At 46.0% G+C, this 281,202-nt stretch overlaps 12 protein-coding genes across 33 annotated transcripts in view; 5 read left to right on the top strand and 7 right to left on the bottom strand.

Annotated features, from left to right (window-relative positions):
* The first annotated feature begins 6,495 nt into the window (after positions 1-6,495).
* CRAT (carnitine O-acetyltransferase) lies at positions 6,496-41,395 on the top strand. The gene is made up of 14 exons (XM_088147127.1): positions 6,496-6,683; positions 13,058-13,321; positions 14,369-14,487; positions 18,210-18,263; positions 20,279-20,444; positions 21,847-22,021; positions 23,250-23,428; positions 24,649-24,749; positions 27,204-27,323; positions 28,189-28,311; positions 29,773-29,908; positions 30,749-30,811; positions 33,993-34,130; positions 35,874-41,395. The coding sequence occupies exons 1-14, from the start codon at positions 6,657-6,659 to the stop codon at positions 36,087-36,089; spliced, it is 1,881 nt and encodes a 626-aa protein (XP_088003253.1). The 5' UTR covers positions 6,496-6,656; the 3' UTR covers positions 36,090-41,395.
* A 1,797-nt stretch (positions 41,396-43,192) lies between these two features.
* On the bottom strand, positions 43,193-58,562 carry DOLPP1 (dolichyldiphosphatase 1). The gene is made up of 8 exons (XM_088147128.1): positions 58,441-58,562; positions 51,612-51,712; positions 51,007-51,091; positions 49,673-49,772; positions 48,146-48,244; positions 47,691-47,819; positions 45,821-45,910; positions 43,193-44,072 (listed from the first exon to the last, which is right to left on the bottom strand). Exons 1-8 carry the CDS (start codon positions 58,514-58,516, stop codon positions 44,036-44,038), a joined length of 717 nt encoding a protein of 238 aa, XP_088003254.1. The 5' UTR covers positions 58,517-58,562; the 3' UTR covers positions 43,193-44,035.
* A 7,035-nt stretch (positions 58,563-65,597) lies between these two features.
* MIGA2 (mitoguardin 2) lies at positions 65,598-92,490 on the bottom strand. 5 transcript variants are annotated; one of them, XM_007442084.4, is made up of 16 exons: positions 92,349-92,490; positions 88,446-88,663; positions 87,870-88,080; positions 86,015-86,127; positions 79,972-80,089; positions 79,273-79,406; positions 78,211-78,325; positions 76,540-76,643; positions 75,604-75,719; positions 74,609-74,681; positions 73,664-73,750; positions 73,218-73,316; positions 71,768-71,902; positions 70,604-70,657; positions 69,748-69,864; positions 65,598-69,601 (listed from the first exon to the last, which is right to left on the bottom strand). In XM_007442084.4, the coding sequence occupies exons 2-16, from the start codon at positions 88,539-88,541 to the stop codon at positions 69,401-69,403; spliced, it is 1,773 nt and encodes a 590-aa protein (XP_007442146.2). In that variant the 5' UTR covers positions 88,542-88,663; positions 92,349-92,490; the 3' UTR covers positions 65,598-69,400. The 5 variants fall into 5 exon arrangements, with proteins under 5 accessions (XP_007442146.2, XP_025031355.2, XP_025031356.2 ...); XM_025175587.2 differs by having other exon boundaries at positions 92,301-92,445; XM_025175588.2 differs by lacking the exon at positions 92,349-92,490 and adding an exon at positions 92,111-92,263.
* Positions 92,491-94,231: 1,741 nt separating this feature from the next.
* On the top strand, positions 94,232-136,609 carry SH3GLB2 (SH3 domain containing GRB2 like, endophilin B2). Of its 2 annotated transcripts, XM_088147134.1 has the most exons (11): positions 94,235-94,484; positions 111,128-111,269; positions 114,686-114,814; positions 115,378-115,511; positions 117,385-117,477; positions 121,321-121,383; positions 126,857-126,880; positions 130,024-130,113; positions 131,202-131,302; positions 133,759-134,026; positions 134,598-136,609. In XM_088147134.1, the coding sequence occupies exons 1-11, from the start codon at positions 94,422-94,424 to the stop codon at positions 134,703-134,705; spliced, it is 1,215 nt and encodes a 404-aa protein (XP_088003260.1). In that variant the 5' UTR covers positions 94,235-94,421; the 3' UTR covers positions 134,706-136,609. The 2 variants fall into 2 exon arrangements, with proteins under 2 accessions (XP_088003259.1, XP_088003260.1); XM_088147133.1 differs by lacking the exons at positions 121,321-121,383; positions 126,857-126,880 and having other exon boundaries at positions 94,232-94,484.
* Positions 136,610-137,838: 1,229 nt separating this feature from the next.
* On the bottom strand, positions 137,839-176,950 carry NUP188 (nucleoporin 188). Of its 3 annotated transcripts, none has more exons than XM_088147131.1 (44): positions 176,911-176,950; positions 174,366-174,420; positions 173,879-173,952; positions 173,359-173,443; positions 173,031-173,111; positions 172,148-172,192; positions 170,548-170,640; positions 169,640-169,759; positions 168,801-169,012; positions 167,658-167,772; positions 166,411-166,608; positions 165,011-165,100; positions 164,220-164,285; positions 162,343-162,462; positions 161,708-161,834; positions 161,348-161,503; positions 160,057-160,183; positions 159,851-159,938; positions 159,686-159,762; positions 158,312-158,426; positions 158,052-158,172; positions 157,576-157,642; positions 157,189-157,314; positions 156,434-156,564; positions 156,095-156,201; positions 155,514-155,720; positions 154,728-154,897; positions 152,545-152,614; positions 151,696-151,763; positions 150,553-150,748; positions 149,092-149,166; positions 148,178-148,263; positions 147,352-147,497; positions 146,206-146,387; positions 145,347-145,547; positions 143,765-143,857; positions 143,276-143,434; positions 142,568-142,705; positions 142,268-142,342; positions 141,351-141,560; positions 140,593-140,724; positions 139,898-139,971; positions 138,536-138,665; positions 137,839-138,288 (listed from the first exon to the last, which is right to left on the bottom strand). In XM_088147131.1, the coding sequence occupies exons 1-44, from the start codon at positions 176,934-176,936 to the stop codon at positions 138,118-138,120; spliced, it is 5,205 nt and encodes a 1,734-aa protein (XP_088003257.1). In that variant the 5' UTR covers positions 176,937-176,950; the 3' UTR covers positions 137,839-138,117. The 3 variants fall into 3 exon arrangements, with proteins under 3 accessions (XP_088003257.1, XP_088003256.1, XP_088003258.1); XM_088147130.1 differs by having other exon boundaries at positions 157,189-157,317; XM_088147132.1 differs by lacking the exons at positions 170,548-170,640; positions 172,148-172,192; positions 173,031-173,111; ... (2 more) ...; positions 174,366-174,420; positions 176,911-176,950 and adding an exon at positions 170,128-170,336 and having other exon boundaries at positions 157,189-157,317.
* Positions 176,951-177,094: 144 nt separating this feature from the next.
* DOLK (dolichol kinase) lies at positions 177,095-181,759 on the top strand. Of its 2 annotated transcripts, none has more exons than XM_007433362.4 (2): positions 177,095-177,158; positions 179,914-181,759. In XM_007433362.4, exon 2 carries the CDS (start codon positions 180,032-180,034, stop codon positions 181,601-181,603), a length of 1,572 nt encoding a protein of 523 aa, XP_007433424.1. In that variant the 5' UTR covers positions 177,095-177,158; positions 179,914-180,031; the 3' UTR covers positions 181,604-181,759. The 2 variants fall into 2 exon arrangements, with proteins under 2 accessions (XP_007433424.1, XP_015744437.1); XM_015888951.3 differs by lacking the exon at positions 177,095-177,158 and adding an exon at positions 177,172-177,313.
* Positions 181,760-182,388: 629 nt separating this feature from the next.
* Positions 182,389-198,124, bottom strand: PHYHD1 (phytanoyl-CoA dioxygenase domain containing 1). 3 transcript variants are annotated; one of them, XM_007433360.3, is made up of 12 exons: positions 197,946-198,121; positions 196,028-196,157; positions 193,592-193,750; positions 192,437-192,512; positions 191,035-191,082; positions 189,704-189,759; positions 189,178-189,240; positions 188,879-188,900; positions 186,224-186,352; positions 185,065-185,181; positions 183,379-183,505; positions 182,389-183,074 (listed from the first exon to the last, which is right to left on the bottom strand). In XM_007433360.3, the coding sequence occupies exons 2-12, from the start codon at positions 196,058-196,060 to the stop codon at positions 183,023-183,025; spliced, it is 882 nt and encodes a 293-aa protein (XP_007433422.1). In that variant the 5' UTR covers positions 196,061-196,157; positions 197,946-198,121; the 3' UTR covers positions 182,389-183,022. The 3 variants fall into 3 exon arrangements, with proteins under 3 accessions (XP_007433422.1, XP_025025722.1, XP_088003262.1); XM_088147136.1 differs by having other exon boundaries at positions 183,022-183,106; positions 197,946-198,124; XM_025169954.2 differs by lacking the exon at positions 189,178-189,240 and having other exon boundaries at positions 197,946-198,120.
* A 2,541-nt stretch (positions 198,125-200,665) lies between these two features.
* LRRC8A (leucine rich repeat containing 8 VRAC subunit A) lies at positions 200,666-231,524 on the bottom strand. 4 transcript variants are annotated; one of them, XM_088147138.1, is made up of 4 exons: positions 231,392-231,524; positions 227,806-227,970; positions 210,943-213,106; positions 200,666-202,839 (listed from the first exon to the last, which is right to left on the bottom strand). In XM_088147138.1, the coding sequence occupies exons 3-4, from the start codon at positions 213,097-213,099 to the stop codon at positions 202,564-202,566; spliced, it is 2,433 nt and encodes an 810-aa protein (XP_088003264.1). In that variant the 5' UTR covers positions 213,100-213,106; positions 227,806-227,970; positions 231,392-231,524; the 3' UTR covers positions 200,666-202,563. The 4 variants fall into 4 exon arrangements, with proteins under 4 accessions (XP_088003264.1, XP_088003263.1, XP_088003265.1 ...); XM_088147137.1 differs by having other exon boundaries at positions 231,301-231,401; XM_088147139.1 differs by lacking the exon at positions 231,392-231,524 and adding an exon at positions 230,768-231,045.
* Positions 231,525-241,851: 10,327 nt separating this feature from the next.
* Positions 241,852-261,591, top strand: KYAT1 (kynurenine aminotransferase 1). 4 transcript variants are annotated; one of them, XM_088147141.1, is made up of 15 exons: positions 241,852-242,367; positions 244,602-244,707; positions 246,748-246,806; positions 247,587-247,737; positions 248,518-248,667; positions 250,105-250,191; positions 251,397-251,522; positions 253,284-253,404; positions 254,749-254,825; positions 255,820-255,909; positions 257,552-257,741; positions 258,867-258,934; positions 259,586-259,672; positions 260,944-261,038; positions 261,157-261,591. In XM_088147141.1, exons 1-14 carry the CDS (start codon positions 241,988-241,990, stop codon positions 261,010-261,012), a joined length of 1,761 nt encoding a protein of 586 aa, XP_088003267.1. In that variant the 5' UTR covers positions 241,852-241,987; the 3' UTR covers positions 261,013-261,038; positions 261,157-261,591. The 4 variants fall into 4 exon arrangements, with proteins under 4 accessions (XP_088003267.1, XP_088003269.1, XP_007433415.2 ...); XM_088147143.1 differs by having other exon boundaries at positions 241,862-242,367; positions 257,555-257,741; XM_007433353.3 differs by having other exon boundaries at positions 241,865-242,367; positions 251,394-251,522.
* Positions 261,592-262,745: 1,154 nt separating this feature from the next.
* On the top strand, positions 262,746-274,657 carry SPOUT1 (SPOUT domain containing methyltransferase 1). Of its 4 annotated transcripts, XM_088147146.1 has the most exons (13): positions 262,833-263,262; positions 263,516-263,659; positions 263,989-264,031; positions 265,475-265,591; positions 266,782-266,941; positions 267,607-267,696; positions 268,515-268,564; positions 269,961-270,091; positions 270,327-270,399; positions 271,343-271,441; positions 272,184-272,286; positions 272,378-272,525; positions 273,345-274,657. In XM_088147146.1, exons 3-13 carry the CDS (start codon positions 264,004-264,006, stop codon positions 273,420-273,422), a joined length of 1,077 nt encoding a protein of 358 aa, XP_088003272.1. In that variant the 5' UTR covers positions 262,833-263,262; positions 263,516-263,659; positions 263,989-264,003; the 3' UTR covers positions 273,423-274,657. The 4 variants fall into 4 exon arrangements, with proteins under 4 accessions (XP_088003270.1, XP_088003271.1, XP_088003272.1 ...); XM_088147144.1 differs by lacking the exons at positions 262,833-263,262; positions 263,516-263,659 and adding an exon at positions 262,746-262,819; XM_088147145.1 differs by lacking the exons at positions 262,833-263,262; positions 263,516-263,659 and adding an exon at positions 262,746-262,819 and having other exon boundaries at positions 272,199-272,286.
* A 138-nt stretch (positions 274,658-274,795) lies between these two features.
* ENDOG (endonuclease G) lies at positions 274,796-278,668 on the bottom strand. Its single transcript, XM_025169950.2, has 3 exons — positions 278,068-278,668; positions 276,470-276,579; positions 274,796-275,640 (listed from the first exon to the last, which is right to left on the bottom strand). Exons 1-3 carry the CDS (start codon positions 278,581-278,583, stop codon positions 275,355-275,357), a joined length of 912 nt encoding a protein of 303 aa, XP_025025718.2. The 5' UTR covers positions 278,584-278,668; the 3' UTR covers positions 274,796-275,354.
* Positions 278,669-279,885: 1,217 nt separating this feature from the next.
* The window catches only part of TBC1D13 (TBC1 domain family member 13), a 21,646-nt gene continuing 20,329 nt past the window's right edge, over positions 279,886-281,202 (bottom strand). For all 3 annotated transcript variants that reach the window (XR_015797303.1, XM_088147147.1, XM_088147148.1), the window contains one exon: positions 279,886-281,202. This exon is cut by the window's right edge. The gene's annotated coding sequence lies outside the window, so the exon portion shown is untranslated.

Consider the following 281,202-nt stretch of genomic DNA (forward strand, 5'->3'; position numbering starts at 1 on the left):
CATAGTCATTCCACTTCTGCTTGCAGGTTTTTGTATTCTGTGATTTCCTCCAGTTCTTTCTCTTCTCTTCTGCTGTCTCCGGGCGTTGCAGTCTCCGCTCTCCAGACGTTTTTTATCTTATCAACAAGTGTTCAGTCTGGGTGTTGCGTGGCAGGGGCTTGTCTGTTGGAATTCCAAAATCCCAGAACACTCCTTCATTTTCTGTCACTTTGTCTGTCTTGAGGTCCCGCCAGTTCTTGCTTGCAGGCAAATGGTCTTTCTCGCAGATCTTCCATGCACCACAGTTGCTACTTTGTCATGCCGTTCTTTGTAGTCAGTCTGTGCAATCTTCTTGCGGCGGCTAACTAGGTGGTCCACTGTTTCTTCAGCTTCTTTGCAGAGGCGGCATTTGCTGTCTGTTGCTGTCTTCTCAATTCTGGCTTTGTATGCATTTGTTCTTAAGGCTTGGTCTTGTGCAGCCAGAATTAGCCCCTCTCTCTCTCTCTCTTCAACTTTCCTGCTCTTGGCCATTGCCAGATCTTGTTATCTGCTTTGCCTGCTAGTTTTTTTGGGGTACTGGCCATGTAATGCTTTGCCTTGCCATGTCTCTTTTCTATTCTTCATTTGGTCTTTCTTATAGGCCAATTTGGTATCTTTGGTATTCAGTAAGCCTTCATGGTGTACTAGCTTCATCTTCAGTGCATCTTCTCCGCTGTCCTTCAGGTAGTCTTCCAATGCCCTTTTTTCTTCTTCAACTATCAGGTGTACGTGTCACATTCCACGCCCCCCTGTGCTCCTTGGTAAGTAGAGTCTGTCAACATCACTGCATGGATGAAGGGCATGATTCATTGTCATTATTTTTCTGGTCTTCCTATCCAGGGCTTTTAGTTCAGCTTGAGTCCCGTCCACTATTCCAGCTGTATATCTAATTATTGGAATTGCCCAGGTGTTAATCGCCTTGATGGTATTTCCACCACTGAGTTTGGACTTTAAGATCTTCACTCTTCTGATGTATTCACTACTACCATCACCATCATCATATTCACTACTAACCTTCTTCTTGACTTCAGTGTGCTTGGTGTCAGCCTGAAGGATGCCCAGGTATTTGTACTGATCTTCTTCATCCTGGCTCTTGATGTTATTTCCATAGGGCATCTTGATTTCTTCATTTTTCACTATTTTCCCCCTGTTAACGCTAAGGGTGGCAAATTTGTCCAGTCCAAACTCCATTGCAGCATCTTGGCTGTATATTTGGACACTGTTGAGCAGCGATTGTTTACCTTCTCTGGGTCACCCCATTCAGTTCTATATTGTGAGAGTGGCTGATTCACTCTATCTACCCTGTGCCTAAATTGATCCATCATGGTGTCCCATCCCATGTTAGCCTTTTCCGTCCCGCGCCCCCCATCTTCATCATCATCATCATCATCATCGTCATCATTTTATCTCACCTTTTTATATATAAAACTCAAGGTGGAGAACACCCAAGTGCTATGATTGATTTCTTTTTTATGGAGTTATTCCTTGGCCTTACATTTGGCTCTTCCGCCAAGAACACTTCCTTTTTTAAAAAGTATTGCCCCTATTTCTATGCTGTAGTCCCAAACTAAACAACTCTTTACCGAAATAAATGTCAAGAATAAAATTATTTTGTTCTTTGTCAGCTTTTGATTTTTGAGTTTTCCCACTCCTTTATTCTGTACCGTGCTGAGAACAGTAAGATTGGGGCAGTTAGCAAATGTAATAACAACAACCTCAGGGCTTCAATTCGAGGGTTCTGGGTTGAAGGAAGAAGCCAGCCTCTGGAGAAGCTAAAACAGTTTTTCAACCATGCTAACGGTTGTGCTAGGAAAATTAGGGTTTATAGGGATTTTTATCATATCACTTGAGTAATCTGGCAGCCCAGAAACTAAGAATTTATAAAACTGATCCTCTTTATAGATGAGGTTTATGGCAGGTTAATGAACTGTAAAGGAACGAACAGTCAAGAAATACGCCGAAGACTAGCGCTTGGGACAGTAGACATGAAGGCCTTGGAAAAGCCTGCCCGGGGTCACTTTGTATAAGATGGGCTATATAAAGATGATAAATAATAAATAAATAGTGGAGGCCTTGGGGTCCTCTGAGCTTGTTTCTTTTCTTGCAAACGTTTTGTTACCCGGCTAGGTAACATCTTCAGTGCTAGAATGGAATGGGGTTTGCTCTATGTTTATATACTGTGGCCTGCCCTGCCAGTGTTGGTGGGGGGTTTGTTTTTTCTCCTGGTAGTTCCTTGATTAGGGAATTGTTTACTGCTGATTGTATGTCTGGTGGTAATCTTGGTGGTAATCTCTGCTTATCTGGGTGAGGATTGCTGGTGAGGAGATGTTCTGGTCTTTTCTATTGTCTCATTTTGAATAGTGTTTAGATGCTGTTTATCTCTTTGTGTCTGTTGATGGCTGCCTTGTCTGAATACCAAGCTTCCAAGAGTTCCCTTGCATTTTTGGATTTAGCTGGGTCTAAACTTCACCTCCATTAATAAATAAATAATATTTATATGATAGATAGATACAGTGGGGCAAAAAAGTATTTAGTCAGCCACCAATTGTGCAAGTTCTCCCACTTAAAAAGATGAGAGAGGCCTGTAATTTTCATCATAGGTATACCTCAACTATGAGAGACAAAATGAGGAAAAAAAATCCAGAAAATCACATTGTCTGATTTTTAAAGAATTTATTTGCAAATCATGGTGGAAAATAAGTATTTGGTCACCTACAAACAAGCAAGATGTCTGGCTCTCACAGACCTGTAACTACTTCTTTAAGAGGCTCCTCTGTCCTCCACTCGTTACCTGTAGTAATGGCACCTGTTTGACCTTGTTATCAGTATAAAAGACACCTGTCCACAACCTCAAACAGTCACACTCCAAACTCCACTATGGCCAAGAGTAAAGAGCTGTTGAGGGACACCAGAAACAAAATTGTAGACCTGCACCAGGCTGGGAAGACTGAATCTGCAATAGCCCAGCAGCTTGGTGTGAAGAAATAAACTGTGGGAGCAAGAATTAGAAAATGGAAGACATACAAGACCACTGATAATCTCCCTCAATCTGGGGCTCCACGCAAGATCTCACCCCGTGGGGTCAAAATGATCACAAGAACGGTGAGCAAAAATCCCAGAACCACACGGGGGGACCTAGTGAATGACCTGCAGAGAGCTTGGACCAAAGTAACAACGGCTACCATCAGTAACACACCACGCCGCCAGGGACTCAAATCCTGCAGTGCCAGACGCGTCCCCCTGCTTAAGCCAGTACATGTCCGGGCCCGTCTGAAGTTTGCTAGAGAGCATTTGGATGATCCAGAAGAGGATTGGGAGAATGTCATATGGTCAGATGAAACCAAAGTAGAACGTTTTGGTCTAAACTCAACTCGTCGTGTTTGGAGGAGAGAGAATGCTGAGTTGCATCCAAAGAACACCATCCCTACTGTGAAGCATGGGGGTGGAAACATCATGCTTTGGGGCTGTTTTTCTGCAAAGGGACCAGGACGACTGATCCGTGTAAAGGAAAGAATGAATGGGGCCGTGTATCGTGAGATTTTGAGTGAACGCCTCCTTCCACCAGCAAGGGCATTGAAGATGAAACGTGGCTGGGTCTTTCAGCATGACAATGATCCCAAACACACCGCCCGGGCAACGAAGGAGTGGCTTCGTAAGAAGCATTTCAAGGTCCTGGAGTGGCCTAGCCAGTCTCCAGATCTCAACCCCATGGAAAACCTTTGGAGGGAGTTGAAAGTCCGTGCTGCCCAGCGACAGCCCCAAAACATCACTGCTCTAGAGGAGATCTGCGTGGAGGAATGGGCCAAAATACCAGCAACAGTGTGTGAAAACCTTGTGAAGACTTACCGAAAACGTTTGACCTCTGTCATTGCCAACAAAGGATATATAACAAAGTATTGAGATGAACTTTTGATATTGACCAAATACTTATTTTCCACCATGATTTGCAAATAAATTCTTTAAAAATCAGACAATGTGATTTTCTGGATTTTTTTCCCCATTTTGTCTCTCATAGTTGAGGTATACCTATGATAAAAATTACAGGCCTCTCTCATCTTTTTAAGTGGGAGAACTTGCACAATTGGTAACTGACTAAATACTTTTTTGCCCCACGATAGATAGATAGATAGATAGATAGATAGATAGATAGATAGATAGATAGATAGATAGATAGATAGATAGATATTCAGATGCCAGGATGTGTCTATACTTCTAAAAAAAGGATCATCGAACAAATCAACCCAGAGTTCTCACTTGAGGCAGAAATGACCAGGCTCAAATTATCCTACTTTGGACACTTTATATGAAGACCCAGGTCTCTGGAGAAGGCTCTGATGCTCGGAAAGGTGGAAGGAAAGGAAAGAAGAGGACGGCCAGCAGCCAGGGGGATGGACTGAGTTACAGTGGCAATGGGTTTACGGTTGGAAGGCTTGAAGGACCAGGTTTGGGAGAACTTCCTGGAGAAAATCTATCTATGGGGTCGCTAAGAGTTGACAGCAACTTCATGGCACACCATCCATCCATCCATCCATCCATCCATCCATCCGTCCATCCGTCCGTTTCTATCTGGGGAAGTCAAACAAGAAGAGGACAACAAGCAGCAAGGTAGATGGACTCAGTGGTGATGGGTGCACTGATGGGAGGGACCAGGTGGTGCGTGAGTTGGGGAGGAGTGCTCGGTGCGGCGTGAGCTCAGAAGAGCCAAGGAAAGAGGGCACAGGGTGTGTGCAAGCGAAGGGAGGAAGGAAGGCACGGGGCGTGCAAGCAAAGAAAGTCCAGGGGAGGGAGACCTACCCCAGCAACTTGTGATCTTCCTTGCCGGCTTCCCATTGACTTTGCTTGGGGGAAGCTGGACAGGAGGGGTGCCAGTGCGATCATGTGACTGCGGGATGTTGCAACTGGTCGCAAGTGCGAGCTGGTTGCCAGGCACCCAAATTTTGTTCACATGACCATAGAGGTGCTGCAATGGCTGGAACTTCGAGGACCGGTCGGAAGTCTCTTCCTTCAGTACCATCGTAACTTTGAACGGTCGTTGAACAAATGGTCGTAACTCGAGGACTATTTGTATTTCATTTTTAAACTTTTTATGCCACATGCTCGATTCAGCTTCAGCTGGAAAAGGCCTGGCTTTGGTTAATGAATAAGTAATATTGATTCTCCTCTTTCAACAGTGTGGACTTTTGCAATCTGCAAACCAGATTGTCCTTGAGGACAATGACTTCTCCACCTTTTATCTCTGATCCACAGAAGGAGCTTCCTTCCCTGCCAACCTCCCTCACCCAAGCTGAGTCCAGGTCCTGTTTGTTGTTTGTGCATGATAAGACACCCCGAGGGATTTTTTACCCATAATCCACATCCCTGAATGCTGATCCCTTTATGCATGCATCTATCCTTCACTTCCACCCTCCACCCTTTACCGCTGGATCAATGTTTCTCAGCCTTGGGAACTTTAAGATGGGTGGACTTCAACTCCCGGGATTCCCTAGCTAGGGTGCTGGCTGGGGAATTCTGGGAACTGAAGTCCACCCATTTCAAGTTTCCAAGACTGAAAAACACTGGTTTAGTTAACCACGACTTAGCATGTTAAGCAAACCTTTTAAGTTTTCCTAATCCTTTCCTAGACACATCCACCCAGATTCCTTGGCACTCTTAAGTACCAAGTGGTTTGCCAATTCCTGTCTTCTCTCTCTTTAAAAAATTGTTTCATTATGTTATAGTCATTAAATTATATTCATTATGTTACGTTCATTATATTATTTTGACACAGGGGTATTTGTACAGTATTGACTAGATATGATTAACAGTCTAATGTTTAGCTAACTTAGACCTTTGAAGATGAAAAAGAAAAGGTTTGTATCAGCATTAACTATGACTTGCTATGTCAGTATTGATAAGCATAAGACTGGTTTCTACATCCACTGCTAAAAATTCTGTATAGCGTCAGGGTTAACAAACAGTTGCCAATTACATCAAAATGTTCGTTGTACAATAAAGCTGAATACTTAATTAAAAGGTCTCTGCCGTATTGTTCCTTATCGTTGCTTGTGCATCTGGAGAAAAAGCGAAAATGGACAAAACACAATAGGCAAGAAAAAGAAGAAAAAAAGAGGAAAAGAAAAAAAAGGAGGAAAGGAAAACCTTCCTTCCTTCCTTCCTTCCTTCCTTCCTTCCTTCCTTCCTTCCTTCCTTCCTTCCTTCCTTCCTTCCTCTACTTTGCAGTGTTTATAAACCTTTAGAACCCAAACTGCAAACGTTTATATTTGCCAAGCTGCCTTCTCGAGGTCGCCTGGTGGTCTCCCATCCGCGCCCTAGCCCGCTCGCTTCCCAAACCAACCCTGCGCTGCAATTCCGCCCCGGCCCATTTCCCTTGCAGCGCGCGCGGGGGGGTGGGTGGGTGGGGGGGCTTGCCCATCCCAAGCATGGCGTGGCCTCCCGGCCAGGGGGGCGGGCATGCCCGGGCCAAAGATGGCGGCGCCCGGGCCCCGCCCCCAGCAGCTGCAAATTCTTGTTGCAGCAGCCGCGGGCGGGGCGGGGCCGAGCCTCCGGGGAGCACCGGAGCGCGGCTGCCCTTTCGGACTTTGCTCCGTGGGCAGGGCGTTGCGCGGGGTTTGCAAAAGCCCCGGGCGCCCACCGGCGCAATGCTCGCCTTCCTAGCCAGGAGCATGGTGAGTCCGGCGCAGCGCTGCGGCGGGCGCCCGGTTGGAGGACCGGGGAGGGGGCGGGCCGGCCCGGGGGCCGCGGTGCCGTTGCCGCCGCCGCCGCCGCCGCTGCTGCGCGGGTGGGGCGGGGATCGCGGGCAGGGGGCCCCCGCCTCTTCCTCCTTTGCAAACGAGGCGTCGCCGGACGCCCCCGCGGACTTTCGCTTTTGCGCTGTGCGTTTTCTGGCAGGAAAAGCGTTGCCATCGCCCCGGGCGGGAAAGGGGCGCCTCCCCCCCCCCCCGCTCGGCACGGCATTCTTTCTGTTCTGGTTCCTTTGAGTTGTGAGGCCAGCGATGCAGCCGGGCAATTTCGGATCCTGGCCTGCTTTTGGGGGGGAGAAGGGGGGTTCAGCCGCCCCCCGCCTGGCTGGGCCGCCTTCGGGTGGGACGAGAGACGGGCCGGGGCTGCTGCGCGGACGGGCGCGGCGGGCTTCCCCCGTTCGTTGAGGCGCAGGAGGCGGCGAGGAGGAGTTTCTTCTGCCCCAAAAGAGAGGGAAAGCGTCGCTTCGGGGGCTGTCTTCGAGCCGGGGGGGCGGGATGTGAGTTGCAGTTAGGAAGAGGAGGAGAAAGTCCCCGGAGTTGCTTTCATTCCGCGAGGAAGAGCGAAAACAGTAACAATCGAAGAACAGCAAAAAGCAGAAACAAGAACAACAGAAGAATAGCAATAAAAAGCAAAAGCAAGAACGATGAAAAACAAGAACAACTTGGGCAGGTGTTTGGGGGGAAAGTTAAGTTTACAGCTGGGCACTTCCTAGATTGTAATGTTTTCGGCTTGGAGCTGCACAGTTTATTAGGGTATGGCTAGAGTAGCGTATGTGACACTTTGGTGATAGAGACACCTTGTTAGGCTGGCATTTTATCTCACCCCTGTGGTTCTAGTTTGGTGGTGTGGGTTTTACCAATCTGGCTGGTCATTGACTGAGTAGACTTTAGGGGTTTAGGGGTTTAAGTTACAGCTAGGAATGATAGGTTGAGAAGGAGAAGGAGAAGTAATTTTGAGGAGGAGGAGAGGTTGTTTTAATGAGAAGAAAAAGAAGTAGTCGTTTTAACAAGGAAGAGAAAAAGTAGTTTTAATAAGGGGAAGAAAAAGAGGAAGTTGTTTAAATGAGAAGAAACAGTTTTAACAAGGAGGAAGAGGAAGAGAAGTAGTCGTTTTAATGAGAAGAAGAGGTCTTTTTATTGAGAAGTAGTTTTAAGAGGAGCAGAAGAAAAAGGTGATTTTAACAAGAAAAAGAAGTAGTTTAACGAGGAAAAGGAGTTTTAATGGGAAGACAAAGAAGAAGTTGTTTTAATGAGAAGAAAAACTTTAATGAGGAGGAGGAGGAGAAGTTATTTTTATTCACCAAGGAATAACATACTGCATGAAGAACAGGCAAAAAGAATCACGTCTTTGCTGATTTTTGGAAACTTGAGTTGCAGCTAGGTACCTAGGAACAAGAAGAAGAAGAAGAAGAAGAAGAAGAAGTCGTAGTAGTAGTAGTAGTAGTATTTGGGGCATGCATCCCTCCCTGGTGTTTCCATGCAGGCCTGAGATCCATCTGCCTGGCTGCCCTGAAGTCTGCAATTTTTAAGTCGTTGGGGACCTCGATTCTTTGGAGGGGGGCACCATTGCCCGTCCATGGCTGCAGGGTTCCAGCCACCCACGCCCCGCCCTCCCAGTCCAGACCTAACAGTGCCACCGTGTCAGGTCTTGTGAATATGTGCCTTGGGTAAGAGGGCGGTCACTTACAAAGCCCACGTAGTGGGACATTTTAAGTCTGGGCAGAAGTTAAGGTCCAGTACGCTCCGGAAAGGTTCGTGGGTGGTGAAACCCGTGCATTTTTGAATCCAAAGGCTTTATGTACGAAGTGTCTCTTTCCTTGGCTTGTGTAAATATGCCTTACCTAGGAATTATAGCGTGTATAAAGTTTCTCCAGTCGCCTTACAACAGCCCTGCAGGTTGGCCTGTATCTTCCATTTGCAAAACTGGATGGAATGATCGTGGATTGTTTTCAAAATAACTGGCAGAGGAAGAGAGCAAGGGTGTTGTATCACTTGCAATTTTCTAATGGGAAAATGGGTCTAAATATTTAAAAATGAATAAATACCCCCCCGCAGTTTTCTCAACCTGCCACCCACAAGTCCTAGTTCAAGGCTGCCAAAATCTCCCCGCCAACATTAGAAAAGTGGTTCTGTGCTTACAAATCTCTTAACTCAGAGCAAATTTATTGAAATTAGCACTCACTGTGTTAAAATCTGCTTTTTCTCCTCGGAGAGGAAAGATGATTTCTAAGATGAGCTGAAGATCTGTTTGGATCAAGCTGGCAATCGGGAAGGATCAACTGGGTGGGCTCCTAGCTGGCTTGGGAAAAAAGAGGTGCAGTAGTCCACACCCAGGGTTTGTTATCTGCATGCTGGCTTCTCCTAAACCAGGTTTCCTGGCTCTTAGGTAACTTTAAACCATGAATTATGGTTCTGTGGTTTCTTTAGCAGCGAGGGCCACTCCCGTGTGCTTTTCCTTCTTCCCAGGGAAGCAGCATTTGAAAGAAGAGTTGGGTTTTACCGTGAGTCCTGAGACAGCCCATCTGATTAAATGTTTTTGGAACGCGTCCCCTCGTAAGACAAATACTTCTGTGTAGTTGCGTGATAAATGTGCTTTAAGCTGCTGTCCTGTCCACCAACGGAAGTACAGTAAATGCCACTGACCTCAGCTGGATTTAGTGCTCCGTAGGTTTCCACCGAGCAGGCTTCCTTTCTTCCTTTAATAATTCGGGGTTTTATTGAATAAACAGCCAACGCGTGAAGGTGGGGTCTCCCAGGAGCACGCTAAATTAGCTTCCTCCTTGCACCGGACAGAGTCTGTTTCTGTGCGTCCCACTAATAATTATAATTATATTAGCGCCGGTGCAATTGATGCCTCGCAGAGATGAATAATGCAGAATGGGAAAGGCTGCCCGTCAAGGGGTCCCCTTGCAAACTGCAATCATTAGATGAGAAGCGAGTCTTGTTTGGGAAAATGTGCGCTTAACTAAAGAAACTGCATGAACACAACCCGCCTGGATGGGCTGGGTTCCACGGAGGCTTTTGTAACAGTAATTTCGTTAATTAATCCTTAGGGAAGCAGGAGGGATTAAGCTGCCTAGCTGGAATTCATGAGGGGTGTGCTGGAGGACGATACTGGAACTGGGGTTCCTGGTTCCTGAAAGTCCTCTTCCCCTGTTCGAATGTTGTTGTTGCAGTTTCGGGCGTGTGTATTGCAAGGCAGGGCGATTGCCATCGATTGCAACCCCGGGGAGGAGCGCTTGGACATCGAACCCGTGCGTTAGCTGTCGGTCGGAGCCAAACAGAAGCTGGTTTCGCTGGGGTGCTTAACTTGAGCAGGGGGTCAGACTAGACGGCCTCAAGGGGACCCTTGCGACTCTAGGCGCTCTCCATCGCTCGGCCTACGCTTTACCACCCTCCCAAGATGATTTCTTGCACGAGCAGGGAAGGAAGCTGCAGAGCACGTTGGTGAAAGCACCGTGGCACGAAACAAAAGATCGGCGTAGGAGCCCCCACGCCCAGAGATGGAACGTTTTCAGAACTCACCTGGAAACCGCTGGAAAAATGTGCAGGAGAGTTGTTTACCCTTCCAGGTTTGCAAACAGAAACGTGTTGCACCCTGCTTTAGAAAAGTGAACCTTGAGCCTTCGTAGACTTCTAGGAGGAAAGCTGGGTGGGTCGGTGGCGGCCAAAAAATCTGATTTTTTGCTTCCCCCGGCTAACACATTGTATTAGAAAGGGAGAGACGTTGTGAGTTGCACCCGGCTTCAGCCGCTGCATAGCGTGGCTAGATGGATCTAGGATTTAAACTGGGATGAGAGAATAAAATAAACATTGGAATAAAGTTTTGTGAATCGGAAAAGAGGCCACCAAGCAGGAATGTGTATGTGTGCGTGCGTAGTGATTAGTAAAATTACACGGTAGGGCTGCTTCGTTGTCAGTCTTATGACTAAGTTGAAAAACAGGAGCACCTGTTTTGTTAGAATATTATAGCTGTATCAATGCATTTTTCAGTGCAACTGTAAATAAATCACGGAGGACATTGTTTGCATGACTTGGGTCTAATTTCCACGGTGGTTTAATTTTATTTGTTCATTTCCATTGGGGTTAGACAGATTAGACCCCATTGGAGGGGCCGCCTTAAAAATAAAACGTTTGCACGTGCTTCTGAATGGAGGTTCTCCATACTTAGGATGACCCATACCGAAGTAGGGAATTAGCCTTCACTTAAAAAGTAGGAAAACAAATCGGGGTTACCGTTATTCCAAGAAATCCTTTAAAAGTTTGTTTTGTTAGGGGGTTGTGTACTCAGTTCTGTGGCAAGGAGAAAAGTGCTGGCTTAAGGAACAGGGAGAACTGGAGAATGATAGGGTTGGAAGAACCTCAGAGGTCTTCTAGTCCACCCCATGCCATCTCGGACCAAGGTCTGTCCCACCTTTCCTTTGAGGTTTTCAACACTTCGATGCCCCTGTGGGAAGAAACTGGTGAGTTGCAAACCAGACATTCTGGCTTGGGTTGGTGAGTCAATCCGAAGAATTGGATAAGAAATGTTTGTCGCAGTTGAAAACGACACGCGACGGAGTTCAAGCTGGGTCTTTCTCTGTGAAATCAATCTGGGTCATTCCTCTTTGGCCAGGACGCCGTTAAAGTCCATGGCCAAAGCTGCCCCCTGCTGGTGCCCCGATAGGGCCCCTTCCAATGTTGGTTGAACGTCTGCTTGTTCTGTGCTGCGGAAACCAGCTGCACGTAAGGAATGGTGGTTGGCGTAGAGATGGCGATGTTCTCCTGATGTTGTGGGTGACGTGATGACAATTTAGATCCCGTCCTCCTGTGTTTTGGGGGAAATCCGGCGTCGGCGGTGACCATGGGGTCTTTTTTCAGACAGAGGGGTGCCGAGGGTCACTTTAACGCACTGTCTCCCGGTTGGCCCATTGGAGGAAGTTTTTGGAAAGGCTGTTTTAAATCCCACAGTGATAAACGCCACTGTCTCCGATCAGAAGTTTGCAGCTTTTGTGCTCTGATGGCATTCTGTTTCAGACCTTCGGCGGTGTCAATGCAAAGGGAAAGGATGCGTTTGCTCTGAAACGAGAGCAAATAACATTTCTTCTTTCCCTGCCTTCTTTTCAAGATCCAGATTACAAGTTGGGAAACTCATCCTCCAGCCCCCATGAGGCTCAGAGCATGACGTTAAACACATCGCGCACTGCTGGAAATGTAAAATACGGGAGGAAGGATCTTAGCACCAAGACTGACCCTGTTGCTTCTGTATTCTTTGCTGCATTTCTAAAAGTGCTGACCGCCTCCAGTACTTTTACCGTGCTCACGTTACTGCTGAGCATGGATTTTGGAGCAAGTTGGCAAGCAACATTGTTATGATTTCTTTATTTTTATGATTTCATTTTATTATTTTATTTTATTTTTATTTTTTGTTATGATTTCTTTATTTTTATTTTTTATTTTTTGTTATGATTTCTTTATTTTTATTTTTTATTTTTTGCTATGATTCCTTTGTTTTTATTTTATTTATTTTTATTTTATGTTATTTATTATTTATTTTTATGTTATTGTTGGTTTGTTTATTTTATTTATTATATATTTTATTTATTATTGTTATTATTTATTAGAGCTGTTCAGTTTAATAAAAGATACAAAGCAAGCAATAACATAGATAGGAAATGAGAAATAGAAAAACGAGAAAGAAATTAGAGAAAAAGAAAGAAAAAAATGTAGAGTTTTCTCTTCCGCCCTTCTTTCTTTTGCGTAATTGTCACTTCAACTTTTCACCAACCTCTTTGTCCCCTTTTTAGTCCCCAAAACATCAATACGTTTTTCTCTTCGTTCAACAAAAACTGCATATAAGATTTCCAGTCTTTCAAAAAAAGTCTTCATCATTGGCGAGCTACTTTGAAAACTTCTCCTCCAAAGCAGGAGAAGCGAGTCCAGTGGAACTGGGCGGCTAATACATTCGAATAAATAAATAAGAAGAAAAGTTTTTTCTAATGAAATTGCCTCTCCTGCTTTGATTGCTAGGGAAAGAGGGGGAAAAATACCTGGTTTAGTTCTGCATCCGGATGACGACATTTCAGTTCTGCCGGAACTGTTTGCCCCGATGCTGTTTCCATGTAGAAATCTAGCCGATCAGGGGGGAGGCGAAGTTAGAATTCTGTTCCCTTAGATCTAGCTTTCTCCATGCAAGGAGTCTCATTTAAAAAACCCAGAAAAATAGAGTCATTCATTCACGCGCCCAACATTCGTACAACTGCCTGGTGAAGTTGGCAAAAGGGCAGAGGGCACTCACACTGATTCTGTGTGTGTTACAGGCGAAGCCATCCAGCTGGTTGAAGCCGGTGGCGTTCAGGAAACTCCGAGGCCGCTACCTGACCCATCAGGAAGGCTTGCCCCGTCTTCCCGTTCCTCCTCTGCAACAGACCTTGGATCGGTACCTCTTAGCCCTGGAGCCCATCATTAGCGACGAGGAGCTGAGCCACACCAAAGAGTTGGTGCAGGAGTTTCGGAAACCGGGCGGCGTCGGAGAGCGGTTGCAGAAGGGGCTGGAGAGGAGAGCTCGGAAGCATGAGAATTGGGTAGGGGGTAGCCCGAGGCTCGGGAGCAAGCGCGTTGGGGTTGAGAAGAGCCCTTTGCCTGGGGTCCGGTCCCGGGTTTCATCGGAAGATTCATCTGTGCTGGACACTCGGGCAAAGATGAAACCATTCCAATCCAGTTTTAAAAAAGGATTATGGCTCTGGGATCCGGCAAGTGCCATAGCCTGGCACAAGATTTGCCAATGGGGGTTTTAAGAGTCTTGTTTGGGGGAAGTGGAATTGGACAATATGCATTGGGTTTATAGCCTAGAGCAGTGTTTCTCAACCTTGGGAACTTTAAGATGGGTGGACTTCAACTCCCAGAATTCCCCAGCCAGCCATGCTGGCTGGGGAATTCTGGGAGTTGAAGTCCACCCATCTTAAAGTTCCCAAGGTTGAGACACACTGGCCTAGAGGGATCTTCAATCCCTCGTCTTAACCTCGATCCCGAAATAGTCGGGGTTAACCCTTCTGATAATTTTTAGCAAAAAGTTAAGTTGGGGTGTTGTAATCCAGCAATCTTGGTGGGCGCCAGATGGAACTGTCCGAGCCCATGGGTCTGCTTGGAAGATTTGACCCTAGTTGTGGGTGCGCTCACAAAATGGCACCGGGGTGGTTCCAGGCTGTCTCAAAACATCGGATAAGCAGAAGGCAGACGAGGCATATTTTACCTGCCCTATCCTTTTCAGAGACACTCCACCTGGCCATTTATTTTTAATTTCCGTCTTTCGTTTACTGGGAGCTTGGCGGTCTCTGGCCAGAGCTACAAACGAAAGGAATTAATTGATTGGGAATTGCTTCATCAATGACTGGAATGCCTGCTTTGGGCAGGTGACATTTCCCCCAATTTATTTTGAGCGTCGATCTTTTAATTCAGCGTGCGTTGGCCCGTCTTTGACCGTCGCTAGAAATAAGGTGAATTAATTCCGTGTAAATTGCTTTGTGGATGAATTGAATCCTTGCCTTGGGACTCTTTTTAACCGGAGTTTGACGTTTCATAAAATAGGTTGGCGCTCCAACTCACTTGCACGCTCTCTCTTCTAAACTGAGCTTTCAGATTGGTGGCTGAAAACAGCGTATCTGGACTATCGGCTGCCGGTGGTCATCCATTCCAGTCCTGGTGTGGTGCTACCCAAACAAGATTTCCTGGACCGGCAGGGACAGCTAAGGTAACTCGCCTCGGGTTGGGGATCAGACCCCAGTGTGGCAGAAGTTCATTTGCCAAGGCGAAACCTGCAGCTTTCAAGCATCGAGGGCTGCTGGGGTGGGGGAATTTCCATTTTCTGGGAATAAGGTCCCCGAAATCCTACTAAGAGGTGAATATCCCCCGTGACCTGCCTGCAGCTTGTTCAGAGAGAGGTTTGGGAGGCCCACCCCCAAACCAGGAAAGGCTCTGTGTGGCTGCACTGCCCTTCTGGAAGCTCCCCAATCTTGTTAGAAGGTTGTGGACATGTGCAAGGGTCTGCGGGAAGATGGACGTGTGCAAGGGTCTTGGGAGATGGGGAAGGGAAGAGCCACAGCCAGAGGAGTGGTTGGATAAGAGGCAGCTGAGCCTGCAGAAGGAATGGGGGCGTGGGAAACATCTCAGGAAGGACCCTCCCTGGTGTCTGAGGCTGTAAAGGGGACGGGGGGAGAAATGTACTTTCAGACTTGCAAGATTCTGTTAATGTAGCCTTACAATAAAGTAGAATTAGCTCATCTCGCCTTGTTTCCTATGTGGACTACCTCGAAAAACTGACATCAATCTTCCAGGCCTCAAAGTACGTTTCTCCCTATCTCCTTTACAGCCCGAGAAACTAGGGAGGGTCTCTTCTGAGCCTCTTGCCCTACCCATTATCCAGCTGTGGGCTCAGCTGCCTCTTATCCAACCATTCCCTCGGCTGTGGCTCTTCTCCCATCTTCCGAGGTCATTCCCACCTACCATTACAACATGGCTAGATAAGGGCCTTTACTGCATACAAGAACAAATCCATTTCAATCTATTGATTGCACGGCAGAAGGATGTTGGCTTTAGTTCCCACAGCAGTTTAAATCCAATTCTTCTTCCCTGCAGCTTAGCAGACACCTTGCTTTGCATTCTCCGCCTTGTGGGTTGAAATAATTAGGTTTCCTGCTCTAAGAAAGTCCAGCTGCCAGTATCACTCCTCCTTCGTTTCCACTCCGTTGGAATGGTTTCTTCATCCAGACTGTAAATTAAACCGTAAGCTAAGAAAGGCAAGCAGCGAAATCTGGTTTGATTAGTTGGACTATGGGATCCATCCTTCAAAAATAGAGCCGGGCTAGAGGGCTGATCTCAGAAGAGCAAACAGGGTTAGAGCTGATTAATACGCAGATGGGAGACCACCACGAAATCTCAGGGTTCTGGGTTAGAATGGAAAGTTGAAAAAACTTCCAAGAAGAAAATTGATTCCATATTGTTGGCAAATAAACTGTTTCCAGAAAGTCACCGAGAGTCCATCTCAACTTGGAGAATACTTTACCGTAATGAAATACGCCACTTGGTACGATATAGCACTTTTTGGAATATTTTTCTTAGAAGTCTAGCTAGTCACTGGAAAATAGGTTATCCAACTGGGTTTTCAGACGGATAGGTTATGGCAGAACAATAGGCCAACAGTCATGAATATAGCTACTTTTCCAAGCTGGGAGAATTCGTTTTGAAGGCACCTGTTTTCTGAAACTGGAGGCTGTGCCATAAAGAAGGTGGAATCACACGTTTTCTTAGTGGGTGTCAACCCAGCTATGTTCTTTATTGAAGTTGATGCCCCGAGGAATTTAGATATCCGAAACTGGCACGGGGAATCAGCAGTCGGAAAGGAAGGGACGTGGCAATGGGAGGCCAGAACAGCTTTTAAAAATCTCTCCCTCATTTTGAGGATAGGGTGTTGGGTGTGTATGGCTGGGCATTTAACGGAGTTGGCAAAGTTGCTGTCCAAAGGCGGGGGGGAGAAAATGTTGAGACTGTCCTGCGATTTATGAAAAGCGAACCCTGGGAAGACCAACATGGACGAAAAATTCAGGCGTGCATTTTAATGTAGGCATGCATTTTCCCCCTTTCTCTTAACATTTGGGGGATTCTCAGGAAAGTAACTGCAAAAAGATTACCTTTGGCTGTGCAAAGGTCTCCTGAGCTATAAATACGAATATGAATATGTTAAATTTGTGCATGCCTCTTTAAGACGATCAATAGATACACTCCGAACAAACAGATATACAGACGAATATATCAATACACATGAACGTATTTGTAGGTCAGGAAGGAAATATTTACATATGCATGTATGTATTAATGTATACATATACATTATGCATACCAGTGCATTTATAGATAGATAGATAGATGAATAGATAGATAATCTTTATTGTGATTAATGACCAGCACACTAATACATTCATATATAAGAAATGCACACGTGTTTATATATACTCCCAAATTATCTTCTTTTTATTTGGGTTTTGTTTTTTGGTTTTTTTGGATCGTTGGTTGTTCTGTTATGCTTTTTCTATTTTCAATTTTGTTTTGATCCCTGTGTGCTCGGTTCAGAGAGGGAAGAAACGGAAACCGAAAAGCAGCCTCCCCGTGGTATTTTGAATACCGCTCGTTGCAAATCATCTAATCGCTGCTGGTATTTTTATCTTTCATCTTGATAAATCTGTGAACTGCTGCTCCCTGGGAATGCCAAAAAAAAGCAGGGGGGATATTTGATCTTTGCAGTGGGCTCACCTTTCCCTTACTAGCCCACCAGCGCTCTTTCCCCTTTCATCTCGTTTTGGACTGTGTTTAAAAATATCAGCCAATGCAGAGAAAGACCAAACAGTGAGTGCATGAAAAAGGAATTTTCCTTCTGCAGCCGGGCAGGGGGGTCATTCCCTGATGGGCCTGGCCCCAAACCACAGCAGGGTTTGCCCCCCATGGGTGGCTGACCCGCCCAGCAAAATCGTCACCCAGGCATATATTACAAAAATGTGACATTGCATGGCTTGGAATATATTGCACAAAGATTGTGTTGCTTGGCAGAATGCATGTTTTTTATTTTTATTTATTTTTTAATGTTACATAAGTTCAAAATTAATATTACAGAATTATGCAATTAATATTACAGAAATGTTGCATTGCAGTGCTTGGAATAATGCATGTATTACCAAAAATGCCACGCTGCATTGCTTGGAATAATGCATACTTTCACTTTTGTTTATTTTTAATATTACAAAATTAATATTACAAAATTACAAAATTAATATTACAAAAATATTACATTGCATTGCTTGGAATAATGCATCTATTGCCCAACAGGTTACATTGCGCGACTTGGAATATATTACAAAAACATTGCATAGCTTGGAAGGATCCATATTTTTCATTTTTATTTATTTTTAAGATTACAGAATTAAGATTACAAAATGAACATCACAAAAATATTACACTGCGTTGCTCGGAATAATGCATCTATCACACAAACGATGATATTGCTTGGAAGAAGCCGTATATTACCAAAAAAATCTTTAGCTATTTTAGATCCTTGGGAAAGATTTGATAGTCAGACGTACCAAAACTGCTCAGAACTATCTAGCAGACTGTGCTTAAATAATGATGATGATGATGATGATGATGATGATGATGATGATGATGATATAATAATAATAATAATAATAATAACAACAACAACAGCAGCAGCAGCCGCCGCCGCCACCTCTTCCTTGGCACATTTGTCCCAGTTGACCTCTGCAGCGATTTGAGCCGAGTGGACCTCCTGTTCCATTTGGCCGATGTTTTCAGGCCGTCGTCACGTCGCAGTTGACCTTGACAGCTTCCTCAACGCCTTCCTGCAACCAGAGCTGTCCTGCTTTCCCAGGCCTTCCCTCCTGAGTTGTTCCCTTGTGACTCTTTCAGGTTTGCGGCCAAGATGATCGAGGGGGCGTTGGACTTTAAGACCATGATTGACAAGTGAGTTAGAAAGCCTTTTGGATCTCCGGGGGGCTTCGTGTTCTTTGCCTGTATTCAGTTTCTGGGGGACATGGTGGAGTTTGTCCTTATGTTCCTGTCTGCCCAGCCATCTCTTTCGGGGTGCTAAAAGCAGAGCACGTGCAGAGAACTTAGCAGTGTGCTTTGAATTTCCAAGTCCTCGTGGCCCCCAAACTGTCTTTCCCTCTGTGCTGGACACTGTCCTTGAACACTGTCCCGGTGTCCTTTAACACTGAAACATCTTTGGACCAGTTTGGGAAAATGCTCAGGAAATGCTCAGAAGGGGTACAGAAAAAGGCTGTACAAAAAACCACAGAAATCTGGCATGATATAAGCAGGGTGCCTGGTTTGCACACAAACTGAGTTTGCGCCCTGGATGGCTTTACTGTACCATTGTCCACCGAGTCATCACGGCTCCGGGAAGCAAAGTTATAATCTGTGCCGTAGAGATTACAGAGCAGTGGCATTCACACAACACGTTAAACCAAAACTAAACCCGCAGGGTGTGAACATGGGGATGTTTTTCCAACCTGGGGTCCCTGTTGCGCGGTGAAATGTTTGCAGCGGGGATTCTTCTGAGCAATTTGTCATGGAGTTGCTGTTAGAAGTTCCACATGTCTTATTTGATGCTTCAGAAGAAATGAAAAAGTTGCCCGTTGGCATTCGGGGGGCTGATTTTTACTGGGGATTGGTAAAAAACGAAGGTGAGGATGTGCTTACATTGCCCACCCCTGTGTTGAATGAATTAATGAATGAATTAATAAGTAAAAGTGCTAGTGACATAGGTGTGGGTACATCTTTTGCATCCTCATGTATATTATACTTTATGGGAGCAAAAGAGGTAGATTTCTGTCCCAAAAAACTTACAGTCTAAATCAGTGTTTCTCAACCTTAGCCACTTTAAGATGTGTGGACTTCAACTCCCAGAATTCCTCAGCCAGCCATGAACTGGCTGGGGAATTCTGGGAGTTGAAGTCCACATATCTTAAAGTGGCTAAGGTTGAAAAACACTGGTCTGAATTTTAGTACAGAGGGTCAGTGGAACTAAGCAAGGCCAGAATAAACAATGAAATAATTTCAGAATAAACAATGAAATGAGCATGCCGCTATTCCGGCTTCATGGGACTTGGACTTTGTCACAAGGCTGGGTTCACATGACACACAAGACCAGGTTAAAACAAGATTGGGTCCTTTGGGGTTCAGAGTGTTGTGAGAATCCAGCCCGTGTCATTAGCAGAAGGCAGTTTAATTGTGTGATGTGAGTCCCATCCTCATGACTTACTAACCCATCCCATGGTAGGAATTGAGAAGCTCAGATTTCATTGATCTGATGTCAGCCCTTAGAGGTAGTCCAGACAAGAAGCACGACAATGAATACTAGCTGTATCTTTCTTGTCGGGTTACATTAACAGAACCTTGCAGGTCTGAAAGTATTTCTCCCCTCCTCTCCTTTTACTCCCTGGAAAACTAGGGAGGGTCCCTTTTGAAATGCTTCCCACACCCCTTTTCCTTCTGTGGGCTGAGACACCTTTTCCACACCTGTTGTCCAGTCTGCGGCTCTCCCTCCCATCTCCCAAGGTCATTCCCACGGACTATTATAGAGTCTTTCTCCCTCCTTCTCCTTTTACTCTCTGGAAAACTAGGGAGGGTCCCTTCTGAAATGCTTCCCATGCCCCTTTTCCTTCTGTGGGCTGAGACACCTTTTCTGTGCCGGTTGTCCTGTCTGCGGCTCTTCCTCCTCTCTTTCAAGGTTGTTCCCACAGACCGTTATACCTGATAATGAGCCAGGTTTCACCTTGAGTCAAAAGAAAGCCTGTTGGTCCCTCTTGCAGCCTTTTACCCCAGCAGGTGAACCTGCATAGGTGCCCCAAGCAGTTTTCAACAGCAGTTTGCAAATTCCAGATTTGCTTGGCTGCAGCTCTCCCACCACGATCGCCAGCCGTGTCCCACGAGACACCCAGTTTTGTACCAGTCTCTCTCTCCCCTGCTTTCTCCAGTGAAACTCTACCTGTGGAATATCTCGGTGGGAAACCTCTTTGCATGAACCAGTATTACCAGATCCTCTCCTCCTGCCGCATCCCGGGTCCCAAACGAGACTCGGTGGTGAACTATGCGAAGGGGAAGAAATCTCCCACCCACATCACCGTGGTCCACAATTTCCAGGTAGGCAAGTGGCCCTAATGGCTACACCTTCAGTCTCAGCATAAGCAACTGCTTTGTAGCTAGGACTCCCCTTTTTCCCCTTGCACTTCTGGCCTCCCGAGCTCCCCGTTGATACCATGAGAACGTGGTGGCATTTGGGAAGAGAGAGAGTTTGGGGTGGGGCAGTATGGTTGGAAAAATTTAAGTTGAAAACATCTGAACGAAACAAAACTGAGGAGCAGAAAAGGGATGCTCTGGGGCTTCTCCAGGGCTGCCGGGAAGGGCCCTGCGCAGCCCCCAAGCTGAGCATCCCTGTCTTTGCTCTCTTCTGGGGAGTCTCGTGAGCAGAAGCCCCCTTTGGATCCTCCCTTATTTTAAAGCAAAATTAATACAGTGAGCATCTCTGTATACCGGTCCAGCCACTGTGCGCCGATTAAAAAATGTTTAAAACTAAGAAAGGAAGAGATGGTGCCTATTGGGGGGACCCTGCATCTTCCATACACCCCCATATGCTGGCGTCAGCCCAGGTAATGTTGAATCTCCTGGTGATGCAATCACGGGCCAGTTTGGGAGAGGTTAGCGGTTCCTCCTGTACTCAATCCATCCCCAACTTAATTTTATGCAGAATGGGGAGAGATTCCCCCATTGGGGGGAGATGGGCGGGGGAGAAATCAAATAAATAAATAAATAAATACATACATACATACATGCATGCATGCATGCATACATACATACATACATACATACATACATACATACATACTTAAAAGAAAAGGTGGAGACAAACGAGTGGGATCTATAGGCACCATCGAGGCCGTACGTGGTGCCTGAAAATACTCCTCCAAAGGAAGAGCTTTGAGTTGAGCAAAGTGTGTGTGTGTATGTGTGTGTGTGTGTACATACATACATAACATACACAGACAGACAGACAGTATGCTCAGTCTAGGGTTCTGGAGAATTGTGGAGAATCTAGGATTCTGTCTGTCTGTCTGTCTATCTATATATAGCGTCAGTCTAGGATTCTGTCTCTCTATATAGACAGACAGGCAGACAGTATGCTCAGCCTAGGATATATATAAATTACCTAGGATATATAGAAATAACAGAAAAGGCGTCGTCATCATCATCTTATTATTATTATCATTATTATCATTATTATTATCATTATTATTATTATTATTATTATTATTTCACCCTGGTTTATGTCACTTCCTTCTTAGGAAAGTTCTCCAGAATCCTAGCCTGATCATACTTTCCAAACAGCACCAGCCTAGCGGTAGCTGTATAATACAAAGGGGGGAATTCAAGGGCTTGGGGAGGTGGGTGATTATATTTTGGTAGAGTTTCTCCCCCGCCTCCTTAGGAACGAAGAAAAATCCGCAGCACATCCGCCACTAGATCCCTCGCTCTCGCTTCTTTCCAGTTCTTTCAGCTGGACGTTTACAGCAGCGACGGAAGCCCCCTGACCACCGATCAGATCTTCATCCAGCTGGAGAAGATCTGGAACACGTCCCTTCAAACCAACAAGGAGCCGATCGGAATTTTGACCAGCAACCATCGGAACAGTTGGGCCAAAGCCTACAACAACCTCATCAAAGGTCAATACCGGGGGGAGACTCAGCATCGGTCCCCATCCGTGGCTCCGTTGCCAAGATCGGGCCTTTGGGGCAGCGATGTTGAACATCTGGATTTCCCCAGGGCCCTTCCGTGCTGCACTCTCTAGAGAAACCCTTGGCCAGCCTCCATTTTTTGATCAGAAGCTTCCCATTGTTATTTATCAGGGTCCCTCCTCCCGGGGACCCCGGTTTTTGGAAATTCTTGGGTTGCCAGCTCATCAAGAATTTGCGGGATGGATCCCAAGCCGGGGGACGGGAAAGGAGGTGCCAGGACCGAAACAAACCGCATCATGGTTTATTTCAATTGTCCCATTAATTATTTACAGCACCAGGGTCCTTCCTCAATCTGGGTTGCTTCCGTTGGGCAAGTTTTAGAGCCGTGCCACCTTAGTTTAGGCATCAGCAAGGGAAGGCTACCTGTGAAGATGAAGCATCTAGCAGGCACTGTTACGACAAAAGGGGAATCATGATCTGATTGGGGTTAAAAAGTTGGTTATCTCACTGCTTGCAAGAGCAACTTGGAAGAGCTAGGTTGTCTAAACAGCCTCCCTTCCGGGTGTTAATTGAAAAATGTGGGTTGATCACAGGACAAGCACATCCTCTTAAAATTTCATCCCCAGAGCAACTGTCCTGTTGCTTGATCGCAAATCACCCAGAGATGCTGGGTGGACTTCAGCCTTGGCTCTTTCCACCCCGGTCAGGATCCTGCAACAGGATTGTGGCAATTTTGGGCATAAGAGTTCTGCGCATGATCCCCCCCCTTGTAATTTTATTTCTTTATTATAAAAAGGTGTACGCTGTTCCGAATCAACCCACCTGTGGATCACCCTTTTCTTTTGGGAATTGCGCCTGAGTTGGAAATCTTATCGCAAAGAAGCTTGTATATATTTCTAATATATGCTCTCTCTTTGCCTGGGGTTTCCGCATTTTGTTTTTAATACTATTTCATCTTTGATGCGGATTTCTATATTTTTATAATGGTGGTTTGATATACGTGCTGTTTTTCTCTGATTGTTGTACGCCGCCTAGAGTCGCTTTTCGTGAGATGGGCGGCCATATAAATTTGATTAATAAGTCAATCAATTATGGTTTGGTATATTCAATGCTTCCCTGGGTATCTGGGGGTATAGCTGGGCAGTTGGTCGCTCGTGACTGATCAATTGATGGGTTGGTTTCTTGCTGGCTGATGTTGTGTTTCCTTCCTTTCTAGATAAGACGAACAAGGAGTCTGTGCGCACCATTGAAAAGAGCATCTTCACCGTCTGTTTGGACGCCCCGATGCCCCGGGTCTCGGATGACGTCTATAGGAGTCGAGTGGCCGCCCAGATGTTGCACGGTGCAGGAAGCCGTTGGAACAGCGGAAACCGCTGGTTTGACAAAACCCTCCAGGTGATTCAGGAGGGTTAGACCTGCCCCCACCTCTCCCAGACCTTGGGGTCCATCTCAGAGACGTTTCACGGCAGACACGGACGTGCCATTGGGGTTTCCTGACCTCAAATGCAAATGTTCCTCGAATGGCGCACCTATTCCAGGGAAAGACCCAGCTTTTTAAAGGTTGGGTTGACAGGTGGGGTGTCTATCAAGCCTCACCCAATTCAAGGAAGCAAGAATTATACAGACTTCAGTGGGGTGTCCTTAATGCTAGCCTGTCAGCCTTCCCAGGTAGACCAGACAGGAATCATGATCAGATGAGCTAATTCTACTTTATTGTAAAGCTACGTTGACAGAATCTTGCAAGTCTGAAAGTACAGTCCTCCCCCCATCTCCTTTACAGCCTGAGAAACTAGGGAGGATCCCTCCTGAACCTCTTGCCCCATCCACTATCCAGCTGAGGGCTACGCCCTCTCTTATCTGACTGTTCCCTTGGCAGCATTTCTTCGCCCCTTCTCCCAAAGTCTTTCCCACATGCCATTATATAGCCCTGGGGGTAAATGCAGAAGCATTTCTCATCTTTGTTTATAGTGAGTTCATTAAGGAGTCTCCTTGATTAGAAATGCTTCTTCCCAGCTTTCTGGCCACCTGGGCCGAGTTGCCATTTACGAGATAAGTTGCAAATGGACTCATCTTCTATCTCTGGACTGTTTCTATCTACTTTTTCTTCCTTCGCTTTCCCAGTCTCCTCAAAATCTCTGACAGGGTGCTTTTCTGTGCCCCCCATCCCCAAAGCCCCTTTTTGGTTTTGGATCTAAAGCACCCAGCCCATTCCTGCTCGTTAGATTAGAAGGGGGTCAGCCATCAAAGCAAAAAAGGAGGATTTTCAGGAGCAAGAAGAGGAATGATTCTGAGCACAGAGGGTTAAACTGGGTGACAGGGTGCCTCCAGATGTAGGGGTGGGCACTGATTTGGGTGGTTTTAACAGGGTGCTGGACAGATTTGTGGAAAGTTACAGCTATCGATGGCTGGTATTCCCGATGGCTGTTTGTTATCTCTGGAATCCCAGATGGGATTCCTTCTATAACAGCTGCTTGAATGTGATTGTCCAGGAAGAATGTTTGTTTTTCTTTCTCCCCCAGATGCCCCCTAGTCTATTGCAGCAACAGAGCCAACAAACCAAGATTCCTGGTTTGGGTGTCTATGCCCTCTCTCACTGCCCCTGTGTTTCCTTGCAGTTCATTGTAGCTGAAGATGGCTCCTGCGGGTTGGTGTACGAACACGCGCCCTCCGAGGGTCCCCCAATTGTCGCCCTGCTGGATCACATCGTGGAGTACACGTAAGGCAGCTTGGCTTTCAATGGCTTTATTTTTTTTTTCCTTCTGGTAACCTATCCAGGATAGCTGTCAATAAGCCAGCTTCTCTTTGTGGGGCGATGTTTACTCCTCAGTAAGTACTTGCCCATCTTTTCATCCCATGTTTCTAATTTAAAAAGCATCTTAAAGCGAGAAGCGATAAAAAAATATCAGAGTATTTACAAAACAGTTAGCAACTTCAGGTAATAAGAGCGTTCAGCCCAACCTCTCTTAAAGAAAACTTACTTAAATCCATAAAAAAGTCCATTATAGGACTAGATAATGAGTAAGGCAGAGCAGTATAAATTTAACCCAAAATCTAGATTAATAGATATAACCTGGAACTTAAGTCAGCTCCCTTCATTGCTATTTTTGGATCCCAAATTAATAAATACATGAATGCAATTTGGGGAAAAAACAGAATAGTTGAAGATATAAATGTGATGCTGAGTTATACTCCAAAAATGTGGAATTTGACCTCTGAGGAATGAAGAGTGAATTCAAGTGATAAGTTCTTCATCTATTTTGGAAATGTCTTTGTACTCTAAAAAGTTGAAGATGGAACAACACTGTATATTTCTAAGTGGCCTAGCTTTAATAATATATTAAGGGATTGAGGTAGTTTATATTGATATTATGTAGATCTTTTTTTCTTCATTTTAACCACTATTATTATAAAATAATAATTGTTCTTTTCTCTCTGTATAAAAAGTAATAAAATTTATTTTATTTTTTTTAATTTTAAAATGATATTTATGTTATTTTTTATTTTAAAATAAGAATTATTTCCAAAAAGTCAGCTGCCATTGAGAACTCACCAGGTTGGACATCAACTACATTTAAAAGGGAACGAATTCCACAGTATTGCCATGGAAAATTCTCTCAGAATTTGCTCTCAGGACCCCTTCCCACTTTTAAAAATTACGGAGGACCCCAAAAGAGCTCCTGTTTGTATGGGTTATATTTATCGATATTTACCATATTAAAAACGAAAACTGACGCATTCTGGAATGTTTATTTATTGAATCATGGAAAATTACTGTATTAAATCCGTTCGATGTTAACATCCATCAAGTGTTTTTCATGAAAAAAAACCTGTATTTTTTAACAAATAAAAAGAATAATGAGAAGAGGGACATGGTTTTAAATTTTTGCAAATTTGCCAAATCTCTCGGCTACAGTTTGCGCTTCTTTGCGCTAACCCTGTAAGGTAGGTTACCAGCTCAGCAACTAGGGCCAAAAAAACCTGCCGATATGCAGAATCAGAAAGTTGGAAGATAATTTGGAGTTAATTTTGTCCTGTTTCTCTCAGTCCTCTGCGGTCATAATATTTCCCGAGAAGCATCTTACAGGACCATTGGTCCTGCAACAATTCTGCAGTTGTTTTTAAGATTCAGCCAGAAATTTGGACTCGTTTCTTCCCAATAGATGATAAAGACAAACATGGAATTCTGTGGCTTGTAATTTAATGGGAGATTTTGACCTACTGAATGCTTTTGACTTTTACAATCACCTCTCCGGCGTTTTGAATATGTCCATAACTCTTGGCAAATAGAAGGGGTAGAAATGGAAGCAGTAACAGACTTCATTTATTTGGGCTCCAAGATCACCGCAGACGGAGACTGCAGCCATGAAATTAAAAGACGCTTGCTCCTTGGGAGGAAAGCCATGGCAAGCCTGGACACCATATTAAAAAGCAGAGACGTCACCTTGCCGACAAAGATCCGCATAGTCAAAGCTATGGTTTTTCCAGTAGTAATGCATGGCTGTGAGAGCTGGACCATAAAAAAGGCTGAGCGCCGAAGAATTGATGCCTTTGAACTGTGGTGCTGGAGAAGACGCTTGAGAGTCCTCTGGACTGCTAGGAGGTCAAACCAGTCAATCTTAAAGGAAATCAGCCCTGACTGCTCATTGGAAGGATCGATAATGAAGCTCAAGCTCAGATACTTTGGCCACCTAATGCAAAGAGAGATCTCTTTGGAGAAGACCCTGATGCTGGGAAAGATGGAAGGCAAAAGGAGAAGAGGACGGCAGAGGATGAGATGGTTAGAGAGCATCACTGAAGCAATGAGCATGAAACTGAGCAAACTCAGGGAGGCAGTGAAGGACAGGAAGGCCTGGCGCAATATGGTTCATGGGGTCATGAAGAGTCGGACACGACTTAACGACTAAACAACAACAACAACAATAACTCTTCCACCTCTTTGAAGAAAGTCAACTAAAATCTTGCTGCTTCCTCTCCCCTTACTTCTTGCCAAAGATACCTCAATTCTTAGAAACCCCCCAAACCCAACAACAAAATCAATTAGGCGAGAAACAACTTCATGCAAACTTTATCTTGGTTGGTGACATTTATTTGGGGGTTGGGGATCCCCGATTCAAACTGAAAACCCACTTTTTAACCCATATTTAAACTATGTCCTTGCTGTTTTTGGTAGAAAGAAGCCAGAGCTGGTAAGATCCCCCATGATTCCTCTACCGATGCCGAAGAAATTGCGGTTTAATATCACCCCAGAAATCAAGAACGACATTGAGGAGGCCAAACAGAACCTCAACATGTGAGTAATGGGGAGGGGGCTTTTTACAGCCAAACTAAAGGCTACTTTGGACAGTCGACCCTCCAACAGTCGATCCTCCTTATCCAGGTTGGAAAAAGCGAGTAGGAAAAATCCAGATTCCTGCTGACATTTTCTAGCCCAAATCTGGAGATTGATTTCTTTTGTTTTAAAGAACTGGTCAAGTTTCTAGTTCATTGGAGGTCTGAAGGTGTTCTCAGGACATTTTACAGCTCTGGTGTGCCTCAGCTTTACTGCATCAAACTAGTCAACATTCAGTACTGATTGAAGCCAAGGATTTTCTACTACCTGTGGGTCGTAGAAGCCCTAAAATTAATTTAGGTGTAGATGATTAAGCAGGTCAAGTCATATTGTGATTATGTCTCTAACACGGAGCGAGTAATCTGATATTCATTCATTCATTCATTCATTCGTTCATTTATTCATTCATTCATTTTATATAGCCGCCCATCTCAGACCAGTGACTCTCGTTGGTTGTTGCTTGCCCTGTTATGATGCTATTGTTATTATAATTTCTTCATTTAATAAAGCAAACCAAAATGTCATTTTCACCCCAAGGCTTAAGAAAAGATGAGTGGGAAAACCAGCTCCTTTCTTTAGTTCCTGGCTGGGTGAAATTTCAGCTAGTCCTGTTTTGCTGCTCATTCCTGAGGCGCAGGAGAGAGAAAATTTCTGGGCTGGGACTTCACCCTTCAGAACAGATCTGCAAAGGGAGTGATCAGCATACAGAGAGATGCAGGGGAAATGAATTTGCAAAAAAAAAATAAGATAAAATGAAATAAAATAAAATAAAATAAAATAAAATAAGGAATCCTTGTTTGATCTGTTCCCCATCCTTTTTCTGCAGCATGGTGCAAGATTTGGATATAAAAGTAATCGTGTTCCATCACTTCGGGAAGAACTTCCCCAAATCGGAGAAGATCAGTCCAGATGCTTTTATTCAAGTCGCTTTGCAGTTGGCTTATCACAGGTAAATGGGGAGGTGGGTTGGTTTTCCCCCAGTCCTGGGGAGGTTAATGGCTTGGATTTATTGAGTGCTGATACCCCAGTAAGCTGGATATTAACAGCCCCCTTCAACAGAGGGAATTACAGTTCCCATCACCCCTTGTTCACCCTGTTGGCTGAGTGTGATGGGAGTGGAGTTGTTAGCATTGATCTGGCTGGGAAGGCTTTTTAAAACAAGGAAGAGTCTTGTCAAGGTAACCTAAAATTCATTTTGCAAGGAAGAACAGAACCTTCTTCTCTTGGATTGGACCCCTGGACCCCCTAGTCTGTTCTGACAGTGGCCCGCCTGGTGGGATCAGAGCTAGCAGTGATTGCTAAGGAAGGAGATCTTGGAGTAACGGGAAACGGTTCAGTGAAGGTGTGGACACAGCCTGCATCTGCTGTAAAAAAGTCCCGCACTGATAAGAAATGGTATTGGAAACAGAGATGCCAATAGAGATTCCACTTGTGCCCTTTGGATTCGCCTTGCACGCTCATCAGACGTCACTGAGTTCTGGGATCATCAGCTTTATTTGCATTTCAGTAGAAGAAGATCTTCTTTCCTCTCCTCTCTTCAAGAAAATGAAGCACTAAAAATAGACATTAGGAGACCAAGCAACTGAAGAAAAGACACCAATGGATAGCGATGCCAGTATCATCATGCCTTGAGATAAATCAGTGGGGCCACCACATCTAGAACATGGTGTGCGGTTCTGGTTGCCGCACTTCAAAGAGAGCACAATGGAGCTGGAGAAGGTTCAGAGGAGGACAACTAAGATGACCCAGAAGCTGGAGCAGATCCCTTATGAGGAAAGGCTGTGACACTGGGGGCTTTCTGGTCTAGGAAGGAGGCGAATGAGAGGAGAGCATGATGGAGGTGTACAAGATGATGTACAGGGTGGATAAAGTGGACAAGGAGAAGCTATTCTCCCCTTCCCAAAATACTAGAACCAGAGGTCACCCAGTGAAATGGAATCTTGGAAGAATCAGGACAAAAGAAAGTTTTTTTGTTTTTTTTTACACAATGCGTAATTGAACTTCGCTACCTCGAGATGTGTGCTGGCCTCAACCCAAGGTTGGAGCAATTTATGGATGTCCTGGGGATCAAGAGCTCTTAGCCTTGGTGGCAGTGGGACTGCCTTTGAAAGCCATCTGCTAGGAGACTGGTGGGCTTCCTTGGGCAGTTGGTGGGCTGCTGTGAGAACCAAAGTCCAATCCAGGTCCAATCCAACAGGACATGGCTTAGGTTCTTCTGTCCTTATCTCTGCCCAAGGAAGCCCACCAGTCTCCCAGCAGATGGCCTTCACGGGCAATCCAACTGCCCTCAAGGCTAATTGCCCTTGATCCCCAGGACTTCCATGAATTGCTCCAACCCTTTTTGGAGTTCCAGTTTTGATTTAGGCCTACGTTTCATATGTACCATCTTTGCTTCTTTTCGTTTTTTTAGAATGTATGGAGAGGTTTGCGCCACGTACGAGAGCGCCTCCCTCCGGATGTTCCGTCTCGGACGGACTGACACCATCCGTTCAACCTCCGTGGATGTGCTGAAGTTTGTACAGGCCATGAATGCTGACAACAGACAGGTAGGCTAATCATCCATGTTTTACCCATGATGCCAAGGGTTGCTTTAGTTTTCAGGAACCCTTAAAGCAATGGTGAGAACATCCATTTTTCTAAGCATGGCTGTGAGGGAGAAGAGACCACCTGTCTCTTCAGACGATGATGGACAGGATTTAGTTATTGGATATATTTTTATGGTGTGTAGGCCACCCTCCTACACCGAGGATCCTCAGCTGAAGACCCCTTTGAAGAGGATGCAACGCTTCCTTTTTCTCTGGCACATGGGAGTTGCAACCCAAGTATTTTTTGAGGATGCTAAACGCATCCCTTTTTTCGCTCCAGCCAAACAAGTTTGGAGAGTCTTCTCTGAGATTTCAAAATGTGCCCATCCTTTTTGACTCATGGTTGAAATGTGTCTATATGCCATCAGAAGGAAAATTCAGGAAAGCAGACTAATTTTCTTTTTGGCTGTAATTTTTTCTTTCTTGGATCATTTCTTGGTAATAAATAGATGAATATTTTTTTAATGGAGAATAACTACTGCAGACATGCGAAAGATTAGAAACTGCTTTAAATGGACTGGAGATTGAAAGAAAAGCAGGATTTTGGCAATCAATTCTTAGCAGTCGTTTACAACTGAAAAGCAGTTCTTTAGCTAGATTTATTGAAAGGGAAAAGGGTAGAGATGTCTTGATCTTCTTGCTAACCATCTGTTGATATACCGGGGAGATGTCTACCCTTTTTCCAGAGGAAGGAAAAATATGAAGATGTCCCGTGCTTGTAATATTTTGCAAATCTCCACCCTTTTCCAGAGACTCTAAGAAGCCCCTGATAATTGTGTTTTGCGACTGTTTCTTCCTTAGCCTCAGGAGAAAGCAGAATTGCTGAGACGAGCAACACAAGCACACCGAAGCTATACTGACATGGTGAGTATTAGTGCAGTGGTACCTCGGGTCACAAACGCTTCTGTTCACGACCAATTCGGGTCACGAACAGCTCCGTTCGCAAAATTTTGCTTCCGTTCGCGAACGCCGGATCGGGTGATGAACAGGATCCGCGGCCATTTTCCCTGCTGTGACACGTGGTCGTGGCTTCCTGTAGGGAGGGGGACTCTCCCTCCAAGCAATAACCGCCTCCCCACCCGCCTTCCTGTCCTCCATGCCAGAAGTCGTGTCGAGCAAGGTTAGCGTTCTCTCTCTTCGTGCTGTATTTTGTGTCATATTTTTGCGGTTTTAAAAAAAAAATACATATGGTTCAGAACGGATTAACCGTAATTACATTGAACCTTATGGGGAAATTTGATTCGGGACGTGACCAAAATCGGGTCGCGACCAAATTCAGAGGGCTCAGAACGGATTAACCCTATTTACATTGAACCTTATGGGAAAATTTGGTTCGGGTCGCGACCAGAGTCGCGGAACAAATTAAGTTCATGAACCGAGGTACCACTGTATTACTACATTATAAATAATCATCTGCTAATATATTGTTTATTGTATATAACGTTATATATAATTTACTTTATTGTACAATAACTGAATGTGTTAAGTTTTATTATAGCTCGTGTTACCATTGCTATTGTGCATATTCAGATTATTATTTTACTATTTATTTCTTGCTATTAAAGCAATAACTCAGAGAATGCCAACAGCGTGGGTTTACCTAGGTGGAAGTTTAGTTTAAAATGTTAGGTTTCAAAACCTGTACTTGTGTCAGGGCCTTTGCCAGCTGTCTGAAACTGACAGTGATTTTTTTCTGAGGACATTTCTGACAGAGTTGTCTTCAACAAGATTTATTGTCTTGAAAGGGGCAGAGTTACAAGAATGCCAGCAACTGAATTCGTTTCCAATTTAGAGCTACAGTCAATTTTCATTATTCACGGTAGTTATGTTATAAAATTGCCACAAATACTGAACCACTGCTTCTAGGGGAATACAGCATTCCTGTGAGTCTCTGGTCACAACATTTTCATCAACCGATAAATACATAACTTTGTTTTATGTGTGTTTCTGTTTAAACACGCCTTATTTAATGTGTATATATTCCTTACAAATAAAGTAAGTCCTGGAAAAAAATAACAAAGATTAAGCATTTAAAGTTTTATTTAAAAAGCTAACTTTTGATGGCCGTTTTAACCAGCAAGATCACTGAGAGAAGACAGACATGCACAGAGTGGCAACAAAATTTTTGCCGCTCTGCACGTGTCTACGAATAACTGCAAAAGCATTGTATTGATTTGGGGGTTACAGATCCATCTTAACGAGTAGGCAAATTCGCAAATACAGAACCCGGGAATAATGAGGATTGCCCGTAATATATTCTTGTGTGTGTTGGGGCAGAGACTTTCTGATTTTCTTTCTAATAGCCTTCTGATGATCCAGTGAGAATGCAGATCTGTTCACCAAAAATGGGGAAGGTTATGGTGGATTGTTCATAATAGTCTCTAAATTTAATAGTCTGCGGGAATGACCTTGGGAGACAGGAGGAAGAGCCGCAGACAGGACAACCAAGCATAGAAAAGGTGTCTCAGCCCACAGAAGGAAAAGGGGCATGGGAAGCATCTCAGAAGAGACCCTACCTAGTTTTCCGGAGAGGAGGGGAGAAACGCTTTCAATCTTGCAAGATTCTGTTAATGTAGCCTTACAATAAAGATAGAGCTAGTATTCATTGTTTCATTGACTATGCAAAAGCCTTTGATTGTGTGGATCACAACAAACTGTGGCAAATTCTTAAAGAGATGGGAGTACCAGACCACCTTACCTGTCTCCTGAAAAATCTGTATGCGGGCCAAGAAGCAACAGTTAGAACCGGTCATGGAACAACCGATTGGTTCAAAATAGGGAAAGGTGTACGACAAGGCTGTATACTGTCACCCTGCTTATTTAACCTATATGCAGAGTACATCATGAGAAATGCCAGGCTGGAAGAATCACAGGCCGGAATTAAGATTGCAGGGAGAAACACCAACAACCTCAGATATGCGGACGATACCACCCTAATGGCAGAAAGTGAAGAAGAACTAAAGAGCCTCTTGATGAGGGTGAAAGAGGAGAGTGCAAAAGCTGGCTTGAAACTCAACATTAAAAAAAATAAGATCATGGCATCTGGACCCATCAATTCCTGGCAAATAGAAGGGGTAGAAATGGAAGCAGTAACAGACTTCATTTATTTGGGCTCCAAGATCACCGCAGACGGAGACTGCAGCCATGAAATTAAAAGACGCTTGCTCCTTGGGAGGAAAGCTATGGCAAGCCTAGATAGCATATTAAAAAGCAGAGACGTCACCTTGCCGACAAAGATCCGCATAGTCAAAGCTATGGTTTTTCCAGTAGTAATGTATGGCTGTGAGAGCTGGACCATAAAGAAGGCGGAGCGCCGAAGAATTGATGCCTTTGAACTGTGGTGCTGGAGAAGACTCTTGAGAGTCCCCTGGACTGCTAGGAGGTCAAACCAGTCAATCTTAAAGGAAATCAACCCTGATTGCTCATTGGAAGGATCGATAATGAAGCTCAAGCTCAGATATTTTGGTCACCTAATGCGAAGGGAGATCTCTTTGGAGAAGACCCTGATGCTGGGAAAGATTGAAGGCAAAAGGAGAAGAGGACGGCAGAGGATGAGATGGTTAGATAGCATCACTGAAGCAATGAGCATGAAACTGAGCAAACTCAGGGAGGCAGTGAAGGACAGGAAGGCCTGGCGCAATATGGTTCATGGGGTCACGAAGAGTCGGACACGACTTAACTACTAAACAACAACAACAAGTATTCATTGTTGTGCTTCTTGTCTGGACTACTTCTAAGGGCTAACATCAATCTTGCAAGACTGAAAGTATTTCTCCCCTTCTTTTCTTTTACTCTCTGGAAAACTAGGGAGGGTCCCTTCTGAGACGCTTCCCACGCCCCTTTTCCTTCTGTGGGCTGAGACACCTTTTCCACATCGGTTGTCCAGTCTGCGGCTCTTCCTCCTGTCCCCCAAGGTTGTTCCCACAGACCATGGCATCAAAACTGTGATCAGTCTGGAACTGACTCTTGCATCCTCCTTTTCAGTAGCATACCCCTGAGCAGTGGCCACATTACTCCCCTGTGGTTCTCTCTCTCTTCCTTGTAGGCAATTAGAGGAAATGCAATTGATCGTCACCTTTTGGGGCTGAAACTTCAAGCTATCGAGGATCTGGTGAGCATCCCTGAACTCTTCATGGATACTGCGTACGCGGTGGCCATGCATTTCAATCTGTCCACCAGCCAGGTAAGCCGGGATTTTGGCCTTGCAATGGATCTCTGGGGGCTATTTCTTTCTGCGTTTATTTATTAGGGGGTTATGCACTGCCTCAATCCATCTTTGTCTTATTTTTCCAACTTTTCTTAGGGTGGATTTTCAAAATAGTTTACAATCTCTTTCAGAGTTGTGATATTAACAGTTTTACTGATGGGACGCTGCTGTGTGTACGTAGGTCGACTCGATTTCTGTCATCAAGTCCAAAATACGGATTATTTCATTGTAGTACAGAATAATAGTCATCATTAATATAATAGAACGAACCTCCAACATCCAAGTTTTAAAAATGCATGCAAACTACATATATTATTTTTATTGTTAGTTGTTCATTAGCCAGGTCTGTACAGATGGAAATGGCTGTCACACTAAATTTAGCCACGTGGTTGGAAATGTCCAGTTTTAGCTTTCATTGCAGAAAGAAACGTACAAAATTCTGTCTCCCTGCCAGGAGGATTCCTTTAAAAAAGCAAATTAGATGTTTCGCAGGCCTCTCTGTAATACAGGCACAGTAAAAGGGTTTCTTGGTTTCTCTGGGCAGAAAGAGTGAGGAAAAAGGTATTGTGATAAGAATTGCAGGGTGCTCTGAAATTGACTAGAAAGGATTGTGAAATTGACTACCCTGAGTCCCCCATTTGGCAGTTGAAAAATGGATTTAAGAAATCGGCTGTGAGAAATTGCTTATAGGAATGGGAGAGGAGATTTAAACAGTCCACAGCTAGAAGGTGAGCCTGTTCAGAGTTTATTTCATCGGTGGCAGCCTAATTGGAAAGGAACATGTAAAGAAGCATTTCAAATCCTTCAAAGAGCAGCTGTCCTAATTAACTTCCGATCAATCCTATTTGCAGTGAGTTAATGACGGTTCAGTCCAGATCCTGTTTACTGATCTATTTATTTACATGTCCCATTTATAAAAACAGTCTTCATCAACGATAAAAAGGGATGATCAAAACGTAACATCATCCCAAAGTTTTACAATTTTAAATTTTAAAACATACGAACCCCACGGAGAGAGCAGAATATCGATCGAAGTGGAGCCATCTAAGAAGGTCTCAAGTTGGGGGAGATGGCGGCATACAAATTTAATAAATAAATCAGTCAGTCCTATGGCTTCTTCCTCCTCTTCATAACAGCGCTTGAAGATATACTAACTTAGGATACTAACTTAGGAACATGCTAAAACATGTTATATAAATGCAGATGTGCTGCTGATGAAATCATTCAAACGTAGCCAAGAGATAGCATCGTCACACCGGTTTCTAGTGGGTGAATCTGTATAGGCCTCTGGGTGTTGATTGCATTGTTATTTGTATTGATGGCAAGCTATTTGGGGGTTGGGTTGCAGAAACCCTGGCATTGCATTTTGCTCAGCTTAACTGTGTGGGCAAATGCCTGCCGTCTTCACTTCTCTTTCATTATAACTCCTGGGTCTTCCCCAAAGGTTTCAAGGAGATCACAAAGGCATTTGTGGAACCCTTAGGTGTTACTTCTCCCTTGCCTTCCCCCTCTTCTACTTCTTTTCCAAAAAAAAAGAAAGAAAAGTGGAATATAAATTCAGTAACTCAAGAGAAACCAATCTACAGAGAACAGAAGGGTAGAAGAGGTGTAGTTATTGGCACGGTGGACGAGAAGCTGGTTTGAGTGGCTGGGAGAAAAGCCAGAATGGGGGGGAGGAACACCCATTTTAAATCCATCCATGTTCTCTCCCACCCGCAGGTCCCCGCCAAGACAGACTGCGTGATGTGTTTCGGCCCAGTCGTGCCAGACGGTTATGGCATTTGCTACAACCCCATGGAGGAGCACATCAACTTTGCCATCTCTGCCTTCAACAGCTGTAGCGAAACCAACACTGCCCGAATGGCCCATTATTTGGAACAGGCACTGCTGGACATGCGTCTGCTGCTCCAGTCCAACCCCAAGTCCAAACTTTAAGAGGGGAGGGAGAGGAGCCAGCTACCTGTCAAATGCATGGTCACCTGGTGTGGGTTTCAACCACACCCTGGACTTCCCCCAGAGGGACGGAAGACTTTCTTTGTGGCGTTGAGTGTCGGGGATGGAAATGAACTCCACCGCTCACCAGGGGCGCCTCGTCCATTCCCCTACCTGCACACCTTTCCTCCGTTTGTCTGTGCCTTAGAGAAGTTTTATAGGGGGGATGGGGAGGAAGGCTTCTGAATCAGAGGGAATCTGGACCTTCCTCGGCTTGATGCTAGGCTGAACAAGAGGCTCTTAGCTCAAAGTCTCCAGAGAGTTTTGGCCTGTGATTCGTACAATGTTTGCTGTCTATCTGAATTTACAAGTCAGTTTCACAGCATCCATCAGTATGATGGGTTTACTGCTAGAGCTGTTTTATTGTTTGATGATGAAGATTGCTTCTCCTTTCCCTTCCCTTCCCTTCCCTTCTTTCGACCCTACCCTACATGTTTGGCCCATTCCACCAACAAGTGTTTGGATATTTTCTGTTTTTGTTGTTGGCTGATGTCAGTCTTGGCATTCTGAAGGCTTAAGACAGTATGTAGACATTCAGCCAGTCCACACGTCTTGCAGAGTTGCCGAAAGCATCTGATCATCTTCTTCGCAATTGCATGGTGAGTGTCTGTCAAGGAGTGTTGAATGCTATTCTTCCATTCTTCGTTCTTCCCCAGTTACCACAGCTCTGGTTCCAGAGTGAAGGCCAAATTAAAGGTGCAGGTATGGTCTCTTCTGATGGAAGGAACTTCCTCTTCCCATCCCATCATAACTGCTTTGCAAAGATCAGGCATTTCTGAGAATCTCGTTTTGTCTTTGCTCTATTTAGAGATGTCCATGCTGCTCAGCCATAGATTAGCTTCGAGACTGTGATGGATGTTTGCGGAGATAACATTTCATCTTCCAATCCGGAGTCCAGTAGATGTGTTGGATTGCCGTGATCCTCATTTGCAGCCAAATAGCTATGGATGAGAGAGGCTGTTGTCCAGTACATCTGAAAGCCATTGAGTTAAGGGCAGGAGAAATACAGGTAATCCTCACTTAACAACCACAATAGGGACAGGAAAATTGGTCATTAAGCAAGTCACCACATGACCAGACCCGATTTTACAAGTCGTTAAGCGAATCACAATGGTCGTTAAGCGAATCACAATGGTCGTTAAGCAAATCACATGGCCATTAAGTGAATTCAGCTTACCTAATGGACTTTTTTGCCAGAATTCGCTTAACCACCACGCGATTTGCTTAACGACCGGTGATTTGCTTAAGCATCGCAAAAACAGCCACAAATTGTGATCACGTGACCATGGGGGGGTGCGACAGTTTGTGACGGTCATAAGTGCAAGTACAAGTCATAAAGCACTTTTTTCAAGGCCATCGTAACTTTGAACCATTGTTAAGCAAGGACTACCTGTAACTTGCTCAGTAATACAACAACACAGGATCCAAACTGAATAAGTAAAGATTATTTTTAATATATTGGGTTTTTTAAAAAGGGAATGAGATTTTGAAGTAGAAAAATGACCATCTGCTGCTTTTGCTCAATCTTGTCTACTCTTGATATCTTGCATGCAAATTCTTTGATTATGGTATGCATTAGATATTGAAATGTGTTGGCTTAGAAGTTGTTGAACTTTCAAGGACAGGTTACTGAAGATCTCTTGCGTTGCATCTGAGTTTTCAAAACATACATTTCCCCTAGCACCGAGTTTCTGTAAAGGAAGACTTGACATCTAGTTGGTGCAGATCTTCACTCCATCCTATTCTGGATCATAAAGAGCCTGAACTTTGTCCCAGTCTTGCAAATCACCCTCTCCTTTAAATCTCCCTTCTCCCTTCACTTTTGGCATCGCATGGAGCAGTTTCCTCGCATGAAATGCAGAGTCATGGAAGCGGGGGAACCACAGTAGTAACCTTTGAGAAACGGGGATGTGTCTGTTGCCCCATTGATGCTCCAGCAATGTTCAAGAGGCTGTTGGAATCTCTTGGTGGGCCTGAAGATGGTCCTTCCTCCAAGCTTTGCTTCTTTACTGTGCTTGGACAGCAGAGGGCCTTTGACTCAACTTTTGATCGTCTCCATCCACCAAAGTTGATCTGTTCCTGGACAAACAAATCCACGGGAAAGATGCTTATATTTTTTGGTTGCTTTGCTCACAATCCTTGTTGTCACACCCAGTGTGCAATTCTGGGCTCATACAAGTCCCAGTTAAGCCACCCGCCTTGCTGGGTTATCAGGACCCATGGCCAATTCTTTGATCTGCACAAAATTGGTCCAGAATGTTGTCTTGCTGGAGTTTATGCTGAGGAGCATCTGAACTGAAAATGCCAACATCAGAACTAGGACCTTCTGGGCCAATATATGTTCTTTCATTGATTGATGAGCCATCTTTAAAAAGGAAAAAAAAAGCTTTGCTAGTTTAGCTCCAAAGTTGTACTAGTTTTTTAGCTTCCTTTGCTGGATTGTCAGTGCTGGCTAGAATTCTGGATAGTCAATCCAGGATGTCTATTTTAGTCATCCTCATTAATCTCCAGGAAGCAGATTTCAGCTCTCTGCACATTATTGTACACGGCCCTTTCTCTGTCCACACAACCTCCTTAATTACATCCAAGTTTTTAGCTGCTACAGTTTGCACAACCTAAGGTGAGTGAGTATTAACCTTGATCAGTCTGTCCACATTTGGTGTGGTTCGTTTAGTGGATTGTGTGAACCCAGAAAGTGGGTTACTTGAGAAAGCAGGTTAAGCCTGTGGCATGAATACAACCATTCGTCGATACAGCAAAAAATGGTGAATTTCAGGACCTAGATAAGATGTAGGGCAAACACTGTTATGTTATGGCAATTCTAGAAATTAAGTGTACATTTCTCTGTCCTTTCTTGGAACTGTTTGAGAATATTGGAAGAATAAGAAGAGGTGAATTAAGTTTTGTTTTCTCTGTTCCTATTTCACTTTAAAAATTATAACTGGCCCAGCTAATCCTAATTGAAAAGATTTCTTGCTGCGTGTCACTTGTTCTGGTGAATGTTTCCCATCAATGTTCCCCTTCTATATTCAGAATTTGGAAGTCTTTAAGTGTTTGGAATCCAAATGTGGAGGATTGCAAATCCCATCATGTGCAGCCAACGTGGAATTATGGGAGTGGTCGTCTAGGGCCCCACGACAATCTGCTGACCATCCAAACTCAAAAACTCAAGGAAAAATAGGAATATTAAAGTGAAATGCAGATTTAGAAACGTGCCAGTATTGTCAACTTTGCGTGCTTGTGAACATGTTAGCTAGAGCTATTGAGAGCCAAGATGCGTTGTGAATAGGACAGAAAGAAAAAAAAATGGGAATAATCCATTTATCAGATTTAGATGCTTGGGGGTTTTTGTTACTGTCTTGTTTCTACCCTTAGCTTCCAAATTGTAGTAAATATGGTTAGGTTAATGAGAAATTTATGTCTAGCAGCTTTTTCTAAGCTATCCTTTTGGGCAGTTGATTTAAAGCAGAGATGGTCAGCCCCTGTTTCTGCCCCCCCAATCCATCTGGTAACTGATTTTTATGGCTGAAATGCAGCCTTCTAACTGTGCCCTCAAAGTTAGAAACCAAGAGTGGATCTCCTAGCTAGGAAACATTTCTTTGCTCCATTTAAAGCAACCATTGGATAAGTGGGTACCCAATACATTCGCTTTAGTTAATTTTCCAGATTTGCAGTGTGAGTCACTCTTCTCTGCAGGATAGGCTGGCGGAAGCCTAGAAAAACACTTCCAAAAAGGAGTTTATAGTTTGAGGATTATAACTTTCTCCTAGAGCCCCTTCCCCAAATCTGCCCACGTTGTGTGACCATAAATCACGAGAGCCACAACTGTGGCATGGCTGAAAGCTGGCTTTTTTTGGGGGGGGGGGGCAATACTGTTTATGCCACCTTTTGAAGAATGAAATGCTTTACGCTTCGAGGATGGGAAGAAACCAGGATATCGCAAGCAAGTTTTTTCCCCCTGTTGTCTAGCATTATCTTTGTGGCTAACGTGAATTGCAGCTGGACATTTCCCGGATGGGAGAATTCATAGAGCGCCATGTTAGGTTCGGATGACAACTCTCTGCAAGAAGGATGAGGAAAATTCTCCCAGTATCTTGCATTTGCCATGATGCCCATGAGGTCTAGCGACTTGATTAAGCACATTAACAGAAACCCTCCGGTCATAGAAGGGCCTTATATGGCCTGCTCCCAGAGATGACGGGAAGTGTGGAATGGTTTACAAGTTAGCCCTGTGAGTAGTGTTTCGTAGGTCAGCTTTATACTTTTATTTTTTTAACACTTGTGCTGACCAGGTAGGTTCAAATGTGGTGGGTAACCTTAAACCTTTAGAGCAGAGTTTCTCAACCTTGAGAACTTTAAGATGGGTGGACTTCAACTCCCAGAATCCCCCAGCCAGCATGGCTGGCTGGGGGATTCTGGGAGTTAAGTCCACCCATCTTAAAGTTCCCAAGGTTGAGAAACACTGCTTTAGAATACCAGTACTATATTCTTTATAAATATGTAAAAGTGACAAGAACCAGAGGCAGAGAAAGGACAGCCCATGTATCAACACGCATGGCTCCAGGACCCAGGTTCACGCCACATTCATAAAACATGCTAAGCTTGCTAGGTTCAACCTTGATTGGTCTATTTGCAGTCTTGCCTGTTGGGTGAATTCAACCAGTTGGACTCCTTTATGCTTCTCTGTGTTGTGCAAACTCAGAATATCAGTTAATTCTGGCACCCCCTTAAGTAGGTCATTTGCTCACTCTTGCAGGGTGAAAGATCAGATCGCCCGGATCTGTTAGGGCTGTAATTCTCAGATCTTTCTGCCAGCCAGACTCAATATGGAAATTCCCAGGATTCCCAAGGATCACACTCGCTGAGAGTTCTGGGAATTCTTAGCCAGTAGGGCCCTAGGAATTCTGGAAGTTGCCACCTCACCAGTCTGGAAGGTACTAAGCTAGGAAATATTATTTTTAAGTACCGAAATACCCATATAGGTTGGTCTCCAAGTTAAGGTCTTAAATGACTGAAATTTTGCCTGCCGTAGTATTTTACCAACGCTTGTATTGAACAGAGATTTTGCACTGTTTAGCGAGGATTGCCAAATTCTTGCTGTTTGATTTTGTAGCACTTTGGCCAAACGCTTGCGTGATCGGATTATAAATTGTATTACGTGATTTTTTTTTAAAAAAAATGTCTTGCTCTGAAAGATGCAAAGGCATTCAGCTATATAAATGTACCCTGATTAAAAGCCCAGAAGGCTGTTTTGAAGTTTCTTTCCTGAGTGAATGTTAACTTTGTGTTCTCGTGTAAAAAAATCATTTGTGCTTGAGAAGTGAAAAGAACACGAGTGTAAAAGTTTGCAGGCCAGATCTATTCACATGTCTGATTCATGCTACTCACTAATCCATGATTTGTTTTAATAATGGTTTCTGGAGTAAATCACCGTTGGCTGAGCTCACACGTGCTCATGAGTTCACACAACCCATTAGGTTAGGCTAAAACAGTCAAGCTGCTTATGATCCAGCTTGTGGTCAAAAGCAGGCCACCTCACAAAGCTGTAACTCGGTTTGCTTATGTGATGCACGCACATGTCATGGCTTCTTCACCAAAGGTTAGCAGGCTGTGCAAACCCAAGGAGACAGTGTGGTGCAGCAACCTCATTTTGCATGGCAACTTGAACCCTGCTTCTGCATTCAAACGAGACGAGGTACGCCAGGTTAAGTGAATTGCTGAACCCCAAGCCATTTGGGCCTGAACTTAACCTGGAAAAAAAAAATGGGCCATGGGGTTTGCACGATGCATTCAACACTCAACTGACCAGCAACGCAGCTCCAGTTGCTGGCTAAATTAACAGCATCAGGTGGGCTAAACCCTGATTGCTAGGAATTACCTATCTGGCTGGTGCTCACGAGCTGCCTTGCTGGGAGTAGACACCAACAGACATCAGCACGGGCACAATCCTGTTCAAAGCAATCCGTAGTCCAAATCCTTTGGGTGGAAACTCAGAAATTAGTGTTCTTTACTCTTCCTCTGTAATAGTATGCAGGAATGACCTTGGGAGACGGGGTGAAGAGATGCTGCCTAGGGAATGGTCAGATAAGAGGGAGCATAGCCCTCAGCTGGATAGCGGGAGTGGCAAGAGGCTCAGAAGGAACCCTCCCTAAGTGACAGCAATAAAAGTGACGAAGAATTGTACTTTCAGACTTGCAAGATTAATGTCAGCCTAGTGGGGTAAACCAAATAGGGATCACAACCAGATGAGCTAATTCTACTTTATTGTAAAGCTACACTGATAGAATCTTTCAAGATTGAAAGTACAATTCCCCTTCCCGTCTCCTTTACAGCCCAAGAAACTAGGGAGGATCCCTTCTGAGCCTTTCTCTGCTCATTATGCAGCTGAGGGCTAAGCTCTCTCTTATCTGATTGTTCCCTAGGCAGCATCTCTTCACCCAGTCTCCCCAGGTCATTCCCACATGCCATTCCAGCCTCATTGGCAGAAACAGGATTGGCATCTTGACCCTGATAAAAACAATTAAACAGCAGCGTTGGGATGTCTAAATCATCTCAGGGAGAGGCAAACTTTTGATGAATTCTGGCCATTGCTGCTTATGTAGCTGAGATGCCCCTCCTGGTTTACAACAACCCGTGATACGATCCTCCCAATCAGGGCTTGCAAACAGATGTCTTAATACACAACTGTTCGAGGAAACAAACATTTCCAGGCAGAAAACTACCATAAAAACACGTTTATTGAGTATTTAAAAGTTTTGGGGTAGCCGAGGGGTCATTTTAAACCAGCCTCCCCTTGGGTGGTGCCTTCTAATTCTGCTGGACTACCATCCCCATCACTCACACCTCAACACAGGGATGCTCCCGTTTGTGGGCTTTCCTTCGAAACAACCGGCAAAACCAAGTTTGCGATAGTCTAGATTGGGGAGTGGGGGAGAAAGCAGAGGAAGGGAAGGCAAGGAGTTACAGTAATAGAGACCTTCTGGTTGGCACTCAAAAGAACTCCCAAATTTGGATGAGTATCTCAGTACCAGAATGTGATTAAGGAGAAAAAAAAAAAAGCATTGTGGATTTTTTTTTTTTATCATTGTACTGATCAGCACATGCAGATCCTTAAGGTTGTCGGGTTGCTCTGGTGAGTTGTGTAGAAAGAGCACTAGTGTTCAAAGCAACCATCGCCGTAGACCGCTGACACTGACACAAAGTGCCGTTGGGACTAAAGGTTCCCCTTCTCTAACCTTGCTTGATTTCGTTTTGCCCCCAACTTTTTTAAGTGGCAGTGAGCTGGCTGCTCTCCCCGAAAAGCACGATCAAACCGGCCCCCTCCACTCCCCTTCTGCAAACTGGACAACCCATGACATAAATAGTGCGTGGATTGCATGCTGCAAATTTTTTTTTTTTTTTAAAAAAAGATTCAATAGAAAAGTCACAGAGCTGTATCGGGTTTATCTCCAAGGCATATGGTCCCTTCTCTGCCCCAACTTAAATATTCACAGGTACAACCTACCGACGGATGTCTTATGCAAGCCCGGCTGAAGTGGATGGACCACCCGAACGTCCCGCTTTGCCCCTCTGACCCCATCCAATTTAGCGGTGCTTGTGCAAAAAATGCTCGCCAGCACATCATGCCCAAGGGAGGGTAACATCCAGCCTAACGCTGTGCACCTGCGATATATAAATGGGTTCTGCTCGCGGACGGACTCAGCATGCAGCAGGATTGATCCAGCGCGTTGGAAAAGGCCTCTGGGGTCTTCAGGTGGTGGTCCCTGCCTGATACTTTGATCCGTCCCTTAAAAGTCGCCTTGCTACGTCCCCAATGCTCTGCGCAGGTCTCTCCATTCCGGCCTTCCGGGATACAGAACTGCGTGGTCCAATTCCGGAGACTTCAACACTCACTGTAGCTTTGTACCCAGCTTACGCTGTCGGTTCCTTCGAGAGGAGCAAACGGACAGGTGTCACAGAGATGTCTGGTCAAGCTCACCACCACCGTACCCGTCAAAGAATCCCTGAGCCTCAAAGAGGTCAAGCTTAGAGCTGTAATTTGATTAGCCAAACATAGCAGAATCCTGTACAGGTAGTCCTCCTTTAGCGATTGCCTCATTTATGGACCGTTCGAAGTTACGACAGCACTGAAAAAGTAACTTTACAACTAGTCCTCACATTTACAACTATCGCAGTGTCTTGTGGACACACAATCACCATTTGCGACCCTCACTGCCAGCTTCCCACAAGCAATCAACGGAGAAGTTGCGAGTCACAGCCACGTGATGTCTCACTTAATGACTGCAGGTGACTCACTAAACGCCCACAGAAATGAGATGGTAAGTCTGTCGTGGTCAAGTGATGTCTTGCATAACAACAGAGTTGCCGGTTCCAATTCTGGTCATTAAGTGAGGACTACCTGTATTTCAAGGGTGGCTATCAAACAGATATTTATTCCTTACAACCTCTAAGGTTACTCACTCACCAAATGACTGGGGGGACTTACAAAGGATTACAGTCTTCAACATGCATCCACCAGGATGCTTTCAGGTGCAATTCCTACACAGCAAGAGGTCAGATTACTTGCAGGACTTCCAATCTTGGATGATTTCTGCCCGTTCTACTATATCTGACAGAGTGGGCATGCTCCAAGCCACCTCGATTAAATGGTGTCATCTTGCAGACCAAGGTGGTACACCTTCGCTGCTGCACACCTGACCTATGGAACAGCTTCCCCCCAAAATTCAGAGGCCCTGATCCCCTCCAAATGCTTGCCGGAGGGCAGTTAAGATGAAGCTTTCAGCCTAGGCATTAGAGCTGGGATGTCAGAGGAACCCAAGTTATGCATGTTGTTTTGTGAGTGTTACATTATCAGTTTTCTTTTGAATTGGATTAGTTTAACACAGGGTTCCTCAACCTTGGCCACTTGAAGATCTGTGGACTTCAACTCCCAGAATTCCCTAGCCAGCATGGAATTCTGGGAGTTTTGAAGTCCACACATCTTCAAGTGGCCAAGGTTGAGAAACACTGCTTTAACTATATGTTTGGTTAAGGGGTTTACATGTATATATAGAGAGAGGGAGAGAACGTTCATCCAGAGTTATGTAATTAAGAAGGGCGGCCATATACATTCTTCTAAATAAACTTCACAAAAAGTGTGCTTCCATAAAAAACACACCAAGGGCAAACAAACTCCAAAGACACATTTTTAGATGGGTGCACCCAGCATCCTGGCCCAGTGCCTGTGGGAAGAACCAGATCTTCAAGGCCATCCTAAAGACCAGGTGTCAGGGCCACCCAGATCTTGGTGAGGGGGATGCTGTTCCAGAGGGCAGGTACGATGACAGAGAAGGCACACACTCTGGGTCCCACAAAATGATACTGTTCTACGGATGGAACTCGGAACACACCAAGCCTGTCAGATCTTGACAGGGCACAGGGTGAGGCCTCTACGTCTGTTCCTTAATCATCTGCAGGAACAACCTTAGGAGACAGGAGGGAGAGCCAGAGACCAGATAACCGTGTGGAAAAGGTGTCTCAGCCCACAGAAGAAAAAGGGGTGTGGGAAGCATCTCAGAAGGGACCCTCCTAGTTTTCCAGAGAGTAAAAGAGGAGAAGAAAAGGGATTTTAGTCTTGCATGGTTCTGTTAATGTAACCTTACAATGACTACCTCACAGGGCTAACAATTCCTCACCTGGCTTCTGCTCTGCTCACTGTGTATTCGAACCATAAGATATTGGGGATGAGGCTGGTGTCTCGGATTAAGAAAAACTCGGATAACGGCCTTAAAAAAAAAGGGCAGGAAGGTGGAGCAGGGAAGGTGGGAGGTGGGGAGCAAGAGAAAGACAAGATAGGAAAGCAAGTTAGCTCAAACAGCCAAATCCTTAACTTCTTCCACTTCCATGGATCAGCACAATATGGGAATAATCTAAGTCAAGCTAGAATGCAGAACAGTTTTATTGTGACAAATGGAAACAGTTCACCAAACCTTGTAATTCAAGGCTCAACAGAAACTTCCCATCAAAATCACATTTATTACACAGATTCCATTAAGCCAATGTTTTCCAACCTCGGCAACTTTAAGATGTTTGGACTTCCTCCCAGAATTCCCCAGCCAGCATGCTGGCTGGGGAATTCTGGGAGTTGAAGTCCACACATCTTAAAGTTGCCGAGGTTGAGAAATCCTGCATTAAGCTATAGTTTAGTTCGGGCTTTGTTTGTTCCCTGAACCCAACTAATTGCAGTTTATAAATTGTGGTTTATGGCTTCAGATAATGTGCAAACCACAGGTAACAAGACATACCGGTCCCAGCATAGTGTTTAGACCATGAGTCATATTCCATGATGGCAACTGGCAAGCCCAGCCTCTTCGCCTTCTGTTGTTTTCCACCGATTTTGTACGCAGCTCCAGATTTGTTTAAGCATTAGAAAAATACCAAGAGAATGAGTATATATATGTAAGCCTGTCGCTCTGAAAACTGCACTGAGTTGTTTTGTCAACTCAGACATCGCACAGCACCAGGCACAAACAGGTTTGCAAAACCATTCCAAGCCACCGTTTCCAATACTGTCTTGCCGGCTCCGTTAACAAACCAGAAGATGCATCAGATCATCTAATAAACTTTCTTAATTGGGGTTTAGGCATATGATGCCTGAAATGTCCTAAAACCCGTAATGGGACATCACGTTAAAGCCCACACTTGGTTGGGCTGACTTCATTCCATCTGGTCTGCCGCGCTTGCATTTTTAATCTAATGTTATTGATTTGATTGTAATTTCTTTGCTCGACTGTGGTGAGCCCCCCAGAGTTGTTGAGAGCTGGGTGGCATACAAGTTCAATAAATTATGATTATTATTAAACCGTGGTTAAAGTCTTAGCCATAGCAAAATACGTTGATTTAGAGTTTAGCACAATATGTGAAGCCAGCCGACAATGTTGTGTTAAAATAGCTTAAATTCTGTGGTCCCCTAAGCTCTTAAATATGTATCCTAAGAATGCTATATGCAACATTCCTTTCTCCTAGAAGATGTCTCAAAATGGAGCCACTCCCCGCTTTCAGTGACTCTGTCCCCGCAAAGCTTTGTTATTAGGGATGTGCAAAATGCACCCATCTTGGAACAGAACTTTTCAGAGGATTCTGGAACCTTCCGTTACCCTCTGGATCACACTGAACCTCTTCCCAGAATATGGTGTTCCAGGGCCGATTCATAGTTTCCAGAAATAAATCCTCCGAATTCGAAGCAGTTCCACACGTTCTGGACATTGCGTTCCAGACAACGTAGGTCTGCTCTGGGGCCAGACTCCAATTACACCACTCAAATTGCTTCCCCTTTGAAGGATTTACTCTGGAAAATGCCAAACTGGGAATGGCTTGGCCCAGGAGTAGGTTTGGCATGATCCAGAGGAAACAAAATATTTCGGAGTTCTTGGAATATTCCACTGTTCCTTGGAATGTTCTCTTCCTGAATCAATGAACTTTGCACATTCCCACTATCTACACCGAGGGATGTGCAGTTTGATTTTTAGTTTAAAAGGACTGCAGAGCAAGGAAGGATGGACTTACCAAGCAGCTATCCTTGGGAACAATGGCGTTAAGATTTCCTGCGTGAAGGCAAACCAAAGGGCAGCCATGAAGCTTCCTATAAACCCTCCATATACAACTTGACTCCAGGTGTGATACAGTAAGTAAACCCTGCAGTGCCAGAGGAGGAAAAAAGTGATCAAGAAGCAAGCAAGCAAAGAGCTGTTTCGCTCTTCATCGCTCTTTGTGAAAAGAGTTAAATTCTCACCAACATTCCCAGACTCCCCTTTCCCCCCAGAACACACTATGAAGATCAGTGTTTCCCAACTTCAACAACTTTAAGATTGTGTGGAGTTCAACTCCCAGAATTCCCCAGCATGCTGGTAGGGAATTCTGGGAGTCGAAGTCCACACATTTTCAAGTTGCCAAAGTTGAGAAACACATGATAGACAACTGACCCACAGCCATCTGGCATCATCACAACACACGCAACATACCTGCTGTACGAGACTAGAGAGGCCACAGTTAAGAGGCAGAGAGACAGCACGTGTCTCCAAAGTAGGTCCAGGAACCTAGCATTGTTGGTTTGGTGCATTCTAGGAGAGATACAAAGACTCTCATTAAACAGTCAAGAAACCAGCATCTGAGTCCTGAAAACCAGACACCCAAAGGAGTCTTCGCATGTTACAACTACACTTTCAAACAAGGAATAAACCCCACGCTACCCTTAAACCCTTCTTGCCAATACCCAACTCCTCTATTCACATTGCCTGATTTTCGTGCCCTTCAAAGAGATGTTTAGCGATAAAAATGAACCTGAAAAGAAAGAGCTTAAATCTAAACATAGTGGAATGACAGCAGCGACACAACTGTTATTCAAAATACCCCTTGCAGGATGTTTCCAAGCATTTGGGATGCCTATACTCATATGTGGTTTAATTTTTCAGGGAGCCCCGAGCCAGGGTTTCAGATTCTGTTAACCAAGAGGGGAGGATACACAGAGCAAAAAGGGAGAGCACCGAAAATGGAAGACTCCAGGGCTGTGTTTTTCAAGCTTGGCAACTTTAAGATGTGTGGACTTCAACCCCCAGAATTCCCTACTTCTGGCTGGGGAATTCTGGGAGTTGAAGTCCACACATCTTAAAGTTGCCAAGTTTGAAAAACACTGCTCCAGGGGCACCCCGAGTCCCCCCAAAAATGCAGACCAGGCTTTGTTGATTATACAGTGGATGGTAGAGTCAAACAGAAACAAAATGCCATGTTAACTTGAAATTAAATCTGTAAATTCATTACAGATTCATTCATTAAATCTGTTCATTCCTTCCAGGACTAGGGAAATGCACAATGACCTGAGATGATCTTTCCATGAATGACTGGCTGTTTGGAGCCTCCCCAAGGCAAAGGAAGATGACCTCACATACAGTAATTTTTATCTTGGCTTTCCTTCAAGGAGTTCAGCACAGATTATCCTTCCTGCATGTTTAACTTCTCAACAGTCCTGCGAGGTAGGCTATGCTAGGAGACTTGGTTCTCATCTGGCTCTCTGACTACATCAGGCTGCAATTCATTGACGGAGAAGACAAGCATACAAAAATGTGAGTTGGGGGGTGCAGTTTCTGTTGACCCCATCAATCTTGCCTGCCCAATGGTTCTAGCATTTTAAGCAGAAAATTCTTCAGTCAGAATTTAACCTATAAATACTGGCATGTTTCTGATCCACAGATCTCAGGAATCAACCAAGCTCAAGAAAAACAGACTTCTCATGCCTTAAGTACTTGGCTCCAAAAATGTCTAAAGATTTTGCTTTCCATATATCTGAGAAGAGGGGGAAATGCCAGATCATCCCTGTTCCACACAGGATCAGATCCTGCTACCAAGAATCCCACTGAATTAAAAGGAAAAAAAAATCTTTCCACTATTTTATAAGTCTGTGGGCCTTTTTTGCATGCATGTTCCTGTGCCTGGACAAGACAGAAAATCCAAAACATCTCCCCCCACCCCCGACTGACGAAAACGCCACTCACCTTAAATAAAGGAAGAGGAAAGAATAGACAGAGAAAAACCACATAAACTGAGAGTGGCTGGAAGGCATGGCGTATTTTGAATAAACAGACGGGTGGGCTTCTGTGGAGACCAGAAGGAAACACGATGTTAGCGAGCAGTACAAATCAATGAAATTTTAATTGACTTTTTTTAAAGCTGCTCTTCTTCCTGGCATGGGAAAGATGCTGTGAGGTCCAGATGATCTTAAAGGTTTGAGCCTTCGCTATTTCCAGCTGCTACAACAGAAATATTAAGCAATATTTTCCTTCCTTCCTTCCTTCCTTCCTTCCTTCCTTCCTTCCTTCCTTCCTTCCTTCCTTCCTTCCTTCCTTCCTTCCTTCCTTCCTTCCTTCCTTCCTTCCTTCCTTCCTTCCCCCCTCCCTCCCTCATCCTTTCCTTCCTTCCTTCCTTCCTTCCTCCCTCCTTCCCTCCCCCATCTGGGGAATTATGGCTTGAAAGGAAACCTTGCATTATACAAAACATAAAGCCATCATGTGCTGAATCTACCTGAACTAAAACTTTATTAAGGGTTTATTAAGGCTTTATTAAGGGAATGTCAACATCATCATCATCACCATTGTCATTCTTATTCTATTTTTATCCCATCTTTTTTATATATTTTGGTCAACTCAAGGCGGTGAACATACCTAATACTCTTATATCATTTATAAATACCTCCTATTTTCCCTACAAATTAGGGGATAACTTAGCAGAACAAAAAAGTTGAATTAAGATTTGAATATGCACAAACATAACAGATCTTTAGCAGTGTCTCAGCTGGCCTTTTAAAGGCAAACTTAAAATGAAAACTATTCGCTCAAATTCAGTAAAATATCACGACGATCAGGATTAGGGCTCAAGAAACAAAGCAAAACATCATAATTCTCTTCTTCCTATAATCTATCCTGCCTAATCCTCAAAGTCCATAATGCAGAAAGTCCATAAGAGGTTTCCAGTCACCAATAAATGCAGATAGTGTCTTTTCTCTAATCAAAAGCGCAGGACAATTCTCAAATCAACTGCAATGGACCAAACATGTCCATGGGGAAAAATGACCACACACACAGTGCAGCATCCTTGTACAAATGACACTCTTGGGACATTCTGCCCTGCAGAAAAGACACCCTTGTTTCATTCTGCAGATGGTCCACTTTAATGAATGTAATTCACGTCGTTGTGTGATGATGTCACACCAACCACACGGGCTCTCATTTTGATGTCATCGTGGCTTCTAGCAGACACCACGAGACCACGTTATTGGCACCCACAAACACTGTACAACTGGCAATGACTTCTCCCACCAGCAATACTCTACCTGCGCAAGGCCTCTGCTCCTGGACAATGTTCTTGATTAACCAATTTACACCTTCGTTGAAACACAGCCCGCCCAAGAAAGAGATCTACGAAAGAGAAGGGAGATTCAACATCAGACTGACCATCTGCACGAGAGCCAATATAATTAAAGGTATCGTTTATGGGCTGCATTCTGTAACATTTAAGTCAACAAACAGGAGTTTCTCCTAAGGGTCTAGATCAGGGGTCTCCAAACTCTTCAGCTCATCAACACCTTCCTGAAGTTTCAGATGCTTCATTGACTCCCAGATATTTATCATATGAAAATAACTTTATAAATACTACATTAACTAACAGTACTATGAATAATAATAATAACAACCCCTCGAATAGTCCCATTGACCCTTGGGAGTCGATAATGATCACTTTGGGGAACTCTGATCTAGATCTAAGCCAGTGTTGCTCAACCTTAGCAACTTTGAGATGTGTGGACTTCAACTCCCAGGATTCCCCAGCCAGCCATGCTGGCTGGGGAATCCTGGGAGTTGAAGTCCACACATCTCAAAGTTGCTAAGGTTGAGAAACACTGACCTAAGCATAAACGTCCTGGGAAGAAAGCTGACTTACCGTGTGCAGCTCTCTCTTGAAAACAATGAGGGTGATGAAGCCAACTATGATGAAAATGGGACTGAGACTCAGGTAGGCGAGGAGGCGGCCAGTGAAGTCACCTGGGCAGGAGACAGAGAGATCAAGGTGTGCCCAAAAGAACTTGTGTCCCGATGGAAGGGCTGTTTAGCAACCAAGCTTTCACAAGACCCGCGGAATTCCCTGGCGCCAGGTTGATGTCTTCCATAAGGGCCACGTTTTCGGCTGGGAACAGGATGAAAGTCACAGAGTGGTGGCTCTGCCTGCTCCTTGATTTCCATGGGGCATTTTATTTAGGGCCAGAGGACGGTTTAGCTTGGGAGAAGAATGAGAAACTGAACCAATCCAACGTCCAGTTCATTCGATTATGCCACCTCACTGACTTACACCTTTTGCTTTAAACCTGCAGGAACATTCAGTCCCGTTTCTGATAGGGGCCTTGTTGCAAATATTTTTCTTAACGTAATGAATGGGCCTGTAGGCTTCCCTTCTGAGCGATATACTGTATTGTGTAAGAAAATGGGAAAAGGGGGATCAGCATGACATGCGCTCCATCAGGTACAGACCTCGAAATTTGGATTCAACTGGTCGAAGTGAGTGACACGCTCACAAACTCTGTTTTGAGGAAAAGCAGTAGAGAGGCAAGGATTTGGGATTCATATCCCCCCACCCCAAAATGGGCTCCAACCTCTCCTTAATCTTGAAAGTCACGCAGTATCACTTTCATTCTCCTAGCCTAAACCATGACATGTAGCTGATGCGCAGATAAACATGCAATAATAAATTTCCTTCCTTCCTTGGGGAGGATTTAAAAATAGACAACGAGCAGCTTCCCCCAAAACCAGACAAAAAAGTGAGGTTTACCGCAGTAGCTTTGCCTAATATGAAATGAAGCGTGTCAATGAATGGAAACCAAGCCACATTCTTCTCCCAGACACCGCCGCTATTTCCTCTCTGAATGTCAGCTTCCGATGTGAGACCTGGCAAAAAGGTTCTTACCCTCAGCCGTAAGGAGGCCAGCCTGGTGTTGGTACATGGTTCACGTGTCAGGTAGGTTCTGGTTCCCTTAACCATGGTTGGTGGAATAAGGCATAACTGGCTGGGTTCACACAGCCCCACGATGCTGAAAACCCAGGTTTACAGCTCATAACTGACGGATTGGCACCCCAGCTCCATTGTTGGTGGAATAAGCCACAACTGGCTGGGTTCACACAGCCCCACGATGCTATAAACCCCGGTTTATGGCTCATAATTGATGGGTTGGCACCCCAGCTCCATGGTTGGTGGAATAAGCCACAACTGGCTAGGTTCACACAGCCCCACAATGCCGTAAACCCAGGTTTACAGCTCGTAATTGACGGGTTGGCACTCCAGCTCCATGGTTGGTGGAATAAGCCACAACTGGCTGGGTTCACACAGCCCCACGATGCTATAAACCCCGGTTTATGGCTCATAATTGACGGGTTGGCACCCCAGCTCCATGGTTGGTGGAATAAGCCACAACTGGCTAGGTTCACACAGCCCCACAATGCCGTAAACCCAGGTTTACAGCTCATAATTGACGGGTTGGCACTCCAGCTCCATGGCTGGTGGAATTAGCCACAACTGGCTGGGTTCACATAACCCCACAATGCCATAAACCCAGGTTTACAGCTCGTAATTGACGGGTTGGCATAATGTGCTGCACCCCAGCTAAGTACATCATGCAGTTGCTTGGCTCGACACAAAAATCCAAGCCAGAGGGGGCCAGCTAGTGACTGCTTCTTAGCATCTGCTCCACCATCATCCCCGCTGATTAAAATCAGAAACGCTAGCAGAAGATGGAGCAAGGAAAGAAGCTAAAAAAACAGAAGATAAAAACAGGCCGTGCTATGATCTTTCATGGATACACACCTAGGAGCAAATTCTGCTGATTCTGCTTCTCAGCAGAGATCCTATCTCGCATGTGAATTGCATCAGGACAGCAGAGGAATAGTTTAAAAAAAAAAAAAGTCCCTCCATGAAATTTCTAAAAACCCTGCAATTATAAACACCACCACAGCACAGATAAAAGTGGCTGGCTGGGGAATTCTGGGAGTTGAAGTCTACACATCTTAAAGTGGCCTAGGTTGAGAAACACTGGTCTAAATTTTAGTACAGAGAGTCAGTGGAACTGGCTGGGGAATTCTGCATGGCTGGCTGGGGAATTCTGGGAGTTGAAGTCCATTCATCTTAAAGTTGCTAAGGTTGAGAAACACTGGTTTAAACTATGGATTGCAGCTTATTACAGATGCAAGCCCAGCCAACTGGACTTCAGCAAAACATGGTCACACAAAGCACACCTTGGTAGAATGTATGAAGCCAATGAAACTTCTTTGGCAGAACTTCCTGGTGAACTACAGCCCACATCGGTTTAATTCTAGAAAGTTAATTTTGACCCAGCAGCTCATCTCACATCCAAGGAGTAAAGAATTCCCCCCACAGCAGCTTCCCTTAAGTTGGCAGCTGGATTATCAGCCGCTGCAGGGAGTCGTAGCAGCAAACCACAGCAATGGGAACGTGGAATTTCCAGCTGGATGTTTGTTTGCTCGACGCCGAATTTATTAAGTGCTCCTGAACAACAACCGGTCATCGATCTGGCAAAAGCACCCAAAACAGCTTTCAAGCTTGCGCGAGCCAGATGCACGGGAGCAGAAGAAGGTGCACTTGTCGGTTTTAACCATCCACCCAAAACTGCCTGCCAACATCTGGCCTGTATAACAACTGTTTCCAACGACGGTCTTGTGAAGCATTCTGCTAAAGCACACAGAAGAGTACCTTACACCGATGTGCAAATTTAGCCAGAAGCCGCTACACGTCTGTACTGTCGAGCTATGAAACACACGCTAAGCGCAGACAGTCTGAATTTCCCATTCAACATGCTGAAAACTAAACCCAGAGCTGCAAAAACAAACTTGCACAGCAAAAATCACACGTTGGCAATAAGCAGAGGTTCACTACACTTTACACCACGGCTTGCAAACCACAACGCCATTCAATATTCTGCCTTAGCATTATGTCCTCTGTAAGGCATCCTGCTTCATTCCCCAGCGAGAAGCAGAAAAGAAAAGGACTCCAGATGAACATAATCGCTATTTTTCAATTATTTAGTTTTACAATTGGGGGGAATGAATGCACGGTTTTTTTGCATGGGGAGTTTACAGCATTATTTGTGGCGAAATAAGTGAAACAGATGATTAATTGATCTGATATTGATTTGTATAGCCACCGAGCTTCTGAACCCATGATCCTGCAAAACGATATACCCAAACTCAGGGGTCAGTTAACAGAGTTGATAAGGAGCAAATTATGAACAGCGTCCTTTCTACAATGTCAAATTAAACTCACACCAGGCACAACCGCAACCACTGTCCTGCTTGTAGAGCCACAACGGCAATGGACCCAAGAGGTACAAAGTGCTACGGTGCTGCAGAAGAGTTGAGTTCAGCTAACCCACAGCTCCACCATCAGCTGCGGTCTGCGGCTGGTTCTGAACAATACACTAAGCAAGCTTTACTTTGAGGCAAGGACCCAGCCCACACTGGGAGGGGGCAACGTTGGGCGGGGACCGTCTGGAAACATCTAGTTGCCAACCATGCACAGACAGGATTTGATGGAGGGCCTTAATTTACAACTGTATTTATGTGCACACTGCCTGTCATACCCAGCCTTTCCCAGCGTCACGCACAACAGGCGAAAATCAGACAAAATTCTTCATCAGTTTTTGCAGAGGTATTGGTGGGAATAGATGGGAAGAACATCTGTACAGGTATTGTGGTCCCAAGCCATAATACCAAGTTAATACCAGCACTTTGAATTGGGACCAGAAACCAACTGCATAGCAAAGAGGTGCATATAAGATGGGTGTAATATGTTCCTAATGTCCAGTTCCAGTCATTACTCTTCCTACAACATTCTGGACCATTTTCAAGGGCTGATTTGGTCAGCTGGGTTCACGCATCCTGTTCAATTACAATGCAGCTGTGGCTGATGGATGCTGTTATCCACTGATTGGAAGGGGGCTGGTTTGAAGAAGAGTTCTCATGAGTTTGACTCTGGGCCAGCTTCAGAGATTGGCTGCTAGTCTCCAAGGTTTCAGAAAAGAGTTTTTTCTGCTAAACCCTATTTAGAAATGCTGGAGAACGAACTTAAGATCTTATGCACGCCATGGTCTCTGACAAGCGATGGTGCTCAAAAGAACCTGGTGTGGCTTTGCAGTTTCCTTTATCATTCAATATTCCTGCAAACAAATGTGGTTTTGTTTAAGCTATGTAAGACAGGGTCTGTTGAAGGGCTTGGTCAGCTCTCAGAAACTCCATCTCTACCACTGACTTCTCAGCTCAAAACCAGGAGGCCTTACATTACTCGAGACAAACACACACGCGAAGCAGTTTGCAGGCATTAAGCAACCCAGCATAATTCAGGAAACATGAGAGGAGGCAGCTAACTATCAGAGGAGATAAATAATACATGTGCTTCTTTTTTATTGCTACAATGCGCCCAACTCCCACAGTGCTTAGTGCCTAGAAAGGAAAAAAGCAAAGGATGCCAAAGGATAGTTCTGCTCGGAAATACCACGCCCTGTTACAAAAAACCCTGTGCTCTGTTCCCCAAGGCGAGGGGTTGCTTTCGGTAGCTGACTGAGGAAAATGCACTCTGCAGTGCCTCAGAGACTACTTTTGGGGCTGTAGCCCCCACTGTGGGGGTTAGGCGCATTGTAAAAACAGAACTGAGTTCCGCCACAATTATGCCTCAGATTATTAAAATGTTTGGAACTCAAATAAATAGAGGAAGGTGTTGGAAAGGTTGACTGCTCTTGCTGCAAAGGAATTACTCCTCCCGTCAGGGTCCTCATTTCTTCACCAAACCAAACCCATCGATGCCTTTCTTGCTGATCCACGGGAAGAATGGGTCTGCAAACCGTTTTATGATTCGCTTAGTCCTGATCAACCCACACTGGCACCAAGAACAAATCCATTTTCAAGTCATTCTGTTTCCATCGATCTCTGGTTCTCTTATGTACCATCCTGCTGACCTCTCCAAAAGTGCTAATATCTCAAGGGAGGGGAGAAGATTTTTTTTTTTTAATTTACTTGAGGGAACAGTGGTTTGGGAACGAAATTTGAGTTATACAAATTAGGTTGCGAGAGATAAGATCCCCCACCTACCACTCCTTCTGCTGCTTTTCTCAAAATCTAACCTCCTCTCAAAGTTTAAAAAATAGAAGGCTGGCCTTGTCATAACTCCCCTGATTTCAGACTTTGCTCTGTGAGGGGGCAAACAGGTTACTGATAAGATAAAACAGGATGAGGATAACAGAAACAAATGTGACTCCAACAGTGCAACACTAAATACGGCTTTACGAAGACATTAAAACAATCAGGAATTCCAAAAGAAAGAGATGACACATTGCTTTATAACGGGCACAATCTGAGGAATGTGGGTGCCAATCCAATATAGGTAAGATGTGCCAAGTTGGGCAAGAGTTTAGATTAGGAGTCTTCAAATTCCCATTCATTCATGAATGGTGACGCAGAGCAAGCCACTGACTTACGCTGATAGGACAGGTTTATCAATGCTTAATTGAACCTTGGTTTAGTCAGTTAACTCAACTGCTTTGATTCACATGACAAACTATTAACTCCAAGGTTGGGTCTTGGTCCATGTAAGCTAAAACCAGGTCGGCTAGCTTGCGGTTCAGGGCGCTGTGTTAACTCCACCATTCTCTTGAGCTAAATTATCGGACGGCTCTTGAAAGAGAAGGATCCAAGTGGATTTAGAGCTGTGTGTCCCACCTGCATTTTAGCAGGCTTCAATAAATACACAACAAAAGCAAGGTGGTTTTCAAGCTTTGCCAGTTTGGCCACTTCATCCACTCGGGTAAAAGTGGGTTGAGCTGTTTGGCGTGCTGTGGACACTTTCTTAGCACATTGTGTGAATCAGGCTGGATGTAAATTACTATTTGAGCCAAGTCGCCGTGTTTTACGAAAGCAGCTTTAGGGCTGCCAAAGAAAACAGCTCATCTTCATTAACACCAACGCCAGTGGGAGGCTCGTGGTCAAGATGCCTGGCCAGGACTGCGAAGCCCCAGGTGCAAATCCGTCCTCAGCCTTGGCCCCTCACCGGCAACTGGGGGGGAGTCCCGCTCTCTGCCCCAACTTGCTTCACAGGGTTGGTATGGGGAAAACTGGAGGAAGGTTAATGGGGAACACCACTCTGAGCTCCCAGAGGAAAGGGGAGACGTTGCCCCACCAATAAGCAAGCTTGAAAACTTGCAAAGCTGTTGCCAGAGTAAAGGGGGGGGGTCTCAACCGTGGTAAACCCTGACCCTGCGTTGGCTGGGGCATAAGGAACGTGGCCCCTGCACTGTCCAGCATCGCAAGCTGCAACTTGTGCAAAACTGGGGTCTCTGATGCAACCAAGTGGTTTTTGCTTAAGGGGCCAAGCCATGGCTTAACTAACCTAACCGGGACAGCCGAGGGATAAGACGGGAGGACGGCCTGCAAAAGACCCGGGGAGCAGTTGCCACGGGGGAGGGGGGCGGAGGAAGAAAGACACCCCCGCCCCAATTTCCAGGCTGTGTACTAGCAAAAGGCAGAGCCCAGGAGGTACCGCGCATGCGTACTACGGCAGCCAGCGGCTCCCTCTGCTAGCAGCAGCGTCGCCGCCCCAGTACGCATGCGCGCCCGCCCGCCGCTCATCAATGGCTCACTATTTGGCAGCTCCCACCTCACGTCCCTCAGGCCTCCCTGAAGTTAAAGGCCACCCACGAAGAAGAAAGAGCGCTTTTTACCTGCTGGATACTCGACGTGAGTGAGAGACACCGAATTCCACGGAACAGGGATCGAGCACTCTCCGACTGCGGCCATCTTACCCGGATACCGGGCCGGGCGGCCACAGCCAATCGGGCGGCACACACGGGGCGGGGCGGCCAGTGGGCGTTCCTGCGAGGCCCGCTCAGCCAATCGAGAAGCTGGCCAGGTGAGGCCTCAACCAATCCTCAAATACTACCACACCCCCGAGGCCTGCCCGCCCCTTGGAATTCAGCAGCCAATCAGAAACCCCAATCCGTGGCAGGGCCCAGGTAGATGAGGAGGCCAATGGCAGGAAAGGCGGGGCGGGGCGGCCGTCGAGGATTGGCTAGCCCTGCTCACCAACCGAGGAGTTGCCTAGCTAGTCCGCCCCTCCCTCGCGGGCTCGTCTCCTCCCTCCTCGCGCGCTCCCGCTCGGAGCCAATCAGATCTTCGGGAGTGGATGGCGGGCTGAGGAGCGATTGAATGGGAGCGCGGTGCATTGTGGGGCCAAGCGGAGGCTCTGTTGTGACTCAGGGCTCTCGTGGCCAGAGGATGGCCTGCGCGGCGCTTAGCCATGCCTTATCCCTAGTTTGTTGAATTGGCCGGGCTGAAAGAACCTGCTAAGCCATAAGCCCTCTTTACAAGCCCCAATGCTGGTACTCACACGCCCCTTATGGCGGAGCTTCCCAACTTTGGAGACTTCAAGATGGGTGGACTTCAGCTCCCAGAATTCCCTAGTATGAAATGCTGGCTGGGGAATTCTGGGAGTTGAAGTCCACCCATCTTACAGTGGCTGAGGTTGAGAAATACTGTATAATCCATACCATTTGCAGGACCACATCATGATGAGATAAAGAGGGAATTTGCATAATTTACACCCTGCCTCCTCATGCTTCCAGATGTGCTGGGACTCTAAATCCCATTACAACCAACACACCATAGAAAAGCACCTTCTTTGCTCCTAGAGCGCTCCCATTCCAATTCCTTGCAGCAACGATTAAGAGTGCATTAATTAATACAGAGAACGGGGCTGGCCCCCAGGAGAAAAACAATTCAAATTTCACAGCTTGTTTGCACCACTGGAGCATTTTGCCCCATTTTGGTAGGTGCTAATAAATACCTTACAGAATTGGAGGGTTTTAAACGGTGCCCGCCCCCCCCAATTTAAATTTCCATTGGGTGTTTTATATTTCTGAATAAGGGAAAGACACCCACAATGGAGCTCAACAAGACACAGATTTTTTTTGCATTGTTTTTTTTTCCAGAAATTTATTTTTACTTCCTCTAGTCTACAGCTCCGGCCTGCCATCTAAATACCAACCCAGTTCAACTTTGCTTAGCTTTATAGGAAAAGGCGAGATCCACTAGGAGGGGTTGATCCATATTTATACTCTGCAAATTGGCTGTTTCACTAAGTCATCATAAAGCGTGAACTTTGTGTACTGTTCTGCTTTAATGCAAAGTCTAGTTCCTTTTAATCCTTTTAATCACTTCAGTTTGACCTGATAATTCTAAATCTGAGGCTCGTATTCTTTATGATCCTACTGAAATTTGTCATTGCTTTACTTTCTACGATCTTTCTTCTTCTCCAACCGACCCATCTTCATCTCTTTGAACCCAAGAAAACATCTGCCACACTTTGCTTCTTCTCCATCAGCTGTCGAAAAACATCTGCCATCTGCTGTGAATTTATTAAAAAATCTGTACAGACAGGACACAAACATTGAGACAGTGGGATTTCAGAGCTGGATACGTTTCAGAGCTCTGCATAACCCTGAACAAAACAGGTTAGTGAGTCAGTTAGAGAAACCTCAGTTCTTCTAAAGATCCATTCATGTGTTCACACACCAGAAAGACTTACTAACTTCAAAGGTTTGTAACGGAGAGGAAAACTCATTTTCCATGTTTCTTCTTCCCCTCTCCTGAGCACCATCTGCATGAGATCAATTCCCCAGAGACAATAAATACAATTAACAGGCAAGGCAAGCCAGCATGAAACAGAAGAAAACAAGATGAAGAAACGAAAAGCAAATGGCTTTGGGTGGCTGGCTATCATATTATTGACCCTGACCCCAGTGGAAATTAGAAAAGTAGTTTGTTTGCCAGAAGCATTTAGAGCCATTTTTGTTTTATTTTGCTGAACTGGAGGTCAATAAATCCAGTAAATATACAAATGGAGACACATGAGAAGGTTGTGCAGAAGATCAAAGCAACAGTCCCACCACCACCAGTCTCTGTAGGCCGCCGAAAGAGCAAAATGAAATGGAGAAATTCTGTGCAATGAGGTTTGCTTGGCTGTGTTGCACAAATCCAGCCAGTTGTTCGTTGGATCGACTATGGTTAAACCAAGACTTTACTAAATATCCACTTTCAGTGATGAAGCGTGTGACTCCTCACTTTGTGAGTGTCCTTCTTCCCATAATACTTTGAAGTGAGTCAGACCCAGCTCTCTGGAAAAGGCTCTGATGCTGGGGAAGGTGGAAGGAAAGAGAGGACGAGGACGACCAGCAGCAGGGGGGATGGACTCAATTACAGTGGTGAAGGGGGCACCCTTGGAAGAGCTGAAGAACCAGACTGGGGACAGATCCTCCTGGAGAAAATCTATCTGTGGGGTCGCTAAGAGTCAATACTAACTTGATGGGACATAATCAATCAATGGGAAAAAAGAGAAGAGGCTGACCAGCAGCAAGGTGGGTGGACTCAATTATAGCAGTGATGGTGCATTGTTGGAAGACCTGAAAGACCAGGTTGGGGACAGATCATCATGGAGAAAATTGATCTATGGGGTTGCTAGGAGTCAAAAGTGACTTGATGACACATAATCAATCAATCAATCAATCAATCAGTCGATCAATCAATGTGCTGTAGGAATACCAAAAAGGAGTTATTTGATATATGGCAAAATAAGTGTGTGCTGCCCCTGGTGGCTCCTTTGGGCAATGCAACTCCCCTGAATATTTATTATTACAATGTTCCTATGATGAAGTTGGGGCTGATCTCCAATGATTTCTAAGAAGCCAGCTAGCCCCCAAAAGGAAATAAAAGGCCAGCAAATTTAGATGTTGCCACTGTTGGGTGGGAAGATGAAGGCAGGGTTGGCAAAATCTAGGGCTGCCCCCCCATGGATCCCCTGGAAAATGAAACTGCAAAGAGATCTCTGGCAAAGAATTCTGCATGCTTCCCCTGGTGGATTATTTGGGCAACGCAGGTACAGTGGAGAACAGAGATTTGGTGAAGAATAGCAGATGCTGCCCCCAGTGGCCTACGTTGGTACTGTAGCAGCAATTGGAAAGAGGCATAATGGCACAGAATGGGGTATGAGGACCCCAGTGGCAGATGATGATGGCTTACATTCTTCTAATGTAAGTCAGTGCCTTACATTATCTCATTCCATTTGCTAACATACCTATTCAATGAGCTAGTCTAAGTTGTAAATGAAGGTTAAAAGAAGCAAGTTTGGGACTACAGCTTTTAGGGGAGGGTTATTGACCAGCCCGAGGCAATATGTGACCAGATTTGTCCTATATTGGGACTTTTATTTATTTATTTTATTTATTTATTGGATTTCTCTCCCGCCCATCTCCCCTACAATAGGGGACTCTTCAGGTGTACATAGCGAGATCTATGTTTGTTTGTTCACTATAGGATGAAACTGGTCATGTCTGCCTCCTGGTGGTCAATATAAGTAAACACATCACATAGGATATAGACTATGTAAAAATAGAGAACTCCCCCCACACACACAAGAACAGGGGCAGGAGTCATGTAAGACCCCATACATAGGGGTATGACATAATGTGACTTCCATATCTCTCCGAGAACTTCAGGGAAAGTGGACTGTGTTTACCGTATTATAATTATTACCCCAATTTCATTTCTAACAAGCATATTAAATGCATTCTAAAGAAAACAGTAAGATTTGAATCCCCTAACTGAATACCTCTCTTGATTTTCACTTAGACAAACTAAATCTATTCTAATGAGCCACTGGGGCGTGGTGCCCTATTTTTTCCTTGTATTCCTCCAGCTTATCTCTTGGGGCTGCATTACTCAGCCTCGCCACCAGGGGCAGCATGCTCTATTCTTTCCATGAAATCTCTCCTCCCTGTTGAAGAGAGAGGCTGCAGTGCCCACCTGAGCCACTAGGGGCAGCCTACCCCATTCTTCCCCTCTGCTCTCACTCTCTGTTGCGGCTCCCCTGAGCAAATTTCATTTCCGTTCACTTTCATTTTTAATTAAGATTCTATCACTTGAATAGACTTGTGATCTGTGACCGTTGAGGGTCTTATAGCAATAATGTTAATTCACGGCAGCCCAGATTTCATCACACTATCCATATATTCATCACTACGTTGTCTTTGGGATGCAAAATGCAAATAAGCTACTGGAGGCAGCAGGCCTTATTCTTCAAATCCATTCCTCCATATTCCATCTTGAAGCTGCAGTGCGTAGACTTAATTTTCTTTCATTTTCAGTTCTCACTATCTGACTGGAATAAACCTGGGAAAATTCACTGGGGCCCAGTTTTGGTCAAATTTTCCATAGATTTAGCTATACTTTGTATTTAGGCTACAGTACACAAGTGAGCCACTGGGGGCAGCGTCCTTTACTCATGCATCTTCTGTTCTCCCTATTGAGCTTGCAGTACCTCAATGAGCCACAGGGGGCAGCATCCCCTATATGTTTCCCCATTGAACCATCAAGTCCCACGTGTTCCCTCACCAGGGGGAGATGCCCTTTTCTTTCTTGTAGTCTTCTATCATCCTCATTGAAGCCGCTGTACATAGATGAGCTTGTTTCACTTTCGTTTTTGAATGAGATTATTCTCCTTGACTTGAATAGTTAGGCATCAACACTGAAATAACATTGCTAAGAATAACATTGATGCAACATAGGGCAGAATGCGTTGCTCTGTGAAGCTTGCAGTTCCCGACTGAGTCTGCGGGGGGCAGTGTGCCATATTTTTTCTGTGTACTGTACTAAACTTTGCTATTGAGCTTGTATTACTCAAATGAGCCACCAGGTGGAGCATGCTTTCCCTTTCTGTGCAGCCCTCTACGCTCCCTATCGAAGCTCCTGTAGGTAATTTGTCTTTACCTTTACTTTCACTTTCACTTTTAAATGAGGTGATCTTCCTCAAAGTTGAAATCTTTAGAATGAACGTGGACATTATATTGTGATAATATTCATCCAAATAGGGCAGAATGCATTTCTCTATCTTCCCTATTGAGGCTGCTTTACCCAATTGAGCCACCAGGGGCAGCATGCTCTATAATTTGAATTGGGCCTCAGTATCCAAATGAGCCATTGAGGGGAGCATGCTGTACTGTATAGAGAAATAGATATTTCCCTTTTTTCCCTACATAGGATTCAGCACCCAAACAACATAGGGCAACAAACCCTATCATTTTAATGCTTCAATCAGTTTTTTCTCCCGATTCTGCCGTATTTTTTCAATTTATTCTTCTACTTCCATTATTGGGACTGCAGTAACAAACCGAGCCACAGGGGGCAGCATCCTCCATGCTTAAAGTTATTGCTTTTTTTTTCTATTAAGCCTGCAGTACCCCAATGAGCCACCAGAGGGAGCATGGCCTTTCCTTTCCAGGTAGTCCTGTGTCGTCCACATTGATGCTGCTGTATGTAAATTATCCTTACTTTCACTTTCGTTTTCAAATGTGATCTTCCTTGGATAGAATGGTTAAAAGTGAAAGTGGAGACTACCCTGGTAAGAGTAATATTGATATAAAATAGGGCAGAATTAATTTCTCTGTCTTCTTTACTGAGGCTGCTTTACCCAGCTGAGCCACCGAGGGCAGCATGTCCTATTCTTCAAAATATTGCTCTTTTTACTATACAGCCTGTGGTTCCCCACTGAGCTACTGTAGCTACATCCTACACTTTCCATACATTCCTCCATTATTCCCATTGAGCCACAGGACCCATAATGGTGGTTTGCCCTATTTTTCCTGTATAGGATTCAGTACCCAAGATAACAGTCTAGGGCAACTTGCTTTATCATTTCAGTGCAGTGGTCTGTTTTTCCTACCGAGCCTGCACACATTTTTAAATCTATCTTCACTATACTCTATACTCAATCTTCACTATTGAAACTGCAGTACCAGTCTGATCCACAGGAGGCAGCATCACCTCTATGTTGAGTACATTCCACTCTTTTCCCTTTTGAGTCTTGATTACCCATGTGAGCCACCAGGGGCAGTATAAAGCATCACCTCTACTCCCCAGATTTCCTCTCTATGTATTGGTAACTATGGACGTCCTATCCTTTGCCACATATACAGCTCTTATACAGTGGTACTTCTACTTACGAACTTAATCCGTTCCGTGACTCTGATCGCAAGTCGAGTTGGTCGCAAGTCGAAGTAAATTTTCCCATAAGGTTCAATGTAATTACCGTTAATCCATTCTGGCGTCCGCGGACCACGCGTCAGGGGCGGAAAAACAGCCGCAGACCACGTGTCAGGGGCGGAAAATAGCCACGGACCACATGGAATGGGCAGAAAATGGCCGCAGATCCGGTTTGTAAGTCGAGGCAAGTTCGTAAGTAGAGGTAAATTTTGGGGGCCAGAGCTGGTCGTATCTCAAAAAATTCATAAGTAGGGGCATTCGTAAGTAGAGGTACCACTGTATAGTGAAGAAGGTATGTAGGTCAAGGCCAAAATAAGGAGTTAATTGATCCAATCAACTAACCTTTGGGGGTAAATTAAACCCCAAATCATTCAAGTCACACACAGAAGTAAATTTACTCCATCCATGCAGTTATATTATGGGAACAGCTAGGGAAATCATTTGATCAATTGATCTGTCCTGCCTAACTAGTCCTCCAAGAAAAGGAGTTGATGAGAAAGACTGGCTCAAACAGAAAGCCTAGAACACACCTCCCAAACGCCTATTGGCTACATGTCCAAGTCACGCCTCTTGCTCCCTGCCTGACCAATGGGGAAGGATGAGAGAAACCACAAAGCCTTGCCCACTCTCCTATGCAAGGGCAAATGGGATGCCAGCCACTTGCCTGGATTAGTGGATGATGGAATTAAATGGGTGGTGGCAACAGCATGCAAGGAAAAGTGGGGATAACACCCCCCCCCCATCTCGTCCAGCAGGCTGAAAGAAGGAAAAAGAACACTCCGGACCATTTTAATAACGAAGGAAATATTTATTATGATTTTTTTTTCAGTGCCAAAAATTCTAATAGAATACAAAAGTTTTAGTTGCAAAGGGGATGAGAGGCAAGGAACAAAGCATAAATGCATCAACCACGCAGGGGGTGGGGGGAAATAAAGTCCAAGCCGACCAAAATCATTAGGCACAAAAATTACATTCAATTGCTTCCACGTTCGCAGGGAGTATCCTTTGAAATGGAAGTTTCCTCTCCTTTTAACAAAAAGTAAGGAATTTCCGGTGCTTTAGATATTGATGAACTATAATTCCCAGAACACTGCCCTTCCTCCCCACTCCCCGGACATATGATGTTCAGGATTTAGCAACATCCGAGGATCACAAACTCCCCACTACCCCTTGACTGGCAGACTCGAAAGCCAACTTTTCCCAGGCCGAAACCTTCCAGGCGTGTAGGGATGGTTGGGAACTCTACCAGCCGCACTCCACACCCTCCAAAGGTGCCAAGATCAGTAATCATTTGTCACACCAAGTGAGTGAAAAGCGCCAGTTGACTTGTGCCCAAGAACCTGCCAATGAATGCCAATGTTTCTGATCAGCTGACTACCATCTCGAAGAAAGCTGGTCGACCAGCAAGGGGGCTGAGTATGCACCCGGGGACCCCAAGATTTAGCACGCACATCTTCTTCCCAAAGTAGTTGATCCGAGCATCCCAGGTCCAAAACGAGCCCTGAACAACGAGGACTCGGTGGGAATTCCCTCCGAGTAAACTAGGCACCATAAAAATTCTGTAAAAAGGCGAGCGGTCAGATCTCTTAGGACAAGTTCGTGGCTGGTATGGGCTTGAATGCAGTGGCACTTTGGAGCAAATGTTCCACTTTAGACCAAGTACAAAGTCAGTAGAAATCCCGGAGGACGGATTATGAAACTCGATCTACATTCTGGATACTTTCTCCTGCTCTATCAACTCTTCACGGCTCCTCAAAATTAAAAAAAAAACCAATTTATGGCAGTCACCGAGTTGTACTTTTGAATTTGCCCTTGCAAATATCTACCATTTTGTGTTTGTCGGGGGGGGGGAGTTATCTCCACTTCTTGCCCTAGTTCGAAATGATGCGGCAAACCACAGGCAGGCAGATTAAGTCAAGAGAAGCTAGAATCCAACACAACTGTCTAGGCTTCAGCATTCACATTAAACCCTTGCCCTCAAAAGCTCGTTTAGCAATTCTCTCAAAGAGACGCTGGGGTCCAGGAGGTAGGAATTCTTTTTAAAAAAAGCAAAAAGAGGGGAGAGAATGGTTTTGGATTAACTAGGGTGCTATGCAAACTAACCAGATTGACGCACTATCCCCGATTCAAAACTGGAACTTGTTAGGGTCCATCTGAAAGAGTGCATCTGGATCCCTTTCCAACAAGGAACGCATGAAGTTAAAAATATCTCCCATTAAAACACTCAAGATGCAAGACAGAAATCTCTTTCATTCACATTGTACTGAAAACTCAATTCAGCCCCCAAATATCTATTGGTTCAGAAGCCAGCCCAATTGCTTCAACAGTAGTAATTAAAGGGGATTTAGAATTAGTGCCTTAACCAGTATAATCATTGGTCTAAGGCAGTGTTTCTCAACCTTGGGAACGTTAAGATGTGTGGACTTCAACTCCCAGAATTCCCCAGCCAGCATGGCTGGCTGCGGAATTCTGGGAGTTGAAGGCCACACGTCTTAACGTTCCCAAGGTTGAGAAACACTGGTCTAAGGCCATAATCCACCCCCTTGAAACATCTCAGTGCATAATCAACTTCAAACATTCTTGTTCAGTGGAATTTCATTTGCCTTCCCACCCAGGGAGCTACGAATGAGAAGCTGGGAGGGGGATTCTCAGTTGGCCCACCCAAGTCAGGACTATTCCAAATATCTCAGAAGTGCATCCGACAGCCCCTAATCAGCTGGGTTTTTTTACTTCCTTGATTCTACACAAATGCCACATTCTGGAGATCTGCTATTTGCATTAACTGCATTATTGGAATGCAACCGCTGCACCTCATTATCCCCTTCTTGGCTACAGAGTCCAGCTTTTCTTCCTCTGCCTGAATGGAAGGCTTATGCCTCAGTTTCTCCACTGCCCTTCCCTCCACCTTTCTTCTCTTTGCAAAAATCGGACTCTTTGCTCCACTTTAATGAAGATGAACAACACATAGCATTGAAATGTCAACTCAGAACCCTTTCTGCAACGATTATTCCCTGGCTGTGGAAGAAGGCTTACAACTGTGACCTGGTTTCTCCCATCCCAGGAAGACCTTCCACATTTTGTCCTGCAATCATTCTCCACCAACAAGGAGAAGATTTGTCGTCCAAGATCTGCTGAGGACCCAAGGCTGGGAGCTCTGAGAACCATAGGTCCTCAGCGGATGTCCTTAGACAAATCTAATAATATATCAGCATGGTTAAAACCTTCTCCCCTTCTAATTCTGATAAAAATAGGGTTACATTTTTTAAAGAGAGAGACAAAACCACCACAAGAAGAGAAGTAGGCAGAAATGTATGTTGCAATACGCTTCCTCTGCCAGGGTTCTTCAACACTCCTAACTCCGACAAGACCTCTTTCCCCATCATTCTGTGCACCAAGATGCCATACATCCTGCAGAAGACAATGAACGCATTATAGATCCAGTCTTCCTTACTGCCCTGCGAAGCGGTCACCCATTCCTTCTTCTCTAAGAAAAGAACCACGTCCTTTCTCAGCCTCTAGGAAGACAGGTTCATTCCCGTTGCTTCTCCTGGTGGGACATCATGGAGAAACCATCAATATGGCTGATTTCTATACTGAAGGAAAGAGCAACCTCTGTTTGCCTGCGCAAACCAACTTAGGAGCTAAAGCAATGGCAGAACAGTTCTTCACAGGTAACATTTGGAGCAAACCCACAAAACTCCAGTTGCAAGAGATTCAGCGTCAATGAATCAGGATACTTGGCTGGCCAGACTGCACAAGGGCCCACTGGGGAACGTCCGTTCTGCAGGTCTGCAGTAAGGCAGCTGGAGTTTTGTATTCAACTTTGCAGTCTTTGGGAGAAAAAGGTCCATCCAAATAGATGGAGGAAATCCCCCAGTTTCTGGAGCATTGCCACCAAGACGCCAGGGAGAAAAAAGTGAAAGTTCATCTCATTGATGGAAGGTGGATAAGCTCTCAAGCCAACTGAGTTTTTAAACTGAAGCATTTCTTGCCACGGTTCCCTGGGACATTTGCTCCTCTTTTGTGGAGCAAGGTGAGAGAAGGCCTACTGAGGATCATCTCCTCCCCTCCAAGGTCACCGTACGTGCGAGAATTTGGTATTAAAAAAGGGTGATTAAGTTTTACTGCACGTATAGACACAGCAAAACAAATTCAGTTAAAAAAAAATTAAACAGAACTTTCAGAACCAAGGAGCTCGGGCGATGCGGCCAAAGGTCCAATAAAACTCTACTAGGTCTTTCCCCACTCGTTTTGCTTTCCTGCCGTCACATTTCACAGGGGGAAAAAAGTGTCCTTGCACGCTAACCTCACACCAGGAATACGAGACAGTTTCGCCAGGCCTTGCACAATTTATGCAAGGGTTCAATCTCCAGAATCAGGCATGGCTGGTTGGGAGAACTTCCTGCCCGTACCCCTGGATGGGGCTGGACACATCTGGCCCGCTAAACAAAGCCTCTAAACTGCTTTTCAGTTGGAGAACAAAAACAGAGCGCGTTTTGCTGCTGTCAGTCTTAAGCCTCCTAATTGTGGAAGCAGGCTGCCTTTTAAAAAGTTAAAAGAAACCAGTTTATGAGCCCGAAGCCGTCTTGCTTAGTTGACGCTGTCGATGGGAACGGTGTCGCACCACAGAATCCCATTCATCTCCGGAATAGTCTCAACCCCTAAGTAGCTGAGCAGAATGTCACTCCGACGTCGTGAGAGCTGAAGGATGTCTTCCGCTAATAAGGACACCGTTGTGTATCTGACTATGTCTAGATCAAACATGTCTTTCAAATATTGCAAAATCTGGTGCTGGGGACAGAAAGAGAAAAACGATTAGATGCCCCGAGTTTGTGGTTTCAAAAGACCACGCCAGGATTTTTTCTCTCCCTCTTTTTTTAAGCGACTCCACATCTTTTTCCACCTTAAACCCTTTCAGAATGAAAAAGAACCTTTACCTTAAAAAAGCTGCAGACTTCAAAAAGGTGCTGTTTTGGCCCCAGGAAACCAAATGCCAGAACGGGGCTGACGTGCTCCGATACGGAGTAGAAATGAGAAATGAAACCATCGGGGACCTAACGAGGAACCAGGGGCGGGGGAAAAAATGGAAAGTTTGCCACTAAAGGTCAAAAATCATACATGAAACATGGTCTTCACCTGGGAAAGTTACTATAAAAACAGAGAACCCTTCCAACGCCTTTCCAAACCCTTCCAGAAGAGTGTGAAATCCTGGGGGCCTGATGGGGGCTCACATTGCTGGAACTGGCTGGTGGGGTAATCAATTCTATCCCCCCCCCCTCTTGAATTGTATATAGTCTTTTTATATACTATTTTTTTTAGCTAATTTAACGCTAAAAAAACCTCGGGGGGAAATGGGCGGCATATAAATTTAATAAATAAATGGATAAATAATAATAATGCCAGTTCTCGGAAAACCCACTTGGATGCATTAACAGGAGTATAGAATCCAGACTGCAGAAAGTACTTAATCAGGCCCCAACTGCAGAAAAGCAAATTCAGTTTGGTTTTGTTTCGTTTTTTGGGGGAGAAGGAATTTTCCTTTGTCAACCAATAGAACACCTCTTTAAATAATGTTAAGCCTATCCAGCACCTCTTTAAATAATTTTAGCAGATCCTGCAAGGGGCAGAGGGTTGGACTGGATGATCTCAAAGTTCCTCTCCCGCCTTATGATTCTTTCTTCCTAGAACTGGACAGAAGGGAGGGCCAAATCCCATTTGCAAATCAGTTTGTAAAGAGAAAAAGGGAAATCAGGACTGGATCACTCTCTCTGACTCCCCCTCGCGCTCACGTACCATAAGAAGCCGCCTCTTTGCTTTTAGCACCGACCAGCACGCGGTTGCGAGAGCCTGAAATTAAAAGAAAACAGGTAGACCTACTTGGTTATTTTTCCTCTCATTTAAACTTGTCTATAAACTGAATTCAGCATCCTTGTTGTTGCCCACATCCTGGAAGACCCACCATGGCCTCTGCGTCGCTAACATCGATAAAATAGATTTTTAAACAATTAAAAAAAATAAACAGACAACATCTCACACGCGATGCCGATATTCTTGCCAACGATACGGTTTTGTACGGTTTGGCCCATTTTTAATTGCTCACTTAGGGCAACGGTGTGGATTTACTTGATGGATTGCTTTGTTCAATTTATCTACCTCCCCATCTCAGCTGCACAATTCTTACAGTGGTTTAAAAGCACCAAGAAACAATACAATCAAACCGTATTAAACAAACCTAACACCAATACAGATCAGAATAACAAAACCCGGGGTCTGAAAGCAGTCTATATTCCACATTATCACTGTATGGGCATCCAGATGTCCACACCTGGTGGCACAGTGACATCTTTAAGATCTTGCAGATGGCCAGTAGGGTTGTGGCCAATCTAACATCTGGGGGGATGAGGTTCCTCAGAGTGGGCACCATGACAGAAAGGGCTCTCCTCCTGGGCCCCACCAGAGGACACTCTCTAGCACAGGGTTTCTCTACCGTATCAACTTTAAGATGGGTGGGCTTCAACTCCCAGAATTCCGCAGCCAGCATGCTGGCTGGGGAATTCTGGGAGTTGAAGTCCACCCATCTTAAAGTTGCTGAGGTTGAGAAACTCTGCTGTAGCAGATGGGACTTATAACATGCCCTTCCTGCCAGACCTGTAACTGGGGAGAGGTGGTCCCTCAAATACCCTGGCCCCATGCCATGTAGAGCTTTATAGGTCCATCACCAGCACCTTGAATTGAACTTGGAAGCAAATTAGCAACCAGTGCAACTCGAGGTGTAGCGTGCACCCAAAGTAGCACTCCAGAGCGTTCCCAGCTGCCTGAAAGGGTGTTGCCCTATCTAAGTCCTAACCAAACGTAACCCTCCTTAGTTTCTAAGCCTAAGCTAGGTTGGCCTGGTGCTATCATCTGCTATGCCCCTATTTCTCCCAGGGTCCCATTCCCCCCCTCCAGCAAACGCACCGTCTCCTTGAAGCTGTCAGAGAGCCAACGGTTACGCAGGATTGCCAACACTGAGGAAGGCGGGTTCTCCAAGTCTTCTAACGCATCCATGAGGATGAAGTCCAAGGCGATATCAAAAAAATTCATACAAACCACCTGACGGATGGACAAGAGAAAAGATCCGTGTTTACTGACCTGAATCACCAGGTCAGAGCAAAGCTCCCCGTTCTGCTGCCTACAGGATTCAACCAGTCCTAGTCGGATTAACAATATCGCTACTGCCCCACCATCGCCCAATATTTGGGGGAGGGGCTTTATTTAGGTCAGGCAAATAAACCCATTATAAAGTTGAGCACAAAGCAACCGAAGCTGAGCATCTGGATGAAGACAAAGATTTGCACGTGAAGGTTTCAAAAGGATAAAGATGAGGCAAGGAGATTTCTTGCTAAGGCTATAGTCTATCTAGGGTGTCACCACCAAAAAGGCCCTGTCTTAGCACTACAGGTAGTCCTCGTCCTTGTTTAGTGACCACAGTGGGATGGGCAACTCCGTCGTTAAGCAAAGCGGTCACTAAGTGAAACTGTGCTTACGATCTGACTTCAGCTTTCTTTGGCTTTACAGACCTCTGAAGGGTGTGAATGTGAGGGTTGGTCGCAAAGTTATTTTTTCATCCCTGTTGTAACTGCAGACAGTTGTTAAACAAGGCAGTCATTAAACAAGGACTACCTGTACTCCTCTCTTTCCTTGAAAAAGACATAATTTTATTTACCCTCCCCATGCCTACACATCATGCCGGGTCTAAAAACCTGGTTTACATTTCATAAAGGCTGCATTCACATAAAACACTTAAGCTGGTTACTGAATTAACTCAGTCATCTTGGCTTGCATAATGCAGTGAATCAGGCTGGGTTTATGCAACATATTATGCCACCCAATATTAAAACAAACCCAATTTAGCATGTTGTGTGAATGTAGCCATTAGGACTTGTTTAAGGGAGCTGCCTGAAGAAAGCCACTGACTGGATCTCTACCTAAGAAATCAATTCCATGAGTGCATTATGGAAATTGGCCACTGTGGATAATGTTGCCCCAGACAGATCCAAGCTTTCGGTGGCTGGATTCACACAATGTGCTAAGCCATCATTTGTTGTTACCAGTGTTTGATGAACCAGCCACAACTGGCTTTATACACCTAAGTCAAAAAGTGGTTTGGTTTGGCTTGGCATAGACACTATGGCTTGTAAGCCACAGTTTACAGCTCAGTGTGCTGTGTGAGGCCAGATAAGGCTGGCTTATTCCAGAAACTCTGGCTTGTATGATGCCTCAGCCCAGCCAGCGATTTGCTTATATAGATCCTGTTTTTAAAATAGATGCAAGATGTTATTACAGAACTTCCATTAAACCTGCAGCGTTTCTTTGGACAGGACCAAATAGAAGTCGAGGTCTTTGTAAAGAGAAGCCCCTCACGTACCCCTCGCCCTTCCAGCTCCTTCTGTGTGGTCAGCCAAGTCTCCTGTCTTTGTGTGTAGTGCAACATCTCATCATAGCTTTCAAGGAAACCCTTGGTGTTCTGGAGGAGAAGAAATCAGAGGAAATCAACCCAAAACTCAGCAGGAGAAACCAGCCAGACTTCCTTGTTGCTTCCAAATCAGCCCCATGAAGCCCAAAAGGGTCTTTCCACTCGGTCTCCTGAGATCAGTTTGCTCAGTTACCCTGAGCTCACAGAGACACCCTCCAAGGCCTGTGTTTGGGGCAGGTCCTCAGCAGAAGACCTCTGGTGGACCACGAAGAGGTCCCAAGATTTTACTGTGACGGCAGTTGTCACACTGCACTGAGCAGCCCCCCGTAGTAGACCCCAGCTCATCTCCCTGGGGACCCACATCATCCCCCCAGGGATGAAGAACGGTTGGCCCTTACCTTCTCAGCCTTGGTCATCAGCCCCATCACCATGCGTTTGCCCACTTCCCCAAAAAATGACTGGTTGTTCTCCACCACCAGCAGCTCCTGGGAAGAGATCAGCCCGTTGGAAACCACAATTACTTAAATGAACCAGGCCTTCAGATTAAACAGATTTGCCTGGATATAGCATGCTACGTGAACCTCCCCATGACATTTGACTAAATCAAGCTTAAAGTTAAGCATCTAACATTTGAAATATAAACTAACTTAAGGGGTTGAGTTCCCAAAATGTTAAACCACAAAGAAGCCCTAACAAAAGTTAAAACTAACCAGGCTGAGCATGTTAAATGAATGCAGCTGCCAGATCTTCCATTATATGCTGGTCTATGAGCGTAATAAATATTGATTGATTGGTCTTCCATTGAACAGGTTCAGTGTGTTGTGTGAACCGCATTGCTGGCTGGGCAACACATAAGAATTCAGCCACTCTTTCCATCCAGAATGTACACACCATCCTCCACCATCATGGGGTGGTCTGCCTTGGCCTGATCTATAAGCCCTCATGCTTATAAACCACAAATCATAGTTCCACAAGAAGAGAAGTAACCTGGTTCCTTCCAAGGTGTTGAACTTCAACTCTCATCATCCTGGCCACTAGAATTGCTGGCAAGGGATAGTAGGAGTTGTAGTCCAAATCACCCATATCCATTTTAGCTGATGTGTGAACCAGGCATCTATGGCTTAGCAGGTCATGTCAATCAAGCCAATTCTTTCTGGACCAGGCATGGCAGTGAGGTCAACCTCCTTCCACCCCCAAGTTACAATTCCTCAGATTCAAGGACTCCAGGAAGGACAGTCTTCAAGACAAAATTGGCTTCAAGTCTTCCGGGACAACTAGCTTCAAGGTCTCCAGAGAAGACCAGCTTCAAGGGAGGACTAGCTTCAAGGTCTCCAGGTACCCACCTGAAAAGCTTGTCTGATGCAGTGAAGCTTTGCCAGAAAATCATTATCACTGTAGCACCCCAAAAGCTCTGTGCTGGAAGAGGAAAAAGTTTGGTGGTGGGGTGGGAGGATGGATAAAATCTAGGTCAGCTTTCCCAAGCTGAGGCCCTCCCAACCTTGAAATTATGAATTCTGGACGATGCAGGCCCAAGGCATCTCAGATCAACCACATATTCCTGGGACGGGGAACTTACTGGTACCCACGGCTGCCCTTAACATCATTTCCAACAACCAAGGGCTACAGTTGGCCAAAAGACAATGAGACAAAGTAGGGGAAGCCAAGAGTTTTGGATGGGTCCTTGAGGTATTGGAAGGAAGGGTTTTTTCCCCTTGCTTTTTGTTGTAATTACGTTAAGCATTTTTCAGACCTTACACTACCTTCTCTTTCCCACCTCAAAATGGCAGAGGTTTACGCCTCCTAGTTTTCATCCACTATGATACAGGACGGAAAAGATGCTGCCATCCACAGTTTGAAAACTGGGTGGGTGGGGGAAACCATTTCATTTAGTCTTCCCTCCTGCGAGACAAATCTAAGGAGCCTCCCAGCTTTGTATGGATAATCTTACATCTCCAATCACCTACTCTCCCAAACTGTGATTTGAGCATCCTGCAGATGTCTCAGGACTTCAACTCCCAGAATTCTCTATCAACAGAACCAAGAGCGAGGAATGCTGGGAACTTTGAGCATCCTCCAAATATCTCAGGACTTCAACTCCCAGAATTCTCTATCAGCACAATCAAGAGCCAGGAACTCTGGGAACCACGCCCCTGATATATCTGCAAGGTGTCTAACTAAGGAGTTGTGTTGGCTACATTTGGTTTCGGAAAAGGAGAAGCATGAATAAGCAATAAGCCAAAACATCTCCGTGAAGGTCCAAAGGTACATCAGGTCCATAATGACCTTGATGCCACCATGGGAAGATAAATATTCTCCAGCCCTTCTACCCCGAACTCACCGAAAAGTCCTGCACAAAACCAACCCGTCTTTCACCAGCTTCAACGCTTCTTCATAGGCAACGGCTGGCTTGGAAGGATGGAATGGCATCTTCTCAATTTCCAGGGAGTCAAAGATCTGAGGGAAAAGCAGAAACCATGAAAGGGATTTCTTTCCTAACCATCAGAGGCTCATCAAAGAAAAAGCACAGTTCCAGACAGAGCAGAAAGTGCTTCTGTCATTTCCAGCCTTGACTACTACATACACATTTTGAATGGGGCTGCCCTAGAAGACAGCGTGGAAACTTCAGCCTTGAGTGTTTATATAAACAGGGCATAAATGTAATAAATAAATTAAAATGAAACACAGGGGCTTCCCCCCTTTCTCCAAGCCAAGGGTGTTCTTAAAATATCTCCTCTGAGTCAAGTTGGACATCATCTATTTTTGTAGATTTGGGGAATACTCAGAATAGGAGAAATTTTCAACCTGGAAGCCTGTGAACCAAGAATAGATTCTGTCCTTCTCTAATCAGGTACCTGTGAGGTGTAACGCACCATAATTCCCCCCACCCATCCCCAGAAATATACCCCCCAATTATATCCTCACCCCCACCAACCTGGTGTTGGACTACAGCTCCTATCAGTCCCAGCAAAGCTTTCTCCAACCATCTCAATGCGTGTTGATGGCGGTGCAGACAAGCCTCCACACTGGGCAGCCCCAGCCATCCTGGATCACCACACCCATCGTCCCCAGCATGCATGGGAAACGGTACTCTCCCACAGGACCAGATTGGGAAGGAAGGCTGCGTTCTCCCTCCTTTGGTACAACCTTACCGAACCTTGACAGGATATCATGTTTTGCAGCAAAGCCAACTAGAGTCACGTTGCATGAGATGGGCGGCCGTGCAAATATGGTAAATAAACAAACTAGGAAAAACGCTGCGCAGAGTTCGAATTACCTCCGCAGCAGAGAAAAAGGATTCCTCTGAGGTCACACTATCTTCCTCATCATCTTGCTGACGCCTTAGAGACTCTTCGGTCAGTGGGAACATCAGGGTTTGCTCTGAGAAAGAGGAAAAAAGATGGAGGTGTGATCTTTCTTTTTCTTTTTCTTTCTTTCCTTTCTTTCTTTCTTTCTCTCTCTCTCTCTCTCTCTCTCCTTTCTTTCTCTCTCTCTTTCTTTCTTTCCTTCCTTTCTTTCTCTCCCTCTCTCTCCTTCCTTTCTCTTTCTTTCTTTCTTTCTTTCTTTCTTTCTCTCTCTCCTTTCTTTCTTTCTCTCTCTCTCTCTCCTTTCTCTCTCTCTCTCTCCTTTCTTTCTTTCTCTCTCTCTTTTTCTTTCCTTCCTTTCTTTCTTTCTCTCCCTCTCTCTCCTTCCTTCCTTTCTTTCTTTCTCTTTCTTTCTTTCTTTCTCTCTTTCTTTCTTTCTCTCTCTCTCTCTCTTTCTCTCTCTCTCTCCTTTCTTTCTCTCTCTCTCTCTTTCTTTCTTTCTCTCTCTCTCTCTTTCTCTCTTTCTTTCCTTCCTCTTTCTCTCTCTCTCCTTTCTTTCTTTCTTTCTTTTTCTTTCTTTCTTTCTTTTTCTCTTTCTTTCTTTCTCTCTCTCTCTCTCTTTCTTTCCTTCTTTCTCTTTCTTTCCTTCCTTCCTTCCTTTCTCTCTCTCTCTCTCTCTGTCTGTCTGTCGTAGACCAGCATAAAACTAAGACCCTAAGAGTCATTCTGAAATAGAAATAAAAATGAAAAAATCATCTCGATAGAATAAAAAAAATGAAATGAAAATTATTAATGTAAGGTTCCAATGTAAGGGGTTAAAACCCAGGAAACTTATAAAATTACAATCAATTTTACAATCAGTCGTCTGAATGCTGTAGGTAACTAAGGGTAAAAAGACACAAGTAGTACTAGGATTTGTAAAACACAATGAGAATGTAAAGATATACTAGACTTATACTGAGTCTAGTGCATGCTGAAGCTCTACGAGAATTTGTTGGGATTATGACAATTATGATCCAAACAACTACTATCGAGAAATAGCAGAATAAAACACTGAAACATTCTGGGAGTTGAAGTCCGCACCTCTTAAAGTTGCTGAGGTTGAGAAACACTGAACTATATTAGTTAAAAACTTGAGTCCCCAAACAACATGAAGACGCGGCCAGTTCCTAAAACTTATTTTGCACTTGAATTGAGTGTGATCACAAAGAGTGGCACAGCGAGCGATTCATACTCTGAGATGATTGTATTTTTTTATTCTCCCAAACACCTGCCAGCCACAGGATTTAAACAGCACCCGAAACCCTCAATCCAGATGAACAAACCACAATGCCAAAACCGATAAAGGTGGCGCAAAGTTAGTTTAGTTTGGTGGCCTGGTTCACAGAGCACGTGAGGACCAAGGCTGGTGTCTCCATTTAGCCTAGTCTGGCACATTTATGAAGGTAGCCAAGGAGACTGAATCAAGAGACTAGGAATAAACATTGGCTGGCTTCATATTCTTATTATAACATCTCCTTTTAAATATAAACTGGGGAATTCTGGGAATTGAAGTCCACAGGTCTTCAAGTTGCTACGGTTGAGAAACACTGGATTAGGACAACCCCACCTTTCTTCCATAATTCACAGCCAGCTCCACTCACCTAAGTCAAGCAACATGTTATCGGCCGCAAGGGTGGATCCAAACTCCTCCTGCAGATTATACGCCCGGTACAGGAGCAATTCCAACTTCTCTGCAAATTCTTTTTTCTGAGATTCCTGCTCCAAAAAGGCAAACATGGGTGCCCTGGACATAAAATGGGGATCAGTGCCCTCCAAGAACCAAAATCCTGAACTGGGTTTATGGCCCAGGAGGTTGGCGCACGATCTTCAGGGAAGGGTCCAAGAGAAATCAGAAGGTGAGTAGAACCTCGTTTTGGTTCTAGTTCTCCCCACTGGTCTCCATCTATCAGGGTTAGCTGGCAGCAGCTCTCCTGGGTTTAGAAGCTAACCAGGGTTAGGATCGGTTAGGGTAGAGGACCACCAGAAGCTCCAAGAGATGTAGACTTCACTGTTTGACACTACCCACCATGGAGGAATGGTTGGTGAAATTGACAGATCTTGCTGAGGTGGATAAACTGACTTCTTTGATGAGAGAAGAGACAACATCTACATTTATTGGTGACTGGAAACCCCTTAGGGGCTTTTTGCGTAAAAATGAAAAAAACGAACGTGTGATTTAAGGCTTTGACAATCACACAGGGTAGAGGATAGAAAGCAGAGAGTCATGCTGTAGCTTTAGAGAGGTCAAAATAGAATTGCCCTTTTCACTGCCGCGAAGAATATCGGAAGCCCTTTTTAGGATCTTTTTTCTTTCTTTTCTATTTTTCTTCCACTTTTCCCCCCCTTTTCTTGCACTTTTTGCTTTCTTTTCCTGTCTTCTTCCTTACTTTATATTAGTTTGTATTACTGCTTTTCTCCTTTTTTCTAAAGTTTCAATAAAAATCATATCAAAATTAGAGACGCAGGCTACACTGGGAAGGGATTCCGGAAGAAGGCAGGGCAAACCGTTGGGCCACGCCATGGCCCAAAGAACCCGGGGTTGTGTCCGTGAAGCCATGTCAAAGGGGACTCTTGCTCTGACCAACTACGGGGCACCATTCCCTGAATTTAACATTTCCCAGGAGACTGGAAGTGGCCAGAGGAGCGACGCCCCGAGTCCGTACCTCGCAGAGGTCTTCAGGCAGCAGCTCCTCTTCTTTGGGGATGTCCCAAGCGAGAGAGGGGCCGGTGGGGTCCCTCTGACGGACGGTCAAGGCCTGCTCCCACTTCTGCAGGGCCTCTTCAAACAGCTCCATCCCTGCCGAGGGGAGAGAGACCCCCAAATGACCAGCAGCAGCCAGATCTGAGCCTCCTCTCAGCACCACACTAAGCTGACGCCTGCTAGGCTGGGGGGTTCTGGGAGCTGAAGGCCACCCATGCTGGCTGGGGATTCTGGGAGCTGAAGTCCACCCATGCTGGCGGGGGGAGTCTGGGAGTTTAAGGCCACAGATCTTAAAGTTGCCAAGGCTGAGAAACCCTGCCCTAGTTGAATCAAGGAGAAGCAATAGAAGAAAATTTGCTGGCCTTTTCTTCCTGGCTTAATGCGCAATTTTGAATTAACACAGTACGCTAAGCCTCAAGCTATGTTCACAGGCGACACTGAACCACCCACATCTGATCATATTTTAGTCTACACGCTGTGACTTCAGCAGGCTATGGCAATTCAGTAAACCATCATTACTTGATGAATGGGAAAGTGGGCTGTCCAGACGCCACTGCGCCGTATGTCTGATTTAGCGTGCTGACCCAACTGCGATTTATTCAAGGGACCAAGCCTTGCTTGGAGCAAGGTGTGATCCTGGTCTGGCGTGGCAATCCCTTACCTTGAAAATAGAGATTTTCTGCACTGCAGTCACCAGCAGCTCCAGGGTCTTCTTCCAGGTGGGCTTCCCAGGGCCCTGCAGAAGCTGGAGTTGGGCTGGGGGAGTTTACGACCGCCATCTAGCATGCAACGAGACCAGGAACATCCATCAAGCATCTCAAATGCACCCGCAGAATGATCCCAACTGTACATTTGGTGCTGGGGGGGCATGGATTAAATAAATAATGGCTCATTCAGTCAATGCAACCTTCTGAGATGACCCCCCCCAACACTTCCTTCAGCCTAGCACGTTGGGTGCAGAAGGAAAGAGCAATAATCTTGAAAAAGGAATGTAAGAATTACCAAGTAATGAAAAAGAAAGGCTGAGAAAAAAATTTTTGCTACAAAACTTTCTAACAATAAAGTTGACTTCCAGTAGTCCTTGCGTGGTTGTTCCCTGACCGGGCCTACCTCGAAGGGCTGATACCTTGGACAAACCCACCCAGTGGGGTTACTCTGCAGCTCAGTCTGCTGTGCCAAGGCAAAAAACTGAGTAAACCCCTAGTTAGCTTACCCATGGGAAAGTGTGTTGTGCAAACGTGGCCTCAGAACGCAATGCTTTGAGTTAATTCCGAGAAAATACAGGCAGTCCTCGTTTAGCAACCACAATGGAGACCAGCAACTTGATTGTTAAGCGAAATGGTCTCTACGTGAAACTGCGACTGTGCTTATGATCTCACTACAGCTTTTCTTTGCTTTACAGACCTGCGAAGGGCGTAAATGCGAGGACTGGTCGTAAAGTTACTTTTTCATCACTGTCGTAACTGCGAATGGTTGCTAAACGAGGCAGTCGCTAAACAAGGACAACCTGTAATGCTCATTGCAATTCTATACATGTTGACTCTAGAGAAGACCCACTGAATGTACTGGAACGTGCTCTTCATCAATGCAGCCATACTATAATCCCCACCTGGGCACCACTTTTTCAAAAGAGAAGTGACCCTGCCTCCTTTTTTTTATCTTGTGGCTTCTTCCCAGCCACGTTAACCATCCTGCCTGATCATGATTACACTCCCATAACAGTTACCTGTAATTAGGCAAACCATAGTTTTTACTTAGCTAACCCAGGTTTCCACATTCCGAACCATAAACTAATCCAGACCCACACTAGGCTGAAAAGCCTTGGCTGGTGGATGGCTCAGTCTCTCTTGAAAACACCATTTAAAAGTTCCTGGAAACTTGGCAAACCATTTCATTTTTCAGCCACTCGGTTTTGCGAATTCTATTCTAGGGAATCCCAGTGATCCTGGATCTGTGAGCCTGGACAAGATCAGAAGCTCAGGAATTTTGGACCCGCTTTGGCATTCAAGATTTGTCCTATGTTTGCATCCCATTAACCACAAAATCAGAAACATAAACTTGAAATTTTTAGGCAGAGAAATCTTGGAACAATCTTGTCTGGGGACGATGCAAAACATGTTTAATCCAAGAGGCCACATTTTCACCTCTTCAGAAGCAAACCAGAGCGGTCATCTCAACAAAGAAGAGGTCGAGAAAATGGGTTTGAAGAAAACATTCACTTAAACAACCCAATTTAAATATATTTTTAAAAACGTCCCCACCGCTTTTTTCACTTAAACCACCGACAACAGCCTTAAAAACAGAAATAAAAATACAGCCGACTTTCCAAACCACAATTCCAAACTTCAGCCTATATGTTTAAATTCACAGGAAGAGCAAGTGCTAGTTAGAAGGTCAACTAACAAATGCCACAAAAGTTGTGTTAGAGGTCAAGTATCGCAGTGACTCACCAAGAGGCCGAAGTCCCAGTTAAGCAATAAGCCGAAACCAGACGATGGATATTATGGGTTAGCCAGAAGAGGAAACTCAGAAAGTAAAATGCAACAATTCCCCTTCAACCCATTGATCAGCCCCCAGATGCCCACCACTAGAGTTATGGGGTCATGCTCCTTACATCACATTTTGCAATAGCGCTCCAATGGTGTCTGATTCCTGCCAGCTTAAAAATCACATTTCCTCTCATTTTCAGCCCATTTGGTAAGAGCTGATGCCTAACATTAGCTGTTTCGAGGAAGGGGGCTGCAAAAATGCAGAAAAACATGGCGCCAAGGATCCCTTCGACATGACGTTCCCCATCCCCTTCTCGCCATGATTCTTGCCCATTACAGTTTTGAACCCCTGTTTGTATTGCTTGGGGGTGGGATGAATGGCCTCCAGGTTCCCTTCCCTTCTAGGACACTAAGGTTACTTTTAAAACAACCGCCCAGTCAAGTCATAAAATGCGCCTCTCGCTTCTCAATTGTTTCTCCGTCCCACTCGATTATTTCTATCTGTGAATTTCTCTGCATATTTCAATCGCATTTCTTCTGCAAACAGACGCTGACGCAGGCTGTAATTCCCCAGATGTTTACCTAGGAATAAATGCCCCTGTACTTATCATGCAGTGGATCAGGGCATAAATAGGCCTTTTGAAAACAACTTCGACTCCCCATCTCGTATAATTTCAAGCCGCTTGTCATTATCTTCACAACTCACAGTTCTTTGCAGAAGATGATGTATTTCTAGCTAAAGATTATGGCAAAAAAACACGACAGCACTGGGTCAGTTGTTAAGTTCTGACTTCAGCAAGAAACGCTTTTTTAGAAACAGATTCTGGAGCCGTAGTTAAGTGGGTCCTTTACAGGGAAAAAAAAACTGGATTAAACTAAAAAAAAAAAAGTTTTGCAAACCTGTAAAGGCCACTGAGTGTATTGCTGCAGAATGGGAGTGCGATCCATGACCACTTCCACAGCGATCAGTGACTCTTTAAAAGCCAGAAGCCTTTTGGTCTTTCCAAAAGCAGCTGGAAAAAGGAATGTATTTTGCGACCTTCAATATTTTAACCACCTTCTCCTCGGCCAGCCTGCACCCCTCAACAAGCTTACTCGGAAACCTTGCAGGAACCAGATCACTTTCCTGGCTGATTCCGCTCTCTGCTCCATCTGGGGAAAAGACGGATCCTCTGGCCCCCATTTCTCCCGGCCGGCCGCTGCAGCACAAAATTCAGATTTTCCCAGCTTTGAGGGAGTGGTTTAACAGAAGCCTCTGGAGTGCCAGGAGAAAACCATGAGGTGCTTTAAACCCACCCCGTCTGGGGTTAAAAGATTTGCAAGACAGATTCTTCCTAGCTGGTGCCTCCCTGGGATTTTGGGAGTCTGCATACAAGCTGAGTTAGCAGCCAGGAGAGGAAATGAAAATGCAAAATTTGAAAAAGAAAAGAAAGATAAGAAGGTAAAAAGAAAGCCCTTCTTTCTCAATTTAAAAGCTCCAGGGGAGTGGGGGGCTTTTTTGCAAGCTTCCCAGTTGCATGGATTTCAGTTTAGGAAGATAAACATTTAGGATGACCCAGAGAGTGGAAAGAATTTCTTTTTTCTTAAAAGTCTCTGTTGGGGGACTGAAAGAGCAGACAAGGGAAAGATTAAAGGTGAGAAAAGGTTGAAAAGGGAGGAAGGTCAGCTCCAGAGATAAGGGAGGGAAGCGGTGAGATAAATCCTAAGGCCGAAAGGAGGGAGTAGAAGAAAAGATGAATTCTCCTGCAGGGCAAACCTATGATAGTTTCCTGGGCAACCCTGCCCAACATTAGACAAAAATCACATGCAAGGTCAGCCTTCCAAATTTCAAAAGGCGGCAGGCGTCCTGCAGCCCAGGAGCTTCCAAAAGGCCAACCTCCATCATGCAGACGCCACCTGAACATCAGCCAGAAAGTTTTCTTTCCAGGCAAAATAAAGGTGGATAAGGAGGGTTGAAATGCCCTTCTCTTTTGGAATCTCAGGCTGGCCCTAAAATGGTCAATATTCATTTACTGGACTCCTATCCTGCCTTTCATTCAGGAGCCCAAGGCGGTTTACAAAGCATTCGCTCCTCCTGTTGTTCCCAACAACAACCCTGCAAGGTTGGCTGGCCCAGAGTAATCTTCCACGGCCAAAGGTCGATTAAGTCCTAAATAGGTAGCTCAGAACTCAAGATGCCTCTTAGAAATATAAAGGGATCACGTTAAATCTTATCTAACACAAATCTTATTCGTTTAAGATTTGTAGTAGATAAGCCTATATAGAACTGTAATTGTTCATTGTTATCATGATAGATTAACCCTTTTTTTCTCTCTGTTGCATTTTTTTCACTTTTCTGCTCCTTTTACGTATTTTTTTTCTTTTTTGTAATCAAAAATTTAAAAAGGAATCACAATAGAGCTTTTCAGCATCTTGGTGCCCTTTAAGTATAATCCTTTTTTTTTTTTTTCCAAATAATTTTATTAAGTATTACGGTTGTACAGATAAAAGGTAATACACACTACAACTAAATAAAGGAATAGGAAGAAAAAATAAAAAGTGCAGAAAAGAAAAAAAAGAAAAGATAATAGAAAGAAAAGATAATATAACAAAAAAGGAAAATGAAATATAAAGAAGTAACTTCCGCCTTTGTCTCAACAAGTATAAACAGTTTTAACAACTTAACCCTTTCCCTTAAAATACAATTTTATATTTGTAAATATAAATTAAATATATTTAATTTGTATATATTATACAATTAAATATATCCAACAATTCTTTTTATCATCCCCAGACAAAATAACCTAGCTGGGGAGAACGTGAGCTTTAATCTAAGACATCTAATAGTTTCTTACACTTAGATTCAACTCCCAGAATTCTCAGCAAAAGATTATGGCCACATGGCATTCTGGGAGTCAAAATCCCACCTTCGAATCCCAGAATTCTCAGCCACGGCAATGGTGGCTGGGGAATTCTGGGAATCCACACATCTGCAGGGCCCCCAAACTGAGGAAGGTCGCTAGAAGCTCTAAATGTGGGTTTTTCTTTTCGGCTAGCCCACTGGGTAAATCTAATCCCCGGGGGTTTATTTAAACCCTAAGTAAATCAATGCTGGCTTAGCAGAACGTGTGAACGCAGATCCTGATATTTTCTCTCAAAATCCTGCTTTCCCCAATGCTTTCATGGGTTCATGTCTTATGAAACCACAAGAGAGGTGGGTTTATTGGTGGGTGGTCCTGCCAGTTATTTAAAAAGAGAAAATCAAGTTAAATCAGTTTCCTATCAGCGTTGGGAAACTGACTAAACGATGATGAAATTGACTAATATGGTTTCCCAATACATTTGAGTTGTGAATTGGAGTAGAGTGGGGGCAAACTATCAACTAGAGCAGTGTTTCTCCACCCCGACCCCTTTAAGAGGGGTGGATTTCAACTCCCAGAATTCCCCAGCCAGCATGGCTGGCTGGGGAATTCTGGGAGTTGAAGTCCACCCCTCTTAAAGGGGCCGGGGTGGAGAAACACTGAACTAGAGGAATTCTTCTCCTTCTTTCCAAGGATTGTTCGCCAGAAAACAAGGTAATTTATTTTTTTTAAAAATCAAAACACACAAGAAGGAAGAATTAGATGAAACCCAGGCATTTTTGCAGATAAAAAATTGGGCCCAGGGCACCGGGGAGATTTTGCGACGGCTCCCTTATTAATTTCATCCGCTCCTGGTTGTGTGCTTTTATACTTTTTTATTCGCAATAGCTTTTATGTATTTATCCGTTTTCATTGTTGCGCGCCGCCCAGAGCCACTTTGTGTGAGCGGGGCGGCTACATAAACGTGATAAATAAATCAATAAAATAAATAAATAACAACGGGAGCTTCCAATGTAATGCAACGGATTGCCGACAACCTACAGCCCGAGATGTGTGTCTCATTTCTGAGTCCAAAATGCAACGCTCTGCATTGGTCCAGCCTTCCAGGGGGGGCATTGCCAGCTACGTGGACTTCAACTCCCAGAATTCTCAGGGTTCACACCAGCTGGGGAATGCCCGAGTCGAAGCCCACTTAGTGGGTAGACGTCCAGCTTGGGGAAAGTTCTGCTCCTGGGCATATTTTTGGAAACAAGACCCCTCCGAAACAGGGTGGTGATGTCACCTCCAACTTCCAAGGGGCTGCTTCCCACCACAGTCCCCCCCCCGTAAGCCCCATTTTGGGGCTCAAGGCCCCCCCCAAAAAAACATCTCTTACGGATGCCAGACTGTGCGAAGAGCTGGAATGTTTGCTGGGTTCGATGGAGGAGATCCCACTGAGGGTGTCGTTGCTTTTACTGCTAGGGCTCTGTATCCGACGGCCGGAATAACCTGAAACGAAAAACGATGTGGGCGTCTGGAAAAAAAAAGGGCTTTGCCAAAAAACCCCCAAGTTTTTATTGTACACCGCCCAAAGTCAGTTGCAGTCGGGAGGCGTCTAAACAGAATAAATGAAATTAAACAATTCGCTTTTCTATAATGCTTCGGCAAAACACGGGATATTATAAAAATAATAAAGGTGGAAATAAATAAATAAATAAAAATTATAATTCTGATCACTCCTCCTGTCGGAGGAAGGAAGCAGGACGGGCCTGGTGCACGCGCCACCCCGTTCTGCGCTTTGTGGAACCGGGCACATCACGCCAAGGAAGAAATTAGCTTGCTCGGCTTCGGCAGAGCAGAACAGCCGAACCCGACCCGCCGAAGATGGCAGAGCGCAGTTTCCGGCCTGCCGCGAAGGGGGAGCCCAGCAAATGGCGCGTGATTCAATAAACCACCATTCAGCAAGCCACTGTTTAGCACAACGTAGTGAAACACTCAGCCGTCATTTAGAGCACTGTTTCTCAAAGTGGGCAATACCACCCTCCGGTGGGTGTTTGAATTATTATTATTCTTATAATTAAGAATATAATAATAATTATTATTATATTATTATTGAATTAATTATTATTAGAGGGGCGTTAGGCATTAAGTGGGGAGGTGACAGGAGGAGCGATTAGAATTATAATTTTTATTTATTTATTTATTTATTTCCACCTTTATTATTTTTATAAATTACTCAAGGTAGCAAACACACCTAATGCTCTTTCCTCCTCCTATTCTCCCCACAACAACTACCCCGTGAGGTGGGTTGGGCTGAGAGAGACTGACTGGAGATTACACGTAATTTATCTGACAGATCATTTGCAAAGAAATCATCCACGCCTAATAAATCATTTTTAATTTTTTATATTTTTTTAAAGCATTCTCACACACGCAGGGACAGGCCCGGCGAAAAAATCGGTACAGATAAGGGACCGAAAAAAATGTGAGAAACACGGTTTAGAGTATTTCGCAATGCAGTGAAATACTGTATATGCCTTAATTGAGCCCAAATAGTCATTATGAGGTCACAGTGCCAGGTATTGTGACATCACACATTGTGACATCATGATGAATATTTCACCACATGCCCTTCTTCATTTCCCTTGGAGCCAGTTTATTTTTTTGTATTTATATTTTGTATTTATATATGCATGTGTGTGTGTATGTGTGTTGTGTATACTGTGTGTGTGTGTGTGTGTATATCTATCTATCTATCTATCTATCTATCTATCTATCTATCTATCTATCTATCTATCATTTACATATATGGGGCCACTTTATTTTTTCTTTCTGTCCCACCCATTTCAGCCCCCCTTATCTATTTACTATTTATTAAACAAAGCTACAGCTTTGTATCTACCAGAAGCAACTTTGGGCTGCAAACAGAAAAAAAAAGACCATTTAAAACAATAAAGCATGTTGAGACCCCAATAAAACCTGCGTTCGTTCCTCAACCACCTCCATCTACGTCTGACAGAAAAAGACCCCTTGATCTCATTTTTATTATTTCCACCGGATTTACTTAACCCTAGCCGCTACTTTTATTAATAGCAGTATTAGTCGTATTTATTGGTGTTAACGGATGGTTTTTATGAACGTTTATCCTTGTTCACTGCGTGGTTCTCAGGACGCTGAGAAGGGACCACATTTATCAATCCATAAGAAACTTTGATCAATAAAACTTTGTTTTTTCTGGTCTGCGCCACTACCTTTTTTCACTGACGGGACCCGCCGGGTGGGCAAGATGGGCACCGGAACCGCCACGGGCTTCGCGCTGGTCTTCTCCGGAGCAATTTGCTTCTTCCGCCGCCGTCGACGCTTTAACTGGTGCGCCGCCAAGGCCAAGGCTACCGTCCCGAGCGCAGTGGCAAACAGCACCTTCCGAAGGCCCGGAGCGACCCTCAGCGTGGAGAAGGCCGACTTTAAGAGGGGGGGAAACAAAACAGCCCAACTTCACCAACTTTGCAAAGAAAACGGTCACTAGAAACACAGCCACGCATCACACAATGCCAGTGTTTCTCCACCTTGGCCACCTGAAGATGTGTGGACTTCAACTCCCAGCATTCCCCAGCCAGCCAAAGAATTCTGGGAGTTGAAGTCCACATAGCTTAGAGCCAGGGAATTCTGGGAGTTGAAGTCCACGTATCTTAAAGTGGCCAAGGTGGAGAAACGCTGGTCTAGACAATTTGCAACCTACAGCCATCCATTCTGGTCCTAATTTGGGGGTGAACCTCTGGAAAAAATGGATTTATCTACTGCTCATCACGAACGGTTTCTTCTTTTACCTGCCCAAACGTTGTGTAAAGGAACACGGGGATCTCGGCCACAGTCATAGCTAAAGCCTGGATGATGGACATGCCCTCGGTTCTCTGAAAAGCCATGTTGGGAAAGCACCCCGGCTGTGCACAAAGGCGTCGCGGCCGAGGTCCCGGCGGCACGGCTCACCCAGCGGTCCAGCGTGATGCAGGGACCTACCGTCGGCCTTCAGAAGCGGATCCGGTTCCTGGGTGAAAAATGAGAAAAATGGCAGAAAGCTCAAAGAGAACGAGAAACGAAATTGTTAAACCCGGGGAGAAGAACAACGTCTGACCAGGACCGTTTTTAAAGTTCAGGATGGGCCCCGTTGGATGAAGTTTTGCTGCCTCGCCTACATTTTGCAGCCAGTCCAGAATACGGCCAGCACAGCTTACGGTGGTACGATATATCCGTCTCATTAAACCAGGGTTCACTTAACAGTTCACGAGGATTCAGTGCTACTGAGGTCAGGGACACGATGATGCAAATGAGCTGATTTGATGCAAATGACATCATTTCAGGTTTAACGGACATTCAGATTTTACGGACAGGCCCTCTCCCTGAATGGTCTGTTAAATCGAGATTTAACTTGAATCCGTTCTTGTTTGAAGCCTACACCAATTTCTGGCAAGGTGAATCGCAAAACTCAACTAGGGCGTGCTTAGAAACCAGCCAAACCTTCCAGAATGTAGACAAATGAGAAGTGCAAAAGAAAAGTGTTGCAGTGTCCCTTTCTTCTCGATACACAAGCACACACAGATTTTCCACTTCTCCCATTCCCTGCAAACACCCAGCATTTCAACATTCACCCCCGCCGTGTTGATTTCAGGGTTTTGCTTTTATAATTTATTTCCTACAAAGGCTTGCATGCACACGCTTCAAACATGTGCATGTGTTCCTTAACCTGATGACGGCTTGCGAATTGCACCATTTTGGAAGCACAGAAATCCACGCTTAGGAATTAGGAAAGCCACAACGATGCTGGATCAGTCAAAAGAGCCACCAGATGCTGCATGTTTTCCTCAAGAGCCAATCGTTTGCCCCTTGGAAATGCACTAAGGTAGACTGCCCCTGAACACAGAAGCTCCACCTGGCCTGCATAATTGATCCTCCTCTAGAACAAATGAGCTTGGACTATTGCAAAAACATGCCCACTGTTCTCCCCAGATGTGTTGGATATGAATTCTGGGGACTGAAGAACAGGATGCTTGCGAAGCATCACTTGGACAGGGCAGGTAAGGAAAAACTAAAACAATTCTTTCAATGTCAAGTTTTTTTCTCATTCTGAATTGCTGCATTCCTGCATAATGTAACCATAACCAGTAACCTTGAATAACCATTCAAAGAACAAGAGCTGGAGGGTGGCATTGTTATGTTGACTGTTACATGAAGTGACAGCCGTTTCTCGGCACGACCTTCAAGAAAATGTAGAGGCAGATATTAAAAAAAAAAACTCAAATACAAAGATACAAATGCAAAGAGAAACAAGGGCAGCCCTAATTTCTCACTGCAGACAGAACACCAGTGTACATTTATTTCTTCATGTAAGACTGCTTTCCCCCCACTAAACTTTTTTTTAAAAATTACCTTGCCTATAGAAAGCTAGCTTCTCAAGGTAGGTCCTAGATTAGCCTTCTCTCAGACTCAGATGCACTCGTTTTCAATGCAAAGGAATTTGCTTCTTTGCTTTGTTGTATGGATTGGATCCGAGCGAGTTGCCACCAATCCAACGTGCTCTGATTTGCTAGAAAGCAGGTTCCTCTGTTCCTGAAAAGCTATATATTTATCTGCATTCTGGGGCCAGAATTTCAAGCAGCCCAGGGGAATACAAAAGTTCTTTGCAATCCACCATCGCGGAGTCTGCACCGCAGACCGAGCCAAGCTAAAAGGTTTCGGTTCAGCGTATTACAGGTGGCACATCTCGGTACAAACACAGAAACTGCTTTGCTAACCTGGTTTAGGGCTTATCTTGCGGTGGGAACAATGCTGGTCTGCCTTCCTCCTGTATCCAAGGATAAACCAGAAAAATGCAGAACAAAACCTGGTTCCAAAACTGCCGAATGAGAAAGCATTCATCCAATCTGTTTTACTGAAGGAAACCAGTTTACCGTTTTTCCAGTTTTGCAAACTTGTTTTTATTTGAATGATCTGATTGCACCAAGCCATGATTCTTTAAACTAGTTTGATTAAGCTGGGATGGGAATAAGTGACCTCAACTCAATTCCATTAAGCCATTAGGGTTATCAATGCAGCCCCTACGCTTCAAAAACTATGATTTATGCTTTAGAATGGTGTTGTTCAAATTTGGTGACTTTAAGATGCGTGGACTTCAACTCCCAGAATGCCCCAACCAGCATCCCAGAATGCTCCAGCATGCTGGCTGGGGCATATGGGAGCTGAAGTCCACACATCTTAAAGTCACCACGTTTGAACCACACTGCTTTAGAGCAACACCCAAACCGTTGCCCTTATTCAACAAACCATGTTAAATAACCACCATGTTAAATAAACTTAACCCATTTTTCAACCTCACAGCAAAATCACACCCAGGTAAGAGCGTGCAAAATGTCTCGATTCCCGCTGAATCTGAGTTTGAAGTGGCCCGTTTCAACAATTCCCCATTGCTCGGAAGGGGCTGCTCCACGTGCAACACAGATGAAACCCTTTTTGCACGCCAACAGTCTTGGTCTTTGGGGAAGTTTCTGGTTTAGTCCCTGATTAACGTCTCTTGTCTAGCAAGTCTCTGCACAGCTCCTAACTAATACAAGCCGGGCCTAAACTCCTTCTGGAAAGCAAAAATACAACAGGCTCGATTGGGTTGACTTAATATAACGTGAAGCAGGCTTTGCTCCAGCCAGGATTCACGTAAGGGCGTTTTAATGCGCTGCCGTGGCAAAATTATTCTTATTCTGTATTTTGGGGAAGCCTAACCGTTGTCCTGCTGGCCAAGGGCTTGGAGCAGCCGTCCCGCCTGGCAGAGCAAAGTCTTCCGATGCAAAATTGCCACCCAAAATATCCACGTTATTAACTGGTTGGGGTTCTTCCTCCAGAACATCTTCCTTCGGGGGTTTTCTTTTCTCCTAGCACAACCAGACGCCGCGAGCAAATTGGTGAGCTTGAGAGACCTCCCCAGTGGCTGCTCCCTAACCCCTGGCAATTCCAGATACACTGCCTCTGCACAGGGAAGCTCTCCTCCAACTCCATAAACCCAGGGCAGGAATTAAGGATTGCAGCTCCCGGATGCCCCCGAGGCCCCACCTCAGGTGTAGCCTTTTGCAAACCCTACGCGCAGACCCTCGGCTTTTGGCTCCCCGTGCACCGCCAACGCCACCCTCCGTTAATTTCTCCAAACCACCCTCCCCTTCGGAAAGCCAGCCTCGGAGCATCAATCCCATTAAAAAAAAAGAAAGAAAGAAAAATTGGCATTCCCAGGTAGACTGCTCCTGAACCTGGAGGCTCCACGCCCGATCCCCCCCCCCGCGGCTTGGAAAGGCACGTTTCTCTCGGAGATGAACCTGACGGCGTGCACCGGGCTTGACTTCCGAGGACACAGGGGCGAGAGGGCTTGCACACGCGGAAACCCGCTGGTGCGGCGTCGCGCGTGCATTTTGCACATCCCGCACTTTGCTCCTCTGCCGCCCGCCTCTCCGCTCACCCGCTGGGCATGTGGGGCAATAGCTCAACTCAATCTGCAGGCGAAGCAGTTGCCATCACCCAAGGCGCCTGCCCGAGAGACTCGCGCCCTCCCAGCCCTGCTGGAGAGCCGGCTGTGCAAACAAACCAAAAGGTCACCGTAAATCATTATCCCCCCCACCCATAATGGAAGAGTCCGCCGCGCGCCTGACCTAAGCCGGGTAGCCAATACCATTCTCCTAATCGGGGGGAGCTCTCACCATGACCCCCGCTCGCCATGGCTGCAGAAGGACAGCGTCTCCTTCCCGGTTCGAGCCCAGCCTCGCAAACTAGCTTGACTGATCCCCGCCTAGGGGCGGAGCGCCGTCGCGAGACCCCAAGATTGCCAGCCGCCCCGGCCAATTGAAGCGGCGGCCCGTCCCAGAGCGGACCAATAGATCACCCCGCCGTCGTTTCACTGACCGCAACAGAAGCTAGGGCGGTTGAACAACCACAGAGGCGTCCTGGCTTCCCCACGGGGAAGGAGGCGTGCCTTAAGAGCTGATTGGCTCCGGCGCGACGAGGAAAGCGAGGGGGCGGGGCTCTTCTTAAAGGGGCGATGCCCTCTGGACTTGGCTTGAGGCGAGGGGAATAATGAAATTAAAAACAAGGACTAATAACATGGGGACCCCTCACCATGTCTGAACCCTTCTCCTCTCCACCCATCTTTTAATGATAACTTATACTCTAATTTAAACCATTTAGTAATTATATGAATTTGATTGATAAATAATTGCAACTTAAACTAGAATGTGTACTGAATGGGAAGAAAAATGTGTCCATCTCTAGCTTCCTACAATATAAAGCTTGAAGATGGGTGGACTTCAATCCCCAGAATTCCTTGCTGGCTGGGGAATTCTGGGGATTGGAGTCCACCCATCTTCAAGCTGCCAAGGCTGAGAAACACAGCTACGAAGCATACACTTTATACAATAAAGCAGACAATAAGTCATTATTGATTTATTATTACAAGATGGTCGAAGAAACAAATCCTCTATGAAAGTTTTCGCTGGTGACAACACCCTGAACCTGGTTTTAGCTGGGGACTCCAAACCTGGTTACTCAATTCATCCATTTTTCTGGACGTAGGCAATACAGCGAGACACACTGGCCCATGCCAAGCCAGCTAAAAACTAAGATGAATGCAAGTATTTCGGAAAGCAGGGAGTTTTGAAAGGACCGTTGTGGGTTCAGAGACAGACCCCGGCCTCCAACCCATTTATACCCTGTCCATTAAAAAACAATCTATGGTTACCCCGTCCCCCCAAATCCAGGAATTTACTCCCATTGCAACGCTGTTGGGGGCCGATGGGAGATGCAATTTCTTCGGACGGAAATCCTGACCCGGGGAAACAGCAGCCTGGGACGCCAGCAGGATTGATTCGCACATTGCCTTGCAAGGGAACCAGTTTATTCCGTTCCGTGCATGAGAATGGAGAAATTAGTTCTGTGGGCACACTGACGCTCGCTTTGGAAAGCACCCCGTGGGCCAAGAAGTCTGGGGGGCCCTCCCAGAGATGAAACCCACGATCACATTTCAAAGCATGAATATTGTTTAAACCAGTGTTTCTCAACCTCCCCAACTTTAAGATGTGTGGACTTCAATTCCCAGAATTCCCCAGCCGGCTGGGGAATTCTGGGAATTGAAGTCCACACATCTTAAAGTTGGGGAGGTTGAGAAACACTGGTCAAGCTGTCCGGACCCTTGGAGAGGCACAGCTCCCTTTCTCCCCGCAGGGTCCACACAAGCCCTTAGACCAGGCTCAGTTCCTTGGTGGGTCAGCGGGCGGGCTCTTCCCCACAACCGAGTCGTCTGAACCAGCCCAGCCCGTGAAGCCCCCGGGGACTCAACGCCACCAGCCAGGTCACCACTTCGGCTTGGCCTCGGTTCCCCCGCGTCTGGCCTCCGTCTTTCCCGGGGAGCCGCCCCTGCAACGCGAGGGTCCCTGCCCTGCCGCCCCCCCCTCCGGGGCCGGGGGCTCCCCCCGGGCCGCTTCCCCCGCGGCGCGCCCGGCGGCGGTGCGTAAAAGCGCTGCGCTTTTACGCACGGCTCGGAGCGCTCCAGGCAGGCGGGCGGGCGCCTTTAAGCGCGGGGCCCGGGGGCGGGGAGGGGCGTTCGCGGCGCTCGAGGCTCGCGGACGTTCGCGGGCGTTGCTCCCCGCCTGCCCGCAGCGCCAGCCCAGCCCAGCCGGGGTGCCGCCGCCGCTGACGGGCTGCAGGGCGAGCCAGCCAGCCAGCCAGCCAAGCAGCTGTCGGTCGGTCGGTCGCCCTCGCCGTCTTCCCACGCCTCCGCCATGGATTTCAACATGAAGAAGCTGGCCTCCGACGCGGGCGTCTTCTTCACCCGGGCGGTGCAGGTAAGGCGAGGGCAGCGGGCGGGGGTGGCTCCGGCGCCGCCGCCCCCGCCTCGGTCGCCGGGCCGGGCTGGGTTGACCGGCCGGCCGGCCCGCCCGCGGGGAGCAGCGTCGTCTGAAGCAGGCCCTCGCGTGGGGCCGGGCGGAGCAGTCGCGCGGAGCGGGTGGCGGCTCTTTGGGCGCCGCGGCGGGGTGCGCAGGGGGTCGGCTTCCGTGGGTGGCCGGGCTCGAGTACTAAGAATAATCAGTTTGATCAGCATCGTTAGTGCAAAGGCCGCTTCCCTCGGAACGGGTTCCGTCCTGCGACGGTGCCTGAACGCATCAAACCGCATCTGCCCGTCCCAGGCCCTTGGGGAGGGCTCGGGGGGACACAAACGCCACCTCCAGTCTGAACATCTGGCCGATCTGGGCGACCAGCCACAACAGTCGAGCCTCTGCCGGGAGCGTCCAGGCGTAGCAGGGCGGGCGGGGCGGGGCTGGGCTGGGCTGGGCTGCTTCGCCCGGGTGCTGGAGAAAGGGCGACTGTAATCCCAGGCGTAAAAATAAATCGATCGGCTGCCGGGCCCCGTTCAGGAATATCCCCCCCCCCCGCGCACCCATGATACAGGATCTGCCTTAATGCAACCTGCAAGGCTGGGCCAGCGAGGCTGGAGGGGTGGGGTGGGTCGCAGTTGGTGGCACGGAGCTGTTGCGTGCTTCGCGGTTGTGGGAACGAGGCCTGCTTGGGTTCGGTTCCCCTGGATTTAAAGTGCACCCCCCCCCATTTCCCTGCTCACGCGTCGCAGGTCAGCCGTCCACCGACCACCCAAACAGGGGAGGCTAAACCGTGATTGGCTCCTGCAAGCAACCTTGGAGCCTTACTTCTTTGCTTGTCTGAATGCATACAGAGAGAGATGCTCCTTTTCTCTCTCTCTCTCTCTCTCTTTTTTTCTCCTGGCCTGGGCCGAATTCATGCTCTTTTAAGATGCTTCCCTCTGGTCCTGAGACAAATGCCTGTGGGCATCGGGGTGGGCTTCGCGCAGCTGGCTCCTTTCGCCAAGCAGGCTTTGGCGGTCATCCGGCACCGCTGCGTTTTGCAGCTCTTTCCTGCAGACTCAAGGCGGGGAGCGTGCAGCCTTTCTGGGGCCTGCCTTTGTTTCCCCTTTGTAATTTGGTTTGGGGCTGATATATTTCTGTAAAGGCCACTTTTCCCAGCGCGGCTGCCAGAGGAAACGAAGCTTGTCCGAGCGCGTCTCAACCTGTGGTCCAGCATCAGACTGACCTTGCGGCTCAACTTGAAAAAAGGGCAACGGAAATTCCCTGGAATATCAGAACCTGCGACTTTGATGGGTCACTGAAACCCCCCAGTAGACCACCCCTTCCATAAATGTTCCTCTGGATCGCATCTGGTCCTCGAGATGACTTTATTTCTGCCCACCCGGGTTGCTTGCTCGATTTTCCCAAGATTTGGGCCCAGTTTGGAAGAAATGTGTGGCCGGTGTGTGGAGGGTGGGGGGAAGGCGCAAGGTCTTACACGCAGGGTAGAATTTTTTGTCCCAACTCTGCATCTCTTCAGGCTGGTTAATGAGTAAAGAATAATTGATGCCTGCTGAATAGCTTTTATGCACTCAGGGCCAACCCAGCTCCCGTTGACTGTGTCTGAAAGCAAATTCTTCCCTCTTTCTAATCTGATTCTTCTGCAAAATATATCTTGCCTTTCCTTCTGGATCTGTTCCGATCTGCCACTAAACCAGGTTCCGCTTACCCTTGGCTCTGTTGCGTCTTGTTAAAAATGTAGGCTAAAGGTTTCTCCAGACAGATGGCTCCCAGCTTTGCCACCCAAATTATTTATTGCGATCGTTTCTATTCTGCCTTTCCGGATGTCGCAACTTCAGACAGCTTGAGGTTAATAACTGTTGATAAAATTACAGGATTTTTTATTGCAACATAAATTTGCCGTGCTATATATTTTTATTGCATTGCAATATATATGCAATATGATTATTTTTAAAATATATACATTCAGTAAGATATATTTGCAATGTCATGTAGTTATTTAACACATAATACGCCTTGCAATACATATTTGCCATTTTATATAGATTGTTATTTAATATATATATATATTGCAATATACATATGCAATATGATATATATTTTATTTAAAATATGCCAATATGTTTGCAATATTAGATAATTATTTTATATATATATATATATATATATATATATACACACTCTCATTACAATGCATATTTGCAATTTTTTATATATATAGAAATACATATGCAATATGATATATATTCTATTTAAAATATATGCATACAGCAAAATATACTTGCAATATTAGTTATTTAATATATTCTGTATACAGATTACAATGCATATTTGCAATTTTATATGGGTTATTTAATATATATATATATATATTGCAATATACATATACAATGTGATTAGTATTTTATTTAAAATATGTACATGTGGCAATATGGGGCAATGTTATAATAGTTCATTAATATATATGCACATATTGCAATGCATATATATTAAATAACCTCTATAAAATGAGAAATATCTTTACACACACGCACACATTTGAAAAAAGGAACTTTTTGTTCTGTTTTCTTTAACAGCTTTCTTTTTGAATTTAAAAGGGGGAGGGGTGATCTTTGGAAAGAAAGAAGATGGAAGAAACTGGGGCTTGTTTGGGGGGAGGTAGACACAGAAAATGATGTCCCCCCATTTGCTTTACGGCTAGTGCACCAAAAGCCGTTGCTCAGATAAAACAGAAGCCCTTTGGGAGAAGGATTGTTTGGGTTTTATAGCCCCTGCATTGACGGTGTTCTTGAAATAACCCTCTGCAGAGTTCGGACATCCTCAGTTGCTTTTTTGCACCTGTAGAGCGGGCAGGGGGGTGCTACGTTTTGCAAGCCTGGGGTGGGCATTTCGGCAGAGGGCCTTCTGGTGTTGGGCCCGATGGGCCGGGTACAAAATTCTGACTTATTCGGAGGGAAATGGTAAGGTTGCCCCCCTCTGTCCACCCTCCAGGAGGTCCCCTGACACCCCTATTTCCCGTTGACTTCTTGCCTGGATAGGTAGAGGTGGTTCCACGCCAGGGCCTGGGTGAGTTCCCCAGGCATTTTTATTTTCTAAGCAAACCAGCGAAGAAGAACGAACGCTTTCTGGCAGCCCAAAGTGCTTGTGCAATCGGGTACTTTTCGAATTAAATTATTTTGCAAGCAGGGCGGCCAGCCTGAAGCGCACGTATGGGCCCTGGAGACCCTCCGCCTGCAAGCCGGCCAGGGCCGGAACGAAACGGCGGCTGTTCGTCCAAAGGGTCATCCTCGATTGCTTCCGTTCGCCGGCCGCCACTAAGATGCCCGGTCCCGGTGGCTCCGGTGACCCCACCTGTCATTTTCATTTCGGGGCAGCGGAGCGATCCGCTCGCAGAAGGGCCCGAAGGTCCCTTTGAAGCCCGAAGGTCGAATCTTCCCAGGGTTGGAGACGCCGTTCTGCAGAATTCCTCACCTGGGGGGGGTTCAGGATGTAGGACGGGTAAGATAATAGTACGCTGCCTGGTTCCACTTGAGCGAGCCACAGCGCAGGGCGCGAGCTCGCTTGGAAACCGGACCAGCTAGTAATTTATCTAATTTATCAGCAAGGTCTGTTTGCAAGCAGAAAGCTGGAGACGCTCGCCACTGCGTGCTGAGTCACAAATTAGGTCTCTTGCGAGCGTGGTCTGCGGCTCCGTTCCCAGGGAAGCTGCTTCAAGTTGTTTTTGCTTTTAAGGAATATAATAATAGCCATCGTCATCAACTCTAGCGGTGTTTAGCGTTGGATTTTTGTTGAAGGGTGGCGTTTAAACAGCGCCGCCCAGCCTCCAGCTGCTTTCAGAGGAGTTGGGAAAGGATCTGCCACGTGGATCTCCCAGGCGCAGGATCCCCACGTCTCAGGGCCCTGTGGTCCTCCCCAAAGGCACCCAAAAGGTTTGAAGGAGACCCACATCCGATGGGGTGGTTGACCTTGAAAATTGGAGAAACCCCCCCGGCTCCCCATTGCAGAGCTGACCAAACCACTTCCAGCCTGGCTCCCATTCACACTGCAGTTGCATGGGGGGCTGGCAAACCCCCATAGCACCTGCCCCCCCCCCCCTGCACAGGACACAGTGGCTCAGGGTCTGGCATACTGTTAAATTTGAACAACCGCCTGCATTTCCAGCTGGAAACGGAGCATCTCCGATTCATTCTGTGCTGCTGCCAGGAAGGAAATCATCCGCCCCGTTGCCCAAGAGCGGCGTCCCGGCCCCCCAAGTTCCCTGTAGGATGCTGAGCCCTCCCTTCTCCCTTCCCTCCCCATGCCGTGGTTGCAAACGAACCATCTGGCTGGCTTTTTGATGACCCAGTTGGGTTAAAACGGGTTGCAACTTCTTTGCAGTAGCAGGAGAAATGGGGCGCTTTTCTTTTCTGAATTCATCCTTCCGACGCCGTGCCATTTAAAGTGGACCACTTTGAAGTCCTCCAGCTTGGAGGTTTGCGGCCTCTGCTGCTAAACCATAATTAAGCCCTGTTGGATCACCTTCAAAGAAATTCCAGAGCTGTAGGCTAGACTTGGGAGGTTTTTTTTAAAAAAAAGAAATCGTCCTTGGAGGAGGCATTACCAAGCCACTTCCGTATCGTTGCCGCGAAAACTAAACAGATGTGTCACCGAGGGCCAAAGTCAACTGGAAGGAGTTTTTAATCTGTCGCCTGAGGCTCTCAGAAAGCTGAATAAGATTGGGTTTGGTTAGTTCTTGGATGGGAGACCACCAGGACATCCCGTTCTTATAGGCTGGGCTGGGAAGTTTTTTAAAAAATGCTGGAAGAAGATGACATCTGTCTCTCTGGTCTGAGACCTTAAGGGAAGATGGATTATAGCAGTGTCTCTCAATCTTTGGCAATTTTAAGGCATGTGGACTGCAACTCCCAGAATTCCCCACCCAGCATGGCTGGCTGGGGAATTCTGGGAGTTGAAGTCCACACATCTTAAAGCTGCCAAGGTTGAGGAACACTCTCTTAGAGGGTCCTCAGTGGGACTTTTTCTGATGAAGTCTTAAAACCCAAAATTCATCCTTATGGTCTCCAAGCGCTGCTAGTCTCCCCCCCCACCCCAAAAGAAAGGACCAAGTTCTGTTAAATAACGGCAGGAAGGAAAACCAAACTTTTCGGTCTCCCGTCACTCTTGTTTTTGAATCTAGACCAGCTGTTGAAATCCGTGGTTTCTTCAATTAAAGATGACTTATTCTCAATTACTGGATTTTCCTGTAAGTTTATCAGAGCCATTCTGGTCCTGGTTGCAGATGGAACTGACCCTTAAACTCTGCTTGATTTGGGGTGTGAACGGTGTGACCGCCGAAACTAGGAAATTTAACGTTTGGTTTTTGACAGACGGGCTCACCTTTGTACTGAGAATAAATTTTCTTTCAGCTTGGCCTTAGCACTGAAAATTAGATCATCAGAATTGAAGACCATCAAATTATTCCTGACGATTAGGAGAGTTCATTTTTGACGGGTTTCTTCCCGTTTCCTTTTTGATTTGCACCTATAAGAATCTTAGTAAGTTTAAATTGCTACGGTCCCTCTCTTAACAACACATTTGAGTTGTGTGTACAGATGGGTCTTGTGTCAGGGTGTGCAAGTGAGTGTGAATAAGGTGTGCTTTACACTCGGCCTTGTTATGAACCGTGAAAAGGCTTCGGAAGACCGAGAAGCAATTTGAACCCAATTTGCAGTTGTACTGGGATTTTCTGCAGCTGGGGATTGGGACACTCCTTCCGGCACCTTTGGGAAGTAATTTGCTAACCAAACGGTCAGGTTTTTACTTTAACCACCCAGAGTTGCAGGGGGCATATAAATTCTTGGTTGCCCAGTCAGCCAGATGTTTAGACCAGATCTGGCATTTTTGTCCCTCTCTCAAGTCCCTCCCATGCAGATCATGGGGTTAGGGTTACCAAGGGTGGGCAGATGTTATTAAAGATTTCGTTGCAGGATGGAAGCTGTTCCAAGTCAAGCTGCCTTGTGCAATGGACTGATTTGGTCCACGCCGAGGGTCTCCAAGGGGCGCTCCAGATGTTTTGGGATGGCACCCAAGGCGCCTATAACTATTGGGACTCTCTTTGCTTTCTTTTGCCACAGTCGTTCTACTTCTATTTGCAAGTCTTTGTATTTTATGATTTCCTCCAGTTCTTTCTCTTCTCTTCTGCTGCCTCCGGGCGTTGCAATCTCCACTATCCAGACTTTCTTGTCTTTCTTATCAACAGTGGTTAAGTCTGGGGTGTTGGGTGGCAGGGGCTTGTCTGTTGGAATTCTGAATTATTATTATTATTATTATTATTATTATTATTATTATTATTATTTACTGCATTTTGCATAGTGTTTTAAGGCCCAACAGCAGCCTCATTTTAGCCGTGTGGTTTCTTTAAATATCGATATATTTGAGAGTGGATTTCATTTATTTATTTGTTTGTTTGTTTATTTATTTAACTTGTCCCCGCCCATCTCCCCCCAATGGGGGACTCTGGGCGGCTCACAACATATTAAAACAATAAATAGATATACAATTAAACTTTATAACAGCACGTGTTTACAAAAATAAAAGGAAAAAAAGGAAAGGATTTAAGCATTCTCTGCACCTATTGCATGAAAAATTGTGGTCTTGTTTTTTTTAATTAAAAAATCTAGCATCAGGAAGCAAGAATGATGTAAAGGAACTCAGGCAAAATTTGACAGTGTTAATCTAAGTCAGTGTATCTCAAACTCAGTGACTTTAAGCTGTGTGGACTTCAACTCCCAGAATTCCCCAGCCAGCCTTGCTGGCTGGGGAATTCTGGGAGTTGAAGTCCACTTGCTTAAAGTTGCTGTGTTTGAGGAATGCTGATCTAAGTTCTAACAGAGATTATGGTTGTTATGCATATTTTAAAGAGTTTGCATAACTCGGATTGTTACTGCCTTCTAGGATAATTCAAAATGTTTTCCCCCCAACAGAGTCAGCTTTGAACAGGCTTCCCCACCAAAGCAATGTGTAAGATGGAGCGTGCAACATATTTGTTCATTTGATTTGGTAGATCGCCAGTTACCAAAGCTTCATTATGAATGAAAAGCTAAATGTGTGACAGAAAGCGTGAATGAAATATCCAGGCTGTCGTGCATCGGTACGGAAGCAGGAACGCACAGATGGGGGGTGGCTGCGTGTCGTGGCCCAGTGAGAGACCGCAGTGAAAAAACTAAACATGAATTTGGGGGAAATACCGCAGTGCAATATTTTGAATGATTCGAAGGCACAAGTGGACGTATTCCTATATACAGTGGTACCTCTACTTACGAACTTAATCCGTTCCGTGACTCTGATCGCAAGTTGAGTTGGTTGCAAGTCGAAGTAAATTTTCCCATAAAGTTCAATGTAATTACCATTAATCCGTTCCGGCGTCCACAGACCACGCGTCAGGGGCGGAAAAACGGCCGCTGACCATGCGGCAGGGTGGAAAAACAGCCACGGACCACGCGGCAGGGTGGAAAAATGGCCACGGACCACGTGTCAGGGGCGGGAAAATGGCCGCGGACCACGTGGAACGGGCGGAAAATGGCCGCGGATCCAGTTCATAAGTCGAGGCGAGTTCGTAAGTAGAGGTAAATTTTTGGGGCCGGAGCTAGTCGTATCGAAATTTTCGTAAGTAGGGGCGTTCGTAAGTAGAGGTACCACTGTACCGCAGTGCAATATTTTGAATGATTCGAAGGCACACGTGGACGTATTCCTATATATAAGGAAAAAGAATGAATCAAAACACCTTTTAGTTCACCCTTTCCCCAACTTTATGGGGCCAGCAATAAATGAATTTGAGCATTTCCCCCTCCCCACGTAAATTAAAGTAATGATTTTGTTGGAATTAAGCTTGGGGGGGACATGGAAGGCTGCTTGTTTTTGATAATTGATTTTTCAGCTTGGTTTCCAATGAAACAGAGATAGAAACTTTGCCGTTGTTTTAACAATTCTAAAATCTTCCAGACTTTGGGGCAGGTGGCGCTTGGACCTCTGTGAGATGGGTTGTTTTCCAGCCACTCGCGAATTTTTTTTCCTGCTTTTGTTCTTTTATACGTGTTTTTGGACTTGTTTTTTTTTTTAACAGTCAGCTGCCCAGGGTCACTGGGAAGCGCATGAAGGAAGGAATATGGAACCAGGGGAAAAAACCCAACAGAACAATTGATTTTAAAACCACGTGGTTTTTTTTTAAAATCCAAAGGATGTGCCTGCTGTGTTTTGCATCACTCTAAAAATCTGGGTTGCTTTTTTTTTTTTTTAGACAGCCCCTTTCATTCCTCCTCCTGCATTTATGGCAGGGCAATATCTGCTGTTTGTTGCAGAAGCCACCTTTGGAGAGGCCAACCTGTTCAGCTGCTTTGGGGTTTGGGTTCCTGGTCTGAAGGTGCTGATTTGAAGAGAGAGAGAGAGCCGGTCGATCAACGGGTCGTTCATCTCCCCAGTGGTTCCAGATCCAGATGTTGAAAACATGCAGCCCCAGAAAGATGCTTCTCAAATTTCAAGAGGGACCATCAATAGCCTCCCCACCCCACCCTGCACCTCCCGGATGGCCCTACAGCACCCATAGATCACCCAGCCGCAACATTTTTAGCACAATCGGGTTTTTTTCCGATTCAAACTTAAGCCTTGTTAAACTCCCCAAACCGCTGTTTGATTTCCCCTGTAAGAACCTGCCTTTCCAACCCCCAGATTTCCTCCTCAGGGCTCTTGAATAGCTGAAGATTTTTAAACATTTCTTCTGCAATCTCGGGTGCTTTCCTGGCCCACAAACAGCGTCGTTGATGTGCATCTGGGTTTTGAGGGGCTGCTGGGGGGACCCCCCCCAACAGAGTCTGCTTGGTTTAAAAGCAGCGCTGGGCATTAGACGCTTCTTATGATAGTTGGCATCCATTCCAGTTGCCATTTTATTGCTGCGGAATAATATTGCAAGCTTTTGGTAAAGAACTCAGAAACTTTGCAGTTTGCGTGTGAGTTAAGTTTTCAAGGAAATGAAAAGGCATTTTGGCTGCTGCATTTTTTAAAGATTTAGATCAGTGTTTCTCTATCTTGGCAACTTTAAGATGGGTGGAACTTAATTTTAACTTAATTCAACTCCCAGAATTCCCCAGCCAGCGTTTTACTTTTTCATCACCGTCATAACTGCGAATGGTCACTAAATGAGGCAGTCACTAAACGAGGACTACCTGTACCTAAATCACTGATGGGCAAATTAATCTGTTGTCTAAGTTCACACAACATCCTAAAGCATAAATTAAGCCCCCCCACCGTCTGGGTTCCTCTAAAACTGAACCACTAACCACCCAACCTTGTTTTTGTCTAGCGTGCTGAATCCCGATTTTAAAGAGAGCAATAGAAGGATGCTTAAATGTCCAAGAAAGTGCATTGAAATGCAAATTTCATACAGAATACAGAAATGCACATTTCTGTGCATTGCAAATGTAGTGACTGGCTTGCTGGGAGTTGAAGTCCACCCATCTTAACGTTGCCAAGACTGAGAAACACTGGTTTAAATGGACAAACGGGCCAACTGTGTCTGCATCGCAGGAACATTCCTGGGACCTTAAAGAGTATTTTTATTAATTATAGCGCCACTTTTCCCCAAGTGGGCCTAGGTTATTTTTTTCCCCCAAGTTAATTGTTTTAATACCTTATAAAATGCAAATAATACCTTATAGAATATAGATGATTACTGAGGAAAGTGGTATTTATCCAACAGAAAACAGAAACGATGACTCTTAGGTAATTGAAGCTTTAAAGACGGGGGGAAAGTTTACATCAGTGTTAACTATAATTTCTAAAATGTTTTTTTTTTTAATATTTTTTTATTTTTACAACAAACACAAAACATACATGGACAAACAAAACCATAAAAAGGCATAAAAAAAAAGAACATCTTCCATTTTATAGCGTGTGTCAACCAGTTACCAACTCGTTGGTGCCCCTTTCATAATCTTAAATTCTCATATCATCTATTCAAAATATACTTGTATACTTATCAATTAACAATTATTAATCATTCATAGCTAATCTATAAAATCATTTATTACAAGAAATTTTAACTTTCAATAGGATTAGTAATACATTTTCATCTATCGATTATATGTGTATATATATAATAATTAATATCAAATTTCTATTATAAAGTTTCCTAATCCATTACATTACTATATTTTCTCATCCAATCATTAATAAAAACAAGTTACTTATCTTCTTACTCTAATTTCAAATCTCAGTTTAACTCATCTCTGCACATTTCATAATTTTCAATAACTTCCTCCTGCATAAGTAATTTTTAATTTTTCCAATTCTTAAAAGTTACAGTTCTAACCAGTATCAGTTACAATGTCAGTTACAGTTCTAACCGGGTTACAGTTCTAACCAGATTCTTCACTACATGTTTCAACAAAAATATCTCTAGTTTAAAATCTATATGTTACTATATTCAACCATATGTAAATGTCTAATCTCTTAAAATATTTAGAATCAAATACAATTTTTAACTATATATCTCAGATTTATACTTTATTCCAGCGCTTGCATAATTTTGAGTTCACCCTTTTCATTCAATATCCCAAAATATCTAACTGTTTATTCCTTTTTCTATATTATTGGATAAGAGAAAGCAATAATAAATGTCCTTTCAAACATTCTGCTTTTTGAAGCTTCTGTCAGTTCCATCATTATTATATTCCCCTCGTTTTTTCTTTAAATATCTGAAGTAGTTTCTTTCAATATTGTTTTGCTTCTTCTTTTTGTGCATTCTTTTAGTACGATTTTCCATTATAATCTTGTATAATCTTTTTCTCACCCTCAGTGCCAAGAACAAGTCTGTCCCTCTTCATTTATCAGTTAATTAACCACAATAATTCTGTTTAATGTTTCTGATTTCTTGTACTATTTCTTCCTTTTCCATTGATCCCGTTTTATGTTTAAGTCCATTTTAGCTTTAGTATCTTTTCTTCTTTTTTTTTTTTTTGCGGGAATTTCTGCAGCTCTTCTTCCAGTTTTTTATAGTCATCCTCAATAGTTTAGAGATCTTTTTCTGCATTGTGTTTCTCGTATAGTTTATTATCTTGATAAACCTTCATTGAGTCGAAGGATTCTTTATCTTTGTTCTTGCCAAAAATAAGAAAAAAAAGAAAAAAAAAGAAAAAAAAGCAAGAGGAGAAAAAAAAAAAGAAGAGGAGGGAAAAGACTAAGTCTCTTTACAAAAAAACCCAACTGAGGGGGGAATGGAGAGCAAAGCAGAGCTTCTAGCAGAAAGAAGAGCTACTGCCACTAAACAAGGCTCTTGTGACTAGCTCAAACTTTCCATCTTGATATTTTCAAAATCGCTTTCAACTCCGCTTTCTTGTTTATAGTTACGGATGGCACCTGTATAAACATGCACATCCCACTATCTTTTTAGAAAGCCCAGGGTCCTTGAGCATGCGTCACAATAGAAGAAAAAAAGCACTATGTCGAGCCTCTAGATGGCAGTGCAACTTTCTTTCATTTACTTTCTCTTAACTCCACTTTCCCCATTTCAAAATCAAAAAGTATAAATTTCTTACAACAATAAAGAAATCTTAGTCAAAAAAAAGGCTTAACATAAAAAGTTATTGAGTATTAAAAAGAAAAAGCCAATCCAGTTAAAAATATATTTTTTTTTTTAAGAGAAAAACATCTTGCCAAATCCACTAAAAAGGGAAAGTTAAAAAGAAAAAAAAAATTTCCCCCCTTTTTTTATAAGGCTCGATCTCGCCGCTTAATCCACTTTTCTTCACTTTTAAAAATCTCTTTAAGTTACTTAAGGTGTTCTCTAAGAATAGTTAAATAGTAAAAGTCCATCTCACCCAGTTGACACCCTTCTCTTCCTTCTTCCTTTGGAGCTGCCCCGGCTTTCGCAGCCATTTTGGCTGGCTCTCCTCCGCCGGCTTCAAGAGCTTCTCCCCGGATCAATCTGGGACTTGCGGCGTCCCTGAGATCCGCGGGACGTGCCCTTTGCGATCGCCATCTCTACGGGACGGCTTAGGTCCATCGGGACCGTCCGGGGGAGGAGATATCGGCTGCCATCCTGGGAGCCCAGGATCGCCCGCCGTATCGCCGCGACGCCAGCTCCGCCCTCCTATAATTTCTAAAATGTTAATGAACTTGACTTTGCTCAAATTGTGCAATGGATGCTAAGTGTTAACAGTTGCAAAATGCACTGAATTGTTTTATAACAGTGTTGTCCAAACTTGGCTTAAGATGAGTGGACTTCAACTCCCAGAATTCCCCAGCCAGCATGGCTGGCTGGGGAATTCTGGGAGTTGAAGTCCACTCATCTTAAAGTGGCCAAGTTTGGACAACACTGTTTTATAATATGAGAAAAAATTCAATCTTTGTGCAATACTTAATTCTAAGATCTCCACTGTATTGTTATTTACGAGTCTTGGTTATTCAGCGCTCAAAGTGTTGCATTGACAGGTGGTCAGAAATCTCTTTTCAGACCCATCGGAGGCCATTGCCAACTTTATTTTCTATGAGCTTGGAAGTTTTTTATTTTTTCTTATTTTTTTTTCTTATTTCATGCCAGACTTCTTGATTTGATGCCACGGTGTCTGGGGTGTCTGGTTTTCATTATATTTAAATGGAAGTGTTCTGAGCTTACCATCTGCTGCGTAAAGATTTTCATCTCAATTAAAAAAAAAATAAAATAAGATAATGGCGCTTTTGAGCAAGCTTCATTGCTGTGGTTTTAGGAACCCTTTTTTCTAGCAGCAACTTGGAAGTTTCTTGTATTTGCCTTCATTCCAGAGGGATGGCTTTTTTTCCTTCCCAGTTTAACAAACCCGTTTGGAACTCTTTGTGGTCTCCCATCCAGAAATTAACTTGCCCAACCCTTCTTAGCTTCCCAATCCACGTAGGGTATAGGCAGGTGTATAAAGCTGAGACTATTTTTTTTTCAATCCCCGGGGGGGGGAATATTTTAAAGTGAAAGTGTTCTAAGCAAACATCATCATCATCATCATCATTATTATTATTATTTTAATTTTAATTTTCGAGAATCCCTGAATTTCCTGCAGGTGGTTCTCCGTCCTTCCGTTGTGTTTTCTCTCTCTCTCTTTTTTTTTTTCCTGGCCATATTTCTGACTATTCAGGCAAAATAAGAAAAAGGAAGGGTTAGAAAGACCTGGCTGCCTTCAGTCGAGGGGGGCTTCGGGGGCAGCGTGGGCTGAAGCCAGCCGCAAAGAGGCATTTTTATAAATAGCGATGCACGATCACCCCCTCGTTGCACGGATTTGCGGATGAACCTCCCCTGCTTTTTCATTGGGGGTGCCTGGGGGGGCGGTCTTTGAATTGGGTCGACCCAAAAGACCCAGCGCAAGGGAGGGAGCCTGGTTTGGAACCCGGACTGGAATTTTGCCCAAGTGAGATCCGGAGGAAATGTTTTGGGAAAAAGTTCCTCTTTTGGCAACCGGTGGTCCTCTTTAGGGGGATGTGTCGGAAGCCTTGAGGGCGAGTAGTGGGCGGAAGCACAAAATGGCAGCCGGGGAGCATTGCCTGTGCCCGGGAAAGTGGGCGTGGCCAATCTCGAATTACCTGTTGGCCGAAAGGTAAACTCAGGGAACTGGAGCCAGCCTGGGGTTCGGGTGGTGCAGGGGAGACAGGGGTTCAAGTCCTCCCTCGGTCACGGAAGCCCCCCCAAGGAGCTTGGGGACAGCTCTTCTCTGTTAGCCCAGCCTACCTCACAGGGTTGTTGTGCGCCGAGAACTTGTGGTTGTGAATGAAAGGCGGGAGAGAAAATACCACTTTTTCATTTTAAGTATTTCTATTTGCAGAGAGGCAGGTGAGGCAGGGAGCCTGTCTGGGGACTGGGTTTGCCCCTCCGTTGGCACGTTAAGGCCTGCCACCCAATTCAGAGCTTCTGCAGGACCAAAAGTGTTAAATACCTGGGGCAGTATCGTATGAACTCAGTTTAATTACATGGCGATGAAATCATATTGAATTTCAGTTTTTGCATTAGCCCCCCCCCCATTTGGAGAACAGTTCAAAAGCTGCTCCAGCCCTGAGCCCCCAAGAAGTTGGCACCTCTCTGCGTGAGGCTGGGCGTTTCCAAATCTATTTCCATCACGGGCACCAAGTTGCCTGTCCTGCTGTAAACGTTGCCGAACTGCAACTCCCAGCATCCCTTGCTGGTGTCCCTGCTGATTGGCGTTGCTGGGAAACGTAGTTCCTTAACATCTAAACAGCCGCAGTTGACCACACTCTCTTTGGCTGTGTTAACACAGCTTCTGTAAGTACAGGTCATCCTCATTTAGTGACCACAATTGGGACCGGCAGCTCGCTCATTAAGTGAAGCGGTCACTAAGTGAAACCGCAACTATACTTTTGATTTTACTTCAGCTTCCCTTTGCCTTTTATACCTGTGAAGGTCATCAATGCAAGGATTGGTCGCAGTTACTTTTTCATCACCGTCATAACTGCGAGCGGTCGCTAAATGAGGCAGTCACTAAATGAGGACTACCTGTACCTAAATCACTGATGAGCAAATTAATCTGTTGCCTAAGTTCACACAACATCCTAAAGCGTAAATTAAAGCCCCCCCCCCCCCGGTCTGGGTTCCTCTAAAACTGAACCACTAGCCACCCAATCTTGTTTTTGTCTAGTGTGCTGAATTCCCACTTTAAAGAGAGAGATAGAAGGATGCTTAAATATGCAAGGAAGTGCACTGAAATGCAAATTTCATACAGAATACAGAAATGCACATTTCTGTGCATTGCAAATGTAGTGACTGGCTTGCGACGGTCGCTTAGTTTTCCGGAGAAACGAGACAGGCACTGAAGTGCATAATCTCTAAAATTAGCAATATACCCATTTGCAATTTTTAACCAAGGGAACGTGTGCATTAGGTTTGCACTCACTGAATGGGACCGAAGCAGGGGGGACCCTCCATCACCATAGCTTGACACGGTACCTGAAATTATTCCCCCCCCTTTATTCGCCCCCCCCAAAATAGGGGCAAGAATCTGCTCCCTGTAAATTCCTGCCATTTTGAATGGGGGAATGGATGAAAACTGATGTCTAAGCCCCAGAAGTGTGCAGAAGAATATGCGCTTGAGTAAGGAGGTGGAATCAGGGCCTCCGTATAACGCCTCCTGGACTCACTCAGTGATTTGTTTGGCTACTTCAGTCCTATCCCCCCCTCCAGTTGTTTGTTTCATAGTGCAGGATAAAGGAAGGATCACCTGGTGTCCTACTTTCCATCTCGCTTCTGCCGCTGTTATGTGCAACAGAGGGCTAACGCTGGAATAACCAAAGGTGGTGGGACTGTCCATGCTAATTCCCCCCATATTGTTTTCGGCGGTCTGGAAAGCGCCTTTCGATAAAGATCCCTTAAGTGCTTGCCTGTGGTTCGTCTGTTAAACATCCATTAACTACTTTGGATGTTTCCAGATGTTTAATAAATAAACAGCAAGCATGTTTTCACTAGCTGAGCCGCGTGAGGCGTGCGCTCGCTCGCTCCGATCGGGATCTGAAGGTTGACTGGATTGCACAGGATGCAAATTGAACTGGAAATGCCTTTCTCCGGCATATTTTCCCAAGCCCGTCACGCAGTCCCTGGAAAAATCTCACGTCCTTTAAGAAGGGGGTGGCTGGCAGAGCGAGGGGGCCCGCTTGGTACCCCAAACACCTTGGCGTCCTTCGGGTCTAAATGCTGCACGCTGGGAAATTAAAGTTGCCCCATTCAATGCTTGCACCGTAGGCTCACCCGCCCGTGAGTCGCCACACTGGTGCAACTGAGCGACTTAGTTTCTGTGGGTCGCAGAGGTGTGGTAAGGCGGGAGGAGGTGGTAGAGACCCCTCCCATTTTTGGTAACCAGAAACTAGCTGCGATTGTTCCATGCTGGTTTGCTGGGTGCCGTTCCCTGCTCACAGGTGCACGCGGGTTCGAATCCTCCTCCCAGCGTCCCCCTGAATCTGAAATCAGTCCTGTGCTACTCTAGTCAATCTCACAACTTGTTTTTATCCTCATGCCTAACCTTGATGACTTCACAACCCCTTGTACATACCTAACCGCATGAATTGCACCATCCCTTGTACACGCCTGTGTCAGTTTCACAACCCCTTGTATAACCGTGTCAATTTCACAGTCCCTTGTTTCAAATCACCAGATATTAAACCATTCCCTATTTCTGAAAAGTCTTTACGTTCTAAAAATAAAAGCAACACGGTACCATACAGTCTAGACCAGGGTTTCTCAACCTTAGCAGCTGGAAGATGGGTAGACTTCAACTCCCAGAATTCCCCCGCCAGCTAAGGTGGAGAGATCCTGGTCTAGACCGAATGAAGTTTAAGAACTGAATTAATTCTGGATTGATAGCACATGGATGGTCTCTAGAATTATTTTTTTCCCTTTTCTTTTTTAACCAATTTTCCTCCCTTTTCCTTTCTTTTCTGTCTTTTTCGTTTATTTGGATCACCCCCAACGTAGGTTGATCCTTTCTCACGGTCTGGCCATGACTATTTTTTTTACTCTCTCGCTGACCCTGCTTTCCAAAATGCAATGTAAAGAACAGGCTGTTTCCTGCTGTTCGTGACGGAGGAACCCGGTTCTCTCCCTCCCTCTGCAGTTCACGGAGGAGAAGCTGGGCCAGGCGGAGAAGACCGAGCTGGACGCCCACTTCGAAAGTCTCCTGACCCGGGCGGACAACACCAAGAACTGGACCGAGAAGATCTTACGGCAGACGGAGATCCTTCTCCAACCGAACCCCAGTAAGCGTTTGTTAGCACCGGGAGCAACCCGTCCACTTGTTTCCTTTAGCTGTAACTGGGATCTTTGCCCACTTCAGTTGCCCACGAATCGTGCTCTTCAAACCAGCATCTTGCTGCGACGATCCGTCACTGATCAACGGATACGATCAACCATCTTTCTTGTGTTTGGCCCCTTCCGCAGCTCCCAAAATGATGCACGGACACCCATTTTAGAAAATGTTCGGTGGGGCGCTCTTCTGAAGTGTGTGGGGGTGCGGTTCCCAGAATCCCCTGGCCTGAGTCACTTTGGGGGTTCTGGGAGTTGCAGTCCAAGCCTAGCTGGACAGTTGCCCAAGCTGACGGAGCGGGTGATAAACGATTGAAACAGGATAGCTGTATCCGTTCGTGCAAGTGGAAAAGCTTCCCGCGGGGTGAGTCCCCACATTGCACCAAACCCTAATCTGGTTTTGGCTTAGAGCAGTGTTGTCCAAACCTGGCCACTTTAAGATGAGTGGACTTCAACTCCCAGAATTCCCCAGCCAGCATGGCTGGCTGGGGAATTCTGGGAGTTGAAGTCCACTCATCTTAAAGTGGCCAACTGGCTTAGATGGTTGTGTGGACCCACCCCAATGCTGGTTTTTTGCGTTCCCGCAGGGGGGACCCCCAATTTTGAATGTTTTACCGCAGGCCAGCTCAGACAGAAAATAAAGAATCTACTCCAGTATCCTTTTTGACAACAGCACTCCCATTTTTAATGTTAAAAAGGGATAAAAGTAAGGGCGTGTTGGAAATTGATCTTCCATCCTTTGCCCGCACTTGAGTGGGAAGAATGTTGCTTGGCAAGAGATTATATCTTGTGCAAAACATGCGGGAGGAAAGACAAATTACCCCAGCCGACCTCACGCCTCCAAAAGCCCTACGTGGATGATATCACCTAGTTGGGTCACAGAACCTCAGCCCTCGAGCAAGCCACGTGGCGGTCTCCGTGACAGTGATTTTTTTCACCTGGGGGAGGGAAGAAGCAAGCGAAGTGCGAAAGAAAGTGGAAAAAGCCTTGCAATATCAAAGGGGACCATTTTCTTTTTTCTAATTGAAATCGAAACGCGAACCAAGTCTGCAATCATCGTGTCTTAAAATTGGCATTCGGCATCCCCGTGGTGGTGTTGATCTTGAAACGGGGGTCATATTTTATTATATTGTGAATTTTACAAGGGTTTCCGGCAGGTTTTCTGGCCTGTTTGAAAATCAAGACCGGAAAGAAGTATTTCTGAACGTGTTAAAATTTCACTCGCGGATAAAAATCCTAAAATTGCAGCCGCGACGGCCCAATTTTGGACTGTCGCTATAGAAACGAGGTCTTTAGTGACACATCAGTAAGCTAGAGTTTTCAATGTTTGGCGTAATACAGTATTTATCCATTATTTTATTCGCTAAACTGTTGGGTCTACTGCCAAAGTTTAGATTGTGTTCGTACTTTGCAGTTCAGGTCTTTGGCTATAGATAAAACTTAATATTGTTATTCTGCGTTCTCTTGTCTGTCTCTCGCTGCTTTGCTTCTTAATATGTCCTGGCAGCTGTATTTATGCAAAAGGAAAGTTGAGTTTTTCCCCAAATTATTTGCATTTTAAAATGGGAGCGTGGCCATCCAACCCTGAAAATTTGAAATTGGAAGCAGGTCATTTATTTTCTGTCCAGTGTTCCTTTTGAGTGGTGGTCGTCTTGTTTTCAGTAGAGACCATACAGTCGTTTTTTTAAAAAAAATCGTTAAAAAAAGTCGTCTTTTTTTCTGTTGCTCACGGGCAAGGATTTTTTTCAGCAGACTCTGATTTTATATATTTGATTTGAGGCAAGGCAAAGAGAAGGGAGAAGGAAGCTGTTTTTTTTCTGCAGAAATCCTAGGAAAAAGGTTTTTTCTCCATTTTTTTCTCCTGTCTGGCAACTTTCAGTGACTTCCTGCAAACAGCTTGCTATTTAGCTGTCATAACCCATCACAGTTGCTAACTGGTTAGTCTGGTGCCTTTTAATAAAATATTTCAGCCGGAATTCTGGTGCCTTTTAATAAAATATTTCAGCCGGAATTCTGGTGCCTTTTAATAAAATATTTTAGCCGGAATTCGTGCTCCACGACTCCTCCTGATTTTTAATCGCCCAAGATGCAAAGCCGTCAGATTTCCGCCTGCGTTTTTTTCTTCTCTAGCATTATTTTTTGCTAGCCTGAAGTGCGAAATCAGCCATTGCCGCTTGCAAACTACGGATGGTGGCTTAGCAGGTTGAATGGGTCCCTTTGGGTGGCCAGATTAGTCGGCTAACCGTGTCAAGAGCAAGCTGGCTTAGTGTCCAGTGCAACCCGGGTTGCAGAAGCTCTCGGCTTAAGTTGGCGATACGAGACTTACCGAGCGAAAGCATTTTTGAAGGTTTTTGAGCAGGGCTGCGTTTAGGAATCGTTGGCAGCGATGGACAACCACGTGGTTGCTTCCACGAATCCAGTGTCAGGGGGTGGTGAGGCTGGAACCAGCCCCGGGGCTCCCCAAAAGGCCTGGGACCCCCAATTCCCAGAATTCCTAGCCGGCACAGCCCTCGAGGGTTCTGGGAGCCCCCATCTTGGCCTAGCCTTGCTTGGAATTCTGGGAGTTGGAGTTCCAGCATGCCTGGAAGACCCCAGGGGAGGGTCGCGCTGGTCTGATGTGAAAGGCAGTCAGGCAGCTCCGTGTGTGTGTGTGTGTGTGTGTGTGTGTGTGTGTGTGAAAAATATAATAAATAATAATTTATTTTGTATTTTATTTTATTTTTATTTATTTATTTTTATTGGTCTGATGTGAAATGCAATAAGGCAGTTCCGTGTGTGTGTGTGTGTGTGTGGTAAAAATATAATAAATTTTTTTTTTATTATTTTATTTATTTATTTTTTTATTGGTCCGATGTGAAAGGCAATAAGGCAGCTCCGTGTGTGTGTGTGATAAAAATATAACAGTAATTTGTTTTTTATTTTATTCTATTTTTATTTATTTTATTTTACTTATTTTTATTGGTCTGATGCAAACTGCAGTAAGGCAGTTCCATAGATATGTTTGTGCATGTGTGTGTGTGTGATAAAAATACAATGAATGCTTTATTTTTTATTTTATTTACTTTTTATTGGTCTGACGTGAAATGCCATAAGGCAGGTGCCTATGCATATATATCTACGTATGATAAAGGTATAATATCAAATAATTGTTTTTATCGGGGCGTTTCCCTGTGGGCTGCTTGTGTTTTAAAAAAAAGGGCGAGAAAGTGGCGTTTGAGCTTCCCGAGCAGCCGCAGCCGCAGCGTCGAAGGGGCCGGCTCTGCACTGCCCGGCCGGTCTCGGGCGGCTCTCGTTCCGCAGGCGGGACCCTCTTTCCTCCCGTCCAGGCCGGTCCGGTTTGTAACCCGGCCGCGGCTCCGTCTTGTCGCAGGTGCCCGAGTCGAGGAGTTCCTGTACGAGAAGCTTGACCGGAAGGTGCCCTCTCGGGTGACCAACGGGGAGCTTTTGGCTCAGTACATGATCGAAGCCGCCGGCGACTTCGGCCCGGGTTCTCCTTACGGTGAGTGGTGGCCGGCGGGGGCTTTGTTTGCCCGCCCCCGACCGGCGTTTTGGCAGACGCCGAGCGTGGGGTGATCTGCGCCTCCTCTGCCGCTCGTGGGGCCCTTTCCCACGTGTTCAGCCGTCGGTCAGGGGCGCCCCCGTTTGCGTTCCTTCCCCGTGCAGGGGCTGGGCTGGATGACCTCAAGGGACCCTTTGGCTCTCTGTGGACCTTTGATTCCCTGCCAAGTCAGGGAGCGAGACCTGCCGGTGGCATCTGGTTGAGCGTCAGGAAGGAAAGAAAGATAGTTCAGTCTATCAACCAGAGGAGTTCAGTGAGCAAGGAGACTGGACGGGTCCACGTTGGGGCTGCTTTTACGCAAGAGCCGGAGATTCGATTCCGGGGCCTCCGGGGCCTCTTTCGAATTCAATGATCCGGTCCTTTGGAAGGGAAGAATGGCATTGCTTGGGGGCCAGAAGAGAGGCTCGGCCGCTCCCTGTAGCTTAGGGACTTCCCAAGGTGAAATCCGGCCCAGCTGGGATGGGAGACCATGAGGAGATGCCAGCTCTGCGTTCTCTCGGCAGGCAAAACTCTCATCAAAGTTGGCGAAACCGAACGGCGTTTGGGAGGAGCCGAACGGGACTTCATTCACGCGGCCTCCGTCAACTTCCTGAGCCCTCTGCGCAACTTCCTGGAAGGAGACTGGAGAACCATTTCGGTGCGTCAGCGGGCGCGGGAAGGGCGGGTGAAGGGGGCCCTTATGGATGGAAGTGACTGCTCCACTTCCCTGCCAAAGCGAGGGTGGCTTTGCTAGATTTTGCTTCCAGTACCAATTCTCGTAGGTATTGTTGCGGGGCTGTGCGATGTTTTTGAAGCAGAGAGTTGCCTTTGCATTTAATTGGCAAATGCATTTAATTTGCATTTAATTACTTGGAAACGAGGTGTTGCCCTGATTCTGCCTCTGCATTTGCTTACCCCTGGCTTACTACTTGCTTGCTCCAGACTCACATATCCCCACACTCCGTAAGTAGACAGGACCAAGACATTGCCTGGACCCCGTGAAACGGAAGACACGTGTCGTTTTCTTAAGATCGAATTCAGTATCCCCACCGGGGCCTTGCAAAACATTTCAGACCGTCCCAACCAGACCCAAAACGCTTCCCGGGGGGCCAAATCAGAGCTCGAACCTTTTGTGCTGACCCCCTTTCGAATTCAGGACATTTTGTGTGCAGATCGCTTAGAGGTTGCAACGGGGTGGCGAGGTTTGCAGAGCCTCACCGAGCTTCCCAGAAGAAAGTTTGGTCTCCTGTTATTTTGCATTATTTTGTCCTCCTTGTTATGTTAGGAAGTGTCTGGCTCGTAGGTTGCTTGCAGAATCGTTGCATAATAGCGACGTCTTCTTTCCTGATATTATTTTGGGGGTGGGGGTGATTCAGAGGACGCCATCTGCTCCTTTGAATCTTTGCATATGTTCCTGCTGGTTTCCCCAACATTTTTCTTAGTGTGTAAAATCTGTTAAGGAGCGCAGGATGTGAATAACAACGAAATATTTTTTTGGAGGAGGGGAAGAAAAATAAACCAGGGTAGAGCTGGAAGTGTTGGGTATATCGTCACACGTGGATGAGACTTTTAGCTGGCACTGTTTACTTTTTCCCGCCTTCGTAATGCAAGCAACTCTTTGGGAATTAAAAAAAAAAAGTCAGGGCGTGTAGCATTTGGGGACGAATTGGGCTCTGAATGCAAGTATAGCGTTGATCTGCAACTCTTTAAAGCAGCCGCGTCTTTTCTTGCAAGGCTGTAGCTGCCACGTAATCCTGGGGAAAGATGCAGCTGCTTTAAAGAGTCACAGACTGGTGCTTTATTCATACTCCAGCTTCAAAGCACCTTTTTGGAATCAAATTGAAGCTCGTTTGTGCTTCATAAAGCTACCTCCTTTTCGTATAAAATTTTTGGGGAGATAAATACCATCGCTCAACGAAGAATCTCATGCTCCCCAGAGTTAAGCTTATTGCATTTATTTATAGGACCAAACCTCAAGCTTAAAAATAAGGAACTTATTATATTATATTTATTATATTGGCAGCTAAAATAATAATTGCCCAACACTGGAAAACCCTAGATCAGTGTTACTCGACCCTAGCCATAGATAAATAGAATAAATAAATGCATGAAAAAATCTTGTGATCTATAACTTTACTCCCAGTCCCCTCCCTCCCCCCCCCAAAATTAAGTGTACCTCCAGAAGCTCCCCAAATTGGTTACCAAACTCTGATTTTGGAAGCTAGAAAAACTCTGATTTTGGAACTAGAAAAAACAAACCGGAGATTGATTATGTGAACTGAATTTAAGTCCTAATTAACCACCAGTTGAGCTCCGATTTTAGGCTTTGTCCTGATCCCACCCACATCATTGGGCAGGGCGACCCCCCGAGCAATGCCCCCCAAAGCCACGCCCGGCCCCCAGCCTGGAAAACACCCCCCCCAGCGACTCTGGATGCTTTTACGTGCCGTTCCTTTCGCTTTCCGCCGCGCCCCCGTTGCAAACCGCCAAAGCACCCGCCGGGGTCAGCCTGGGCCTTCTCCGTCTTCCAGAAAGAGAGACGGATCCTGCAGAACCGCCGCCTGGACCTGGACGCTTGCAAGGCTCGGCTGAAGAAAGCGAAGGCCGCCGAGGCCAAAGCAGCGGTAAGCTTCTTCCTCTCCCCCCGCCGTCCTTGCCCCCCCCAGCCCCGCGTGTGTCCGTCTGCATGTGGCAAGCGAGACCCCCCTCTCTGGCTGCCCCCTTTCTCGCCCTCTGGATGGGTTTTCTTCCGCATGTCTCTGATGCAGAGAAAGGCTTAATGGGTTTGCGATTTCTTCTCTCCCCCCCCCCCCAAAAATAGAAAACAGAGCAAGGAACTTGCTGCAAGAGTGGCCCCAATTCTCCTCCCTTTTCGTCGGCAAGCCAGGCCCTTTCCTGGGGGCGAATTGATTCAGAAACCCGGGAGAGCAATCTGGGTGGCGAAAGCCCCTGAATGTCTTTAGGAGAATCCGGTCACAAACAGGGCAGGGCTTGGATTCGGGGACAGGGGGAGAGTTGGATGGGAGCGCCCCTCCTGCCGGATCGCAGACGTTCGAGGGTGCTGCGTTTTCCAGATCAACGTGCAGAGGTGGTCTCGAACTCCCTTCGCGCAGGAGAAATGTCACTTAAACCAGATCCCTTCCTCTAGAACCAGCTTGTTCTCCTGCTTTTCCACCAGGAGCTCGAGGAAGCATAATTAATGCTCTCTCCCCCCACCACAACAACCCAGTGAGGTAGGCTGGTCTAGTGATAGACCCGAACCCGGATCTCTCCGGTGCCTCTCCAACACTTTACGCCAGGGTTTTTCGAACTTGTCCACCTTAAGATGTGTGGACTCCCACTCCCAGAATTCCTCTTGGCTGGGGAACTCTGGGAGTTGAAGTCCACACAGCTTAAAGTCGCCACGGTTGAGAAACACTGGTTTAGGGTCATAAAATCAAAGCATGGGAAGGTCCCTAATAAGTCGTCGAGCCCGGCCCTCTGCACCCTGCAGGATTCACCATCTCGTATCACAGTTTGCAGGTTTGCACCCGATCTCCAGTTCTTGCCCAGTTTGAACCCGATCCCTTGGTTCGGCCGTCCTTCCCAGGCACTAACCATCCCTAACCTGACCCTTAAACCTCCCAGGATCTTAGCCAGCATCCGGTTAGGAGTAACCCCAGACTGTCCGGACGGATGGAAGGCGGCTTACCGAGCCTTGTTCAACGCAGGGAATTTCGCTCCGCTTGGATCCTCCCCCCTTGTTTGGTTTCTCCCCCGTTTTGAATTTCTGAATCTTTGGTCCTTCCTATTTCCTGCTGTTTTCTCCACTAACCTCTTTTTGTTTTGTCCTTTCTTTTTTCTTTTTCCTTTTTTTCTTTTTTGTCTGTAACTTTGCTCAGTGTGAGGGAAATGTGAGTATTACTTGTGCTGTGTATGTTAGTGCTGTGAAATTTATTATTATTATTATTATTATTATTATTATTATTATTATTATTATTTCTGGGTATCCTCTTCCTTGGAGACGCCCCCCTGTGTCCATGGAGAGAATGTGGGGATGGGGGGGGGTCTTTCCTGCAGTAGGGACAAACAAAGAGGGAGCTGGTTTTCAAAGCCTCAGGAGCCAGAATTGGGGTGGGGGGGAAACAGGGCTGTCTATAGACCATGCCAGTTCATACACCGCCCCCCCAACGCGGTGAAGTTTGGCTTCTGTTCTTTCTTTTTCCAAGTTAAGTTTCTAGTCCTTAAGACACGTTTGAAAAGGAGGAGACGGCCTCTCCTGAATCTCTGGATGTCTTTTCTGGGCTGGGACTTGGAGTTGCCTCCCCCAAAGAGCACTTGTCGTCGTTGGGTTTCCTTCGAAGGAACCAGGCTACGCACAGCCCTGTTGGGGGGGAAAGGGGTGTGCGAAAGGCGTGCGTGGGGAGCCAGGCATAGATGGAAATGGGGGTCTTTAGCAAGAAACGGTGGCCACGGACATCTAGCTGAATGCCCACACCCTCGCTTTCTCCTTAACCTTCCGTTGCAGAGATGAGGGGCGCTTTCCTCCCTCCACCCACCCCCCTTAGCCCCGTCTCTCGGCCACTGCCCACTAGCGATAACTCCTCGCCGGCCACCCTCCTCCCCAAGATAACAACTGAGAGATCTTCGCCAGCAGGACCGGGGCGCAGACCGCCTGCTCCGAACGAGAGTCTTCCCCTTTTCCCCGCCTGTCCGAGATTTGGACCACTTTGGAGCAGGGCAGACAGTCCTCTGGCTTTGCGCACTCCCAGTGCTCCGGTGGGAGGGATGTGGGAAGCGTAGATCGGCAATCTCTGGAAGCCGCTGACTCCCGGATTAGCTGGCAGGACCTCCCATCTTCCGAGGCAGGGGCTTGGAATTGGAGGGAGGCTGGTGCCGGGCAGGGAAGGGAAGGGACCCTGTGCTTCTCAGGAGCCAGCCGGTGGGCTTTCAGGGGACCCCCTGGGGGGTAGGGAAGCGGCAGTCATTGCATGGCCCTAAGACCTGCTGTTGGTTTGAGATACGCTGCCTCTGAACACGGAGGTTTCATTTTTCAGCCACCCTGTCTAATGCAATAAATTAGCTCCTCGTTTTTATCCGTTCCCCCTAAAAAAGGCATCCTGTAGCCAGGATCATCCCGGAAAACTTGCTGGGAATTTCAGGCCCCATCAGCTAGCTCCGTCTAGCAAGGGGTCTGCTCCCCTCTGGCACCTTTACGCGCCCCTCACGGCGTATTTTCAAGTGTTTTTCTTGATTCCTTTTGCGGTTCCACCCTGACCTCCTGATCCAGCCCTTCCCTGCCGAACGTGACGTCCGCGTCCTCCTCGTAGGCTGGCCGGGGTGGATCTTGAAAGCATGACCCTGCATGGCTGCTGCGGAGTTTGTCATTGTCTTTTTTTTTTCCTCCTTCTTCTTCCTTTTTTTAAGTTTCTAGTCCTCATGTTCTCGGAATGCTGTATGTCTGTGCGAGCGAGCGAGGCTGAGAGCGAGAAAAGGAAAAGGCGCCGGCTGGGCAGTGTCTTTTTATGTGGCGTGGCTGTTCTCTCCCCGCTCTGGCCCACCCAACGCGTAATTCCGTTTTCCTTCCTCCAAAGAGAGTCGGGCGACATCCGAGATGATGATGATGATGATGATGACGACAGCGACAACGATGCTGTGTTTCTCAACCTCGGCAACTTTAAGATGGGGGGACTTCAACTCCCAGAATTCCCCAGCCAGGCAGCCAGCTAGGGAATTCTGGGAGTTCAAGTCCCCCCATCTTAAAGTTGCCGAGGTTGAGAAACACTTCTCTAAGCAAACCGCGTTCTCTCCCCCCCCCTTTATATTTTTGACTCCCTTTGCTTTACCCTGGTTCAACCTCTCCTCCTCCAACGTGACACCCTCCATGTTTGGGACTTCTGCTCCCAAAGGCCACGCTGGCTGGGAATTATAGGAGCTGGAGTCCCCACACCACTGGAGGCTGCCGGGGAGGGTCTGTGCCAGGCCCTCCGTCCCTTCTTTCTCCCCCCTTGGCCTTCGATGCCAAAGGTGTCCAAGCCAACCAGCGCCTGGGGTGGGATGGTCCATTCCAGCCACCCAACCAGGGCTTTTCTTCAGGGGGGCAAATGCCCAGAGCCCCATGCACACGATCGGGTGGGCACAGGCAGGCGTTTCGCCCAGGGGTTGGAGCTGTGCCCAGAACAAGGGCCCTCAGCTCCCATGGCCAGTGGTGAAGGGTGCTGGGCAGTGTAGTCCTGAAGGCCCATCTGGACAGCCCCACGTCGCCTGCTCCTGGCTCTGGCAGGCTGTCTGCTTCCCATTTCTGTTGGAAGAAAAAGCCGCGAGGGTGGGCGGGAGAGCTAGGGGGGACCGTGGGTTTTAGGGAGACCCTCTTTGACCGTCCCATTCAGGCCTGGGGGACCCAGAGGGTGCCCCTTCTTCGCCAGCTCCCACCTGCCCCCTTTTCCCTCTGCATGATCTATGTGTGCACTTCTATTCCCCCTCCGTAGGCTGTGCCCGACTTTCAGGAGACTAGACCGCGTAATTACGTTCTCTCCGCCAGCGCAGCCGCGGTAAGACCAGCCCCCGCTCTCGCCCCCCCGTCTGCCCTCGGACGTCCCTCCTCCCTGCTGCCCTTCCTGCCGTCCTTCCTCCCGCAGCCCGGACCGAGCCCCGGGGCTGTGTCCAGCATTTTAACGTGAGTCGAACGGCCCGCCCAGGGGTTCCTGCTCCACCGATGATCTCCCCGGTGGAGAAGCGAGATGAAGCTGGTGTCGCCAGGAAATGGTGGGGGTTTGCTTGGGGCTGCCCTCCGCCTCTTGACCTCCTCCTCCTGGACAAGGAGCACTGCAAACAGGCTGCCATAGAGTCAGGGTCCTTCTCCCCTTGCCGGAAGGTTTGGAGCCAAACCTGGCCAGACACCAATTAGGATCAAGAAGCAGAATCCGAACTCATGCCTGCTTACTCAGTTCTCAATTAGTAATATTTATGCCTTTCCAACACTGAAGCACCATCTTTTCTGGCCGTGGCACCCTCCGAATGAGCCAACTTCCACTCCCAGAATTCCCCACCCTGCATTTGAACCGCAGAGTGTTCTGGGAGCTGAAGCGGGACTCCAGATGGGCAAACATCCACTTCCAGAATTCCCCAGTCAACAGAGCAAAGCATTGTGGAAGTTAAAGGGGGGGCCTCCAGACAGGCAAACTTCCACTCCCAGAATCCCCTATACCCTGCATTTGGGCACAGCAGAGAATTCTGGGAATTGAAGTCCACAATTCTGGAGGGCACCCAGCCTGCTCTGAGTATTCCTTTTCTATTTTAATTTCCTCTTAACCGGCCTTGAACCCACTTACGGTCCTCCAGACCACAAAATCTCCCCAGGATCCTTGCAAGCCAGGTTAATTTGACCCTGGGACCGAGCCGCCCCCAAACATCTCCCTTGCTCCCGAGCCATATGCAGTGCCAACGCAGAACAGGCAAAATCAGACAGACTTTCGCTCAGAGGTGGACAGTCTCAGCAACTCCCCAATACCCCATAATTTCTCACCGACTCCCTCCTGCATTTCCATTCTTTCCCTTAATGTGGACAGTCCTTTAAGGAAGAAGAAAACAGAATGGCCACCTTCCAGGAACGCTTGAAAACGCTTCGCTTTCACACGTCCCTTCCCACCACAGTCCATTGCCTTCCCAAAGCAGAAAAGTGGAGGGGGGGGAACCAGCATCGTCCACCCATTCCCACGTTCATCAGGTTCATCCGGGCTCGCGGCGGCTGCGCTTCTGGCTCACGTTAAAATGTCGGAAACCCAGCCCCACCCCGTCTCCACTTGCTGCCTTGCCGATAGCACCGCACTGACGCTCCGGTTTGGAAGGAGCCAGGTTCAGTCCAGATTTCGGGGAGATTGGGGGACGAAGCGGCGGGTCCACGGCGTCCCAGCGTTGGTTTTGCAGAGGAATCGCTCCGACTCTTTTCCACCGGCCGCGCTGGCGCTGGCATGCTGGCTGCTCCTCTAAATCAAACATCCCCCTGGCGGGGCCTTTCTTTCCCAGAGTGGCGTTTCTGCTCCAAATTGGCAACTTCGGGAGGAGGCGACGGCTTGCCAATTTTGCCCAAAAAAGGAGCAGGCGAAACAATGAACATGGATGGAACCTGGAGAGAAAAGGAGGGCATCAGATGCAAAATTGTTCATTCCAAAACAGAGAAGAGACCATGGGGCTGTAAAGCGCTTTGACTCGAGGAGTCCTCTTGTTTGCAAAAGCTGGCATTTGGCCCCAACATCCAAGCCGAACCTGTTTGGAAAAGCTTTGCGGATTAGAGGACATCTAAAGAGACCTCTGGGGGATGCAGTTCATGATTTGGGTGGTGGATAGGCTTGGAGTAGGTGGCATGCGGTTCAAAACGCCTGCCCGCACCTCCTTACCAAAATGAGCAGTGTGCCAATTAATACTATTCTAAAGTCCACCCTGCCATTTCTCTGAAGTTTTCTTACATTGCAGAAAAGGCTTTTTAAAACATTAACCTGACTTGCCTGAAACTGTCCAAATTGTTGATCGGAGTGGCTTGAATAGCTTTGATGGCTCTAAGTGGAGAAGGCGCTGCTGGGGCTGTTGGCCCTGACATGGCTTACCATCCCTCTGCAGCCTCCTTTGCTGCTCTTTCTTCCCAATCTTGAAAACCCCAAAGGAAAGATTTCCTTCTTGAGGTCTCCCCATAAGATTGAATGGAAGGATGGGAAGCCAGAGAGGCTGGAGATGCTGGAGAAAGGATTGTCTCTTCCCCATCTCTATCCCTCTGCAGCTTCCCTGGCTGCTCACTTTTCCCAGTACAAAAAATGCTACTGGGAAGAGTTCCTCCTTGAGGTCTCCCTTTGAGAGCAAATGAAAGTGTGGGAAGCCAGGGAGGCTGAAATGGCTGGACAAGGGACTGTCTGTTCCCCATTTCTGTGTCCCTCTGCAGCCTCCTTGGCTGCCCCTACTTCCCCATCTGAATGTTTATTGTATCTCCCCTTGGAATTAAGGGGGGAAGCCAGGGAGGCTGCAGAGGGCTGGAAAGGGGATAGTCTGCTCCCCATCTATCCCTCTGCAGCCTCCCTGGCTGCTCACCCTTCCCAATATGATGATCCTTCTGGAGGTCTCCCCTTGGGTGGGAAGCCAGGGAGGCTGCAGATGCTGGAGAGGGGATTGTCTGCTCTCCACTTCTCTATCCCTCTGCAGCCTCCCTGTTTGCCCATCTTTCCCCATCTTTAAAAAGCCTCCCAAGTTCTCCCTTTGGCATTGAAGGGAATGGTGGGGAGCCAGGGAGGCTGTAGACTAGCTGCAGGCTTGTATGTAAGTGTTATGCCTCCCTCTCCTTCCATCCAAAATCTGCAATTGGAGTGTAGCCCACCATGCGGGAACTGTTTTGCTGTGGGAAAGAAAGCCCTCCCCCCCCACCCCCTTGGAAATGCTGTTCTGCTTTGGCCTGGGTGCGCGGTGCATGGCGCGTTGCATTTTTTCTGGGGCTTCCGAGCCAGATCCCACCAGAATGAGCAGACGGCCTTGCTGGGTCCCGGATGGTCCATCCTGAAGAATGGGCTCTTTACTCCCATCCGCATTATGGATTAATAGCGGCCTGCTTATACGCACATACAAGGGCCAAATGCACCATTCCGAGGAACACGGCATTTTCCTTCTAGATCGCCGTGTTGAGGTTGTCCAGGACACCACAAACCACTTCCTCTTCCAGATTATTTACTTCCAGAAAAAACATCTGGAGTGTCCCCCGAACAGCTGGATCTCACGGCTCTGATGTTCCCTGGAAAGGTGCATTTTGCTCACCCCTTAGGAAATACGGTCTGTTTGGCCATCTCGATTGAGAATTTTAGTCCTGCTACATCTGAGGGCCAGCTGGTTAGGAAAGCCTGCGTTCTATTTCATTTTGTGAAAATCTCCAATCGCAACATGCGCTGTTTACTTAGAGGCGACAAACCATGATCGGATTTTATTTCTTCCCTCTCCTCCTGGGTCTCCTTTACAGGGTGGGTAGCGCCGGGATCAGAACCGCAAAGAGCAAATTCTAATTTTGGTAGGCCAGCTCGCATCGCTAACTCAGGGTTTTCCGTCGTGGCCCTGGGAACTCCTAAAATGCTTTGGAACACAAGTGGGGATATAGATTAGCAATTTGCCCGTGCAGAGATGAGATTGCTGATCATAGTGGTGGTTTATTTGGAGAGAGAAGATTGCCAACCCTTCTGAATGTCCTTGGGCTGAAAGAAGGCTGAATCATTGTGCTGTCCAGATGCAAAACTGCATCAATTCAATTGAAATTGATTCCAGGCCACAAATCACATTGGACACCTTTGAATTGAGCAGGGCTTACTTTGGTGACTCAGTGGATTCTTGCCGTTGTGCGAATCCTACTTTCTAAGTAGATTTGAATGGCCAAATGGATTCTCTCTCTTTTTTTTTAATCACAAATGCAATTTATTTTTGCAAAGCTTGAGTAAGGCCTTTTCTCTTCCAGCTGGATAGATTCTGTTGCACCCCAGACTTAATGATTACAAGCCCCTGCCCCAATCCTTGTGGACCACCATCTCTGTCACTTGCAAATTGTTACCTATTTAGGGCCATGTCTTGGGGTTATATTTCTGGGAAGATCCTCTGATTCTGGCCCCAGCCTCTTTTTCTGATGGCCGTTATGTTATTCTATAAAACAAAAGAGGCTGCCGTTTTTCTTCCTGATTTCCCAGGTGGTTTGGGAATTTCTTTAGAATTTCCCTAGGGGGTGATTTGGAGCTGACCTGAATACTGGAAGTGGTGATTGCTGGGGCAGGTTTTTTTCTTGTGACATTTCTTTTCATCTTTCTTGAACTCTCCCTGTTCTCAGCTGAAAAAGCGAAAGAGCATTTTCCCCAGTGACTTCCTTCAGGATTTAAGGGAAGAATAGGAAGCCAGGGAGGTTGTAGATGGCTGTTGAGAGGATTATCAGTTCCCATCTCTTTATCCCTCTGCAGCCTCTTTGGCTGCCCACCCTTCCCCATCTATAAAAACTCCCTGGAAGGAGCCCTCTCCCAAGATCTCCATTTGGGATTGAATTAAAGGATGGGAAGCCGGGGAGCTGAAATGGCTGAAGAGGAGACTGTCACCAATTTCTGTGTCCCTCTACAGCCTCCTTGGCTCCCTACACTTTTCCATCTGAAAAAGACCCTTAGAAGGGTCTTCCACATTATGTCTCTTCTTCGGATTGAAGGGAAGGGTGGGCAGCTACGGAGGCTGCAGGTGTCTGGAGAGAGGACTGTCTGTTCCCCATCTCTCTATCCCTCTACAGCCTCCCTGGCTGCTCACCCTTCCCAATCTGAAAAATCCATTGAAGGAGTTCCCCCCAGGAACTCCCCTTGGGATTGAATGGAAGGGTGGGCAGCCAGGGAGGCTGCAGACAGTTAAGGGATTGTCTGGTCCCCATCTCTCACTCTGCAGCCTCCCTGGCTGCTCCCACTTTCCCCTTTGAATAAACCTCTCCCCTTGGGATTAAGGCGGGAAGCCAGGGAGGCTGCAAATGGCTGGAGAGAGGATTATCTGTTCTCATCTCTCTATCCCACTGCAGCCTCCTTGGCTGCCCCCACTTCCCCATCTGAAATAGCCCCCTGGGGGGAGTTTCAAACCTATTCCCAAAGAGAAAACACAGAATAGCAGAGGAAGAATCGGGGCACTTGCTGTGTTTGTATATTCCAACCATGTCCTGTAAAGTCCAGTTGGGGAACCTTTATCCCTCCAGATGTGGCAGGACTACAATTCCTCACACACTTGCCCTCATTTCACCTAGGGCAGGACCATATTTCCTAATCCAAACGCCGGGGGCGGGGAGGTGGGTTGAGGAGGGAAATGGAAATCAAATCTCTCCATCCGGGGAAGGGTCGCCGTCTGCTGCTCTGGCTGGGGGACAGGCCGGCTGCATTCCCAAAGGCGCCCCTGATGGAGTCCACCCAAGGCAGCTTCGTTGTGTGGAATGATGGCGGTTTGGTGTCTTCCGATGCTGACCTGCTTTTCCGTTTGTCCTGTGGTTCCCCACAGCTTTGGAGTGACGAGGTGGAAAAAGTAAGTACTGCCAATATTCCGGCATTCCTCTCTCTCTCTTTTTTTCTTAACCCAACAATGTCCATCTTATCTTTTCCTGGAGGGGAAGGAAGTCAACCCTGGGGTTGCATTCACACAACACGGTGCCTCTGGTTGCCGAATGAACCCATTTTCCAGATTTGCATAATACGTCGGTCAGACGGGGGCCTCGGGCAGCCTGAGTTCATGCCCTCAACAGCAAAAACTAAGCAAGGTTAACCCTAACCTGCTTTCCCTGGTTGTGCGAACACAGCTTTTAGATGTTGGCTGGAATAAGGGTGCTGTGTGAACCCAACCAAAGTTTAGTTTTTGGCAAACCAGGGAGAGAGAGAGAGAGAGAGAGACTCTTCTCTCAAATAAACATATGAAAAGGTGAATCAGCCCCGGGTGAGCCTGGTCTGTCACCCAAGCACCCCTCCAACAATTCCTCATCGGAGAGACAGACCCCTTTGGAAATCCTTTCTTGTGGTGGGGAGTTCCATAGCTTGAACCGTGTGTCGTGTTATTTCTCCTCCTCTGTTGCCCCTCGTTGTGCTTAAGTCATTGTAGTTTTAACTTTTTAGCTTAATTTTAACCTTTTGAAGTTCTTAACTTATACATCTTTTCTAGGATTTTATCGTTTTTTATGTGCGACGCCGCCTAGAGCCACTTGTATAGCGAGATGGGTGGCCATGTTTAGATCTGAAAAATAAATTAAATGAATGAATGAATCTCGGTGATTGAGAAAGAAAAGAATTATTCGATTTCTCCACGCTGTAGATCAGTGTTGTCCAAACTTGGCCACTTTAAGATGAGTGGACTTCAACTCCCAGAATTCCCCAGCCAGCATGGGGTTGGCTGGCTGGGGAATTCTGGGAGTTGACGTCCACTCATCTTAAAGTGGCCAAGTTTGGACAACATTGCTGTAGATAGACAGATGCAATTCTGTCTGCCCTAAAGTCAGCTCGGACCGTCCTGAAAACCTTTCACTGGGGAGGCTCTGTTCTCTCCCCACTTCCTCACAAGAGCTGACGACCGAATGCCAAATATTTTAGGCTGCGCTATACAGCCCAGCCCATCATCCTTTAAACCCGGCTGGCTGGGGATTATGGGAAGCCCAGCATGGCCAGAGGGGACCAGGTCAAAAAGTCCTCCTCCTGCCTGTTAATTTCCAGTGAAATCCAGGTGATCTCTCGGTCCTACAATCGAGAGGAACCTTAAATCCAAGGAGTCTTTGAGACGGGAATTCAGTCTGCGGCTCCTGCTGTTGAAGAAAAATCTGATTTCTCATCTTTTCCTCCTTCTCCTGGAAACAGCTGAGATCCCCCAAATCTGCAGGGTGTTGTCTTTTTTCCCCCCAAGCCCCCATTGCGAATGATCTTAACAGGCGAATAAGGGTCTGTCTTTGCAGACTGCTTCTAGGGCCCGTCCTTCAAAAAAGAACCAGAACAGCTGGGAAGGCAAGAAGCGCAGTAAAAATGAGACCAAAGCTCGTTTTTTAAAAAGCCAAAGGAAACAACAGCATCGTCCCTTTCAGAATAAACCAGCCCCAGTGAGAGCGCCACGTAGAAATCCAGGGAGGGCTTCAGCGAAAGAATCCTGCTCTCAATTTTGGGGCTCAGCCCTCCCCTCTGGGAGCTCCCCCGATGCCTTCCAGATGTTGGCTCCCCCCGAGGGACCCTACTGGAGAGAAGCCACACAGCTGCCTTGGGTTACCTGCAAGAGACCGATAATGGGGCATCCTCTCCCAAAGGGTATCTCTCCCCCAAACTGCCGTTCACCCACTTTGCTGTTAACCCGTGTTGCCAAATGCACAGGAGCCTAACGCATCTCCAGAGCATCGTCATTCGCAGTTCGTCGTTCATTTCCGTCCACCTCTGTTCCATGCGCCCCAGCTTGCTCGCAGACAGTGCTGGGGGTAGGCAGTGACCCCACCCCCGCACACCCACCTTTTAGCTTAGAGGCCCTATCACCCCCACTTGGAAAGTAAAAGTTTGGGGTTACTCCGGAACCTGAATCTCCATGGCTTTCTGGGGCTTTGCAGGGGGAACAAGCACGCCGTAGAGCAGAGGGAGATGTCCCAAACACAAAAAGCATAGGCTGCAGAACGGATGTTTAGGTCCAGCCTTTGTGAATAAAGGCGTAAAACAATAATCAGAAGTTTGGGTACGTGAAAGAAAGCAAGTCTTGCATTGTGGGGGGGAGTCAGATCCAAATTTTAGCCCACCTTTTAACATTTGAAGTGTTTGCAGTTTAAACTGTGAAGTCACACTTTGCCAAATCTGAGGTAGGTGGGGTTCTGGAGATCATCCAGCCCAACCCATTAGGTTCAGGGATCCACTCGATCTCAGAGGTGGCTCTCTGGCCCCCATTAGGAAGCCGCCAACAAGGGGATCCCCACCTCCATTCTAGAGTAACTCTTCCACTGTTTCATGGGTTTTATTCTCAAAGTAGAAGGGGTTTTTCCTCCCCAGAGAACAAACAAGCATACGATCATCTCTTCCTCAGGGTGGGAGACACTGACAGAACAAGCCTTTTTCTTGCACTCTCCCCCTTTCAGGGAGAGCCCCATCCAGATCCAGGTAATGCCAAAATACCAAGGTTGGAGCAAAGTTTGAAAAACAAGAGTAACCCACGGTGCTCAGCTGCTGGGTTTTTTTTTAATGTAACAACCACGTACAGATCCACCGTCCGGTCTCTGATCTCAAAACCCTACGTTCTTCCTGTTTAGCATCATGAGCCAACAGGCTGATGCTTAAAAATAATAAAAATAGAGGCTTGGTCCTGATGAATGGCGGCATTCACACCGTCCCCTGTATTTTAAGAGGGAAGATCCATTAGCCATCCAAGGGGAGGAGCATCTCCGTTTGCAATAACCACTTTTAAAATATATAGATTGTTGCTCCAAACTCGTAATGGCTTTGTGCACTGTGTTCCAATCCAGCCAAAGTTCATAGACGGGAAAAAAATCCATTGCAGTAAAAAGTTGATGACATTTGGTTAATAAAATGCAGAAAACAGGCTGAAAGGCATCGCCGGGGTGGGGGCGGAGTTTAACGTATATACAAAAGCACAATTTTTTCCCTCCTTCCACCTTTTTGCTCCTATGTCTTCATTCCGATGATGCTCTGTCCCTTTGTTTGCAGGCTGAACATGAGCTTCGACTGGCCCAGACGGAATTCGACCGGCAGGCAGAAGTGACTCGCCTTCTCTTGGAAGGGATTAGTAGCACGCACGTGAGTTTTTCCAGGGAGGGGGGCTTCATTCAAGGAAGATGAGGAGCACGGAGTAGAGCTGTGTTTGGAATCCTTGGTTTCGTGGCCTCCCCAGTCTAAAAATGCCCCCTTTCCTTTGAATTGAGTAGAAGTCAGGGAGGCTGCAGAATAATGGGGAAAGGACAGTCTGCCCCTCATCTCTCCCTTCTCTGCAGCCTCCCTGGATGCTCCCACATTCCCATCTGAAACAGCCCTTCTGTGGAAGGACCTCCCTCCTGAAGTCTCCCTTTGGCTTGAATGGAAGAATGGGAACCCAGACTGATTGTAGACAAACAGAGAGAGGATTGTCTATTCTCCATCTCTCTGTCCTTTTCCAGCCTCCCTGGCTGCTCATCCTTCCCCAGCTGAAAAAGCCTCCTGGGAAGAGGTCCCTCCTGAGATCTCCTCTTGGGATTGAATGAAAGAGTGGGCAGCCAGGGAGGCTACAGATGGCCGGAGAGAGTATTGTCTGTTCTCCACCATTATCCCTTTGCAGTCTGCCTGGCTGCCCATCCTTCCCCATCAGAAAAAGGCCCTGGGAGGACTGCCCTCTTGTAGTCTTTCCTTTGAATTGAGTGGAAGGAAGGGACGCTGCAAAAGAATGAGAAAGAACAGCCTGTTCCAAATCTCTCTGTCCCGTCTCTGCAGCCTCCCTGGCTGCCCCCACTTTCCCATCATAAACGCCTCTGAAAGGATATCCCTCCCAAGGTCTCCCTTGGGGTTGAATGGAAGAGTGAGAGGCCAGGGAAAGTAAAGAACAACAGAGAGAGGATGGTGCAATGAAAAATAGGGCACTCCTTGGCCAGCGGGTCACTAAAGTGCCCAAACAACGCTCCACCTGTGAATTTTCATGGCAATTCTCTTCTTTTGCATTGGCTTGAATGAGAACTGGTTGAAAAAAAGGCAGCGGGAGAAGTTCTGTTCTAAACCCTCCATTTGTATCAGCGTCACCTTGTGAAAACGTCGAGGCCCCAAGCGCTTCGCTTGGAATCGGCTGTTAATTTCCGGTCTTCAGCAAGACCCAGTGATCTTCCCTGGACAAGGCGCTGGAGTTTCCTTCTGTTTTTTAGGTCAACCACCTCCGATGTCTCCACGAGTTTGCAGAAGCTCAGACCACGTATTTTGCTCAATGCTATCAGTACATGCTGGACCTCCAGAAGCAGCTGAGCAGGTAGCTGGTGAATCCATTTGACGCTTTAATTTTGCCCCTTTCAAGCAAAACGCACTTCTTAAATCTAGTTAAGCGGGGGCAGTTTGTAAACTGTGATCTGAGACTTTCCGTGCATTGTCAGATGGGTGGGGGTGTCGATCAGCAGCCCTGGAGAAAAAAATGGGACCTGTCTGCAGGCTTCCAAAGGATTAGATCCTTAAATTCTCGCCATCAAAATTTCAGTGTTTTGGCCCTGTTCGGGGTGCTTGGGGGGTGATATTCAGGGGCCCATAAATGTGGTGCTAAGGGGCAGATGTAGCCCCCATTGGTGATCCTTGCCCCTGACTGATTCAGCACTCAAAAAATTTGGCCAAACTCACAAGCTTTGGAGGGTACTCAGAACCATTCTTCGTCTTCATATTTAAGGATTAGCTCAGGAAATTGGGGGGGACTGGTTTTTCATTTCTCGTCTTCTGTTCTCTCTCTTCCCGGCTTCCAGCTCCAGAGGAGAAATGTGAGTAAAAAAATCTGAATCCAGTAGTGGAAACCATTTTGGGGTTATAATCTTACGAGCAAGTTTGTATCATAGCCAAAGTTGGGGTCTTCTTTAATGTAAGAGTAGAATTTTAATTAAGATTTGCTAAATTTATCAGATTTCGTAGATCAGGCAGAAATGATTGTCATTTCTTTATCGCACTTTATAATTTGAACTAGGTTGGGTGTGGTTCATTATTGCATAATAGCCCAATTGAAAGCTTGGCTTGTTTTAGTACTGACAAAATTACAGATTGGTAGAACAGTTTTGGATTTTTGAAAATTGATTGTACAATGTTTGTATAGGTAGTCCTCACTTAATGAAGTTACAACAACCTTGGGAAAAGTGCTTTACGACCTGTATTCGCACGTACAACCACCGCAAGCGTCACACCACCCCCTGCAGTCACAATTGCAATTTGCATTTTTTTTTTTTTTTTACGAGAGTCATTAAGTGAATCACCATGGTTGTTAAGCGAATTCTGGCAAAAAAGTCCATTGGGGAAGCTGGATTTGCTTAATGACTATGTGATTTGCTTAACAACTGTTGTAAAAATGGTCGTAAGATCAGGTCCAGTCACATGATGGCTCACTTAATGACTGCCCCCAACAACTAATTTTCCAGTCCCTATTGTGGTCATTAAGCAAGGACTACCTGTAAATCTTTTTCAACTATTTTCTTTTCCTTTTTTCTTTGTACTTGCAAAATTAATACATTGGGGGGGGGGAAATTGGAAGTAATAGCAAGGTGAAATTCCGTCCAGAGTAAAGAACTTGTATTTTTTTTCCTGCTCTCTGTGATTCAGCCTGAATGCTTTTAAATTTTAAAGTCATTTTTTAAAAGTATTTTAATCTGTGAGGTAGGTGGCTCTCTTCTGCTAGATATGTGCACAGCAATCCAGATTTGAAACATTTCCAGCTCAGATCAGGTTGTTCCAAATTGACCAGATGCATTTCAACATTGTTGCATAGATATTTTCCAGCTCGGGTCACTTTTGGGACGGTCAGAACCCTGTTAGGAATGGTTGGGGTAGCTCTTTCGAACTCTGAACCAGACTTTTGTTCGCAAAGCCCTTTGCACATCCCTTCTAGGCACCCGTTGTCAGATGGTTTAATCTGGATTCCTGCGCTGAACAGGGCCTAGACTGTGTGGCAACTTGCAGCTGAGTTTTGTCTCACATGATACTATCACAAACTAGCTGACCGTGTTTAAGTTTGTGTGTTCTGTAAAGCCAGCCAACATAAGTAGCTTATGGTTCAGGGCGTCATGCAAACCTAGAGAGAAAGATTGAGTCAGCCGTGGCTAAATGTCTCATGCAAGGACAACCCTTGATTCTGGAGCTCGTCCAAAACCTGGTTAGATCCGAGCAGCTTCTCCAGATGGGCAGTTTTCTGGTTGCAGCTATGTTGGCTGGGGATTATGAGAGTTGGAAGCCAAGCCTGGGAGCACTGGGTTGGGGAAAGCGGCTGTGTTAGAGGTGCTGGAGAATTTTGGAACCCTGTTGCTTCCCATTAAAAAAAGTAAAATTTGGAAGCAATAGAGTTGAAGTGACCTTCCCAAACTGGTGAGCACCATCTCTGAATTCGCCCTGGGTCTGGATTTTCCTTCGTTGTACCTTGAAGTCCCTTTTGATTCTTTTAACGGGCAAATGACAGGCTGGCCTATCAAGGGCCGCCACCTTCTGCCTCTGGGCTGCGTTTGCTGGACAAGGGAGCCTGGTTAACGAAAGGCTTAGCGGCAGCATTCACACAGCGTGCTTGCCAAGTCTGGGTGGTCTGAACCTGGTGGTGCGAACCCAGCGGCTTGCTTAGTTGATGATTCTGCGCATCCTTGGAAAAGAGCAAGTCCCGTAACTTAGTGAAAGCCTGATGCACAAAACTAGCCAAAATGTGGAAGGGCTGGCTAGCAACTTCTGTTCGTTTTCTTCTCTCATCCTATCCAGGCTGCCGGGGACGTTTGTGGGCAACGCAGAGTCCACGTCGCCCCCGCCGAACGCTGCATCCCCGACGGCCATGGCTGCTGCCACGGGCCCAGCGGTGCCCACTCTCCCCGTGGTGTCCACGATTGCTGGGGCACCCAATTCGGCTCCCGTGGTTGAACCTCTGAACCCCAGCGAGGTGAAGCCCCCCACCAGCGGGACCCGCAAAGCCCGGGTGCTCTATGACTACGAAGCGGCAGACAGCAACGAGCTCTCCCTCCTTTCCGATGAGGTGGGCGCCCGCCCCGTCTTGGCTCGGCTCCCTTCCCGAGTCCGACGTGCTGGTAGAACATGTGATGCGTGGACCGCTCCAAGCCCTCTTATGGCTAACTTAACTCTCTGATGCAAGTCTGACTGGCTTGGTCGTCACGTGGCTTGTTTGCTTCCCATTGTGGCTTATAGACCAAGATTCGTGGCTTGGTGCTATGCTGCCCTATGCCCGTAATAAAGGTTGGATTTGATGGTTTGGTGCAGAAGCTGTTAGCCCAAAGGGTTTCGGTGGCCGAACGTTGGTGGTAAAATTGCAGATCTTCAGTGGGAAATCTACCGATTTTTTTTCTGTATGAAAAAAATGTATGAGTGGGCTAGAAAGAGGGGCCTTAAGCCTCCACGAGGGAGCTGTTGTACCCTTCCAATGATTCCCCCATTCAGAACCGTACCCACTCTCCAAAATGGATGAAAATGTCACCTGCCCTTTCTGTGTGTGGAGAACTGCAAAAAAATCCCACCCCAAAACATGGTTTCTTCAGTAAAATCATGGCTTAGGCCACCCCATGACCTTCCTTTCTCTCTCTGTCTTTCAGATGATCACTGTGTACAGTCTCCCAGGAATGGACCCTGACTGGCTCATTGGAGAGAGGGGGAATAAAAAAGGCAAGGTTCCAGTCACCTACTTAGAACTGCTGAGTTAAACATGTCCGGCAAGGACTCTTCAAGCAAATCAGAACCCCCCTTTTCATTTTTTTTTTTTTGTAAAGGCTGAAACTAATTCATTCTGAGATCACTTCTCCCACTATTTATTATTATTATCATATTATTATTATTATTTTGGGCTCCTGAGATGTGTGGATGAAGGCCCTAAAGGTGTGGTGGTGAATTGCTTCTGTTCTCCAAGGTTTCCGAGACTCCTCCATTCGTCCTGGTCGGCTTTGAGAATCGCTGGGAGATGCTGGAAGGCCCCACCAGTGTTTGTTGTGGATGGCGGAGTGGGGGGTCATGAGGACTAGTCTTTTTAGAGACCCTCCCTCCCTCCCTCCCCCACCAAATGGACTTTCCAGAATTCAGGTGACTTAAGGGGTGTCTTTTTCTTACCCTTCGTTTCTCCCATTTCCCTTGGCCCATTTTTTTCTGAGTCTTGCTTCGATCGATTTTAGACATTCCGGGGGGGTTGTGTGGGGAGAGAAACGGGTTTCTTTCTGACTGCAGGCCGAGCCCCCCTTCGCCCACCTGAGTGCATTCTCAAACTCTCAGCCCGTATGAAAAGAAATCTTTAGCGTTGGGGGCATCTCTTTGAGGACACATTCCCCATCCAGCAAATCTTTCTGAATTAAATCAGGAAAGCAGACAGGATTAGCGACTTTAAAACCCCATAGGTTTCTTGAATGGTCAAGCTTCGATTACCAGTCCCGCCTACGTGTTTCTTCTGTACTGCCTATACGTGTGCAAACACACACACACACACATCTGCAGAGTGAGGAGCCCGGGCTTGTCGAGTATCTTCACACCCCTTAGCTCAGTCCTTGGGGCGCTTCTCCTCCTGAACTCGAAGCCATATGTAGAGCCAGTGTATCTAGGACAGAGCATGGAACAGATTAAGCCAGCCGTCCCGTTGCGTGGGGCCGGGTGGTTAAATGCTTGACCGGCTTCGCTCTTTGTGCTTTACGCTGATGTAAGGTTGCAGAACGCTCCCGTAAGTGTATATTTTTACTGACTTGCAGACAACTCCTTGCTTGCCAATCAGTCTTGGCCTGTTCTCCGTGTGGGCTTTATTCCCCCCCCCCCGAGTTTAATCTTAGAACAGCCATATGGGGCTAGGTGACTTTGCCCCCTCTGGAGATCTATTCCAGGCTGGCAACAGAAACGATTTCTGAATTCTGTGAGGTTCTCAAGGAACCCTTCTCAGAGGACTGAGCTGAACCCACAGTAGGTCCAGGCTGCCAACTCTGTTGGTCAGATGTTCGGCAGGTAGAAGACCCCGACTCTTGCCGGCGCGATCTTTGGGCGGAAGATGCCGTTGTTTTCCCAAGCCAGTTGTTAAAAAAGGCTTCCAAGGAATCAGTGGAGGTAGCATCTGGTGGAGTAGAAATCATGAACCCTGGAAATAAAGGTTGAGTCACCAGCTGCCCGTGCATCAGTAGGGATATTCCCCAGCATAAGACAAACACCTTACTGTCCTTTTCTTTCAAGAGCAAGTTATAGATGTTCTTCCTGTGTGCTTGGTTTAAAGCTTGTGCACGGTTTCCCCCAATTCAAAGGGATTTCTCCCAAGCGGGCGGCGTCTTTGCCTCCTCTGGTGCTTGTCACGTAACCCTGGGCTGAGTCAGGAACGCTTCTGCCCACCGGGGCCACGGACTCTGGAAATACGTGGAGCCTCACCAGGAGGGAGGGACCAGAGCCCGTTTCTCTGCAGGGCGGCCTCTGGCGGACTCGCCCATCTTTCCTTGCAGCTGTTTGTATTCTGTGACGGTTCTGCTTTTTCTTTGCCGAGTTCCTTTAAAAACTGCAGATTTTTGAAGTGAGCAAAGAGCTCAGATGTAAAGGAGATGTCCGATACTCTTGTTACTGCTATCTTTGATTAATAAAAAGTTATAGCTGCCGCTTGCTTTCTTGCTCCAGCTGCCTTCTTCCAGCTGAACATGAGTCGAATTAGGGCTCATGTGCTAAATCTTTTTTTCCAGAAGTCAATACTCGCCCGAATGCTTAAGGGAAAAAAAAGGAACAAGAATGAAGGAATAATGGTTTTAAGGCTGGACACTGCAAGTTTCCTTTGCTGGCAAACCCTGGGCATAAAAACAGGATGTCGTAAGGTTTATTAGCTTGTGCCCCAAGCGCTGGTGGAGTGATGCGCTCGGCTTATTTAAGTTAATAGAGTCAGTTCTAAAAGGTAGACTCTCAGCCTCTGCAGGGTTTTGTTCACCCCACTAGCTGATTATATTCTGCATTTCTACTGCACAGTAGCTCAGGCAAAAGATGAGGGTAACCCCTCTTTGCGTTTTTTGATGCTTCCAGATTTTCACACATTAAAGGTGGGCTGGGAATCGCTTCTCACACACGGGACACTATCAGCAGTAAAAGTGCACAAAATCGAAAAGGGGTTGCTACGAACTAGAGTTATAGATCGGCAGTGACTGGACAGAAAAGCCAGAAGACTGATTTTGTGTGCACCCCCTCTTCCTAGCACCTCCTTTACCTGCCAGCTTCCTGCCTTGCCCAATCTCACCACCACCATGTCTGCGCACACACAGACCAAGGAAACCATCACGGCCTGCCCTCCCCCCCCAACCACAATACTTCAATCTACCCAAAACAAAGCAGGCTTGTTTCATTCCATGCATGTATCAAAATGGACAGCTGCAGAAAGTTTTACGTGCTCGGATGCGACGTTAAGCTGCAAACCAGCCACTGACGAGAACTGTGGGTTCGCCGTGCAACGCATAGAAGAAGCCGAAGTCCCAAAGAGCCTTCTTGAGCTCTTCCAACCGTTTTATGCACTGCTGCGTTTTTCCAAAGCGTTGATTTGAAAGCAGAAACCAAACTAGGGCACTCCCAACATTCAAGAGGTTTTAAGTCCCGGCTTTGTTTAGAAATGTGTTTAATCAGTATAAATAGGAAACATGTAGTACAAAAAGTGAGACTCAAGCAATGGGATTCTGACTTTAAATCTTGTCTGGAAAGAGGACGCAGCCTTTAAAAAAATACCTCATCTGCGCTTGGAGCAGCAAAGACCGGTCCAGTTGGTGCCGTGAAAAGCAGGTGAGATGGTCCCTGCACTTATTTTGGCAAAGCTCCATCACAAAATGGTCCTTATACTATGAGGTTAATGCCCAATTCTTTTTTTTTTTTTTGAGAAGGGGAGATAGTCAAGCTCCCTCCATCTGCCTTCCACCCTAGGCTATACAGAAGTTAGAAAAATAAGGGACAGGCTTGTTAAGGCCAAGCCAGATTTACTCGTAACACACAAAACAAGGAACAGTTTGGAGATCTTCCCATATCCCGCAGAGAGGGTCCTTTGCTGGCAGAGACCAGGAAACTTCCTGATGCTGGAGGTCGAAAAGCGGATGGAGATGAACTTGGGTGGAAATCTTCAGCCGGGGTGGGTGGGATCTATCTCTGCACGTGTCTGACAAAGGTCTGAACCAGCTGGAAGAGAGGCTCCTGACTTTCAGGCCCAATCTTGGATGAGGATTTCCCTTGCGGCGAGGGGAGAACGCCCCCGGCAGGGGAAGAAGGACCCCCACGGCGGAAATAGCGAGACAGGCCGGAGAGGAGAGTACTCTGGAAAGAGAATACAAGATCACGTCATTCCTTCTGTTCTGGGCACTGGGCTGAAGGGGGTTGTTTGTGGGGGACACGTTCTGGTTTTAATCCAAGGATCCTCATTCCCACCTCCGCCACGGGCATACGTGATGGACTGCCATCCTCGCGTTCAGCACAGCCAAAGGCAGCTGCTGGCCAGGGATGACGGGAACGGCAGCCCAATTCCTCTGGACTGGGCACCCCACTGAACAAGGCTGGCCCTTACCAGCTCCGAGCTCAGTTCCTGCTTCATGCGCTGTTTATCTCGCGAGTGCACTGACGGGTCCTTCAAGTACCGGACCGCTTGAGAGATGAGCAGGTAGAAGCAGTTTTCCATTGTAAACATCAGGAGAGGCCTGCAGGCAAAGGAGTTGTCTACTCAGCCACTGAGAAGCACTAGCAGAAACTCTTAACAAAATGCAAACAGGAGCCCTCCTTAGAACAGCCGACATTCCCCAAAGCTAACAAACAAGCAGGTGTCCACTGAATAAATGGCGTAGTCAGTAAGCCTGCCTAACCTCACAAGGATAAAGCATCAGTCTTTCTAACAGCTCTGTCTATATGCTTTGAACACCAGCAAATGTGTCACGGTGGAGCTCCGTTTCTGAAAGTAATGGCCCATGTAAGGAAGATGCCACTTCGCCATTCTTGAAAATTACCCCCGGGAGAGGCAAGAACCCTAACAACTAAGTAAAGTAAACCCCCAACTTACAACCATTTGTTTAGTGACTGTTTGAAGTTACAACGGTGCTGAAAAAAGTGACTTATGACTGGTCCTCACACTTACGACCATTGTAGCGTCCCCACGATCACAGGATCATGACTCAAGCACTTGGCAACCGTCGCACATTTATGACAGTTGCAGCATCCTGCAGTTATGTGATCTCCATTTGCGACCTTCCCAGGGGGCTTCCAACAAGCAAAGTCAACAGGGAAGCTGGCAGGGAAGGTCGCAAGTTGTGGGGTCATATGATGTCTTGCCTAACAACTGCAGTGATTCTCTTAGTGACCGTGGCAAAAGGTCATAAAATTGGGTGTGGTCACATGACACCTCACTTAACAAATTTTCCAGTCCCTATTGTGGTCCTAAGCCGAGGACTACCTGTACTAACACAGAACTTGTCAATATAGGACACGAGAAGTGGTACCTACGTACCAGTGGAATATGAGCTTCACACAAGCTCCCACTGGGTTTAATTTTCCAGTCCCTCTGTTTGAAATGATCTCAGATAACACAAGATTTTGCAGATTTAACATCACTCAGCAGATGAATACTAGGCAAGGCAGAAGAGCAGGCTGGCTTGACCCAAGCAGCATTCCCTGCTTATGAGCTATTTTTCCACCCTGCCCCAAAACCAAATGCATTTTGAATCCGCAGGTAGGGCCAGTATCAACTCATACAGCATCAACTCGCATGTGAAAACAGAAGCAGCAATACAAATATTCCTTGCCAAACCACTCTCCAGTGCCAACGTGACAAGGACTAAGCTGAGAAACCAGACTGGAGAAGCGGCTTGCAAGCTCACAGGGAAAAATGTAAAAAAGAGCTTCTTCTCCAGTTCCTTATCCAAAACACCGAGGTACGTACTTGAGCGTCTTGTTCTCTTCCTGCTGGGGGGACAACCCTGCAGCCAAAGTGAATGGGTCTTTCTTCTTATCCAGCTTTGGGAAGAAGGAAAAGCGGCATTAGAACCAAAGACGAAAGCAGGTCTACAAGCGCAGGCCGGACGGACGTCACCTGTGATTCTGAACAAGCAGAGTGTTTAAACCAGAATGTAGCTTTCATTCCTAAGGTTGTTTTGAACTGGCCTGTGAAGGCGTGGTGGTGTGACTGAGGCGTGGTGGAATATTCTGGGAAAATGATTAATGCTTATTGTTCAGATTTGGACATTCTCTTCCAAGGGAACTTCCCAACTAGCCTCGTGATTGGAAAAGAGAAAGCCCAGCCAGAGTCAGAGCTGGAGAAGAAGAAGAAAAGGGGGGGATGCGAAACATCCCTGTCCTGAGCAAGTTCATGGTGCAGGCACCAAGCTAGCAAAACCATATTCTGCAAATACATACACAAGTATCATTTTGCAGAGTTCATACTAGCTCTCTTTTTCTGGAACAGAATTCAGGGTTTGTCCTCATCCGTCCAGCACACAGAGCCTTCAAGCCAGTTTGTGAGTCCCTCATTAGAAAATCTTCATCATCAACAAAAACAATTAAGCAGCATCTCCAAACGAGCAGCCCGGCTTGAGCAAATAGCCTCTCCGCTCTGCGCAAGCTCTTCTGAACTCTTACCTCCCCTAACATGTTCAGGGCCACGTTGACGGTGGCCAGGAGGGTCCCAAAGGAGGGAGCCACCTCAGAGTCAAAGGCAGGGGTGGTAAAGCTCAGCATGAAAAGGACGTTGTACTCTGCCAGGTCCAGGGACTGCAACAGAAAGCAGAATCAACAGGCACACAAAACAAAACCAGTATTAGGGAAAAGGCTTGAGGAAGAATCTCGGCAGGTAACTTATACACGAGCCTACAGCCCAGGAACAAGATGACTATGTCACTAAGAACTAGGAGCAAGGTCCTGGCTCCCACCGTTTTAGGAAAAAAGGCGTAACATTACATCGAGGTCGGTTGCAGTTGCTCGCCTTTGTGCAAAATGAAGTTTAGGACCATTCGCAAGACTTTTGCATCAGAAAGCTCCATTTAGGCCATGCAACTAGACTGGGTTCTCACTTGCCATTAAAACACTGTGGGTTCGTTGCAAGATGGATTGGATTGCATTTTGCAAATGGAGAATGGCACATGAGGGCACCATCGCAGGACCGAAATTGGTGAAAGGCCAAACGGAAGCCGGGCGTTCACCCATCCCCACACTTTGGGAATGAATAAAAAAAATCGCATCCTCTCAAAGGCACAAGCCACTGGCATCTGCTGCAGGCTGTGAAGCTGTGTTCTGAACTTCTGGGATGCTTGCTAGCTGCAGAAGCTAACGGCGTACAAACTATTGGGCGTCCCATGAAAAGACCTCTCTCTCCCTGGCAGGAGCGTGGCTTCCTCTACCTGGTCAAGAAGGATCTGGCAGATGTCTGGGGTGAAGTGCCGTAAGGCAGCAAGACATTTGCTGAGGATTTTCAGGAGGCTGTACTGGACGGTGCGCAGAGCCCTCTGCTCCGCAGCCTCCGACTCGGGGCTTGCTGCCTTGGCAGACGCCTGGGGGGGTCTCTGGAGGCGAGGCAGAACCGCGGAGGGAATGGGCTCGCCGTTCTTGGTCTGGAAAGAAACCTGAGTGAGTGGAGACACCAGGCCAAGGGGACAGCCAAACACCCGCGCCCGAGTGCCAAGAGACGACGCCAACCCAAAGGTGGTTGCCCAAGATTCGAGTTCTGCTCAAAGAAAAGGCACAAATCAACGCTGTGTAACCACTTTCCTCAACCAGCTCCAGAGATGTCAGACTCCAGTTCCCATCAGGCCCAGCCGCTGCTTCACTGCCTCCCAGCTGGAAGACCTTTAGAGATATTCCAGTCATTCTAATGCCTAAGTTTACTTCAGGTTTTCAGAGCAGAGGTGTGTTAGTCCAGGGTAGCCTAAACTTTGAAAGTCTAGTGGCCCCTTTTCCAACTAACATTTTATTAGAAGGCAGAAGGTTTCGTGAGCTGCAGCGTGGCTGGATTGGTGTAGGATTTAAACTGGGACGAGAGATGCTTCTGCCGTTTAATCAAATTTGTTCGTCGGAAAAGATGTTACCCAATTCCTTCGGGCTTTCAGTGTTCAAAAAAGGAGGTAGGTCACTTGTATCAACATCATCTAGAGAAGTAACCTATTGGAGAGGATTTCAGTTTTTTTCTATTATTTTTCTTTTCTATTATGGTTCTCCTTCTAAGCAGAGGGGTTTCTTATCTGGAGCCGCATCCTGTCAGAGGCGAGCCCCCATGTTCAGCCCAAACGTGGCTCGCACCCAGGCTGACTCAGCCATTTACCTGTAAGTAGTGCTGAAGCATTTTGCGACTATGAAGCAGCGAGGTGCAGGCCTGGCACAAGTAACACAAATTGACCTGAAACAGACAAGAAAGGAGGGAAAAACCTTTCCAGTGAAGGTGAAGTGCCAACAATCCATAAAAATCCAGATCGAGTGAAAAAAACTCAACTTTCGTACTGGCTCAAGAGGTGCAATAATGCATAGGTTCATTCCTCACTATTTCACCCATTTATCAGCTGACCTCCTCGGCCACGGGGGCGGCCACATTCCACTAAGCGTGAAGGAAGATTCGGCAACATACCTGCACATCTCTCAGGAGCTGGGGCAAATGGAAATGCCATTCCTTCATGAAGTTAGAAAGCTGGAGGAGGAACCCCACAGTATGATCGGCTTCTTCCAGGCAGGCTAGACTCTGCACTGTCCGGACTGCATTCAAGCACTGCAGGTGGAAAACACGGAGCTCTGAAGGGGAACCGCGTGCTTTCCCGCTGCCCTTGGCACTTGAGCACCCAAGGGAAGTGGGCTGAAAACCAAGACGGCGGGACCCTCGCAGTGCTTTTGCTTCTTCCCTGAGACAGCTGTGCTGAGAACCCATCCCCTCCTCCCACCTCTTGCAGTCACAAATTCAGTATTTGTTAGCTTTACATCCTGCCTCTGCTCCAGGAGCTGAAGACATCCTCTTTCATTTCATACCCGCAACAACAGCTCTGTAGGTCTGGCCAAGGGGGAGGGACCGGCCCAGAGTGACCTCTGGGCCGAGTCCCACAACTGGAAGCCATTTTCTTCTTCTTAACTGGCCAGTTGTTTGAGAGCAGGGATCACACACGACTCTCTGCCTATTCAGGAAGCGTGTGAGGTTCTGCTTCTTTTCTGCTCCGAGGCACAGGCCCTGGGCAGAAAGAGCCGGGCCTCGGCCAGGCTGCCTTCCAGATTCCAAAGGCTGCCTTGGTCCTGCTTCAAAAGACTCTCCATTCTTACAGACTGAAGAGAAGCCGACCCTTTCTCTCACCTGGAGGATCCTCTCTTGATGGACGCCCACGAAGTCCAAGGCGTCGGTGAGGAAGTTGTACCGGAGGGTCTTCAGCAGGCGCTCCATCAGCGATATGGAGAGGCGATAGATGCCGGGCCATGATGGGCCATCCAAAGACCTCCGCGATGAAACCGGGACCTGCGCAGACAAGCCAGTCGCTGAGCAGGAAACAAGCCAGCTTTCCCTTACGATGAGTCTGAATTTCTCCAGGGATGTTAGTGTGGATAGATTCTGGAATAACTGCACTTTTATTTCCCTGTTTACCTCGATGCACGATTCCCTCTCCACCCACTGCTGCTCCCCAGGTGGCAATTCTTAGACTGCAGGGGCCTTGGTACGGGCACCAAGAGCATCGCTTACAGAGCAAAAGTTTAAAAGCTGACAAAACACTTCAGGGGCTTTTCTATTTCAGTGTGGCAGACCAAATAGGCCACCCAGGTTGGGGAGGAGAAGTGGGGAGCCGTTTACCTGACCCCCTCCATTACTGCTCAGCTGGTAGACACTCAGGAGGGGTAGACAGATACTGTGAAGGATGCCCGCGGTGGCCGCTGCTGACGCTCCCTAAGAGAGAGAGGAAAATCATGCTGGGAAGAAACTCAAGGGCTGGTCCACACTATAGGCCAAATTCCACCACACACACAAAAGCTCTGGCCAAACCATGAAACCATCAGGTGGCTGAATACAATAGCATGGTTCACACAGCATGCTGAACAGCCTAGCCCAGCAGGTTGTGTGAAACCAGCCAGGCAATTCTGACTTGGTCCAAATCTTGTCCAATTTCTGCCACGTGGCTGGGTGAAGCGGTCACTTTGGCACAGGAGTCCAGAGGGGAGATGGCGACACATGCCTCAAAGCCTCATCGCGCAAACCGATGCAGCTTAGTCCTGGCACCCAGCGTCAGGCTGTAATTGCAGCCATATGTGGCACTACGTTGATGTTGTGGCTTGCAACGGACACATAGTTGGTCTGTCAACTGACCCCCTTTTGAATTGTTTAAACTAAGTGCAAAGTATTGATCGATCTGTGTTCCCAATGTTGGGCATCACAACCCCATTTGGAGGCAGGATAACCCTGAAAATCAGAGAACTCTGACGCCGTCACAAGTCCCATCAGGGAGCACTAAATTTCAGGGGCATTCTGCTGGAAAACATGCCAACTATTTAACCAAATGAAACAGACCCTTCAGGTTTTCGTAACCCTGATAAGCTGCTTCCGTTCAGAGTTCTTTTTGCTCTGCTGCTGCTCCTTACATAGCTGTAAAAAAGGAATGTTCTTCCAGCTAGGTTCCAGCTTCTGGAATTAAACCTCGGCTTCTGAGCTACAAAGAACCTCCTTTGGAAAGTTCATTTTCTCGAACTAAGACTCCTCGCTTAGCGCGACCAAGGAGAAGAAAGATACGAAACGCCTGCTCTTCCTTCCTTTCCTCCAAGCCTCAGAAGCGAAAGCATTCAACAGACCTGTCCCAGCATCAGTTTTGGAGCAGCAAACGTGGGCTTCACTTTAGCATCCTTCAGCCCACAGCCCTAAAGATGGTGGCTGGACGCTGCCCCTGCCACTGGGTGTGTGGTGTGTTATGCACATTACACAACATTTTGCAGAGCAGACTGGCACACCCACATTCTATGACTTCAGGAGCTAACCTACCCAACACTGTAGCCTGTGTGTTCCAATTCACAGAGCTGGAGTTTGCACAAGAAACCCAAGAAATGAAAGCGAGCAACATCTAGCCGAACATGGCTGATCTTGAGAAAGCTAATATGGATCTGACCTGCTGATATCCCAGGGCTGTGAGGGAAGTCAAACATCCCCCAAAAGCTAATATCCATTCCTCAGTACCGTTGCCAAGAAAACCACATGGGAGTGGTCCTAATGAAGTCATTAGGAGTTCAGCCTAACTTAAAGATTTGTAGGGTTTAAGTGTGTTGAAGAACTCAGCGTCCCCAGACCGCTTCTGTGGCTGAGACACTGGGCTATAAGTTGAGGGGAGGGGGGTCCCTCAGTCCAAGGCCAGTCTCTAACCCCACCCCCTGCAGCTGCCTAGGCTTCTCACCTGCTGAGTCTTGGCCAATGTCAGAAGCAGGTGGAGCGAGGCTTCGGTGAAGTGCAAATTTTGCTTCAGCCTCAAGCTGATCTCCAAGGTGGTGCAGAGAGTGGGGAGCAACGGGATCGTCCGAGTCACGTGCAGCCAGCAGTCTCCATCCTCGTCCACCTCGCAGAGCTCCTTCGCCAAGTGAAGGCCCAGCACGCACACCTGGCGGGGGGAGGGGGAAAGAGGCACAGGAACATTTAAGCAACTACTCTGGGCTTCGGCCACGGAAAGCCACAATGTTGTCCTCAGTGAAACCACGCAGGTCTAAAGTGGAGGGAGGGGCCTTTTTTCTCTGCAAAATGGATCACTGCGATGCATGGGTAAAGCTGGCACAAACAGTGGCGAGCAGGAGTAGCCATTCACTCTTTCAGACACCCCCCCCAATTTTCACAAAGCCTGCTCCCCTGATGCCCTTTCTCAAGGTCCAGAGATCCAAACCGCTCCTTTGCACAAGAACCTTGTGAAATCAGGCCCAGGATCGCCAGGATGGGGGCCACCCCGGCTCAAAATAAAGGGGAAAAAAATCACAAAGAAAGTATCCACTTTCAAGCCTCAGGTGACGGGTGAAGGAAATAATCTCCACACTGCTAAATAAAACAAGCGTAAGCAAAAAATACAAATCAGTGGGGACAAATACACTGCACTGCTTTTTGCCAGAGGTCTGGATTGCCCTCGACAAGCAAGCAAAATGACCATCTCAAGCCATTTGATGGGTAAAGGGTGGCTGGCTTCCTGTAATATCATCTTTCTCTATTCCCCAATGATCCCAGCTCCTAAAAATCACCGGGATCTTAATTTCTCATAATTTGAAATCACTTGCCCCATCCCGTTGGTCCTTCTGCTTATGCCGGGAGACGTCATCCGTTTCCATGCTGTCTTTGTCCTCAAGGGACTCTCCCGACGTCAGGCAATGCCGAGTGTGGTCAAAGAGGGCGATGAATTCCTCCTGGAGCGTTTCGCACACACTCAGCACCAGCTGGGAATACTGAGGGATCTCACTGGCTGTGAAGAGATACGCACACCCGTATCCGTTCCGTTTGACAGGAAGCAAGGAAAAGGGTGTTCAGTTGCTGAATGTTGCACTACGGGTTTGCCTTCTTCTAAGTTAATGACTGGCCAAATGCTGCCACAGAGCAAAAATGAAGTAATAAAGATAAAGATGGCAACCTCAAATCAGCAAAAGGCCCCTTGAAACAGCTTCCGAAAGACCAGTAAAGAGCGGGCCAGCCTGATCTCCATAGAGGGGCTGTTCTGCAGCGCCTCCTGGCCTCAGACCCCTGAATCTCCCCAAAGTATGGAATTTACAGCCCTGGTAGAGCTCACTGGTCAGGCCAAAGCTGGCTGGAGAAGGCAATCCTGAGTGCCAAGCCCTGAAGGGCCATATACGTCAAAACCCACATCTTAAATTGGACCCTGGCTGCCAATGCAGGCTCTTCTGTATTCTTGCCCTTAATAGAGTGAGGGCTCAGGACAAAATGGTTCCCCTCCCCTCAGTTCTTCAACTACAGTTAGTCCTCACTTAACAACCATTCGTTTAGTGGGCATTCAAAGTTACAATGGTGCTGAACAAAGGGTCTTACAATAAGTCCTCACACAACCGTCGCAGCACCCCTGCAGTAACATGATTGCAATCCGGGAGCTTGGCAACCAGCTTGTGCTTACAACAGTCCTGGGATCACATGATCACCACTGGCGACCTTTCCAGCTGGCTTCCGGCAAGCAAAGTCAATGGGGAACCACGTGATTTGCTTAACAACCACGTGATTCGCTTAATGGCTGAGGTGATTCACTTAGTGACTGCTGCAAAAAAAAGGTGGTAAAATCAAGTGCAACTCGCTTAACATCTGCCCTGTTTAACAATGAATTTTTTGGTTCCTATTGTGGGCATTAAGCGAGGACTACCTGTATGGAGCAAACCCAGAACTTAGTGAAGCCTCAACTGTCTCCCGCTGCCGCCACCACTGACCTTTTATTTCTTTCATCTGCAGGATGGTGATGAGCGCAGAGAAGATTTTGGCTTTGGTCTTCTCCATCATCTGCTGGTCAGCTTGAAGCACTCCATCCAGGATCTTCGTCAAGGAATTGATGATTTCATCCACAGAGCCCAACTTGCTGACAGCGGGGAGAAAAAGCAAAAAAGAGAAAGAAGCTCTTGAGAACCTGGTTAGAGCCTACAATGTATTTTTGATGGCTTCTCTTGTAGCTTCAGCCTCATGAGTCAGTCAGGAAATTGGGTTTTGGGGTGGAGAACAGCTGAGCCCCTTAGAATGGCTCCAAGCAGAAAAAGGTCCCAAATAACATCTACAGCAGTGTTTTTCAAAGTTGGCAACTTTAAGATGTATGGACTTCAACTCCCAGAATTCCCCAGCCGACTCTGGGATTTCAATTCCCAGAATTCGCCCTGGCTGGTCTGTGGCAACCTCTCCCAACTTGGTGCCCTTCAACTAGTAGTTATGTTTTCTCACAGTTTAGGAGACCTCCCATACAATTTCTGAAGGCCACCATATACCAACCTGAATAGTCCAACTTCCAGTATTTCCAGCAACAGCAATGCTGGCTGGGAATTCAAGGACTGAATTTCCCAAAATTCCTCACCCCTACAACTGCAGTTGAGCAACATCTGGTAGAGTTCCCCCTTCCTGACTGGCAGTAACGCTCTGGGATTTCACATGTTCTCAGCTCTACTCCAAAGTCTAGGGATCGAACTCAAAGTCTAGGGATCGAACCCATTCCATATGCAAAATGGGTGATCTCTGTCTAGAGAGCTCCATCTTTTCACCACAGACACCTACCTCCTCCACTGTCGCAGCAGAATTAACAGAAGGGTACACAGCATGGATCCCAGTTGCAGGCAGCACACGGAAGTGGGAACCAGCAGCTATGGAAAGATTTATTTTCAATGAATGTCCTTCAATATGAAATGATTATTTAATTTTTTATTTATTTAAATTATTTTATATATTTATTTTATATTTTTGATAATTTTATATATAATATATATTTATTATATTATATGATGTATTTATATTATAAATTATATATAAATTTATTTAAATTTATTGGCCGCCCAACTCCAGGACAAACTGAAACAGTCAAGACTTTAAATCACATAGTAATATGTAGAACAAACCTGCACTATAAATTAAAAAGAAAGAAGATGGAAAGAAAAAGAAGCAATAAGGTAATTGCTGAAGGGACAACAAATCTTGTAACTTGACTCAGCACAGAGGGTGCATCTCAAGGAACCGGGGCCAAAATTTTGGGGCTGCACTACTAGGAAAATCATGCTTAGGCAAAACAGTGATCTTTAAAACATATTTTTCCACTGATGGTGCTCCTTTGTTTTTAACCTCTCTATTCAAGGAACAGAGAAATGCGGAGCAGGATCTTGTACTCACTGTGGAGCAAGCAAAGACTCTAAATCCAAGGACATAATTGGAAAAAAATATGGGCAAAAACTAACTGCACCTTTCTTTTTACTGACTGCTGAGCTAAACCCTCAGAACTGATGTGCCTAAAAGACCTAACCATTCAAATAGCCTCTTATCTTCCATCTCTGCAAGACTGCCAACAAGAAAAAATGGATACGATGGTCAAAGTCAGATCTTTTGGATTTAAGAGATCCTTCCGATGGAGGAGCTACATTCGAAACCCTGCATGTCTGAACCACGACGGAAGATGAGGTTTCTAAAATGCAAACTCTTACCAAAGCCTTGGTACCATTCAGGACGTCCAGAAACAGCTGCTGAATCTCTGAGTCAGTCAAGTTCACGATGTCAGCCTGAGAAAATCAGTCTGTGATTTAAAACCGGTAAAAGCAATTGCCCTTTCTCTTGCGTATAATCCCAACATTAATTTATAGATACTAATACATGGAAGTCTGCCTGTGTGTAACGATCAGCCCCTCTGATGATAAATACCTGTATGATCATGGGTTTTTAAAGCAGTGTAGGCCAACAGTTTTTCCTCCCATTTCCGAGTGCTCAATTTAAAAGTCTTGAAATCCTCAGAGTAGGAGTAACATGTTTGTTTCTACACCCCCATTCCCTTTTTCCCATTTTTGTCACGTCTACTAGACTATGAGCCTTTCAATTATTAAGTATCAATAATTAGCATTAAGTAATATAAATATTTATTGAAAGAAGCAGAATCAAAATTAGATATCTTGTAGTGATCAGGAGCCCATCAGATAAGAAAATTTCTGCAGGGCATAGCCCAGGGAAGACAGATTCCAGCAAAGGAATTCAGTGAAAGACCTACGTGTATGGAGCATCCCAACCCTAGTAAGATTTATGCGCCACAAATCCATTTCATCCCATCCACACTGGTGGCCACCTACAGTCGCCCAGCACTGAATTCCCACTAGCGCTGCATGCAGAACTTTTGCTTAGCCTAAATCTCCTATCCATTTTTATGGTGTGACCTTAAAAAACAATCATAACTATTATTATTAAACAATGGGAGGAAACCATCTACCTACATGAAGATATAAATCTCCATATCACTTCACTGAAAATACTATATACTTCCTATAAAAATAAATAAATAAATAAAATATATAAAGTTCTAAGTAGTTAACACTACATCCTATACCCCCCCCCAAAAAAAAACTATCTTTCCAACAGAAGAGAATATCTGTAGCTCAGGGTTGAACTGTGGATTCTTTGGTGCTCTCTGAGCTTGGTTATTTTATTTATATGTTTATTAAATTTGTCACCGCCCATCTCGTTAAAAAACGACTCTTTGCTTTTTAATGAAACATCTGTTTGCTTGCAGACGTTTCATTACCCAACTAGGTAACATCATCAGTGCAAGAGAGGGTGGGGTTTGCTGCCTGTTTATATCTAGGAGCTATATGAAGCTACTGATAATAGTCAGGTAATAAAGCGTCTGCAAGCGAACAACCGAGCTCAGAGAGCACCAAGGACTACACAAAAGTATCTTTAATGGGCAAAACACTTCAGCTCCTCGCTCATTTTCCTTGGCCCTCCTTCAACAGTTTCTAGACTTAACAGTCGAATTCTCTGCATGATGTTCATGCTGGTCACTGACATGTTCCATGATCACTCTTAAGCCAGTACAACTAAACCCTTTTGAGATTTAATCCCTCTTTGGCCCTTCCCTTCAGCGTTTTAAGACAGGCAGCAAGAGACGCCGAACTTCTTACATGGCGGGTGGAAACAACCAGCAACATGCGCCATGCTGAGATCAACATCTGGTACTCGGTCATGGAGGCACAGCCGCTGCCCTCTGTCTCTGCCACGTGGAAAGCCAGGGACTTCACGTAGCCCGACCAGTAGGCAAAGCGCTTTTCCGTCGAAAACTTCTTGAGCGTGTCTTTCAGGGACTGGTCCAGAGATCCCCTACACCCCACAAGATCAGGATTAGAGGGCTTCCCCTTTAAAAACTATCAATATTACAAGCAGACGTGCTCCAACGATCTTATTGAGAATGAGAAATAAGATTCTAGACACAAATCGGCACCACAAGGAAGCTGAAAGGTAGCCTGGATATAAGATATGGTGAAGGTTCTAGCTTGGGTAGCTCAAAAGGGCTCTGAAAAAGCCTCTCTCAAGAATAGAGCCAACAAGGCGGTGCTGGGGACCAGGCCTCTGAAGTGGCTGCTGCACAGCTTTCTTCTCCTTGTGGGCCTGGTGTCCATCTCTGTTTGGAAACTGGATGCTGGTCCAGAAGGGCCACTGGCCTGAACCGGCAGTGGGACTTATTCTTATGGCAGGAAAGCCAGAGCAATACACTCTCATTCGAAGTCCGTGAGCAGCCACCACCAGCTCTCAAGCGCATTTTTTCTTCAAATTTAAGGGTGGGAACGGCAGCCACTCTTTAAGCCGTTCTTAAATTCCCAAAGTTCATTCCAAAGAGTTCCAGGGAGCCCTGAAAAGCAAACTGCTCCCATCTCACCCTTAAAATTTCCCAACCCACTTCCCAAATTCATCCCCAGGCAGCTCCCTGTGGCCTTCCAGAAGGATGGGAGGCAGAGGTGCAACTCCCAAGCCTTCAGATGTTACCCACCCCAAATGCAAAACATGCATGTTTTCCTTCTCCATTCGAGCGCAAATTCCATCATTTTAGATCCTGGCTTGTTTGCACTCAAGCACCTCCGAGATCAGGCCTCCCGGGGGACGATTCTTATTTCTCAGGAGAAACATCTGATCTCCGAGAGACAGGTTAGGAAAACGAGCGAGAAGTTTGTTCTCAATCCTCCGTTCTCAGTTATAACTTCTAAAAGGGCCAGCGGGCTCCCTCGTGGGCTGGATCCCTTCTTCTCGAAAAGTCTCTGAATGTTACTTACTTGACCACAGAGTAAATCTCCAGACAAATTATTTTCATTATCAAGGCACAGGTGTCCAAGACACTGAGCTGTGAACACAGAAAGGAGCATTATCATTTCGCTGCTGGTGTCGATTAAACAGAGAGCTGAAACTTCCCAACAATTCGGGAATTCTTTACCACCTTTTTCTTCTTTCCATCAAGGCCCAGATGCAAAGGAAACCACATGGCCAAAGTTGCCAAGGGGCTACTTTGTCTCATCCCGTGGGGCAGGAATCATACCGAGAGAATTATAAAATTCTGAATCGGCGTCAGTGCCGATGGGCTTTTTCACAAGCAGGGTTTTCTGAAGTTTAGTCAAGTTCTATGCCAGATTTAGTTCATAATTGTGCATTTGAAACAAATTATTATTATTTGCAGGCAAAACACATGCATTATATGGCATTCATGTGGATGTCTGCATCACTGTCCTGTGTGAAAACAGGCTGCTTTCTAAAACGATGCTTGCCCGTTTCAGCTTCTGGAAAGCATATATTAGAGCAGTGTTTCTCAACCTTGGCAACTTTCAGATGTGTGGACTTCAACTCCCAGAATTCCCCAGCCAGCATGGCTGGCTGGGGAATTCTGGGGGTTGAAGTCCACATGTCTTAAAGTTGCCAAGGTTGGGAAATACTGAATTAGATTTTGTAAAAGGTTGCTTATCTAACCAAGAATGCCTTTTTTAGCCATAAAACCTGTCTATGGCTCTACCCAATTCATGACTGGATGTCTATTTTAGAAGCTTCTGCTCACCTTTTCTGCAATTGAACGTTGCAACCCTATTGACCTGCACAAAAGAAAGTGAGCTTCATTTTCCCGGGGGATTCCTTACCTCAGACGTTTCAGAGGGCGGAGGAAGAGTTCCAAACAATGGGTTGGTTAAGTTTCTCCAAAACTTTGGCCTAGAAACACACAAAATGCGAGTCTCTGTTTTTATTCTTGCAAATTCCAACCGTAACAGGGACCAAGGGCATGTCTAGAGAGCATCCTGTTTCTCAACCAGGGCAAGCCTTAAGCAGCAGCATATGGAAATGCATCAGCCCTCTTTCTTGCCTCTCAGCAACTGGAATTCAAAGGCAGACTGCCTCTATTTGTGGAGGTTCTACTTAACGATCAAGGTCAAATGAACAACCCCCCCACAAATCCCATTAAAACCATCCTGCAATCATCCACTCGTTTCTTAGCAAAACTCCATCACTTAACACAATTCCATCAACCCATTTGGATTCGTTTTGCTACCAGAATCAGCTTCTGTTACAACTGAGAATTAATTTCCAGGGATGCACAATACTGAAATGTTTCTGATTTCTCAGAAGGCATGTTTTCAAATTAAATCTCCCCTTGACTATGGTTTGAAGGAATTGTTGAGCATGCATTGGCTGAAAACTATGTGTTGAATTCGTTCAACACACTTGGAGGACGTTGGGTTGAAAAGGAGCAGCCTGAAAGGTGAACCACGCACATTTTAAAACACAGAGATCCTGCCTCTGAACCACGAGGATCCTACATGCCTAAAAGCCACACTTCTCCTAACTGCAGCGCGGTGGCCTTTTATGGGCAGAACTGGAGGCCAAAGGGGAAAACAAGGAGGTTTCCACACGTGCAGAGCCCCACCTCCGGAAGCCTGGAGAAACAACACCAATCAAGCTGCTTTTACACAATAAGAAGGTGCTCCAGAAGTACTGAACTTCTGTACTTCTCCTTCAACCCTGAGCTACATATATTCCCTTCTGTTAGTACTGAACTTGCGCAAGGGCGGCAGGTTCCCCCGCAACGGAGAATGAACAAGGAGGATGCTGGTGGTGGGGCAGGATGTGGCCGTTTCAAAGGGAGGATGTGGCCAGTTAAAACCCCAGCAAGGTGATTTCTGCTGGGGAGTGAAGATATTGCCAAGTTGGGATCTCACCAAGCCCTTTGGCAAGGCCCTGAAGACTTGGCTCTGCGGTCAAGCCTGGGGCCCCAGGTGTGGGATGGAGTCCGTTTCCTGCCAATGTTGAATGTTGATTGCTGTTTTATAATTTCCTGGCTCCTATGGATTTTATGCTTTTTTATGTTTTTATCATTTTAGTAATATTTATCATTTTTATCATTTTAAAGAGCCAGTTTGGGATAGTGGTGAAGGTATCAGGCTAGAAACCAGGAGACCCTGAGTTCTAGTCCCACCTTAGGCACAAAGCCAACTGGGTGACCTTGGGCCAGTCACTCTCTCAGAACCCTAGGAAGGACGTATGGCAAACCATTTCTTGCCAAGAAAACTGTAGGGACTCGTCCATCAGTCTCCGAGAATCGGACACGATTGAACAATTTTTTTAAAAAAAATAATCTTAAGGTTGTAAGCCGCCCAGAGTTATATATTGGAGATGGGCGGCCATATAAATCTAATTAATTAATTAATTAAGGGCCCCACAAACCTCCCCTGATGAGGCCACTACAGAAAACGCTCCTGAGCCACAGCCACGTTTTCTGGGATATAAAAGCAGAAGCCTCCAAGAGCAACTTAACAGCTGAACACAGAACAGACCCTTTAAGACAGTGTTTCTCAACCTGGGCAACTTACAGATGTGTGGACTTCAACTCCCAGAATTCCCCAGCAAAGCTTAAAACACTGCTTTAAGAAAAGCAAAAGAATAGGAGCCAATGTTCCCTATTACTACATGCCCCACTCAAAAAAACAAACAACAACCCTGGATGGTTTCACAACAAAAACAGCCGTTATGTAAAAGTAACTCATTTTTCTCAAAACAAAACCTAAAAAGGTTTTCATTACGCATTGGCACTATTGCCTGAAATGAAGGGCTGCCTCCATTCATTTACAAAGAGTGGTGACCAAAAAAAAAAAAACCATTTCCAGTTTCTTCTGGGGACTTTCAAAAACTTCCTACTTGCCAACAGGCCAGAATTCCCCTGCCCCCACCCCCAAGTTCCTCCTGCTTTGTCAATGGGGCTCCATTAACTGGAGTAACCTGTACATGCGGCAACTTATTTTTCCGCCCTCTTCACAGGTTGTTCACTCACTTGGTCCGGAGAACTAGCATGGCGCTGTCTCGGCGGTCCTGCCACAGGGCGTGGAGGAAAGCAATGGTGGCTCGCTGCAGAAGGGGGGGGCACCAGTACCGCTCCTGTTGCTTGGAGTCAATCAGCTCCAGGACCACGTGGAGGCAGCTCCATTCCCCCAAGCTGAATTCCTAAAAGAGAAGGGGTGGGGGGAGAACACATCAAGGTCTGGATTTAGGCCACAAAAACTGAAGCGACAGCAGAGTCCAGCACTTGACCACACAGGTTTCAGTTTAGGAACAGAGAAGGAAAAGGGAACGTCCATGTTTGGAAGGAATATTTGCAGTGACAGACGATGACAGGCATGTAATTTTAGTGTACCTTTGTCTTTTCCATGTAAGCATAAGTGCTCAACTAAGAGAGACAGTCCATTAAGATGTTTCCAGCAATCTCCCTAGTTTTTAATAAGTCTGATTCACCCGCTTTGTTTTTTCACACATTCACAGAGCCCTGAAAGAATGCACAACACAGCTGGCAGAGGAATTATTCCAAGATGAAGCGCTAGGAAGGTTCTATCAAGAACTGGTTGCTGGAATAACACAAGGATTTTCAAGCTGTGGAAGTCTCAGAATGCCTGATCAAGGGGCAAAGCTCCAGCGACAGAAAATTGGCTGCAATAGCATGAAATTTTGTTTTGGTCTCTTACGCCACCCCCTCAAGTTCTGCAGAACACAGCTTGAAAAACCCTGGGCTAACCATTTACAGCTGCTCCTGTCTTTCAAAAGAAGGGTCTGGATCGACCTTTACCTTGGAGCCATCGCTCCCATCTTTCACTTCTAGATTAAGAAATAATTCGATGAGCCCCGGCTGGGTTTCCACTGCAACCGTGAGGAAATCGAGAATCATGACTTTAATGCGCATGTCCTCGATTTTGCTTTGCAGACGGGTCAGGAAGGCATCGCGGATGGCTGAGGCATCGCTGCCAAGACAGGCGTAGACAGACATTGGAGCCACCTAAGGGGGAAATGGAGGAAAGATGGGGAAGGAAGGCCAGAGCCACCGCGTACGATGCGCCCCCCCCACTGTGGGAAGTGCACACTTCCCCACAAAGTTTGTCACGGGGTCCACTCTAGTGGAATCTAAGCCTCTTGGCTCGTGAAACCAGTGGTCTCTGCGTCTTTCTGACCATCACTTTGATGGGGTTTGCAGTCTAGTAGTGCAATCAGAGGTACGCATTTTAAGTTTCTACCAAGAGACACCCCACCACCCACCCAACTTAATTTGGCAGGGGAAAACCTAGAAATCACTGGAAAGCCTGCTCCCTAACTTGGTGGGGCGAGGTTCGAGGAAAGCAACGAAGGGTGTCCCCAGAAGAAGACGAGCCTTACGGTCGCCAGCCGCTTCAGGAGCTGGATGGCTAGACGGGGCAAGGCTGGGTCGTGTTTGTGGTAGATGTACTTGGCCAAGACAGCGATCAGGTTGTTCCGGTGGGCCCCTGGTCAAGAGTGCAGAGAATCACAGAGAGTTGAAGAGCCCAGTTTAAAATCCGCACGTAAAGAAATCAAGGGTTTATCAAGTCAACACGCAATCTGTTTTCTGCCCAGGACGGGCAGGATCTAAATGCATTCGCTCGGTCAGCTGAAATGCACGTTCTGCGAGTCAAGCGCGGCTGGTTGGCGCAGAAGGTAACGATGCCATTCCTCAAAGGGCAGCAGGAGAGGACTTACCGTGCTGAGTCAGAGCATGTTCCAGAGGTGACACTACACTGGATGGTGGCTTTAACCGGATGACGTTATTGGTGACCGAGAATGCCAGTTTCACCGTCTGGATCAGCAGCTGGCCTGGAGATTCACCATCGCTGGGTTGCCAGGAAGAAGAACCACATTAAAATCCATGCTATTTCTGCTCTTCACTACACCAGAACATGAAAACCAGTGCTATGTCCCCCATAAAGAGAGACACACATGAAGTCACAACGCCTACAGAAACACAAATAATAGAAAATATGTGTAGCCCGGGGTTGGCATGTTGCTGGACTTATTGGATTTTGTGTTGCAAATGTTCTGTTCCCATACTGGGTAACATCATCAGTGTAGAAGAAACTCACTTTGCCACCTTTCCTACACTGATGTCACCTAGGATGGTCATGAAACATTTGGATCCTCCAAATCTGGCCCAGAGAACTCTAGCAACACAGCCCACAACTGACTCAATTCTCACTGTAGATCTAGCAAATCTTGGTTTCTTCTGGCTTCTGGCTTCCGAGTTTCCGCTGCCTCCTATCTCCCTTTCTGTCAGTAACGGAGAGCCTTTTCTACTGTCTCCTTCTACAGATGTTTTTCAGTCTCCACTCAACCTGCTGGAGGGCTTAGTCCCAGCAAGGTGAACAGCTCTCATTAACCCACAGAAACTAAGCAACAAGCTGATTTTTTCCCCTCACAGATGGAAATGTTAGATGCTAAACATGGTAACTTGCCCTTACCTGCAGGACTGGCTGGCCATCACCATATCAATGGTGTCCACCCCAATGCCCATGATGCTGATGACCGCCTGGCCTGCTTCAGTATTGGCCAGGCTGAAGATGCAAAGGGACTGGAGGCTCGGGGCACTGCTGAAAAGCAAGAACAGAAACCTCAACTTTCTACAGGAGAGACTTCTGGATGAGCGTCAATCTAACATTAGGAATTCAGAGATGCTTGCTTTATTGTGGCCATGAGGACTAGAAGTTCAGCATCAAGGTGAGAATGGAATGTGAATTTATTTGGCAGGGAGGCAGGAGGAACAAAGGTGCAGACTCGGTGGCTGAGGGATTATGAGACCCAAAACTAACACATCCAGGACACAGAGTTGCCAAACAACCTGACCATACCTGCTATGAGGATCCATTTCAGGATACAAATTCAAAATTGCATGGATCAGCTGTAGGATAAGATATCCTGAAAAAAGGGGAAAAGGTGCACCACTTTCAGAAGGGAGGCAGAATTTAACAAGCCGGCTTATTGTGAGGTTTTGCTCCTATGGGAATGCTTCCTAGCTCACTTTCATAACAGTTAGAGATCCACGGCTAAGTTACGAATAGGCAATTTTCCAGGAGCCATTTTGTGAGAGTGCCCACAACACACTGTCAAAATTCCAAATGGGTTTACTAGCCCCCAAAGCATGGCGATTCCTGACGGGAGGGAACCTTCCTACAGAGTCAGCTCAGCTGTCCGCCTAGATGGCCTGGACCCCCATCTTCAGAGCTTTCCACACTTGAGACCCTCAGAGGAAAACCATGAAGACCAAGGAAGGCTCCAGGGAATACCAGAGGCTAAACTTCAATCCCTTTGGGGAAGTCCTGCTTACCAATTTTTTCTCTCACTCCATGGGAGTTATAGCGCCACTTGTGATAATTTGGCAGCATTTCCTTCAGGACGAATACGATGCATGGCACCAGACCGTGGCTCTGGGTGCTGCCAAGCTGCCCCTGAAGAAAACAGCCAGAACAGTGAATAGGAAACTCCATCCCCCAGTAACACAGGCAAAACGTAAGTGGCCAAAACTCAAGTATTTCTTGCAGCATGGCATAAAAAGGCAACACATGCCTTCCCCCTCAAAGCACATACCCGGACTAGCGTCATGACTAAATTCAGGAAGGAGATTGTCACGCCATATTCGCCTTGGGGCTGCTCAATGCCCATCAGCAAGTTCCCATAGCCTCCGGCATTCATTCCCTCTGCACTGGGGAGAAAGAGAGGAAAGAGTTTGCAGGAGGAATTACTCTCAGAAACCTCCCCAAAAGTTCATTTAAAACCAGAGACCGGCACCCAGCATCACTGAAATACAGATGGTTTGTTTCAGTACCGGAGGCAGCAAAGCTAACCTAAAAAAAAAAGGATGCATCCCCTCTATAGAGGATAAGGCAAGATTAGAGTATACATGCAACTGGATACAGCAGCAAAGTAGTTAGTTGGATATAGCAGCACAAGCACATCAGGTGTTTAGTGAGGTAATTAGGGTGGCATTACACGGTAATGAAGGCAGGACTACAAAGACAAGGGGGACAATTGAGAAAACAAAGTGTTTCATCAACTGGTTTCTTTCTAGAGAGTTACTGTTAAACTGCCCTTGGTTCTCACCTCCTGGTAATTTCTCCTGGTTTTATTAAAATTCCCTGGCCTCTAAATGTTTTTATCATTGAGTTGAGTGACACTTTAGTATCTCTGGGAAAGTGTAAATGTATTTGGGGAAGGGGGTGATATACTTTCCTAACTTAACACTGTATTTTCTCCTTCAAGTTGAAAAACAAGAGAGGACTAGGAAGAGCACAGCACAGCCCAAGGCATAAAAACACACAAAACGGATGGATACACAATCAAGACATTGTGGGTTCAGCTGCAGCTCAGACTAGGGTAGTGCCACACCGAAAGGTCCAGGTAAAGACTTCCAAAGAGTCCACCCCATGTCCTCTCCATGACTATGGATTTTACCTCCAGGCATGAAAATGTGGAAGGCTGAAAAGTTGGGGAATAAACACTGACCATCTTGGAATAAAGTGCTCTCTAATGCTATTATTCAATCCAGTGAATATCAGACCCCCAGAATCCAAGGAAGTCTCTCTGTCCTACTATCTATGACCTTTTAGTTCAAGGACAAGCAATACAGACGCTCCTTCAAATTATAATGAACCTAACTCCTGTCCACAGCCAGCATGGCTAATGATGGAAGATACCAGGATGTATCAAGGCACCCAAAGATGTGTACACCACGACTTTAATTGCAGAATTTGAGCACAGAGTAAGAAACTTTATCAAACCAAAAACTGTTCCTCTCCATTTTGCACACAGGAAGAAAGGGATGGTGTGGGGACAAACCTATAAAACAGCCTTCCCAAAGGCATGCTGAAGAGACTTGAAAGCCCCTGATGGGGGAACTGTACAGGAAGCCAATAAACGTGAATACAAAAATAGCTGTTTTGCCAAAATGCACCAGAATGATACCTGATCATGTGACCCATATTAGAAACCGGATTTGCCACAAATGGTAAAAAGCCAGTATGATGAAGGTCAGTCCAGACCTGAGAAGAAAGGTCAGAAATGCACATTTATATCTTTGCATCAGCCAAGTGGCACCAACAGAACTGAAATTATCGACAGCCCCCTTACCTTGGCAGGCATCCGGGCAGCCAGCACCGTTAAGCATTTGACACAAGAGGCAATAATATCAACCGGGGGAGAAATCACAGTAGTTAACCTGGAAAAAAAACCTTGATCTCAGAGCAAAACAGCTAAAGGCAAAACAGTCTAGCCCAAACAGAACCTCAGATACAGTCACAGGCGCCCATCAGAAGGCAAAATTCCCAAGGTCTTACCTTTGCAGCAGCATGTAGATCCGCGATGTAATTGGCAGAAGGCAATCTGCGATCGACACATCGGTGCTGATGACTTTGTGAACTAGATCAATGATGGGCTTAACCCTCTGACAATGCTGGATGACATCTGGGAAAGACAGGAGTTCAAGGTAGAAACAGCTCTTTTCTGCAATAAAACCAGGCCCCTTAAAAGCAAAATGCAAAACCCAAAAGAAAGAAGTAAAAAAAGGACCATCCATATCCTGACAGTGCTTTTAAATTTTAAAATAATATTTCTATTAAACAAACACATCATACAGGTAGTCCTCGCTTAACAATCTTCCTTTAATGATCATTCGTTTAACAACAGTCCAGACTTATGACAGCCTTGGGAAAAGTGCTTTACAACCCCCATGGTCATGTGTTCGCGATTTGCTACCTTTTTTACAACTGTCGTTAAGCGAATCACTGCAGTTGTTAAGGGAAATGCATGGTCATTAAGCAAATTGTGGTTGTTAAGTGAATTCTGGCAAAAAAAGTCCATTGGGGAAGCTGAATACACTTAATGACATGATTCACTTAAAGATCATATGATTCACTTAATGACCATGCATTTCCCTTGATGACCGCAGTGATTCGCTTAACAACCGTCGTAAAAAAGGTAATAAAATCAGCTCCGATTTGCTTAAAAACCAAATCGCTTAGCGACCTAAGTTCTGATCCCTATTGTGATCAAAATAGCAATGACTACCTGTATTTTATAAACAGAAATATTTATAAAGTATAGAAATATTTATAAAGTACAGGTGAAGCAAATGACATGGGACAAATGAAAATGTAGGCTATACTCAATTTGCTAATCTGGAAATTATTAAAGCTTCTTCTGTTTTTGAAAATATATAATGATTTTACATGGTGCCAAAAAAAAAAAGAAAGAAAAGAAAAATGTGGAGGTAAAGCAAAATAGCAACTGATTCTCTGGCCACTTGGTCAGGCTTTGCCCAGTCTGATACATAAATTGGAAGGTTTGCAGCTAAAGAGTCAAGGACCTCGTTCTGATCAGATACTTCTATTGTAGATGCTACAAAAGTCCTTAACAGGAAAGACAACCAGCCACTACAAAGTCCAGGGTTCAAGTCCTACATAGAGCTCATAAGGCTCAATTTGTACGTCTCTTTCCATCCCTGTGTTGTAATGGTCACTCATTTTTGGTCTTTTATCTTCCACCCAAACGTGCTAGTCTCCAGCTCTAGAATCCCAAAGCCCATTAATAGCCCCCTCTCATCAGCTCCCCAGATTTCTGGAGACTCACCAGCCGTGGACACCACATGCAACAGCATCTCAATCTCACACGTGAAGAGCGTCCAACTGCTATAGGAATACTCCCATCGTACCAAATAAGCCCGGTCGTCCAGCATCACCTGACCAATCGTTCCCTGAGGGATCCTAAGGTTGGTTTGTCCCATCCCTGAAAAGAAAAAAAGCAAAATAAAACCAGACTTTTTAGATATATAGAATATCTCAACAGAACTGGTCCTTAGCAAGACCCTGCAATCTGTTGGCAAGACAACAGATGTCCAGTTGGTTAGTTTCGGAAGCCCTCATTTGGCCAGGCAGTGAAGTAAACACATGTGTTTGAGGGAAGGGCAGAGGGTCCCAACCCATCTCTTACCGAGGGGATAGAGCAATTTGGGTGTCTGCCTCCTCCACAGGGTCCCATCTTCGTGAGAGATTACATCTGCTGGTTTGTGCTTATAAAGCTCAATGTAGAACGACATCTTGTCCAGAAAGGTGTAAACCTTTAAAGAGAGGGAGAGAGAGAAGATGGGCTGATAAAGAAAAGCAGGTGGAAAGGAACCAAGAGATGAACTTGGGGAAGACATGAGCGAGCTGTTAAAGAGGGGTTTGCAGAAAAATATTACACAGTGAGATGGGGCAAGGGTGAGAAAGAAAGTCAACACAACCCCTCCTTGATTTTGTTTAGTATAAGATGGGACAGGGAGGGACTTGGACAGGCTTTCAAAATTCTGTTATTCTACTTTAGTACAATAAAGAGCATTCCTGGAATCCATGCTGTGTCTGTTTCTTGACCTGGCCTACTATGAACTTGACACACCTACGTAAAGCTTGTTTCTAAATCAGACTCCTTCCACCACTATCACCGAGGGATCTCAAATTCTGTGAATGCAAGGACTCACCCTAGCCCGAATTTCTGAGTGGCAGAGACTTAAAAAGGTCTTCTCAAAGTCCTAAAGTACCCCCTGATAGCAACATATTGATTTCTCTCCCTCTGAGTCCCCTACGAACCTTTTTTGCCGTAGACTTGTCTGAAACGAGCGCAGTGAGTAACTGAAGAAGAGGGGAGAGGAGGTGTGGAAACATGCCACATACGCTATCCAAAATAATGCCCAGACCTGCTGTCGGTTCCTGGGAAGAGATACAGAAAACAGAAGTTATCAAAAAGAGACTCTGACTTAGGGCAACACAATTTCACACTAGCTTTGCTGCATATAGATTCTCCTGCAAGAAAGATCATTCTGCATACAACACGAAGAGAGCTGTGTTAGTCTAGGATAGCCAAAATCAGGGGGAGTCTGGTAGCCCCCTTTCACACTAACAAAATAACATAACAAGGTATAAGCTTTTGTGAGTGATGTGAGAGATGTGCCTAAGCCATCATCTGACAGCAATGCTCAGAGCATTTCAATCTCCCAAGACGTTCTGTTGCAGACATTAAATTAACCATCTTTGAAAAAAAAAAGAACGAAATTTTACCAGCACAACCAAGCAAGAGATTGCTGGACTCACATACATCAAAAGGCTTCCAGCTGCCTCTGAAAGTCTCAATAAGCACAATATATTATTAACACATCACAACTGCTAACTGAGAAGATATTTGTAATCTGTCTCAAATGTAATCTGCTTCTGCATCACCGCCCTGTTTTCCCCTCCCTTGCATCCCACCTCATCCCAGTTCAAAACCTATGCCAGTCCAGTCACTCCACCGCATCTGATGAAGTGAGCTACAACTCACAACAGCTCATGCCCTTTAATAACTTGTTAATTGGAAAAGGTGCTACCAGGCTCCTATTTTTTCCACATTATTCTAGTACAAGAGTAATTCTTTTTTTTTTTAAGTGTCACAGATGATATTAACCTTTGAGGATGAATTTTTCCTTAAGCAAGCATACAAGTAGAAAAACAAAACCTTACATGCTTGCATGTGTATTTTCATGTATTTTCTTATTTTTTCATTTTTTCATTTAGAAAAAGTACAAAATGGGGAAATGGATATGATAGTGTTTATTATGGTGGGAGATTTTTGCCCCCCATTTCACCCAAAGTTTCCCATGCTAAAAAACAACCTTTCTCAACCTTTTTACCCTGGAGGAACCTTTTAAATCATTTTCAGGCCTCAGAGAACCCCTGCACAAAAATGGCAAAAAATACAAAAACTCATTCACTTCTTTTACAATCCATGTTTTACAACATTTAAAACAGCAGCAAAGCAGCAGGCCAGCAGTTGAGTCACGGTAAGTACAAATTCCCACAACTGCAAACATCAGCATTGTGCAGTGTGCAAAGTTAAAAAAAATATTTTTTTCAATCACATTCCCTCATGGAATCACAGCTGAGAACGGCTGGTATAGAAAATGGATTTGTTTCCAACAGAGGTGCACATCTGAAACCCTGCAGATTTGGAAGCACCCTTTAATGACAAAGGTTTAACTGAGGGGATAAAAATAGGAACGAAGAGGACCAAATACCACATTTACTGGATTTACTTGTGTGTCTATCAATTTGCACATGGCTCAATACAGTTTGACAAATCACTCATGGATTTATTTACTTGTGTGTCTATCAATTTGCACGTAGCTCAATATATTTTGACAAAAATGTCAGGGTAAGAGTGAAAAAACATGGAAAGCCTTTTAGAAGAGCAACTGGGATTTTCCAAGGTCAAAAGGCAAACCAAGAGAATTTCACAGCCTGAGCAATGGAAATAACCTGACCTAACTGCAGGTTGTGATCGCTACCCATTCTAGGGTAGCAAGCCCAGCCTGCGAGAGGAAAAGGAAGAGGACAGCCAGCTTTGTATTTTTATCATCCTGAATATGATGATCTTTAAAAAGAAGACAATCAAAGGAAACACGGGTGAAATGTCACTTCCAGAGCAAACTCACAGTTTTCCAGAACAGTGGAGGAATGCTTGAAGCTGCCAAAACTTCACATGCTGTATCAATTATGTCCTTTAGAAAATAAACGGGGGGGGGGAGGAGGGAGGGAGAGAAAAACTCATATGTCACATTGTATCTGGCCCCCTTGACATGAAAACCCTAAAAAGATTTAAACTCATTTCATAAGAAACTATAATTAATGGATACAGAATACTTTGCATTAATATAACTACAGTTCTGTGTAGAAAAGCCAGGGCCAAATTTGATTTCAAACTGTGACAGATTTCTAAAGGTACTCCATGTTTCAAGGAGCGACTGCATTTACAATGCATTTTATTACACATTATATTTCTATAACGCTTATGCTCAGAAACGAACTCTACTTTAGTTGAAAAACCGGTCAACACAGAAAACAGAATGAGAGAGAAATACTAAGCAAATTCACAAGCCGCTCCCAAAAAAGATGTAAAGATCAAATGGAATCCATGTTCTCTGCAAAAACTGGCTTAAAACACTCACGGCTAAAACAGAAGAAGGGGAAGCCTAATTTATGAAAATATGAATAGCCTGAAGGAAGTGGGTAGAACGCCGTCCTTCTCTCTAGTATGCTGAAATGGCTGAAATGAATGGGAAATAGATTCAGAAGAGCAAGAAAAAACTTTGCCTGACCCAGAGCTAATTAACAGAACTGGTTGCTGGAAGAAATGCCAGGTGGCTTTACAAGAAAGTGGCCACGGTTTTAAAAAGATAGGAATGCTGCCCTTTGGGGCTGAAGATCTTAAGCCCTTGACTCTTACCTGCTGATTGCCCAGCGTGTGCAGCTCCAGAGAAGTCAGGGCAAAGGAGAGTAGGCCGTAAATGCACATGCAGGCGGTGCTGGAAATACACTGCAAACCAAGAGAATTTCACAGCCTGAGCAATGGAAATAACCTGACCTAACTGCGGGTTGTGATCGCTACCCATTCTAGGGTAGCAAGCCCAGCCTGCGAGAGGAAAAGGAAGAGGACAGCCAGCTTTGTATTTTTATCATCCTGAATATAAAGTGGCCAAAAAGCCCTATATAAAATGCAAATCCAAGAACAGCAAGATGGGTTTTGCATGACTTCTAGGTCATCATAGGCTAGCAAAGCTAACCACTTCATTATCAAGACATCACAAAACAGGATTAATTACACCACAAGTGATGACGTCTTGCAGCTGATATTCACTATTGGAAACATACTCTTTCAGGCAGACTAATCCAAATGAAACTTCCCCTTCTCTCTTTAAATATTTAGCACAAGAAGAATTGTATAACCGCTTGTGCATTTGTTCCTGAGTAGACAGAGTTTTGCTGCCGAGGCCCTATGTGTTAACACTGTTTTACTTGTTTAGGGGAGGCGTGGCAGTTGTAAACTGTGGTAATAAGTTTCCTAAATTCAGTGGAGCACAGGCACACTCAGAACTGAAATAAAAATGACACTGATAAGGAGAGACAAGGCCTATTCACAAAAATCAGCCTTTGTACTTCTCTCCATCAACAGAGATATATCATCCTCCAGCAAGAACTGGCATGGATTCAACAACTATTATATATGTACAATTTTACGTGTGTACGTAGGAAAGAGATCTCTATACGTTATATATTACGGGACTTTTAGCCTAAAGGTTTCCTACTTTACATTGTGATTTTACAAACTGACTACAGGATAGCAGAGTATTACAGGTAGTCCTCATTTAGCGACTGTTCGTAGTTACGACGGGGATGAAAAAGTAACTTTGTGACCAATCCTCACATTTACACTCTTTGCTGGACAGTAAAGCAAAGCTGAAGTAAGATCATAAACACAGTCATGGTTTCACTTAACAACTACTTCACTTAACAACCAAGTTGCCGGTCTCAGTTGTGGTCTCTAAATGAGGACTACCTCATTGTTTTTATTCTGGATTTGTAATGTGTTTAGTTACAGACATATACATTTACAAGCATTACATTTCTTTTCTTCATTAGAAAATCAATGGACTAAACCTAGCAAATGCTTAATGCATTTCTTTTCCTTGTGTGAGAAAATGTGAAATTGTGGTGGTGTGATCTGGAGAGAACTCCAGGGTAAAAAATGGGGACTGGGGGCCTCTCAACCCTTGAGCTATTAAATATTATGAAAGACATTTCTCCTGGGCTGAAGAAACTGTTCAGCCAAGCACAGTCAAGACTCACATTTCCTTCACTACTTATGGCCTGGAGCAGCTTCGTCAAATACTGAAACACGTTCATCTGAATTGCAGTGCTTCCCATTCGCCTGATCACACTGGTTGACCCATCAGTGCTCAACGTGTGGCGGAGTAAGGCCCAGGCCAAGAGGATAGGGGCATGATGGGGAACATCCCCAAGAGTTAGCAGCAGGCGATCCATTTCCTGTTTGGAATAAATGGATGACATGTTAAACATTCAAGCATCCTCTCCCACCATTTCTTAATCTGGATTTTAAGTGTTTATAATGAGAAAGGGAAGGGAAAAAGAATACACATAAACAATCAAGAGATAGAAGATGAACCTGTTGGTAGCTTAGATTATAAACGGCAACTCGGCTGGGAAGCTGGGAAGAAGCATTTCTAATCAAGGAGATTCCGCCTTAATTAACTCACTATAAATGAGGATGGGAAAGGCCTCTTCCAGTTTCCAAGATTCTGCATTTACAGCCAGGCTGGCATTAAAGAAAGCTTCCTAAAATCTGTGTATTTCTACACCTTCCCCAGCTAAGGAGGGCTTGACAGCTACATAACATTTGTCTGTGGACAGACATCTCTGAATCTAACCGTGGGGTCATAACAAGGATTAGCTACTGCAAGCTGGAGCAGGGGTGGAAGATGGCTAACTCTCAGACCGGCTCCATTAATTGCCTGATGCTGAGGAGGAACCTCAAGAACTAGGGCCCTGGACTAGCAAGACCATTCACAGACACCATGAGGTATCATCTGCTCTGCTCTCCACTGTGAGAAATGCCTCTGGAAATCCAAGAAAATTCCATTCCTCTGTAAAGACCTCAGCTGTTGATTTCATCTAACAAGGACAAAATTGAACACTGTAATAAAACCATCACACTGCCCAGAGCCAGTTTGGTGTAGTGGTGAAGGTGCTGGCCTAGAAACCAGGAGACCGTGAGTTCTAGGCCTCCCGTAGGCATGAAAGACCGCTGGGTGACTTTGGGCCAGTCACTCTTTCTCAGCCCAGCCCCACCTCACTGGGTTGTTGTAAGGAAAATAGGAGGCAGAAGCATTAGGTATGTTCACCGCCTTGAGTTATACTGTATAATATAATAGTAATAATAATAATCTTTCCAGGAATTCTGCTTTAATAATCAGGAAACAGGTTGATTTATTTTTGCTACTAATGTTTTCTTGAAAGTTTCTGCCTGGAGTGGTAAAAATAAATACGGAGTGACCACAGATTTGCTAGAGATTTACCTGGCGGACCTGACCATTGCCAGCAAATTTATGTTCCTCTTTCCTGTCGTCCAACAAGCGTTCGTGCAAAGAATCGATTTCTGTGCCTTCCACTAGAATTAAAGCACTGAAATACCTGTAAAGTATGTTTGCGGGAGAAACACAAAACACAAAAATATCAGAACTGAATGAAAATTTCCCCCCTCAGACAAATGCTTGCTTGGTTCTTGTTTTTAAATACAAAGAAACTGAAGAGTTTAAGTCCTAAGAATGCTATAATTTGTGACCCACAAACAGAACATAATTCACTAACTGGAGAGAATTTTTCTCTATCAAGGGCTGCACAATTGATGTATGTAGTCACTTAGTGAAGAAAAAAACAGTTGTGACATTATGCTATGAAGGGAGGCAAGCCTGTAATCAACAAATTTTGGGGAAAACAGATATAATTGTTTACTAAATTCTGAGGTTTAAGTAAGTAAATCTCAGGTTTAATTCTGATATTTGCAGATGGAAAAGGAAGCAGAATGGAAAAGGATCTCTTTCTAAGAGCCTGTTTCTCTGTTACAACAGACATCAGCGGATTAACATTCTGAAACAGATTCAGTATAATTAGAAGTCACGGTCAACTCGAGATTCTCACAAATGTATACAGGTAGTCATTGCGTAATGACTGCCCTGTTTAGCAACCATTCAAAATTACAACAGCACTGAAAAAGTAACTTTACTCCCACCCTTACAACCAGTGCAGTGTCCCCAAAGTCATGTGATCCAGATTCAGCTGCTTTGCAACTGACGGGTGTTTATAACCATCACAGCATCCTGGGGTTACATGGTCACCATTTGTGTGCTTCACAACCGGCTTCTGACAAGTAGAGTCAACGGAAAAACTGGCAGGAGGTTGCAAATCGCAGTCACACAATGTCTTGCTTAATGACCGCAAGTGATTCGCTTAATGACCGCAGTGGAAGTGAGGTTATAAGTCCATCGCAGTCACTTAGCAATGGAGTTGCCAGTCCCAACTGTGGTTGTTAAGCGAGGACTACCTGTAGTTGTACTTTTTTCATGCACCCAAACAATACGTGAATCAGCTCTTGTGAACCAATTCATCCAGCAGGATCTGTGGTATGTAACAGTTGACACGGCCAAGCGCATGGCACTCACCCAATCCGATCAACCAGGTGATCCATACTTTCGTCAACCAGGTGCCTGTTGGTCTGCCGAGAACCAAACCCCTGCTCTTTGAACATCTTGGCAAAAGTCAGCAGTTCCTCAGGGGTCATCTCAAAATAGGCGTAGTAAAGGAAGATGATTTCCAGCAACATTGATTGTTCACGGAGGCACTGCACGAACCAGCGGGAGACTTGCCGCTCCGTCTGTGTAAAAAGCAGAAGCCTCAGGCTGTTACATGCATCAGTGACCCAGGAGAAAAGGAGAGGCATCATTGGAAGAGACTTGAGCCTTGGTGGAAAGAGCAGAGGACCGCAATGTTAAGCACACTTACATTCATCTCTTTTAATGGGCTGAGTTAGGCACACCTAACTTGGCACACTAGCTTGCTAAAGTTCTTCAGGGATAAAATGATAGTGTGTTTTGCCGTGCAAGAATAACTCTGCCCCTAGTATTCCAAAAGGTTTGCCCACAGGTAGATGCACAGAGGATTTCAGACAAAGGGTCTGATGGGACATTAAACAATACTGCATCTCCTTTTGAGCATTTAAATGATAGCTACACCTACTGATAGATAAAGAAATGGAGGGGGGGAAACTCCTGATTTCTCCCAGATTTTTTAAAAAAGGGGTATTGCAAATAATGTATTATTTCACATTTATATCCCATCTTTGAGCTTTCTTAAACAGACAATGCAGCACACTAATTTGGACAGTAAGTTTTATTCAACAGAAATAAAAACGTGATCCTGCTACAACCCATATATTTTTCACTGTAAAACTAGAAATGCACTGCACAAATTATAAAAGGAAGGTATCACTGAAAAAAAATACCATTAGACTTCCATGTGTCTCCCACGTAGGCGCTTCTGCTTTATACAGCTCTTCAAACTGTTTCCGGTAATTAGGAACCAGTTCCTTATCCAATTTTTCCATACACTGCGAATACGGGACCTTCATAGCAAAACCAGTTTCATAAAATTACAGACTGTTTCATATATTTGGTGCTTGTATGTCACCTTTCAACAGTGTTCTCAGTGATTTATTATAACAGAATATCAAAATGATTAAAATATACTTATAAAATACCAAATATTACAAAAAATGACAGAGCATTACCCAAGAGATTAAAAAAAAATAGGATTAAGGTGAAAACAGGGGAAACTGGGGAAAGAAAAATATCTTTCTCTGGCTGTAGAATGGCTGACTGTAAGTAAGGTGAGACTATGGAAATCTGACCTTCAAATCAGAGACATGCAACATTTCTGGGCAAACATCACAATTCCAAGATTATTATTTATTAAATTTATATGTTGCCTGACCTCCAGTGACTCTGAGGTGGACCAGGACAAATCCTCTTTATGTTCTCTTAAAATATTGTAATTTCATCCCTTTTGAAGATTCCTGTATGTTTCTGGGAATGCCAACAACTCTGGTGGTTCAGATTATAGACTTTTACCAGCAGTCCTCGTTTAGCGACCACAATTGGGACCAGCAACTCAGTCGTTAAGCGAAGTGGTTGCTAAGTGAAACTGTGACGGTGCTTACGATCTGACTTCAGCTTTCCTTGGCTTTACAGACCTGCGAAGGTCATAAATGCAAGGATTGGTTGTAAAGTTACTTTTTCATCACTGTCTTAATTGCAGTCACTAAACAAGGCAGTCGCTAAATGAGGACTACCTGTCTTTAATTGCATTCAGTGTATGCTTATGGAAGAACCAAGAAAGGAAGTCAACACATACCATGTAAGGGTGCCTCTCATCCTGGAAATAGGTGAGGATGTGGAGAACACACCGAAGAATACAAAACCGTTCCTCATAGTAGTAATCAGCAATCTGTGAAGACATATTGTTTTCTTTATCATGGCAACTGTCTTTGCATTTTCAGATCCACTTCCCCACTGCTCGCTGCCTTCCCAGGTTCCCATCTCCATGGACTTTTGATTAACAAGTATTTCACTTGCCAAATGCTTTGATTTTTCACCCCCCTGGCATGTTATTTGTAAACAGTGTTTCTCACTGTCATTCATCCTAATATTACTTTTTATTTCCATATGTTGTTGTTTATTGTTCTTTGTGAACAATAAACAACATATTTTGTTGTTGTTGGCTTTCTGTGAAATTTTTTAATGGAAAAGTGGGATAAAAATATTGTCCAAAAATAATTACAAAAAGTCACTCAGGACAAACCAGGAGCCAACTGCAAGATCCCACAATCGACCATGGGACGAATGCAGGTAGGTATCACATACAGGTATCACATCAAAACATGGCGAAGCTTAACTATTGTCAGAGTCTGCACACTCAATCCCAAAGTTCAGTAAATCCTCTGGAGTCCAAAGAGTTCCATCACAGATTTCTTTATTCAGGAGAAGCGTACAGCACCATAGTTTGTTGAGTCTGCCTCAACATAGCAAAGCCTTGTCTTTTTAAGCCCAACTTCCCCCCCTTCTAGGGTTCTATTCCCGCTTTCAGCTCTTCGTGCCTTGCTCCAGTTCTCACACCTCCTGGCCTTGGATGTCTGGCTCAAGATAGAGATAACGGCACCTGGCTTCCTCCTTCCCCCCCTTTATGGCAGGTCAAGCAAACGGTTAGAATAACATTCCCAGCATTACACTATTGATCTATGATTAGCAATTAAAGCAAAAGTATAATTAGTAATTAAAGCATATTAAAACAATTGAAGAATCTGGTTTGCGTAGATCCTGACAACTATGGTGAGACGTCAATATGAGTAAGTCACGCTAATGCAATTAAGCAGCAAGAGAATCATAAGCTGGTATGACGTGAATTTGCACCGAATCAGGCAGTCACATCTTAGATTGACAAAAGCTACTGTTCCAGCACAATTACAAAGCCAAGGGGATAGAAATGGTGCACTGCAACCCCTTTTCTAGATCCATTTGAAATTTTCCCAGGCTGTAAGTCATTCCACGATAAAACCACCACATGACAGCACTGGTAATGATCAGAGAGGCATGTTCCAGATGTTGCCGCCTCCTCCACAAGTCCCCAACTGTTTACCAACTGGGGCAATGGTAGCTATAGGGGACCCAACCTACAGGGAAGGATCTTCAACTGTCTGGAGAGGCTCACTGGTTTGCTGCTGCTATCTGAAGCATGAACCCACTGATCTGAAGCAGAGTAGCTGAGGGGAAGCCCCAAAGGTTGCTAAAGGAGACTGCCACCATACAAAGAATACATACAACCACCCTTTTCCAGTCTCTTCTGCTGCAAGGAGTCAACTCCCCACCCCCACCCCGCAACACCCTTAATAAAAGACTTGATACAGAAGCAGTGGAGATGGGAGCAGGGCTCACGGCATGATGTACAGGAGACTCACCTTCAGTAACAGAGTTTGGCTCTGCCTCTCATCTTGCAGCACAGTCTAGAAACAAAAAGGAATGCAAGAAATCAATCTGAAATCAGTGTGGCCTGAACAGAGACATATACAAGGTAGAAAGGTATGCTCCTGTCTAAATTTTAGCTATGATCATCAAGGAATGCACAGCATGTATACCTTTATTTAAGCCTTTTCAGGTCAAAAAAATGTACTGATGAAGAGCTCCAGGAAATGCCCTACAGGGCTGATATCCAAGAGGCAGAATGACATTTCAATCAAATCAAAGTCAAATCAAGTTTCAGCAACACTGTGGCATGAATTAGAGGCTGTTCCTCTATTTATCAGATCCACCAATCAGCTTGTATCCACAGCAAAGCAGTCGCAGACACCAACTCCACCCCATTATGCTACAGGGGTCAAGATTAATGTAAAATCCTGTGATTTCTCCCACTTCAAAATCCCATCTTAAAAACGAATATGACTCACTGCCAAACTCGTAGGAATGGAATTCTAGAAGTACACAAACTGATAAACTTCACAGGATATCAGAATCCAAATGGACCCTATTTATACATTTTTAACTTGCAACAGGACCGTAATCAGGTTGAAAATGCACTCCCATTTCTCAAACAAGGGAGTTTGCATGCCTGCCATCTTCTTCCTAGCCACCATCGCTTGTTCAGTTTCTCCTTCCTTCCTATCTTTGTTCTGCCCACGAATATTAGTATTTGTACTTATGGCTAGCACTTCTGGGGCAGGCCTTACCCCCGAGTGGAAAGGCACGCTTGTGACATCACAGTGAGAACTCAACATATCAAGTCCATGCGCAACCATGCTTGTCAACAGAACTTCTGGAAAAGACAGACTGGGTGCTGTTACCCACCTTTAATGAATCTCTAGTCCCTCTATAATCCTCTTGAAGATAACACTGTAAGAGCTGCACACTTTGATCTTCATCCAAACCCTGGAGTGGCAGAGACACATTTGGCTACGTTACATGCTTTTTCGGTGAGGGGGAAAGGACAAGGGAGAACAGAACAGTGCCATTTCCGAGTTCTGCAAAGTATCCCAATTAAACTTCAAACGTCACAAACCTCGCTTGAAGAATAAGGCTGGGGAAAACCAGCTTCTCCCCAATTCTGATACTTTCTCCCACCCTCATCCTGACACACGCAGAGCAAGAAGCAAAGCGACTTGTAACTATTTCTTACCAAAAACTTGCTGACTCTGAGGCCCAGTTCCTTCAATGAAGCAGGCACATTTTTATCAGCTTTCACTATTTCTGCTGAATTTGAACTACAAATAAGAAATAATTGTTTTATTTAATTTGCTTGGAACAAAGTTCATCTTGTTCTGACACATATACAATTCCTCTTTTATTAAGAGAAACTTCACAATTAGAATCCAATTTTCAGTTACAGCCAGACATTGTTACCACTCCATAAGCCGAGGACAAAAGCGCTAATTCTCCAGTATTTCCTTTCTAGCAAGGTATTTCATGATATATTATCTCTTGAACACTGTATTAAGGTATATGATAATTAGGATGTGTGAATAAATATAAAATTAGTCCATGTCAATGTTGTGAATGTTGCTAAAATTTCAGTCTAGATGAATTTCTGAAAAGGAGAAAGGACACTTCTGCCATTTATGACAAGAAAAGCCCACTGATTCCCTAAGCTTTCCCTACTTTAAGCACTGCATGGGATACCCAGCATCTGGTTACTGTACCTAGGTGGCTTGTAGTAACAAAGTCCTTCCAGCAGCCTCTGCCAGTGTTTATTCAACTCTTCTGCAATCTGGGCCTAAATCAGAACAAAAGGATGGTAGATAGAGAGATATCCCTAGGCTGCAAATTTCAAAATATTTGCTTAGTTTTGCAAAGCAGGACAGAAGTAACCAAGGAGCAGTACTGTACAATTTACAGGTTAAGAAAGGAGCAACTTTTTTGCTTGGCCTGCAGAGGAAAGGGAAAGGAGAAGGTGGACAGGGTCGGTTTCTAATCACAAGCAGAACAAAGATTCTTTTAAAGAGAGTGGGAAGGAAGCAGAATGATTTACCCCACATCACAGAGTCCTGCCCATTCCAGCTAATCATTCAGTAGCTACCAAGAATGCCCAAAGAAGACACAGGAAGAGATCAGTATCAACATTTTAAGGATGATAAAATGCCACACAAAACCAGGCTACTGAGGTTTCAAAGAAAATAGCCTACTTACCGGTTCCCTCAAAGCTGATCTTCCCAAAACAATGGTCCACAGTTCTCTGCTGCTCCTTAGAATAAAAGGCATGCGTTACTTAAAGGATTTTTTAAAAGCCCACAGGCTTGTTTCTCTCTGTGCAGTCTTACCAAACTGTTTTCAGAGCAAAGTAACAATCTCCTTCGAGCACCATATTTATTTATTTCCATATTTATTTCCATATTTATTTACTAATGCCTCTGAGTCCAAAAAGCTTTTTTAGGAAATGAAAACAATGGGTAGTTGGCCCTAGCTGCCCAACTTTGTTCTGACCCAACTGTACAGATAGTCCTCACTTAACGACCATTCATTTAGTGACCATTTGGAGTTAATGGTGCTGAACAAAGGGACTTACAACCAATCCTCACACTTACAACTGTTGCAGCACTTCTGCAGTCACACGATTGAGATCTGGGCACTTGGCAACCAGCCTGTATTTATGATGGTTACAGTGTCCCGGAGTCACATGATCACCATTTGCAATTTCCCAGCTGGCTTCCAGCAAACAAAATCAATGGGGAACCATGTGATTCACTTAACGGCCGTGGTGATTCGCTTAATGACCACTGCAAAAAAGGCCGTAAAATCGGATGCTACTCACTTAACAACCGCCCTGCTCAACAACAAATTTTCCAGTTCCTACTGTGGTCTTTAAGCAAAGACTACCTGTACTTCCTTAATAATCATAGAAAGCAATCTGATTTTTTCTATTTGGAAGAGGACAGAAAACCTCCCAACCATTGATTGTACCTTGGCATCAAGCAGCAATGCCAGGGAGCATAATCAATTTGCAAACCTGGTTTTCAAAGAGTAAAGGAATAAAGGGAGAGACAAGGCGTGAAAGCCACATAGAATGCGCCAAATAATTCAAAGATGTCTGACCCACCAACAATTCCATCTTGTCTGGGTTATACTAGTTGATCTGCATTTATTCAGTCTACCACGTGCTATTAAAAAATCAGTTACGAAAAAGCATCTATTCAGCTGGAAAGATAGATGGCAGAGAGAACCCAAAAAGCGAGATTAGCGCCCTGCTCTCATTAGAACCGCTGCACTAGACCACTGAAGATTTTTAAAAAAGAGATAATTATGATTTAAAATGTCAATGTTAACGAGCATAACAAATTTCTGATCATCAACGGGGATGCTTCCAAGACAGATGGTAAAGCCAGGAAAAGACCAGGCCAACTCCAGAACTGGAAAACTTGAGTTCGAATCCTGCCTTGGATATGAAAGCCAGCTGGGGGACTCAGAGCTGGTCCCTCTCAGCCCAGCCCACCTCAGAGGGGCGATCCAACACAACCAGGGTACACTTTGTCATGCGCGGGGATGAACCCACCACCCAGACAACTTTGGGAAGCATCAAGGGAAACAGGCACACCCCCAGGTAGCACAAACACACAAAGAATCCACACCCAGAACAATTATTATTTTATCCCGCCGTTTTATATACTGTATACAGGTAGGTCCTGATTAGCGTGTGTTCGAATAATGCAATGCTCAATTTAGTGCCAATTGTAAATTGATGCCAGGTCACGTTTAATGCAACCCAAGATTTAGTGAATGTGAGGCTAGCGCATGAGTAGTCGCAGCTGGGTTTTAGACGCTGCTAAACTTCATGTGTGCAAAACAAAGAAAAGATAGATTCTGCCAAACAGTACAAGTTTAAAAAAAGATGCTTTTGTCAGTGTAAGCTTAACTTCAGGAATGACGTGTAGAAGTTCCATTTTGCTTTGTATAACTACTCTGTGACTTCGTGAGCCATAAATTTAAATTATACGTATATTCTTCTGATCCTTTCCTGTAGTATTTCATTAACATGCATATAAGCATTTATGTTTAACCTTTTTCCTTGCCTATTTCCGCCGAGCTGGGACCCATTGCCCTATTTTCCATAGAAATACCACTTTGAAGAGCGGGGATTTGAATCAGGCCACCTTTTCGTGGGATCTGTTCACCGCACTAACTGAGACCTCCCTGAGACACATTTGGTCAGCTCAAGGCAGGGAACATACTTGATGCTCCTGCCTCCTCCTACCCAAATGGGAATTAACAGGCAGGCCATCCGTTTCCTTCGGATGGGGGGCTTATTCCATAAACCCTAAGCCAACCAGGATTTAGTGCTCAGCCAGTTTGGGGCAGCGGCGAAGGGGCCGGGCTGGAAACCCAGAGACGCGAGTTCGAGTCGTGCCTCAGGCACGAAAGCCGCTCCTTCCCTCTCTCTGCGCCCAGCCCACCTCACAGGGTTGTTGTTGGGGGGAAGAGGAGGATGTCCACTGGAGCCCACGGGAGCTGGGCGGCTTATACATTCAAATAAGTGAAGATAAATAAAATACACTGCCTCAAATGAATAACAATAAGGCGAGGGCGGCGAGGGACCCCCTCCCCTCCAGTCCGAAAGACCCTCTCCGCAAAGCTCCGGGGGGGTTGAGGGGGCGAGGCTCCGGCGCCCGCCCCGGCCGCCTTCCCCCGTCAGCGGCCCCGCCAGCGAGCGAGCGAGCGCGCGCGCCCCGCCGGCCCCTACCTCGCGGACAGCCCGCCGGCCGCCATCTTGCCTCCCCTCCCACGTGACCTCCCACCCGCCTACCTCACTTGCTCGCTGAGCCCGCGAGGGAGAAAGGGGGCGGGGCCGCCAGAGGAAAGGGAGGCGGGGCGGAAAGGAGGCGGGTCGCGCTTGCGCGCTGGGCCGCTGTTCGACCGTTGGGCCGCGGCGCGGCTCCCGACGTCACTGGCGCGCGCCGTCGTCCCCGGAAGATGGCGGCGCCCGGCTGGGTGAGTCGATGAGGCGGAGCGCGGGGAAGGGCGGGGGGTGGCGTCCTCGAGGATGGCGGGCGGAAGTCCCTTTCCCTCAGAGCTCGGCGCCTGCGGGGCATGGCGCGTGGCGCCTCTTGGCCTCCCCTGGATCTACCTCCCAACAGTCCTGCGAGGTAGGTCGGGGCCAAAACAGCGCTTTCCAGCTCGGCGTGCCGGGCCTTTAACGCCCGAGGCTGGGTGTGGATGATGGGGGCTGTAGTCGCAGCTGGGGAGGGCTCCCTTTCTTGCGTAGGATTGAACACGGAAGGCCGGAATTGGCTCCCCCGGGGCGCCTGGAGGGCCGCCTGAGGCGGGCAGGCAGGAGCGGCCTTGAACCGTTAGCGCCGCAGCAATTCGGGAAAGCGATTCATCCCTGCGGGGGGAGGCTGTCCTCCCTGGCATGCCCAAGGACGCCGGTTTTCAGCGTGTACGAAGGCCACTGAAGTCAGCAAACAAAGAGGCTAATTGATTACTTCAGTAAACATTCCCCAGCATCCAACTAGGCTCTTTCAGAGTAATCAAGGTTAAGGCGGAAAGGGAGTCAGTTTGGCACCGCGGCGGCCAGTCAGGATTGTATAGGGCTCGAAGGCTGTAGGCTGAAATGTCAAAAAGGGGGTTATACAATACATCATTTATTATTATTATTATTATTATTATTATTATTATATTTTTATCATGCCTTACCCTCGGGAAGTGACCTGTTTTCATGAGAACGTGGCTCTTAGGCAGCTATTGTTCCCCTTCCCCTTGGCAGGTGTTAGATTAAGGAGCTGGTGTCATCCTCCTTATTTTAACGCATATCAGTAAAAATACAGATAAGAGTAATAAACAATAACAAAGATGCAATCTCCAAAGCTAACTTTGAAAAGTATGCATATATGAAGGAACATAGATTGCCTCAGCTGGCTACATAACCTTGCTATGCAGGTATTTCTCATATATGCAAAGGGAAAACCGGTCCCTGCCACTAACTCCTCGCCAGTCTCACAATTGTTCGCTCTGTTTTCCCCATCCAAAGCAACTATCTTGGTCTTTGATATATTTTTGTTGCATCGCACAATCTGACACTCACTGCATATAATTCAGGTTCTCAGCCAGCAACATTCACCTCCCCAAGAACACGCATCTAATGCCACCACAAGCATTTTTATCCATTAATCTACAAATGCATTAATCAATCAAGGGGACATCATACATCCTTGCCTTACTCCTTGCTTTTTTCTCTCCCTCCCCGCCCCATAACCTTATCAATAAATGATGCATTGTTTGGGGGTTTTAGAAGATAACTTCATATGTTGCATCCAAAGAACTTAAGAAGAGCTGGATCAGATCCAAAGGCACACCCATCCAATTCACATCCCACAGCACGTGTAAGTGGTGTGCTGCTGTAAGTAACCGAAGAGACCAAGATTCAAATCTCCACTGGAAATATAGTATTAAATGGGATGATTTGGGCCAAGTTACTGCTTAACTCACAGGGTGGTAGTTAGAATAAAAGGAGGAGACACACTCAAGAGCACTTGGGGCTTTTTGAATTGATGTAAATGCAGTTAACATTCTTCATCTTCTTGGACCCCCCTTTTCCTCTTTTTTAGTAATGTTTTTAAATTTTGACATTTTATGTATTTATATGTATTTATGGTTTTAATGTTTTGTGTGAGTCGCCCAGGGTCCCCCATTAAGGGGAGATGGGTGGGGGAGAAATTTAATAAATAACAACAATCACCAACACCAACAGGCATTCTTATGATACTGGAGGCCATTAATAGCTGTACCCTGTGTTAATATAGCCACTTCCTTTATAAAGTTATCTAAAGTGATGGCTGTCACTGTAAGATGTTCCTGAACATTCCACCGTTCGTCTTCACTGAATCACCCACCTGTCATCTTGTGTAATTTTGTACGCTTCTAACCTGTCCTAACAGACTATTTATTTATCAAATTTGCATGACTCCTGACAACGTGGGCAGCTTGCAACTACTAAAACAAGGCAGCTGTCTTTTCCAGCTCTCTGGTGCCTGTTTTAATGGTACAATAAGTTTTAAAGGTGCTGCAGGACTCTTTTTGCAATGAAACGTGGGTATAATATTTGCCACATGACTGCAAGGGCAGCCTTAACCTGCCCCTGCTGTAATTAGCCACACTAATGAAAATCTGCTAAATTTCACGCTGTAGCTGTTTTGCTAAGGAAATGTGAGAATTCAAGAAAATGGAATACAACCAGAAGGAATAATACAGTATTCTCAATGATGCATGAGTGGTGCTAGCAATGATTAGGTGCACTATTATTTATTCAGTTTATTTATTAGACTTACCTGGCCACCAAATTATAAAGCCTCAAGGTAGTTTATTATGCCGCTGATACAATAAGCAAGGAGCATTGGAGCCCTGTTCATTTTAATTATTCAGAGTTTTCCTTTGCTTTCCATTAAATTAGTTTGGGTATCCTAATGTATCGTAAAAGCAGTAGTTGAAGAACAACAGGCCAGCAATAAAAGTATTTCAATCAAGGGCAGTAAAGCCATCATTAAAAAAATCAGGAGTAATAAATTCTGTTCTGAAAGTGCTAAAGTCTCTCCAAGGAAGCAAGCATTGTGCTGTAGCGGGTGGCCCAACCAGGGTAGGGAGTTTCAGAGCATGGGAGTGCTGTTAAGACTGCTCTTTTGCGATAACAGGAGGAGCCATTGCCGTTGTGTGCTTCTTAAAATGGTTTGGGTTTTCTTTTCATTTCTAGGGATGATACGAAGAAGCAGGGGAGCTTTCGGCTGTGAAAGAGAGAGTCCCTGCACTTGAAGGCCGCGGGCAGCCGCAGAGATCCTTCATTTACAGGACGTAACTGCTGAACCGTCACCATGTTGAACAAGCCAGTTCTCATGGAATCGCTGGTCGTGTTTGCCATCGTGCTATGCGTGCACAGCGTGGTCTGGGACCGGTTTTCGTGGTCCACTCTCGTCCTTGCCGTCCAGGCCTTTTACATCCAGTTTAAGTGGGATCACCTCCTCCGCCTGGGCGGGGCAGTGTTCCAGTTCCGGACCACGGCCAACAGCGGCCTCCTGCCCTCCTGCATGGTTATTCCGCTGCTGGGGATCGTGATGAAGGAAAGGTGCCGAGCGACCGGCATTGTGTATTTTGAGCGCTTGGGCCTTATCGTGGCCTCCACGGGCATGATCATCGCCCTCTTTCTCTCAGTGATCGCCTTGGGCGTTACCAGACCAGTGCCAACCAACACCTGCGTGCTTTCCGGGGTCGCTGGTACACTGATCATCTACACAATGAAGCATTCCTTGACTGTCTCCGAAGTAATTGAAGTGCTGGAAGTGTTGCTCATTTTTGTCTACCTCAGCATGATCCTGCTGTACCTCTTACCTCGGTGTTTCACCCCCGGGGAGGCCCTGCTGATCCTCACAGGCCTCAGCTTCATCCTCAATCAGCTCATCAAGCGCTCCCTGAATGTCAGCGAGAACCGAGGGAGTCCTGTGGACTTCTTTCTCCTGGTTGTGGTGGTGGGCGTGGTCCTCCTGGGCCTCTCCTTCGCCGTTCTGTTTTTCTTCATGGATTCCGGGACCTGGATCTCCTCCATGTTTTTCCACATGATGACCGCGGTCCTGAGCCTTGGCGTCATCATGCCTTGGCTCTATCGTCTGATCCGGCGGAATCCTTTGATGTGGCTCTTCCAGTTCCTCTCCCAAACCCGGACCAGAGTTCACCTCCTTGCCTACTGGACGTTCCTGGCCACTTTGGCCTGTGCTGTGGTCCTCTGCCAAAACGTCAAGCGGTCCTCGGGTTCTAAAAAACACCAAGCTTCAACCATCACCCGGAAATACTTCCATTTCCTCGTGGTGGCCACTTACATTCCAGGGCTGATCTACGACCGCCAGCTGCTGTACGTGGCTTCCGTCATCTGCCTGGCTGTCTTCATTCTTCTCGAGTACATCCGCTATTTCACAATCAAGCCCTTCGGACACACGCTCAGGCATTTGCTCTCGCTGTTCTTGGACGAGCGAGACAGCGGGCCTTTGATCTTGACTCACATCTACCTTCTCCTTGGGATGTCCTTCCCAGTGTGGCTGTGGCCGAGACCGTGCGCCCCCAAAGGTACCTTGCCTGGGGCAGGAGCCTTGGCTCCCTACTCGGGGGTTCTGGCCGTGGGCATTGGGGACTCGGTGGCCTCTATCTTTGGGAGCACGGTGGGCGAAGTCAAATGGCCAGGAACCAAGAAAACCTTTGAAGGAACAATGTCAGCCATATTTGCACAAATCATTGCGGTGGCCCTGATTGTGATTTTCGACACTGCTGTGGATCTTAATGCCAGCTATTCATGGATCTTGATCTCTATTACCCTGGTGTCGTTTTTAGAGGCCTACACCACCCAAGTGGACAATTTACTCTTGCCTCTCTACCTCCAGATACTGCTCATGATTTAGGGACCATTTGGGGATAATATTTCTCCTCTGGAGGGTAATCAGATACATCTCTACTACGTTTCATTGGTGTCTTTGCTCAGGGTGGCAAAAAGTGATCGCACGGCACGTCCCTGTAAATGATTGCACGCTCATTATTTAAAACGGAAATATAATGTGGCTGTGCTTTGTGGTCCATTTTTTCACTGCTTCTCCAATATATAGCAAGGGTTTTCAGATTGCGGGTGGCAATCCTCCAAGGTTTTTGGTTTTTTTTTTTAAAGCCAGTTCAAAGAAATTTGTTCAAGGGGTCAAAGGTGCTGGACGGACTCCCCTGGGTGACTCTGGACCAGTCCCTCCCCTCTCACCCCTTGGAAGAAGGAAGCAAGGCAAACCGTGTTTGAAAATGCTGCCAAGAAAATTGCAGGAATTTGCTCAGGCAGTTCCCTAGAAATTAAAAAGGGGGGGGGGGAATCAGGCTGCTGCAGACAAAGCAGAGAATAAAGCCTGAAATGATTTGAGGGAGGTGGCTACATCTGTGTTATGGCTCAACACAGGATGGGATAAACTTTAATTTTTCCGACCTCCTGGAGAGCATGATCAGGGTTATGACATCAGCAAAGTGGGGCATTTTTTAAACTCTTTAGGCTATAAGAGGCTATAAGAAGCAAAATGGGAGCAATGTCTCTCAAACATCGCAACTTGAAGATGGGTGGACTTCAACTCCCAGAATTCCCCAGCCAACCTGGCTGTCTGGGGAATTCTGGGAGTTGAAGTCCACCCATCTTAAAGTTGCTAAGGTTGAGAAACACTGCATTAGAGGTTTAAGGCACCCATTTTGCCCATCAACCCTCCCCAAATGCCCCCTCAAACCAAACACAGCCTCACCTATTCCAAGGATGCTGGGGACCATAAAGAGGGGGCTTGGGGGCCCTTTCCTCCAAACTGCAAACTCAGACCATCTTCTCATAGGCAAAACCAGAAATTACAGGAAAATCAAAGATATCTCTAGGAGGGTGATATATAAATTCATTCCGTGCTGCTGGATTATAACATATTCTTACAAAAGTGCAGTCCACAGTGGGTACGTAATCAAAATTCCAGTCCATATTTGATTTCGTTTCTATCTTGCCTTTCCTGTCCCAAGCCAGAAGCAGTGCTGGTTCCCCGCATGCCTCCTTTCTCTTCACAACATCCCTGTGAGGGTCACCGCTGAACAAAAACTAGAGAGCAATTTTCCCCAGTCAGGATCCGATGTTCTTAATCCCACAGCACACCGTTTTTTTAATGCCAGGCTCTCGCTCCCAAATGGACTCGGCAGATTCAGAGGTGGTATGAAAGTGGAAGCAGAAATTCCCCCGCTACGAACGTGATCTGAGGACCAGCACCAGCCCTCACCGGTCCCCGAATAGTGCGGGGATCCCAAAGCAGAGGCTCTGGATTTTAGCTACACGTGTACAGAGACGGGAAAGGCAACTCCAGAGTTGGTTGGAGCCTGAAATCCGTGAGAAAACCTGTTAAGTGGGTCTGCAAAAAATGCATTTTATAGTAAGAGACCAGCTGCCCACGCCTTCCCTAAATTGCTTTCCTCCAGCTGCGTTGGGAGGGTAACTTCTAGCATTTCCAGCTGTGCTGGCTGGAATTCTGCAAGTTGGAATTCCAAAACAGCTGGGGGGTGGCTGGGTCAAGCTGCAATTGCACCCCTCCCAGAGCCACAAACCACAGTGTCCGGGTTCAAAGCCATCACACACTTTGCTTCCTTGAGGGACAACAGTTCCCATCTGTCTCTTTCCACCTACCAGTTCTCAGGGCTCCAAACAGCATCCTTGTCCTCCATCAGATGGAAGGTGTAGACCTCGCGGGACTCTTCAGAATAGTTGGCTTCACTTTTGTGCACCACCTCGCCGTGGATAAGTACTAAGCCCCCTGGTTTGCCATTAAAAAAGCGAAATGCACCATCTCACTGGAAGTGCCAAACATTTGAGAGTTCATTTCTTCTAGCTCGGATTCTAACCCAGCCTGTCCTGCACTTCTGCAGATTTGCTACCTGCAAACGATGATGTTGTGTTCGCCCACTTTTTCTTGCAATTCCGCTTTCCAGAGGCCCTCCTATATTTGTGCTAGCCTTGCATTTTTGCATTTGCAAAGGAATTGCTCTATTAAAACACGGGCATGTTTTGGTGGTTTATTTTCCAAGAGATGCCCTGAAAAAACCTACCAGAAAAATCAGAGTTGTAGCCCGTGGTGGAGGAGCAAAGGCCCAGAACCCCTTGTTTGCAGTCTGACAGCCCTTTCCACCCACAGCCGCTGAAAAAAGAAGCTTTACTTTTTTTTTCTTTTTAGAAAGACAAAATCCCGCCTCGCCCAGTTGGCATCGTTCTTAGCGTTGCCCTTCTGTTCATTGTCATCCTCTGAATAAGTAAATGAGTAGACGAGTAAATGAGTCTTAACTTATGCACAAATCGATCCGCTAAAAGACTGCTAAAACCGCAGCGTTTGCAGCTGCACCGTAAAAGAAAAATGAGAGTGAGAAAGAAAAAGAAGATAGGATTTTTTAAAATTATTTTTTTTAAAAAAGGGGAAATTAAAAAAAGGAAATAGGAGGAGGAAGGAGTATTAGGGATGTTCACCGCCTTGAGTATATATTATAAAAATAATAAAGGCGGGATAAAAAAATAATTAACGCAGCTCTCTTTTTTTTTCTTTTTTTGCAAAAAAGCAACTGAGCACTGAAGAAGCCAGCGCCTAATTTTACAAGAAGAAGCCTCACGTTTTTCAGAGCTGTCAAAATTAGGTAGACCCTTCCAGCAGCCATAAATGGCTGTCTGTAAAAGCTAGTTCGGTCCTTCCAAAGTGTATTTATTTATTAGAAACATACACTGCTTTTTCCAGCAGGGGTCAGCGCAGGGCTGATTTTGGCTGATCTAGGAAAAAACCAGGTCAGAGCTGAGTAGGGCTTGGATGGGAGACCACCCTGAAATTGTGCAAGTGGGCTAGGGTGGGAAATGGAAACCATTTCTTGGAAGGAGCCGGGATGTGTGTGAAGTCATTCATCGAGCTTGACTCAGTGATAGCTTTGCTTCTCCTGTAGAGTATTTCCAAGTTTGCGAGCGACTTTCAAAACAAACATAAAACAAGGATAAATATACTTTAAACTAGCTGATCTCTAATAATTATTTTGTTTCATCCATTCAATGTCGGGAAAGGCCTGGATTTAAAACAGCGGGGTCTAAATCCGTGTTTCTCAACCTTGGCAAGTTTAAGATGTGTGGACTTCAACTCCACACGTCTTAAAGCTGCCGAGGTTGAGAAACACTGGCCTAAATGATGGAATTGTAGGCGCCCCTCATATATCAGGTTGAAATTTGGAACGTGCGCCCCAATCCTGCACCCCAGATTACAGGGAAAGAGAAACAATTTCCCTTCCACGTTTCTTCTGGAGTTGTGGTGTATCCCGCTTGGGTTTCTCATCGGTGTAATCCTACCTTTGCCCACGGGCACAGGGACAAACCGGCAGTCGTCATATGCTTGCTCCGTGCCGACAAAATCGATGCAAGGGATCGTCCCAGGAGGAGTTCGGACCATCCGTCGCGTGATGCCAGCTGGAAGGCAGATCAGGAGGGTGAGCTTTGCGGGCTCCCTTTGATTTTATTAATGAATGGATTTTATTGATTAAATCAGTATGCCCCCCGACTCCTAGCAACTCTGGGCACTTTTAACCAGGAACCCAACACTTTGGCCCCCCTTGTCCCAAACCCAGGGTTCAAAATCTTGAGCTGCAGGGTTTAATTCTTCCTCCTCACTTTGATTCTGTTAGAGGCAAAAGGGACCCGTGAGGCCATCCAGTCTGACCTATGCAGGAATCCAAACACGTGCGCCCCATACCAACGACTGGGTAGCCTTTGTCTGAACACATCCAGCAAAGGGGAGTCTCCCCCATCCCCAGGTCACTGATTTGACTTAGGAGTTTTTAGACTTGACACTGAAATCCACGATTCTGTGTCCTGAACTCTGGAAACAGAAAGACCAAGCCCTGACCTTCTTCTGTGTTAAGTCCTTTCGAAAATTTGAGGAACGTTATCATACCCTTCTTGGTCCTCTCTCCTCAAGGCACAATGTAAAATTTGGTTTCTAGTCCTCATTGCTCCATTTTTGGAATCTTTCTTTAAATACAGTGCCTGGCATTGGACACACACCTTAAGGAAGGGTCTCACGAATTCAGAGGAAAGTGGAAGTTACTTTCCGTGGTCTAAGCCCCCCAAAATTGCCAGCCTTGGACAAGGCAGTTAAACCAAGCAAGGAATTCTACTGAACCTGGTGCTGTCCTGTCACAGCCATCCTTAAAGAGTTATTAGCCTCATTGGCTGTGGATGATGGGAATCAAAAGCATGGTTCACCCACATCAACTCAGCCAGAGAAGTGTTGGCCTGCTCTGTTCTGGTGTGTTGTGCAACCCAGCTTAGTCCACAACCTTTGGCGGAACAAGCCGTGATGGGTGAGCCGGATCACAAGTTAACATCCAGGAGGGAAGTTGGAGAAAGCGGTTGATTGTAATAATCAATATATATCTCCCTCTCTTTCCAAAAAAGTCAGGATAACCAAAGAGAGAAGCAAGAACACGCAGAGACCTTCCATACATCTTACTTGTGTGCGAGCCGGGAACAAACCACAAACAGCCATTCTCTTGCGTGACGTTCTCCAGAGCGATCCAGAGACCCATAACTTTGCCCAAAGGTTTTGTGTGCAAAAAAGTGGCATCTTGGTGGGGGGTCACTGAAAGGAACAGAGAAGACATGTTAAGGGGCAATGCATTCAACCCTAATTGGCTGTTGCACCCCTGGCAGATCATGGTTTGTCAGTGCCAACAGCTGGGTTCAGACAAACCACAATTCTATATCTTCTCCATAAGCCACTCAGAGTCCTTTCAGATTGCAATCGGGAAGAAAACTGATTAATAAACAGCCAGACCACATTGACAGCTTACTAATTCAGATGCAATGCTAATTAATGATTACTCTAATAGTAACTTTGACCGAATTGGGTGTTAGTGTCGTTAGTTTATGAAATACCCCACAATTTTCTATGCTGCCAAGCGATATGTACCATCCCTGCTGGCCAACCTGGTTTGTGCGGATTCCCTCCAGATCTAGTTTGGCATGCCCTGACAAACCGTGGCCTGTTCAATTACAACGAACCATGATTTCAGCCATCATCCTGAGGTTCTTGAATTTAAAATGCACCATTGGCTCAGTGGTTTATGCTGTTTAGATGAAGAAGATGGAGAGAGATGGGGTCCCTTAACTGTAGATCATGACTGATCTCTGTTACATGTGAAAGAGGCCACTGACACCTTTATGATTAAAATAAACCCTAGGTGAGTGCGATCCACAAACCTAAACCGTTGGTCTTTCATGGAACCAGGAACCAGGTCTTCCAGATGCCAGTCTAATGCAAGCCCACTTGCCGCACTGGCTTTCGTGGTTACATTATCGTTTCTAACCCATCTCCCGCTTCCCAACTGGGCAACCCAATTGGGTTTAAGTCATTGTGGTCAGAGGGGGGTCCAAAGGCCATGGAAAGATGACTTGAGGACAATACACCAACATAAACCAGAGATGGCCCACCCTGGTTGTATGAACCATCGCTCTGGGTGTCATCCAGGGCAACGTAAACCTTTTCTCTAGAAGCTCACATCTGGTCCAGAGGCAACGGAGAGCTAAGTTCATTTTATTGCTGATTTTTAAAAAGGCCCAAATTAATAAAGAAAACCAGCCAACGCAAGATCTAGGAATATGACTGTATCTCTATCAGGTCCAGGGTTTAACTCCCGCACCTCTTTCTCCTGCCCTGATGTGGACATGGGCTTCCTGCCATTCGTTTCTCAGCCTTGGAGGTTGAAGGCACCGGGGCACCTGTTTTGATCATGGTCTCAGGCTGCTGAATTCTTGCCAGCTACTCTCCTGCCCTTTTTGCTTATCCGCTGCAATTCAAATTCAGCCCTAGATGCCAACAAATTTGACAGGCGGAGAACTGGCAGCGAACACTTCCTAAAAATGAAGCATGACCAGTGTGTTCCTCAGTCCTCCATCCTTTAGGTCAGGGTTAACCAAGGCAGTGCTTCTCAACCTTAGCAACTTTAAGATATGTGGACTTCTACTCCCAGAATTCCACATACCTTAAAATTGCTAAGGTTGAGAACACTACTCCAAGGGGTCAATAAATGGCTGGAGGTCAATAGAAACAGACTGAACCTGGAACAGCGTGCTGATTCACAACTAAAACTCACCAATCTCCACCCAAAATCTCCAAATCTCGACCCTTGTTGACGTTCATCTGATGCACCCTTCCCATGAATATGTCAACAGTTTCAGTAAAAAAGGCGTGTTAAATCTTACATTCTTCATATTTTAAATATTACCTGTTTTTATGGTCATTATGATTATTATCAATTATTATTGCTGTTGAAGTTAGGGTTAGGGTCAGAGTACTATTAATTAATGTCTTATTTATTAAATTATTTTCATATCGTAAATGTTTGGGGGTCGATGAACAATCTGAAGTGCCAGGAAGGGGACAATGAGCTGGGAAGCTTGGGGACCCTGCCTTTAGGGAGATCATCGGATCTCACAGGTCATCTAACCACCTCTCCATTTCATCCCCAAGTCTATGTTACCTGGATGAGGTCAACCTTGGTATACTGGAACCAAACAGGTTTTCAAGAAAAGATTGGACCACCATTGGTCCGAGATGGTATGAGGACTCCTGCCTTGGTCAGGGGGTTAGACTAGAAGACCTCCAGGGTCCCTTCCAACCCTAGGATTCTATGATTCTGTGACTCTATGATTCTATAACTATGATTCTATAATTCTATGACTCTGTAATTCTATGATTCTATGATTCTACAATTCTATGACTATGATTCTATGACTCTATGATTCTATGATTGTACAATTCTATAATTTTATGATTCTACAATTCTACAGCTATGATTCTATGATTCCATGACTATGATTCTATGATTCTACGATTCTACGATTCTATGACTCTATGATAGGAGCCGAGTCCTGTGTTTCAGGATGGCAAACATCTTGCTTTGTGTAAAAGTGCCACGTTGGGCCACCTAGAGAGGGTGGACTTTTCACTCCCTGACGTTTCTTACATGGCTCAGCCACCCAGACGCCTCTACTCGGGAGCTTCGCTCCCCTCCCAGCAAGGGATGTTGGAAGTTGAAATCCAACATCTCTGGGGCAGCACAATGGGAAAAAGGTTACATGAAACCTTGTAGAGTCGGAAACTCACCTTCGCCGCCAATGCCAGCTTGCTGGAAAACAAGGGAAGAAAAAGACCATTGAACCAGAAGGGGACAGACAGTAATGGTTTTTAAAAATTGCATTCATTGCTGTGGGTTCCTGGGTTTGGGGAAGGGGTTGGGCTAGATGGTCTTCAAGGCCCCTTCCAAGCCTTCCACTCTAGGATTCTGGGTGGTGGGGTCCTGCAGTGGGCAGGGGGCTGGACTACAGGATCTCTGAGGTGCCCCCAGCCGTAACCTTTGATGTCACCCAGCTATTTATTTTTTAAGAAGGGCTGGGTTAACCTACCTTGAAGATGTACATGCTTTGCACCACCATGGGGTTCTCAAGGCCCAATTCTCTTGCCAAGGCCTGTGGAATATCCCAGAATTTAAAGGCATCTTAATTTCCTGCACCTTCCCTGGTAGCCTCAGAACATGCTTCCTCCAATGTTTCACACATTAAAGCCGCGTTAAAACTGGCAATGCTTTTTCCCTCTTGCTCAGAGATCAGCTACCAACATCGGTTAAGCGATCAGTTCTTTTAAGCCCGGTTTGTTAATTGCATTCTTTTAACGTGTGTTCAATTGCATGATCGCTGGTCATAAAAAACATCTTTTACTAAAACCGACCCCAGCACGGACGTGATATTTGCAGGCCTCTTGAGCGACTTCACAGGGCTGTTGTGAAGGACGAAATGTGCTGGGAGGCAGAGCCCACCCCAGCCAGGCTTGTGTCGGGGGTCTTATAACCAAAGGAAGGCAGAGACTCCCGGTGTTGGCAAGATTTGGCTGTTCCTGCAACAGCCTTGCAGTGTTGGTCAAGGTTCAGCTCACCTGCACTTTCGCCGCATGGGTCACTTGCTTGAAGACAGGATCGTGGGCGTGCAACGCTAGAAACCATCATCGTCGTCACCCCGATACAAGAATCATTGAGATTAGATTGGCATTGGTTTAACAAACAAACTAACCATCATAGGTCCTGCTTACTAAAATCCATGTCTAAAGAGGGAATTTTAAATAACGGATGGAATCGGGGTGGGTCAGCAAAGGTGGGGTCGAGGAGCCCAGCCGAACTACAATTCCCAGCAGCCCCAGCTAGCATGGCCAGAGATTCAGAACGATGGGAGTGGTAGTCTGACGTAGAAGAGCAGAAGGCTTTCGGGGTCTTTAAGAAAGAAATTGGGGAGGGGGAGGCTCAGGCCCACAGGCGAGTGTCCCCCCTCCCCATTTCTGTCCTTTCAGAGCCCCCCAGCAGTGGCTTTTGAGCTGTGCTGCTGGGGAGTGGCAAAGGGGCTCCGGGACCAAACGCGCCTGTGAGCTGCGTGCAATTTATCTGGCATTAATTTCAGAGGTCATTTAATTCAATTAAACTCAGAGCTCCCTTAAAACAGACTTGGTTTGTATGTGCTCACTTTCTGGTGTGCAGAGACCATTGGGGAAGCTAGAGGGTGGCTTCACAAACTGTCATTCCTGGTTTTTAAGTGTCTGTGCGCACAGGGGTAACATGAACCTCCTGAGCACAGAGAGACAAAGATGCAGAAGCATCAGTGCCCGCAGGCACCACGTTGACTATCCCCGCTGAACAAAGACACCCCCTTCTCAACTATAGCTAAAATCATACCACCCACCCTTAGGTGGTCTTCTAAAAACAGCAGCTAAGCGGTCATTCACCCTGCTAGATGGCAGCACTGAGCCAGTCTCGGCTGACCTCAAAAAGTTAAACCAGTTGGATCTGATTAGAACATGGATGGAGGACCACGAGGAAATCCCATGGCTAAGCTGGAAAGTCGAAAAACATTCTAGAAGAAGGCAATCAGAAACCATGTTTGGACTGTTGCCATGAAAAGAAAAAATTTCTGTAGTGATCAGGGCTTTCCAGAAAAGAAATCTGGGGGAAAATCCCGTCCTGGGAATATTCGCCATCCAGCCGCTGACGGATTTTCTGGGAGGGTCAGTCTGCCCTTTAAAGGAGCCTTTATGTTTTGATATGGGTTTATTCAGAAACAAATTGCACAGAATTCAGCCAAATGGATTGCAGTGCAAACCCACTGAAGGGCTTCAGTACAACATTTCTGTGACTTGATTCGGATAAATATAACCCTCCGTTCCTTTTCAACTTGCATTGTTTCCTTGGGAAATGGATTCCCAAGTAGCCCCTTACTTACCATGACCAATTTTGTTGATAGATTTCTCCTTTGGGACAAGAAAATCCCCTACAAATTAAAAATACTGGATTTAAAAGAAATAAAAAAAACCAAATTGATAGAACGTTAGTGCCAAAGATGCTTTGGGTACAACCGACTGAAACGTCCCAGCAGAAAATCTCTTAGGGAGATGGAGTTCAATCCATGATGGCTAAACGTGGCATATTGTGCAAACAAACCCAACTACTGTAGCCAAAAAGCACCGTGGTCTCAAAAAAGTCAAGAAGGCCCCAAATGGTGCATTTGAAGCTCTGCCGTTTTTTAGGTGCACTGCATGTAAAAAGCAGGTGGAGCTTTGATTATATCGTTGTGGCGGCCGTCTTGACTTTTTTACCATACCCTACGGACACCCCTGAACCCAAGAGTAATTTATTCAATAATCCAGGGTTAAAAACATGGTTTAGTGCATGTGTGAACAAGGTCACCAAGCCAGGCTGCTTGTCCGTCCAATCTCCAAACCGTTTGTTCTGGCAGCATCTTTTTCTGGCTGCAAACTATTTTCTCCTGGGCATTTCGATTTCCCAATATCTCAACAGAAGTCCAGGGAGAATCTTCAGGGATCTCTCTTCTGCCAACCTCAGAGCGACTGAGAACAATGAACAAACCATTCAACTCTGAGACACTCCAGGTCCTAAAAAGACAACCAAAATCCCTCGCCCCACCACTTCACACAAACAGGAAAAGAAAATAAATTGGTTGTATTCTTCTCCTTCTCAACTTTACTTTACTTTGAATCTGTTTGGTTATGAGCTTCCCCAAAATCCAAGCAGTCCCTATAAGGAGGAGCTGCAAACCTGTCGAGCCACCATTCTGCTTGAAACATTTGAAGACCCGGAGCTAGGAAGCATGGTATGGCTCGGATGTCTCCAGATGGAGCAGTGGCCTGGCCACAACCTCCAGAATGCCACCGTTTGTTTTTAAGAAAGTCAATTTTATTATAATTTCAAATACAACTCAACAGAGCCAGAACTAAATCTCAAATACAGCTGATACTAAAGGATTCAGGAGGTCGAGAGGGGATCATCGCTATTAAAAATAGCGATTTTTTAGCGATCTCCTCGCTTTTATAGATTTATTACAAAGTTGAATGAGATGAGAGTGAAGAGACACTTCACATATGAAGACCATAAATGCACACACACATTTCACTAAGTCATGTTTGGTTTAATCATGATTTGTTGAAAAAAACACAAGTAGCTGAATCTATGCATCCCCTGTGCTTTAATTGGCAGGGTTCCCACCATTGATTAATCAAAACCAGACAAAATACATTTTGTTTAGTACAAAATCACTGACATGTAAATTCCCACTAACTGTGTTTCTCACGCTCAAGCATGCTCCCATTTAAAGAGAAAAACCATACCTTTTTCATCAAAAACACCTTTTTCAAAAAAGAATCTGATTTTGTCTCCACTGGTGAGAAAATATTCTGTGGAGCCCTGTCAGAAACCAGATCAAAAGATCAATATTAGCCTCAGAATCTCGAGATCTTTGGATTCCCAGTGGTTTGGCCGTGAAACTAAAGCCATTTTGAAATAAAATTGGGTTTTGACACTGACTGATCGATTGCCTTTATTTTTGCACAGAATAAGAACTTTGCGGTTTAGATTATGCCTTTAGCTACGTCAGCCTCCCATTTAACCATGTTCCTGATCGCCACCGGTGACCAGAAATTCCACAGAGGCGAAGAATGGAAAGGAATTGTTTGCTCCAATTCTCTTCTTCCTCTCTGTGGAATTCCAGGCTAGCTATAATAGTTCAGTAAAAGTTATTCAGAAGCCCTGCAAAGTCCTACTAAATAATGTGGATAAACCAGCTTCTCATCCTTGCTTATTCTTAACTCCTTGGTAGGTCAATGGATTAAATAATTATTTAATCATCCTCAGGGGAGGAATTCGGTTTTGTTATTTGATACCCAGTTGCTGTGTTCATGTAGCCCATCAGGCGTTGAGTAAGACTTGAGAATTTATTTACTCCCCATTTATAAGTTTAATAAATGATGATGAAGATGAAGATGATGAAGGTGATGGCGCCACTGGGGTCCGCATAGTGATTTTAAGAAATAAGACTCTGCTGTATTTCTTTGGATCGACTCTCACACGTACCCCTCTAGAAATGTTTGCCATCTTTAATCATCATTTTCAAAATTACACATTTCTATTCCAATACTTCAAAAGCATTTTATTCTTTAATAGAAAGCATTTCATAAAAATCTTTCCATTTTTAAACCCACTCTACCTGCATCTTTTCGTCCAAGAGAGGTCAGCGTGTGAAAAGGAAATGGCATGGTACATGGTGAAAACCATTTTTTTTAAATAAAAAGCACAAAAGAAACAGACTTAAGAAGATATCTGGGGTTGAATCCTGGTTTGTGAATACACTAGAACTGGCTGGTTCACTCAACAGGCTAAACCCAAATCTCTGGTTTACAAACCACCCCAGTTCAAGCAAACAAACCATGTGATGGCTTGATGCAAGTCGTGAACTGAACTGAAATGGACCATCTGAGGTTGCCTACCTGGGCCTGGAGCTGTTCCGTCTCCTTGGTTGAAAACTCGGTTCGGCAGTGGGGTGGCACGTCCATAGAAGCAACAATCTTTCGGATCTGGGCCTTCATTGCGTCACATTCTTCCAGGCTGAAAAACCGTTCAAGGACCAGGAAGCCCTCCTGGTGGAACTAGAGAACAAGGTGAAGAAGACATTAGCGGGAGGTGCAGAAGGTAATCCAGTCCTAACCTGAGATTTCCAAGGCTGAACCTTTGAGTTTGATCCTACTGGAGAACCCCATCCTTGCCCTCCGGTGCACGTGCATTATTGATCTACCCAGTAGGGTAGACTAGAACACCTTTGGGTTCACAAGACATCCAACAGCTTCTTGTAAGACATCATCATCAAAGGAAGTGAGGACGTCTGGCCCATTTCCATCTCTTCCTTTGTCAACGGAGTCGCTAGCATATTGTTTCTCATAGACTGCATGAGAACAAACTTTCCTAGTTAAGGCTTCATGCTTCTCTGCAAAAGATGAAGACAAAAGATCTCAGTTGAGTCTGAACAGAAGGTTGACCCAGTTTTTGTATTCTCCGAGCCATCTGCTGGTCCATGCAAGTTGGGGGTTCAAAGGCCCACCTATCTGGAGGCAGCAGGTAAGGGAAAGATGGAGACGATGATGGGGATCGGCAAGATATGTTCTAAGCTAGTTTTTAACAGTCATCAAGGAGACGGTTTTGGAGAAATCATGTATTTATCTGAAAGGACTGAGAAGGTCCTCCCCAAATTGGATCTACAGAAGGAATAAACTAATATGTTCCTTTGCCACATTCTCAGCAAGTCAAAGATAACCATCCCATTTTAAAAGTCCATTATTTGGGAAGAGCCTCTTCCCAGATTTGAATCTCAGTTTGAATTTTGTTAGCTGCCCAACTCCAATGGACTCAGGGCAGACTCTAGAGAAAACATCAAAACAGATAAAAACATCAAATCAGATAGACTTCCCAGACTAAAATAATCTTACAAACAGCAAAATCAAACAGAATGAAATAGGGGCCCTAGAAAAATAAATAAATCCAGGCTGGGACCACACATGGTTTTTAGGTAAATGAAATGACTGTGTGTTCCTCAACCAGCAAACTACAACTTTTCCAACTACATTAAAACCCACCGGGCTCCTTTGAGGTTGGGTAGGTTGTGCAAAGTTGGGCCAGGCAATTCTGCTTATGATTCGGTGTGTTTGGTGAACACAGAAAATTAATTGAATTGAGTAAACCAGAGGAAATTAAACTTTAACCGTGCAGAAGTACAGCTGCTGTTGTGTTAGTCTTTTTAATGGAGAGATCATCATTTCTACCTTTACTATTTTAAAACAGGCTTTTAGGAATTCCAGAGCTGTAGGAAATGAAATGGAAATTTTAAAAAAATTCTAGGAAACAAGAATACAGGTCGGTCTCAATTTGTGCGCTGAATGAATCCCACGAAATGGTTGCGCGATCGAATTTGCACTCTTCAAAGTGATAGTTCTGTGGGAAATAGGCTAATGGGTTCCAGCTTGATGGAATTAAACAAGGAAAACTTTTAAACATAAACGTTTATATGTATATTAATGACATATTACAACAAAGGGTAAAAAGAATACACTTATAATTTAAATGTATGGTTCACAAAGTCCCAGAGTAGTTAGAGAAAGCAAAAGAAAACCCCAAACTTCTAAATATCACTTCTAAAACAGGTTGCATTTTTGAAGCTGTCAGCTCAACCCAAAGGAAGCATGATTGTTCAAAGTGAGACTTAAAGCCAACTGACGTTCTAATCTGGAAATTCAGTGGAAGAACAGACTAGGAAGTTCTGTTGCAAGCGAGCAAAGTGGTTAGGGCGGCAATGCATCGGCTCTTCTCTGAAACCCGGATATATTTACGGTTTTTCTACCCCTTCGGAGGGCCTGCTTATTTTCATTCAACCCTCAAACGTTGCCGAACAGTTTGCTGGTGCCCTTTATTCTTCCAGCAGAAGGATGGGCTGGAGAAAAGGAGATTAACCGGAATATCAGCTCCCTTCTTGCAAAGAGGGCTTTGATCAGGCGATTTAATCCAACTTGGCAGCGGAGATGAGAGCCGTAACCATTCCCGTTTCCAGCCCAGGAAACTGATGACACCTCTTTTTTAGTTAAAGAGCTGGTGGGTTGCCCTTTATAGAAACTGAGATTATCTTGAGTAGATTTTGGACTTAGTGGCAACGGAGAAAGAGAAAGTCTGCAAATATCCATCGTTTGGTGTCTAAAACAGTGTTTCTCAACCCTGGTCTAAAATGTTCCGTTTCAGCAAGGCAGATGGGCAAAAGGCAGCAAACAGAGCTTGCACTTCCAACAAAACGTTGCTGCGAGTGTGAATCAGTACGATGAACTCGCTCACACCCTTCCCACATCCTTGGCGGGTTTGGGGTGTCCCCTCCCGTCTCTTCTTACCTTAGAGAGTTGCTCCTGGGTGACTGGGGCCATTGGTGTCCGCTTAAAGAAAGCGTCCCCGTGTCCAGTTCGCTCCGTGTCCAGGTGTCAATCTTCCACCGCTAAGCCGTGCAGATCGCCATGTGATCCCCTGCCAAGGACAGAGACAATGGCATGACCCCAATTGATTCTGGAGGCCCCTGACACGGTGGACTTTGGCACTGCACAGTCGGCATTGCAGAGACTCCAGGAGACCTGGTTTGGATTCATCTTGGACCCAGAACCAGGCGGTGGAGATTTGGGCACGCAGCTGAAAAGATTTCTACTCTTGCGTGTCATAAAAATAACTCAGCAGATTTTGTCGAGTAGGGTCAGTCTTTGATGAATATTACACTGAGCGGTCATCGCACAAGTTTAGTGATTTTCTTGGTCCCCTTCGACGTTATGCCTTCCGAAATGGTATTGCTGTTTTCAATAAATAAATAGGTTTTGAAAAAAGGAAAACTAATCTTGGACAAGGTGTCCACCTGAGATGATTCTTAATTCTCCCAACATTTCAGCAATTATTAGATCAGCATTTTTTATATTTGAGTGGGCTGGTATGCATCAATATAGAATTGTTTTGCAGCTGTAAAATTTTTGCCTTTTTATCTGCTTTGAATCTATTTCTGTATTTCTTGGGGGGGGTCCAACTTGCTTTTCACTCTGCTTAGCTTCCTTTTTATTTCCTTCTCTTTCTTGTTATCATCTTATTTATTTCCTTAGTCCCTGAAAGTCATGCTACTATCAAGACCAGGAGAGAGAGAGAGAGAAGAAAAAAACAGCATCAAAGATGTAATCGGCATTATTGTTTAAATCATGCCTTTTCCGTAATATAGAGGAGAGCTTATGTGGGTTTAAAAAATACAAAAAGCAGCCTGCACATTCCACTGGCTGACATTTCTTTGAATGGTGGAACCAACCCAGCAATTAAATTCATTGGCAAAAGTATAAATCAAGGACTTGAAAGAACTTCCTGAAATAAAATACTTCGGCTTAGCTGATGTGGAAACTCAGCTGTTGCGGTTCATACACCATGGTTCAGAGCTTAGTGTGTTTCATAAGCTTAAGCAATTGTGGTTTCTTCACTAGCATGGTTATATAAATCGTAATTTACCAAGAAGGCAAATACAGGTATTTTCTGCTTTTTTCCTCTATCTTCCCTTTCACAGCCCCCAAATGCTATTAGTGCATTGTGCAATTAAGGATATTATGCCCACCTACCACTTCTCTCCTTAAACATGTTTTTCCCCACCCCAGGGGCCCTCAAGATGTGTTGCACTTCAGTCCCCATAATCCTCAGCCAGTCCAGCCCCATGGGAATGAAAGAGGCTGCAGCTTGACGCAGATGCCGCTGGGGAGATCTGCTCTGGCAGACGGAATTGAAAACCCTTGTGAATATCGTAATCTATGATCCCAAAGTTTTCTTAGGCACGCACCCTGGTTTCATCATACCTGCAGGCTTTAAACACCCGAAACAGCCTGCTGGTTTTGAAATGCGGCCATTTCCACGTTCACAGGTTGCAGAATACAATTCTCGGGCTGCAGAAACCTTGGAGAACCACCAAAGGTTTGAAAGAACGTTGTGGGTCGTTTGAGTCTCCCTGCTTCTTGGACACCACCAAGTTGGACTCAACAACCCGTCAGGGAGTTGGCAAGCTGGGGAAAGCAGTTTACAATTGCCTAGTTGGCTGGGGATGATGGGAGTTGGAGTGCAGCACCACCCCAGGTTGGGCGAGGCCTTTCTCTGCCATCCTCCGGCGCGTCCCAGGCAACTGCTGATTGTCTGACTGCCCGTATTCCCCAAAGACTCGGGAGCATGGAGTACCGTGCCGCGTCTTGGTAGAGAGAGCCAAAGCTGAGCACATCGATCGACTCTTTTTCTCAGCAGCGCCGTTACCTTAATAGTATCTTTGCAGGAAGCTGATTTTGGTGAGCCCGTCGCCCTGCTGAGGATCTTCCAGGCAGCTGGAGGTGGAAAAGAAGAGGGAAGAACCAGTGTGGAGAAGGGAGTATTCAACGCTGGGACTTGTTTTTCTGCATTCCACAAGCTGAGATGGACAAAGAGCTGAGAGTGGGGAAGAGAGTTCTTTTCTCTGGAATTAACCACTTTTCTGTTGTTGTTTTAACTCAGTCCTTGTCAGCTCTCCAAGGTAGACCAGACTAGAAAACCAGTCATGCACGCTAACGCTACTTTTATTATAAGGTTAGAGTAACAGACTCTTGCAAGTCTGAAGGTGCTTCCCGCTCCCTCCCTCCCTCCATCTTTGTGAGAACTAGGGAGGGGCTTGTCTGAGATGCTTTCTCAGATTACAGCTCTGCTAGGGACTCAGATTTCTCTTATCTGACTGTTGTCTTGGTTGCAGCTCTTCTTCCTGTTCCTCAAGGTTATTACATTAAAGATAGATAAATAGATGATAGGCAGTCAGCCCTTCAAGGTAGACCAGACTAGGAAATCAAAGTCATGCACGCTAATAATACTTTTATTCCAAGGTTACAGTAACAGAATCTTGCAAGTCTGAACGCGCTTCCCCCTCCCTCCCTTATATCTATGTGAGAATTAGCCTCACCCTGTCTGAGATTACAATTGGATTACAGTTGGATCCTTGGATTACAGTTCTGCCCTGAACTCAGATTGCTTTTATCTGATAATTGTCTTGGTAGCAGCTCTTCTTTCCTATTCCTTAAGATTGTTCCTTCTGCCCATTATGGGTGGATAGATGGATAGGTGGAGGGGGGGGGAGAGAGAGAGTCAGCCCTTCATGGTAGACCAGATTAGGAAACCAAAGTCATGGAGGCCAATACTACTTTTACTGTAAAGCTATAATAATAGAAACTTGCAAGTCTGAATGCGCTTCCCCCTCCCTCCATCTTTGTGAGAATTAGGGAGCGGCTTGTCTGAGACGCTTCCTCAGATTACAGCTCTGCCCCAGACTCAGAGTTCTTTTATCTGACTGTTGTCTTGGTTGCAGTTCTTCCTCAAGGTTATTCCTTCTGCTCAAGAAAGTCCTGCTGTAGCGCCTTTAGTATCAGCTGAACCAAAGGGCATTAAGAATGTTAGAAATTAAAAATGCTTCCTCCATCTCCAGGGGATGAAGGCCTTTTCCCAATTCTTTTAAAATGATGGCGCAGTGCGGTAAAGAGAACTCATGGAAATACTGTAGGGCAGTTTCTCAACCTTAGCAACTAAGATGCGTGGACTTCAATTCCCAGAATTCTGGGAGTTGAAGTCCACATGTCTTAAAGTTGCCAAGGTTGAGAAACACAGGTTTGGTGGTTCAGTTCTTGTTTGTTCTCGGTATTACCAAACCACCCAACTACTCAGATTTGCACTGATCACTTATGTTTGTACTCACCCAGCACTCATTTATTTTTTACTCTCTCCCTTGTTTTACCACGCACACTGACGTACTCCACTCCTCCCGCATTCAAAATCTTTTCATATTTCTCCCATCAAAATACCCAACTCATTCTCAAAATAGACCAAAGCACAGCCATATTGGCTTCTGCGTTCATTCCTCATCACATTTTGCTTTTTTTTCACGTGCGCATCTTCAAATTGCTCTACCCATTTTCTCTTTTTAAAATAAACGTTCTACAAGGTGCACCAATTCATTTACTTATTACAGTTTTTTTCCATTTGCATATCACTTCTACTCCTTCACTGGTGGGGTGATGGTGGGGGTCACAATCCTTCACTTCACTTTCCCTATCCAACACAAATACCTTGGGTCCTTGACATATCTATTTTCAGATAGGTATGCCCCGTTGCATTATACAATCTATGTAACATTCGCTGCAAATTGTTTGCATTCTCAGCCAATATCTGCATGTGAAAATACACACAGATTCAGTGGAAAATGTAACGTTGACTCTTGGCTGACAATGTGACACTCCATGTCATTCTTTTGGAAGCAATACATTTGGGCTTGGCCACTACGGGGTGTTTTTCCAACATCTAGAGAATTCTAGAGTATTCCCATCTATGTATTAACCAGATCCAATCCTCTTCAGCTTATGATCATCAGCCAAGGTGCTACCCTCGAGCAGGGCTATGCTTTGCCAGGACTGGCACAATTTCCCCAAACTGTTTTGGGACACAGAGATGTGCGTTCTTCAGCTCAACCTAACGTAAAGCTGCTGGTGGTGCCTCCCCACTTAAACATGCCCCTACTTAAAACATGAGCATTTCATGGTAATATGGGCCTGTGTGTCATAATTTCCTCCATCAGCACCAAGTAAACTGCCTCCATTTTTTAAAACAATCTCTTTCTCTGCTTCTGACTTTCCGTAGGAACTCTGCAGCCCGAGAACTAGAGATTTTTTTGCGGCTCATATTAAACTCTGGTTTGTTAACCATGGTTTGTGGAAGCTACCCTGGCCTCATTCACACAACTCAAGACTCAAACCAGAGCTTACAAGCCCCAAAAGATGAATTCAAGCCAAAGTTAAGGAAGGCACAACGTGGTTTGCGGCATGCCCAACTGAGCACCGTTGTGCTGGCCTTCAGCTTCTGAAATACGACAAGCCCATCACGGATAAGAGCATCGGGGAAATCCGTGTCGTCCCCGGTCCATTTTTCTAGGACAGTCTCTTCCTGTGCAACACAGCCTAAAGCAGACCAAAGACTCCAGTTTTGTGCGGATTTCCATGTAGCTTTATTTTAAACATGAACAATGCCAGCGCCTGGGTAACATTGCTTTTCACGTGGTAGCATGGCTAGTGTGCAAAAATCCTTCCTATTACAGCGGACGGAGGCAGCAGGGAGCTCGCAAACGGCTTTGTCCTGTTTACTGCAGAAAAAAGGGGAGCCGGGAGAGGGAAGGGGGTCTGACACCCCTCCGGGATTTGGACAAGACTAACTTCCCAGCTGCAGAGGTGCCCGGATATGTGGCAACCAGCTTTGGCCACTCCACCCGCAGCCTCCCTTCTTCTCACAGAATCTGCACCTGAGCATTTCATTTTCAACCCAATGGGGAAGCTCCCTTCCCAACGCGGAATTTTATTTTAATATGTATATACGTTTTGGAACTGCACGTCCCGCAAGCCCCAGGCCTTCTGGATACGGTGGGACGGGGGCTCCATCCTGGCCGAGTTTTATTTCTCACCCACCTGGCAGGCGGGGTTTTCCAGTTGCAACAGGATGTAAAGTTTCGACCCCTTGGGGGGCCGGAGGGGTCAAAGCATCAGCTTTGCACTAGGACAGGCGTGCCGGGCGGCAGTGCAAATTCGACTCATTTCTCGCTTCCTTGCAGAACAGGCCTCCCCCCCTTTTGCAACAAGACCTCTTCCCACACCCCCTAACCCCTGCAGTGTTTTTTCTGCTGCTCCTTTTTAACCCCGAGGAGGGAATCAACCCCACTCGGTTCTCCGTTGACGAGCCGTTTGGCGCAGCGTCAAACCAGACAATAGAAGCAGAACTCCATCCCTTCTCGGAGGACAGTCAAGGCGCCGAAAACAAAAATAATAATAAAAAAAAAACAGGCCAGCTGTTATTCCAAACAAACAAACATAAAGAGAACAGGGAACATTGATGTAGTTTTAACTTCCTGGTAGCAGATTAAAGGGGGGGGGAAGTATACCGTATACATTAAGGGTTCTTTTTTAGAGTTCTGATCATTGGTGCCCACGTTCCTCTCCAATGGGAATTTCTCAACTGCAGCCATGTTTTAAGTCCTGTGTGCTATAAGGAATGTTATACGTCAGTTTAAAAATTAACAACGTCCCCTACCCACTCTCAACGTTTAATGTTTTTGCAACCGCGAAGACTTTTTCACCGGAAAAACACAGGCTGGCATTCTTCAGGTGGAAACGCCGTGATCTTCCATTCCAAAATTCCTGCCGTAGCCACCAAGATTTGGGGACCGCAGGAAAGTCCTAATTGGCGATCCCCGCGCAAGGGGAGAAGGGTTGAAGACACACTTTTGCAAAAGAGTCCCAAAGTAAAATACAAAATTTAAAAAAAAATGCCACCGTCGAAAAAAAATTAAGTCTGAATCTTCTCCTATCCACTCATCCGAGAGTAGCTGAGCATAATCATTGGAGCCAGGGCTGGACTTTGTGTGATGCATAGTCGGACAGTGGAACGCTGTTCCTGTCTTTGGATGGGGCAAAGTGTTCAGTTCCTGGACGGTGCCCGGGCACACGAAACAGCAGCAGGGTCAGGCTGTCTGCCCCAACACACAGCAGCGGGTCATCCTTCCGAGCACACCAGCCTCAGTCTCGTTTTCTCGCAGGGGCGGACCACGTCCCCACTGCCCGTCCCACAGAGAGCAACCATGCCACGATCCTTGCCCTGCCCCCCGAGTTCATTCTCCCCTCCTTTCTGAAGCAGCAGCCCGTCTCCTTCCCACCCACTCGTGGTAGTTCCTGGCCACAGCTCCTCTCCTTGGTTAAGTGTGTGTTTGCAGGAGCAGGGGGCCAGGGGACGGGGTCAGCCTGGGGTTCCCTGGCCCCCTTGGTCAGAGATCGGACATGGACCAGCCTGCAGCTCGAGGCGTCGCTTCCTCCTCCTCCTTTCAAGCTTGCTCTTTATCCGCCCGCCAGAGGCGCTCCTTCACCTCCAAAGGCAACGTGTTGAACAGGTCTTCCTCCACCACCAGCCCACTGCGTTTCAGCAAGGGGCAGTCCCCCAGCTCCACCGGCAGGCACTCCAAACGGTTCCCCCGCAGTTCGATCTGAGACAGGTTGGTCAACTCTCCCACCCGGGAGGGCAGGGACTGCAACACGTTGTTCCCCAGGTGCAAAGTCCGTAGCTTTCGGCACTGGAACAGCTCGGCGGGCAGAGCCTCGATCTGGTGGGAGAAAAGGGTGTGAGGGGGACGGATCAGAAAATCAGGCTGCGCTTGGACAAGACGCTAAGCTAGAAATTCTGATTTGCAAACAGAAATGATTAAGCTGGCAGAGGGCAAACTTTCTTCCTGCAGCAGGATATCTTTAGAATGGATACAGCCCATATTTTCCATTTGGGGTGGGGTAGGGTGGGAGACTTCAAGAGCAAAAGTGATGCCTTAAAGCTTACAAAAGCTTTAAGGCACCCACTGGAGCTGTTAAACTTCTGTCTCTCAAGGCACAAATGACCAGGCTCAAGTTATCCTACTCTGGACACATTATGCAAAGACCCAGCTCTCTGGAGAAGGCTCTGATGCTGGGAAGGGTGGAAGGAAACTGAAGAAGAGAACAACCAGCAGCAGGGTGGATGGACTCAGTTATAGTAGTAATGGAGGCACCATCGGAAGACCTGAAGGACCAGGCTGAGGATAGATCATCATGGAGAAAATCTATCTATGGGGTCGCTAAGAGTCAACAACAACTTGATGGCACGTAATCAATCAATTAATGGGAAGAAAGAGAAGAGGAAGACAACCAGCAGCAAGGTAGTTGGACTCAGTTACAATGACAAAGGGGGGCATGGTTGGAAGACTTGAAGGACCAGACTGGAGACAGATCCTCCTGGAGAAAATCTATCTATGGGGTCACTAAGAGTCAACAACAACTTGATGGCACGTAATCAACCAATTAATCAGTAAGAAGACAGAGGAAAAGAAGCTGACCAGCAGCAAGGTAGATGGACTCAATTACAGCAGTGATGGGTGCATTGTTGAAAGACCTGAAGGATGAGGTTGGGGACAGATCATCATGGAGAAAATCTATCCGTGTGGTCGCTAAGAGTCAACAAAAACTTGATGGCGCAAAATCAACCAGTCAATAGATGAACAATTAAGACAAAAATGTATTACTAATTTATCTGATCAGTAGCAAAGTGGGGCGACTCAGTTACAGTGGTGATGGGTCCGCTAATGGAAGACCTGAAGGACCAGGTTGGGGGCAGATCCTTCTGGAGAAAATCTATCTATGTGGCCGCTAAGAGTTAAGTCTGATTTGGGGGCACATAATCATTCACTCAACAGACACTTCCAGGGATTATGACCTACAAATATCCAGCTATTCTTTTTCATGGCAATTGGTGGTAGGTCAATTCTCCTGGAGCAAATGGTTTATGGGGCTTTCTAGCTGTAAGTCAGCAGCCAGGAGCTAGGTCACATCTGTAACTCCTTGGCCCTCCAGGGCTATTGCCAGTTTGGGACATTTCAGAGGCCGTGACCCAGATGTGCTTAGCCTTTAGTAGTAGTACTTAGCCTGTAGTAACATTTAGAGATCTTCTAAATGTTACTACCAAACAATATTTTTAACATCGCTGAAGGGACCGCTGACTTAACACACAACTGGGGAGATATGACATCTATCACATTACAATTTATTTCTTTTATTAGATTTATATGATTGTATTTTAAAAGTAAATTAAAAAAAACCCCTAAAGTTCATTCTTCTCCTGGCCTCTCTCATTTCTTTTTATTTTCCTTTACGAATATAATGAATATATACCTGGCTTTTACGCTTGCGACATTTAGAAAACACGGAATGCAGAATTTAGTATGGTTTAACAATCCTTTTGCCTGCTCTTGAAGGCCTTTTCCTTGTATTAAAAGCAACCCTTTTTTTTTTTTTTACAAGAACATCAGCTCTTAAAAACCATTATTTCTGTCTCCTCTTGAGAGAGACGCTTGATCTCTTGATCCTCTGCTCAGCATTGGCCGTGGGAGTCGGAAGGTAGGAGAAAATGTTCCCAAGCAAACAAACCAGCATAGAAAACAGGAAGAGCCTCAAGGGAGGGGAGAGAGGTAAAAGGGGGTTAATTAATCTATTGCTGCTTTGTTTGTCATAGAGTTAATGAGATCAACACATCATTTCTGGGAGCCACAACAGAAACCCTCCCGGAGGACGATCTTATCCTAACCACCAGCTTGGATTTTACCAAGGAGAAATGAGCATTTGGCTAAATTCTGCACCTGAAGAAAAACAAGAGTTTAGGAAAGGGACAGAATTAAGCAAAGCAGATTTGACAGCCCCCCCTAAATATGTTCGTGATGAAACCTCAGACTTTGCAAACTTTTTAAATGTTCCGGCAGGGAATCGCCGAAGCAGAAGTTCAGGAAGGGAAACGGGTGGGCGAGAGATGCATTTTTCAGACTGTGTCTGAAGGAGGAGCGAAGGAAAACATCCACAGGGCATCTTAGTAACCGGAGTTCATAAATCAGGGTAATTGAGTTACGGCGGGGAGTGGAAGAAGAAAGCGAGCTGACTTTGACGTCTGAGTTTCAAGGGCTTCTCGCTTGCTTCCTTTAAAAAGGAAAAAAAATTCCGTCGCCCCAAGTGTTTGTGCTTAAAAACGGTCGGACCAACAACTCTTCATTTGCAAGTCTTGGGGTTTCTTCCAGTTTCAGTATCCCGTTTTTAAAAGCAAAAGTTTATATCAATAAACATAATAATAAGAAAGAAGCAACAGAGTACTTTAGGGTGGTGTTTCTCAACCTTGGCAGCTTTAGGACACGGGGACTTCAACTCGCAGAATTCCCCAGCCAGCCATGCTGGCTGGGGAATTCTGGGAGTTGAAGTCCCCGCGTCTTAAAGCTACCATGGTTGAGAAACGCTGCTTTAAGGAATAAGAGGTGACGGTCCTGCTCCATGAATATTAGGAAAAGGGCCTGGAGAGAGAATGTCTGGATGGGAAAAGGTTTCTTTGGGGTAACTTTTGCAATCCAAAAACTCCAAATTGTCTCACTTCGGTCCCAAGTCCCTCCACAAACTAACCTACAAGACCAGTTCGGCTTTATCGGCCATTAACCCAGCAGAGCAACAATTTAGGGGACATTACATTCTACCTTAACGCAGGCCTGCAAGACAATCCCCAAAGGCCTCTTCCGCTCCAGCGGGGCCTGAAGGACCACCCAGACCTTTAGCAGAACTTTTCCTCTAGGTGGTCGCCTAAAGAAGATTTCAACTCGCCAGTGGTGAGCAAGCGCTTGAATTGTGCACGGTGGGGATACTTGACATGCACGTGACCCGCCATGTGGTTTTAAGAGGAGTTTCCACAGCAGGGCTCCCCACAATGGTGCCCCCCAGATGCCGCAGGACTGCCAACTCCCAGAATTCCCGCGTAAAGCGTTCCCAGGGGTAGAACTTTTCAAGTCCTCCTTTCAAAATAAAGAACGAAGCCTTATCCATCGACAAAAGAAAATCTCCCATTGCCGGTCAGCCTTGAGGGAACTGGACCCGTGCCCAGAACTGGGGGGGGGGGGAAGAAAAAGAAAAAAAGGGAATTGGCTCGTTTGCATTGTTGCAAAAGGACATCCAGCGACTGTTCCTCATTCTTTCTTTTCGCGAAAAGCAAAACGAAGAAATCCCCAATTTGGAAATTGTGCTGACACCAGCAATGATGCCCTGTCTTTTAAAATAAAATCTAGCTTTTTTCTCAGGGGTGGGGTGGGGTGGGGATCGTGTTGTGGAGGTTTTTGTACTGAGGAAGGACCTGACCCGGGCACTCGATACGCTCAAGCTTCTTAAAGCTCATTAATGTAGCTGGATTTTTTTTCCAGCTGAAAGTAAACTGGAGAACAAAGGGGGCCGTGAATATGTCACGGTCTGACAATGACCCGCTTTTCCAAATTTGCATTGCTGCACCGTTTGGGTCTGTGCGAGGCTGCAACGGGGTTTGTTTCGCTGGGGCTTAGTGTGTGGGGTGAACCCAGTCCATTCTGGCTCATTGCATAAACTCTCATTAAACCAGCCGTGGCTTAACATCTGTGAACCCAGTTAAAATGAAGCAGATCAGTGGAACGATCAAACAGTCAAGAAATTCTGGTGGTAAAATTAAAGCATACAACTTGTCAGCTGTAGAAGTCTAGAGGGGACTTCTGGACAGAAGGGCCCGCCTGCACTGGAAATTGTAAAATTTCTCCTTCCCTGCCAACTGATCCATTTCTTGATTTGTTGAGAAGAATGGCTGTGACAGTTCTTTTTATATGATCTAAGAAAAAATGTTCTTAACGTTATCAGGGAAGGGGAGGGGAGGGGAGGGGAGGGGAAGATGTTGAGGCCAGAGAATTCTTCCTTCCACAGAACAAGGAAGATGCTTAACAAAGCAAAACTAAATGCAACATCCTGAAGATAAATAAAGAGCAGGATGCAAAAATACATATTAAGGGGGAAAATTAAAGCTTCATTTGTCTGGGTGGAAATCAATATTATAAAGAAAGGAAGCTGCTATTTTTAAAAAAATGCAACAGGAGGGTCCCTTTACTCAGACAAACCGCCATTGTCCCTCCGGGTCCTAAGTTTCGACATCCCCCTGGACTTCGTGGAAAAAAGAAGTCAGACAAGGGGGAAGAGAGGCTGCAAATGCCTGCACTAAGTGAGAGGCTTAATCCAGTGGTTCAGGAAGCTCTTTGTCGCCAAATTCAGTTTATGCCAAGCGCAACAGATCTCAGGTTGCAGCAAATATACTCCGAGAAAGGAGTAATTGATACCTTCCCTTTGAAACGACCGACCGAAGCGGAAAACAATCCCCTTATCTCGTGGAGAGAAAGACCACCGGTGGGGGATTTCGAGGGGGTCTTTCCAAAATGGGAAACTCCTTCCAAGGCTGCAGGAAGAACCCACGGGACCCCAAATGGGAAGGGTTAATGGGTGGTTCTCGGCCAGCTGCTCCCTCTTGGCCCAACTCCTTCAACAAGGTTGTTCTTTGGGGGATAAAGTGAAGGTGGGGTGAGCTCCCACAGGACAGGCAGAATATCAATCTATTGATGGCTCTCTCTCCTTCTTCTCCCCTCTTCTCAAGGTTAACTCTACGTCCCTTCGCACTTCGTAAGACATCGGAGGGTTCTCAGACTCATGTGATTTGGTCTCGTGGTTCCCTTTGGGTTTCAGCTTACGACATATGTTAATGTAGCCTTGGGAAAATATCATCATTAAAAGATATAAATGCAATGTTGAATTATATTCCCAAAATACAGCTTCTTTTATGAACAACTCTGGTTTTACAGAGCCTGGAGGTTGGGAATTATTTTATGCAGACGGAAAGAAATTTAGGTTCCCGATGTCAAGGGATGGATTCAAGATATGCGTCTTTATCCATTTTCAAAATGCCTTTATATTTTAAAAATAACATGGAAACATGTTTTTATAAAGTCTAGATTTAGTAATGCATTTAAAGCCTGAATTAATGTTATTTCAATATCCTACGGATCTTATTTTTTCTTTCCCCCCCCAGAGTTGTTTTTCGCTTCATTTACTATGTTTAATTTAATCACTGCAATGTACACGGTTAATTACTGTATTATCACTGCTGTAGTGTATTATTCTTTTCTTTTGGCTTGTTCATTAAAATTGACTGATTTTTTTTTTAATTAAAAGAAAAAAAAACAGTCACAGGAAGATGACATCCGTAGGCTTGGAACCTAACCCTCCAATTCTTTTTTTTTTTAAAGACTCAAATTAATCCTCCAGGTAATTATCGATTATAATAAAGACAGACATAAAAAAATAACGTAATGACTAATAGCCGTGACTCACTACATGTAGTTACAGTTTTGTTAACAGTGGCCTTATGCTGGCACCGAATTCCTATGAAGTGAAAGCTATGTCATAGTAGTTAAAAAAAAAATAAAAAATCCTGGATTAGATTTTGTCCTGGCCTATTGCATAAAAGAACAAGCTTTTTTTTTAATCTTTAAGACCCTTTTCATTAAAGAGGTTTCTAGCAAGCCTGTTCTCTGATAAACCCACTTTAGTCACACCAAAATGTTATTTACTTTTGCAGCACTGGGCGAACCTTCTGATAAAATAGCCAGTTCATGCTTGATCCCTCTTTTTTATTTTAAGCCCTGGACAAGTAAACACTGCCCCCCCAAAAGGTACACAGAGCTGTGTTATTTCAGCTCAGTGCTGTTCGTATAATTGTCAAGCCCAAAAAGAAAGGCCTATATTAAAAGGGTGCAACCTTTGGGAGGTTCTGCCTCTAAAAGCCTCATCGCGTCTTCGGTCAGTCCAAACACATTGTCTAAATATGGGGAGCCCGGAGAAAAGAGGAAGAGGGCTCGTACCCCAAAATTAGAAGAATATAAACCTTAGTGGAAAGTTGTTTTCTTTTGGCCAGAACTACAGGTGGCTGGAAAAAAAAAAGCAAGTTTTTACCAATCCAGAAAACCTTGGATTTTTACGGGACTAGAAACCTCTGCCTGAAGGGCAAGGAATGGATTTTAATAAAGCGTTAAATACGTTATTCTGTTTTCCAAAGATCCGTTTCAGGAAGCAAGAGAGGATGGCACTTCTCAGTTTAGAAACGGGTGGGTTGGGAGGACGGAGGGGCGACGCTGGCATAAGAAAGCAGGCATGACCTTGTGAAACCATTTTTTAACAGGGGAACTTCCTTCTGTAAGATATGGACGGCTGCCAGCTTTGGCAGTTTTATAACAGAATTAGAGAAATCTAACTCCCCAGGGATTGTGAGGGCAGACCGACCTGGAATAGGATCTTAAGTTCTTAAGTCCCTACGTGACTCTGGGTGGGACGCTCACTTGCAGCTCAAACCTGCCTCGCAGAGAGTGGAGCCTTTGAAATCCCAGAAGCAAAGCAGGATATAACTGTATGATGATCTGATACAGGTGGCTCTGTATGTTAGGAAAAGATGGACCTAAGGAAGGCTGGGCCTAAAAAGAAGGGAATGAAATCCTGAAGAACGTTAAGACCAGCGTTTGCTTCTCAGGAGCATTTAAGAAATTATCTGTGCAATCAATTATCCCTGGATCCATTTTGCATCTTTCTGATTTTCCAAATATTCCTATCCATCAAGTTCGTATAATCGTCAGAAACACACCAGATTCAAATGATGTCCTTTGTTCTTCTCCACAAAGGATCTGATCTCCCGCATCTCTAAGCTAGGAGAACTTCCAGAACTGACCTCCCAGAAGTCCCAGAACTTGAACTCCCAGAATTCTCAGAACTGAAGTCCTAGAATTCCCAAATCTCAATTCTCAGAACTGGACTCCCAGAATTCCTGGTAATGATCATGCTGGCTAAGGCATTCTGGGAGCTGAAGGACACCTATCTAGAAGGGCCCAGGTCTGACCAAGGAAAAGTCCGCAGTCTCCCTCTTGTTTTTGCAATAATTCTTCTCCCAAAAAGAGAAGGAAACTCCCCAGCGAGCTGTTTAAAAATCATTTTTCCTCTGCCATTATTCACCTCTGACTTTTGCTATCCAGCTTATCCTGGAAGGAATGGGACAAGAAAAATCCTAGAATGGAAAAGAAGAGGTATAACTTTGGAATCAGAAACTACAAGTGCTTGGAGGCTCTTCCTGTGTGAGTATCTCCAAGAGTGGCCCCTTAATGGATGTAGAGGGATAGGGGAATGGCCTTGAGGGACAGGAGGAAGAGCCGCCACCAAGACCATGGTCAGATAAAAGAAATCTGAGTCTGGAGCAAAACTGTAACCTGAGAAAGGGTCTCAGACAAGACCTTCCCTAGACCTTATCATGAAGATAAAGGGAGGGAGGGGGAAGCACATTCAGACTTGCAAGATGCTGTTACTATGGACTTATAATAAAAGTAGTATTAGCTTGCATGTCTTTGGTGTCCATGTTTGGTCTACCTTGAAGGGATGACTATCTATCTATCTATCTATCTATCTATCTATCTATCTATCTATCTATCTATCAATCAATCATAGGAAGAAGGAATAAACTTGAAGAACAGGAAGAAGAGCTGCAACCAAGACAACTATCAGATAAAAGAGAACTGAGTCTGGGCCAGAACTGTAACCTGAGAAAGCATGTCAGACAAGACCCTCCCTGGTTCTCACAAATATAAAGGGAGGAAGGGGGAAGCACATTCAAACTTGAAAGATTCTGTTACTATAACTTTACAATAAAAGTAGTCCTGACCTGCATGGCATTGGATGGCTAGTCTGATCTACCTTGAAGGGCTGACAATGAATTGGCTCTTAACTGCAAAATCCAAGCGGGATTTTATTACAAAACACCCCTCCCTTTCTTTTCTTACCTTATTAGCTGTAACAGCGAGGTTCTGCAGATTCTGCAGTGCTCCGATTTCCGCTGGTATGCAAGTCAAAAGATTGTGGCTGAGATCCAAATACCGAAGTTTCCGGCAAAAGAAAAGTTGGGTGGGGATCTTCTCAATCTTGTTGCGGTTAAGGTAAAGGCGCTCCAGGTTGGTAAGGTTGCCAATCTGCACAGGGATGTAGGCAATTTGGTTGTACCACAGTTTAAGGCAAGTGAGGCGATGTAGGTGCTGGAAGCTGATGATCTCTTCAATGGTCTTGAGGTTGTTGTCTTTGAGGTCAATCTCCTGGAGGTTGTGGAGGCTGAAGATAGAGTGAGGGATGCGCTCCAGGTCACAGCGGATGAGTTCTAGTTCTGTCAAGTTGACCATCTTCTTCAGGCTATTCAGAACCATGAGCTTGGTCCCTTCATTGTTGATGGACAGTTTCTGGAGATGGACACCAACGTCCGTCACCACCTGGGGCAGCTTGGTCAAATTGCTCTTCAGCCTCAACACTTTAAGCCTCTTCAACTCCCGTAGACCGTCGATCACAATGTACCGATTGTTTTCGGCACTCAGGTTCCCCGTCAGATGGAGCTCTTCTAGAGTCTTCAAGCTGTAAATCCACAGTGGGATCTCCTTAATGTCTGTGAATTTGATGTGTAAAGATTTCAGGTTTTCCCTTAAGAAGGCAAGGGCTGGGGCCTCTATTTTGGCTGCGGTGTGATACAGCCACAGTTCCTTGAGGCTGGTGAGCTGAGCAATACTGGGGGGTATGGTGACATCAGGAATGAGCTCCAGTTTTAAAACCTCCAGCTCAATGAGGTCAAAGACCGTATCTGGAATGCCACTAAGCATGAAGAGGTGAAGCTCCAACTTATCCTGGGAGTTCTTGGTGATCCTTTGGCGCAGTTTCTCCAAAGTCCATTCGTTGTTGAGGTTCAGCTGCCTGAGCTTATTTTCACTCACTTCCGAGAGGAAGACGGCAAAACGCTTGGAATAGAGGGGGTCGTACTGGTCGATCAGATGCAGCATGAAGGCAAAGTCATTTTTCACATCAGGAATGTCACTGTAGCTACTCTCCTCCCGGATGGACTCAAAGGAATACTTCTTGAGGGATCGACGGAGCATCCACCAGAGTGTGTACATACAGATCAGGCCGTAGAGGATCACGAGGCTGATGTAGAAGGAAGCCAGGATTTTGAAGAGGGTTGCCAGAGGGTGAGCACAACGATACATGCGATAGCCAGTCAGACTCTCAATGTCCACTTTGCAATCAATGTCAAAGGTTATGTTGTTGACATAATAGACAGTGTAGCAAATGATGAGGATGAACTTGATCACTTTGATGATGGTTTGCCTCATATAGAGGCGGTAGACAATATCCCCTTCTTCCACGTGTGTGCGGAACTTCTTGACCTTCTCAAATAGTGCCTTGGCTTGCTCTCCTTCCTTCTTGTCCAAGACACCATTCTCTGTTCGGTCTACAATTCCTTGCTCAATCCGAGACTTGGTCCTCTGCAGCACTGGGGCAGTGGCTTCCACATCTTCACTGACATTGGAAGATTTCTTCTCCATAGAACCATTCATCTTCCCAAAGGCTGGCTTAGGATCACTTTCCTCCACCACCGTCTCAGACAGAGCCCTCGTGGTCCAAGGAGAGTCAAAGCATTTCAACAGGATGGAGACAAAATGCTCCAGCTTGGAGCTGGTCCTTGGAAACTTGAACCAGAAGTTGCTACAAGCCAAAAAGATGAGTGTGTGCAGCAGGACTAGGTAAGGGAAATATTTGGCAAACCAGTGAAGGCGGTTTTCATAACACACAGCATCCACATAGTTATACTGATGCCGGTCAAGATCATATTTGATCCCTGTAGGCCCAGGGTCCAGGGGTGACCCCAGAGAAGTATTGTAGTAATTCGAGTCCAAGTTTGCAGCTGTCCATTCACGGGAAGAATCGTTGCAAGCATCTTTGGTAACCCATTTGCAAGGCAAACAAATCATTTTGTCCTGGGTGACTTGTAGTGTCCCACCAAATACTGCAATCATTAACATCACGATGGAGATGTAATCTGTAAAGACGTCCCACCAGGGCTTCAGGATACGATACGCCGGCTGGGTATCGGCAAAGTAACGCAATTCCGTGACTGGAATCATGGCTCACCTGAAAAAGAGAGAAAACTATAAAGAGATGTTACCAACAAAAGGAAGTGCTATTTGGCATTCAAAGAGTCTGAGGGAAGATCGGTGTTGTGTTAAGCAGAAGGTCCAATTCTAATCCAAGTTATAGGCAGGCAACAGATCTCTGCAAATGGATCTGCTACATCAGATAAAATCCTTACTGATTTACTTCATTTGTATCCTGCTTTGTTTCTGAAAGCTCAAGATTATATACGGAGAGCTCTATTCTCACAGCAAAACCCCATAATGCTGGTTGGGTTGACAATGAGAACTTGGTGAACTCAGTGGTATACAGTGACACTCAATTTCCTCAACCTAGCACTTTCCAGATGTGTTGGGACACACTGGCTAAGAATTCTGGGATTGTAGTCCCAACACATCTGGTGGCACCAGAGTGGAGGAGATTGTTGAACACTGTTGTCTCCTATCAACCATTTACACACTTTAGCAACTCACTTTCCACAAGACTCTTGTTCCTTACACTTTCCAGATATCTTTGTCACCACTCATCTGTCACCAGGACACTTTTTTCTCTCTCTGTTCAGGGTATCCATAATTATACTTTTGTCATGATGTCTAATCAAGAGGTCTAGAGTTCAGTGTGGTTGTCTTCCAAGAAGATACATCTAAGGATGACCTGCACATATTGGGCAACCAGAAACAGAAAACATTCTGCAAAACAGACAAATTGAGATGAAGGAGTGTGGAAGATTTCAAATCATGGCTGAGATGAAAAACAGAAATTGTTTACGGAACAGCTCGGGACCCTGGGAGTGTTAGATGCACAAGTTCAAACTTTAGCAGCTCCAGCCCAAAGACTTCAGTTGTATCTGGTGATTGGAAACAACTTTTCTTAGACTCCCCAAATCCAACACAGGGACTGGCAATTCAACTGTTTCATTTGGAAATTTCCTACGTCCCTAAGAGGACTGTCCTTGCGGGGACAAACTTTACAGTCTGATGGTTGTCTCAAAGTCCTACTTCTTCACCACTGGAATCTCCAGGCGTTTCTCGCTGCCTACAGAATTGCTTCTAGGTTTCTCCCTCACGTCATAAGGACTAAAATCAAGGCTACCAAAGAGGGCTCAACACTTTGAACAGGAGAAGCAGCTACAGTTAGCAGTAGGAGTGCCAAATTCTCTGGCCACAATAAGAGCAGCGTTTAGATCTACCCACCAATAGGAGTCAGCAGCAGGCAAAATCCAGCCTTGGATTTCCACGCAAGCTCTCAGCCTCATTTTAAAGACCCTTGCATGAAATGCACCCAGGCCTTTCCCTCAACCAGATAAAAAGTTGCCCATCTGGCATCAAACCACGTTTTTTTTAATTGAAGCCACAATGTCCAGACTCCAGACATGCCAAAGGCACCACATCATGCTTTTGTTGATGGGAAACCACCTCCCACTTTCATTCTTGATTGACCATCAGGGACCAAAACGGCCATCTCTTCTCCTCCACAGCTGTGAAAGTCAACCCAACCCACGCTGCAGGATGTGGTCCGCTTACAAAGGAGACGTTCTCAAGTTAGTAAACACCCAACCTACCTCCGAGGGTTGCACCTGATTCTCCTATCACTACTGACCCTTGCCTCAGCCAGGAGGAGTAAGCAAACCCCAAGCTTTTGACGATAACAGCAGGAGAAAGCAAAGGACGATGCTGCAGGAAAGAATAAACCAAGACTTTCTTTTCTTCTTGGTACAAAACACCATCCCCAAGGGACCAAGCCAGAGGGAGTTAGGTGACTCCAAAATTGTTTCTTACTCTGTGATTTCCATTCACTCAGCAAGCAGAAACAAGGGCAGGGCCAAAGACAAAACTCAAAAGACCAGCCCAAGATCTTGAGAAGATCTTGCCCACCAGGACTCTGTTCCCATGAGAGAAAACCATAAGCTGCAGTTTCTCATGGTTGCTGAATGCAGGTACAACTGCAGGAAGACAGGAAGGCAGAAGGCGCGATCGAGAACTTGGGGAGGCTGCTTTGACTTTAGGGGCAGGAAGAACGTTTGGAGAGAGGTCAAGAGCCTTCTCCCCAAATGGCTGCCACTGGACATTTACAAAATGACTGCCGTGTTGGGTTTGTCCACTTAAGCATCTGCTCAGAAAAAAAGAACAAAGATGTCCTGAACGATCATGGACCTTTTTGGTTTACTCTCCTTCCAACAACGTGCTGGATTGAGTCACCCATTGTTTTTTCTTCTCCAAGAATGCCTTATAAGGGACTCATACTTTCTTGGAAATAAAACTGGAAGGCGAAGGCGGATGTTTTGTGTGCAGCTGGCTGGTTTCCTGTTTGGTTTAATTGTGTTTAATTAAAGAATCTGAAAAAAAAAATCAAATGGAGGTGAGGCAGATACCAAGGGAGGCATCTGGAAGCATATTGGTGCCTGTGGGAATTATGCAAACCTGGAAACCCTGATGAACGTGACAACTGGAGAACGGGACCAGCTTTAACTATGTAAAAACTAGCATGGAATCACAGGAAGGAGCCACAGAGATCACCTAGTCCAATCCTGGTCAAATCTGACCATTTTTGGAATGGATCAACTCCCTGGAAGAACTTGCAGTGTTCTCAACCCTTCTAGCTAGCCCAGTGTTGTCCAAACTTGGCCACTTTAAGATGAGTGGACTTCATGAGCATGGCTGGGGAATTCTGGGAGTTGAAGTCCACTCATCTTAAAGTGGCCAAGTTTGGACAACACTGAGCTAGCCCAACCAGTGGATGACTTGAGATGGTGATTGCAAACTGGAAGAGCCTCTCAAAGGCCTATTTTAGTCCAGCATCTTGCTCCTCACAGTGACCTACAGATCATTGTGTAGCATCTACAGATGCTTCTGGAAGGCTCTCAAAGGATTTTTCTCTATTCTTTTATTTGTTTCAGTTTGTATTGGTTTTTATCATTGCCACTGTAATTCTTAATAAAATTACTATTTAAAAAAAAAAGGAATGGAGGGGCCAAAAGTGAACAAAAGGGAACGGACTTGCCCCTTGGAAATTTAAGTTGGGTGGTTGCATTTTGTATGCAGAGTTTTTGTTGAATGTGGAGCTGACTTTGGGGAATGGAGGAGCAAACTGTTAAGAGGGAATTGCAGCAAAGATTGCACCGGCCCAGAGTTTGAAGCAAGTGTGAGAAAGAAACTCAGCAGAACTCTGCCTTGGTTTTATTTAGTGTCAGATAGGACAGACAAAAATCTAGACAGGTTTTCCAGATTTTGTTATTATACTCTACAACAATAAAGGAGCATTGTTGGAGTCTCTGCTTCTTGACCTGGCCTACTTCAAAGAGCCAGCACTTGTGTGTCTTCAGCAAAGCAAGTAAAAAACACCTGTCTGGTTTAGCATCTCTAATAAACTCCAGAGCCTTACACAGAAGACCGCAGAAGGAGAGTTAAAGAAAGTTTCAGCTTAAGAAACCGGGCTGGCTGGTGGGGTGGGCGCAATTAAAAATCTAGATTCAAGTCTTTCCTGGTCAAGCTGGTTGGTTTTCTGTCTATCTCAGCTGGATACTTGGAGAGGCCATTCTCAAAGGCTGCATACAAATTAGGTTGAAAAGGAAGAGCTGATCAGAATATCAAAGGAAACAGGAGGCTACCTGATGCAGAATTAGACTTTGGCCAATTTTGCCCAGCTCTTCTCAATGGGAGCAGTTCTCCCAACTTTTCAGTGGATCCTTTAATTCCAGATGCAAAACTTTCTGCAGGTTAAAGGATTCGAGCAGACCCTTTCCAAAGCTGAACTAAACTAATCTGAACTCAAAACACAGCATACCCTCCTTTGATCGTTATCAAAAATTAGAATTTGAATACCGCTATTGTGGTTCTCCAGCAGTCGCACCCAAGACTTTCTGGAGACTTACACAGCCCCAGGGGGTTCAGGTTACACACCTGCTTTATTGCAGGTCTTGCCTCAGCTAGAGGGTGTTTCTCAGCTAAAACTACAAGGCAACTAAAATCCACTCTCAAAACGGCTTTTTTTGGTTTTTGCATTGCTGTAAAGGCTCTTGAGTTGATCCGGCACCTGCAATAGGTGTGTCAAAAGGGAGAGGAACCACTTGATGGGGTCTGGCACGATTGGACACGGCAGAGTTTTTTCCGCCAGCTTGGCTGACCTTGGCAACGTCGGTCAGTGCCCAAAAACTAAATTAGAGGAAATTAAGCAACAGTGGAGGGAAGCTGGGAGCCATGGTTACTCAAGAGAAACATCTCTGAAGGAGGCCTCCCACACAGGAAAACTAGGAAGAATGAAGCGTGTCTGAGAAACACAGGCCACAAGAGTGAATTTGGTAGCTGGTGGGTGGAGCAAGGTTCACTATCAGTTGTGTTCACCACCAGCTAAAGGAAAAGAAGCCATTTCAGAACTGGTGTGTATTCTGACTCCTGCAGGAATCTGTGTCTGTCTTGGGTGTATTAACTGGAGCCCAGCATGGCACATTCTCCCGTAGCCAAAGGAACGGTGGGCACATGAAATTGGCAGAGCTTTGGTTAGTTAGACACCAAGCAGGTACTCACATCGAGGGCAGGTACCCAAGGTAATGGGTGGGGCACTAAGTTGTTTCCCATGCTGGCTGGGATTCGAAACCTTGGGCGTCCAGGGCACAAGCAGTATGGAGGTGTAATGGTCGGTGGGAACGGCCTTGGGAGACAGGAGGAAGAGCCGCAGGCTGGAGAACAGACGTAGAAAAGGCGTCTCAGCCCACAGAAGGAAAAGGGGCGTGGGAAGCATCTCAGAAGGGACCCTCCCTACTTTTCCAGAGAGTAAAAGGAAAGGAGGGGAGAAATACTTTCAGACTTGCAAGATTCTGTTAATGTAACCTGGCAATAAAGACAGAGCAAATACTCCTGGTTGGGCTCCTTGTTTGGACTACCTCGTAGGGCTAACAGGAGGGAAGGATGGGTGAGGAACGTGGAGTCAGCTGCAAGGTCCCCACTTTTTATTATTCACAGCAAGGCTAGTAGCTGCTTGAAACGAGCATAATTCTGTGGGTTTTTTAAAGATGAAAAGCTCCATCAGGTGGTAGAAAATGCAGCCATCATATGTGAGACACCCTCTCACTTTCAGGGTATTTTTTAACTCAAAGTTAAACATTCTCATCTACATCAGGTTGGCCATTCCATGCATTTGATGAACTGAGTCACAGCTCCCAAAAGCTTACACCCTTGAATAAAATGTGTTACTCTGAACAAATGCCACAGACTCCTCCTGATTTTCATCCCGTTGTATAATTCAATACACAATCCAGGTTGATTAACAGAGGCCTGGTTCACACAATGCTTTAAGATATCACAGTCAGCTATGATTTGTTTAACCACCACTTAATGAACAAGTCACAATCGGAGCCGTTGCATAACTCTCTACGCCATAAACCAGAGTTTGCAATCTGCAATCTGGGTTCACACAACCCCCTCTGCCCAAGCTGAACAAAACAGGTTATGTTGTAGTGCATTGTGTGAAGATGTCAAAACTGGCGGGGTTCACACGTAACCAAAAAAACCCTATAAACTCTGGCTTAGAAACCACAACATATTAAGCCCAATTCCGACAAAGTGCATTCTCACTTTGAGCAACAGTATATAAGGCTGTGATTTAGGGGGAAAAGATCATACAGATTCAAGCAGTGTTAATCTGCTCTATTAATACCGAACACAATTTGCCAAGACTATCATTCATTAGCTTAGGGTTTGATTTTCTTCCCGCAGGCACTAATCACTCGCAGTGACAACGAGAAAATACATGTTCAGCGAAGACTAGATCCACAGAGTCTTTTAGCACACCACTGCAAGATTTCCTACACTGTACGACCCTAGAGACGCCCTCCTTCCTACACCGTGTGACCCTTCACACGCCCTCTTAAATAAACCACAGCTTTCAAAATTCAGAAGTTGTACTTCAGAGTACAAGGGAAGTGAGGACAGAAAGCTGTTTCAACCAGCTGACCGATTTGGCTGGGTCAGCCTTATTTATTTCAGCGTACGACTGCAGGAAACAACATGTTCCCCTGATGACCCAGTTTCGTTTTCTGGGACAATCAATTTCACGCAGCTCGGGAGAATCCTCAGAGCGGCGTCTTTAATTTTCAAGGTCAAAGGAGAGTCACAAAGAAGTTTCTCGCGTTATGTGTCTGTAATGCTGAAATGGGCCTGAAAAGCTTGCTTGTACTCCCTTAATTGTCTGGATAGTCTGAAAATCAGTTCCATTAATGCTTTATTGATTAGCCATAAGGCCCTATACAAAATACAGAATAAGAAGACCAGATATAACAAAGTGGAATATGAGACAGAACTAAAAGGAAATACAAATCATATTTCTGAATCATCCTTACCATTTACTCCAATCAGATCCACATACAGGTAGTCCTTGCTTACTGACCACAATAGGGACCAGAAAGTTCATTGTTAAGCGGGGCAGTTGTTAAGAGAGTCGTGCCCGATTTTATGACCTTTTTTGCAGCGGTCATTAAGCGAATCACCATGGCCATTAAGCAAATCACGTGGCCGTTAAGCGAATCATGCAGTTCCCCATTGATTTTGCTTGCCAGAAACCAGCTGGGAAGGTCACAAATGGCGATCATGTGACCACGGGATGCTGCAACTGTCATAAGCGCGAGCTGGTAGCCAAGCACCTGGACTGCGATCATGTGACCATGGGGGTGCTGCAATGGTTGTAAGCATAAGGACAGGTTGTAAGTCCTTTTGTTCAGCACCACTGTAACTTTGAACAGTCACTAAATGAATGGTTGTTAAGTGAGGACTACCTGTATGCAGTTCTCCACTGTAACTGCTTTATTCGGATAAAGGGCCATGTTATATAAAATATTTGGGTTCTCACCACACATCAGTTCCACTTGTACCCAAGCATATTTTCCCAGCTGCAGAAGTTTTAAGTGCCTACAATTACAGAATGGGGGTTCTTCTTTTATGCCAGCATCTATATTATAGCACAGCTCTACAGAAGTCTATTCAGAAGTAAGAGTTTGCAAATCTATCTGCAAAGCCTTCTAAACTTTGGTTCGGTGGTACATCTAATTTTCTTCCTCAACTTTGCTGAATCACTTTCCTAGCTGGGAAATCTTACCTCCAGGACACTCAGCAGCAGATTTTGAAAAGTTCAAAACTTTTGCCCAGCACTTGTCTGATTTATAAACAGCAGTCTCTCTCTTTGCTAAAGCGGTGGGTGGGCTGTTTCTCTCAAGGACGCCTGCATCAAGCTGAAATCCAGCTTTTTTTTTTGTTCTGGCACCAGCAAGAGAGACAGTCAGTTCTCAGGCCCAAAAAGTCCAGCCTGGCCATTCTGTTCCTCTTAGTCTTTTTTTTTTTTTTCCAAGTAAGAGTTGGCTTGTTTTTTGAAAAGAAGAAATGGGAGAATGTTCTCAAACGTCTGAGCTCCCTTTTGAGCAAAGTTCTCTCGGGAACAAGCAAAACGTGAAGATTTGGATGGAACAAACGAAGAAGTAAACCAATTCCCAATATTTTCAGCACCGTTCTGAAGGAGTCACAATTCCAGAATTGTGCACAGCCATTCTAGAAGAAAGAGGGAATTCAAGGATGTGCTGGAAAGCCTCCGGAGTTATACTTAAATCTAATCTTAGGGTGCTGGCTTCTATGTACTTTCCGGAAAAGTATGCCCTGGTGAGTCCTTGCTACGTAAACAGCTCTTTGTGCAACCAAATATTTGGATCAATTAAAAGGTTCTAATGCTGCGTTCGAGTCTGTGTTGTGTTCTTGAGAGAACATCACTTGGGTGGAGTTTTCATCCTCACAGCAACTCTGTTATGAAATGTACATCCAGTGGCCAAGGATATGCATTTCTCAAAAAGTGCACTGAGCTATTGTTTAACTACAGTTTGTTAAGTTGCAACTGACTGTCTTTGCCCAACACAGTAAACCATAAACCATGGCTGGCAAACCACAACAGCTGGGTTCATTCAACCCGCAAAGCTAAACGAAATGAAGAATGTTACGTCTGAGCCTGGTGTGGATCCAATCAAACCTGGTTGGCTTATTTGTGGGGCTGTCTGGTGGTGGTACCAACCAGTGGGATTGGCGTACGGTTCAGAGTGTTGTGTGAATCCAAACAATGGGGTTCCCTTATCAAATTGTAGTTCATTTAACCACCCGTCGGTGTGATCTACAACATGGCCAGAGAGTTTGGTACTTCTTAGAAGTCAACCGGATAAATCTGTAGGCCATTGTTGTGACCAGAATGGGGTAGCTGGGAAGTGGCACCAGGTGGACCCACTTTTCTAACAACTGAGATGAAGATCAGCAGTAAAGACACGTATGTCATTCATGTGGACCATTCTTGCTTTGGGGAAGCCAATTCAGCCCATGTTCCTCCTGGTCCTTCATCCTGTTCTCCAACAGCAGCCAAGAGAATCCTACAAACAAGGTCCTAGCACAATCACATCCTTCCCCTGTGGCTTGCAGGAAGTCCTCTGCAGAGGCCCACAGCCCAGAAATCTGCAGATTGAAGGCAAGAGCTATTGTGCTGCTTTGAGAGGCTGAATTTCTTGCCAGCGACAGACACGCAACATGTCAAACGTGCTGTGCTTCTCCAACTCTTCCACGAACGTGGACAGTTTGGAAAGTCCCTAAAAGAGTGGCCATTTTAGTTCTGCTTGTTTTACAGCCATAGACCAGAGGTCAAACAAAATATACCATCCAAAGAAAGAGGCAGAACAGGGTAAAAATAACAAGCTTCAACAATTAAGAGTTTAAAATAAGACAAGTTCTCGAGGATCTATGGAAACTCGTTAAACTTACAGAAGATGGTGGAAGAAATTGGCATCTATGGATGATGAATACGCTCACACACTGGCTATTATACTAGCCCATAATAATGTGGCTTATTTGGTTGGGTGGTAGCTTGGTGAGCTGCTGTGGTTTGTACCAACCAATTTAGAACAGAGGGGGTTGTCTGAACCCTGGCAAATCATGGTTAAATGATGGCTTAGCGCAAGCAGCACAGAGAGCTATCTAAGAGCATCTCAGGGGCTTTTATGACAAGAACGACAGCCCTGATGGCAACTCAGATTCTACTGGAACAGGATGACAAAACCATGGTTCTTGTCACAGGAGATCAAAGTTTGAAGACAAAAATCATCAACTTGCTGGGTGAGTCCCTCAAGGAATTGAGCTAACATTCTATGTTTTGGCACACTTGACCTCTGCGTGTGTGTGTGTGTGTATGTGTGAGTGTGAAAGAGAGAGAGAACCCAGGTAATGGGGTTAATTTAAGAAGTCACAATATTACAGATTAACCTTTTGGGGAGGAGGAAGAGGAGGCAAAACAGTATCCATTCAGGTGAAATAACCTGGGCAGGTAAGCTTTTTGTGATCAGCTGCCTTGGAATCCATTCTCCAAGAGGCCCAACCGATGATGTTGACGGGGCTGTGTTAATATGGTCAACCTTCCTCTATTGCCTTTTTAACTTTCTTTTAAGACAGACAGGTTAAATCTATCAGAAGCGCAACACGCCAACTCTGTTTCCCCTTTTATTAAAAATCAATCAGTAAATATCAGTTTGGTTCCATCTGCAGGTAGAAAGGGATTTTGGAAAGCTGCCTCAAAAAGACACTTCCTCTCGAGAAGACTACGTAGACCAGTGTTTCTCAGCCTCGGCAACTTTAAGCTGGGTGGGCTTCAACCCCCTTCCGTGCTGGCAAGGGAATTCTGGGAATTGAAGTCCAGACAGCTTACGTTGCCGGGGTTGAGAAACACTGATGTAGACTCACTCATGCAGCATTAAATCCTTTCACTTGATCCAAGAATTTACACTTAGTTGCACAAAGAGCTGTTTACACAGCAGGGACTCACCAGGGTGTACTTTTCGGAAAGTGCGTAGAACACGGCAGTGTAAGATTAGATCTCAGTGCAACTTAAGGCTGCCTTTTGGAGCTTTCCAACTTGGTGCCAACACGCCCTTGAATTCCCTTTTCCCTGGCATGCCCGCGCACAGCTGTGAAATTCTCCGAGGCGGCCTGATGTAAGAGCCAACTACAGAAAGACGGGGGAGATTTTTCAGAAGGGTTTCGGCCTCTCCAAAAACCAGCAGAGCACAGGACCTTACGTGCTTGAGGCCACTGCCTCGAGAGTCTGGCCTTCGAGTCCCAGAATTCCCCTGCCAGCATGGCCACTGCTGAGAATTCCGGGTTTTAAAGTCGACACATCTTGAGAAGGACTACAGTTTATTGACTGGAACGGCGGGGTTCACACAGCCCATTAAGTTTACAGAAAAACACTCGAGGGTTTAGTTTAGGGTTTCCCAACAACTTCCAGGTGGGTGGATTCCAACTCCCAGAATTCTCTTCAAGGGCTGTGCTGGTAGTGGAATTCTGGGATTTGAAGTCCGCATTGATGGAAATGGCCACGGTTGGGAAACCCTGGTTGAGCAGGGCACATGGGCCCACCCAATGGCTGGCAGAGATTTTCAAAGAGTTCAGACAACATCTCCTTGGACTTCCATGGAGGTTCAGCTTGGGTCCTTCTCTACGCACAGATGACGTTCCACCCAGCCCACTCTTCCCGATTCTGATGCTCAAACGATCCGTCGGGACTCCATCTCCCAGAATCCCCAGCCAGGATAATAAAAACAGCCCCGGACAGCAGAAGGCTGGGCCGACGGCGTGCGATTCCTGCTGCTTTCCTTCGCGAGTCAACAGCCAGGTTTGCACCCAGCGCTACAGTCTGGTCATACATCCTTGAGCTAACCATAAGACCACAGATCTGTACACATCAAGCACAGGGAACATGCTTCAGCCAAGCGCAACCTGAGCTTTTAGCTGGAGCCTGTTCCAAACCTGCTCTCCTCCTTCCTGAAATTCGACTGGAGGGGCACCGTGAGCTCGCCTCTTAAGCAGGCAGCTGTGCCCAAGACACACCAATGCAATGACGCAGTCACAAAAGCCAGCCGCACTCCTTATGTACAAGGAGCATGCCGAGTCATCGTGATCCATGCGTCCTTTCCAAGGGCAGCATTTTTACAGTTCAGCTGGGAGAGGAGACAGGGGTGGTTCAGGACAGGCTGCGGGGGGCAAGGAAGGTCAGTCGGCTTCCCAGCATTAAATCCGTCCCAAGTCCAGGACTTTTTTTCTTTTTTTAAGAGCGGGATGCAGGGCGACTCTCTCCTGGGGTTATCAGTTCAGCTGATAAGAGGAAGACGAGGGACACCGAGAGGCAGGAGGAATCTGGCGTGATTTATTTCGGCAAAGACAACGTTCAGCAGGCCAGAGAGAGGCCACGATGGGCAAGGATCCGATAACTTGGTTTAAGCAAAAATTCTGCACCCAGAAATTATTTTCCACCCCCGGGCTGTTCTGGAAGGACCGGGAAGAAAGAAACTGAACTGAGACTCAGTGGCCACGTGACCCCAACTGTGGCTAATTTCCATCCCTTTCCCCCTTATGAAGATCATTAATTTGCGGTTCCATTACGCCGTTAATCCTCTTTTTGCCTGTACTGTACGCTGCTTCTCCTGTTCCATTAATTGGATCAACAAAAGCCAACCAATTTAAAAGCCTCCGTTTCTCTAGAAGCCAGCCTCCCTATGTTCAGGCTGCAAGATTTTTGTCGGGGCAGCAAAAACTCCCATTTGGGGGGGGGGGGGCTGCGGCGGGAAGGCAAAGGCAGCCATGAAGGAAGGGAAGCTCTCTGAGGGGCTCCCCACCCGCCCCACGGATCGGAGCGCCGGCAAGGATGGTGCAGGAGGCAGGAGGGAAGAAACAGGGAAAGCGTTTCCAGGCCCGGAGGCTTTCGCTCACCTATTCTCCGATTTTCTCAGACGCGCGTTCTGGAATGCAGAAGCGCCGCACGTTCTAAAATCCAGCGATTGTGACATTCAGGACGGGACTTTTTCCCAGACCGCAAGGGACGGCCTTTTTCACTTTTTTAATGCCCTCTGCACAGGGTTGAGGAGCAACCTAAACCACGGGAAAGTCCTCAGCATCGATCTCCCCCTTTTTCCCCCGTCCTTCCCCAATTTCCACCCATCTGTCAAAAGATTTTTGGAAACCAACGATACGTTCCTTCAAAAGATATTGAATTAGCAGTGTCTATACCAGTGTTTCTGAACCTCAGCAACTTTAAGAGGTGTGGATTTCAACTCCCAGAATTCCCCAGCCAGCATGGCTGGCTGGGGAATTCTGGGAGTTGAAGTCCACACCTCTTAAAGTTGCTGAGGTTCAGAAACACTGGTCTATATTAAAGGCTGCAAGAATTCTATATGCTTTTTACTGAGAACAATCTTTAAACCTCTCCTCGGAAGACTGGCTAGCTATATTTGGGAGGCCTAGAATAACTGAAAAGGCAAATCTGCTGTAGAATTTAGTTCTACGTGAAAACCATTCTTAAGAGTACAACCGGACGCGTGGAATTGTGCCACATCCGAAATTTGGGTTTTAGAGTTTAAGGCGGTGGATCATTTACAGCGTTCTTTTAACGTATCCTTCACCCTCGACGGTCTTTGGCAAAAAAAAATTTTTTTAAATACAAAAGAAGAATTTTTAAGCTATTGGGAAGCCAACACATGGCCAACAACAGAGATGCCTTTTGTGGGCCCCCATTCCAGATCAGGTTCCCTGGTCAAAAGGGGAGGGAGTTGTCAAAATCAAGACCTGGCTGGTATCCCCGAGGATCCCAAAACGACATCCTCAGCGATGCAAGTTTCCACAGAGGGCAAGTTAACACAGGAGTCTCAAAAGTAGGAATGTCACTAGCCCAGGCCACCAACACAAACCAGTCATGCAAGTATTTCGACCGCCACCTCATGTTGCCTTTGGTCCAGCCCTTGAAGACAGTCCAGAGCAGTGTTTTCCAACACTGGCAACTTTAGATGGATGGGGGATTCTGAGAGTTGATGTCCTCCCATCTGAAAGTTGGGGAAATCTGGGAATTGATATCCTCCCATTGGGGAGTTCTAGGAGTTGATGTCCACCCATCTGAAAGTTGGGGAGTTTGGAGAGTTGATGTCCTCCCATCTAAAAGGTGCCAAGGTTGAGAAACACTGGCCCAGAGGTTAAAACAACTAGCCAGATGATCAGAGAACGCCTATAACACCTTCACCATCTCTCAAGCCATCCCAAGTCCTTGGGCTAACCTTTGCCAAGAACATCAAGATCCTCCAAAAATGCCACGATTCAAATGTCCCCCTTTACGAGACTTGGCAGATGGCAACCTGGGGGAAAAGGTTTTTTTGAGAACTACACCCTCCCATTACCCCTAGGGAATTTTGCTCGTTTGTTATAGATGCAGTATCAAATACATTTGTTTTGAAATGGAGTATTTCTCCTCCCGTGCTGTGATTCCATCTTCCTCGAAGGGATGTTTTCGCGGAGCCCAACGCACACACGTAGAGATGTACGAGAAGAACACAAGCCACTTCCCCCTTGCAATGTTTTACCTCTGCTAGGTGTTAATAGTAGTCAGTAATTAAGAAGAGAAGCTGAGATTTTTTTGCTCCAAGCAAAGCTAAATGCAGCGTTTAATTTTCCCGCACCTTCCGACAGCACCGAGATGTCTAATATGGCTCCTTGGCGCAGACACAGCTTCTCATAGAGCTAAGTGGTAATAATTTATGACTCACATAATTCTTTACAAAGGGTAAAAAAATATTCTTGGTGTTGCTCCTCTCCTCCTTTATGGCACAGTCACACAAAACAGAGCAAGTTTTCCCGCCGTCACATCCTCGGATTGGACCCAGCGAGGTCTCTGGGAAAAGTGGACTTGTCATGAATGACATCTGGAGCACAACCGGTTGGGGAAGACCAGGCTTAAGCCCTAATCCTGCTGCTTTCAGAACAGCACCACAGAGTATTGCACCGGGGGGGTTATTCCAGAAAGTGTAATTGGTTCATTAAAGTCAATGTTTTAATGGACGTAGGGCCCCTCTGCTCTCAAACACACATAGGGTCATCCCAAGGATTGTCTTAGGTGGACAGAAGAGGGTGAAGGAAAAATTCTGCAACTTGGGGACAGGAAACCTGCTTGGGAATTTCAGATATCACCAGCTACCAGAGAGCCAGAGGCCAGAAGGTGGTGATCCAAAGCTACAGAGGCTACAGAGGTTGATGGGCCACCATCTGCTGAATTGTGTTGGATTCAACAAACCACATCTGTAGGATCTGTGCACTGCATTCAGCCCAAAGCCACACTATTTGCTTAGTGCAGTGTTTCTCAACCTTGGCAACTTGAAGATACGTGGACTTCAACTCCCAGGATTCCCCAGCCAGCCATGCTGGCTGGGGAATCCTGGGAGTTGAAGTCCACGTATCTTCAAGTTGCCAAGGTTGAGAAACACTGGCTTAGTAGGTGACAGAATCACAGACCAGGTTGTTCATCTGGGGCTTGCTGCAACATGTGAACCTTGCCACGGTGGCTTGCAAACTATGGTTCATGGCTTAGTAAGATGAGGGCCGAGGAGGCCAACTGTGGCTTGCTCAACAAACCAGGATGAACAAAACCGGGCCAAAGTAGCCATCAGCATTTCCAGAAAGCTAGAAAACCACCGTCTTGGATAGGAAAGGAAAGACAGGCCTTTTGTAAGAAGGGGAAACCCCACCCAAGGCTCCACCATCAAACTGAAGGACACACGGCCCACCCCACCCATCTCACATCACCGGGGAGGCACCCTCTTCTCCCAGCGAACGGCTCGCTCGCAGCTTTCTGGTTTCAGAGAAAGAAGGATGACGTACCGAAGCGGTCATTCCCGGGGCCACCAGCCCCTCTCGAAAACGACGCTGGCCTTCTCTCCGCTTCGCTATCTGCACTTCAGCGATCTGTGCTGGAGTTCAAGGTTGCTGGCCGGGGATGGATCCTGAGCCGGGAGGCATTCCCCAAACGCCATGGAAGCAGCTTTCCTGAAAGAGAGACGTGGCGGAGTTTGGAGGGTGTGCGTTTTCAAAACCCATGCTCAGCAGAAGTATAAAAACCCAACAGCAGGGTAGATCTGATCTCCTAATGATTTGTCATGGTGTGTTTTGGAGACAGGGTCCCCCGATTAGGCTCTGAACAACCCAGGGTAGCCCTGACGAAGACCCCAGGGGGATCAGTCCAGGGGTTATAAAAGGCCTGCATGTTCCACTAACCATGATTCACCTTCTTTTTTTCAATAAGCCATCTTTGGCTCAGTTCATTCCACCTGCTAAGCCATAAAGCCGGGTTTGCAAAACATGATGGTTGGATCTGCACACAGGCAGAGACAAAAGTGAAGAAAAGCACATTACGGCTTAGCCCGGCGCACTGTCATTCGTTGCAGAAAAGTCTGGACAGCCCTATCAACAGGTGATATGATGAACAGCCTTGCATTCTGAGCTTGACCCGCTCTAAAAAATGGCTTCTTTTCGGGGTCCTTGTGCAGCATAAAGGCAACCCCCCTTTTCTGCCCTTGGACCAAGAGGCATTCAGGTATACTGGTTCTGAACATGGAGTTCCAGAGGCAGCCATCACAAAATCATGAGCTTCTAATGGATTTTTCTTCCACAATTTGGAAAATCGAATCAGCCTCAGCGATCACCATGTCGCAGCCAGATCACCCTCACATTGTATTATTGTTCCTTTACTAATTTATTTTATGTAACTTTATTGTATTTTATGCCTATTTTTCAGTTTTATTAATAATTATAAGTTTGTGTATTTTTATGGTAATGTTCTCTGGCCAAAAGGCTGTAATAAAGGCTTTGATTTGATCTGAAAGTCATCCAAACCAGAGGCTACAAAAACATATCCCAGCCACCAACTCCAATAATCAAACCCATATTCTACCCTTGGGTTCTCTTCTGAGCCAATTTTATCTGGTGAAATAAATGAAATACTGGAACAAACTGTTTTTTTCCTTTTCTTTTCTTGCCCCCCTATTTTAATGAATATGTTTTACTGAATGTTCTTTTTTTCTGTCATTTATTTCTGTTTTTACAATGCTTGGAGATATTTTGGCATGGAAAGAGGCAAATACCATTAAACACATAATAAATACATCAACCCTCTTATTGTGCTGGACTGTGAATTCTGGGAATGGGAATCCAACAGGTCAGGAACACATATCTTCTCCACACACCATCTCCATCAACCAGAAGGAAACTGGTAGCATTTTTTCTGACTCACCAATTTTATTAAAAGGCAGGAGGTTTCTGATGCATCTGATGAAGTGATCTGCAGCTCACGAAAGCGTCTGCCTTTTATTAAAGTCGGTTAGTTGGAAAAGGGGCTGGCAGACTGATTTTTTCGCCCCGCGAGACAAACGTGGTCTCCGATCAAAACCGTCTCTGTGCAATTCTGCAAAATAACGCACCCAGCTTCTCACTCCTAAACAACATGATCAAAAACATCCTTTTGCCATTCAATTCCTCTCTCCCAACACCTTAAACAGCTGCCCCTTCTCCAGCTGCCAAACAAAGGAACACACCCAGATGCAAAACAGGAGCAAGATGTTTTTAAAGTTCCCTGAATCTCCTGTCTCGTCCTTCTGCACCAGGAGAAACCCTGTTTTTCCTCCATCCTTGTCTCATGGACATCTTGGCATTGTTCCTGGAATGACAACGCTCAGCTATGTTCCTTTTCCTCCCCCCTCAACTCCAGGGAGAGCATCACCCCAGATGAACCATCGGAAGGGATACACGCACACTGGCACACGCGCGCACGCGTGCACACACAGTTCCAGGCTAGAATCGAGCAAGGGCACCAGCACAACAGAGCCACAAGTCTAGGGCGTCTCCTGAAACCAAGACTTTGAAATAAAAACAATTACGGGTTAGGCTTTGGCCACAAAATTCCCAGTTAGTCACCCAGTTGTCTGGTTCTTTCCCCCCTTGCCTTAAAACCTTCCCACGCCCACATTTCTGCCCCAGCCGGCCAGCCCCGGTTTCCTTCAGACGTTCCATCTCTCCTGCTCCACCCAGTTTCACCCATCCAGGAGTCTCAGTTACCCCCCCCCATGCTTCCAGGCCTGGACCCAACTTGCCCCCCCCCCAGCTTTTAGCTGAGCCATCTTTGAGTTTTCTTTCCATCTCTGCCTTCTTTTGCCACCTCACCCCCCCTCTACTCCCACGGCAGGGACTAGTAACATGCCCAGTCCTTGATCCTCCTGCCTGCCAGGCAACCCCCCCCCCCGCCCTCTTCAGCTGCCCCAGGGCTCTTTGCCCCTCCACCCCCAAATTCCTCCCTAAAAGCGCATCCTCTCTGCAAACTTTTAGGCCTCTGCCCACACCTTCCTTGCCACGTCCAAAAGCAGAGCACGGGGCCCCTTGGCTGGCGGGCAACCCGAGGCTGCCCCACCTGTCCAGCTTTCTCGCCACCGCCTCGGAAAGACCCCCCCCCCATGCGAAGCAGCCAAGGCCCCCCTGCTCGCTTTGGGATTTCCCTTCCCAACCCCCGTCCCCGAACTGACCCTCTGGGGCATTTTTCTTTCTGGGCCTGCCTTGAACCCCCCCCCGTCTGAGGCACCCCGAAGGGCAGCGCTCTGGCACGCAAGGCCGGGGGGGGAGGCTCTTCCCAGCCCCGCTTTGCCAGCAGCCCCGACTCCGCTGCCCAGAAGAGCGCAGCCCCCCCACCCCACCCCACCCCACCCCACCCCCGCCCACCTCGGGGCCGCGGCCAGCTGGGCCAAGGGGGCTGAAAGCCCCCCCTCCAGCGCCCCCCGCGCCCGCCTTCCCGGCTCACCTTCCCGGCGGGCCCCCTCCCCGCCTGGCCCCCAGAGCCGCTCTGTGCCGGCCCCGAAGCAGCGGGGACAGCTCCGTCCTTCGGCCGGCCTCCTCGCCCGGCATCAAACCGGCCAGGTCGCTAGTCCTCTTGAGGTCTCCCTCTGCCGCGGGGCTGCGCTCAGTCCCGGCTGGCCCCTGCACGCCCAGCCGCCCGGCAGGTCCACGCGAAGCCACGCGTCTGGGCGGCGGGGGGGGAAGACGCCTCCCCCCGGCGCCGAAGAGGCGAAGTTACTAGTCTTCAGGGGTCCGGAGCCTCCCCGCCCGCACCCCTCCCTCTCCGGAGCCTGAGGGGGCAAAGAGGCGGGTCTGCGCGTGCGGAACTCCCCTCCCCTCCCTCCCCCCTCGCCCCCAGCCCCATATCTCACTGAGCCACTGAGCCAAGTTCCTAGTCCTCCAGGTTTCCACATCTGACCCTCCCCCACCGGGGTTGCTGCTGGTCCTGTCTGGGGGGGCTCCTCGCCCCCTCCCCACTGCCCTTCCCCCCGCACCCACCTGGTGGCGCCTCCAGCGGCGGAGCCCCGGCTTTTGTCCGCCCCTCCGTCCCTCCTTGCACCACTCCGCGCCGCCCCACCCCGGAACTGACCTCACCCAGCCGGCCCGGGCATCCCCCGCGGCGGCGGTGGCAGCGGCGGCAGCGGCGGCGGCGGCGGCCGACGAAGATCGCGCGCGGCCGCCGCTAGACGGCGCCATCTTGGCGGCTCTGGGCGGGGTTTCGGCGCTGCGCAGCCGCCGGGCGGCGAGGCGGGCGCGGCCCTGTTGGAAAAGGGCGCGCGAGGCAGGGCGGGGGCGGGGCAGGGATGGCGGCGGCCGCCATCTTTGGGGCGGGGTGAGGCTCGCGTCGCGGCCATGTTGGGTGAGGGCGCCGGTCCCCTGCTGGAGCTGAGAGTGCGAAATCCTTAATAGAATCCGGGGGGGGGGTCTTTCTGCAGAGGGGGCAAAATGCAATCAGCCCAGCTGATGCATATTAATACAATCATCTAATGCAGTGCTTCAACCTTGGCAGCTGGAAGATGGGAGGACTTCAACTCCCAGAATTCCCCAGCCAGCCAGGCTGGCTGGGGAATTCTGGGAGTTGAAGTCCACCCATCTTCCAGCTGCCAAGGTTGAGAAACACTGCTCTAATGACTGACAGGGACTATGCCAGGATTTAACCCCTATGCACATAGGGGTTTAAATTAATTCAAATGGATTTTCCCCCTCCTTTCCCTTCATTTTATTATTTCAGTGCAATGTAGTGACTAAAGACTAATTAACATAAATAATAAACATCTTATTATACGGATATGCTAACCATGATTATTCAAAGAATGTAATGCATAATAGGGATTCAAATGGATTAAGGTGGGTTTATTTTTTAGTTTGGGGGGCAAGGTCACCCCTAAACTATCATGAGCAGAAATAATAAAAAAGCCTATTCTTTGAACAATTAATGCTAAGGATATGCATTATGCCAAGTTAATAATACATAATTGGGATTAAAATGAATCAAAATGGATTTTCCCCTTGCTTTTGTTTATTGTTTAGTAAAATGCAATGTGGTGAGCAGAAAGAATAAAAATGCCCATTATTGTAATGACAGAGAGAATATACAGTGATTATATAAATTCATACATACAGTAATAGGGATTTAAATGTATTTTTCCCTTTTTATTTATTTTTCAGTAAAGTGTAATGTAATGACTAAAGTATAGTGAGCAGGAATAATAACATGCATATTAGTTTAATGATATACAGTGATTATACCAAGTAAATAATCCATAATAGGGATTAAAATGGATTTTCCCCTTCCTTTTCATTTGCTGCTTTTTTTAGTTCGGTGCAATGTAGCAACTAAAACAATATGCCCAACTAATAAAAAAGCATATCGAAATAATGATGTGGTGAATATACGGTGATTATACCAAGTAAATAACACATAATAGGGATTAAAATGAATTAAAATGGATTTTTCCCTTCCTTTTCATTTGCTGCTTTTTTAGTTGGGTGCAACATAGCGACTAAAACATAAATACACACAACTAATAAAAAGGCATATCAGTATAATGATGTGGTAAATATACGGTGATTATACCAAAAAATTAGTGATTCGAAAGAACTACAACGGAAGAAAAAAATGGATCCATTTAATATTAATTAATTGGGAACGCGGTCCTTTAACAGTTTATTAAATCTAGTCCATAGAGATACGTACATATTTCAACAAGACAGTGTCCTTTTTACTATCTTATTAACTAAGTGATATGCTTTGGTGACATGTGACAACCGCAGTATAATAAATACAAAAATAATAATGCACAGTTATATAATAATGTAAATATGCAGTGATCATGCAGTGAGAAAATGAATTAGTACATTACAGTGATTCAAGTGAGCTAATCCAGGAGGAAAAAGAGGGATCCATAAAATATTAATTACTATAGACCTGGCTTAGTCCATTAATAACTATGTTTTTATAGGGCACAGTCCTTTTTAAAAGGAGCGCCCAGTGAGGATTTGGACGGGAGGCCATTAGGAAATCTCATCTCAAGACTAGACAAGGAAGCTAAGAAAAATAATCCCGGGTGAAATTGCCAAGAAAACAACAGAGAAGTCTCCACGGTGGCACCAGGACTCAAAATTTTATTTGGCCACAGCCAGTGGCAATTTCGAAAAAGGCTAAGCGGCGTCAGGCCTGATTAATATTTGGATGGGAGACCTCAAGGAGATCCCAGTGTTGCAGGCAAGATGGAGAAATAAAAAAAAACCCCAGAAGCCCTCACAAATCGCTTTTGCGTTTGGACAGACCTGGTTGACAAAGTGAATTATGCACATTTGATATCTAAATTTTGTCCGCTCCTCACACCTCCGTTTCTCCCTTCTCCCAGAGCCTGTTTTTAACACCCAGGTATTCCACGTGCTCTCCCGTTGCAGCTAGCTGCCAACATTTCTGCGGACTTCTAATCTTGGTTGCGTTTGCTGTATTTTAAACCAGAGTGAAATTCCCAGGAAGCCTGGCTGAGCGCGATGAGTAACACATATTTTCGCAGGGCGAGAAACTCCTACTAACGGTGACTCTGTTTAGTAACCGGGTTTTGCAATGCGGAGAGCTGATACCCAAACCGATGAAGACTTACTTCCTCAACACGAAGCCAAGGTAGATGGGTAAAACCTGGTTTACCGTTGAGAAGGTCCCAAACGATGAACTGTTTTTGCTTTCTTGGGGTTCTCCGTGGGAAAACAGCTCCAAATAAATCTTTATTCAAGAGTACATAAGATATTCTCATTTTCCAGATTATTTACTTCTGTCCTGGACCGTGAAAAGGTCTTCCTCAAGACAAGCTCAGACTCATCCACGTGTTTTTGATGGTTAAATTCTGAGTCAAAAGCCCCAATTCTCTTTATTCTGAATGAGAGATGTGTTTCGATCGATCATCAATCGATCGATTATGTACAGTACCATCAAGCCAGTGTTGACTCTTAGCAACCACAGAACTAGAACTTCTCCTGAATGAACATTTCAGTTCTTCGTTCAATATTTTCAACATCTGCATGCTGTGCAAATCTCCAAAAAGCAAGGCCGTGCTGAATCTTAACAAATCTTCGAAACTGACTTCATTCAGGAAGAAACGCATTGAAAAGATTATTTTTAATCACCAGCACTTTGTAGCAATTGCTTTGGGATAAGATATATGCCTTTTTATTTTATTTTTTTTAAATGCAGTGGATCAGTGTCTCTGCAGGTCTATTAATATTTTACTGTCTGGAAATTTTGCCTACCAGTTTCCTGGAATGAAGTGATAAAGTTCCTTGCCGTAAAAATTCTGCATTAATTGCTTTGTCGCGACCTTGTATAAATTAGACCAATAACTTATTTGTTCTTGGAGGATTTGAACCATTGTCTTTCAAACTTGGCAACTTTAAGATGTGTGGACTTCAGCTCCCAGAATTCCCCAGCCAGCATGCTGGCTGGGGAATTCTGGGAGCTGAAGTCCACACATCTTAAAGTTGCCAAGTTTGAAAAACATTGATTTAAACATTTGATTTGGGACATAAATCCTATGCTTTAACGGTACTTCTTTATATCATGAATCCTTGCTGTGGGATTTTGAGATGTTCCATGTACAGGTTCCCCAAAAGGCATATTTTTATATTTCCTTCTCAAGCTACATTACAAATCTCCAGCTTCAGCTGCAAAACTGAACCTAATTTTACAGAATTGATTAATTTGTATTTTTGTTTCGGCACACTGGAACAATACCGTTTTGAAAATAAAACACAGCCATTTGATAAACCAAGTCCTGCGAAAATGTCAGAATTGGTAATATTTGTTCATCTTACAATACATACAACACGTTTTCTTCATCTTTCCCTCCTATATATTTATATAGATCCAGCCCAAAACTTAATACACAGGCCAGTAAAATCAGTTGAATGGACACTCATTTAGCAAACTTTTGATGGGACAGACAATGTATGAGTTTTGATTCTCTCCAAAAATAAGAGATAAAATTGTCATTTTTTCTGAGCCTTCTCCACAAAGGCACGTAATTGACATCAGTAGTGTCAATTTCCCTAAGCAAGTGATGAAATTGATGCAAATTATGTCAGTTACACCAAGTACTGTATGTAAATTCAAATTTAAAGACATTCAGCTTTCCCAACACCCCCCCCCCCACCATTGTCTGTTAAATCAAGGTTTTAGTTCAAAGGTTTCCTTAAGTTTACTTCATTCTGTAACCACGGAAAGAGAGTCTTTTACACCCCAATTCTAGGAAAGGATTCAGGGGCCACATTCCAATGTTGGTGGCCCCAAAGCTAAAATGGGTAGGAGCCCCCTTAGACATTGCTGAAATCAACCCAAACGTAAGTTGCCTACACATTTCCTCTGCAGGTCCAGTCAGGAGTAAGTGTGAGCACCAGGCTGGTTGGAAAAAGTGTCTGTGCCCTGTTAAAACTAGACTTGGTGTGTTTTACACAAGTGTAAGATTGCATTCTGGAGTTTATACAGTAATAATTATACATATCAGCCTGTTCTTCTGAACGACTGGGTTTTTTCCAGACGAATACAAAATAACTGAAGCATTTTAATGCAGCCCTCGTCAATTCTAATTTTTTAATGATTAAACAAACCCTGGAATGTATAAACCCAACCACTGTGGTTTTTCAAACCATGGTATGTGGGTCAGGGTTACACACAGACTTCACCCAATCGGCTGTGTAAACTGATCTCTGCTGTTGCATTATTCCTGTTTTATATACCTCTTTCCATGCACATGATGGATTATTCTCCAATATATTATGGATGATACAAGGAATAAATTATCCAGGTCGAAGTTCTTTGTTCACTTCAGTTCCACCCATTTAGTCTTCTTTTAAAAAGCAATAAACAGTCCATAAAGCCACTGTTTCAAAATTGTTTTCTAGAAATAGAAAAGGACACGCTAATAGCTCAGCGCACACAATACCGCAACTTTAATTTAGGGAGATGTTTGTTTTATTGGCCCCTAAATAGCAACCTAATTTCCAAGTTAGGTTTGAATCAGATTCCGGCGAAAAGTGGATTTCGTGGGTGATTCACTCAGCGGCATCGTTTGCATTGCCCAACGTTGACCCGGCGGGAAAAAAAGCTAAAATATTAATAAAGGAGAATTGAAAGGCATTCCTTGTAATTTCATCAGAGCAGAAACAGAAGCTCGAGGTGGCCCAGGATTTTGCTAACTCCAGGTTTTAGAACGCATATTTGCAAGGAAGCCTGCAGCGCTCAGGGAGTTCACATGTGTTGCAATCCTAAATACACTGATTTTGAAATAAATACCACTGTTTGTGTCTTTTTCCACCCTTCTGAGTCACTCAGCACACCTAAGAGGAAAGGGAGACTCTGATTTAATTCAGCCATCCATGAGAGAGAAGATCGTTCTCTAAATCTTGCAAAGTTTGAAAGCAACTCCCGTTGTAAGTAGAAGATATTTTGAACAATCATAGCAGGTGCGTTTTTGTAGAGGGGAGTAATTCCCAATCTCTCATGTATTTTTATGCTGATTTTTAGTGAGGTATTATTATAATTTTAAATTCCTGCAGAGGTAGCAGCGGCTGGCAGGCTATGTTTGGCTCAGAAGCGAAGTAGGATTGGACCTAATTCATCCTTGGATGGGGTGGTCTGTACATTAGACTGAGAAGAAGGAGAGGGAGGAAGAGAGGGAAGAGGAGAGAGAGGAGGAGGAAGAGAAAAAGAAGGGGAAGGAGACGGGAGAAGGAGAGGAGGAGAAAGATAAGGGAAAGGGAAAGGGGAAGGGGAAGGGGAAGGGGAAGGAAGGGGAAGGGGAAGGGGAAGGGGAAGGAGAAGGAGAAGGAGAAGGAGAAGGAGAAGGAGAAGGAGAAGGAGAAGGAGAAGGAGAAGGAGAAGGAGTGGTGGAGGTGGAGAAAGAGAAGGGGAAGGGGAAGGGGAAGGAGAGGAGAAGGAGAAGGAGAAGGAGAGTAAGAGGAGGAGAAAGAGAAGGGGAAGGGGAAGGGGAGGAGGAGGAGGAGGGGAAGGGGATGGAGAAGGAGAAGGAGAAGGAGGAGGAGGAGGAGGAGGAGGAGGAGGAGAAGGAGAAGGAGAAGGAGAAGGAGAAGGAGAAGGAGAAGGAGAAGGAGAAGGAGAGGAGGAGGAGGAGGAGGAGGAGGAGGAGAAGGAAACGGGAGGAGGAGGAGAAAGAGAAGGGGAAGGGGAAGGAGAGGAGAAGGAGAAGGAGAAGGAGAAGGAGAAGGAGAAGGAGAAGGAGAAGGAGAAGGAGAAGGAGAAGGAGAAGGAGAAGGAGAAGGAGCAGGAGGAGGAGGAGAAAGAGAAGGGGAAGGGGAAGGGGAGGAGGAGGAGGAGGAGAAGGGGATGGAGAAGGAGGAGGAGGAGGAGGAGGAGAAGGAGAAGGAGAAGGAGAAGGAGAAGGAGAAGGAGAAGGAGAAGGAGAAGGAGAGGAGGAGGAGAGGAGGAGGAGAAAGAGAAGGGGAAGGGGAAGGAGAGGGGGAGGAGGAGGAGGAGGAGAAGGAGATGGAGAAGGAGATGGAGAAGGAGAAGGAGAAGGAGAAGGAGAAGGAGAAGGTGAAGGAGAAGGAGAAGGAGAAGGAGAAGGAGAAGGAGAGGAGGAGGAGAAGGAGATGGAGACAGAGGAGGAGGAGGAGGAAGAGGAGGAGGAGGAGGAGGAGGAGGAGAAGGGGATGGAGGAGAAGGAGAAGGAGGAGGAGAGGAGGAGGAGAAGGGGATGGAGGAGAAGGAGAAGGAGAAGGAGAGGAGAAGGAGAGGAGAAGGGGATGGAGAAGGGGATGGAGAAGGGGATGGAGAAGGAGAAGGAGAGGAGGAGGAGGAGAAAGAGAAGGGGAAGGGGAAGGGGAAGGGGAAGGGGAAGGGGAAGGGGAAGGGGAAGGGGAAGGGGAAGGAGAGGAGGAGGAGGAGAAAGAGAAGGGGAAGGGGAAGAGGAGGAGAAGGAGGAGGAGGAGGAGGAGGAGGAGAAGGGGATGGAGGAGACGGAGAAGGAGAAGGAGAGGAGGAGGAGACGGAGAAGGGGATGGAGGAGAAGGAGAAGGAGAAGGAGAAGGAGAAGGAGAAGGAGAAGGAGAAGGAGAAGGAGAAGGAGAAGGGGAGGAGGAGGAGGAGGAAAGGAGGAGGAGGAGAAAGAGAAGGGGAAGGGGAAGGAGAGGAGAAGGAGAAGGAGAAGGAGAAGGAGAAGGAGAAGGAGAAGGAGAAGGAGAAGGAGAAGGAGAAGGAGAAGGAGAAGGAGAAGGAGAAGGAGAAGGAGAAGGAGAAGGAGAGGAGGAGGAGGAGAAAGAGAAGGGAAGGGGAAGGGGAGGAGGAGGAGGAGGAGAAGGGGATGGAGAAGGAGAAGGAGGAGGAGGAGGAGGAGGAGGAGGAGGAGGAGGAGGAGAAGGAGAAGGAGAAGGAGAAGGAGAAGGAGAAGGAGAGGAGGAGGAGAGGAGGAGGAGAAAGAGAAGGGGAAGGGGAAGGAGAGGGGGAGGAGGAGGAGGAGGAGGAGGAGAAGGAGAAGGAGATGGAGAAGGAGAAGGAGAAGGAGAAGGAGAAGGAGAAGGAGAAGGAGAAGGAGAAGGAGAAGGAGAAGGAGAGGAGGAGGAGAAGGAGAAGGAGACAGAGGAGGAGGAGGAGGAAGAGGAGGAGGAGGAGGAGGAGGAGAAGGGGATGGAGGAGAAGGAGAAGGAGGAGGCGTGGAGGAGGAGAAGGGGATGGAGGAGAAGGAGAAGGAGAAGGAGAAGGAGAGGAGAAGGAGAGGAGGAGAAGGAGAAGGGGATGGAGAAGGGGATGGAGAAGGGGATGGAGAAGGAGAAGGAGAGGAGGAGGAGGAGAAAGAGAAGGGGAAGGGGAAGGGGAAGGGGAAGGGGAAGGGGAAGGGGAAGGGAAGGAGAGGAGGAGGAGGAGAAAGAGAAGGGGAAGGGGAAGAGGAGGAGAAGGAGGAGGAGGAGGAGGAGGAGGAGAAGGGGATGGAGGAGAAGGAGAAGGAGAAGGAGAGGAGGAGGAGAAGGAGAAGGGGATGGAGGAGAAGGAGAAGGAGAAGGAGAAGGAGAAGGGGATGGAGAAGGAGAAGGAGAAGGGGATGGAGAAGGAGAAGGAGAGGAGGAGGAGAAGGAGAGGAGGAGAAAGAGAAGGGGAAGGGGAAGGAGAGGAGGAGGAGGAGAAAGAGAAGGGGAAGGGGAAGGGGAAGGGGAAGGGGAAGGGGAAGGGGAAGGGGAGGAGGAGGAGGAGGAGGAGAAGGGGATGGAGGAGAAGGAGAAGGAGAAGGAGAAGGAGAGGAGGAGGAGAAGGAGAAGGAGAAGGGGATGGAGGAGAAGGAGAAGGAGAAGGAGAAGGAGAAGGAGAAGGAGAAGGAGAAGGAGAAGGAGAAGGAGAAGGAGAGGAGAAGGGGATGGAGAAGGAGAGGAGGAGGAGGAGAAGGAGAAGGAGAAGGGGATGGAGAAGGAGAAGGAGAAGGAGAAGGAGAGGAGGAGGAGAAGGAGATGGAGACAGAGGAGGAGGAGGAGGAAGAGGAGGAGGAAGAAAGAAGGAAGAGGAGGAGGAGGAGGAGGAGGAGGAATCACTTCTGTATTGTTGCCAAAAGTTTATAGTACAGTATATGGATGGGTGTAGATGAGGTCACCAGGAATTGGTTGACCTGAAAGAGATTTTAAAGATTAATCAAAGAATGCCTTAAATAGCTTTGAACCCACATAAAGGTAAAAGGAGTCTTTAACGTAATGCAGAGAAAGAAATTAATCCATCAGCGACTGGGAAGATTATTTAAGCGGGGAGGAGCAAGTAAACAAGGAACGGAGAGAAAAGAAATTTGGAGAGGGATCTGGGATCTCTCAGTCCAGATATTTTTTCCCCTTCTTTAGGCATTTTTCCCCCTTTGGTTTCTGTATCAGGTGTGAGACAAACCAAGCTCACGATCCCATCACAGCTCGGCACTTTTCAGCTCCCTTGATTTCAGTGCCAGAGTTTACATTCATAAATATTTGCATAAGCGGCTTGTGTTGCTGGCTGGGGAATTCTGGGAGTTGAAGTCCACCCTTCTGAAAGTTGCCGAAAGCAATAAATACAAATATGCTGAGATACATATTTCTCAGTCATTGGGTATTTGCAGTCACAGGACCTCAGAGTTGGTAGTCTAAACCAGCGTTTCCCAATCTCAACAACTTTAAGCTGTGTGGACTTCAACTCCCAGAATTCCCCAGCCAGCAATATAGATGTTGTCCCATCATCCAGCTCAATTGGTTAGTTGCTCAAACCTCTGGACCTGTTATTTCCCAATCTCAGCAACTTTAAGATATGTGGACTTCAATGCCCAGAATTCCCCAGCGAGCATACTGGCTGGGGAATTCTGGGCATTGAAGTCCACCCATCTTAAAATTGGTAAAATTGGAAAACACCACTCCGGGTCGTCTTCAAGGGCTGGGCCAAGGACGACACATGGTGGCTGTCTAAATGTTTGCATAAGTGGCTTGTGTTGCTGGCTGGGGAATTCTGGGAGTTGAAGTCCACCCTTCTGAAAGTTGCCGAAACAGGAAAACAGGGTTCTGAATGCCCCACTTCCATATAGTTAATTCTGTGAATAAACTTCACACCAGTGGAATTGCACTTAAGATAATTGGTACTAGGACCATTTTTCGTCCAAAATTGCCACCTGCCCCTACTGATCCACCAGACAGCCGACAAAGGCTGGATTCCCGGGACTCACAAGCTCAGATGGGCTCAAAATTCTGGGTTGACACAACTCCTTGTCCCAGAAGCAAATCAGAGGGGCTCGGCCCACCCTCCTGGCCCATCCAAATATCTGGCCTAGGTATTTTGAAACTCTCGACAACTGTAGGAATGAATGGCGGTCTTCTATTCATGGAAAAAACGAACCAGTTATTCCATGTATAAATTGCACTTTGCTCTACCAGGCCTGCGAGACGGTGCCCAGGCTCCTTGTGGCAGGATTAATAATCTAAAAACAGAAGACATTGCACGCTCCATCAGACTAAAACCTGCTGGAGAAATTAAATCCAGAGAAACACACTTCTTCCTACAGCTTTCTGGATACACCTCCCTCGGCTACAGCCTCCCGTCCTTGCGACTCATGTTCCATGGTACACTGCTTCTCATAGAGCTAGCTTAAAGCCATCGGATGCCCTAAACCTACCCCAACTATGGTGCCCCTTGGCCCTTGCATTGCTTAACGGGCAAGACGTTAAGCCTTAATAAATAATATGCTGGAGGTGAAAGAGGAAGTTAAAAATCCAGTTTTCTTCCAGGCCAGACCCCACAGCTATATTAAATATCAACTTAAAAAAAAAAAGAACCCTAATAAAAGCAGCAAAAGAAATACTAAATAAAGCACGTACGGATCCGTCACACAAATCCGCGGATGAATTCAACGCTAGCTAGACCCACCCGGCTGGGTTTGCTCTTGACCGAAGCGAAGCGCTCATGAGACGAACACCAAGCGGATCTTTTGGACCTTCGAGCCAAACGTTTAAACTTCCGTCCCTCCCCATGCCAAAGAAAACTCTTTTTTTTAAACAACGCGGATTCAAATCAGGACAGAGGACAGTCCCCCAAAAATCAACTAAAATCAGGAGTTGCGGGGAAAGAACGAAGGGCATCTTTTGAAGGGGATCACTGCTAGAGGGAAAAATCTCTGGGGTGCCCCCTTTTTAGTTTCCATCATGGCTTCTCCAGGCTGGCTCCTCAACTTGGATGTTGCATGCACGAGGAGGGGAACCGTGGGGCACCACTTGCGCAATTGCGGGCTGGCTTGATCCCCTTGGTCAGCGGAGAACACCTTGTATTAAAATCCCGGCGGCTTGGCTTGGATCAATCCTGGATTTGCTGCGCAAGCCGAGGAAGCCCCCATCCCCGCCCCTGCTAAGCACGAGCAGCTGGGCCTCCCATGCCCCGGTGCGTCAGATGGGAGGGCATCGCCAACCCACGCCCACCCTTCGATGCAGCCAGGGGCTCCTCTGGTTGGCTGGTGGCTCTGGTCCCTCCGCCAGCGGGGAACGTATCAGCTGTTTGGAGAGGAAGCTACTTGAGATCAGGGGAGCATGGTGGATGTTGTCCTACGAAAGGGCGAGGCTGTAAGTCGCTGTGCGTGAGTTCCTTCTTGCCCTGCTGTGGCCTTGGATCTCCGGGCATCGCTCGGCTACTGAATTCACCTGCTTTCAAAGTCTGGGGTATGGACCATCGACGTTTGGGTGGGCGCACACTTTTAAGCCTCAAAGCAGCTAACCCAGGTTCAACCCAGCCTGCTTCAGCCCACTCTGGGAAGGCAAGAGCTAATCCACCTGGGAAGCGCCAACTCCGTTGTATCGGGGAGGCATTTCAGAGCTGGCTGCAGAAATCTGGGTCTCTGACAGGGGTTTGGAGGTGCCCAGAGGAACTCCAGCCGTTCGTTCCCACCTTGAGATTTTGTACAGCTCCGATGCAGACGACCGTATCGTTTTCCTCTTAAACTGTTTATTATTGTGGTTCTTTCTCCTTTTTGTGTATTGTTTTGTAGGCTTGGTCATCTGTAAATCTGATTTCTGATGCTGAATGGCAATCAGGAAGTTGAATGGGGAACTTTCCCCTCTTTTCAGAAAGCCTGCTTGTTAATCAGTGTATTTTAATTTTGGCTGCTGCAGACTAGGAGCTGAGCTCACGCACCCCTTGCAGGGCCTGCAACCATGGTTTGACTAACCAGGGGTTGTGGGACAAGGCTGGCTTCACGTATGCCCAGCTGGAAGCCGGTGTTTGCAGACTTCGGGGGCTGAGTTTGCACAACTCACAAAACCCAAAGGACGTTGTAGTTTAGCAACGACGTGTCCTTACGAGCCGATAGATCCTAGGATGTAGTTTGTAATTTGTGGTTGTAAGAAGGTATAGCTTCATTAAGGTCTTGGGTTGCGGTTCCCATACTGCGGTACCAAAAGATAGCTGGCCTGTTTCTGATTCCATCTATGGTGCGATTCCAACCAATTGTGGTTTATTCAACAATCCCCGGTCTCTTCTTTCACCTGGGTGGCTTGCTTTTTGGAATCCATCTGAAGCCGAGAGAAGGTGGGCCAGCACGGGAATGCGTTTACCCATCCCAGCTCTGCTCTTTTTAGTCGGGTGGTCTCCCTTGGGTGCTGGCTGAGGATGATGGGAGTTGCAGTCCAACACGTTGAGGGAATGTCAAGACGGTTTGTTTGATTTCCATTGTAGCCATTAAATTCCTTGGCCGGTTTATTTCTACGGATTTGTTGTTGATTTATCAGCAACCTAGTTGGGTATGAACTTCAGGTATAATGTGAGAACTAAACAAACTGGGACTACAACTCCCATTTACTTCTCTAGAGGTAGATAGAAGACTCAGGGTTATTGGGCACAGAGTAGCAAGGATTTTTGGCTCATGGAGGTATAAGGACCTGTCATTGGGGTTAATTAATTCATGGTTAATTCTGGAATTAACTGAACGGACCCATTGTTTCAGGTTTGAACAATAAATTGAACTATAAAGTAATCAAGCAGCTGAGGTTTGTCCCACAGGCTAAACCGTGAACTAGCCAAGGTTAAAACTAACCCAGATTAGCATGTTAGGGGAACGCAGCTGCTGGGTTTTTAACTAATTTAGGGAAGGAGGTGAACCAGGCCGTTGTGTTCAGCCACAATGTGGTTTGTTTGGGGTGAGCGCATTACGTGGCCCCAGCTATGGTGGTTTGCTAAACCTGGTTGATAATTTAAGGTGTTGTGTGAACACAGCCAATGATGATTTCTTCCCTTCTCCTCCAAATCACCTAAACCGAGAAACCTCGGATAAGCAAGGAACTTTTCTCTAACACCAAAGTTCGAAAGCGTCAATATTCTTCTCCAAAGTCCACAGTCCCTCCTGCTTTCTTCAGTAAACCAGGATCAAACAAACAATGGTTTGGCATAGTGTGCAAACCTGGCCTTAGAAAGGTTGCACCACAGGCATGGGGGGGAGCAGGGCAAGAAATACCATAATGCAGTGTTTCTCAACCTTGGCCACTTTAAGAGGAGTGGACTTTGACTCCCAGAATTCCCCAGCCAGCCATGCTGGCTGGGGAATTCTGGGAGTCGAAGTCCACTCCTCTTAAAGTGGCCAAGGTTGAGAAACACTGCCATCATGGCTTGTTGCAGACCCTGTTAGAGAGGAATCCCAAGAGAGCTGAAACTTGACTGTTGCAGGAAATTTTGCTTTTTCTTCCCATGAACTGCCCAGAACCATTTCAAGAGGCAGAAGATTTAGTTTTGCAGAGCGTTAAACACTTGCTTTTTCTGACTGCAACCCGATCCTCTCTTTTTCCTCTCTGGCTTTCGTTTCGGAAAGGTGCTTGGCTGCTTGGACTGCCAGCTGGCGTCGTCCGGGTCCGGCTTTGATCCGTGATCTTCGGAGGAGAACCGCGTTTTTGCCTTTTGGCTGTCATCACCCCAAGGTACGAAGCACGGATGACTGACCCACGGTTTAGTAACTAGGATTTGTGGACAAGAGCGAAAGGTTCGCATGTTGCTTGCTGCTGTAATGGATCTTGTTGGAGGTAGGGCTTAATGCCTTTGGCAAACCCTGGTGGTGGGTAAACCATGGTTTATAGGTTAGGGTAATGTGTGAACCCCATCCGGGCCCATCTGCTACTCCAATAAGTTAAATCCTTGTTTAGGGAAAACATTTAAGCCAAACAGCTGTACTGTAGAGCATTGCCAGGCTTAATTTGCACATTGGGCTAAACCATGGTTTGTTTAAATATGAAGAAGCCACATTTGAGTGAGGGCCTCGTACGCCATAAACCACGTTTTATAAACCTCAGTACCTGGGTTCACTCGTAAAACCAGAAATGGTTTCATTTTGTGAATTTAATATTCATTTTGTGAATTTAATATTCATTTTGTGAATTTAATATTCATTTTGTGAATTTAATATGCATTCATCGATAAAACATCAATTTTGACTTGTAAACTGCCTTGAAATGTTTAAGGCGAAAAGGTGTATGGTATGCATGCTTTACATAAATAAAACCAAACCACAGTAGGATATTAGCTTGGTCTTTTGCTCCTGTGCCTAATCTGGCCACGATTTGAATGCTTGTTTGCTTAAAGGCCAGGTCATCTTTTCCCCCGTAACCCAAATCTTTCCTACAAATCTTTAAGGTGAGTCTCCATTCCTTGGATTTTTCCTAGCAACAATACACAAGTGGGCTTTGGGTTTTCCAGTCTAGCCTATTTCCTCAGGATTTCCGTGTGGCCTCCCATCCAAGAGTTAACCCAGTCTGATCCTGATCAGCTTTTTCAAGAAGCGCTAAAGTTGGCCAGGTACTGCCATCACAGGAATCAGAATCACCCCCCCACCACAAACATGTCTGAATACATTTCTTCACTCCAGCATCCTCTTTCTAACATCTTCATTCAAATACTGTATGCAAATTTTACATTCCCTGCAAGCAGAGAACTAGCACATCAGGAAATGCAACCTTCCTCCCCGATGCATTAGTTTCCTGCTTAGTGATCAGTGGCCTTTCTGCAGAAGTTCAGAAGGAACCCAAGGGAGACGAGAACGTTCTGCCCAGTTGTATTATTATTGTTATTATTATTATTTAATCTGCAATTAGATTCTCAGTCTAAGACTGGTAAAACCTCCTTCTCCTTCTCCTTCTCCTTCTTTCTGGAATACAAGAGTTAGATGAGTGGCCGTTTGCAAGAGAACAAACAGCTTTTATTTCATTTTTGTTTGCAAGTTCCATATCAGCTGATGCCGTGTTGAAACAATTTCTCCAACGTTTTCTTCCCTTTCAAAAGAGGTTCTCCTCTGTTGTGTGTGTGTGTGTCTGTTGGTGGCTGTTCCGGGCAGCCGGGGTGTTTTCTATGACTCCGGTTGGCGTTGTTTTCCTTTGCGGTCTTCCTGGTTCTCTTCGTTCCTCAATCTGTACAAAGAAGAAACCGGGCAACACCTGAGAGATTTCCTTGGAACTGAAGTGTGGGAAAGCAGGACTTGTGCAATGAAATAGGTGACATTTGCACAATCCCCGGGACCACGCCCAGAAGAGTTTTGCTGAATTTCTCTTCTCGGGAAAAATTTCTAACGCCTCTTTTTCACCCAAGAGACTGGCTGCTGGTAGGCAACTAAGTCTTCTTCTGCATGGCCCTCGGTTGGATAGGCATGCTTCTGAAAAAAGCAGCCAGAAAACCTGGTCGGGGGGGGTCCTTTTGGGGGGGTAAAGATAGGGCCTCCCCCAAACCGAGCTGAGCTCCTGAGGATTCTCTGGCGTTTTCCTTCGCTCTTCTTTTCATCTAGGGCGTTTTTTCTAACTTCCCCCAGCTCTTGCATCTCTGAGTGGTCTCCTTTCCAAGGATTAACCGGATCTGGTTTGCCCTTGGGGGATCAGCCACAGTTGCAAGGACGGGAAGAGCAATGAGCGGGATCTAGCTGGGACCTGTCAGCCTGCGGGATGGAGTTATTCAAGACTGATTCCATTTTTCTCTAGGAAAAAATGGCCAAGGCGATTCAAGCTCGGCGGCTCGAAGGCGTGGACCAGAATATCTGGTAGGCAGTTTCCAATTTGCTTGTTCAGGAAACGGATGGGTTGCGTTCAGGCCCTAAGCCAGTGTTTCTTAAAGGGGGGGGTCTGAGGATCTCCCCCAAGACCCCCTCAGGGGTCTGCAAACTCAAAATTATTTGCCCAATATGAAAGATATTAGCTAAAATTTGAAACCCTGTCCCTGTCCTCCTTGTCATTTTGTGTTTGTTAAAAAGTATAGTTTTTTCCCCATGAAAAAGTTTATTTATTTTAATACCAAATGGGTTTCAAGTTGTTGTTTTTCCACGGTTCAATAAATAAACATTCTACAAACGCGGCAATTTTCATTTTTAATACAGTCAATATCGATCAATGTAGCTCATACAAACAGGAGCTCTTTTGGAGTCCCCCATAATTTTTAAAAGTGGGAAGGGGTCCTGAGAGCAAAACGTTTAGGAAACGCTGCCCCAGATCATAATCCCCACTGACCCAGCCAGTTGTGTTTGCAAACCGAGATTGATGCCCAAACCAGCTAACCATAGTTAACTAACCGTGGCTTCTGTGTTGTGCGAATGCAGCCATTGGGTGAAAAGAAACTTGAATTCTGGGGAGGGCGCCTCAGATCTCCTTGGGCATAAGTGGGGGGTTGATTTGTCTGTGCGACATTGTGTAACTCGGTTTGTGATGCAAACCCAGCCCTTGTGGCTGATTCAGGCTTGAAGCCAACTGGATTCTTGCCGGAAAGCACCGTAACGGTAAACTCTGATGCAAAGCCCCAATTTTTTACACAGTTTTTCTCTCCTTAGGGTTGAATTCTCCCGACTAGCCGCTACTTACAAGACTGTGAATTTGGGTCAAGGTTTTCCCAATTTCTCCCCGCCGGATTTTGTCAAGGATGCCTACGTGGAGGCCATAAGTGGAGAAAACGCCACATTGCACCAATACACCCAGGCGTTTGTACGTGAAACATCTGTCTGTTTGGCACATATTGTGTGATGCAAAGATGGGGTAGCTTCGCTTCTAGCTGACCATCTGGGACAAATTTGGGCACTGGGATTTGTTTGCCAATTTTAAACGGTAGCTTACAAACGGCAAGTGAATCACCTACATTTGCCTCGGCTGAATTCATCCGGCCTCTTAATCTGAGATGCATAGCAAACTGAGGGTGCTGCTGGTCTGTGAACAAACCAGGGAACAACAACCTGACATTATGGATCTTTCTGAGCCTAAACCTGGTCATATTTCTCTGCCTGGTTCACACAACCAACTAAAGGCAACATATGCTAGCTTGTTTATGGTCTAAAGGGTTGAATGCACCGTGCAGTGTGGGGTTACGTGCTTCAGAGATCCCAGCCAAGATGATTTGCAAGGGAACCAGGGTTAACCTAACCGCGGCTTGCCCTGTTGCATGAGTACAGCCTCCCCCGGGTTCCAAAGTCTTGCCTGTCCGAACCGTCTTCCACGTGGTGGCTACCCTTTACGTAGATGAACCGACTGTCTGGTTCAAAAGGCAGTTTAGCCCTGGGTGTTGTGTGTCAGGCCATATGGTTAGTGCCTGCAAACCCAGACAACTGGGCTGGTTCGGCAAGCCACGGTTCAGCAACTCAGGGTTAAGCGAACACGGGCAAACAGTCGTGGAAAACCTGCTCAAAGTCTCCAAGCCTTAAGAGGCTTTCGGTCGAAACGGGACAAGGACGCCTGGTTGTTTTTGCTGAGCGCGATCTGATTTTCCACCAGGGTCACCCTCGGTTGGTGGAGGTCCTGGCCCGCTTTTTTGGGAAGCTGCTCCAGCGAGACCTGGACCCCCTGAAGAACGTGCTGGTGACAGTGGGCGCCTACCAAGCTCTCTTCTGCTGCTTCCAGGCCCTGGTGGATGAGGGGGACGAGGTGATTCACGGGGGGCAAAGTGGGGATCCGGGGTTGGATGGACTCCAGCTTGCACATTGAAGGACGAGTCTGAGCTCCTGTGTTTTGGGTCTGTTTAGCTGGGTTTACAATTTCTGGCCCCCCTCCAGGAGTGTATGGATTTCAACTCCCAGAATTCCCTTGCTATTGTTCATCCAGTGCTGGGCAATCTGGGAATGGCAGGATCCCTCCAGCTGTGTGAATATTAACTCCCAGAATTCCCCTGCCATTGTTTATCCAGTGCTGGGCATTCTGGGAATGGAAGGATCCCTCCCACTGTGCAAACAGCAGTTCCCAGAATTCCCTTGCCATTACTTATCCATTGCTGAGCATTCTGGGAGAAGGATCCCTCCAGCCATGCAAATATCACCTCCCCAGAATTCTCCAGCCATTCAGGCATGCTCGGGAATCCTGGGGGCTCACATGCACATATTTGGAAGGTGTCAGATTGGGAAAGTTTGAGCTGGAGCCGCGTGTTTTATAAATGGAATGATTTGGGTTTGTTCCTAAGGTCTGGGGGTGAAGGTGATGTTCAGGTCCGCAGAGAGGACTGGGACACAGAGCTCACGGGGGACTTTGGGTGATTACTACCTCTTAGCACAGCCTACCTTGCAGGGCTGTTGTTGCCAACATAAAATCCATGCTCCTTGGATCTCCTGAACAAAAGATGTGAGAAAAACTTGTTAATAAATCTGCAAATCGCTTTGCATGTCTAAACAGTCCCTGTGTAGGAGGACGGACCCCCGCCCAGCTGTGGGAGGGGCTGCTTTCAGTCATCAGCAAAATCCTCCGGGTGGGGCCTTCCAGCCTCACCTCCTCCCCATGGGCTTCCTTGAAGGTGGTGGAGGACAATGCTGGGTGTACGTGTGTGTGCCATTTTAATTTCCCAGCATTTCCTAATTGGACAACTTGGGGAGGTGTGGACTTCAACTCCCAGAATTCTTAGCAATGGCTGTATAAGCTGGGGAATTCTGGGAGTTGGAGTCCACCCATCTCAGAGTTGTCCAGGTTGGGAAATCCTGCCCTGGAAGGATGCTCTGGCGGAAGCCTGTTGAATGGAAATCGCAACTCACTAGAAGTGTTTGCAAGCAATGCCCAGCCTGGCTGAAGATACGGGGAGCTGATTCTGGCTCCCCAAGACCAGTTTGCTCCCATTGACTTCTTTGCCCCCAGCAGACATTTTCTGCTACACCCCTGAGCTCTGGATTCCCACCTTTGCCTTTTGGATCCTTTTCCACCAGCTGCATGCACTGAAAATTAGATTTATTTCCTAAATACCAAGCGCTACACGAGCCTTGCAAGCAGGATCTGAGCTTGGGAGCCTAAAAGCCATCTCCGTGTTAGAGTGCATATATCTGTGCAATAATGTGCTGGTCCTTGATTCTGTTAAATGCCAAATCTCACCTTGGTTTTCTCTAGGTGATTATAATTGAGCCGTACTTTGACTGCTATGAACCCATGGCCAGAATGGCGGGCGGGAAACCTGTCTTTATACCCCTGCGGCTGGTGAGTGAGCACCAAGTAATGGGTCAAGTAAGGAAAGGCAGGATACATTTCAAAATTAAGAGCATACTGTAATGATCCTTGCTTAATGACCATTTGTTTAGCAACTGTTCGAAGTTACAACGACACTGAAAAAAGTAACTTACAACCAGTCCTCACACTTATGACCATTGTAGTGTCCATGCAATCACATGATCGCGATCTGGGCACTTGGCAACCAGCTCACATTTACAACGGTTGCAGTGTCCCAGGGTCACGTGATCGCCATTTGCAACCTTCCCAGCTGGTTTCCAGCAAGCAAAATCAGTGGGGAGCCACTTGATTCACTTAATGACCATGGTGATTTGTCATAAAATTGGGTGTGGTCCCATGATGCCTTCTTAACCACCACCCCGCTTGACAGCAAATTTTCCAATCCCTATTGTGGTCTTTAAGTGAGGACTGCCTGGTATTGTGGTATCAACCAAATGATTAGCATCTTCCCCATGAAACCAAGGCACAGTTAGAAAGAGGATGAAAGGGACACATATCCAATTTCCAAGATTGTGTAACTGAACTCATTTTTTCCATGCCATAAGCCTGCTCGTTCAGATGGAGTCTATGTGAGATTTTTGCTTGGTTGGTTGGTAAGGGGCTTCTCATAAGTCTCCACTGGATATCTGGTCCTCGTTTATCCCCCTTGCCTTAGATCTTCTTTCTAACTAGGTCTTGGTTTAATGGGGAGGATGCTCTGATGGGATACCACAAAAAGGTCCACGCGTTCTTGTTCTGCAACATTTTGGAAACATCGATTTTGATGTCCAGGGACAGAGAATCTCATCACACCCGGCTCCGTGGGTTAGTTCTGCTCGGAGTTGATTCTTTAAAGAAAGTTTATCCATTTGGAGTTAGCATACGGTAGTGATTAAAATGCTGGACTAGGCTCAGGGAAACTTGGGTTCAAGCCCATCCTCACCCCTGGAAGCTTCCTAGGTGATTTTGGGGCAATCACTTCCCTCCTGCCTTACCTACTTATAGGTTATGGAGCAAAACGGAACCTCTTGAGCTCCTGGAGAAAGGCTAGACTTCAAAAATGACAAGCAATCTTGAGTTCGGATAGCATAGAAATGGGATTAGTTGGCTGGGGCTGATGGAAGTTATGCCCAGCCTACCTGAAGGGCCCCAGGGTGGAGATCCTTTACCAAGATCCTTTTTCTCTCCTCCAGAAGGTTACAAAAAGTGGGAAGCTGGCCTCCAGCCGAGACTGGCAACTCGATCCAGCTGAATTGGAGTCAATGTTCACCAGACGAACAAAAGTCCTGGTTTTGAATTCTCCCAACAATCCCTTGGGGAAGGTAATGATGTGTTCTGCTATTTTGAATATGCCAGTGAGGGGGGGGGGGTATATTTAAATCATAACTAGCCACATTCAGACAGGCATGGAAGGAAGAAGAGTTGAAGCTGAGGAGGACTCAAACATGCTGCCTTCCTGTCTTCTTTCCCACCTTCTCTAGTCTGAAACAAACCTCACGCCACCCGTATTTCCAAATATCCTTCCTTTAAATAATACTTCTCCACCCTCTCAAAACCTCACCGTCTCACCTACAGCTTATAGTCCAGCCAGACCGTTGATCCAGACAGGCAATTTGGATTACAGATTGCACAATCATTGTGGTGTGGCAGGCTGATAGGAACTGGCATTTGAAGGGCCTCCTGAGTGCCAGACTGCAGACAGTTCCTACACGCGTACAGTAGGATGTTTCTGTGCTAATACAGGTTGTTCTCACTTAACAACCATTCGTTTAGTGACCATTCAAAGTTACAACAGTGCTAAAAAAAGTGACTTACAACTGGTGCCCAAAGTTACAACCATCCTAGCACCCCCATGGTCATATGATTGCGGTGTGCAGGGTCACGTGATTGCCATTTGCAACCTTCCCTTGTTCCCTTGGGGGCTTCCAACAAGCAAAGTCAATGGAGGAAGCCGGAGTCACTTAATGACCATGTGATTCACCTAACGACCACCGCAAAAAAGGTTGTAAAATCGGGCCTGATTTGCTTAACAACCACCCCACTTAATAACCAATTTTCTGGTCCCTATTGCGGTCATTAAGCAAGGACCACCTGTAAAACCTCGTAGCATGCCATTTTCTGAAATCCACTATGAACAGCATGAAAAGGATGGTTCTGTGCAGTCTGTCCTATTGCTGTTTCTCATTCTGCTTCAGGGCAGGACATGCCACAATGTGTAGATAACCCAGTTCCTCCCCATCCAGGAAGGAGGTTTGATGATTTAAGAATGGGACAAGAGGAACCTGAGAAAAGCTGAAATGACAAAACACTTAAACTTAGACCCTACTGGAAATTTTAATTTGTGAAGCAAAGCCTTTGCAAAGACCAAACCCCAGTAACTAGAACACCCCATATTGGGTGCTCTGGCAGGATGGAGAACAGGACTTTTTGGTATTTGAAGCTTGTCCCATCTTTCCCAGACCAAAAAACCAAAATTATGAATGCTCATACTACTTTTATTATAAGGTTAGAGTAACAGGATCTCGCAAGTCTGCCTTTACGTTCAAGAGAACTAGGGAGGGTCAACTCTGAGACGCTTCCTCCGGTTACAGTTCTGGCCCAGACTCAGATGTCTTTTATCTGACCTTTGTCTTGGTGGCGGCTCTTCTTCCTGTTTCTCTCACCCCATTACCCATCCTTCCTCCCTCTTCTCTTTTTAAACATGTCCAGTGCCTTCCATCTGTCTTCATAAGTCTCTTGATCCTCCGGGTTGTCTTTCTTTGACCCCGCTCCAGTTTTTCTGAATCTTCAAATATGCCTCCAGAACTAGACCCAGGAGGGTCTTGTGGATGCTAAAAAAAATGAAACAATTCCTTCTTGGGTTGTGGTACCAAAACATCCTTTTTTCCAGCTCTGATTCTAGATTGTGGATGGACGTGTTTTGACATTTTCGCCCGCGCAGCACCTTGGATTAAAATTTGACCAGCCCCTTGGATTTATCCTGAATGGTGCAGGGTACACAGGGCGCTTCCCACACTGTTGTGTTTTTCCCACCCAGTTGCATTTCAGAGGGAACCAACTGCATGTCTCTTTGCGCCCTGCAGGTTTTCAGCAGGACTGAAATGGAGCACATAGCGGACCTGTGTGTGAAACACGACGTCATCTGCTTTAGCGACGAAGTGTACGAGTGGCTGGTTTACGACGGAAACGAGCACGTGCGGATTGGTATGGTCAACCTGATTTGGGGATGTTGGGTGCAGTATTTTTCCAACAAACGTTGCCGCCTATACTCCCAATTCTTTACTCTTCCATATGTTTGGATATTTACATGCATCTTTCCAGAACTCAGGCTAACCATGGTTATTTCTAAGCCTCCCATCTTCCTACTCTTCTGATTCCACTTTAAAATGAAATGTGGCCAGTGTGGGAATATGCCTCTGTGTCCATCCATCCATCCAACCTTTATTACGGTCAAAGACCAGTATAAAGGGGGTGGGATACAGTCAATTTAAAAAGCATAGAAAATACGTCAGAAAAATAATAATAAAAAGCTAAAAGATATAAAATAGTCCAAGATATCTTCATATCCCCAAAGCAAATCAGATCCAGAATTTAATTCAACTTGGAAACCATTTTTAGGTGATAATTCTATATATGGGCTTATACCTATCCAAAATGTGGCTTTCTTTTAATAGACTCTTAATTTTCTAGCTCTGAAGGATCTGTTAAATTATATTGTCAGTAGCCCTGCAAGAATTTACTGCAACTTTTAATCTTAGTTAATGATTTATACTGTCCTGACTACTGCTGCTATTTTTATATTGAATTATACCCTAGCAACAAATATCATTTTCAGAATATACTCTGTTCAGTTGCTTAAAACGAATTAATGAAATATTGAAAAAAGCATTATTTAATTCTGTGGTGCTTGCAAATATCCTGGTTAGCATAGTCCCTTTCTGTTTTTTCTTTATTTTTTTCCCTTCTTCTCTTCTTTATCTTTTTTCTTTCATTTTCAAAAATCACAATGTAATTGGAAGTAAATAAATAAAAGGCAGGCGGGGTTGATCCAGGGCGTGAGGATGATTTGCTGACCCCAAAAATGCAAAAATGGATTAGCCAAGCTGAGTGTGCAAAAATGGATTAACCAAGATGAGTGTGCAAAAATAGGTAGCTAAATTGTGCCCAGGGTTACTCAATGCCTATTTGCTGGCTAAAAATGCCTCCTCCCAGACTTTGGGTCTGCTTCATAACACACTTACTGCCCAGTGAAAACTCAATTTACTGGATCGTGATGCCACAAACTTTGCACGCCACGGACCATCTTTCCACTGCAGTTTGTCGTTTCCCTAATGACGCCGTGGTGCATTTTTGCGTGGCGATGCCATTGCCCCGATGATACCCGTTGACGCACGTCGTCATTGATTAATGTCAATTCTTGCAATGCCCAGCTGATTCAACCGACGTGCCTGAATAATTAACCCCTCTGCAACGATCCCGGGGAGTCCCACGTCCCACGCGGGAGAGAGCAGTGGGCCGGTTTGCTAATTTTTTTGCTCTGGTTTACAGCCAGCTTGCCCGGGATGTGGGAGCGGACGGTGACCATTGGCAGCGCTGGCAAAACTTTCAGTGCCACGGGATGGAAGGTGAGGGATCGGCCGTGGCAGCCCCAGCTAAGGTGCTGTTTTTAAATTGGGTGGGGGGCAGGGGGGTCCCTAGCACAGCAGAAGAGGAGGCGGTTTGCACACAGAAAGGTCGTAGGTTCGATCCCTAGCAACTTGCCATCAGTTAAAGATAGAAGGATATAGATATAGACCCATTTCTATTTATTCAAGATCTTTTCATATTGTATTAATTGATTTTAACTGCTTTGTAAACCGCCCAGAGTCATTTTTAACAAGATGGGCAGTGACGAATCTGATATATAAATAAATAAATACAATATGTACCCACCCGCACCCAGATATATAGACCTAGGGCATACCAAAAGTTCAGGCCCCGTAGGCCAATTACCATGGGTTTTATTAATTCATCTTTTTTTCGGAGAAAAAGTTACTGTACTTAGGAACGATCGAAGCTGACACGTCAAAGGAGTAAGGAAGCGTTGAGAAGGAAGTGGCAACCGATTCAAACGTTTCATGTAATTTATATAACGAATTGTCTGTGGGGCCTGGCTTTTGGGACACCCAAATATATTTGTGTGTGTGTGTGTGTGTGTAGAAAATGAGGGAGAAGCAGGGCTGTCAGAAACAAAGAACGGGGGTCCCCTCCTCCTGTTGGCTGCTGTTCGGCCATTGCTTGTCTCAGCCCCGTCCATCATGCGGATCTCTCAAGGAATTCAGTGTCTGATGGAAAAAGGCCCTGCTATAACCTCCGGTTTGCAAACCGGAACAATCTATTTATATCACATGGTAAGCTAAAATTAAACAAACCCCAATTGTGGGTTGGCATCATTTGTGAACCCTGCCCATAGGCTTGCATAGCTGTGGCTCATTGGCAACTTCTTTTTTTGCAAACTGCAGAACTTAGCTGCCGGCTTAAGCATAGAATAGCCCCAGAAGGCCCTCTAAGATATGAAGAAGAGATACTGGGAGAGAGACCAACCTGTGAAATAATTGTATTTCCGTTTCATCTTGACAGGTTGGCTGGGCCATAGGGCCTGATCACCTTTTGAAACACCTCAGAACCGTTCACCAAAATTCTATCTATCATTGCGCCACTGCGGCTCAGGTGAGAGGGCAGCGCCCCACCAAGCTTAAGTGGGGTGTTCACACAACAGGTTTCGCCTAGCTGGGAATCAGCCCATTTACAGGGTTTGCATGGTGGGCTAAACCATCGCCTCAACAAGCCGTCTGGATTCTCGCAACGTGCTTGGCTATCAAAAATAACCAAGGCTAACACGGAACCAAGCTTAGCCCACTTGGTCACTCGCTGAGCTGGTTCAATGGCTGGTATAAATGCAGCCTCTGAGTGAAAGTGGCTTGCGTAGGAGACCTGTGTTCGGCCCGGCTACAGAGGCGCCAGAAAAGGACAGTCCGGTGGTTAGAAGTTGGAACAATTTGTCTGTGAGTGGCTTTTTGTTGTAAAATGAAAGAGACATTTTGGGGAAACTCGATACAGATAATATGGAATGTCAGCCCTTTGAGGCAGACCAAACTCAACCATCAGAGTCATGAATACAAGCAGTCCTTGACCTACGACCATTCATTAAGCAACTGTTCGAAGTTATGACGGCACTGAATGAATGGTGGTTATGACTGGTCCTCGGAGTTCTGGCTGCCTCAGCACCCCCATGGTCACATGAACAGGATCTGGGCTCTTGACAACCGGTTTGCACTTATGACCAGTTGCAGTCCCCCACGATCACGTGATCGCCATTTGCTACCTTCCATGCTGGCTTCCCCAGAAAGTCAACGGGGAAGCGGCAGGGAAGGTCGCAAGTCACTGGGTAAGTCTCCCCCACCCGCACACCCTCCCCCAGCCCCTCTGTGCTCGTGCTGTGCCGGCGACTCATGCACCCGCACACTTGAGTAATCTTTGCAAAACTAATTTGATGGATTGTGCTAAATCAGGTTGTCAGGGCCTTAGTGGCTGCCTGCAACCCATAGCAAAACCCTGGCAGAGTCTTCTTCAACAAGATTCTTTGAAAGGGAGATGGGATTACTGTACAGAAATCTTGGCAACCGGGTACGATGACGTTAGCACACCACATCTCTCTAAGGCAGGGGTCCCCAAACTCTCCAGCTCATCGTCCCCTTCATGAAGTTTCAGATTGTTCATCGATCCCTAAACGTTTATGATATAAAAATAATTTAATAAATGCTACTTGAACCAATAGTACTACAAATAACAACAGTCGTAATAGATAATAGCTAACCCTCATCTTCAGGACTAGCAACTGGCATGGAGCTCTACCGAGACCCCAAAAGATTAATTGACCCCAATCAACCTTCCATCATTTGTTGACCACCTATTGACCTCCAGACATTTACTGACCCTCTTTTGACCCCCAGCCATTTGTCAACTCCTTGGATAGTCCCATCGACCCTTGGGGGGTCAATATGGACCACTTTGGGGATCCCTGCTCTAAGGTCAACTGGGCAAAGTTTTCTTGATCTTCTTTCTAACTGCCAGCTGGAGTGCTCGGGAGGTGGCCCCACTTTCTTCCTGAAGGGAGAAGGTGCAGAAGAAACCGCCATCGTCTCTCCTAGGGTCTGAGAAGCCCATTACCCATGATTTGTTCAATAAACCCCCCTTAGGTGGGTTCACACCATATGAAATACACCACCAGTCTTCAGGGATCAGGCACCAAGATTAGTACCCTCACTTAGCTCGCTCCCCCATAATTCTTTCCTTTCACTGTTTGCTTCAGCAGGAAGCTGTGGCCCGTGGACTGGAACAAGAGTTGGGGCGCGTTGGCAAGCCCGACAGCTATTTTGTGTACTTGCCCAAAGAGCTCCAGCGGAAGCGGGACCTCCTCATTGAGAGTTTGGTCTCGGTGGGCATGAAACCAATTGTCCCAGAGGGCACCTACTTCCTGATTGCGGACCTCTCGACGTTTAGTAAGTTTGCCCCCAACCATCTTGCCCACTGTGCCAGCAACACTGAATGCCCTCGTGGCACAACAGGGTTTGCAGAGTTGCGTGGATGGTTGTGTGTTTGGGCTGTGCCCGTTTCTGAGTGGAAAATAATTTATTTCTGGATGGCAGGGGGAGAAACACTGGACTGATTTGGTCCAGAGAGGCTCCGAGAGGAAACATATATGAATGCCATGTTGTTGGAGCGGAATAAGATTTGGATGGGAGACCAAACCCGAGGGCTGTGGGCTACAGCAAGCTTCCCAGAAGACGACAGTGACAAACCCTTTCTGTGTATGTGTGTGTGTATGCGCGTGTATAAAATATGAATTTTAATTATACTAGTAAAATCTAATACAAACTAAACCTGAAGAAAAGAGAATAGAGAGGAGTAAAAAGTGCAAGGAAAAAGAAAGAAAAAAGAGAGAGAAGAAAGAGAAAAGAATATAATAAAGAGAAAAGAAATATATAAAGACTTCCAACCTTCATCACAACGAGTATAGACAAATTTAGTGAGTCTTCACCCCTTCTGAGGTTACAAACATTTTCCTCTTCATCCCATATCCCATTTCTTACCTATAAACAAATCTGTAAAACATCATCCTTTCAGGCCTGGTGTCAGCAGAAAGTCCATAAAGGGTTGCCAGAAGGAACAACATATCTTGTTTTAATTTTGATCAAATAGACCAACTGTATATTCCTTCCTTTTACTTCTAACAGTCTGAATCTTCAGTTCATTCAAATGTTGTCGGAGGATTTGATTTCTCTTCATTTCTCCTTTGTCCCATCGCACACAGTTCTTCAAGGCTTTAACAAGCCTCTTTTGTAAATCCAATAGGAAAAAAATTATCCAGGTCACTCTCTTGGTTTGTCACCTGTATTTCCCTTTTAAATGTTAAAACCTCATCCATTTGGTTTTAGCTCAAGTTGGTAACCCCACACTCCTCAACCATGTAGACCACGGCTGGGGATGATTGAGCTCAGGCTGGTAACCCCATGTTCCTCAACCATGTGGACCATGGCTGGGGATGATAGGCATTGTAGTCGAAGGCCCTTAAAGAGGTGGGGGAGGTTGTCTGTGGCAGTCACGTCGTCCGTGTTCTCTTGCAGAAGTGGATTTGCCCCCCTCGGAGGAGCCCTACGATTTTCGTTTTGCAAAATGGATGATTAAGAACAAGGTCAGTGGAGAACGCCAGCTCTGATGGTTCAAGACAGAGAAGGTGGCTTTGATACTTTTCTTTATGATAAGTTGGCAACCCGAGCAGTTCAGATCTAAAACATGCGTCCAGAAGGACTGGAATTGTTCCTCTATTGATGTTTTATTGTGAGGCGGGAGTATTTTTAGGGGTGGGAAGGGGGGTAAGAAGCAGCCAATTTTTCCTTTTTTTCCCCTTTTTTGGAGCAAGGCCAGCCTCCGTGGGGGCGGGGGAGATGGTTTTAAAGCAGTTTCAGGAACTCAGTTTGTCTTGGGAAACTGAGGCACGACTAGTTTGCTCCGGGGACCCTGGGGCAGGCTGAAAGAAATGAAGAAAGAGAGGGAGGAAGGAGGAAGTAAGGAAAATGCATTTTCTTCTCTTTGAACCCTAGTGTCCAAAAGAGGCACGCTGACAGTAAAAGATTAACGCAGATCAAAACGGGAGAGGAATTTTGAGCGAAATAAAACAGAGCTGGAACGTCTCCAGCTCCGGTCACTTTCACATTAATCGTGGCTGGACCTTAGCCTGGAATAAAGTCTGCCCCCAGCTCTTTTTTTCCCTATTTTTTTATGGGGGGGGGGAGAGAGATGGGTTTTGTTTGTCCTCCTGATCTTTCACATCCCACCCCTACAGCGTCTGGCTGCCATTCCTGTCTCCGCTTTCTACAGTTTCCCGCAGAAGAAGCAATTTGACCATTTTTTGCGTTTCTGCTTTGCAAAGGTGAAGTATCCGTGATCGGCGGGGAACGTCTCCCGAGGTTTAAAGCAAACTGGAAGGAAGGGACCTTGGATGGTTTTTTTAACCACTCTAACACAGTGGCTGCAGATTGGGCTAAATCATGGTTTGTTGGAGAAGCCCAAACTTGGCTGCATTCACATTGTAGAAAACACAGTTTCTTACAACCTGCCAAGTGAAACAAACCAGATTAGGAGGTAGCATGATTACGGTGACCATATTTTCTTGGAAAAAGTAAAGTACCAGCCTGACAAAGGGTGAATCTAAAAGAGGTTCATAAGGATTAAAAAAAAATATGAATGGTTTCTGTTTATAACTTTGCTTGACGAAGGCAAATTCAAGAGCCAAGCCAAGAAAAACTTTACAAAACTGCATATTCAAAGAAAAAGACCTAAAATCAAACAGGATATAGAAATGTGTTTGAAAAAGACAATTCCATTTCCATATTTTTCACATGAATGGGAAAGACTGGGCCTTAAGTGGTACCAAGGGTACGGTAAAAGTTAAATGACCAAAATAGAGGATAGAAGTGAGTTTTTGAAAAATAGAACTAAAGGACAGCTTTTTGAAGTACAGGACTATCTATACACATACGTATAAATACAGGACGATAATAAAGGATGTATGGTCACTGTAAGCATGACGCATGAATTTAACCCTTGGATGGAGTCATATCTTGGGCTAAGCACAGGTTGATTGACTTGTTTGTCAAATAACCCATCGATGTGTGGGTTCACACAAACCCGTGCCATTTTACGGCGTACAGCAGTGTTTCTTGAACTTATTTTCTCTCAGGACTCCTTCCCATTTTTAAAAATTAGGGAGTTTTTGTTTGTATGGGTTATATGCATTGATATTTACTGTATTAGAAATTAAAATGGATGCATTCTAGAATATATCTGTATTGAATCATGTAAAAATAACAAAATTAAACCCCTTAGATATTAACACCAAATCTTTTTCATGAAAACAAAACCTATATTTTTTAACAAATAAAAATAATAATGAGAAGAGGGACATGGTTTTACATTTTTGCAAATATCTTCCCTATCTGGCAAATAATTTGGATTTCACGGGCCCCTGAGAGGGCCTTGGGGGACTCCCGGGGGTCCTTGGACCACACTTTAAGAAACACTGGCTTAGGGTAATGTGTGAATCCAGCATTTCTGGATCAGGGTGAAATTTTCACTTTGTAAACAAGTGATTTAATCAAAATGATATTTAAAAAGTCATCCTTGTTTCTTTCGAGCTTGTAGGAAGACACGACTTTGAAAGCCGCTGGGGATATCTTGAAGGAGTGGAGCCAGGAGTTGCAGAACCAGTGAAGCACCGGCCACGGGGCAGAGCAAAGGCAAGCTTTGGGGTGTCCCCCATCCTCCCCATTGGTAGTTGGCCAAGCCGGGGCAGCCCTGCCCATCCCCAGAAATTGGGGTCTTTAACGATGGTTTCCTTTTCCTTTCACTCTGCAGGGTTGGGGAGCCCCCCGGGCACATCTTCCAGATGTTCCAGCAAGTTGATGGGGACTGTCCCTCCACCAAGGGGAGGCAAATCCGTCTTGAAGAATATTGCACTGCTGCTGGGGCCACTGAAAACTCCCCCAGGGGCCCCGACCTCTCATCGAGAAGAGTTTTAATTAAAATTGCACTCCTTGCTGTTTGTCGGCAAAGCATGCTGGATGTGGGGTCTTCATGGTTCGGACTTCCGAAGGACAGCTCAGCACCGCTGGATATTTTCAGATTATTGGGGGATGATGCCCAGGCTGAAGGATGGAGTTTTCCCCCTTTGCAGGAAAAAAAAAAAAGCGACTTTTATTAGCATCTTTTAGGGAGACCGAAAGGAAGAACTGAGAGTCCATCACGGATGGGTTTCCAGGCTGGGTTGGGAGGCACGCCGATAAAACAGGAGCAGTCACAGAATGGCCAATAAAGAGAAAAAGAGGAATAAGATTGTTTTTTTGCAAAGTTTATTCCCAGATGGGGCTGTCAGGAAGGTATAAATCAGTCTTTTTCAAACTTGGCAACTTTAAGAGGGGTGGACTTCCTCTCCCAGAATTCCCCAGCCAGCATGCTGGGGGGGAATTCTGGGAGAGGAAGTCCCACCCCTCTTAAAGTTGCCAAGTTCGAAAAAGACTGCTATAAATGGTTTGGGCTTGTCAAACTCATGCACAGAGCAACAATTTTGGGGCCTTGGGCTCCCCTCCGACTCCCGCAATCCATTTTAGCCTGTAATGGTTTTCTGCCAGACCATAATAGGCAGCATTAACCTGGGATTGCTTGGTTGCCTGGGTGAAAGAGGTTCTGCTCACCGATCATGGTTAAAGGGACAACCTTGGGAGGGTTTGCACTGATGCAAGGTCGAAACGAAAGTGAATCGTCGCAGCCGGTTTCACCCAGCCATGCATTTGTTGCGGGTTCCTGGAAGGTGGCCATTGAACGAAGGGCGTCTGAACACCACCGAGGCACCCTCCTTTCAGACATATTTTTTAGCCTCAGGTTGCAATATCCCGCCCAAGTAACTTTTCAAAATTTTGGGCTTTATGTCTATGCTATTCTTCCCTCCCTGAGCTGCAGAGCGAGAGAACAATTTGGGTTTTTTTCCTTTTAAGTTTTGCTTTTATTTAAAAAATAAGTTTTGTTATTAAAATTTAATTTTAATAAATTTTATATATTATATTATATTATAAATAATATAAAAATAAATAAAAATATTTTAAAAACAGAGCAAAACGGGTCACCCTTTAGGGGAGATGGGTGGCATATAAATTTAATAATCAATGAATCAATAAATACATTTTTCCAAAAAAAAAAAAAGCTAAAAAGGTGTTGAAGAAAGCAAGAAAACAGACACACCCACCCCAAAAAATAGCTTACAAAGGAATTGCAAAAAGCAGGAGCACAGCTGTAAAAATCACACCAAACCTACGAGGGATAAAGGTGACCTCAAAGAAAAGAAAAAGAGAAAAGCGGCCTCGCCAATCCCTCTCCACGCAGACGGATAGCCCGCTCTACCTTTTCGTCGGTCTGCGGCTCCTTCCCCGCCCCACCCAATCAGCGGCCGCCTCCGGAAGCTGCCGGCCCGGGATTGGCTGGCTGGAGCATGGCGGAGCGGAGCGGGGCGAAGCGCGTGCGGGAGGTGCGCGCGTGCGAGGAGCGGGTGGAAGGGGGCTGCGGGGCGCGCCAGCCGCTCCCGTGCGAGGCCGGGGGGCAGCGCGGGGGCGTTCCCGGGGCGCTGCCCCGGCACCTCAGGCTGGTCCACTGCTCCTGGGCAGGGAGGCTCCACGCGGGCGTTTGCATCGTCGTCGCGGGGGATTTGCAAAAATGGATTTATTTTCCTGTTCTGCAAAACGTTTCAGGGACGCCCCGTGGAAATTCACCGGCCCGGGGGGGGAGGCTGGCGATGGGCCTCCTGGGGACGAGGAGAACTCCCTTGCGCTGAGGGCGTCCTGGGTGTTTAGCGTCCGCCAGATCCGGGTGGGGTGGTAGCGCTCCTCTTTCCGCATCCGCCGTGGATGATGGGCCTTGTAGTCGGCCCAGCTGAGTTGCTGCGCAGGGAGGAGGCTGGCTGATATCGCCAGTGTGAGTTCGCATGAGAGAGGAAGGTGCATGTAGGGGCTTGGGGCGGGCCGGCTTGGATTCACACAACGTCTTATTCCAGGTTTAAGTGGGGTTGGGCAGTTTGCGGGTCAGCGCGTTGTGGGAACCCAGCCTTATGCTGGCCTAAGGGGTGAACCAGGCCATGAGGCTACGCTTCATCTGGTTGGTTTGCTTGTTTGTTTGGACCTCCTGTGTAATGCAGACACACCCTTTTGTTCTTTTAACCTGGTTTCAGCATGTTGGGTGAACTCGGCCTGTGTGGGGGAGACAAAGAGAAAGAAGCAACCGGTGGCATTTTCCAAAATGCAGAGTTGGGACTTCTTTTCTTAAGAGATGAAAAAAAAAAGATTTCAAACCTTCAGCTTTCTACACCAGGCAGGTTAGCAAAACAGGGATCAGTGTTTCTCAGACTTGGCAACTTTAAGAGGCGTGGACTTCAACTCCCAGAATTCCTGGCTGGGGAATTCTGGGAGTTAAAGTCCACCCATCTTAAAGTTGCCAAGTTTGAAAAACACTGTAATAAATAAATAAATGCAAAAGTCACATGATGCCCTTGGAGGGGGAAATTAAGTGGAAGTTGCCCTATAACCTTGGGTGGGTTACAGAAGCAGGTGTGCAACAGGGTGGAGGGAGCAGTTTGCAAACTGGGTTTGGGAACAAATCGAGGTTTATCTTCCCAGCTGACAAAATCTCTGCACTGTTTTCTAGGGAGGAGAAGGAAAGATGGATTGGCGCAAATGGAAACAGCAAAGTAAGAGCAGATATTTTAAAAAGATTATCTTTTTTAAAAAGAGCAGCTGGGAGTCTGTTCTGTCTATGGAGAAACCCTGATTGCTGGTTGGAAGGATGCGAGATGCTGTTAACTCTACCTAAAAATTACCGTCAGTTTGTAATTGAAGGGGTGACCTTGTCGTTCTTCCTGATTTCTCTTGGGGGCCTATTTCTTTTCTCCCCTATAAAACCAAACTTTTCCTTCCATCTTCAGGAAAAAAAAAGATTCAAAGCTGCACCTTTTTAATCTCAGGGGAGACGGGCCCATAAAAAGCAAAATTTAAAAGGTTTGGAAAAAGAAGTTGATCGGTAACAAAGCACGGGGGGAAATACAGATGCTGGGGGGGAGAAAGAGATTGGGAGCCTGTGTTCACACAACCACCTAACTAGGCTGAAGGTTGGTGGTTTGGCATTGTGTGAACCGTTTGTCACATGAAACCGTAATGGGGTTTGCTTGTTCATGTTGCGTGTTATATGAACCCAACCGTATAATGTTCTGTTAATCCAGGTTTAAGAGTTAGCATGTTATGTGAACCAGGCTGTGAGTTAGGAAGGATCAGTGGAGTTAATTTTCTACTTTTATTTTGGTCTTTAACGAGAGTAAGTTCTAAAACAGACAATACAGAATTAATCCCAGAATGATCAGTAGTTTCTCTTACCATCTATAATTGAATGATAAACACTTAATTATTTAAACTATTATTAATTAATTAGTATGAACGCTATTTTACTTTTAATGCTTGCATTAAATGTAATGCAATAATTATAATGAAATAACTGATAATTATTGCATTATATTTAATGCAATGGACAGCATTAAAAGTTACTATTAGCTATAAAATAGCTATAAGACTATGCTTTGGGAAAGCATTTAGGATCTCAAAGGTTCTTTAACATTTATGGTATAAAACTAAAAGGCTAAAATCTTTAAAGCCGGAAACTATGAATAAGTGAATTTTTCCTTTAAAATCTATAATAAAATAGTGGGGAACGTGCCAGACCTGATTCTTAAGTAGAGGTCCAGTTCTGTTGTCCAATTCTATACCTGGTTTATACCCATAGTTAGCTTTATGGTGGTTTGTTGAATAAACTGCTCTTGGCTGGATTCACACAGCACTTTGAGCCCAAGCTAAACCAACCAAACTACAGCTACTTTGTTTTATCTTCATTTGAAAGGAGATTAGTGTTTGAATTGGTGGCTGGCCCAGCCCATTGCACTAAGCCGTGGTTTATCTAGCTGTGGTTTAATGAATAAACCACAACTGGCTGGGTTGGGACAAGATCCCTTGCTCTAAGCCAGGGTGCATGAACCTCGGTGCCTGAGTTTGCACAGCCTGCGGGCCCAGGCCAGGCATGATGGCTAGTAGGGTGGCGTCGGTGGCCTTTGAGGATCCTCCATCCCTGTTTCTTCTCTCTGTTCTAGAAAAAGAGGAGAAGAAGAAATGGAAAGAGATAAAACTGCTGAAGAAGTTGGAGAAGCAGCGAGCCCGGGAGCTGATGGAGAAGGAGAGAGAAGAGGCAAAGCCGAAGGAGGACCAAGGTGGCTGCCAAAATGCAAGAAACTTGGCTGGGTACCAGACTAGCTTTGGGGAACAAGCAAGGTTGGGTTCACACAACCTGCTTAGCCAGCTTGGGCCAAGAGCGGCTAAGTGCGTTCTCACAGCATGATGGGTTTGGGGTTAACCTAAGTTAGGTTTATTTTTCTTTTTGTGGCTTAGCCTGTTCTTGCTAGTTTATGGATCAGCAGTGCAAAACCCAGAAACTCACTTAATGCAGTAATCTTGGGGAGTGGGACAGCCGATTATTCAAGCTATCTTCCCGTAACTAAGATGTGAAATATCTTTTCTCAGCCTCAGCATCTTTAAGATGTATGGACTTCAACTCCCATAATTCCTCAGTCAGCATACTAGGGAATTCTGGAAGTTGAAGTCCACAAACTCTAATATTGTAAGGTTGGGAAACACTAAGATTACAGATGGGAAAGGTCATACTGGTGGGGTTCATGCCTAGCACCATTTTTGTTAACTCTGGTTTGTTGAGAACGAACCCCATTTGGCTGGGTTTACCAGTGGCTTAGACCATAAATCAGCCTTCTCCAACCTGGAGCTCTTCAGAAGCATTGGGACTGCAACATGCGGGCAAGAATTCTGGGGGTTGCAATCTCATTATTTCCAGAGGGTGTCAAGCTGAGCTCTCCCAGTGGTCTCCAATCCACAATCCACCAAGCAACCATACCAAATGTACACTACAGATACTCCTCACTTAACGACCACAATAGGGACCACAAAATTGGTTAAGTGGGGCAGTCATTAAGCGAGTCATCACATGAGCAGACCTGATTTTATGATAATTTTTACGACAGTCATTAAATGAATCAGGTCATTAAACAAACCCAGCTTCTCCAATGGACTTTTTTGCTGGAATTCACTTGACCACGTGATCCGCTTAACGACTGCAGTGATTTGCTTAAAAACTGTCATAAAAAAGTCGCAAATCACAATCACGTGACCACGGGGGGGAACAGTTTGTGATGGTTGTAAGTGCAAGTACAGGTTGTAAAGCACTTTTTCCGAGGCCATCGTAACTTTGAACTGTTGTTAAATGAATGGTTGTTAAGTGAGGACTGCCTGTACTATGATCAAAATCTGATTGGATGGATAAACCTATGTAAACCGTCTTGGCGACCACTTGGGGGTGGGGTCCCTTCTAACTTCCCCCCTTCTTTCTTAGGGCGGCACTACACAGTCAGCGTGGCTGTTCCTGGCTCGATTCTAAGCAACGCGCAGTCCCCCGAATTGCGGACGTATCTCGCCGGGCAGATAGCCCGCGCCTGCGTCATCTTCTGCGTGGATGAAATTGTGGTGTTTGATGAAGAAGGAGAAAGTTCCAAGTAAGGGGATGGTCTCAGTTTCATTCCTTTTTGGCCTGTTTTGGGGAACAAAGTCCCATTAAGGGTAACCGATCGGGCTCAGCTGGGTGAGGATGAACGGGGACTGGAGTCCTGGGTCTGGGGAAATTTTGAGTGCCACGAAACAGTCCTCCAGAAAGATCTTTATTCTGTTGAGTTGTTATTTATTTAATTTGGAGGGGCCCCTGACTCCCAGACCCTGCGGGGGACTTACAACTAAAACCCAACGTATAAAATACAGGAGACTGGAAGAGCAGATGACCAGAAAGAAACTGATATAGATCGAATTGAAATAAATTGAGAAAAACTAGTTCAAGGCTGTCTGAAAGATAACGCCAGAGCGCGGCTGCAGAACAGGCCTTGGTTGGGGAGCGTGTCCAAGAAGAAGAGCGAACAACATTTTCCGGGTGGGAAGAATAATTTTAGCAGCCGGTCGGTGCTTACGAGTGGCCCGGTGGTGGTGGCGGTCATGTTGTGAGAGTGCCCCAGCACGCTTTTGAAATTCCACGGGCACCCTTGCAAAATCAGGCTCGGCGTTTGTACCCTGAGTTTTCTCCCAAGCAATTTGGGGGGCCGAACTCACTTTTTGCAGACAGGTGGCCGGTTCGATTTTTGCTCTGCGGTGACTTCTGCTGCTTGCCTTTCAGGACCATCGAAGGCGAGTTCGAAGGGATCCGGGGCAAAGGACAGGCCTGCGTGCAGTTGGCTCGGATCCTTCAGTACCTGGAGTGTCCCCAGTGAGTCACCTGGCAGGGTCTTTCTGGTTGAAAGGGGCCGAAACCAGCCGCGGTCATGTCCTCGGCGCCTTCCAGCTGTTGGGGACTTCAACTTCCAGCAGCCCCAGGGACTCTGGGGCTTGTGGTCCTGAAGATCCGCAAGACGCCGGCTGTCTTCCTTTTCTACCCTGGTTGCTTTGCTCGACCCAAACGTGTGGGGGCTCCCCTCCCGAGCCCCACTCCCCTCCTGCCTGGAAGCGATGGGAGTTAGAACCAGCACATCTGGTGAAGATGAAATCAGGGAAGGCTAAGCCCGGTTGGGTGGAAGGGAAACGCAGAGGCACAGCTGTCCTGCTGTGGGCCCGCTGGGGATCCCGGTCTCCCTGAGTGTGAATTCCACGTGTCTCACTGCTCACTTCCCTTTAAATCATCCTTGTGCCCTCTTTACGGTTGGCATTCCAATTTCCAGCAAGGACTGTTTGTTCTTCTGGAAAGGGGTGTTTGCCCATCCCTGCCCTGAACTTGGGAATAATCTTAACGAGACTTCTAGCTTCTTAATTCAAGAAGCCTCTTTACCATTTTTAAAAATGTAAATTTATTTGAACGTCTTGTTTGGCCTTTAGGAGTTGGGCTCCTTTTCTTTTTCCTGCCCCCTTTCTTTCTCTCTCTGCCCGCTGAATTTCATGTTCAGCTTTCGCTGAGCCCTGAAAGGTGGCGGGTGTATTATTAGTATATTATTAGTGGCTCAGGTTGGCATCTGCTTTGTAGCTCAGGCTGGCAACCATTTTCTAGTAAAAACAACAGGTCTCCGCAGTGCTGTGTTCTTCTTTCTTGCACAGGTATCTAAGGAAGTCCTTTTTCCCCAAACACCAGGACCTGCAGTTTGCCGGTAAGACCCGGACTCCTGTGGCCTAGATGTCTCCAGGCAGCTCTCTGCCCCCTTGGCAGGATTCCCACAACCAAGCAGGCTAAAACAGGGCGGAGGAATTGGGGGGTCTGCCTGTTGTGGGAAACCAGCCCTTGCCGTAGCTCGTTGAGGGCCATTGCGTTGACAGAATGCAGTTGATGATTTGGACATTGCAAGGGGGGCACTTTGTGTTTTGTTAACCCAGGTTTAGGGTGTGGTGGGAATCCAACCGTTGAGAGTGCTTTTTCTCCACTATTTCAGTGATTGGGCAAGTGAAGGGCTTGCTGTGATCTTTCCCTTCTGCTAAAGCTTCCCCAGACACTCAAATCCATTGAGCAGCATAGAAATGTTGTTAATTAATATTATTATTATCATCATCATTATCATTATTGTTATTGTTGCTGCTGCAAAAGGCCGCTTCACTTGGAACAGCTTCCATCCTGTGACAGTACCTTTAACCCCAACAATATCTGTCCATCCCAGGTCCTTGGGAAGGACTCGAGAGGTGGACAGAAATACCAAATCCAGTCGAAACATCTGGCTGACTGGGCGACCAACCATCATAATGTGGTGATGGTGATCATGATCTCCAGTTTGCAGCATCTGTTGGCAGCAGAGATCAGTTGGGTCTTCCAGGAGGTTGGGTCCTTGGGAAGACCCCCTGTGCTGATCCCCCAACTTGGGAGATGAAGGGCTGGTTGACATTCTCTTGCAGGAACTTGGGTTCAGTCCTGGTCCCATAGCATTGGCAAGCCATCTTCTCTTCTTCTCCCTAAGTGGCTCATATAGACCATGATGAGGATGAGGTGGTTCTGCCAATGAAATGGGGGTACAAATATGTCCCCTTCCAGCCTGGATTTGGTCTCATCTTCGGTCACAATGGAGTGAGTGAGCCACGGTCAACCTGTGCGTGACAAGCTCTGTGACCACTAAGAATTGCGGGGATTGTTAGTTTGGAGATCTCTTCCCGTGGTTTGTTTCCTTTCTTCCCCCCATTCCATTTCTGGAAGGGTTTCTGCCAATCGTGGTTTAGAGCCACAGGGGTGCAAGTTATGATTATGTGGGTCTGCAATAAACCATGATGATGTCATGATATGAGACAAACATACGATTTGTGGTAGTTGGTGGTTGTGGCTCGTATCATCAATACAGCAGCCTTCCTGTAGCTATTGGGGATTTGTTCAGCCTTACCTGCTCCGCAGGGTTGTTGTGAGGATCTGATGGAAGGAAAACCATATTTCCTGGCTTTAGCAGTTTGAAGGAAAGGCAACCCACCGGTTAGCCAACATTTTGGAACAGGAGAAATTGCCTTGGGTGTGGCTTGATTTTGTAGAAGTGACTTAAAAGTTTTTTATGCCGTTTCTGGCGATTGTTTCAGGGCTCTTGAACCCTCTGGACAGTCCCCACCATGTCCGGATGGACGAAGAATCTCAGTATCGGGAAGGGGTTGTTCTGGCCCGACCCACCAAGCCTGGCCGAGGGTCTTTTGTTAACTGTGGGATGCGGAAGGTAATTCATCGCAGTCAAGCTGCGTTGACCTGACTCAGCATTGGCTTTTCAGTCCACGTTCTGTGCCCTCCCTCGGGATGGACGTGAACATTCTGTGACGGAGCAGCTGCTCAGCCAATGGCTGGCAAGTGGGAGGAGCTTACAGGCTGCAATTGCCCCCATTGGTTTGATTGCCCAGGCTAAGAGTTTTCCCAGTCTTGGCATCAGGCTCCACATGGGTGTCGCTCTCCTACAGGAGGTCCAGATAGATAAGCCATTGGAAGCTGGTCTTCGCGTCACGGTGCGTCTGGATGAAAAGCAGAACTCAGGTAACATTGGAAGTCCTTGTCTTGACTTAGACAGTCAAGTCAGAGCTGGTCTCTGCCATGTCTATGCCTGGTAAATTAGCACAAAGCTTTGGCAAGTTTAAGAAGGGTCCATGTTTACGGGTCGGGAGAACATCAAGGAGGCATATTCCAGAAGGTCTGGAGAGGACCAGGCTGGAGATGAGTGGTGTCCAGGAAGAGTGGAAGTCTTGAAGGACTTGGGTGCCCTCCGAGACACATGGCCAACAAATGTAAATAGAAATATTCCTTGTTGGGAGATGGGGTGTTCTCCTCTTTTGGATTATTCCCACTTATTACAGTATCAGGATTGAAGACTTGGAAGGAGATTTTGGAGAAAGTCCAAGATGGGTCAACTGACAGGTCATCACAGGTTGCCCGTTGGCCTTCCAACTTTCTGGAGGTGATATCACCAACTTTCTGGCATGGTGATGTCACCAGCAAAGGCAAGGTTGAAATTGGGGCGGGGCAGCTGATTTTTGAGAAGGTTAAGGCCTGGGAGCCCCCACCTTCTCAGAAGCCTCCTGCTAACATTGCATCTTGAACTTCTCAAAGTGCATCACCAAAATTCAGCATTTTGCCACCAAATTTCAAGTGAGACCAGAATTTTGGAGGGGGGGTTCCTCCCCTCTGATCTCTTCCAACCTCTGCAGTTTGAGCATCTCTAGAGGGGGTGGTCCACCCTTTGGTGTGGAAGTTGCTCTTCCATAAAGAGGGTCAATTGAATTGGCACCTTACCCAAACGTACCTCAAGCAATTATTTCAGAATGTTTTTTTTTAATACATAGGATTTCCTGCTATTCAGCTGTTTCACTGATTGTAAAAACTGCCCAGAGTTTGGTGATCGGGGCTGTAGAGAAATACTGTAATAAGGAAAATAAAAATAGTAGCTGATTAAGTTCGGCCAGTTGACTCTTTTCTCTTTTAGAGAGCAAGACGCAGAAGGGTGTTGTCATATCGTCACAAAGTCCCCGGACCGTTTCTGGCCTTTATTGGGGTTACAGCGTCCGATTAGCTTCGTGTCTGAGTAAGTCTGCATGATCCTACAATCTTTCTCTCCCAATATAATTTTTACCCAAAGCAAAAGTAAGAGAGGAGTTGAATGACAAGAACGACCTTCGGAGGAAGCAAAACGCTTTTAGCCGAGATCTCTGAGAATGGCAGGGAGAAAATCCAGTATATTTTTCTTATTTTTCTATTCCTTTATTTCTCCTTTATGGCTAGTCTATCAATCTCCTGGCTAAGCTGGGGAAAAAACACGTTTCCCCCCACAAAATGCGTAATGTCGTTGGTTTGCCTTATCATCATACGTGAACTCACCCTGGCCAAAAAAAAAAAAGTTGGCCGGGTATGCTGACCAATGTTGCTGTTTTAAACAAAATGATGGCTGAAAACAATATTCTGCATGCATGCATGCATGCATTCTGTGCCCAAGATGGAGAGACAAAACAGGGGGGAAAAAACAGGAATTGTCTGAAATAGCTAGGATTATTTCATTTGGTTGTATAATAACGGGCTTTATTGCGTTTCAGATTTTGTTATCTGGAATTTGCAAGTGTTCTTTTTTAAATTGGGTCCCTGATTCACACAAATGGGATAAAATCTGTTACTTATTTATATTTATTTCTGGCTGAAAAGGTGGCACCGTGAAGCATTTCTGCATTCGAACTTTGAGCGGCTTTTGCCTTGACAACCTCAGTCTCGTTATTGCCCGGCTTTTAAAAGCTGCGTGGAGTCACTTTTGGGCCGCTCTCTTTCTTCACCACCAGGCACTGTCTTTGCAGAATCCCCGTTTAAGGATGGCTACGATCTCTCCATCGGGACCTCGGAGCGAGGATCCTCCGTGGATCAGGCCACTCTACCCTCCTTCAGGTAGCAGCAGGGGAGTTTCTGCCTCAGCCTTGCGGGAGCCGAGCCCTGCAGGCCCCCCAAGACCCTTTCTTGCTTTGTCTCTTCCTCGTAGCCACGCTTTAATCGTCTTTGGGGGTTTGCAAGGCCTCGAAGCCGGAGTGGAGGCCGATCCGAACCTGGACGTAACCGACCCCAGTACCTTGTTTGACTTGTATTTAAACACCTGTCCGGGGCAAGGAAGTCGCACCATCAGGACGGAGGTAAGCCAGGTTGCTACCGATCATCCCTTCGAGGTGTGCCTGGTCTTTCTGGCCAGGTTCTCAGGATGGGGCAGGACCCCCAGGATGGTTGCAGGATGTTCCCTAATCTAATCATATCATATCTAACATAATCTATCTCTTGTTTTATCTTCTATATCTGTCTGTCTACCTCCTTTCATATTTTTATCTTATATGCATTTCTCTCTCTTATCTAACTTCAATCTTATCTATCTGATCGATCTTATCTATTTAATCTCATTTTATCTATCATTATCATCTATATCTAATCTATCTGTCTAATCTTTCTATTTTATATACTTATCTATCTCTCTTACCTCTTGTTATCTATCTTCAATCTTATACATTCTATCCGTCCGTCCGTTCTGTCTGTCTCTTATGTATCTTACCTATCTCTGTCTATTTTATTTATTTATCACAACTTGCAGGGGCTATCTATTGATCTATCAATCACACACAGGTCACAATTTTCCCTAGACTTTGCTCCTCGTTTTCCCCGTGAACCCCACAATAGGCCCTTGTAAAATTTGAGGGCCCCCCGCTTGTCAGAGGGCTGGCTGGTTACAGTGTGTGGACCCGGCCAAGTTGGGCTCTGCCCAGACACTTTCTCGCAGGGGGACCCTACCCCCAAACCAAGCTCTTAACCATAGCAGTGGTGAGCTCCAGATGTTTCCAACAGCAAAGCCTAGGACTCTGATCCATTTCTGGATCCTCGACCGACCCCGTGGGGCATCACCGTCGGAGAGAGCGGTGCTCCTTCTCAACCAGTGGCTAAGCGCAACTATTTCCATGTCTTTTTAGGAAGCCCTCCTTGTCTCTCTCTCGGCGCTGCGGCCCAAGATCGTCGAAGCCACTAAGAAAGGCCAAAGTGGAAGTTGAGCATGGGACGTGAGCAAGCCCCAGCGGCTGAAAGAGAAGAGAATTAAAGGTGCTTTTCTCATGGGCTTGGATCATCCTTTTGGTGGCTAAGAAATGCACAAGGACTGGACAAGCTGCCCCTAAATTCACCAGCTGGGGCATCTGGGGAGGGGGTGCCAAGAGGGTGGCCCTGCCATTGAAGCCCCTGTGTGCGCTGTTGACTCCGTGGGGTTTAAGACAGACTGTAGAGCGGTGTTTCTCAAACTTGGCAACTGTAAAACATGTGGACTTCGACTCCCAGAATTCTAGCTGGGGAATTCTGGGAATTCATGCTGGCTGGGGAATTCTGGGAGTTCAACTCCCCACCTTTTAAAGTTGCCAAGTTGAAGAAACATTGCTAGAGGATGCAATTGTAAAAAAAAAAAAATTAGAATCTTGTTTTAATTGCACAGGGCTCCCTTCAGACGAAGCAGGGCTTCTGGATCTTCAAGTTAAAATTATCTTTTTTCCTTTTTGTTTTTCAAAAGGAGGGGTGTTGTGTTTTCCAATTGTTTCCAGGTTTAAGGATCGAGCCCCCAGTCCTTTCTGCATACAAAGCTTGTGCCGTAGGAAGGAGCCATTGGCCATGCCCAGTGATGTTTCCACCCCCAGAATAAACAGCCTGGATTTACACATCTGAAAACGTCCTAAACATCTGGTGGCTTCCGGGTGCCAAGCTTTAAGCCGTGTTAATACACCACAATGCTTGGGGTCACGCATGCTAAGCCACCAACAAACCACATTCGGGCTTTGCAGGAGTGCACGGCTTTGGTTCGAGGACTGCCCAGGTTTTCTGCGGCTCATCAAGGGCTCCCTCCGAAAAAGGGGAAGGCCACTCTACATGTTATCAACGTTGGTATTTTTTAAGTATGAAGTAACAAGGGAGGGAACTCAAAAACGGAACTGCAGTTGAAGCTGGAACAAGGAGATGCTGTTTCACTGTCTGTGTTGGTGAAAAAAATGCTCGTTTTAAAGTGCTATTTGCAAGGAGGTAGTAACACTGCAGCCTTTTTACCCCATTTTGAAAGTCGGAGGCTGGGAGTGGACGGAGCCAGGCAGGGGGTTACGTGAGCTTCATCTTATGAGCCCCACCAAGGATCCCCAGTTTTCCCACTAAACCAACACCATGGTTGGCTTCACCACGGTTCATAGAATCCACCTTGGCTGGGGTCCCCTAACCTACTGAACCCCAAACTGAATAAATGTGGAATATAGAGTATAGGGCATAAGTGCTGTTGGGGTTAGGATATCACGTGGGAGCGTTCCCCTCTTTTTAGGACATTTATACAGCTGCAAGGCAGAACTGTAGGGATCAGCTGTTAGTTTTTGAAAACAAAATTCCAGGGCTATCTCTGGGCATTTCATCTTGTTTTATTCGCAGAACCAGTCAAATGGTATCAGTTGTCTCTCCCTGTCCCAAAATGTGACGGCATTTTGCTTTCCCTGAGATGAGGCGAGCACCCCTCTGCCCCACTGATTCCCCCCAGCCATAGGACTGGGGAAATTCTAAATTTCCTTCATGGCATTTGTAGAGGGAACGAAACATCCCCCCTCCTGCCTGCAGGCTGTCCCACCAACTGCAGTTCCGTTTCTCCATCTCCAAGGTCCTTGGGGCGTTTACTGAAGGCAAATTGTGTCTTAAGTGTCCTGTTTTGGGTTGAGGTCCTTCAAACAGCCATATTCTTTCCAGCTTTGAGAACCAAGCAATTTTTGTTCCTATTATCTCCCCCCGCCCTTCTTTGCAAATGGTTCTCAACCAGCTACGAAACTGGATTGGGGGGTGGGGGGAGTGCCACAGGCTAGGAAAACACCCTGTTAGGTCAGTGGTGAAGATGCTACGATTGGGTCTTCTGGTTGAGCCCATTCCGGCGCCGCTCGCAGAGGTTTGGCGGCAGTCCGTCACCACACCCGTCCTTAGGCCCTGCTTCCAGCTGTGATTGCTTTCAAGTTGCTGGTCCTTTTCATGATGTTGGGTACAAAGAGGAGCCCCGACGCCCTCTCGATGCTCTCGATGGGGACCAGGAAACGTTCCAGGGGGACTTTCTCATCTACGGGGGTGTTGGGCATGACGTAGGACCGCAGTTCCACTTCCCCGTTGGGTTTTTCTAGGATCAGCACCTTAAAGAAGTGGGTGGGGACAGCCACGTGATTTTGCCCAATCACTTGGTATTTCACGTACATCTTGCCATCTGCCTCCATCCTGCACAGAAAACAATCATTACAGAGAACGTAGGTGCGACCCCACCCCCAAAATATAAGGTTCTAGTCCTCACTCAATGAACTTGCCGCAATGTGATTAGTTCGGAGAAGCATGGTCTGTGACTCCAGGCCAGTGTTTCTCAACCTTGGCAGCTTGAAGATGTGTGGACTTCAACTCCCAGAATTCCCTAGCCAGCCATGCTGGCTGGAGAATTCTGGGAGTTGAAGTCCACACATCTTTAAACCGCCAAGGTTTGAGAAACACTGCTCCGGGCAGTGAATTCTAAACCAGTTTGAAGCTTTAGTGCAATGCATCCTCAGATTTTGAGTCAATTATGTTTTAACAGAATATTTGCAATGCATCAACTAGAAATATCAACGACATTTTGCCTGAACCCTGTGATATCTTACAGCAATATTTTGCATTCATGTTATTGTAGTAAATTCACTCGTAAACCAGTGACTGTTGATAAGTATAAAATGTAAAGTAGATGTTTCCCCCTTTTTCTACAAACTTAAGACTGCATTTTAATTTTTTTTTCAAATTTTCTTTTTCTTTAAGATTAAAGAGCGCCTTGTGAATTGTCTGTGTATAACCTAATTTTTTTTAAAAAATAAAAATACAAATGTTTGCATGACTGAACTTTTATTCTGCATCGAAATTGTTTCTCCATTTCATGGCAATGGGACATGCTGCCTTAAGATTTGGTTGTGTCTTTCGGCCAACCTCTTGGCAAAAATACAAAATCACTTTAAGAGCACTTTTTCCTTTGAATCATGCACAGACGGGATTGCTACAGCATAGAAAGGGGGAATTGAGGAACAGGTACCTGGGTAGAAAAAGTGGTCCCGTGCAGACGTAAACGTTCTGGTGACTCTTTGTTAAGCTCCGACAATATTTTTCCAAGTTATTCCAGGCATTCTGATTCAGGTGAGGATTCTAGAAGTCAAATCCATTCCCCAAAGCCAATGGGATAGGTAAAAGGGGAGAGAGGTAAAATGTTAAAAATTCAAAAGTTTGGTCTGCTGCATCAGCAAATAGCCATTTCTACTGCAACTGTAGTGAGAGGATCCCATCTTCTTTATCAGATGATTAAAAACACCTTGCAAACAGAAAACTAGCAATACAGTGTCTGGAAATGTTGATCTGCTGGTTTTCTACTTGCAAGGATGCGTCCGTTTTTAAATGGGTGTATCCTAATTAGCGTTCTCTGTCAGAAGCTGAAATAATAGCACGCAATCCAATCCCCCCCCCATGTATAATTTAATTCTATTTGGGTAATCTTCCTCTGACCCTTAGCAAACTAATTTTTAATTGGAGGCAAGATCCAAGTGCAGAACATCGTCACCATCAAGGTCAGAAGCTGAGCTCAGAAAATGGATTAATTCAACAGCGAGATTCTGCAGGCACATTCTACAGCCGATTAAAACATCATTAGGCATTGTATGTGAATTTGAAGAAGAGGTTTTAAGCCATTCATTTTGTTTCTGTGCAATTTTTGAATCAACCCCCCCCCCCTCCCCGGCCCTTTCATGCCCCATCATCCCTGGGAATCTATTTCACTGGTGGGAAGGGTGTTGGAAAACTCCAAAAAAAATTTTTTTTACAAAGTAGTAATTTTTTAAAATCTTAAAAAGACAAAAAACTTTTTTAAAGTATCCGACAACTTCTGGGAACACAGGATTTCCCATTCCTAAAATTTCTGCAGATGGTGCATGCTTAGAATGGAGGCTTTGCAAATGTACTCTCCTTAGGGTCTTTTGAGCACATGCAGAGTGTTTTTGCTCTACGGAAACAGATGCCAACCAAGACATTACTAGACCAGTGTTTCTCAACCTTGGCAACTTTAAGCTGTGTGGACCCCAACTCCCAGAATTCCCCAGCCAGCATGCCTGGCTGGGGAATTCTGGGAGTTGGAGTCCACACAGCTTAAAGTTGCCAGGGTTAAGAAACACTGTACTAGACATTTCCATAATCTAGGCCAGCGGTTCTCAAACATTTTGGTCTTAGCACCCCTTGACATTCTTAAAAACGATTGAGGACCCCAAAGAACTTTGCTTTAGGCGGGTTGTATCTATCCATATTTACTGTACTAGAAATTAAAACGGAGAAATTTAAAAATATCTATTTATTGTGGTCCGCGGACCTCCTGAAAGGGTCTCGGGGACTCCCAGGGGTCCTCAGACCACACTTTGAGAACCGCTGGCCTTGGATACAGTCACACAAGGAAAGGAGACCCACTGGAAATCTTTATGAGGGACTGTCAGGTGAAGTAGACCATTTTAACACAAAGATCAGGTTTAAGGTCGTTCTTCGCAGGGGGTTTGGAAACAGCAGAAGCCCCGGTAAATCAGGCGAGGGGTTCCTCCGTAGCAAAGTCCGCCCGGGGGATGAGAGGTCATCCATCCGCTCCCAGCCCTCGCTTACCTGGGGGGCGATGTTGCTCAAGTAGAAGGTGTCCCCCATGGCCTTCTGGCTCCACTTGTGGTTGGCCGCGGCCGCCAGGTGGCCCCGGTCGAAGCCGCTGCCCCGATAGTCCGCGTTGCTGGCGCGGTGATAGGCGTGGACCGAGTCGTCCTCGCGGAAGTCGCAGGCGGCGCGCTCCGAGGAGCCGCGGAGGGCGGCCGCGTCCAGCCGCTCCACCACCCAGAGGGCGCTGCGGGCTCGCGGGTCGTAGCACAGCACGTAGGACTCGCGGCTCCGCAGCTGCGACAGCCCCGGCAGGCCGTACTTGGCCAGCTCGCCGCCGCCGCCGCCGCCCCCGCCCCCGCCCCGGGCCACCTCCAGGGACGCCGCCGCCACCGGCACGACGGGGAGCCGCGCCAACAGCCCCTCCGCGGGCGCCGACCCCCGGCTCTGCCCCCCGGACAAGCCCGCGCCCAAGCCCACCCCGAGGGCCAGCGAGGCCGCCGCGGGCGCCAGCTTGCTCCACCAGCGCCGCATCCCGTTGCAGACGCCGGACGGAGGTCTGGATAGAACGCGCCGGGATCAAAGCAATGGAACGTTGGAAGGAGGAAGAAATCAGAAAGTCGCTACAGTCCCTTCTCGCCGCTTCTTAAAGGGGTGATGGCTCTGAGCTGGTGGGGCCAGCGCCATTGGGGCAAACGTTCGCCCATTTCCGCCTTTTGGGGTAGGAGCGGGGTCGCTGCCTCTCTTGCACTGCCCTTTTGGCGAGTCGCCCAAGTGGTGGAAGTGGCAAAATCAAATCTTTTATTACGATCGCAGAACAGCATATGAATGTGACAAGATTTGGGAGCGCGGGGGAGATCCGGCTGAAAAATCCCCCCTCCACCCCGATGTTCACCGGGCCTTGTTCTTTCCACCCACCCTACCTCACCAGGCTGTTGTGATGGGAAGAAACCTAGTAGAAGCGGGCCACCCAACGTACCAGTGGAAGCCCTAAAAACGGGATCCTGGACATGCAATTTATCGGGCATGGCCCTCTTAAGAACCCTTCCGTATTCCCCGCACTTTCGCGCCCTCTATCTGTCCTTGCAGATCTTTGGACCTGGAGGGAGATCGGAAATAGGCCTTAAAGCAACGCCGCCTTTGATCGCAGCCGCCTCGTTACTCTATTTTAAACATGTCTTGAAGATACGCCTTTAACTGGAGTGAATTTGTGCCCACAGGCAGAGCCTCCTTGAACACCTATTCCAGTGTTTCTCAACCTCGGGAACTTGAAGATGTGTGGACTTCAACTCCCAGAATTCCCCAGCCAGCTGTGCTGGCTGGGGAATTCTGGGAGTTGAAGTCCACACATCTTCAAGTTCCCGAGGTTGAGAAACATTGCTCTACAGTGATCCTCTGCTGTTTTTTGCTGCTGGTTGCCATTGTGATATTGTAACCCAAAAGTGAAAGGGTCTCAATTGCAAGGAAGAGAGTAAAAACCAAACTAAAAGCAGAGTAAAATCCCCCCCCCCCCCGCCTTTCCCCATTTTGTCTTCCTGCACCTTCGATACATTTGTCTTCACCGTCAGCATCACAGCCTGGCTCAAATGACCTCTGTCTTCTGTTCTGTAAAATTCACCAGTTGTCTGCGCTCTCTTAATAGCACAGTTAACAAAAAACCCTCCCACGAAGGTCCGGTGCATTTTCCTATTTGAATTCCAGTTTGTTCAAAAGCACTTTCCCCCCAAAATAATCTTTCTAAATAACCGCCCCCTTTATCCGTCATTCAGTGTTAACGATAATTGCAAGCTATTCGATTCCTCCATACAGGAGGACAGACAGGAGAGTCGGATCAGGTCTTGCAAAGGAGAATCTTTATTTGGGAAAAGAAGACAAGACAACCCAATGGAGCGATGGGGAAGAGCTCCAAACAATACTGGAGTCCACCTGCTAGAACGAATCTGCTAGTGCAAAACTTCTACACACAGCTCTGCTGAATCACTTTTGTGGTTCACTCTTTCCCCAGCAAAAAGCCTGCTCAGGGTTTTTACCATCGATAGAGGGCGGTCAGCAGAAGGGGGTCAAAAAAGTCAAGACGACAGGCTGGGCCTTCATCGCACCGCTGGAACCGCCATCTTGACTTTTTTGACCGCACCCTGCAGATACCCCTCCAGTGAAACACAGCAAATACCTTGAACCCCGACACAGTGGCTCATGAGCAGTGATGCTGCTGCTGGATGAGCTGAAAAGCAAAACATAAAATACCCTGTTTCATATTTGGTAACTGCTCTTTACTCAGTTGTTAAAAAAAAAAAAGTTGCATCTTTCTACTGTTCCCAAAAATAGAATTAAAAAAAAAATACAGATCAACAAAGAGGTTGTAGAGAATCTCCTGTACAAATTATACACTTACGAACTCGTTCTTAAGTCAAGATAGTTCTTTCATATCACTACGTACTTCACTGGCAATTTTTACCTTATTCTATCCCTTTTTTTCCCCCATCAATTATTTTTACATAACTTTACATCTGATGCTATAACTGGGAACCAAGCTTCATTTAGCCAGTATGAATAAAAAGCCATTTCAGAAAGTAGCGGAATATGTAAAAATCAAAGAATGAAACCAAGGTTCCGCAGGACAGCAAAATAAAATTGTGGCAAATTGAGTCGATCAGATCTACCATTTCTAGAAGAAGAAGTCCGGCGCTTGCCTACAGCGTTGCCAAAAAGATTCACAAAAGCATTTGTACAAATTGTGAACTTGGAAGTGATAACAGGCGCAGTGATTCAAGGCAGTTTTGGAATGCAAAAACATATATATATATATATATCTTAAGACTTACAGGCTAGACCAACATGGAAGAAACTGGAATTATTTTTAGTTAGAAAAACGTTCATCTCAATTCTATTTGGCCCAAATGTCCCACTAGATTCTTTTTGTCCCCTTGTTGTAACATAACATTTTCAATATCATAATCTGAACATTTTTTACATTCAATTTACTGGTAGAACCATTTTTAGGCCACGCAAAAACCAGCGACTTTCGTCCCCTTGCTGCAATGGGACATTTTCAGTATCGTAATCTGAACATTTTTACATTCAATTTACTGGAAGGACCATTTTTAGGCCACCCAAAAACCAGCTGCTAAGTATCGTACATCATATCAAATATGA

Source organism: Python bivittatus, unplaced genomic scaffold (genome assembly GCF_059951505.1).
Source record: "Python bivittatus isolate LINGU-HERP-01145 unplaced genomic scaffold, Pbiv_v1 ctg000160_np1212, whole genome shotgun sequence".
Taxonomy (NCBI): Eukaryota; Metazoa; Chordata; class Lepidosauria; order Squamata; family Pythonidae; genus Python; species Python bivittatus.

Coding starts and splice junctions, on each gene's coding strand:
- CRAT (XM_088147127.1), top strand. CDS start 6,657: ATGCTCGCCTTCCTAGCCAGGAGCATG. Junction 24,750..27,203: donor GATCACATCGTGGAGTACAC/GTAAGGCAGCTT, acceptor TGTTTTTGGTAG/AAAGAAGCCAGAGCTGGTAA. Junction 28,312..29,772: donor TTGCAGTTGGCTTATCACAG/GTAAATGGGGAG, acceptor TCGTTTTTTTAG/AATGTATGGAGAGGTTTGCG.
- DOLPP1 (XM_088147128.1), bottom strand. CDS start 58,516: ATGGCCGCAGTCGGAGAGTGCTCGATCCCTGTTCCGTGGAATTCGGTG. Junction 51,713..58,440: donor TCACGTCGAGTATCCAGCAG/GTAAAAAGCGCT, acceptor TCTCCTGCCCAG/GTGACTTCACTGGCCGCCTC. Junction 49,773..51,006: donor GGAGCAGAGGCCTTGCGCAG/GTAGAGTATTGC, acceptor TGGTCTCCACAG/AAGCCCACCCGTCTGTTTAT.
- MIGA2 (XM_007442084.4), bottom strand. CDS start 88,541: ATGGCTTTTCAGAGAACCGAGGGCATGTCCATCATCCAGGCTTTAGCT. Junction 76,644..78,210: donor TAACATGTTGCTTGACTTAG/GTGAGTGGAGCT, acceptor CCTCTTTCTCAG/AGCAAACCCTGATGTTCCCA. Junction 73,317..73,663: donor TGATGACCAAGGCTGAGAAG/GTAAGGGCCAAC, acceptor CTTCTCCTCCAG/AACACCAAGGGTTTCCTTGA.
- SH3GLB2 (XM_088147134.1), top strand. CDS start 94,422: ATGGATTTCAACATGAAGAAGCTGGCCTCCGACGCGGGCGTCTTCTTC. Junction 121,384..126,856: donor TCTCCGCCAGCGCAGCCGCG/GTAAGACCAGCC, acceptor GGTTCCCCACAG/CTTTGGAGTGACGAGGTGGA. Junction 130,114..131,201: donor AAGGGATTAGTAGCACGCAC/GTGAGTTTTTCC, acceptor TCTGTTTTTTAG/GTCAACCACCTCCGATGTCT.
- NUP188 (XM_088147130.1), bottom strand. CDS start 176,936: ATGGCGGCCGGCGGGCTGTCCGCGAG. Junction 156,202..156,433: donor ACATGCTCTGACTCAGCACG/GTAAGTCCTCTC, acceptor ACTCTTGACCAG/GGGCCCACCGGAACAACCTG. Junction 150,749..151,695: donor GAGATTTACTCTGTGGTCAA/GTAAGTAACATT, acceptor TGTGGGGTGTAG/GGGATCTCTGGACCAGTCCC.
- DOLK (XM_007433362.4), top strand. CDS start 180,032: ATGTTGAACAAGCCAGTTCTCATGGAATCGCTGGTCGTGTTTGCCATC.
- PHYHD1 (XM_007433360.3), bottom strand. CDS start 196,060: ATGGCCCCAGTCACCCAGGAGCAACTCTCTAAG. Junction 193,751..196,027: donor CCCAGGAGCAACTCTCTAAG/GTAAGAAGAGAC, acceptor CTTGTTCTCTAG/TTCCACCAGGAGGGCTTCCT. Junction 188,901..189,177: donor AAAGCATGTACATCTTCAAG/GTAGGTTAACCC, acceptor CTTGTTTTCCAG/CAAGCTGGCATTGGCGGCGA.
- LRRC8A (XM_088147138.1), bottom strand. CDS start 213,099: ATGATTCCAGTCACGGAATTGCGTTACTTTGCCGATACCCAGCCGGCG. Junction 202,840..210,942: donor TCGCTGTTACAGCTAATAAG/GTAAGAAAAGAA, acceptor TTCTCCCACCAG/ATCGAGGCTCTGCCCGCCGA.
- KYAT1 (XM_007433353.3), top strand. CDS start 241,988: ATGTTGCATGCACGAGGAGGGGAACCGTGGGGCACCACTTGCGCAATT. Junction 251,523..253,283: donor CCAACAATCCCTTGGGGAAG/GTAATGATGTGT, acceptor TGCGCCCTGCAG/GTTTTCAGCAGGACTGAAAT. Junction 253,405..254,748: donor AAACGAGCACGTGCGGATTG/GTATGGTCAACC, acceptor TCTGGTTTACAG/CCAGCTTGCCCGGGATGTGG.
- SPOUT1 (XM_088147144.1), top strand. CDS start 262,784: ATGGCGGAGCGGAGCGGGGCGAAGCGCGTGCGGGAG. Junction 270,092..270,326: donor TTAACTGTGGGATGCGGAAG/GTAATTCATCGC, acceptor GCTCTCCTACAG/GAGGTCCAGATAGATAAGCC. Junction 270,400..271,342: donor GGATGAAAAGCAGAACTCAG/GTAACATTGGAA, acceptor TTTCTCTTTTAG/AGAGCAAGACGCAGAAGGGT.
- ENDOG (XM_025169950.2), bottom strand. CDS start 278,583: ATGCGGCGCTGGTGGAGCAAGCTGGCGCCCGCGGCGGCCTCGCTGGCC. Junction 276,580..278,067: donor TGAGCAACATCGCCCCCCAG/GTAAGCGAGGGC, acceptor TTTGACTTCTAG/AATCCTCACCTGAATCAGAA. Junction 275,641..276,469: donor GGACCACTTTTTCTACCCAG/GTACCTGTTCCT, acceptor TTTTCTGTGCAG/GATGGAGGCAGATGGCAAGA.